At 51.5% G+C, this 243,793-nt stretch overlaps 9 protein-coding genes across 17 annotated transcripts; 3 read left to right on the top strand and 6 right to left on the bottom strand.

Annotated features, from left to right (window-relative positions):
• Positions 1-3,384: 3,384 nt before the first annotated feature.
• On the top strand, positions 3,385-20,599 carry LOC123356099 (repulsive guidance molecule A-like). Its single transcript, XM_044999072.1, has 3 exons — positions 3,385-3,597; positions 7,294-7,787; positions 18,531-20,599. Exons 1-3 carry the CDS (start codon positions 3,471-3,473, stop codon positions 19,197-19,199), a joined length of 1,290 nt encoding a protein of 429 aa, XP_044855007.1. The 5' UTR covers positions 3,385-3,470; the 3' UTR covers positions 19,200-20,599.
• Positions 20,600-23,127: 2,528 nt separating this feature from the next.
• CELF5 (CUGBP Elav-like family member 5) lies at positions 23,128-81,387 on the bottom strand. 3 transcript variants are annotated; one of them, XM_044998768.1, is made up of 13 exons: positions 81,116-81,387; positions 69,665-69,747; positions 51,286-51,337; positions 38,480-38,608; positions 37,946-38,025; positions 36,647-36,793; positions 30,091-30,235; positions 29,553-29,699; positions 29,127-29,189; positions 28,954-29,037; positions 27,677-27,820; positions 26,429-26,592; positions 23,128-25,165 (listed from the first exon to the last, which is right to left on the bottom strand). In XM_044998768.1, exons 1-12 carry the CDS (start codon positions 81,372-81,374, stop codon positions 26,465-26,467), a joined length of 1,461 nt encoding a protein of 486 aa, XP_044854703.1. In that variant the 5' UTR covers positions 81,375-81,387; the 3' UTR covers positions 23,128-25,165; positions 26,429-26,464. The 3 variants fall into 3 exon arrangements, with proteins under 3 accessions (XP_044854703.1, XP_044854704.1, XP_044854705.1); XM_044998769.1 differs by having other exon boundaries at positions 51,289-51,337; XM_044998770.1 differs by lacking the exon at positions 36,647-36,793.
• Positions 81,388-88,507: 7,120 nt separating this feature from the next.
• LOC123355925 (activated RNA polymerase II transcriptional coactivator p15-like) lies at positions 88,508-95,397 on the bottom strand. 2 transcript variants are annotated; one of them, XM_044998791.1, is made up of 5 exons: positions 95,304-95,397; positions 92,845-92,914; positions 91,947-92,063; positions 91,524-91,632; positions 88,508-89,193 (listed from the first exon to the last, which is right to left on the bottom strand). In XM_044998791.1, exons 2-5 carry the CDS (start codon positions 92,911-92,913, stop codon positions 89,114-89,116), a joined length of 375 nt encoding a protein of 124 aa, XP_044854726.1. In that variant the 5' UTR covers position 92,914; positions 95,304-95,397; the 3' UTR covers positions 88,508-89,113. The 2 variants fall into 2 exon arrangements, with proteins under 2 accessions (XP_044854726.1, XP_044854727.1); XM_044998792.1 differs by lacking the exon at positions 95,304-95,397 and adding an exon at positions 93,405-93,921.
• An 8,808-nt stretch (positions 95,398-104,205) lies between these two features.
• Positions 104,206-121,175, bottom strand: NCLN (nicalin). 2 transcript variants are annotated; one of them, XM_044998795.1, is made up of 15 exons: positions 121,126-121,175; positions 114,476-114,666; positions 114,105-114,249; positions 113,210-113,304; positions 112,780-112,860; positions 112,445-112,548; positions 111,509-111,597; positions 110,536-110,675; positions 109,750-109,928; positions 109,359-109,446; positions 109,212-109,250; positions 108,930-109,093; positions 108,059-108,112; positions 107,878-107,956; positions 104,206-104,728 (listed from the first exon to the last, which is right to left on the bottom strand). In XM_044998795.1, exons 2-15 carry the CDS (start codon positions 114,593-114,595, stop codon positions 104,669-104,671), a joined length of 1,437 nt encoding a protein of 478 aa, XP_044854730.1. In that variant the 5' UTR covers positions 114,596-114,666; positions 121,126-121,175; the 3' UTR covers positions 104,206-104,668. The 2 variants fall into 2 exon arrangements, with proteins under 2 accessions (XP_044854730.1, XP_044854729.1); XM_044998794.1 differs by lacking the exon at positions 121,126-121,175 and adding an exon at positions 120,384-120,638.
• Positions 121,176-127,210: 6,035 nt separating this feature from the next.
• S1PR4 (sphingosine-1-phosphate receptor 4) lies at positions 127,211-135,650 on the bottom strand. Of its 3 annotated transcripts, XM_044999023.1 has the most exons (4): positions 135,435-135,650; positions 135,064-135,158; positions 132,578-132,697; positions 127,211-131,497 (listed from the first exon to the last, which is right to left on the bottom strand). In XM_044999023.1, exon 4 carries the CDS (start codon positions 131,396-131,398, stop codon positions 130,172-130,174), a length of 1,227 nt encoding a protein of 408 aa, XP_044854958.1. In that variant the 5' UTR covers positions 131,399-131,497; positions 132,578-132,697; positions 135,064-135,158; positions 135,435-135,650; the 3' UTR covers positions 127,211-130,171. The 3 variants fall into 3 exon arrangements, with proteins under 3 accessions (XP_044854958.1, XP_044854957.1, XP_044854959.1); XM_044999022.1 differs by lacking the exons at positions 135,064-135,158; positions 135,435-135,650 and having other exon boundaries at positions 132,578-132,786; XM_044999024.1 differs by lacking the exons at positions 132,578-132,697; positions 135,064-135,158; positions 135,435-135,650 and having other exon boundaries at positions 127,211-131,251; positions 131,376-131,404.
• A 3,731-nt stretch (positions 135,651-139,381) lies between these two features.
• LOC123356059 (mast cell protease 1A-like) lies at positions 139,382-159,302 on the top strand. 3 transcript variants are annotated; one of them, XM_044999027.1, is made up of 5 exons: positions 139,382-139,506; positions 156,094-156,241; positions 156,421-156,556; positions 157,066-157,317; positions 158,385-159,302. In XM_044999027.1, the coding sequence occupies exons 1-5, from the start codon at positions 139,443-139,445 to the stop codon at positions 158,514-158,516; spliced, it is 732 nt and encodes a 243-aa protein (XP_044854962.1). In that variant the 5' UTR covers positions 139,382-139,442; the 3' UTR covers positions 158,517-159,302. The 3 variants fall into 3 exon arrangements, with proteins under 3 accessions (XP_044854962.1, XP_044854960.1, XP_044854961.1); XM_044999025.1 differs by lacking the exons at positions 156,094-156,241; positions 156,421-156,556; positions 157,066-157,317; positions 158,385-159,302 and adding exons at positions 139,613-139,760; positions 141,286-141,424; positions 142,333-142,584; positions 143,162-144,147 and having other exon boundaries at positions 139,443-139,506; XM_044999026.1 differs by lacking the exon at positions 139,382-139,506 and adding an exon at positions 155,832-155,987.
• A 3,599-nt stretch (positions 159,303-162,901) lies between these two features.
• On the top strand, positions 162,902-172,036 carry LOC123355705 (mast cell protease 1A-like). Its single transcript, XM_044998280.1, has 5 exons — positions 162,902-162,965; positions 163,069-163,216; positions 165,642-165,777; positions 166,909-167,154; positions 171,776-172,036. The coding sequence occupies exons 1-5, from the start codon at positions 162,902-162,904 to the stop codon at positions 171,905-171,907; spliced, it is 726 nt and encodes a 241-aa protein (XP_044854215.1). The 3' UTR covers positions 171,908-172,036.
• A 5,067-nt stretch (positions 172,037-177,103) lies between these two features.
• GNA15 (G protein subunit alpha 15) lies at positions 177,104-186,008 on the bottom strand. Its single transcript, XM_044999083.1, has 9 exons — positions 185,080-186,008; positions 184,802-184,963; positions 183,286-183,470; positions 182,232-182,386; positions 181,244-181,372; positions 180,636-180,765; positions 180,226-180,379; positions 179,318-179,578; positions 177,104-178,041 (listed from the first exon to the last, which is right to left on the bottom strand). The coding sequence occupies exons 2-8, from the start codon at positions 184,947-184,949 to the stop codon at positions 179,337-179,339; spliced, it is 1,143 nt and encodes a 380-aa protein (XP_044855018.1). The 5' UTR covers positions 184,950-184,963; positions 185,080-186,008; the 3' UTR covers positions 177,104-178,041; positions 179,318-179,336.
• Positions 186,009-190,773: 4,765 nt separating this feature from the next.
• GNA11 (G protein subunit alpha 11) lies at positions 190,774-210,285 on the bottom strand. Its single transcript, XM_044998589.1, has 7 exons — positions 210,049-210,285; positions 203,596-203,780; positions 201,329-201,483; positions 199,841-199,969; positions 198,067-198,196; positions 197,101-197,254; positions 190,774-195,016 (listed from the first exon to the last, which is right to left on the bottom strand). The coding sequence occupies exons 1-7, from the start codon at positions 210,182-210,184 to the stop codon at positions 194,826-194,828; spliced, it is 1,080 nt and encodes a 359-aa protein (XP_044854524.1). The 5' UTR covers positions 210,185-210,285; the 3' UTR covers positions 190,774-194,825.
• Positions 210,286-243,793: the final 33,508 nt, after the last annotated feature.

Here is a 243,793-nt window from a genome sequence, read left to right as displayed (position 1 = left end):
ACTGTTTTTCTGCATATAAAAACCAGCGCCAGCGTGAGGAGGCAGCAAGCAGGGCAGTTGCCCAGGGCCCCATGCCACAGGGGGTCCTGCAAAGCTCAGTTGCTCAGGCTTCGGCTTCAGCCCCGGGTGGCCGGGCTCAGGGCCTCAGGCTTCAGCCCCATGCAGAGGGGCCCTGGGCCCCAGCAAGTCTAATGCTTGCCCTGCTTGGTGGACCCCCAGGGGGTCCCAGACCCCTGGTTGAGAACTACTGGGCTAGTGGACTGAGAACAGATCTGGGAGTCAGGAGCTCCTGAATTCTAATACCTGCTGCTCTTCCACTGACTTACTTAAGGGCTTTGGCCAACTCATTCCTCCTCCTGTCACCATCTGGAACATGGGAATGATGCTTAGACTGTAACAAACTGGCTACCTTCTATGTCGGTGGCACCACTGCCCAGTCCTGGTTAGGATCAGAGCCCTTCAGCTCTATAATAGGCCCCGCGCCACTAATAGAGATTCTCCTTTGCCTCAAGGCCTGTGGTTTTCAAAGGGCAGGAATTGAGTTCTCCTCCTGGTCGTGCCATGAGGTTGTGTGTGGCCACAGTGTGCAGCATAGCAACAGCTGGGAAATTCGAGGGGGGCCTGAATGTGACAGTGCATGCTACATACCTCACATGAGTTTGTTAGAATTAGTTAATTGGCTAAATTCTGCTCTTACTTACTCTGGTGTAAATCTGGAGCAACAATACCTGCAGTTGCTCCGGATTTTCATGAGTATGAATGAGAGCAGAGCTGGCTCCAGACTTTGTCAAGTGTCCAGAGAGATCACATGCAATTTGGCCTCGTGGATATTGGGGTTCTCTCCTGGCTCTGACACGCTGTGTGACCTAGAGCAAGGCCGTGACCTCTGTTTCTCCTCCCACCCTTCGTCTTTCTTTTCTATTTAGCTTGTAATCTCTTTGGGGCCAGGGCTGTCTGTCTCTCAGGGTTTATAAAGCATCCAGCACAATGGGGCCCTGATCTTGGTTCGGGACTTTATGGTAATGCAAATAATAACCATGTTGCTTGCTCGCTTCTGCAGATCCATGCATTGATTTAAACTGGATTAATCCATGAGCTACCCTTGTACAGGCGTTCTCTGTCCCACCCTGTTTTAGGAGGGCAGCACCTTGCACCTACAGAGGAGAAATCAAAACGTTAAGAGACAGCGAGAGAGGAAGCTTCCAATTTAGCCTCAAGCTGCCTCCCTGCCTGTCCTCCCTTACCCATCTCCTACCCTCCAACTCCCATAATGTTACCCTCCCGAATGTTTAAAGAGAGTTAATAAAAACAGGAGCCTTTTGTTGTCAGAAGGCCAACCCCTGACCTAACGCCATCTGAAGTGAAAATCCAGCTTTGGGACCTGGCGGGTGTGGGATGGCTCTTGGATCCAGCTAAGGTGCAGGGCCCCCTCTGGCTGCACAGCTGATGGGCCAGGGGATCAGCCTGACTTCACAAGAACAAAGACCAGCTTTAGGGGCTTTATCAGGCAGGCTCCCCTTGTGGAGCTTTGGCAAACTGGTCTGGATTTAAAGAAATGTCTCGTTTGTGAAGAGGGAGGTCCTTTAGCGGAGCAGTGCAGGCTGTTCTCTATGTCTGCACGTCTGTATACGTGTACACACGTCTAGATGGGTGGGCATGTACTTCGGCACGTGTGTGCACACAAATGTCGGCTTGTGTGTACGTGTTTCCTGGTGTTTGTACACGCAAATTTGACTGTGCTCGTGGGTTTACATGTGTGTTTATATGCAGGTTTGCTGTTGGGGGGGGGTTGCATGGATGTATGTGCATGCAGGTATTTAGCGGCTTCCTCTGTGCACATTGTACAGTTTTACATGGGCAGGTTTGACTGCACACACCTGCACATACAAACATAACCCTATTCTACTTGCAGGCTCCTGATTTAGAGCAGTTTTCCTAACAGCTTGGAGTGGAAACAGAGTGGGTGATCCTAGAGACCAGATTTCTAATTGGCGGCTGTCCCTGAAATGAAAGCTCCCTGCATTCCCACCTTAAACATATGCCTTCAAACATAGCCTTTTTCTTTCTTACAGCAATAGAGAAATAGAGACTCTCCAGACAGCCCCACCACTAAGTGAAAGGCAGCACACAGGGGGACCCTGGCACAGAGGGTGGGTTTTTTCCCTGCCTAGCCTTAAAATCAGGGCAGTGAGTCCACTCTGCAGCTTTGCAAAAAATAATAGGAATCACCCAATCCCTCCATTATTGCTCCAGTGCGGGGAGTTCCTGTAATCACTCTTGGAGGTGACAGAAAGGTCATAGTGAGATCTGAAGCACAAGCGGCTGTAGGCAACGGGGAAAGAATTATATTCGCCTGGATCATGTTTGTGATTTGTTGCTGGCAATAGCTGTTTGGGGGGGAGGCACGGCACAGGATGAGGGAGGTTTGGAATCCATCCTTTTTTTTAAAGAAAAACTGTAACAACACTGACCTTCTGCCGCACCTGTCCCTTGTAAAGCTCGCAGCACGTTTACAAACAGAAATGAATCAAGCTTGATGGCTGCTTCCACAAAATGGGGAAACCGAAGCACAGATTGGCTAAGCGCCTCATCAAGTCAGGCAGAGAACCCAGAAGTCCTGTCTCCCAGTTTGGCCATCACTGGGCCAGGCTGCCTGTTAAGGATGGGGGTGGCCATGTGGGACCGGTTAACGTCATTCTAAGGGTACGTGGAACATGTCCTTGGGGCTTGTGTTTTGTAGGGTGCCGCTCGGGTGGGATGAAGCCTTCTTAGGGGTTTGCGGGCGGGAGAGAAAGCCCCTGTAAAGGGTCATGGGGGGAATAAGCCCCCTGTATGTGGAGGCATCTGTCCTCTCGCCCCACAAATAAAATACTATGATACATGCCATGTGGTTCCACCTGGCGCACTCCTAAGGCAAATATCTGCCCCATCCCCAAGTGTCTCTCTCGCCCCCTCCCCTTCTGGCTTCATCAGACCCAGTGTGCAGCAGCTACTCCCCCCCCATTGCCCTCAACAGCAGCTCTCTGTGTCTTGAAGGACAGCGCTGTGAAACAAGACCGTCACGGATTGGCTGGAGGGGAATGAATATGCAGATTAGCGGGGCCTAGGTGCTGTCCCATTGGTGAAAGGCTAATTGTTATGCAGATTAGCTTGGCCTGGCTCTTTCCCTATTTGCTGGAGCTTCACATTTGGAGCTGCCCTATTGGTTGGAGGCTGTTGAAGATACGAATTTGGGGGCGCTGCTTTCGTGCCCATTGGTGGCAGGATAATGAAGATGCAGATTAGTCGGTTCTGGCTGCCTTCCCATTGGCTGCAGCCTTATTAATATGCAGATCCTTGGCTGCCTCTGCTGCTCCATTGGCGGCGCTGGGGGGACGGAGGCGGCCGGAGCCCGCAGTCTCCTCCGGGCCGGCGGAGCAGCTCTGCTCGGAGCTGGAGCTGGAGCTGGAGGCTCCCGGGCCGATGGCTGGATGGTTATGGGGCCAGGCAGCCTCCCCCCGGCGGCTGTGGAGCGGCTCCGGGGGCCGCGGCGGCGGCCTCTGCTCAGCGCGGTGCTGCTGCTGCTGGTGTTCGTGTGCCTGGCCCCGCCGGCCGCAGGTAGCGGGGCTGGATCGGGGGGGCCGTGGGAGCCGAGCCGAGCCGGACCGGGGGTTACGGGGGAGCTGGACTGGGGCGGGGGGACCCGGGCTGGGGATGCTGGGGGGTGCGGGAACCTGGGCTGGGGCAGGTGGGGGACCCGGATTGGGGCGGCGGCTGGGCTGGGGCAGGTGGAGGGGGGACCCGGGCTGGGGATGCTGAGGAGTGGGAGGAGCTGGATTGGGGATGCTGGGGGGAGATGGGAAGGGGGGAGCTGGACTGGGACAGGTGGGGGGGGGAAGGGGGACCCAGGGTGGGGGGAGCTGGACTGGAGCAGGTAGAGATGGGGAAAGGGGGACCCGGGCTGGGGAGGGGGGGAGCTGGACTGGGACAGGTAGAGGGGGGGGGAAGGGGACCCAGGTTGGGGAGGGGGGGAGCTGGACCGGAGCAGGTAGAGGTGGGGAAAGGGGGACCCAGGTTGGGGATGGTGGGGGGAGCTGGGCTGGGGGAGCTGGGGGCAGTCGGACTGAGGGGATCTGGGTTGGGGGGATGGGGGAGACGGACCGGGGATGCTGAGAGCTGGACAGGAGCAGGTGGCGAAGAGAAGGGGGAGCTGGGCTGGGGATGCTGGAGGGAAGGGGGGAGCTGGGCTGGGGATGCTGGAGGGAAGGGGGGAGCTGGGCTGGGGCAGCGAGGGGAAGGAGCTGGGGGCTGAGTAACTGGAGAGGAGCTGAGCTGGGGAGGAGGGTGTCAGAACTGGAATGGAAACTCAGGGGAGGGGCTGGGGGGGATCAGCTGATGGGAGCAGCCGGAGATGGTCTGGGGGTGTAAAGGGGGAGATGGGGTGCCCATGCCTTGGGTCAGGGGGTACCCAGGCAGGTGTCTAATTTGAGGGGCTGCAGGGAGCACCAGACCATGTGCCTTGGCCGTGGGGCCCCATGGGGGAAAGGGATCGCCCAGAGCACATGCCTAGTGGGAGAGGATGAGGGCATCGCCGGTCGGCTGCCTCTTTTGGGGACCCCTCTGTCTGGGAGCTGGGATCCCTGCCAGGCACCCCTCGGCATAGCTGGAAGCGGAGGGCCCAAAACACATGCCTTATTGGGGGGCAGTATGGGGGGCTCAGGGTGTGCCTGAGTTGGGGGCCCCTCTGTGGCGTGTGCTGAGGAGGAGCCTGGGTGCTCAGCTTAGCTGGCGGGCCCTCCTGCGTGTGCGTGTTGTGGGGGTGGACGAGCCTTTTCTGGGAGGTTTGTTTTTTCTATGAGGAGCGAACGTGCAGCTCCTGCCAAAGCAAACAAGGCGGCTGCCTGGAGCACAGAGGCGCCTTTCTGCTGCCGGCGGGCCAGCCAGGGACAGCGGCCCAAGGAGGGCTGGGTCAGCTCCCTCTCCATCTCCTGGGCTGGGGACCCCTTCTCTGGCAGGGGCTGCACAGCGCTGTCCCCTCCATTGCCTGCTTCTCCAGACCCCCAGGCACTAACCAATAAAACCTCCTGGGGGCTTGAAGGTCCCACTGGGAGGTGGGGACTTTCCCAGCCCTCTCTGCTTTCTGTGCCCAATTCTGTCGCCCATGGGCGTGTGAGCACAGCCATTCCTGGTAGGCAGAGGGATGATCCGCCTGGTAACTCCTGCTGTCGCGGGGGATTTCTGCTAGCTAAACATGAAATACAGCCCAGTCGGTAGAGGGTTTGCACAAGATGTTCTTGCATCCCGTGTGAAGAATAATGATGTGGAAGTAGGGCTGGGTCCTGCACTCTGCAGTGACTTTACCCCGCAAAGGGGGGGTGCGTGTGGAAGATGTGCTAACTTTGTTCTTTACAAAGCGTTAAGGTTTAGTTTAAACCTAAAGTGAGAGGGGGAAATATGTTCTTAGTAGAGGTCATTGTATCTTTGTGACGTTATCTAAGAACGTGTAGTTTTATATCAGATGTCAACTGTTTCCTAGGAAAATCCCTAGGCCATTGGAGTGAAGTGTCTCTCTTTAGTATTGGTTTTTAAGCAAAAAACTGCACAAGATGCTGAGCAGAGTCTTTAAAATACAATGAATTGTGGAAGCAGTCGAAGTGTAAACGAGGCATAAAGGTGGGGAACGTGTTCACTCCTAGCAGATTTCACATGTGGCGCAGAGCACTTAGGAAGGTGGATAATTATCCCTATTTTATAGATTGAGGCAAAAGTCAAAAATATCAAATGTGCACTAATTTGGGGGGGGGGGGAGGGGTCAGTTCTTGGGTGCTCCGCTGGAGATGCCCAGGGCCTGACTTCTGAGGTGCTGAGCACCCAATGCTGTTACTGAGTTCATTGGAAGTTATGGGTGCGCAGCGTTTCGGAAAGTCAGGCTCGGGTTGGGCATCCAAAATTGGTGGGTGATCTTGAAAATTTCAGGCTGAGTGTTTTCCCCCCCCCCCCCCCCCAGAGCAGACAAGACAGTGGCAGAACTGGGAATAGAACTCAGGAATCTTAACTCCCATGCTCCGTCCACAGTTCATTATTCTAATTGCCGAGAAGCCCAGCTATAGAAAGTAACTTTTCTTCTTTTCCCTGAGTTGGAGGGAGAGGGAGAGCTGTTTTGTGCCTTAATGTAAAACCTAGCTAAACCTGTGACAGCAGTATGTTCGCACATGGCTGTGAGATGCTTCCAGGGAGGCGGATATTGTGTGTTTAAGATCTGCAGCTAATCAGTACAGATTTACATGCTGGGTCTAAAATTGCTGCATTGCTGATATCTGCCTCCGGGGAGGATACTGGATGAATTTAATAACTCACGTGTTTTGTCCTTTAACATTTGTGGGCTGGTTCAGGGCAGCAAACAGTGTAGCATTGTGTGTGTATAAGAACACAACACAGTGCAGTGATTTCTGAAAATATATATATATAAGAATAACAGTAGTCTAGACGTCTTGTAGATTATTCCAGATTTGATACAAAGTGGATGGATATAAACCAACCTTTCAAAATTCTGTTCACTTGAGGCATGGAACTTTATTTTGAATAGCAAGTAAATCATGACTTTTTTTTTTCCACTTCATAATGGCAAAAGCAGGCAGTCGATCTTGTGACTTGGCTGGTCAATTTCAGCGATAGTTTTGCCACATTTGTATAGTATGTATATGAAAAGCAAAGGCAAGTCATTGCGTTGCACTGCCTGATGCTGTCTTACCTATGTTTGTAGTATGTTGTAGCTTGTGTAACATCCATGTAATGCACAACACCTGTTTTTCTACAGAAGTAACCCCGCTCCTTTATTTTCACTCTGTAACAAATTTTTTAACCGTGGTTATTTTTTTGCTCTGCCCCGCTTTAGAGAGAGGGGGATTTAATTAATAAAAAAAACACAAGCAAATGCTGGTGATCCTTAATTTTTGACTTAATACTTGTCTGTCTCAGGAGTATTGTGATGGCCCTGGTTGGTAAAGTGCCTTGGAGATGGAGCGCTATCTTAAGTGCAAGGCGTTGATGAGTCACAACAGCCAGTAGGTAGCATCTAGATCTCAGTCAAGCTGTCATGAAGAGTTTGGCCTCTGCGTTTTCTCTACCTATAGGACTTCTTTTTTTAAGCCCCTGGATAGGAACTTTCATTGCAGTGTCGGGAGGGGGAAAGATCCATCTCTATATGACTTGTGCTTAGGGCAGATCCTACCTCTCTAGTTGCTAGTTAGTGGGCAGATCACTGCCACCCATCAAATGCTTGCCGTTGATCAGAATGACCTTTTCTCCTTGCAGTGCATGGCCAGCAGTGCCGAATCCAGCCCTGCAATGCAGACTACGTGGCTGCCACATCTCCTAGCCATGCCTTGCCTGAAGAGACACCGCTGGACGTGGATTATTGCATTGCCTTGCGGGCGTACTCCGTGTGCACCAGAAAGACAGCCAAATCCTGCCGGGGAGACCTGGTGTATCACTCGGCCGTCTTCCGAATCAAGGAACTCTTTACGCAGCACAACTGCTCCAGCGACGGGCCGACTTCCTCGGCGAAAGCCCCCGGCACACCGGACCCTCTGGTTTCAGAGCTGTGCAACTATGAGAGCCGATCTGGCTTTCAGAAGAAATTTGCCCACTGTGGATTATTTGGGGATCCTCATTTAAGGACCTTTAAAGATGAGTTTCAGACGTGTAAAGTAGAAGGAGCTTGGCCGCTAATAGACAATCAGTACCTGTCCGTCCAGGTCACCAACGTCCCAGTTGTTCTGGGATCCAGCGCCACGGCCACCAGCAAGGTAATCAGACCACTTTTAAAAAAAACAAAACAAAAACCAACCCCCGCCCCCACACACACGCCCCAACTCCCCACCCTTCTACTTAATAGATTCTGTTAGGAGGGACTAAGCTGCTGTGATCATCTGCTACCCCCTTGTGGTCATCGGAGGAAGTGAATTTCAGAGTGTCTATTTAGGAAACAGCCTCTTCTAGATGGAATCGTGTGTGTCTGTTCTGTACCTTTCTCGCAGGTCTGTCACGTTACCGTGGTCTTCCGTAATTACAGGACTGCATTAGAGGTTCGCATGGTGTCCTCCGACCCCGTGGGACGTTGAGGGCCTGCCTCCATAGCAGGGCTGTGCAAACCTTCCATGTGCAAGCACCCCAAACCTGCTGAGTTTTGCAACAAACTCAGGGCCGGTTCCCAAACCTTCAGGCAACCCTGGCTTAACTTCAGGGCTTTAAGTGAGGGACGGGAAAAGTGAATCTGTTTCCAGCTGAGTTTTGTTTTGAGATCTCTAGAGTTGGACGAAGTCTAGGGAGGAGAGGCAGCGCATCTGTGAGCTGGAGCTGAGGAAGTGCGGAGGATCTGTGTACTCCCAAATCCTCTGTACAGTTCAGGTCTTGAGGGTGAAAAGCTTTTCTTCCAGCCTGGTCGGAGGCGGGCGGCTTTGGCAATACTCCAGGTGGAAGATTAAAAATCATTGTTTAAAAACCCCTTGTCCTACATCTTCCTCCTCCTACAGAAAGACAGTCAAGGACCTACTGGAAGGCAGAGGAATTGTGATTTGTGACAGATGTTGCTCATGTTTTCTTAGTGTACCGCTGGCAGCTGTTCAGACCTGCACTGATGAGCGCAGTAGCAGAACTGGACTAGAAGAGAGCCCCTATCAGGACTCTCTTTCGGGTCATGCTGTAGAGTAGGACTCCGTTCTCAGCTCCGGCACTGACTTGCGATGTGAATGTGGGCCTGTTAATCCGAGACCATCCTTCTGTGAGATCCCCAGAGGAGAGATGGGCTCGAGGCAAAGTATGATTGACTCCAGTGTCCCAGCTAAGATCCCTTCTTGATCGAAATTGGCTTTCATCTCCAACGCGGTGTGTGACTGCTGCGATTGTCTAGCTGGGTCTGCAACAGTATCTGCTCGTTGCTACGATCTCCCAGAGCTTCAGTATGAAAATCCCAACAACTACATTTTTCTGTCTTGCTTCTAGAATTGTTTATTCGTGTGTGTGGGTAGCGTTGGACTGACAACATGGCATACTGCAGGTTCCCTCTTTGATCTGATGGAAGGGTACGGCACCAACATTAACCATGCAGGCATCTTTCTCTGCCCTTGCCGGCTTCTCTGCCTGGCTGCGTGATTTAAAGCGCCAGCACCAGGGGCTGTGGCCATGGCCAATAGCCGGGTGTGGGAGGTGGCGGGTTTTGTGATGAGCAAACCAGCGTTCTAGGAATAAAGCCATTCACTTGGGTCATGTGCCCTGCACGCGTCTGATGGTAACGACCTAAACTCTGCTCGCCAGTCTGGGATTAGATCCAGGCCTCGACCAGGGCTTCTCAACCTGTTTCTTTCTGAGCCAGCCCCCCTCCCCCCCAACATGTGATAAAAATTCCACGTCCCACCTGTGCCACAACTGGTTTTAAAAAGCCAGGGCCGGCGTTAAGGGGGAGCAAGCAGGACAGTCGCCCGCGGCCCCACGCCATAGGGAGCCCGATGAAGCTAAGTTGCTCAGGCTTCTGCTTCAGGACTCCAGGCTCTGGGCTTTCCGCCCTGAGGCCCAGCGAGTCTAACACTGGCCCTGCTCGGCGGACCCCCTGAAACCTGCTCACGGCCCCCCAGGGGGCCCTGAACCCCCTGGTGGAGACCCACTGGCCTAGAAGCTCCACCCCCCCCTTTCCAATACGACGAGGCCTTGCGCAATAGTGTGTCAGGAGTCGGTAGCTTTATGCAGGAAGCGTCACCTGTTCCACAGACCAGACCAGCGGCTCTGGATTGTGCTCCTCTGCGTCCGTGGCTTCCCGGGCTCTCCAGCTACCTTTGCCCTGCCCTTGCAGTTTAACCGGAGGCTGTTATCCGCCCCCTCTGGGGCGTGACCGGTTTGTTCGGTGACCAGCTGTTTTCAGTAGCGGGTTAAGCCGAGTGAAGCATTAGAGAGGGGTGTATCTTTACAACCCTTATAAGGAGCCGTGGTGGCATGGAGATGCCTAACTCCGGGCCAAAAATGCCATTGGGTGGCAAGCTTCCTAGGAGGTAAGCACTGGTCTGCTCAGCCCAGCAACACCCAAATCCCTTTAAAATCAGCCCCTGTGTGCCTGGGACAAGTTTGACAGCAGTGCTGCATTTTATGCAATGTGTCCACTTGATTTTTAAGGCGGGGAGGAGGGATAGCTCAGTGGTTTGAGCATTGACCTGCTAACCCCAGGGTTGTGAGTTCAATCCTTGAGGGGGGCATTGAAGGATCTGGGGCAAAAATCTGCCTGGGGATTGGCCCTGCTTTGAGCAGGGGGTTGGACTAGATACCTCCTGAGGTTCCTTCCAATCCTGATATTCTGTGATTCTTTGTGAGTGCAATAGCTGTCACTAGCCTGAGGGGCAGTGCTAGAGACACAGCAGTGGAGCTCTCCTGGCTCCCAGCCCTGCAATCAGCCTGCTAGGCCACGTTGCCTCTCAGTGTCTCCTATCTGACAGGAAAATGAGCAGTTTGATCCTGCCTATGTATCATTTTCCCCCCTATACTGGACACAGAGAGGGCAAACCAAGAGCTTCTCTTCCCTGTTTTTGTCTGTCTTTGGTCCAGCCGGCAGAACTCCCTGGCTGCTGGACACTGAGAGGCCTGCAGTGGCTATCTGTGATGCCACCTCCTTTTTCAATCCCTCTTCTGCCACGCGCACTGCCCTCACTTTCCTTCCCTTCTTTCAGGGCGGGGGCTTTTCTTGGCCACTGGTGCTTTAGTGCTTTATCTCTACCTACCCCTGGTTGGTTTCTGCCTCCCTTTCAGCAGATCTTCTCCTATTTGTAGTCCCTTCCAGCCCCATCCTGCTTTCCGATTGCCGCTGAGGCTCATGGCTACTTCTCTGGTGCTCGTTAAATGCCAACTCTGCAGATGCTTCCGCCTTCTGTTTGTCCCACTCGCTCTGCTTGCTCTGGCTCGCCCACACCCTCCGTCCTGACCTCCCTTTGGCTCTCCCGCTGCTGGGGTGACGTGTATTTTGGTCTCAGGGAGGTGCCTGCTATCCAGCTGAGCTTGCGAGCCTGGGGGACTCTGTTCTGTTTTGCAGCTCTGATCTCTCACCCCTCAGCTGCTCCTCCACCCGCCTCATGGCAGGGCCTCCTGCCAGTGCCACAGCATTGAAGACTTGGTGTTGGGTGCTTGCGCAGAGGGGCTCCCCTCCTGTTTCCTCCTCCAGTTGAGGGAAGCTGGGAGGTTCTTTTCCCCCCTCTGTGCTTCAGCTTCTTGGCGGTTGATTTAGATTAGGGGCCATCCGCCTGCGTTCTGGGTCCAGCTTTAACAAGCCGAGCACCGTGCGTGGTCCCTGATGCGCTCGTTCTCCTTGTGGCTAGCACAGCTAAGACAGGGCGGGTCTTCATCGTCAAGGTTAATGCTCACCCAGCAGCCGCTGTTGCTCTGCTGCAGGGGAGCGTCGGAGACAATCGCTCTGGAGTTGTAGGACAGGAGGGGAGGTCAGGACGTGCTCCCTAGCAAAAGCTGTTGGAGGGGGGCAGCTAGATAGGTGGGCAGGCTGGGGCAAGGCCGTCGTTCTCAGGTGCCTCACTGAGGACTCTCTTTCCAACCCACCTTCCCTTCAATCTTGAGGCTCCATCTCCCCTGCCACGTCTGCAGGGCTTGGCTCCCGTGTGTGTGGGGATAAACCAGTTACAGTGCAGGGCTTAGTTACAGACCCCATCTTTGTCCGTCAGCCGCTCAGTTCTTCATGCTGCTGCTGGGGCTTTCTGTTCGTTTAGGACTGATTTCCCTTTGTGGGTGACCGAGGCCCCCACCTACCTCCCCACCCCCAATCTCCTAGACCGCTTATTTCTGCCGTCCTGTGCGTTGACATCCCCTCCTCTGCGGATTGTTTCAGCTGCACAGCCGGTAATGGGTGAACGTACACCAGAGAAGCCCCCTCTTCCCCCCTACAAAGGGAGAGGGGAAAAATGCTGCTTGGAGTAGCAGGAAGGAAGGATTCTCTCTAGTTTAGTTGGTCAAAGTCTCTGGAAACCATGAGCCAGGGATGGATCTAGAACCAGGAGGAAGTGGGGCTTGTGGTAGACTTAGATTGTAAGTGCTTTGGGAGAGGACTGTAAGACCTTTGGGTCACACCGAAGGTCCATCTAGCCCAGTATCCTGTCTTCCAAGAGTGGCCAGTGCCAGGTGTCCCAGAGGGAATGAACAGAACTGGACTGGCAGTTTGCTCTGTTTGTGCAGAGCCTAGCACAGAAGGGTGCTGGCCCATGGCTGGCGTTCCTAGGTGCTACGGAGACACGAATAATAAGAGGTGGGGGCAGCAACTTGGCACACCCCGGGTTGAGACCGGAGGCTGCCCCGTGCTGGAGTTGGATAACGGTGTGCCGTGCTGAAACCTTCAGGGCACCTGCTGTCCTTACCTGCCTACCCCATGCGTAAGCCCCTTCGTTTTCAGTTTAAACTGATTTTTACCCGGGTTTTACAGAAAGTGGTTTTTTTTTTTCTGATTTTTCACCCTACTTTTGTAGCATTCAAATATATACAAAATAACTGGTTTTATTAGGAACATACGGTACATTGCATGAGATCTATGTATGAAGATAATACATTAGTCTGTGTGTATATGCAAAGCTGTCTGTTGAAATAAGACCATGTATTAGTCTAGAAGATGCACACAATAAACAAACAGGCCTGCGCGCAAGCTCTGAAGTGTGTGCGCATCTGAAGGGACTGATGAATGTCACGCCTGCCACGTACACATCTCACAAGGAAGTATTTGAAAGTTTAAAAAACAAAACAAAAACGGGAGAAAAGAATGAAGTATGCGCGGCAAATGGTGTGGCCCAATTATTAAATGTAACTATTTATAGGCTAATAGTACACGTCTGGTCTATGCTACAAACTTAGGTCGACATAAGCTGCATTAAGTCAATCTCATAACGTATGCGTCTACACTACCGAGTCCCTTCTGACCACCTAAGTGGCCTGTAAAATCAACTTCTGTACGCCACCTCCATGAGAGGCGTAGCGCTTGATTCGACGGCCAGAGGTCGACATGGCATTGTGTCATTCGAATGAATTGGCCTCCAGGAGGTGTCCCACAGTGCTCTGCTGTGACCGTTCTGGAGAGCACTTTCAACTCCACTGCACGTCACCCAGGTACACAGGAAACAGTTGCTTCCCTGTTAAAGCCCCGGGAACTCTTGAACGTTCATTTCCTGTTTGATCAGCCTGGAGAGCTCGCCAGCACAGCTGATCATGGAGACTCAAGGCCGCAAACGTGCTCCAGCATGGAGCACACAGGAGGTGGTGGATCTTATTGCTGGGTGGAGAAGAAGAGTCTGTGCAGGCGGAGCTACGCTCCAGCAGAAGAAACGCTGACGTCTGTGCCAAGATCGCATGGGGGAGAAGGGCTGCACCAGGGACGCGCAGCAGTGCCGCGTGAAAGTAAAGGAGCTTCAGCAAACGTACCAGAAGACAAGGGAGGCGAACAACCATTCTGGTTGTGCCCCACAAACATGCCGCTTCTATGAGGAGCTGCAAGCGTTCTCGGCGGCGACCCCATCACTCCCCAAAACGCTCCATGGATACCTGCCAGGAGCCCCGGGTGACCTCGAGCAACAACGAGGAGGACATTGTGGACGAGGAGGTGGAGAATGTGAGGCAGGCAAGCGGAGGATCCATTTTCCCTGACAGCTAAGAACTGTTTTTAACCCTGGAGCCCATCCCCTCATAGGACCAGTTGGCAGCGGAGCGGGATGCCGCCCGGGAAAGGCACCTCTGGTGAGTCCACGTTTCCAGTCAAACTGAAGGGGTTACATGCTATTATATTTTATGTTTAATCTGAACAAAAAAGTAGGTGTGGTGGATGTCAGTGGCCACTCCAGCTACGCAGAGGGTGCTCTCCGAAACAGACGGTTTCTGTGCACAGGGATGGCCTGGGAATCCTCCATGGAGATCTCGAGGAAGCTTTCATGGAGGTACTCTGCCATCCTTTACAGAAGGTTTCGGGGAAGGGCTGCCTCTTTGCATTCACCACGGTAGGACACTTTCCTGCGCCAGTCCAGTATTAACTCTGCTGGGATCATTGCGGCACACGGCATGGCAGCATAAGTACCAGGTCTGTCCCCAGACGCTTGCTGCATCTGCTCCATTGTTGCCTCTGTTACCCTCAGGAGAGTGATATCGCACAGGGTCACCTAGGGGAAACGGGGGAAGCTTTCAATGCTAGCCCTTAAACCACAAATAATTCAGCAGGAAATCCACCACCTGTTTGAAATGTGGGTCACGCAACCAGGCTTTCCCAAACGTGCCGTGGTTGTGGTTGGAAGGGATCACCAGGTATTGCAAGCAGCCTGGGGGGGGGAGGGAAGAGCGAGGGTGGCGGCTTCTTGTTTGCCTCCCGTTTGGGGGGGCTTTACCCTGGTGCCTGTCCTCAAGCACCGTCCAGGTTGCTAGGAGACGGGGCTTTTCTCACGTTCCAGCCTGTGATCCCAAGGATATCCTCACAAAAGCAGCAGCACAAGGCCTCTCGCCCGTGCCTCGTGGCCGTATTCACCCAAGCTGGAGCAGCGAACCGACACTTGCAATAGCCAGAAGTTCTGATTACGTGGTGGCTTGCAGTGAAATGCATTGATGGGTGGGTCTTTTTTTTTAATTTAAAAACAAAAACATTTACCTTGCACCAGAAACAATGTAAGCACCGTCAATGCTACCCTTGTGCTTTGCAGCAGAAACCTTGTCCGTCGGCGCATCCTTCACACCGGGACAGAGACTTTCCCAGATTAGAAGGCAGAAAAAGAAGACTCAGGAGGATGTGTTCAATGCGCGCCTCCAAGACTGACAAGACGGAGCTCAGAGCATGGAGGATTGCACTGTCTGAGAACCTGGACCTGGACTGGGAGGACAGGAGAGCATACAGGGATGCAGGAAGAGATCCTGCACATTATGAATGAGCAGTCAGACATGTTGAGGTTCATGAAAGGCAGCTGGATGCGAGAGTCCCAATGCTGAACCTGCTGCCATCATTGCCCAGTTCTGCATCCTCCTCCCCCAAACGTCCTATTAGGTATGTGCGTGTGGGGTCTTCTGTATCCCTTGCACTCAACACCAGAGAAGGGTACAAGGACCAGAAGGTGCCCATTCCCACACCTTTAATTGTTGTTGCAGTGCATCTGTAAGCAAGCTTTCCTTGTTTCTCCCCCCACAGTGTTATCAGCCCTTTTGCCCCAGGTTATCTTACTTTTCTTTGCTGTCTCTGTGTGTTTGTGTGCATAATAAAACTTAACGGATTGAGGAGAAAAGACTCTTTTATTCATTCAACACATGATGGTTGACGGGAGTGGCGTTTAAAGGGGAGAAAATGCAAGGAAGAGGACAGCTTGGTAAGGAACAACACAGATAAGTCTCACATTACTCTGGCTCGTTACTGAAACTGGTTTTCAAAGCCTCATGGAGACACAGAGCCCCTTGATGTGCTGTTCTTATTGCCCTGGTGTCTGGCTGCTCAAAATTGTCTGCCACATGATTTGCCTCAACCCCCCACCCTGGCAGAAACTTTTCTCCCTTTGTTTCACAGATATTGCTGTCTGTTGTGTGCCCCATAATAACAATGGGGATATTGCTTTCACTGAGGTCTAATCTAGTAAGCAAACAGCGCCAGCAACCTTTTAAACGTCCAAAGGTACCTTTCACCACCATTCTGCATTTGCTCAGTCTGTGGTTGAACTGGTCCTTACTGCTGTCCAGGGTGCTGGTGTGCAGCTTCATGAGCCATGGAAGCAAGGAGTAGGCTGGGTCTCCCAGGTTCACGATTGACATTTCAACATCACCAGTGGTTATTTTGCATCCTGGAAAGAGTCCCTGCTTTCAGTTTTCTGAACAGGCCTGTGTTCCTAAAGATGTCTGTGTCATGCACCCTTCCCGACCATCCCATGCTGATGTCGGTGACACAGCCCCTGTGATCCACCAGCGTTGGCAACACTATTAAGAAATACCCCTCTCTGGTTTATGTACTCTTTAGCAAGGTGGTCTGGTGCCAAGATAGAACACATATCCCTATCGCCCCACCGCAGTTAGGGAACCCCATCGCGACAAAACCATCCACTGCAAGTTGCCCAGAATCACTACCCTTCTTAGCAGAAGTCTGTTAATGGTCCTGCAACCTTGGATCACAACAGATATCACGTTAGATTTACTCACTCCAAATTGGTTCCCTACTGACCGGTAGCAGTCTGGCATTGCAAGCTTCCACGGAGCTATCGCCACCTCTCATTTTGCTATTGCTGCGTTTCAGGGCTGGGGAACGCTCTTCACGCTCTTCCTGGGAAGTGGCCTTATGCATTCGAAAGTTCTGCAGCCCTGCTTGTCATCCCATAGCTGCATAACCATGCAGTCCTACCAGGCAGTGCTTGTTTCCCGGGCCCAGAAACGGTGCTCAGCCGTGTCAAGGGGATGTGTGACTGTCACCAGCAACTGTGAATTGCTTCGCTCCGCCTTCCAGCAGGGTTGCTTGTGTGGCATCACATTGTTCTGTGTGGTGGCTGTGTAAATACTGCAGGATAAGGCACTCAGAACAACAGAGTACAGCTGAGTGGCGTCCATGCTTATCGTGCTATGGTGTCTGCGAGGATAACCCAGGCTCATGAAAAAAGACGCGAAAAAGGCTTGGCTTGTTTGCCATTGATTTGAGGGAGGGAGGTAAGTGCATCATGGGAGGTTAACGTGATGTTCCCCTAACCACCCGTGCCAATGTTTTGATCCCATAAGGCATTGCAAGCCCAACCCAAAATTCCACTTGGCTACATGCACTGAGGCATAGCTACCCACGATGCCGTGCTCCGTGCCTCGATGCAAGCCCTGCTAGCGAGGATGCACCCTGCCGACACAATGAGCGTTGTGTGGACACGCAAGAACGACTTACTTCAATCGGAGGCTTAATGTCGACTTCCATGAAGTCAACTTAACTTTGTAGTGTAGACATGGCCTACGTCTACTGCACTAAACTGTTTATTCAACTGACAAGTTTTAGGTGGGGGTTAGAGATGTACTGTTTTCTTAAACGCAGAGGTGGCATTGAGTTTTCAGTTCTTTTTTTAGTTCTGCAGCAAACCACATTGATGAACAGAATTCAAAGCCTTAATCTGCTGGATACTTTCCACCCTCCTGTCTTTCAGCCCACCAGAATAAACCCTGATATTTACCCAGAACAATTATTAATAGTTTTTTTGCCCTGATTTTCACCTGTTTTTGTGGTGGTGGTAATAAACACTGCTCCATTCCCGAGAAAAATTAAATAAAATAAAAACGGAAAATGAAGGGCCCCACCTAGGCGCTGGGCCTTGTTCAGAGACGATCCTGTCCCGTAGCACGTATCCAGCTGGTGCCTGGCTTCCCTTGCCGCCAGATAAGGGCACGGTGCTGATGGCCTCTTGTCACCTAAGTTTAAACCTGTTCAGGAACCTTGAAACAACTGCTGCCCCTGGTGAGGTCAGGGCTGGCCTCACTGGACGTTGACGGTCTCTAACCATAAGAGAGGCACAGCAGAGTTTGGGAACCTCCTTTCCCCACACCTCACCGTTGGCTGGGATAGCCCAGCTCGGGTCAGCCTCTGGCCACACGTAGCCCTTCTGCTGAGCGTGCCCTTGCGAACGCTTTTGAGGCTGTGTGGCCATCTGCCGGCCCGGCTGACTTCCCACTGGTTACCAAAAGCGACGATGAACTTAGCTCTCCCTGTGCTCTGTGTCCTGGCCGCTGGATGTGCCAGCGGAGGGTTGTGGGGTCCGGAGGAGAGCTGCAGCTATGGACAGCTCTTCGAGGTTGTGCGGCCAGTGGCCTCAGCGATCCGGCGGCCAGGTTTGAAACGACTTGAGGCAAGGTGCCTCTAGCAGACTAGATATTCTGGGGGGCCCTGGGTTCCTCCCGCCCCGCCCCGGCGGGTTTTGGAGCACAGTGGGGGAGGTAAGCTTCAGCTCTAGTGGAATGTGTCACTGGGAAGTAGAGAACAGATGGCTTAGGGCAGAGGTCCCCAAAGTGTAGGGGGATGGAGGAATGTTGGGGGGGGGGCACGGCTGGGGACCAGGCCCCATGGGGGACGGGAAGGGAGCACCACCCAGCTCTGCTCCTGGCCTCAGACCAAGACACAGACCCAGCTGCTGGCCCCTGCAGCCAGCCCCGCACCAAGTGTCCTCCACAATAGCTCCGCACCCAGGGCTCTGCGGCCAGCCTCGGCCCCCTTACCCCTGTCCACAGCCCCCCTTCCCGGAGCCGTGACCCCGCTCCCGGCCCCCTGATCCTCGTCAGGTGGGAGGCACTGGAGAGGGAGGAGCTGATCGGTGGGGCCCACCGGTGGCTGCTGAGCACCCACTGTTTTGTTTTTTTTTCATTTGTTTGTTTTTTCCCCGTGGGTGCTCCAGCCCCGGACCACCCATGGAGTCAGGACCTCTCCCCAAAGCCTCTTTGTGAGCTACTGTGTCGCCCGGTGCCTTTCCCTAGTGGACGCAGCTGCAGCGGGAGGTGGGGACCGGGCTGCGTTTTCACCAGGCTGATCTCGTTGCTTTCCGTCTCCTCTGCAGATCACGCTGATCTTTAAGAGTTACCAGGGCTGCACGGAGCAGAAGGTTTATCAGGCGACCACAGAGGACCTGCCGCTGGCGTTCAGTGACGGCACAAGAACCGGAGGGTGGCAGGAGGGAGCCAGCAGCCTGCGCATCCTGGAAAAGCCGGACGCCGGCCAGGTGGAGATCCAGGCCGACTACATCGGCAGCACCGTCATCATCCGCCAAGTGGGCCGCTACCTCACCTTCGCCATCCGTGTGCCGGAGGAGACCCTGAGCCTCTCGGAGGAGAGCGCCGGCCTCCAGCTCTGTCTGCACGGCTGCCCGAAGAACGAACTGATCCAGGAGCATCGGCTGAGCCTGGGGAGCTCCAGCCCCCTCTGGCCCAGCTCCCGACGGGCCTACACGGTGGAGATGGCCACCGAGCAGTGTCGCCACATCCTGCAGGTGGAGGACGTGTATTTCCAGTCCTGCGTCTTTGACCTGCTCACCACGGGGGACCCCGAGTTCTCCATGGCGGCTCACGGGGCCTTGGAAGACTTGAAGGCCTTGTACCCCAGCAGACTCAAGTTGCAGACGGTCTCCAAGACGATTAACGTGGCCACTGGCGCGCCGGGGCCGGGGCATCCCGCTGCCTCGTTAGTCTGGTGCGGTCTTGCCTTCCTAAAGCTGTTCTGGTGCTGCTAATGAGCGCGGACCTTTTGTCAGTGTCGGGGGGCCCCCATCTAGGAAGAGAGAAGCCCCTGGCACCTCCCAATCTTGGAGCAAATTCTCCTCCCACCAAGCCGGCCTGCTTGGTCCAGCTGACTCCCCCTCTCTGTTGCTAACTGAAGGCAAAGTGCGGCTTGCTCCGATGTTCTGGTCTCCACTGAATCCCATAAGCTACAGCTGCACCCCTGCCTTGCGAGCAAGAGTCGGGGACCGGCGTTGGCTCTTGCTTTGCCAGGGCTGCTGCTTCGTAGGTTGGCCAGACTCTCAACTGGCCATCTCTGGGGGCAATGCTGCCCCCATCCATAATACCCGCTTACCAGCCCCTTCTCTGTCCCTGGGGTGCTTCCCCCACCCCGTCCTCCAGTCAGAACCTCCTCCAGCTTTCTCCATTGGTGGCCCTTGGAGGGATTTCTCTGCCATCTCATGGCCGCCGTGCGCCTAGGTTGACCCCGTGCTGAGTTGGTGTTCTTACCAAGCGCTCTGCTTCCCTGTGCCACGATGAGCAAGCTGAGGGGAGCGGGGGGGAGCATACTGCACGGCTGGGGCTGGTACTGGGAGTGGCCCCTCTGCGCTCCAGATCCAGAGCGATGGCTGTAGAAACAAAGCCAGCCAAGAAGCCCTGTCTGCAGATAGCCCCGTGCCGCAGGAGACTATGCCGTGAAACCTGGCCCCTTTCCAGTGCCCCCAAGGAAAGCTGCTGGTTTGAGCAGGAAGGGGCAGCGGGAGCCCTCGCCCTGTTCCTCCCGCAGAGCTGTCTAACCTGTGAAATGGTCACGATCGCCTGTCGTAGCCGCTCCACCCCAGACACACACGCCCCGCGGCTTCAACTCGCCCGAGCCGAGACAGAGCTCGTCGTGGATTTGGGAGCGGCCGAGCCTGAAGAAACAGCTTCTCTTATTATCGCTGCTCAGATGTGTAGATTTGTGCTCTCCAGCCTGTAAATGTGTCTGTACGTTCTGTACGACTGGTGTTGCTCCACGCTGCTGTTCTTTGTGGACTTCATCAACCTCCCCCCAACCAGCTGTTAATAGCATTTTAACCTCTATTTTAATTAAACCGCTGTTTTTTAAAATATCCGTGGGCTCGTGCCTGTATGCAGGGAAGGAGTCAAATTGCCTGCAGCCTGATCCCTGATGTGCTCGGGTACAAGGGCTGCTGGCCCTTCAATGCAAAGGCGTAGATGAAGTGCCCTCTGCAACAAATGGCACAAGAAGAAAGGCGGAGTGAGAGCTTCCCTTCTCCGCAGGCACCAGCCTCCGTGCTTGGAGCCTGGTCCTTCATCAGAGGCCATTACCAGCCCCAAGCCCAGTTTTCCTCTCTGCCGGCAGGTCACTCTGTACCCTGCAGCGTGCTCTCGGCTAGGCTAAGCAGACGCCGGGGCTCAAGCTGCATTGGCGACGTACCCGCGGTAGCGCCGCACAAGCGGGTGCACCAAAAATAGCAGGGGTGGCGAGAGGGGCTGCCTGGTCTTGAGCAGGATCCGATGGGGGATGGCGGGGCGGGGCTCACCCCTCCTGCCACTGCCCTGGGCTCTCCCGTGCTGCCCCACCTCCAGCCTAGGGAAGGTTTTGCTAGGTGAGCTGGCCTTGGAACGAAGCGCGCCGGCCCCAAGCTGCTCCGCTGCAGCAGGCAGCGCAGCGGGTTGCTTCCATTTGCTCGCCTCCCCTTGCAGCCCCGTTTCCTCTGCTTGGGCCTGGGTCTGCCGCCCTAGAGCGGTGGCCGGGGGTCTGTGTGAGGACATCTTGCCCGAGCCGGAGGGTGGAGTATTGTACCGGGCTGCACTTCAGGGCTCCGACCTCCACTCTCCCTCCCTCCCTTTGCACCTCGGTTCTATTCCGCTGGTTACCGTCAACGGAGAAACCGCCCTGTTCTAGAACATGCAAGCGCAGGGCTGGGGCTCGAGCTGGACAGGACGGGACAAGCGTCCAGCCACTCTGGGCAATAATTCTTTGCCTAAGGGCCTCCCCGGTGCTTCATACCCAAATCCTCAGTCTCCCCTATGAGCTCGGTGACCGTTGCAGTAAACAAAGGCATGGAGATGTGAGAACTGACCAGTGCATCCGGTGGCTGATTAGTCACTGGGCCAACAGGGCCCATGCCCAGGGGCCCTGGGCAATTGGGGGGGCCCTGGAAAAATGGGCACCCCCATGCCCTAACCCCCCTCCCATCCGGTGCTCCTGCCAGGGAGCAGGGTCAGGGCATGGGGGCTTGCCCTGCTCCGTCCACCCACCTGGCGGTCCCATGCTGTAACCACACTCCCTGGCAGGGCAAGCTCCTATGCCCTGATCCCATTTCCCTGGCAGGAGCATGAGGGGTGTGTGGGGGGGAGGGACTGAAGGGGTAGGGAGGGGCTCCCACTTGCTCTGGCCCAGGGCCCCACAAAAGTGTAATCCTCCTCTGAATGCAACACTCGGAGATTGGGAAAACGGTCTCCAACGGTTTAAATGTAAACTAGAATAATAAGGGCACTTAGGAAGCCTCCGCCAGGAGCCCCATGACTTCGAGGGGAAAACATTAAATTTAGCCTTCGAGAGCCTTTATTTCCCCAGAACCCTTTGCTTTCCTTGAGCACCTTTCATAGGAGTAGCTCAAAGCACTTTCTTTTCCAAGCAGGCCTGGTTTATAAACCTTAATTCCATTTTCAGAAGGGAAAACTGAAACCTACATGCAACATACCAGGGCTGAGCTAATCTCGAACACAAAATCCTGCTGTCCTGGGCTGACCACAGTCCTGCTTCCCTTATGCTACAGATCAGAGGAGGGGTTTTTTTCTTTCTTTCTTTCGCTCTCTCTCTCTTGGCAGGCTCAGATATTCTGGTGTAAGTTAATAGATGGGCCAGCGTCGAGTTTGAGTCCTGAAGGGCTGCTCCATTTTATTTACAGAGCTGCTGTGGGAACTAATCAGTTAAAAATAAAACAGCTGGACTTTGTAACTAACACATTAGAAGAGTGAGAGAAGACAGTGGCGGAAAGAAAAGCCCATTCGCCTTGTAGCTTATGGGTGTAGGTCACGGAGCCGGGGCCGGTTCTGCTCCACTGGGGCGCAGGCGATGCGGTTGGCTTTCAGAGGCTGCAGACCAACGTGTACGTTTCTGGCCAGCTCTCTTCAGCGAGACACCTAGAGCCGGGGCTGAAACCGCTTGCTGGCGCGACGTGGTGGCTAAAACACAGCGCAGGGAGTTGGGAACTGCCAGGTCAGTGCCTGGCCTCCATGTCCCCCGCTCTCAAATGCTGCCGCTCCCTGTCCCGCAGCGTTCACCAGGGCTGGGGCCACCAATAAACGGAGAGGTGCTGGGGCGACTATTCTGGGGAGGGTGCCATCGAACGCCCTAGACAGCTACTGCCCTTTAGGGATGCCTGTTCATAAGGACATTTGCTGGCACATACCCTACTTTCTGTCCGTTCCCACGTCTACAGGCCTTGCTGCATACAGAGGGAACCTAAGTACATGCTTGACTGTGGACCGGTGCTTAGGGTACAGTGCCACTGCAGCGGGCTGACATAATACCCAGCGTGGGGGCGACAGGCATGTGCTAGCTTTGATCAAGACAGTGCGCTAAAAACAGCAGCGTGGCCCTGGCAGCTCAAGTATGAGCCTGTTTGAGGTCTTAGGTAGGTGCTTAGAGGTCACAACACTCCTGCTGCCACGGCCACGCTGCAATCTTTAGTGCATAGCGCAACTAAAGCTAACCCGGGTACGTCTCCCTGAGCTGAGGGACTCACATCTCCCAGCTGCAGTGCAGATGTACCCCCAACTGATTTGCTGAATAGGGATGGCCTTAAGCCTGTATTTAAATGCTTTACTCATCTGGGGCCTTCCTGACTGTCTTCAAACCCAAGAAACCATTTGGCGAGGGACACAACCAACAGCCGAAAACCAGTTACTTAACAAGTAAAACTTTTATTAAATAAATTTCGGATTCTTTAGACCAGAGCGAGGAGTTTGACATTAAGACATAGCTTGAATCTCACCTGCAACACCGGATCGGTCACATTGGTAACTGTGATGGAAGAAACTGATCTTAGACACTTAGTTCAAACCAGCTCAACCTAAAATTTCCAAAGTCCTTATTTTTTTTTTTCGTTTTGTTGTTTGTTGGTAATATTTTTTTTTGTTCAAAATTTGATTAAAGTTCAAACTTCATGAAATCACTTGTAGCAGAAATAAAGAACATCGTACAAATCACGTACATAATAGATGTTAAGTATAAAAATGGTATTTACAATCAGTAAACATGGACGATAGAAACGCACAAGCTTTCAATACTTCATCCTCTCTCTCGTGTTCTCAGAATCAGACAGCGAGGGTTGGTGAAGATCCACAAATGTACCTTCTTAAAGAGCCTGGGCAACATCTGCACGTGGGAATCTGGAGAATGATGACAGATTATAAAGGTCCCAAGAGAAACTTAGTCCTCAGTGCTCTCTTCTAAACCTGCTACATCAGTCTTTCCCCACCAACCCTCTGCTGATGTTGTTTAAACACACGCGCACACACACACACAAACGCACGCAGACACGCACAGGAATGTTCTTCGCACATTAGCAAACTCTGGACTAGTTGTTCAGAAGTTGTTTTTTTTTCTTTTGCTTAAACTTATTTTGGTAGAACCTTAAAGGGACTCTTTCAAGTCGTTCAATGGATGCTGCTTGTCCATACGATCCCTACTTTAGGAGAGCTCCAATTAACCAAGCTCAGACCTGGGTTCTGTGCTTAAGTGTATCTATATCTATAGCTATATCTATATATGCTGCATACTGTATAATTTGTCCTTGGAGGGGCGGGGGAATGCTGAAAAAAACAGAACAACCTCTTTTACAATGTTATCCTCCGTGGATCTGCTCTGAAAAGCCTTGCGGAGGAGCTAAGAGGTCCTCAACTGGAGTAAACATCGTCGCCAATGGAATGTTTGGTTTGGAAATGCTAAACGCTTGATAAAGAGCTCTATGTTCTAGCTGGAACGTGGAGGCCATTTCAGGCTTCCATCTCTCTGCTGTAGGATTACAGCGCTGGCCTTTGATAGGTTGGGAAAAATTCCCTGTTGCCATGGAGAACGATGAAAGTCAAGGGTTCTTTGCTGAGCCACGGGGAAGGGATGCTGTTGCCGGAGATGAAGGGTAAAGGTACCTTATTTCCCATTCCAGGAGTGCTCAGGATGGGCTTCAGCGCCAAATCCCAGTAGCCTGGTCTCCAGAAGGCCTCCAAGAAGTAAGACTGAGAGCTCTCAGTAGCTTGAACCAAGCTGGTGCTAAGGTTGATGGGTGAGTGAATCTTGAGGTGGCCTCACCCCGTTCCTGGAGGTATATAGTTCGCTCTCTCCTCACCGCTTGCTAATACTAAGTGGAGAGAGGATCTCCCCATGGCCACGTCCTCTGACAACGTCCAGGCCCTTGTGCAGTCCCCGTAGAGGAAGTGCTGTCCCAGCAGTAACCCTTTTGCTCCTAACCCCTCCGGAGGTGAGGAGGAGGGAGTCTCTGAATGGAAAAGTTTGGTCCTGTGATTTACGTTAAAAAAAAATAGAGACTGTATATATATATATATATTATATATATATTTATATTTATATATGAAAGGGTGAAAGCCAAAATCCCGTGAGTTGCTGTGGTGACCTAGAGACGCAACAATTGAGTTTTCTTAGTCCACGGCACTCCACGCCTATCCCGAGCAGAAGGCAGCCTGGTCCCCATGAGTGTCGACTTCTCTGGCCCCTCCTCCCCCAGTAATGGTGGTGGTGGCAGCAGCCAGCTGTGACAAGACTCTTCCCGCTGGGTCGATGTCAAGCCTTCCAAAGCGTCTCTTCTCTTCGGAGCGTCACGTTTTCGGGGCGGGGGGGGCAGGGTGGGACGGAAAGGGGCGGTGTCAAAAGAGTTCTTAAATTTACTGGCCTCTCCTGAAATCAGCTTGAAGCAGAAGTTCTTCTTCCTCTGGATGGTTCCTTTGCCTGCAGGAAAAGAAGGTGGGAGGTTAGGAGGCCGTAGGTGAACATCAGGCTTCTCGTTGTCCTTCCCCTCCACTGGAGGAAAGTGACTCCATGTTATTAGGGTTCTCCCCACCCCTCCAGCCTTCCCTCAGCTCAGCGGTCTGAAGGCCCTGAACCCAACACCACTGGATGCCTGCGGGCTGAAGGGACAGCTTCATTAGCTCAAAGGCTGTACCAGCCTCAGAAGCCTTCATACATGGTCTAGCCACTAGAACATTGGGGGCAGACCCACACTGAAGGAGTATGGCTGACGCGGGCTGAGAACTTGTTTGGCTGCCAGCGAAGACGGGGCTTCGCTGCCTTCAGTCCTGTGGCAGCACGAAGTGCCCGGAACGTGCTCTGTAATGGGGGTGAAACAGCTCGCCCCACCCCATTAGAAACATCTAACGCGAGTGTTGGCGAGGGCCAGCCCCAAATGCAGCAGTAACACTAGTGCAAGTGGGCGCCTCCGCGCTGGCAGCCAAAGCAGGTACCAAGCCCAGTCTGAGGATGGCCAGGCGTGAGTGGTGGCTGACGTCCATCATCCGCTAACCATGTCCCTGCTGCAGCTGCGGCATCCCTACAGTTCTTAATGCAGCATCCCCAGGGAGAAGGGTTTCTCACATGGGAACAGCTGCAAAACCCAGCATTCGCTGGGTCCCTGATGCCACGCAAACTTCACCATGCTCCAGACCCCTCCACCAGTGCCCTCGCTAGCAAAACCCCTCCAGCCTAGGGTAGCCAACAGAGAAAAACAAGCTGTCACCGCAGAAGTTCAAACCATGGCCAGACTAAACAGCAGAAGTGGTGCCTCACCCCAGCCCCCTGTTCCTAACCCAATGTATTGTCCCGGAGTCCACAGAAAGCAGAGATGGAAGCTCTTTGGCTTTCTGGCTGTATTAGGACATAAGAACCCTGGGTCCCCGTCTACTCCACCCAGCTGGATTGTTCCCTCCAGTGAATGCTTCAGTCCATTTTTAAATGACCCAAGTGTTGTGGCTGCCACCACTTACCTTGGGAGACCGTGCCACAGGCTAAGCCCACGTCACGCGCACCGCCTGAAAACAATCTCTCGGGGTTAATACTTACCCCTAAAGCAGGGCAGTCAGGATGGACTGGGGCTGCCGAACAACTGAGAGCTGGTTAACCTGCTTCTGGCAAGGATCTCTCAGCTGCAGAGTCACAGGGCAGCGGTGGAGGTGGACCTGGGTGGAGGAGCAGGAGCCGGGCGGTCTAATGCTTTACCTGTGCTGCAGCACTGAATCCTGGCTTCACACACTGTCAGTAGGGGTGGCTGGCATCCTTGGGTCGTTTTAACTGAACCTTCAACCTCTTCATGCCGACCTGGAAGCCGTTCATGGCCTGGATGGCAGTCTGGGCACTGGACGGGTTGTCAAAGCTCACAAAACCTGCAGAACGAAGACCAGGGGCGGGGGGGGGGGCAGAGACTGTTGCAGTTTCTCATGGATCTAATGCCCCAGCGTCCGACTGGGATTACTGGGGGGCACTGGCCCAAATCCATCCACCTAGGATAGCCATGCCAGTAGAAAACATCCCACTTCCAGCTGCGACTGGGTGAAAGGCTGCGCCCCGGGCGACTAGATTTAGGCTCTGCCACAGTGATGGGCACCTTTGCGCTCTCCAGGCCTGACTGTTGAAATTCAGGCTATCTAGGAATGAGGCCGCATGCCTTGAAAAAATGCTCCAGCTGGGGGAAAAGGCAGCAGCCTGCCTGGTGAGCACCCCGGGTTCCACTCTGCACGGGCTCCCCGTTGACTACGGAGTCCAGTTCCAGGTCTCTGCCCTGCTATTCCATGGGATCAGCCTCTGCTGCCCGAGAGAAATCTCGTGCCCGGCAGCCATGATCTCCAAGTTCCATGGGTGCTGCTGAGCAGTAGCAGGAGGCTGGTGATGGCAGCAGACAGAACGGGCACAGGAGCTGGGCCTAGCCGGTGACATCTGCTCCCAGCAGAGAGGAGAGACACCCGCCCCCCAGATGTCGCCCTCCTCCGAGCCACAGTCAGTGCAAGTCTCAGCCCCTCCACCATAAATTCTGTGCGCGCACAGCAGCAGACACCCCTCCACCGGTTCACACTCATGCACAAACACCGAGCACACACACCAATAACCATAGCGACCGAAACAAGCCCCTATAAACGAACCACACCCTGTGTCCTCTAGGCTGGTGTGCTGACATATTGCTAGGGGGGAAGAGGCATGTATGTACCTACACTGATCGTGTGGACACACACACACACACACACACACACACAGCTGAGCTACTCTCTCACACTTCCGCTGTAGCCTCCACTCCACCCAGAACCGGGTGCAGGCCTTCGGGTTCCCCAAACGCCTCTAGAGCAGAGCGCTCCATGCCTCAGGGGAGTTCATCCCCTTTCCACCTCGTGCCCCAGATGGCTGCTGGCTCGTCCAGCCTTGCCCCCGCTCTGCCTCTCAGGGCCCCCTGTGGCTGCGGGAAAGGGGCTTGCTTACCAAAGCACTTGCTCTGGTTGGTGGCTCGGTCCATGAACACCTTGGAGGAGATAATGTTGCCGAAGGGCAGGAACATTTGCATCAGCTCGTTGTCCCCAAACTCCTGCGGGAGGTGGTAGATGAAGAGGTTGCAGCCTTCGGGACCTGCACTCAGGGACGGGGAAGGGGTGGGAGGGGACAGGACACGGGTGTGCACAACCGCCGAGGGAAAAGAGAAAGAAACGGGCTCAGCTCAGAGAACAGAGAACCTCTGATGGGCCACCTCCGCCTCCCAACCCCCCACTGCTCAGCTCTCACCAGCTCTGGATTTTGGGGGGGGGGTGCTCACAGGGCTGCCCCCCCAGCCACAGTTTGCCAACTACTTATCCCAGCAGTGCCCTGGCAACAACACATGACTGCAGGGTTCTGCAGAGCAGCTCTGGGTATCCCAGCCCCCAGTTCCCCACGGTGACACCGGACACCTCCCTCAGTGATGTGCCAGAGCCTGGGCACTGATGGGTTTGTTCCGTTTGCATGAACTTAGCCCTGGTGGAAGCCGTTGGGTTGAGAGCCCTGAGGACTCCTTGGCAAGGTCTGACCCTTGGATTTGAAGTCCCAGCTGAAAGACGACCACACGGTAAACCTCAAGGATTGCGCTGGACACGCCCGGGGGAGGGCTGAGCCGGGCAGCCTACAGATTACAATCCTGCTGCTTAAAGCAGTGACCCAGGCCCTCGATGGAGCCTGCTGCATTGAGCGGGGCTGGCTGGGGGAATCCACCAACGCTCCTCCCAGAGGAGCCGGGAGGAGCCGCTGCAGAGTGATGCCAGGGGCTCTCTCCCCATGCTGGGCCAGTCTCAGGGATCGGATTCAAACCTTTGGCATGGCAGGGCAGAGCAGTAACTGCGCTGCCAGTGCAGGGTGAGACCAAACTCCTCATCCCTTTCGGGTCACGTTATTGAAAGTGACAGGCTGAGAAACAAATCCCAAGGCTGTCCAAGGAGTGCAGAGACTTCACTGGAGTGCATCTCTTCCCTCTCTCTCCCTGCTCCTGATCCAGGCTTTCCACTGGCTGAAGGGGGCTTGTGCAACTGGCGCGGTTTGCTGGCCCCGACGCTGCCAGCTTTGAAGCCAAGCCATGGCTCCTATGTCGGGCTTCTCCAGGGCGCTGTGTGGAGCCTGCTCACCCTCCACGGGGGAGATCAGAGCCCACAAGGCTCAGCTCCCCCAAGGGAATCCCACGAGCGTCAGAGCGTCAGCCCCCCAGACCGGAGCTTCCCGTTGTCCCCAGTCCTCACCTTCTCGCTGCTGCTGCTGCAGGATGGGATGCGGCTGGGGGATGGTCTGGGCTATCGGGGTGATGGTCGTGGCCGGATACATGGCTGCGGTCAACGAGACGTAACAAACCAGTTATCCAACGGAACGCGAGCACAAGGGAAGGCTGGGGAGGGCCGGAAAAGGGGACAGGTACCTGCATACTGCTGAACCCCGGTAAAGGCTGGGTGCAAGGTCTCGGCCACCGAGGGGCTCTGAGCTGGAGCGAGGGAGAGAAAGAGAAAGGAATGAAAAGGGAATCGTGGGAGAGCTACACATGCGCTCCCTGACTCTGCCGCAAGCCCGAGGGACCCAGAGCGGCTGCCAGGAGCTATGAGAAACTCCTTGTTTGGGAAGCCAGGGACGGTTACTAGTTGTGGCTCCCCGAGGTCTCTGGTTTGTGATGCGTGGCTAAGCCCAGACACAGAGACGGGGAGAGAGAGAGACCTAGACCAAGCAGGGATGGGGAGCGGGAGGAGAGAGAACACACAGCACTTCACTGGGGAGATGGCGGAGTCGATCGGCTCGTCTGGCCCTACGAGCCGGGAAGATGGCAGTCAAGGGTCCTCCCCTCCCTCCATACCTGGGTAGGGCACGAGGCCGTTGGCGTAAACCGTCTCCAAGGTGGGATGGCCGCTCGGGAAAGGCACCACCCCGGTGAACCCGTTTGTGATTGGCGCTACCAGCCCCGGAACTGCAGCTGTGCCCAGGAGAGGAGGCGAGTGTAGCCCTGAGGGAAAAGGCAAACGAATCCCACGTTAGCTTGGCCTCCGCAACCCACCGACGACTCTGCCCAACGATTCATTATCATCTGGCTGGCACTGCTGCAAAGAAGCTCGCAACCATAGAACCACCGGACCAGGAGGGACCTTGAGAGGTGTCCTAGTCCAGACCCCTGGGCAGTGCCGTGGGGATAAGTGCACAATGCCACAGGCCTTTAGTAGGGCACTGCTGTAAAGGAGCTCGCAGCACTGGAGCTCTGCAGGCCAGGGATAGGCGGCTACTCTGTTGCCTAGCACAATGGGGCCTCGTTCTTGGTTGTTACCTAAACCCTGCATGGGTAAATCACAGTAATAACAGTAACTCTGCTCTACTCAGAGCTGAGAGTGGTGGGCCCCTACCTGAGGTCGGCGCAATCGGGGTGGCCGGTAGCCCGTTTAGACTGACGGCGCCGATCTGCTGGATGTGGCATGGGGAGAAGGTGACGCCTGGGCTCAGGTAGCTGCCGTGAGAGGTGGAGAGAACCGTCGTCTGCTGCTGCATCAGCTGTGAAATGAAGCGAAGAGACGTCCCTTCAGCCCTGGTGCCAGGGTACGTCTAAGAAGTTACTCAGCCCCGGGCTCCAGGGCCAGACACCCCCCTTCCCAGCCCCCATTCACACAGCGCCCACATGCTAACCACACCCCAGCGACTAACTCAGCCACAGGATCTGAGAGGCAGGTTTCATCTCTGACAAGCCACTAGGGGGCACCAGATTCCAGGAATCCACCCCAAATTCTAGCGCTCAGACAGCTGCTAAGGGAGGGCGCAGCCTGGCTGGCCAGGCCCTCCCTGGTGATGGGGCTAGGCCGGAGCATCCTTGCTCCCTGGATACTCACCTGAGCGACGGCTCCTGCAGGGCCAGCTCCAGGCCAGCAAGGCACCGCAAACACAACCTCGCAGACAAACCCCTCCGAGCTTCAACCCCCAACTGGCTCCCGGGGACGTGATCCTGGGTCTGATTCAGCAGAGGAAGGAGCCGATTCCCTGCAGCTGGGTTGGGATGCGGCCGGACAAGCTCCCGGGAAGAGCCGCTCCCAAGAGGTTTATGCCAATGTCTGACCCAAACCTTGGCCTCGACTGAGCTCCCAAACGCCAGGCTAAGCCAGATCCAGCTCTTAACACCACCCCTCCTCTCTGGCCCCGCTCTGTAGTACTGTAACAAATCCACTGCCTCCTGGGCCGTTTCTGTGCTGCACACCATGACCCCTCATGGCAGCAGCCAGGCTAGCACTTGAGGATCTTCCTGCTCTGAAAACAGAGTTTGAGCTAAAGGAGAATCACTGTTAGCAGTATGGGGTCAATGACACCCAGTTGAAAAGCTCTGATTTCTGTTCCACAAAGGGCAGCGGTACCGCATACATATTCACCAGCTCATTACAAGAGAAGCCCACAGGCACTTGGATGCGTTGTGTGGTGATAGAACCGCCTCCACCCCACGCTCCTCCTCCCAGTCTTGTCTTCAGCTACTCACGAAGGGAGCCCTTATAAATGAACCAGACAAGTGAGAGAGGTGAAAGGACCAGTAAGGCATTTCCTCTCCCACCAGGGGACCAGTGGGACCAGCATTCCTTAGCGCGGGGTCCGGTATGGTTTTCACTAGCCCGAAGGATGGGAACTCCACGAGGCAGCTCTGTGAGATCGCTCTTCTCACACCCTGCCCATTGCCAGGAGCCGGCTGCTATACATTTGTATTTTGCTCAGACACATGCAGTCCCTTTTAGCCTCCACACTAACAACACACAGCACTCGCTGGGGCTGAGATCACATCACAGACTTTGCCATACAAAATCAGAGCAATTTTGCCTCCAGAAGCAGCCTCCGCCTGGTGCCTCAGGGGAAGGCAAACTCCCTTGCCCCCATAATGCACCTGGCTAACTAGGCAGTGATGCACATTGGGGTAGGAGAGGGGGAGGAAGGGGAAATTCTTCCTGACCCCTGCGGCCATCCATTGATGCTCTGAAGCATGAGATTTGATTACGTAGATCTTAGCACAAATAGCTGCAAAAGTCATGAATGGCCACCAAATTATCCAGCCCCTGTGATAGCATCGGACGCCATCGTTTCTCACAGGCAAGAATGACAGTGAATAAATGGTGCGACATTTGCAGGGAGGAAGACGATCCACGTTGCCCAGGCTGGGAGCTAATGAGCCGGAGAGAACCCCAAGATCTGTCTATGTCCAGAAGCCTCAGTACAGAATCCCCTTATATTCACTCCCCTCCTGTCTCTTCTCAAGTCTAATGGATACTGCATCAACTTAACTCACCCCCTTAAGAAGACTGAGCATATTCAGAGCCTTTGCAACCAATGTGGCCCAGAGATCAGCACACACAGGGGACCGAAGCAGTGAGTTCTAGAGTCAAGGAGCTGGTAGCTCCTAGACGTATAAATCTAGCTTGAGCACCTCATCCGATCACTGCTGTTGAGTCAAAATAGGAGTTGGCTAAGCTGTGGCGTTAATGTCTCTTTATAGTGGCACGAGCAAGGCCTGCTGGAGCAGTATTCAGCTCAGCAGGGTAGCAGTGGGATGGGTGGGAGAATCATAGAATCACAGACACGTCAGGCTGGAAGGGACCTCAAGAGGTCATCTCACCCAGCCCCCTGTGCTCAGGCAGGACCAAGTAAACCTAGCTTTGGAGCTCCCAGGAGATCTATGGGGGTGGACAGGGACTTAATAAAGTGTTTTGGCTTCTGGGTAGAAAATTCCCTTCCCTGCAGGCGCCTGCACATCGCACACACCACCCGTGTCGCTTATCCATGCAGGGCGCAATATTGGTGGGAAAGAGGGTGCAGTCTGACTGCCACCTCCTCCCACCCCAAAGGAAATGCCCCAGGTGAGGAGAGGGAACCCCGCACAATGGCCACCACCCCAGGGCCTCTGCGCAGAGCCCCCTACATGCTAATGGGAAGGCCACAGAGCCGCCATCTAGGACATCACATGGATGCTCCCCGGAAGAAGCTGCTTGTCTGCCTATGAACCTGGGTTGTCACTATTCCCGCCCGTGCGGCTTTTCCAGTGGCCCCCACGTCTAAGCCAAGCGGGGAGAAGTTGGGATTGGGAGTGTCGTGGGTATCTCAGGAGGTAGAACAAGAGATGGTATCAAACCAATACCCCAGGTTGGTGCTACGTGGCGCTGTGCTCCTGGAGGTGCTGCCTTTGGGAGGTGATGTTAAGCCAAGTTTTAACCACTCATGGCCCTTACTCAGGGTCACAACTGTTTTCCTTCTCTGCCCTGTGTAGGGGATTACCATCCCCATCGTTCTAACCCGTCTGATCGCTTCGGCCCAGAGACCCAGCGAGTCACACGCTGGCGAAAAACTGCCGGCGTATTACGGAGCAGCCAGATCAGAAGAGGTTCCCTTGGGATCATGCAGCGCCACCATCCCTTGCGGCACCGAGACATTCTAATAACGGCGTCCGCTTGGCCAGGGAGAAGCCACAAGTGTCACATCTTCCGCGTCGGTGCTGCCCTGGAAAAACTTGTCGCCGTTCCAGAGATGTGCTGAGCTCTAACTCAGCACAAGCCCCGTCACTCGAGGCTGCTCACGGGATTGACATTCAGAATACGTCTACAAGGGCTCTGCTAGCAGATCCCTCCCCGGTACGGCCCCTTCTGCAGACGATGGCGGGGGCACTTCGGAGGGTGAAGACTGCAGAGGCTCACGACACCCTGATGTAGCCAGCGCGAGAACAGGCCAGGATCCCACCTCCAGAGAGAGGAGAAGCCGAAGATCAGGCCAAGCCTAAGGTCCAAGGGAAGCAACAGTCCAAGATTAAAGGCCCAGGGCTGGGCCACAGTCAATGAGAAGGGGGAAGGCCAAAGGGAAGGAAAGCAGAACAAGCCAAGAGTCAAGGAGGAAAAGGCCAGGAATGAAGTCAAGGAGAAGGAGTGGGAGGCAGGGCCAGTCAAGAGTGAAAGAGAAGACGAAGGCCAAGCCTAAAGTCAAAGACCTCTCACGCCATGACCTCCCTGAAGTCCTGCCCCTGCCTACCCCACAACCTAACACACACACCAGAAACGAGCGTGGACAAAAGCCCCCACTGCGCCAATGCCGGCCCCCTTGGCTAGGATCTCGTTACAGCTAAACTAGGTGAAGGGTGGCCAGTAGTTGGCCAGGGGAGGTGGAAGCAAACCCTGGGGTGCTGGAGAAGGCGATGCTGGTAGCTCAGGACAAAGCACTGTCCCGTCCAGGTCCTTACTGAACCAGTGTCCCAGGTGCAGGGTGCTGGTGAGAGGAGGAGGCGTCGTCATTTGAATGACACGTAACACCAAGGTCCCGACCGGTGCTGGTCGTTACAGATCCTGCAATCATTTCCCCTGAGAACAGTCCACTAGCCAATCCTGGCCAATGCCCAGCTCCCTGAACTCCCCACTGCAGTTCCAGTTTGACATAGACGGTGTCCTTCCTGGCGTCCTGTCCTGCCTCCTTGGGTGCCCCGTTGAATGAGCAGAGGTGGCTGCGTTGGGGGGAGGGTGCAGAGCGAGTCCCCGGCGGGTACAATTTGAACGGAGAGCCATGTAGACTACTGACATCACTTGGGGTTAGGACCAGGCAGCTTTTCCTCCCTCCAAACTCAGACAGGGTTCTTCCCTCGTGTGTGTGTGTGTGTGTGTGTGGCAGGGAGGGGTCCATGGGACAAAGGGGACTGAATGAAGGTTGCACCTCACTCCAAATTTTTTGCTCCAGTGTAGCCTTGAGCAGGTCACTGAGGGTACGTCTACACTGCAGTAGAAGACCCGTGGCACGGCCCCAGCTGACCTGGGTCAGCTGACTCAGGCTTACGGGACTTGGGCTGCAGGGCAGTGTGGACATTCGGGCTTGGGCTCTGAAACCCCACGGGGGGGCTGGGTCCCAGAGCCCAGGCTCCAACCTAAGACCAAACATCTGCACTGCAATTTGTAGTCCCACAGCCCGAGCTCCGCAAGCCCCAGTCAATTGTGCCAGGCTCTGAGACTTGGTTCTGTGGGTTTTTTATGACAGTGGAGACCCATGTAGAGTCTCTCTGGGCTTTTCTACCTTATATGAGGTAGTCAGCTGACTTGAAGATGAAAATAACCAACCAGAATTGGATGCGCCACAGGAAGGTAGGATTTGCACTGCCAGATGGGACCATTGGTCCATCAGGCTTGGAATCCTGCCTCTGACAATAGTCCAGATCCCATTGAAAATAACACTAATGCCATCATACAGCTCTTTAACAACAGCGTTCCACTCAGGTAGCCCTGGTCTGCAGCCAAAGGACCTGAGACCCCTGCAGTAGGTCTTGAGTCTGAAAACATCCACTCAATGTGCAGCGGCAGTCAAAAAAGCAAAGAGAATGCTGGGAAAAATTCAGAAAGGGATAGATAATAGGATCGAAAATATCATGTTACCTCTATATAAGTCCCTGGTATGCCCACATCTTGAATACTGTGTGCAGATATGGTCGCCCCAGCTCAAAAAAGATATATTGGAATTGGAAAAGGTTCAGAAAAGGGCAACAAAAATGATTAGGGGTATGGAACGGCTTCAGTCTGAGGAGAGATTAATAAGACTGGGATTTTCAGCTTGGAAAAGAGACGGCTAAGGGGAGATATGATTGAGGTCTGTACAATCATGACTGATGTAGCGAAAGTAGATAAGGAAGTGTTGTTTACTACTTCTCATAACACAAGAACTAGGGGTCACCAAATGAAATTAATAGGAAGCAGGTTCAAAACAAATAAAAGGAAGTATTTCTTCATACAATGCACAGTCAACCTGTGGAACTCCTTGCCAGAGGATGTTGTGAAGGCCAAGACTATAACAGGGTTCAAAAAAGAACTAGATACATTCATGGAGGACGGGTCCATCAATGGCTATTAGCCAGGATGGACAGGGATGGTGTCCGTAGCCTCTGTTTGCCAGAAGCTGGGAATGGGCGACAGGGGATGGATCACTTGGTGATTCCCTGTTCTGTTCATTCCCTCTGGGGCACCTGGCACTGGCCACTGTCGGTAGACAGGACACTGGGCTAGATGGACCCTTGGTCTGACCCAGTAGGGCCATTCTTATGTTCTTATGAATCTATCCAAGGCTCAACCAGCCAGGAGAGAAATATAGCAGAGCCAGGTACGTTCTCCTTGATTCAAAGACTCTCCTAGCCACTGCAGGACACGTGATCGCACCAGCAAAGAGAGAAACACTCCAGAACCAACTGTGTTGGACTAGATGCTGGGATTTTCCTGAGCACTGCAGCAAAAGCTAAGAGAGAGAAACCCGCGAGGACCCGGCTTGCTAGGACTCACGACCCACCATGGCACAATCATTCCCAAGGGCTAAGAGAGCAATACGCCCAACCCAGGGACACTGCACCGGATGCTAGAGGAATACACCACAACGCGAAGACTCTGCATATCCAGGGGACAAGTCCCAGGCATCATGGCTCCAAACTGCTCATAAACCTCGGGAAGGTCTACACGGCAATCGCGGGGTGTGACTGCGGCTTGCGCTGACGTTTCCAGGATAAGCTTTAATCTAGCTAGGCTGGGTCCCGGAGCAGGGAAGAGCAGCACACCCGTTAGCACAGGGTAGCCTGGGACTGCAGCGTAGACAGGCCCTACCAGAGAAATACACCAGGGCACACTTGAGCTGTCTCCTAGGACTCCCAGACACTTCAACCGGTCCACTAGCTACAGCAGGCACTGTCCTGAAGCAATACATCACAACTCAGAAATGGGACCAGATCTCTCCTGGGGGACCGTCGGCCAACCAGTCACACCCACTAGGAGAAACGCACCGGGGCCGGATCGTGTGTCCTGCAGCACAGCCAGCACGACAGGCTGAGAAGGGAACCCAGGAGACCACAGCAGACCGCTCCGGGAGCCGGTTGGTCTCCGCCAGCCCTGGCCTCCGTGGTGTCACGCCACGGCGATAGGGCCCCGCGATACTCACAGCCTGCGCGTACGCGCTGTACGGGCTGAACGGCAAGGTGAGAGACGGAGTGAAAATCCCCAGCTGCCCCACCATTTGCTGCATCCGACGTAGGGTCCTCTCCTTATCGGTGTCAGCAAACTTCACGACTAGACTGGAGGAGGCACCCTATGCACAGAGAGAGGAGACAGAGAGACAGAGACAGAGACAGAGAGAGAGAAGAGCACAGCAGTGAGGGCATCGGGCGGCGTTGGCGGGAGCGGCAGCACAGAGAGGAAGAGAGGAGGAGGGTCAGCAGAGCAGCAAATGTCAGAGTGAAAGGCTCCGGCTGAGATCCGAACCCGAGAGCTAGGGGGAGCCCTGCCCAGACACACAAGCCGGTGGACACAGATACAGACACGCACACAAGAAAACGCGGTTGCTGCCGCAGGGATGCCCAGCCGCAGGTGCAGCGCCGAGCATCCGGCTGTCCTCACACCCACACGACACACAGCCGCAGATACCGGCAGTGAGGTGACAGGGAGGCACCGGTACAGCACTGGCGTACAGGGCACATACACACAGCGGTGTATGCAGGCAAACAAGCGACACATGCATCCTAGGATAACAACCGCCTGAGCAATGCAAAGTCCCACCGCGCCCCGGGTGACACGGAGAGAGAACACACAACGACGTGGCAGCCATCGCTCCGGCACACAGGATAGACGTTGTTTCCCGCCCCCAAACATGTACGGAGCATGTACACCCATGCACACCGCACCCCAGAATACTCACAGTCACACCCCCTCTGGACACAAACGCATGCTCCTTTCTACACACACCCCAGCCCCGGGTGACGGAAAGGCAGACAACAGGGCACGCACACCGCCGTATGTCCAGGCAGAGTAGATACAGATGTACTCTGTCCCAGGGCACCCCTAATCACACCGACCCCAAATCAATCACAGATACACAATCTAACATCCAGGTAAGAAGGCGGCACATCAGGTCACACACAGCCACATGCCTATAGGAGCCCAAATATACATACACGCCCTGCCCTGTCCGCGCACAGTCAGACCTACCGCGGCAAACACGACACCACGACCGCCACCCCTGCCTAAGATAGTCAGGCTGATGGGATACACTGGGCACACACAACCGAGCGCGCAGGCAGAGCAGTAACACATATTGTACCCCCACACAGGTCACAAGGCATGCATGTGCCTGTTGCTCTGCTGAGCGGTGATGGGGGTTCCCAGCCACCGCTGGATGGGGAGCGGTCACGTGAACAGAGATGGGGAGCGGGGGGCGTGACGGGTACCTCGGACTCATACTCACAGGCATCGTCTGGCTGCCGTGCAGTGCGTGGATTGCTGCTTGAGCCTCTGTGTGAGACGAGAACTTGACAAAGGCGCAGCCTGGAGAGGGACAGAGAGCAAGGGAGACTGCAGGTGAGAGCAAACCCGAGAGGGACGCCGGGAGCCAGGCGCCACCGGGGAGCGGGCCCGAGGCCGGATCCGAACCGGCCCAGAGTCTGAGCTCCAGATCCTGCTGCTCAGGCCGATCCCTACAAAGCATTGCAGGGCCGGGGCCAGGAGGACAGAGGGAGGCAGGAGGCTGGCTTGGCAGGTGCTCCAGCTGATTCAGGCAGACAGCTGGGCACATCAGCGCGTGCGGACCCAGGGACTCGCCCCAAGCCATGTTCCCCCTCTCCGAAGCAGGCTGCCTGCCACCCTCCATCTTTGGCTGGGAAACGGCCCTGCCTCAGACCCGCCCAGCGCCGGGGTGGAGTTGGGTGCGCCCCAGGGCGCAGAGACAGCAAGGCAGAGGCCTACCTGTGGAGCAGGCATGACAGACAGAGGAGGCTCGCACCTTTACTGTTGCCATCAGGTCCCCGGAGCACGGTACATTCGTCAATGACCCCAAAGGGTTCAAAGAGCCGGAGCACGTCATCCTCAGACTGCTGCTTATTTAGCATCCCCACAAACAGCTTCCTGTCCCCTAGGGGCAAACACAGAAACATCAACCTTCTGTGAGTCTCGCGGCTCAGAGGACAAGGACACGGGGCATCCGGCCTTGGGTATGTAACACACAGGGCAGGTGAGTTACTTTCCTTGGGCCACAATTCATCCCGGACAGCAATCCAACGAGGTTCCTGGGACACCAAGCAGGGATCCAGCCCCCTAAGGGTTAATAATAGCTCCTTCCATCGGAGGATCTCAAAGCACACTGCAGACGTTAAAGAGTGAAGCCTCCCAGGCCCATCCCCTGCAAGGCTGGCATTAGCCTCCCCACATGGCAGGTGAGGAAACGTGATTTGCCCAGCGTTGCACAGCAGAGGTAGGGAATGGAACCCAGGAGCCCTGAGTTCGAGTTTCCTGGTGCTCACGACTGGAGAGGGACTAGAACCCAGGGCTATAGCTCCCAGCCTCCGCAGGCTTTAATCACTAGACCCCCCTCTCCTGCGTCTTGAGACAGAAAAAGAACCCTGGTGTCCTGGCTCCCAGTCTCCCACACTAGAAATGTTGCCAAAGGGTTGGCACTAATGCCAGGGAGATGGGTGGCTGCGGGGCCAAAGGGAGGACAAAGATCCCCTCCCCTCCCTCCCACTGTCCACAGGACACGTCTTGAGGGCTCAGCACACTCTGGCCCTGGGGGGAGAGGGGACGAAAGGCACATGGCTACATTCACGTTAGGCAGCGAGTCGCTTCGGATTAGTTTTAACTGTAATGGAGAAACTCAATTCAAGGTTAACCTGGGAGAGTTTATGGGGACGGGGAGGGGGGGAGCGGAAGTGATGACAACAACGGGGTGCCTTCTTCCTGTTCCCACCCTCCCCTACTCCCTTCTCCATCACCCCACACAAAGCGGCCCCCCAGCTGGCCCGAAGCCCAGGCGCCGATGCTAACATTTTACAGCCGGGTGTCATTAGGCCGGAGAGAAACATGGCGTCTGCTTGCGTTGGAAGCATGGAGCTCTGGTCTCTGGATCCCACCAGCCGGTTACTCATAGTGCCTGACCCCAGGGACAATCCTGCCCCCCCCGTCCCGCAGAGGGGTCGTGTCACCGAAACGGTTAAATACGCCCCCTGGAACGTGCATAGGAGAAACGCCCCGCAGGGAATGGCTGTGTCAGGATGAGGTTTAGGAGGAGCAGCGAGGGAGGATTCCTTATTGTTAGTGACAGGATCAGAGGGGCCGGCTTCAAACAAAACCAATTGAATGTGACGTGTGTCAGGGAAAATAGAGACGAGGCTGCTATCTGCTTGAGAGTGCAGTGACCTGAAAAACAACAGGTCTGCAAGCTACAACAGCACAGGGGAAGTGTGTGTGGGGGGGGCTTTCGTGCTGCGGGCAGCACCCACCGGCTTAGAAAGTGGCTCCCCACCTAGGTAACCCAGTGCTCCGTCCCCTCCTCCCCACACACACACATGCGCATGCACTGGGACACGTGAGGGGAGGGCCCACACGTGCCGGCACACACTTACACAAGAGCGCATTGGGAGACACATGCGCACACCCCTAAATAATAGACGTGACCACACATGGGCTCGTGCATGCCCGGCAACATGCGTCGCCCAGTGACTCCGCGGATGCTGGCCGAGCCACGTTTCCAGAGAGCGAGTGAGAGAGACGTGCAGACAGAAAGATCCACACTCCTGCCGTACAAGGCAGCACGCGGAGACAGACGTACAGCTGCACGCACACAGGTGCAGTCACTCACACAAACACACGGGTCTCATTCAATGTCAAGGTATTTTCATGGGACACGCTGCCCTCTGATCAACTTGATTGAAAGGGTTAAAAGTCACGGGTCTGGCTCTTGATTTACCACAGGGTGGGTGACCAGAAAATCCAGCCCCATTTTTTTTAAAGACAAAGGTTCCTGACCAAGGCTGTTTGCAACGCTCCAGCGTATTAGAACTGCACAGAGTTTTCAACATTTCCATTTGCTTGTTGCTGTTTTACCCTCGTCTCTGCCCTTGGACAATGAAAATAAATGGGCCAGTTTCATGTTGGAGGGCCTAGTCACGTTCATATTATTGTGAGTATTTACTATTTGTATCACTAGCAACCCTACTCCAGAATCAGGACCCCATGATGCTAGGGCAGGGGTAGGCAACCTATGGCATGTGTGCCAAAGGCGGCACGTGAGCTGATTTTCAGTGGCACTCACACTGCCTGGGTCCTGGCCACTGGTCCGGGGGCGGGGGGGGGCTCTATATTTTAATTTAATTTTAAATGAGGCTTCTTAAACATTTTAAAAACCTTATTTACTTTACAGACAACAATAGTTTAGTTATATATTATAGACATAGAAAGAGGCCTTCTAAAAACATTAAAATGTATTACTGGCACACGAAACCTTAAATTAAAGTGAATAAATGGGGACTCGGCACAGCACTTCTGAAAGGTTGCCGACCCCTGTGCTAGGGGCTGTACAGCCACCTAAGAAGGAAGACAGCCCCTGCCCCAGACAGCTAACAGGCTCGGTGCTAGTCAGGAAGCAACAGGTGGACAAGACAAACAAGTGGGGTGGAGCGGCTGGGGTAACAAAAGGAGCAGAGTATAACAAACAATTGAAATGTTCAGGGTCTCATGCACACGTACGAATGCTGCAGTGTCAGGGCTGCAAACACCACAGGGCGTATCTTTAAAAGCACATCAGTGCTGGATCGACCGGGGAAAATATCAGGATTGATCTGAGACACTGTAAAAAGTCGGGGATTTTAACAAACACCTAAACTTTGGGACAAAACTGACCTGCTGAAATCCCTTTAAGTACATTCCTCAGACACCCAGTGCCAGGGGCCACTAACCAGTCCCAATTTCTCCTCACCAGGCTATCCTTCCTGCCCAGAGATGGTCAGAATGGGATGGGGCAGCAACTGGGGAGATTTATATTTTTTTTAAAAAATGTTTTAGGTTCATAGATTCCAAGGCGGGAAGAGACCATTGTGATAATCTAGTCTGACCCCGTGTAACACGTTCCCCAATAATTCCTGTTTGAACGAGAGCAGATCTTTCAGAAAAATATCCTATCTTGATTTTAAAACTGCCAGCGATGGAGAATTGGGTTGGGATTTGCTGTTGCAAGATGATTGGCAGTTTGGATCTGGATCTAATTTTATCCAAAGCGGGATTATTTTTGGCCAGGGAGGAGGGAATGAATGTGGAAGGGGAGTGAGAATTTCAGATAAACTGTTCCATTTTGGGGCCTGTCCCATATTTTAATGCAAATGCCTGTTGGCTGCAATTGTCCCAGCGAGAATGATCCTGGGCAAAGTGATATTCCTTTGGAACCATGAGGCACTAACTTGTATTGCACATGTGTCGAAAGGGGACACCATCAGCTTGAAAGCAGTCAGTTTAAAAAATCAATTGCAAGTCGTTTCAAGTTCTCCACCAGCCCCCTGAGTCCCCTGGATATTTTGTTATGGTTTCACTATCACATTTTTCCTGTTGTTTTTTTTTCATAAATGTTCCTCTCTGTCTTGTCGCTGCATGAAAGACCCACACAAACAACATCTAATGTTTCCCACTCTCCCAATTTTATCACACATCTTGCAATATTTCCTGGGGGCATTTCTGAAATCTCCAGCTCTGGGAGTCCTGTGATTATGTGTGAATCTTGCTTTCATTTTTTTTCTTAAATGTAAGCTTCTATCCCTCCTAGTTGTGGCGTAAAGCTTGAAAACACGAACCCTTAAAGACCCAAACATCAGAAAGCAAATAAAACAATCTCAACTTTTTTTTTTTTGGAGCCTAACTTATGAATGCTGGGAATTGGCAATACCGCAACAGGGGAAACTGACAAAGGACGATATAGGGGAAATGTTATCGTCATTTTCACTTAGTGCTGTTCAATACACAAACTGGGGGGAGGAGAGAGAAATAAATATGTCCCCCCTTTAATCCTTTTCTGTTAACAATGGTAAGTTAACAATGTGGAAGACTTTTATTTTGATGCCGTCGCTTTAATTAAAAATATTTTAATGATTAAAGCAAACGTCTCATTCCCCCCCCACCCCCAGCGCCCAGCCCAATGTCGCAGCTAATGTTCTTGATTGCATTTTCCTGGTAAAAGCTGCAGCTCTTCTCCAAAACTCCTCACCTGGCTCCTAGTCCCTTCCTATTATGGGGGGGTGAGGGGGGGCCTCAGCAATCACTTTGAAGCTGAGCATCACTGACTGAGCCCGCATCGCCCCCAGTTCTGCAGCTGGCCAAGCCACCAGGAGCCCCTGACACCTTGCAATGGTTAGAACAGCCCCCTGGATCTGAAGCATCGAGGCTTCTGCATTAGTGCCCTGGCCCGTGGAGCTTTTGCAAGCCAAGCTGCAGGTCTCTCTCTGTCTCTCCACCTTCTTTCTAGCGCTTCTTTTTCACCCTCTGATTGGCAATTTCCCAGGCTGTCCAGCAACCACGAAAATTGTCTCTTATCCCCGACTGTTGGAGTTTGAGTTCCCATGGAAACCCATTCTCGGGCAGGCCGTCATTCAGGCAGGTTGGGGAAGGGAGGGCGCAAGGAGGGGCCTAGCGCCGAGTGGATTTCTGATGGAGCGATGACGAGGAACACTGGAGGGTTTTAAGGCTGAACGGTTCAGCCATTAGAGAGAGAAACAGCAGGGGAAGCGGCTCCTGTTTAAAACCCAGTGGAATTAGGTCATCTGGCCAAACAGCTGTTGGCGGGGGCGGGGGCGGGGGAAGAAGAGCAGGGATGGCTATGGGAGAGGGAGGCGACCCCCTTGCGCAGCCCGTTACGGATGGGATGGTTCCCACGATAAATCTCACTGGGAACGCGGGGAGCGTCCTCGTCACTAATACGGTGCTAATGGGCTCGGGTAAGCAACCGCCAGCAGCTCAGAGCAGCAGAGCGTTCAAGCCAGCCCACGCTCCCTGCCTTGCAGTCGCCAAAGAGGGACCCACCCGGGTGCCAATTGTCCCTCTCATTCAGGGCCCTCCTCTCAGCAGCGGTGGGATTCAGGGGCCAGGCCTGAGCCCCGGTCTCCACAGCAGGCCACGGGGGGGGGGAGGCAGTCTCTGAGCCACATGAGGCGGAGACCAGGGCGTTCCTTCCCCAGCTCCAGCCGGGTGGATAATTCACTGCGATGATGGTTTTAAAGCTGCCCCAGGCCTGGCTTTTGTCCTTTTCTTCTTCATCATCATCATCATTATTTTCTAAAATCCCTCAAACTCATGTAAATTGCGGATTATTTTCCCCTGCTCCGGCCTCCCTGTCTCGGTCTCTTTAGCACTTCCCTTCTCCTCTGCCCTCTTGCCCTTTACGGTTTCTTTCCTCTTCCTCTTTGCTCTATTCTTCCCCCTCTTCTCATTTTATTCCTTCCCTTTTTCATTCCCCCCCCCCCCGGTCCTGCAATTTATTCTCTCTTCTCCCCTTCTAGCCCTGCTCTCTCTCCTCCTTCGCTCCCAATCTTTCCCGTCTCTCCCTAGCCCGCGTTCCTTTCCAACTCCCCCAGCCAGATCAAAGCAGCTTGATTTCACCCAGCTCAATTTCCCACCCAGCCCCCTTTAGCCCCTCCCCAGCCACGCCATTCTGGACAGGTGTCTATGCCGCCTTCATCACCACCGCAGCATCTGAGCACCTTCCAGCCGTGCATTAAGCGCCATGACTCACATCTGTCACATGTGGTTTGTTCTCTCTCTCTCATCCTCTCCCCAGGGGGAGAACTGGGTGTGCAGGGGATGGGCTTGCTTTGGTGGGGGTGCGGGGGTTGTTTTGAAATGCAGGATGCAGCTGCGTGTTTGTCGGAGAGGCGTGCTGTGCTGGCCACGTGGAGCGGAAGGTTTAGGATGAGCCCTAATTCCTGGGGAATTCATGCCACAGCTTTGGCCTGCTTCCCAAGAAAGCTCTGCCTCCTGCCCAGACGAGCTTTCCCCCTACACTAGCCCTGCCAGGCTATCTTGCAATTCTGGAAAAGCGCCTTTCCTTTCTCAGGCTCCAAGTGACTGCCTGGAAGATGTGTTCTGTAGAGGTTTAATAACATCATCTTTGCAGTAACTCCCATCCGAATACACTGATCTAACCCATAAAAACCACTCAGTTTGGGACAGATGGGTGGCCAGGAGTGAATTCAGTTCCACCAGTGGACAAAAGATGTCCTCAGTTAACCTGTAGGGCTTGGGTATGCTATGCAGCGCAGCAGGCTCCTAGGGCATTGGATGTGCCATATCCAATCACACCGCTAGTCAATCAACCCTAGCATGCTGCTTGCTGTCATGGCAAGAGTAGGGGAAAGATTCCTCTCCCAGTCATAATGCACCTAACCAGTTAGGTAACATTCTGTGTGCAAGGATGTATGTTTAACAGTGCATGTCACTCATGTGTGTGGCACGTTGGAGTCAGGAATATAACGCTAATACTTAGCACGTCTTAAAGCACTTTTTATCTACAACACCTCGGTCAGAGAGGTAAGTATTGTGAGCTCCCGTTTTTTTAACAGATGGGGAAACTGAGGTACCGAGTGATTTATTAAAGGGGCCGTGTCAGGACAACGTGGGCTAAAAAAGCTGAACACCCACAGAAACATTTTGAATGGTTTTTTTTTAAACTTCCAGGGGGAATCTTTTTATTTTTAAAGAATAACATCCCCCTGTTGTGGCAGAGGCTCAGACCCTATCAATATTGAGAAAGCACCAAAGACACTGACTAAGACAAAAGTAAAACAGACAAGCCCAGAGGTGCCAGACCCTTTGTGCAGGAAGGGCTGAATTCCAGAGATATTGGTTCAGGCTCTCTGCAGACTCAGGCAGAAAGCCCTGCATCGGTTCATATTTGGAAGGTTAGCTGTGCAATCGTGAAGCCTAGAAACTTTTTTTTTCATGAAAACTGGGATTCTGCAGAATCCGAATACGCCGTGAGAGTCACCCATATCCACCAGACGGGCCAAGTGTCTGCCACCACTGGACTAGTCCGTTTGTAGAAAGTGAGCGAAAGGCTAAAAGTCTAAAATAATGAAAACGTAATTTGATTTTAATTAGTTCCCCCCTCCCCCTTTTTAATAATCTAGGGTATTCAAAGAAACAGGAACGGAACATAAAATATAAGCTGAGATTTGCACTTTAAGTGACTGGTCTAAAGCCACTGAATCAATATAAGAGCTGAGATTAATCAGAGTGTAAGTGCTGGTTGGGGTAGGAATCGGTTGTGTGTTGTGTTTGAAGCAGTGCACAACAGGGTCCTGGTCCAGGACTGGGGTTCCTGGGTGCTGTCATAATACACCTCCCAAGAACTCAGAAGTTCCTGGCTCCCAGGCAACACCACGCCTCTGAGCGGAGGATTCATGCACACAGCTGTATCGGATGTATGCAGGGAGCTCTCAGTGTCCAAGGATGGCTGAAACCTGAGACAAAGGCCCAAATAGACACAAGGAAAATAAACAGCTGGGGAAGATTCAGAACATGCCGCTCCCTGTTTTGCAGGGCCCCGATTCTGCACTGGTGACGTCACTCGTTTACAAGAGACAACGTGAGAGAACCCCAGGCTTGCACGGGATGTGGGACAGGACGGCTGAGTAGAAAATATGCAGTCCGAGAGGGCACCAGGCCAGTGGGAGGCAGAATATACTGAAACATGGTGCCTGCCATAGTTCAGCCATGAAAAGGCCACTCCCCTGGAATCTCATGAGGCAAGTTGGCTCTGGTGTGACCCCAGGAAAGTTTTTCTGGGGTTTCTTTCCAATCGATGGCAATAAATGGCACAAAACTGCTTTGCCCACACTCAGCGTTGCTCTCCAAGGGGCAGTGGGTCTCCATCGCTGTGTAAGACCGCTCTAGCCCGATCTGCAGATTGTGTTGCGTCTTCTCCAAGATTGGGGTTCCCGCAGAAGACCTTGGAAATAGTACTCTGATTGCCAGTTCCTAGATGGGATGAATCCAAGAGTGTGGCCCCGGCGGGAAAGGGTCTGAGGCGCAGCTTGAACTCTGTCAACTGGCTGGATCCGTGTGCCCCAGATGTGCACAAAGAACAAGCCGAGAGGATGTCAAGGGGCACCCACCCCTGGGGTGTTAACATGGTTACAAACCACAGAGGTGAGATGCAGCCTTGAGATGAGAAAAAACAAGCTGGGGTCCAACAGCAACCCCAGGAGCTGCCCCGGCATGGTGCTTGGGGATGTCCTGTTGCTGGGAAACACCCGGTTTGGAATGAGAATCAAAGCTAACGTCCAGACTGCTTGTGGTCATTAACCATCCCCTGGCATTCTTCACGAGCTCAGGGCACTGAGCCCCAATATCACGGCCAAATCCGTGTAGCAGAATCTACATCCTGCCTCTAGATTTCCCACACCATTTCGGTTAGATACAATATTCATCTCCCTGCCCTAAACTGCAGGGTGGCTATTAAGCGGCTGCTAAGTTCCAGAGGTGGCTGTATTTCAGTGGTGAGTGAAGCCATCCCCGTCCATCGTCATAAAGCTTTGAGCTCCTTGCTATGGAAATGCAAGATATTATCCCTTCCCTGCAGCTGAGAGAGAAGCAGCCCAGGTCCCTGCTTCAGTTCTGGCTCCCCAGCCTTCATCCTCCTCTCCATCAAGGTCTCTTGCAGGAGGCCAGGCATATCTGGGGGTTGCTGTTTCAGTCCTTTCGCTGGGGGATGGAGTTTCTCTGGTCCCTGTGTCCATGAGGACAATAGACAATATCCTCTGAACACAGTTCCTGCTGTATCCCTATGATGCATGATCACTGGAGAAGCAACCTCATTGAGACGGTGCCCAGGTGGGAGGCTGGAGTCTGACACCCAGTGTGAGGTGGCTGGGATTTCATTCTAAGAGCATTAGCTTTGTTTAAAAGGCCAGGACCACGGTAGATTATGGGAAGCTGCAGTAACTTTTTGCAGAGGGTTTGCATTTGTATTGTGCGCTGCTTAGGATTCCTTCTCCTCCCTCCCTCTCTCTTCCCTGCAGACTCGGTAGTAAACTCCTTTGCTTGAAACCTGACAGGGAAACAATAAAGTCCATCTCCTCCTGCCGTCTGCACGAAAGGAGCTGGGGGCATCTCAGACAGATGGGAGCTCTGCTGCGCCTGGGCTGATGGGAACTTGCTCCCGACTCCTCATTTATTCCTGCACTGTCATTCCCAGACAGGAAGGAAGATTTGCAACGTAAATACAGGGAGGAAGAGGAAAGGAGGGGACATTTCTCTGCCTCCCTTGCAAGCCCATTGGCATTAACGGCTGCAACTCAGGGCAGAATGGACCGTTGGACTCAGGGAACACCCCGGACCAGTGTGAGGGGCGGGGGGTGGTAATAAAGGAAAACATCAAGAAAGGAAGCAGTGCTGTGCTGGAAAAGAGGAAGGAAAAGGTGGCTTTATGCCAAGGTTGTGCCCTCTGGGTTCTGGGCTGCCCCAGGCACTGGTGTGGAAGACAGGGGTCAGTATGGACCTCCTAAATGCAGGCAGGACTTTGGATTAAATGGCCGTAGTCTTGTAGGATGGATCTAAGCAGAACCTAAATGAGAATCACTATTTTTCTCCCATGCCACATGCACACACTTCATTGCAAACTCCCCATTACCTCTTAGACCTCGATAGCAAATTCTCCTTGTCACAGTGAAAAGCTGCAGGCGAGTTCTGGGCCTCCATCAGTCCCCCGCCCCCCCCCCCCCCCGCCCCAGAAGTGGCTGCGTTTCTGTGTTGTCATGTGTATATAATTTGTAGATTTATCGGAGAAAATTTGAAACAAAATTCAGAGACCTAGAAAATCAAGACTTCTGCCTTCCGGCTTTGAATTTCTAAAAATGGTCCAAATTTTCAACAATAATAATAAGAACAGGAAAAAATGCTAGTGAATGTCTTTTTCAGGTTTCATCTTGGAAAAACTGGAGCCTTTTGGAATGGAAATAGGTCCCGCACCCAAAAAAAAAGGATCTTGTTTCCAATGCAAAACAACTTCCAGCAGTTTTGAAATGCAAAGCCTTTTGGGCTGAAAATCGATTTGCATTTAAAAAAGTGAAATCTTTTTATGTTGCATTTTTCTTAAAATGTGAAAAATGGCCATTTTGGCACCAATATCATGAGACGGTAGGGAAACATCCTCCTCTGTTTCAGAGCTGTGAAAATGGAAATAAACTTTTTTTAAAAACCCACAAATTAAATAAACATTTTTGACTCCTTTCTCCCTTCTCTACCAGCGACTGCGATGCTTTGGGATGGAAGTTGCAATAGAAATGTAAGATAATATTAATATTTAATAAAACCGTCACTAGGATATTTTTTTTAAATAATAAAGATCTTGCTGTAGGGAAGGCAAAAATAATTAAGCACCAGTTTGTGATACTCTGACTCCATTTGACTAGTGCTTTCCCCATGAGCATTGGCCCACCGAAGTCAGTGGCACTACTTTGCAGAGAGTAATAGGCTATGGGTTGTAACAGAATCATAATCTGGTCCTACACAGGGAAAGAAATGTCTTCTGCAAACACCACTGGCAGCTTTGAACTCAATTAAATGGTCTAAGAAGCAGCACGTCTCCTTTTGCTCCCCAAGGAGCAAAGTGGGGACATTAATTATTATTATTATTTTGACCAGCCACTACAGCGTACTTAGCGCTTTTTCAAACATAGACAGATGCACGGTCCCTGCCCAGAGGAAATTATGGTCCAGCACAGATGCAACAAGCTGAGGCACAGATTGGCCCTGATCCTGCACTCGGCTCCATCCAGGTGGATTCCTGCACTGATGGGGCCCTGCGGGGGGCAGAAATAAGTCTCAGACTACAGCATCGGGGCCTTAATTAGGCACGGCAGGATTCAATTTTCAATCGGTAAATGTCGGCGATCGTCGTCAGCGTCTCTCCCCGCTCATGTGTTGCGGTCCTTGGCAGAGTTCCCTGGGCAGCTTGAGAGGACGAGCTGGCTGAATATTAACTCCACCCTTCCCAACACATCAGCAAGCTCTTATTTGGGCATTCAGCTTTCTGGCTGCCTAAATCCATGTGTGCTCAGAAGCGCAGGTACATGGTTCTAGGCAGTGCAGCCTAGAAGAAACAATCTTTTTCCTTCTGTAAGGAAGAATTTCCATCACTGATAAGGGACATTTACAGAGAGGGGAAGTTATTTTTTTTTTAATCTGGCTTGAGGGCTTAATAAATGGGTATGAGTTTATCTTTCTATTTATTTGTGCATGTGTATGGCTGGACTTGTGAACGTAGCTCATGCCTAGTGTTGGATGTGGATGTTTTTATGTATCTCTGTGGTGTCTGTTCGGGTGTCCATAAACTTGTCTCTCTGAATATGGCTACATATTAACTGTGTACCAGAATTTGTGTGTGGTATCTGTGAGCATCTGCGCATGGTTACGTGTGTGTACGAGATTTTGTAGCTCAACAAAGACTTCCATAGCCAAAACCAATGGGAGTTAGGCACCTGAATCCCTTTGAAGATCTGGGCTGAAGTGACTTAGGTCACTATTCCACACCTTGCTTCCTACAGGCTTTATGGCTTGGATTTTCAGAGCAGCCTAAGGGAGTTAGATGCCTGAGTCCCATTGAAATTTGGAAACCTAACTCCTTTAGGCTCATCTGAAAATCCCAGCGTCCGTTTGGAATTAAGGACTATTAATAGCGGACTATTTTTTATTTTGATTTCCTGCTGATGCGAACATTTAAATCAATACAAACAAAATACTTGGAAATAATCCTTGAAAACAAAAATCAAATCCTTTCAATCCTAGACACGGTACATGCGATGTTCCATTCTAAAGGGAAAAACAGCCCCACCCAAATTCCGCCAGCCCTACCACATTGCTTGATAAGGCAGCACAAGCAAATGAAGAGAAGGAAGGATAGATGCAGGAGTGTGGGAGGAAGGCGAAATGGACGGTTAAGGCAGGGAAAAGCAACAAAAAGGATCTGTTCATTTGCGACGCCAGGGGGTTACACTTGCTCCAGCTGAAGAATGGCATCTGACAGGGGCGTGATCTCCAGTGTAAATTAACGCAGCTCGCCGCATATTGCAGCTCATAACCGCTTAGCATATGTTACTGCTGTCATGTTAATGCTCGCTAGGCCAAGGGGCTAACCTGCACCGCTGAGGAGAGCTGTGCGAATAGCTATCGGCCGTACCGAAAAACCCCTGTTTCATTTCATTTCTGAGGGGGTTTTTTTTACTTTTTTTTTTAAATAAAAGGAAAACAAATTTCTAAACAAAAATTCATTTCGAATGGGAAAATGGAAAAGTTTTGATATTGCTTCTGCTTTTTTCTTTCTTTCTTTCTTTTTTTTTTTTGGACTGAACAATTTGAGCCAATTCGCCAAGTGGTTTGGTCAACCCAAATCTGCATTTTTCATTGAAAAAAAGGTTCCAATGAAAAAACTGGCCCAGTGCTATGCCTGAGCCTCCCGCAAACGTCCCCATCATGCTTCCTGTTCCTCCTGCCAGGCCCCAGGGCCGACGGTCTGCACAGTTCCCAAGTGGAGCACGTGGAGTGTCGGCCTGGAGCCCAGCAGAGAAGCTGTGAGCTTGGATGAGGCTTGCAGGGGCGTACTCAGACATGGAGTGTTTCACCAAACCAGGAGCCAAACCCAGGCCCGCAATCACCCGCCGGGGCAGGCCATAAACGCTGGGTCTCTCTGCCTAGCAAGAGTGGGCCAGGAGGGCACCTCACAACAGCTGCCAGCTGCCAGCCAAACGACCAGGAGGAATAACAAGGAGAGATGACAACTACCTCCACGGCTCTCGCTGTCCGCCGGCTTCACCTGGATCGGACGGGCCATCTGCAACGAGAGAGAAAGACGGGGAATGAGACACCGCTGCCCGCCTGCCAGTCACACGGTGGCGCCAGCAGCACCGGGGAATTCAGCAGCACTGCCCGAGGGTGGAGAGATGCAGCTGGGAATATTACCTCCTCCCCACACTGATGCTCTCGGGCCTGTGCAGCGGTATAAGCCCGTGGGCACCCCGTGCCCAAGTACTCTTCCATTAGGAGCCCCTCCTCCCGCTGTGCCAGTAAGTGCCTGTCATGCCCGTGTGGAGGAGTGTCCTGGGGATGTGGAGATCCACAACTGCAAGCCAAGACCCATGACATGATTGCAAGCCAGGACCTGCAGAAAGGCGCCAAAGCAGCTTCTTTCAGATCTTCTGGGAGGAATGCAGCCCCCACCCCTCCCTATCCTGGCAGTGCAGAGAACACCCCTCCTTTAAATACACATAGCCTGTACCAAGGAACCCTGCATCTTCCAGGCAGCGGATTGCTGGCTGAGAAAGACTCAGGGCCTTGAAGCAAACACTTCATCATTTCAGAATCTAATACCCAGGGCGCAGTGTGGCCCAGTGGTTAAAGAACAAGCCTGGGGACCTCTGAGCTATTCCTAACTCTGCCACTGACTCAGCATGGCCTTGGGCGAGTCACTTAATTGTGTTTCCATTTCTCTCTCTCTCTTTCTGTAAAATGCGGGGAAACAAGACATCCGTAACAGACAGGGGTGGTGTTTCATTAATGCTCCTATGGGGAACTGAGATCCTTGAGGGAAAACTCTAGAAAAGGAGGATTATGAACCTCTTTTAAAGACGGTGGTGACACCTCAAAGCATCATCCGCACAGGAGAGGAGGAGATTACCTAGTGTCACAAACCCCTCCAGCTCTAAATGGTGTTTGGGCTCAGCACTCGTCTCACTAATGCTGATCTAACCTGGAGTGACTCCCGCAAAGTCAACAGGATGAGAGGACAATTAGGTTATTATGGGCACCGGGGGGGAAATTTTCAAAGCACCTAAGTGACTAAGGAGACCGAGTCTCTTTTCCAAAAGCACATCTTGTGCTTGGGAGCCTGCGTCTCACTGAAAGTGAATTCACAAGCAATATACCTTCTCCTCCCTCGAGGAGCCCAAAATTGGAGGCCAACGGCCTCCACAGTTAGGATCTCTTGCGCAAGAGGCTCATTTCCATAACTACGTGAGAAAAATCCAGCAGCCTCAGTCCTCACTCGAGGAAAGCTCCCATTGACTTGAGTCGGTAACATTTTTTTGCCTGAGCAAGATCTGCTCACATCCTAGAGGATTGGGTCCTCGACTAAGTTCGGTGGTTTAAGGCACAACCATGATGAAAAACGTATAATGAAGTCGAGTGCTAAAAAGTTATGAACTGAAGTCTATAAAGAGACTCCCCCCACTCACACACACCCATTGCTGAGAGATTCCAGCTCCAAGTGACTGATTGATCACGTGCTTTGTGACTCAAAAGAATTCAGCGTTCTGGTGCTTCTGCTCCTGGGTCACATTTCCAGCTGTGTCAATGTCCAGGATGTAACTGCAGAAGACCATCCTTACCTGGGCAGAGAGATTGAGCACCTGGCTGCAAGCTTGTGCCCAGTCATCCAATGTGCATGCACAAACCTGATCTGTATGCACAAAGGCTGCATGTATTTATGCAGGCGGACCTGCTGGGGCCAGTAGTGGAAAACACTGTTCCCAGCCAGCGCCCCTGAGGTTAGTGGTTTCAGCTAGACAGGTGCAGCTCTCTTTTCAGCAGCTGGTCAAACCAGGGAATGAAGAGTCTGCCTCTGGCCAAAGGGGTGATGAGTTGGAGATGGAGACCACACAGAGGGGAGCTACCGGGCCCTTTCTGCAGGAATGGGGTTCTACCTGCTGGCTGACTGAGAGACAGATGCACAGACTTGCAATGCCTCCTCCATACCATGCGCCAGTGCTTCAGCGCACCAATTCGGAACAGTGCTTTTCCCTCTGCAGGCAGCACTATCATCAAACCCCAAATGCCCCCCGCGCCAGCTGACTGTTGCAGTCCCCTGCGGCATCCCGGGACTTTGTTGGCTAAGCGCTGGTCTTCGCACTAAGCCAGTGACTGGGCACCAAACCCAACCCAGCCTTCAGAGGTGGCTTCTTTCCCAAGACCCCGTTCGCCACCCACCGCATGCTGCTTTGCCATTCCAAGCTTGGCCTCTGATTCACTCATCACCTTATTGCTACGGATTGATTGTATTGATTTATGGAGCGCCTCTGGCCATAGCCACCCTGCTAGGTGCAAGCCCCAGCGTGAGTCAGGCAGCAGTCTCCAGCTTCCAGCCCAGCACTGCCGCCCGGGTGTCTCTTGGGTGTCCGTTTGGGGAGGTGCGGATGTAAGCGGGATTCCCAGAGGAGGACTCTCATCCAGACCGTTCCCCCAACACCCGACTGAGAGATCTGAGCAAAGCAGTGGCTGCTGCTTGCCGTCTGCATCAATAACCTGTGCAGGGTGGGAAGCTTTGTGCCCTCCCTGTGCATGGTCGGGCAGCATCGTCCAGATGTGCACTTGGGAACAGGCTCGGGGGAGGGGCAACAGCTGTACTAGTCACACACACACACACACCCCTCCCGCCCCCGCTGCATCCTCAAGAACCAGCTTTATTTCTAGCCAGGAAGAAAACCTGGGATTAAGATAAACAGATGGGGAGGGAAATGCAGGGACTGGACTCTGAGCTCAGCCCCACCAGTGCAAATCCGGGGGGGGAGGGGGGGGCAGGGAGGGGGAGGCTTCATTGAAGCTCATGGCTTTACGCCTGCATATGGGAGAATCCAGACTCTTTAACGGCAGCAGTGGGAGGGGGAAGGGAGGAGCGGGAGAGGTTCAGGAGCAACCCCAAGGGGAATTCAGCACCTGAGAACATCCTGCCCCCCCCCCACCCCCACCCCAGCTGCCCATCCCCCCACAGGCCTGTCACTCCAGCTCATGGCACCTTGGGTAAAGGAGTTGTCGTCATGGAAACGGTTATTCACCACATGGAACCTGACATTTGTGGTTGCCATGGTAACCAGCTCTTAGGGGCATTCCCTCCGCTTTGCACAAAAGAGACATTTTGATATGATCTGTGGCGAGGGGGCTGGTGGGGAGGTGTGGGGGGACAAGGGGGACAGGCCCCCCCCTCCCCATTGCTCCCAGTGACTCTCTGGGCTTTGCCAGCGGGACGCGACCCTCGCGGGATCGGCAGGATGAGCTGGCATTATGTAAACAGGGTCCCTTGGCCACCGAGGCCCCAGCTGCTGCGTACGGGCGCCCCAGTGGGGCAGACCTGGGCCAGAACCAGCCCCCGGTGGGAACAGCAGAGCTATGGTGTACAAAGCCCTCTGAGCCCATCGCTGGCTATTGGGGAGTGGGGAGAGAGGCACTGAGGCCTGCGAGTCAGCTGTCTTGTCTCAGATGCCCTGGGGTGCATCCAGAGCAGATTTCAATGGAGTTGCAGGAGGAGAACTAAGAGCAGCATCTGGCTCTGGGATTGTGACCAAGATGGCCTGGGGGGCTCCCTGAGCCGCTCTGCAGACCCCAGCTCGCTCTCACCCCGCCCTCTAAGCCACACGGAGGTCTCTCCTCTGCTCTCGCACATCCCCGGGAAGCTGACCCGAGCAGCCCTCAGACCCACTCCCACTGGCTCGGGGCTGCAACCAGAACCAGCCTGACCACGAGATGACCAGGTTCTGGCCAGGCTGAGCAGCTCCCAATCCCTAGCCAGTTCTAACAAGCCCCACTTCCCGCTTCCACTCCCTCCAGTTGATCCGTTGCCAGCAGAGCCGCGAAGGGGCGGCTTGGCTCGTTCTCACCTGCTCAGGGAGACGTGGGTAGAGACGCAGAAGGCGAGATACAGAAGCCTCTCAAAGCAGCGAAAGGCATTTATGTTTGGGGAAGAAATTCAGACTCCTCTGCTTAACGTTTGCAGTGAGAGGTCTCCACCGCCGGCCTAACCATGGAGGAGGCATCATGCTTATCACAGGCGTTTCCTGGCAATGGCAGCACAGAGCTAAGGAGGCGACATGACCTTAATTCCAGCTCCACCACTGCTGTAATGGCAAACAAACCACAAAAGGCCCCACAAGCAGAGACCTAAATGCACAAATGCCAGGAAATTCTACAGCAGCTTTAACCTGGCCCATGTGTGTGCTCAGGCTGCATAGTCCAGAGACACTCCACTAGGAGGGGTGACCAGAACAATGAGCCATATAGAATAAGTGGCTTCATACCAGGTCTCAAGTCACAGCACCTTACGCTGACAGGTGAGTATTTGCTCCTCCCATTTTACAGAGGGACAGAGCGAGGCATGGGGAGGGGAAGTGACTTGTCCAGGGTCACCCAGTGAGTCAGTGGCAGAGCTGGAGATACAACCAAAGTCTTGTGCTCCTCGTGCCCCACTCTAGCGGTCATGTCCCACTGCATTAGACATGATGTGGCGTGTACATCCACACATGTACAGACCCAGGGGCACAGCTATGTACATATACGCAGCTATGTTCACGGTGCCCAAATGAACACAGAGACCCACCATGAACACATGCAGTCAGGACACATGTGTGCACACTCACACAAACATACAGAGGCAGGCACTCCTGCACAGATGTGTGTATTACACACACACATGCCCTTACACAAGCATGCATGCACCTCCCACACACATATGTGTGAATCCTCTGAAGTATCTGACCACTGGTCTGGCCCAGGATGGCCGTTCTTATCTCCCACGTGCACGGACATATGCATGCATGTACCGGACCCACCCACCCAGACACATGCATGTACTACACACGCCCACACCCATGTGGCTCAGAGGATTTTTGCTAGTGATTTATGAGGCTGAGCCTGCCTCGCAGACTGAGCTTGATTTTCCTCATTAAATTATTTAGATGAGCATTAAAAATTAACCTATTTATTCATTTCTGAAGAATATCACATTAACATTTAGCACACGCTGCTGGGCCGGCAAAGGCCACGCTCCCCCGCCCCTCACCGCCAGTGCCTCGCAGCGCTTCCTACCTGCCGCTAATGATAGGCAGCGTTGTCAGCTCTGTGACCCACCGGGCAGGGGACCAATGGCCTTGCAATGCGCTCCCAGCGACATGGTGGTGGTGTGGCCAGACACACCAGCAAGGGAACATCACCTGGTTAATCAATCCCTCCCTCTCTCTCTGTCACACCACCCCCCCGACACACCCACTGAGTGTGTCTCTCCCTCTTACCCTCCTTTCTCTCTCTCTCTCTCACACACGCTCTGTGTGTGTCTGTCCCCTCACCCTACCTCGCACATACACACACCACTCTGTGCATGCATCTCTTGCTTTCTTTCCCCCACCTTCTTTCTCACACTCACACACTGTGTCTCTCTCCGGCACTACCCCCTTCTCTGTCACATGCACACATACCAATCCATCTGTGCGGGTGTGTGTGTGTGTGTGTGTCTCTCTCTCTCACACACGCACACACACAGAGTGCCTATGCATTTCTCTCCCCTGGGCTCCCACTGGGCAGCGCCCAGCCGGCCTGGCTGGGCTCGAGGGGTGCACTGACCGCAGGTGCGTTTGCAGGCTATCTGCATTCGGACGTTAGAAAGCTCGTCCTTCAGAATTCATGCCGATCCCCAAGTGGTCAGGAGCTGCCTTGTGGGAGGAGCAGAAGGACAGCCCGGAGCAGCCAATTCCTTTCCCGGTGAGGGAGACAGTAAGAGGCCTTTACGACGTGATTCTGTATAAATTACAATATAAATTGCACCCTGCTCCGTGCTCCTGCAGGGCTTGGACTATGAAGCCCAGTTGGGCGAGGGATTTGGTGGCTACTCCAGCTCCTTTACTGTGACATTCCTGCTCCTGTTTTCTGATGCAATGGCTGGGAATGAGGATGCCTGGGATGAAATTCTGCCACATGAAGGCAGTGGGAGTTTTCCCATAGATTCCAGTGGGGCCAGGGTTTCACCCCTGGAGTCCCCCTACCTGTTGCCCTGCCCAAGGGCCAAATCCTGAGCAGATCCAGGCCAAACTCCTTTTGAAGTCAATGGGAGGTTTCCCAGGGAGCAAGGAGTGAGTAAAGCCTCTGGGCTTTGATTCCAGCTGATTCCAATTTGCTCCACAAAATGCACCATTTCCCCCAGAACATCCCTGGGGATGAGCAGCCCCCAAACGGCCACACTGATGCACTGAGTGAGCGGCCACCCCAGTGACCCAACAGCCCAGCCCCCATCCTGCAGCCATCTCCTCCAGGAGAAGGAGAGACCGTCCCCTCCTGCTTCCTGGGACGTCAGGCCGGGATGCTCAGCAAATCATGTGCTGCAGGGAGGCCCAAGGGAGGAGCAGGCCTCGCTCTCTATTAATTACGTGTAAGTGATGTAGAATAGCCCCTCAGGTGCAACACAGGGTAACCCAGCGGCATTAAGTAGGTCAGAGGCAGAGACCATGAAACAAACCCAGCGTGTGCTGGCTCCGTAGGGTCCTCACTAGAAACAGGAGCACTCAAGCACTCGCCAGGATCAGGGCAGGGGTCTTCAGCATTGAATCACCATTCACTGCCGGCCAGTTTAGAACTCCCTGCCTATTGGGTCACAGCCACAAAACATCCATTCAAAGCACCAGGGTCCGGAACCTCACTTGCACATTCAGCTCCTGTATCTGGGCAGGCGATGGTGGATCAATGTCCCGGAACATGAAGGGCGAACAGCGGCAGAGCGTATCTTTCGGCATGTCCCCACATGCTACTCTATCAACGGGCCTCAATCCTGACCTGGCAGATGAAAGGAGAATTTAGTCTTCACTGATCTTTCAGTCCTTGGTGGTCTCCGTTGAGAGCGTCAGTAAGGTTGGCAATTAATATGGTACTAACCGAACGCTGCTCTGGCACCGTCCAGCTGAGCATCTCAAAGCGCTTTAAGAACGTTAAAGAATTCGCCCTCCCAACTCCCCTCCCCCATGAGGTAGGTAAGTATCGTTGTCCCCATTTTGAAATTGAGGCGGAGGAAGTGATTTGCCCAAAGTCACACAGGAAGTCTGGAGCAGAACCAGGAAAAGAACCCAGGGGTCCTGACTCTATGACTCCTGCTCTAACTGCTAGACCCAACCTTTGTGGAATTAGTGCCAAGAGTGGTGGTAGATTGTCCTATGGGAACCGGACTGAGAATCCCCAATTCATTTCACCGGAGCCCCTGCTGAAGGCCATCATTTCAGGCAGAGCAGGACGGGTGTCTTCCTTTTCCTGGCCCAGCTGGCTGTGAGTGACAGGCAGGTGGAGAGGGAAGCTGTCCCCGTGCCTCTGGAAGACGAGCACTGAGTGATGACAGACAGCAGTGTATAGACATCCAGGCTGAGTGAAGGACAATGACACACTAGATCAGTCGCTTCACCTCCTCGGGTGCTCTGCCGCTTCTTACTTTTTCCTTAACGCAATCAGTCACCCCCGTCTTCGCTCCTGCTCCTGCTACTCCGCCAGCAAGGCGAGCTCCTTATCACTGTGACTCGGAAAGTCTTTGGATCTCCCTGATATCCCTATGGAAGTGACAGCGCCATTACTGTGCATTATCATCAGATAACCAACAGGGGAGTCCATCCCATCGCAGCAATTACGAGCCTCTTCGCACAGCAGGCTCTTGGGCAGACGCATCCTGAAGTGGGCGGTTTGATGGGGTGAGTCACTGGCCATTCTGCCCTCACTTGACCCTCTCCGTTAGCATGCCTGAGGGCAGTACACCTGAGGCCACGGACATCAAATGAGCTTCCCTGTCATTCTGGTCCTTCCTTGGCCTTTACAATTGGTCTTATTGGAGGTGCGGGTCCGAAAGGTGGTAAGAGGAGTGTGCCAATTCTCCTGGAGTCCTTTCCACATGCTGCAAAAGAAATCTAAATCACATTTCCCCAAAGAAATCTAACTCACGGAAAGAAAAATCCAGAACCAAAGCCAGTTGACATGGGTGTTGAAGTAACGCCATCGACTTCAGCAGGAGTCACTCTGAATTTACTGCTGGGCTAAATAAGAGTGGAAGCTGGCCCATAACCTCTCAGCCAAGCCTGCACTGATGTAACTAAACACACTGAAAGCTTTTCTAGAGCAGATTCATTGATTTGAAGGCCAAAAGGGTCCATTGTGATCATCTAACCTGACCTCCTGCATAGCACAAGCCAGAGAACGTCATCCACTAATCTCAGCATCAAGCCCAGAACTTCTGCTTAAGCTATAGCCTCTCTTTTACAAAGACGTCCCGTCTTGATTCAAAGACTTCAATTAATGGAGAAGCCACCCCATCTCTAGGTCTGCCAATGGTCAATCATCCTTTGTGTTACAAACATACACCTTATTTCTAGTCTCAATTTATTGAGCTTCAGCAGAGTTCCCAAGACCCTGCCCTTCAGGGTTTTTGTTTTGTTTTTGTGGTTGGGATTTTATTCTTATTCTATATGCATATCTACACCACCCAATGCCATGGCATCCCTTAGACCACCCCCACCCAATCTTACGTGAGTGGCTCCTCTGTCTCTCCTGCTCACTGCCTGTGGAAAGGTCTTTTGAGGAAATGCTCTGGTTTAAGTCCCTGGGTTTCATAGAGGCGTATGGGGGTGAAATTTCATGGCCTGCGATATACAGGAGGCCAGACTAGATAATCTAATGGTCCCTCCTTAAGAGTGAGCCTCTGTGCTGCCCCTCTCCTATTTGACTGGCGATGCTCTAACCCACAGGGCCAGGTCGCTGCTCAGAGCAAAGTGAAACGCGTCAGGCAGGGCCAGAGGAAGAGCAAGGGAGCGGCATTCAGAAAACACTGCGGTGCAGTCACCCCGTTACCCCCCCCCGCATAACAGGAACGAGGCGGAAGGCAGGGGGTCGGGCGCGTAGCTAAGCGTCTTGGTAACGCAATGAGAATGGTGCGATCGCCATCTCTGCCCTACCCTATGCATTGTAAGGGAGCAGGCAGACCAGGGACCTGAGACTCACTACTGCTCTGTGCGGCACAGACACTTAATGCTCAGGCTCAGCTGCACCGAGCCCCAGAGTCTAGTGAGCCCAGCTTCACGCCACTCCCGGATCTGCAAGATCATTATCACCAGGCTTCTAAAAGCTCCCATCTCGTGACTGGGAGCTGCCCATAATGCCAAGTAGGCTAAGGCAGCTGCAGCGAGATGGGCGGAGGCAGGCATCTCCAACGCAAGTCTTCGCCTGCCGCTGGTACAGATGCACCAAGGAAGTTTGTCCATTCCCCCTGACCAGGATCCCAGGCTCCCCTAGGCCTGGGGAGACACACCCCACTAGGGTAATTCACCCCAAGTATTTTCAGGTGGCCTTTTACTCCAGGCCCTTCTGGTCTTGACAGCTTATTGAGGGGAACCCAACTACCCCCTGGCCCCAACCGAGGTCCCGGGAGGCGGAAGCCCGTCCATTCCCCCAACTCCTATTTTTCGCTAGGTCACTCCCGCTCAAATCCAGGGGAAAAGCTCTTCTGGGGATACTGCCTCCATTTAGCAGACACAGAACAAGAAAGAGTCCTCGTGACAATCTGAAACCCAAGATGTCCCATGTTGTTGCACCGGGATGGATTGGGTGAGGCGATCAGAGACCACAGTATCTGTGCTCTTCAAATGTATTAAACTCACCCAAACCTACATGGCTACCACTCTGAAACCAATCCTACTGGTGATGGATAAAGTTGTCTGAGCCTGTTGGGGGACATCAGGCAAGGGATCTTTCCTAGTGGGGAAAATTACCATCACAGCAGCCTCCTGTATGAAATTCTCCTCTATACTCTTACCAACAGCATCCTTTCCTCCTCTCACCCACTCCTAGTTCTCCCCTCTTGGATGCTCTCCGTTTGCATAAGAAGGGTCATCAACCCCTTTGGTCTTACTGGTACCCAATGCGGGTGGGGGGGGCATTCCTTTTAGTAGTGTTCGGGGCAGTCCTGCCAATGATGCGTAATGGGAGAACCCTGATACTTCCCTCGTGGAGGACTCCATCATCCACCACCTGCCCCATTTTCTCTCTGACCCTTGCAAAAGAATTAGCGGATCAGATACATTGATTCCTCCCTGCCTGGAAGGAGCCTGGATGACAGTAGGGCTAGGAACTGACTGGACAAGACCCACTGCTCCTCTAGCCAATTCTGCATCACTGCCAAGTGTCGAGATACCAGACCCACCCGCAGCCCCTGGAGTGATGCTGAAGGTCCTGAGACCTCAGAGATGGGCCCAAGGGCCTGAGAAATTCCCCAGAAGTTTTAGTCTCAGGCCAAGAGGCTGAGATCAGGCAGGAATGGTTAGAGGGTTTTTACTAAGGCTGGAAGAGGAGTGGGACCCATAGCATCCCCCTCCAGAACAACATTATTCAGACCTGCGAGGCAAAGCTTGGCTCCTGTTTGTAGGTATCTGCTGTTCTCCAAAGAGTTCAAGCCCGAATGGCGGCGGGACACGGCAGCACCTGTTACGCAGTCACCCCCTCCCCCACTGCAGCTTAATTACAGTGATTTGGGAGAGATGGGTCCCTGCTAATTTAATGTTCTTTTGTTGTCGAGAAACAGGAGGCCGGTGGTTCTGTGCTTCAGAACTAGGCTGTGATGGGGACCTCTCCACCCAGGCCTCTGCGTACAGGCCTTAATTAACTCCCAGTTCCCATGGCAACCACTAACGGTGCCGCTCACTTCCTGACAGCCAGGCTGCTGCAGCTCCTCTTTCCGACCGATGCAAATAGAGAGAGATAGAAAACCCTCCTACAACAACAATGCACACATGGAAAAACCAGGCCTGGATGGAAATCCTCAGCAGAGCAATGATGAGGGGCCAGGGTTTGAGTGGGGGAAATTTGCAGTGGCGTGAGCACATGTGAAGGCTGGCGTGCTCCCGCACATACGTGTGCATACGTGAGGCTGGGGAGGGCCCACATTTGCGCATGCATGGAAAATGCATGTACTCGTGTCTGTGTATTTGGGGAGCGTGTACGTGCCATTGCATTGGGGAGCGTGGGCGTGTTTGGGAAGAAGTGTGTGTACGTGTGGGGGTGGGTGTCTTCGTTCACACGCGTGGGTGCCAGCCTGCTCAGAGAAGGATCCCTCCAGCTGAGCAACGTGCCCACACTCTGCCATGGGCCCTGCATACGTGCGTGTGCCTTTCCGCTTGGGGAGGGCACCCACTGGCGCGCAGGAAGAGAGCACAGGCGCGCCCTTTGACGCAGCATGCGGGAGCTGGTGTCGACCTTTCAGTCTTATTAGCTCTCCAGTTCCCAGTGTTTATCCTGGCAGCCCATTTTCCCAATGCCCGTTGTACGCATGCTTCTGCTGCATCTTTCGGCTAAGCCCCTCTATTCCCCTGCACTCCCCTTGGGCCAGATTCACCAGTGGAATAAGCCGATGGGATTCCCACTGACGTGAATGTGAACTGCAGTCACTTCTTAGCCGGGGCTGATCTGGCCCTGTGCCTTCATGCTGTGGCGCTGGTTCCCTGTGCCGGCCCCGGTGTGTTCCCTGCATTGCTATGTTCTAGTGCTGGCGACGCTGTGAGCAGCCCCCTCTCTGGTGGACTCAGGGCTGGGGAAATATGCGGGAGGCCGTGTATTTCTATTTAAAAAACCCACAAAAAGGGGACAGTGCAGGCAATGGCCGTACAAGCTTCCCTCACCCTGTGCTGATGCCGGACCACCACAGGAGTGGAAGATTGGAGTCCAGCCTTCATCTCCATTCAAGCTCCAGGCCCTAAACCGCGCTCCCGAAAGCTTCCCCAGGCACTGTCAGTTGCAGCATCCTGGATGAGCAGAGCTGGCTCAGTAGGTCGTGCATGGAGAGGCAGCTTTGGAGATATTGACCTAGGCCGGATTCACCCCAGCATTAGAGGTGAATGTCTGGCAACCCCACGATTCGCTCCCTTCAAGCCAGCCAGTCCCACTCTGTTACCTGTTATCTCTGTTAACCCCGGTGCATTGCCTTCCTCATGGGCGGGCCTGAGTCAGCGCTGATTCGCACCAGCGCCAGATCAGGAGCGAGAGGCAAATCAGATGCCGTGTCCTTACGTTCTAGTGCTGCTCCTTGTGCACCATCCACAGGAGCCAGCTCTGCTGCATCTCAACCCCTGGTGCATCCCCAGCATCTCTCTGCTCTAGTGTTGCTGCCTCCCTGTAATTTTCCGTTCTCGTGTCCCTGCGTTCCCAGGCTCTCACCATGTCCATGCATCTCAATACCCCCACTGCTGCTCTTCAACCTGCCCCTATTCCCAGCTTGGATCAATACCAATTCCTGCCACTTATTTGCCTACCTTTCAGCAAGCCCTTCTTTGTTCTGCATAGATATAAAACTGATACTGTACCTTGCCAGAAGAATCACACTCCCCCCCACCCCACTCCCTTTTCCCCCTTCTTCTTCAGGAGCAATTTTATGCAATTTGCAACTGTCTGGCTGCAAATGAAAAGAGACACAAAGCGTTTCTCCGAAATATTGAAAAGCTGGCTGCTTTTCCCTCAAATTTCACTTAGCGAGAAGCTTTAACTTTGGCGTGTGTGATCACTGCATGTCATTAATAGCCTCTTCGGTTCCTTTCAGAAGTCGGTAAGTGAAGGCACAATCATGAATCAAAGGCCTGGGTTATTGAGATATAATATCACTTCAACCAGCCAAGGATAAGTGCACTGGGGAGCAAAGAGAGGGTGATGGCCACTGCACCTACATACTGATTGGCACCCTATGAGTACAATAGATTAAGTAGAAGGCCAAGGGCCTGGTGCTCTGCTGTTCAGAACCAAAGATCCTGCCTCCATCCAGACCTCCTAGAGATACATTTCTGAGCCACTTGTAACCCTCAACAGCATGATCTTGGGAAAGGACTTTAGCCACTATCCATTTCTTTCTCAGGATGATCCACTCCCACTGGGGTTGGGGCAGAGTCCGCAGGGCTCATGGGACTTGCCTTATGGAAAAGATTCCATCTCGGCTCTGAGGTTCCCCAGTCAGTCTGCAGGGCTGGGGAATTCTAAGTGGGAGGTTTGCAGAGCAGCTGTGGAATCCAGAGGCCAACTCCACATCTGGAGTAAAGGGCAGGGTTTTGGAGTGCCCTCCACCCAATGCTGCGCAGGACCCAGCTCTGTGCCTGGCATAGATGGTTGCCTAATGGGGCATCCACCTCGGCTACTAAGCCAAGGATGCATGGAAAATTATAGGTCAGAAGCTTCAGTGCCTGTGAGGCGTTGGGGCCAGGATGAGCTGTTTAGATCTCTTCGGTATTGGTGATGCTCTAGATCCCAAACACAATCAGAGAGGCCCACTTAGCCCAGCCTGGTATTATTCAAACTTACTCTTACGATCCGAGCTAGCCTGCCCAAAACTGTTCCCGGAGTACCACGTGTTGCATTGAATTCCACACAGTCAAGCCCTATGATGCCTCAAAAATAAACCCAGGTCCTCCAAAACCTTCCACTAGCTGGAAGCTGGACCTCTGTCTATATTCAGTTCCATGCCACCAGGATCTTGACTGACTGAATCGCGTTCCACTTGTTTAGGAAGAACTAGGCAAGTATTTGTTTAAGGTGATCTAGTCTCACCTGGCTAAAGGAGTTTGAAATCATCTCCGGTTGATTTGAGATTTCAAGAGCCTAGGAGGAAAACTGAGAACCTGGTGCCAAGGGCGACTAGATGGGACTCTATAGCACAGAATTGCAAAACCTGTACAGCAGCGAGAGGTGAGACTGGCTTCTAGATAACGACAGAAGGCTCTGGAAAGCCATCTTGGTTGGGGTTCCCAAAGCAGAAGGGTCTTTGAGATATTGTCAGTTTGGCTCGTGGCCATGCCTGGAGACAGTTTTGAACTTTTTCCATGTAGAATGAGCTAAAATCATTCCTGGTGCAATAAAATTGACCTCCAGGGTGTTATACTAGGGTGGAATTTAGGGTGTCACAGTGCATCGTATTTCCAGGGAGCGTCTGATACAGCATCACTCTGAAACGGCACATGTGAAAGGTTCAACTACGGGGATGAAGAATGACATTTTATGTTGGAAATAACAGAATACTTTGCCCTTGTATAACACTTTTCCTCTAAGGATCTCCAGGCACGTTTCCTTGCCAGCCAGGCAAGTATTATTACCCCCCGCACTACAGTGGCTCCAATCCTTCCTCTCCAACAGTGCTCAGAGAAAGGCAACAGGTACTCAAAAGCCCCTAATCTGCAGCGTCCCACTGGGATCCATACTATCCCCTCTTCTCTTCAAACCCTACACGAGACCTCTGCAAGAGCTAGTGAGATGCAGGCACTCAGCTACCGACAATATGCCCATGACATTCCACTGCAGATCTCATTCTCAGCTGATGCAAACACCACGACTCACATGTCAGAATGTTGACTGGAAATTAGCGTTAGGGTTAGGTTGGATGGAGAACAGCTGGCTCAAGCAGAGCCCAGCCAAAACCCAAGTGATGCCATTCAGAAAAGCAAAAGAACTGGCTGAGATGTTGAACTGGTCTACACCTAAAACTTAGGTTGACCTAGCTATATTGCTCAGGAGTGTGAAAAATTCACCGCCCTGAGAGAGTTAAGCTGACCTAAGCCCTGGCATAGACACTGCTAGGTTGACAGGAGAACTCTCCCCGCCTCTTGGAGGGGTGGACTAACTACAGCAATGGAAAAACCCCTTCCGTGGCTTTAGCAAGTGTCTGCAGCACTGGAGCTGTGCCGCTGTAGCATCTGTACTGGAAACATGGCCTGTTGTCTCTATTTCCATTCATCAAAGTGCGGTGAAAATCTCGAGGTCCCATTTTTCTCCTCACTAAGCTTGGATGACCAGGCAGCACCAGTAGCTAAAAATGCCTTCTTTGCCCTCCCGCTTGCTAGGGATCTCCACCCCTTCTTCCCAGACCAGGATCTGGCCACAGGAATCCACGCATTGGTCACCTCCAGGCTGGATTAGTGTGAATCACTGAATCTGAAATGGAATGTGCAGATGATGCACAGGCTCTGGCTGGTACAGAATGTAGCTGCTGGCCTTCTCCATGGCTCAGGCTGCCACGAGGATGTCAGACCCACGCTCCAGGCCCTCCGCGGGCTCCGAGTCAGCTCCCGAATCCAGTTTAAGGCTTTGGTTTTAATTTTCAAAGCAATTCATCGGCTCCGTTAAAGGCTGCATTTTGATCATGAACCACTGCAACAGCTGCACCCCTCTAGGACAACGCAGCCCACAGAGCTCAGCTTGAAGCACGCGAGAGCATTCTCGGTCGAGGGGGATCCGGCTCCGGAATAAACCCCTAGAGGGGATCAGGTGAACCCACAGGCTGATCATCTTTAAGAGATGCTGCAAAAGCTTCCTCTTCAACTTGCCACCATTCGAATGACACTCAGAACCCGGGCTTCCCCCCTTCTGTCCAGTAAACCCCAACCAATCACCAAATGAATAAATCAAAAACCTTACCGCAAGCAGAGTCGTGACCCCAAAAGGGAAGGACTGCCCAAGACTCTAGGAATACCTCTGTGGACTTTACTATTGGTTTTACATGGCAACTGCTCGGCTACTCCAGTGATGGCCAGCAGAATAAACTCCCAATAGATAGATTTTACATATGGATAAGATGAGATACCACAGGCTGGATTCCCATTTACACCAGGGCTGCCTTACACTGCCAGAGCTGTGCAAAGGGGCTTTAGTGTAAGTCAGAATAAGGCCCAGGGCGGGTTAAGTGGCTTGACCAAGGGCACAGAGCCAACCAGCAACAGAGCTCGGAATAGAACTCAACAGTCCCGGTTCCCAGTTCACCACTCTAGCCACACTGCACTCCAGAGAGCTACAAGAAAACCAGTCAAGGCCATTCCTCTTCGATCCCAACCGTATAACCCTAGCTCAGGCTGAGAAATCTACAGATTAATACTCGTGTTCCTTAACGGTCAAGATCAATCATTGGTCTCTGTGTTGAGAGAGCCAATCAGGGGGCCAATTTGTGCCAGCTGTGGTGATGGCTTTTGAGACGTGGACAGCTGTCCACTGGGAAGTGGACTGGACCAACTGAATGCATTTTAGGCAGGCTACTAAACAGCCACCAGGCAACAACAAAATTCAGCCACAACATGGGCTATATTAGAACCATGGACCAGGCGGTGGTGAAAGGTTCCATATTCTGTCCTCGGCCACCTCTCCCTTTTCATTCTGAACCTGAAGCCCTGTGATTCTGGATTTTGGTTAAGGTTAGAGGAACCCTGCACTGAGGCCAGTTCATCCCAATGTTAACCCTGAAGCCCAATGATGACATAGTATCAGAGGGGTAGCCATGTTAGTCTGAATCTGTAAAAGCAGCAAAGAGTCCTCTGGCACCTTATAGACTAACAGACGTATTGGAGCATGAGCTTTCGCGGGTGAATACATGCATCCGACGAAGTGGGTATTCACCCACGAAAGCTCATGCTCCAATACGTCTGTTAGTCTATAAGGTGCCACAGGACGCTTTGCTGCTTTTAATGATGACATAGTAATTGTTAACCATTTTGAGACTGATCAGTTTAGGGACAGCCAGCAAGTGTGCATTTCCCACAATCCCCAGCAGCTACCTATGCCCCCCGAATACCAAAAGCCTGACATATCCTCACATTGAGATGCCAACAACCTTCAGCTTCTCTGACAAAGCAGTTTTGCATTGTCCATTCAAAAATAAAATCTGCAGTTCTGTCAAAACATGGGGATAGTATAAAATAACTTGCACTTACTCTCACACTAAGCAACGCAGGGGCTACCGCTCGTCCTGTTCTTTTTAGGTTTAATTCACTAGGAATCTCCATTTTGAGCGTAAAGGAAGCTGAAGCAGAAATCCAGAGGTCTTGCTGCCAAATGTAGGCCCAGATTACAATGGAAGACACTGAGCCTTGATTATACTGTATGTGGTGCTTGCTCTGCAGCTCCTGTACTGATGAAGTTCTTGTGCACCGTGTGCTGAGTTACAGCACTAAACCATGACCTGTCTGATTTCTATACTGGTATAATGCTTCCTCACTCTCTAGATCCCATGCTGGTCTAATGCTTGTGGAAGGTTATTATGGCTTATCCTGAATGCTAACTTATCCCCCGAAGAAAATTAAGTCAAATAATATTTAAGAATGTATTTCTCTTCGGCTCTCATCTGTGCCCTAAAATAACCTGGAACACCCACAGCCAATAACAGCAATGACAGCTTCCAAAAAAGACTCCATTAAGCTGTAATTAAGCCATGTGAGCTTTCCTGCCTATTGCAAACACAGATCCATGCAGAAAGCGAACAGTAAAAACTACGGGTGGCTCTAGGGGCTGGCAGAGGTGAGGGAAGCTTTCTGGTCCTGCAGGAGTTAAAGGGGAAATGTTATGGTTAAGAATTCCTAACCCCTCTCCAGAGATCCCCGGTTTACATTAATTATCCTGCTGCCTTAAGCACTCAGGGTCTCCGGTGAGCTTCTGTCTATAAGTACCCGAGTCCTCCGCCTACTCACCTACAAAGGAATCTTTTCGGTGCACTTGTCCAAACCCCAGAGCAGGGAGAAAACAAGCCCAGCCTAGCCAGGGTTCTTCTACCATCAGAAAATGGGGACGGCAAAGTTTTAAAAAAAAAACCCCAATAGCATCGAGCTGAGGGCTGATCCCCCCCACACCTTAGAGCGTATCCATGTTGAACAATCCCTCCGGTCTCCCCACAGAGGTTTCATACTGACCATAGACAGCAGACAGGGCACAGGGTATGGAGGGCTACCTACAAGCATCTAGAATTCCCAGTCTCACCCGGTCAGTGGATTTCTCTTCTGAACGACGGGATGGGTCTGCGTATAAGCAGGGACATTTTTCCTCCACTGTCTAGTCAGCCTCGGTAATTGAGCTCAGCGTCATGTCAGGCTCTACACCGCGACCCTGAACAACCGAGCCAGTCGCTCTGGCAGGGGAAACGTGCGAGGAGCTGTAGCTGATGTGCAAACGAGCCTGGGGGAATCTGGGAAAAGGTTCCAGCATCACATGCCGTATCTCATTTCCTGCTCCACCTGACTCCTCCTCACAGGCTGCCCATCTAAAGAAAGTACCAGCTTCCTGTGCCATATCTTCCACCCTGTAATATGACCGTTTCCTGGTGATGTGGGTAAGCAGCATTAGACCCCGTTTTACAGATGGGGAAACTGAGGCACAGAGGAGCGAAGCGACTTGCTTGAGGTCATACAATAAGCCTCTAGTAGGGTCAGGAATCCAACCCAGGGGGTTTGCCTCCCAGCTCCCTGTTGTAACCACCAGACCGAGCTCCTCTCTGAGAGAGAGAGAGAAAGAGGAATCAAAGCCAATGCTCCCTTCAGTTCGCAACCCAGCTCAAGCCAAGAAACCCACAGACCATAATTCATCAACCACCGGGACTTACCCCTGGCAAAGTCTTCTGTTCGTGTAGCGCAGTCTGGGCTTTGATGGCAGAATCTCTGGCACAGTATGTGAGAAATGCACAACCTGCGGTGGAGACAGCAAATGCCCAGTTAGCCACACAATTGCCTACAACATAAAATCCCCCCCACCCCCACATATCCACGATAACAACATGTTCCATGAGTTCATGGACTATGTGCCTTGCCATCCCCCCCACCAGCCCACAGACCCCTGCTCTAACCTTCCTGTACTGAGTTCAGAGACGAGGAGTCAAGCATGGTGCAGGCAGCCCTGGTAGGCCCACGTTTTTATCTAACATCTTTATTAATTACCTGCAAGAAGGGCTGAAGACTTGTTAATTAAAGGTGCAGATGTTACTAAATCGGGAGGTGTCGCAAAACACCAGGAACGAAAGTAGATAAATAATATATAGGGGCCTGGGCCAGATTTTTCAAGGTATTTAGGCACGGCTACACTTAGCTGTGCAATGCCTAACTGATTTAGGAACTCAAGTCTCATTTTTTAAAAGGGATTTGGCTAAACCCCTTTTGAAAATGAGACTTAGGCTCCTAAATCTGGTCAGCATGCCTAAATATCTTGAAAAATCTGGGCCTTCATCCAAGGCCCATTGGAGTCAAGGGAAAGGCTCAGTGGGCTTTGAATCAGATGGGGGCAGGAGAAATGCAAGCTGGCACAGCCAGTGGAAGGAATAACCTCAAACCAGTGCCGGAACGAGGGCAAGGCGAGTGAGGGGCGCAGAAAGTCTCTCATTTGGCGGCAATTCAGCGGCAAGTCTTTCCCTCCAAGAGGGACTGAGGGACCCGCCACCGAATTGCTGCCGCTCGTCGGCAAGGGAGAGGGGCAGCACGTCTGGATCTTCAGCGGAAATTTGCTGGCAGGTCCTTCCCTCCGAGAGGAACCTGCCGCCAAAGAGCTGGACGTGCCGCCCCTGTCCCTTGCCTCGGGCGCAAAAATCCCTAGTTACGGCTCTGCCTCAAACACAGATATTCAATGGGAGGGTGAGGCTTGGATCAGCAATTCCAAAAAATACCCAAGGAGTCAGAGCAGGCAGCAATGTAGATACCAGCATGCCATGGTGCATGGGAGCGGAATGCGATTTTCGGCTGTCTGTGCAGAAGCATCTTGTCCTGGAGCAGGAAAGGACTATCCGGCAGCAATGAGACGGTGTAGCAAGAGCAGTCCTGGCTTTCCGTACCATACACACGTCTACATACGCTACACACCTACACACGCCCGCATGGCAATTCGGAGAGAAGCGAGCACGACAAGTATTGCAGGGATTGATTTATGAAGAATGATTAAAGGGGCTGAAGTCTTTACTCCAGATTTGACCCAGCATCTTTGGCTAAAATCGTGACGAAAGGGGGAGGGAGGCTAGCCACCTACACTTATTACAAAGGTGTCCCGCCCAAGGAGAGGGAGAGGGATCGTTTTAGGGTGCTCTGAGGTGGCAATGCTAAGAAAAAACGGGATGAAGCTGAGCAAAGAAAAAAATTTGGCTGGTTATCAAGGAACGTTTCCTATCAGAGAGATTTATTAGACTGTGGAATAATCTCCCCAGGGAAGAGCTGGAAGTCCCGTCACTTGAGTCATTTCAGACAAAGCTGGGCAAAGCACTGGAGAATAGACTCCAGTACAGGAATGCATATGCCCCCCTCCCAGTCCCATTGGCATTTAATTACAGGGCAAATTTTGTCCTGTATGAAGGCAGAATTCATCCCTGTGTTAGGTAGGGCTCTCAGACTGCTACAAAATGTCTTAACCCGCAGTGCCGGTCCATGTCACAGATCTCCACTCACAAGGCTTCAGCCCAGATAAGAGGCCTGATCTTGCAATCCAATCTCAACAAGCTTCTCTACACCCCAGCATCGAATCGATTCGCCCATGCTTTGCCCAGCCGAGTCTGAAATGATTCAAACTCAGGTGAGTAAGGGCTGCAGGACTGTGTCTATTCTGGCCGCCAACCCAGAGTCCTGCGTTGACTCATATGATTTTTCTACCATGCTGAAGCAAACTTTGCAGAACAATCACCACTCTTGAGTGTCCTTATCCCACATATGGCAACAAGATTAAGCTGCCCTCCTTACATTCTGCATCCAATAAATTGCCTCTGCGAAACAAATTATACCTGGCTCCGGAGCTCTTGCTAGAAAAACAGCACATGAATATTAAACATATCCGACAGGTAATTAAGACTCCTTGCCCAGCCTTCGAATTGAGGATGCATCGTGCCAGACTCGGTCTCAAGCTTAGCAACTAATTTAACTAAGCAACACGGGACTGGGAAAAACTCACACAGACACACACTCGCTTCCTGTGCCAAATGCAGTATCTGGTGGGCTCCTTCGTGAAAACACAGGCTGACAAGTATCCCAAGGTTTTTGAATCCACCTATTCCTCTGACAGCTGTCAGGTGGACCAAAGGTGAAATACTCAAACGTGCCTAAGTCACTTAGGCACTAAGTCCCATTTTTTAAAGTAACTTAGACCCTTGGGAGCCTAAGTCCTACATATGTAGGCTCCTAAGCACCTAAGTCACATGGACTGAGGTTGCTAAATTGATTTAGAATCTTTTGAAAATTCCCCCCACGTTTACGGGGCAGGGCCTGTTCAACCTGCATGTTCAAAGAGACCCTGCGGCCGCTTGTGTCTGACGGGATTATAATGATCTGTATTGCCATAGCAACCAGTGGCCCCAACTGAGTTGGGGTTCCCATTGAGCAGGTGCTCTACACACCTATAGCGAGGAGATTATCCCTTCCTCTAAGCGTTTATAATCTAGCAAGACAAGACAAAGGTGGGGGGGGCGGAACCAGAGGGAAAGTGACTTGCCCAAGGTCACCCAGCAGATCGGTGGCAGGGTTGGGAACTGACCCTGGCTCTCCTGACTCCCAGTTCAGTGCCCCCGACCCCCATCAGACTCCTGGGAGGCTCTGGAGACAGAGGCAGAGCGAGAATTATGGAAAGTGCCAGCAGCTGTAGAGCTAGATTTTCCAAGTGCGTTTTAAAGGCCTAACTCCTGATCCCAGTGAAGTCAATGGGGAACTAACTGCCAGGGGACAAGGATTTGGGCCGAGGTGCCCATTTTAGCAGGGAAAATGCACAGAATTCCACACACAAAACCAGAAAGGTATTTCTAGGGGCAGCTAAAATATGGGATTTGCAAAGCCCAGTTGCACAAGACCTAATCCGGAGAAGTGGCGAGCACCCACAACTCCCATTGACTTCAGATTCGGGTTCTTACGTCTTCCGCATTGCACATGCAACCTACAGCCACATATTTATTCTAGCTTATATATTTCAGGGATCTGTGTGTGGATTTAGCACTAGTGATAGGTGCCTGGAGACCGAAGTCCTCTTTCTCCACAGACGGGGTGCAGTCTGGGCAGGGACCACATGAGTCTTCCACAAACTAGCCAACCACGATGCCCCAATCCCTTGAGGTGCCTTGGGGAAAAGGCAGTGTAATCGCTGTGGCCCAACTTCTGTGGTGGGTTTTGTTCAGTGAGAACTGGACTGAGATCAAACTCATTTCACAGAAACCACCGAACAGCAATTGTATGGTGCGAAGCAATTTCCAGCAGCCGCCGGCCTGGTTTGGATTTGAACTCCCAACCAAGTGGCAAAAGACTCAACAGTCTGTTGCCAACTCCCTGAGCAATCCTCATCCAACAATTTCACCAACACACTTGTGCATCTGCAGCTGCATGCTGCCCAACACCCAATCTGGTTATGAACATATATGCCCCCTTCTACTCACGTTGCGAGGCAAATAGCATTGACCTTCTTCCTCCTTTTCCTTCACACTATAGCCCTATTAGCTAGATCCGTAGATCTCAAGGTGCTTTGCCAAAGGAAAGCCGGTATCATTATTTACAGAGAGGGAAACCGAGGCACCAAGCGGGGAAGTGATTTGGCCAAGCTCATCAATGGATGTGGTATAGACCCCAGGTCTTTTGCATCCATGTCTGGTGCCCTCTCTCCTGGACAGCACTGCCTGCAAAGCTAACTGGGGCTTTTCTAAGCAAAACCCTTTGTTTTAATTAGCACTGAAATTAACCTCTTGTTATACTCAAAATGTCTATTGCTCCGGAACATTTTCCTAGAGTCATAGATTCCAGGGCCAGAAGGGACCAATAAGATCATCTAGTCTGACCACCCTGAGAACTTCCCCAAAGAGATTCCTACAGCAGATCTTTCATGACTCCGGGTAAATTGTCCCAATGGTTAATTACCGTCACTGTTAAAATTTTAACCTACCTGTCCCAGGAGTATGGAGGTGTTGGATAGACTATCGTCATGCATTCTTCCTCCGCCTCCTCTAATTCCAAATGGACGTTAGATTTTGTTGCTTGCATCTTAAAGTACCCAGGTCTCCGAACCAGTATTAAAAAGCCTTTCCCCCTCTTACCTCTATTTGTAGGGAGAAATGCCAGCTGTTCATCTCTCCCTCCCCGTCACCACCCACGAAACACAGGCGTTCACTGGACTGTATATAGGCAGCTTTGGCCGCCTTTTTGTATTTATTTGAACTGCAACATATAGATCAATCTCTCTCCAAAAAAAAAAAAAAAAGCTCTCTGTTATCTGAATAAGTATGTGTGAGCGGATCAGACACAGATAAGGGGTTGCTGTTATAACTGTGTGTTGGATGGTGCAAATCACATTGTTGGACGTTTCTCTGCAGCGATGACTTAATTTGCTTCCTTCCCGTTCCCTCCCGCCCCCCCCCCCCACACACACTTTGTCCCAGTTGATTGCGAGTTATTACAGTTGGCTTTTTAACCAGAGGCGGGACTTCACCAACCCTTTCCCCCTCTCATCTCTAGACAGAACCAGCCCCCAGACTCTGGCGAAGTTCAGAACCTACATCGGGATCTGCGGCCCAAACTTTGCCGGCTCGGGCCCGGCGACTATTTTTAACTTCGGATAAAGGAGATTTTAAAAAGCAGCAATGAAAACATTTTCTAAACATGTTTGCAATCCAATCAGCCCCTTGGTAATTTGATTTGTAGGAAATGGCGAGTGAGGCACTGCACGCCGAGGATTGAAGGTACTGAGGTCACTGGGCGCTTTGCCAAGGGTTTCAGTAGGAGCAGGATTTAGCCCAGAGACCAAGGTGAGAGGCACTTTATGCACGTGCATTATCATACTAAATGGTGAATGTTCCTACACAGATGGTCACTTATTGCTGCTCCCTGCTTGCAGCTGGAACAGATTCGGGGCCGCCTGTTGAAACCATTTAAGTGCTCTTGTGCTCCAAACTGGGGGGGCACCATTGCCTTGTGGGGGAGGGCACTAGCTCAGCAGCATCCTTTGGAAAAGGCTATTCTCACCATACCATCCACACCCAGGGCCCCTAGGAGTCCCTGATCATTTCGCCCCAACACGTGGCGGCAGGAGTCACGTCAGGAGCGTACGCTACTTCGGTTGCACCTACGTCCTGGTCAGGAACGCTGAGGGGGATCTTGCCAGGACGTTATATTCCTGGCTGCCCAATTATGTAAATGTTAGGGGAACGAGAATCGCCCCTTGTCCCTAGAGAGACATGGCCGATTGCAAACTGATTCCTGAGCGACACCCACCCACCCCCCAAGTAAAACTCCAGCTGCATTGTAGCCTTCTGTCTGGTCTCAGAGTTCGGGCGAGCCCGGGCAACGTAACAAAGCCTTAGAAAAACAGACATCTGGGGCAGGGAAGATCCTCTCCCCGAGTCAGGGATCCCATTTTCCTGGTGGAAGGCAGGTGTCTCTGGCTCCTAGAACTTCAGTCTGAGATGACCACCTTGGAGTCGAGGAGGGACCCTCTCAAAACCAGAGGCAACGTGTAAAGAGGTATCAGTGGGGGTGAGTCTAAGGCAATTGACGTTAGGTTTTCTGGGGTAACATTTCCCACCACTGCTAAGGCCAGTACACCTCCCCACCCCCATTAACCACCAGGGGTAGGGCTCACGCGGCTGAAGACGGTTTTAACAGCATGTCAGCTAACCTGGGGGCTGCGGAATGTGGTGCTAAAAATGCTGTTGGCCATGGAAGCCCTTGCTATACATGGTTTCTACGCTTTTCTCCCATTCTGCTACCACTTGCTGAAACACTGGCGAATCTGCCAGTAAGTGGCCTCACGTAGACTAGGCTGCAGTGGGAAAAGAGACATTACACTGCCTTAGACTCACCTCTGAATATGATCTGGAGATGGGATAGGTAAAAGCCTCCGATTTTCCTAAACTAGTCTTCAAACCAGACAGCTTGACTAACCCCCTTCCACTGGCTAACCCTGAGCCAAAGAGTGTATTTGCCCTTAGCACCACCCACCAGCTATAACAGCAACCACCAGCGGCTCAAATACCCAGAGCAAGAGAGGCGTGGAGAGACCGAGAAACCCTGCCCCTAGGATGCAGGAACTACTCTGTGGTCCTGCCGCTAGTTATTATGGAAGCCCTGGGAAGAGAGAACAGCAACGCTCCCCGTTCCCGCCCCCGCTAGCCAAATGCTCTCAGAGCATCCAACAGGAAATCCCAGTCCAGGCTATCGGCGCCCACTGAAATGATCAGAGATGGCACATCTCTACTAATGCTGAAATGTTAAGGAGTCCACGAGATGCTACTAGAGGAGTGCTTATTAATAATGATCCTGGACTCGGCTGCCCTACTGCACCCACTGTCTAAGAGCCTCGAAGCACGTTACAAACGTTAGTTAGTTAAACCTCGCCACAAGCTAAGGGGAGAAAGCGTCATCAGGCCCTGAAACGCAGCAGCTGTTGAACAGCCTGCAGCAATACACAGAAGTTTGGGGCAGCAAGTGAGGAATGTGGCATAGGACTGAAACAGCAGGGTGGGGGCTACGCAGGCAGCTCACTGGAATGTGGCCAACTCCCTTACGTTTATAAAGCCTGGCCTGGGATCTTTAATGATGACAAGCGGTCAGAATCTCGACGGTAGACAGAGGCTCAGTACGGATAGCGGGGAGACTGCGTGACACCATCAACACTTCCTGTAGCGCCGAGGTCTTCCAGGGACGTCGGCATCCCAACATGATCCTACCTCGTCTAGCTTGCAAGATCGGCCTGGATCACAGCAAAGGGTGGCTGGCTCCTCCTGCACTGGCTACTGGAATGATGATCCCCAGCTACATCCTAATGGCTACTGCTGTCACCGATAGCCTAATGCCTGTATTAATAAAGGTTAATGGCATGTGCGAGACTCATGTCTCCAGATCTTTGGTTTGCTCAAGGAAAGGGAACATTCAGGCCTCCATTGCTGCATAATCATAGCATCTCAGGGTTGGAAGGGACCTCATATCTAGTCCCACTCCTTGCTCAAAGAAGGACCAATCCCCAGACAGATTTTTGCCCCAGATGGCTCCCTCCAGGATTGAACTCACAACCCTGAGTTTAGCAGGCCAATGCTCAAACCACTGAGCTATCCCTCCCCCAAAGCCATTACTGCATTGGCTGGGAATGGCTTTGGGGGAAGGATAGCCTTCCACTGATTTCTTTAATGGCCTTAAGCATGTGAAACTGGCATAAGGGGTCAGGTTTATGGAGCAGCCTGCTCCTACCAGCACCCGGAACACGAGCTGAAAACACAGAGGTGGAAGGGGCCGGTAGGCAGGGTGTTGCTGCCTCCTCTGCCCATGGCCAAACCATGGCACTCTCTGCCTATTCGCACGCCCAGGTTTAGACTGTTCCTCTGCCATTTCCTCCCTGGGGTCCGGTTCAGTATCTCATGCTTCACAGCCTCTCTCCTTCCCCTCCCATAGTCTCCGTCATGAAATCCACCCAAGCACGCAGCAGATGCTCTCACAGAAACCTCCGCGAGCCCAGTTCTGGAATTTAAGGCCAAAGATTTTCATCGGACTCCCCCTCCTCGTCCACCTCCCCCAGCGTATGTGAAAACACTTCCCCGCTCTTCCCATGGAAATAGCAGCTCGATGACAAATATTGCCATTAATATGCAAATATATCTGCCATCATTAACATAAATAGAAAAACTGCATCATGAATAATATCAGGGGGAACTGGAGCAATATCAACTACCAAATAGGTTGCTGAGGTATTAATATTCAGCCACTAATATGAATATATCACCGTTTCATAATAGCATTGACTTTAAGGCACTAATTCTTATACAGGAATGGAGGAGCCTCCTAGCGCAGTGAGTCTGTCAGTTCTCCACAGTAAAGGAGGGTGAGGAGAGCGCTGAATATGAACCCACGAGAAAGGTAAGGTGCCCTGCTGCTATAAGGATGGGTGATGGCCCAGGCCTTCCACTGACTGTGAGCTAGGAAACTCTGGGCACCCAGCCTCCAGCTCCTACCTTCCTTTGCAGCTGCAGGTGCCCGCTGGGCCCAATCCTATGAGATTCTGACTGTCCTCAATTCCCACTGAAGTTGATGCCAGTGGAGGTTCAGCAATCCCCTGTTATTATTTGGGGAGGTGAATGATCCAACTTCAGCCATGTGAAGTCCACTCACCTCCCACGCTTATGGCGACCTTATAAGCAAGCGCATCAATAATAACAGAAAAATGAGTAACAGCAAAACCTGATACAATGAAATCAACCCAAACTTTCTATTTGTATAAAACAGGGAAGGAGGAAGAACCAGAAGCCCTGGAAACAACCACAGTGATAACCTGAACTTTCAAATGTCTTTCCCTGGAAAGAAGCATCGAGAGCAAAACAACATCCCAGCAACGCCTGCATCCTCTCAAAAATGTCAAAGCCAGGGGGATTTTTTGGGGGGCGGGGGGGGGGGCAGGCTACTCAAATCCTGCATTTAGCGGCAAGTTAATGTCACAAGGATTTGGCTAATACCAGCGCTGCCCCCTCTAATTTCCATAGCTGAGTGGCAGATCCCTGGAATCTGCCTTCTGCCTTTAGCCTGACCTCAGCCTACAAACGCAGCCTATATTTAACATGTCGATTGTAATGAAATGTGCGTTCGAGTCGTGCCCCCACCCCATCCACCTCCTCGCTGTGTTTGAAAGGCGGGTTGCTGTCAGATGGTAACAGGTTTGTTCAGAGACACCCGCGTGCGCGCACACACCGACATCTGACAGTTTTATTCTGAAATCCTGATTGAAGACAGAAACCCTCCCTGGGCTAAAGTCAGCCATCGCAGCTCCTATTGGCTTCAATAGGGGGATGATTCCCCCTTTACACCGGAGCTGAATTTAGCCCTTTGGCTGGACAGATACTGGTCTTCTGTTAATAACACTTCCTTTTGTCACCCTTTCCTCTGTTGGGCTTGCACCAATCAGATGTCCCTGGGGGAATGTTGGCACTTGCAGCTATAGGGTGTTTTGCTTTTCAGAGCGACACCCTGAACTCAAAACCAGCTGCATCAGAACCGAGCTGGGCTCCCCTTCCCTCCAGTGAAAACCCCCATATCATGACACCACAAATCATTTTAGGGCATACACGGCCAGGCCGATTGCTGACAGCTTTAAAGGTCTTTCCTGCATGTTCTCTGCCGTTTAGTTTTAAACCTGTCACGCAACGGGGCTTCCACAACCTGTGTCAGGTCTTTCAACAAGCAGGTTCTTTGATTTCCCTACCATCCCCTTAGTGGTGGTGATCAGAGTATTCTAAACTTGGAAACATCTACCCAGGGCCAGGCTTAGGGGGGGACGTGGATTCAAGCCACAGACCCGATACTCGGAAAACAACAAGCTTTTAAAACATCCGATTTAAAAAATAATAATAATTACAGCCTAAACATGCTTTCCAAAACTTGTTGGCATCCTAAAGCTTCTAGGATAATCAGAAGCTCAGGATGGCCTTTCATCCACTCTAGATACCGCTGTGAAGAATAGATTTGCCGTTTATAATCTTTGTCGTGCAGATTTGAAAACTGCAGCATTATAGCCTGGTAGGAGGTTCAATACCATAGTCCAGGGACTGCTGGTCTTCCACTTTGGAGACCTGCTTCCACATCTGCTCCGGGCCTTCATTGCAATGAGTTTTTGTGATCTCAGCCTAGTCTGTCCTGTACATCTGTCCACATAAAAAAAACCCAGCCATGCAATTTGTCACGACTGCTTGTCACCAGGCCCAGTAGCAAAATACAGAGGGTGCTGCAAATCAGGACTGAAGGGACTGGCACAGCTATACAGAGGGTGCGGGGTTAGGAGAGCTGAGAATGGTGCAGGTTAGAACCAAGGGGCGTTGGATTATTGATGTGACACAGTTTCCTTGCTACCTCAGTCAGGGTTTGGGGCTGAGGTGGGTTGGCAGAACAGGGGGCCAAGGGGAGCCCTGGGGACCTTCCCACACAACCACCGCTTGGCTGTCGCCAGCACTATCGTTCCTTCACTCCAATTCCATTCCCACAAATCTGGAAAGGGGCAGTGGGGCGGCAATGCAACTTCTCCATTTACCCTATTGTAAAAAGATGCCTGTGTGTATCATTCATGTACACCGAAATACCATTGTCTGGGAGAGCCCCACACATGAGCAACCAGAAGGCTCTAATCGCAGACATAAGTTTTTTACAATAAACACTTTTACTGGCATATATTGAATGTACTCAAACAACATTCCCATGATACGCATGGTGCTGTACAGTTAATGTCTATAACCATCTATGTATAAAGAGGGTCATTTTTAGCACTATATAAATATCGCCTAGCTAGAGAAGGTGATTTCAAAGCTATAACGTGGCTGCTATTTTCTATAAGTCTTAAGATTTCAAGGGGCCTTCCACACACCCTCCTCCTGCCTCTTGTTATACTATTATATTCTACAGTAGTGGACCAAAAAAAACTACAGCTCACAGAAATGTTACTGCAGCATCTTGGATCAATAATCTTCAGGGGGGGATTGGAATGAGGTTCAGCTATGAAACCATCCAATGGTTCACCCTAAATTAACTTGAGTCTAAAGGGGGGAGGGGATATTCCCCTTCGTTCGGGGGAGATCTTTGGCCAGAATTGGCCGTGGGCAAAGGAGCCCGATCAGCGAGGAAAGGCATTGGGCCCAGAAGGCATGTGAAGAAGTATTAAGGACATGTCACAGATTTCCCCAGACCCAGGCACAACCCCGTTTCTTTGTGGCTCCAACCCTGCCTAGAGCAGAGCGAGAGTCTGACAGTCTCAGGCTGGCGGCAAGAGGAGGGTCGAAGCCACCAGGGCCCCTTTGTGAACATTACAAATGTCATTCTGTGCTGAGGATTAAAAGTTCCCGGGCAGCTCCTGTCAAAAGCCTAAATGAATGAAAGGAACCGGCTGGAATCTGCCAGCGCCCCGGAAAGGCGAGGAGGTGGGGAGGAGAAGGGGGCTGGGGACGCAGGGGGGCAGAGGGGGCTCTAGGAGTTGGGGGGGCGGAGGGAGACAGGGAGGAGAAGCTGGGAGGAGGGAGGGTAGAAGGGAGATGGCTGGCAGGGGGGTGGCTGGAGGAAAGGAGGATGCTGGGGGGGCTACGGGGGAGGCTCACCCTTGTGCATGCCGGTGTAGCGGTCCTTGAGCACGGTGAGCTCGTAGATCTTGCCGAACTGCTCGAAGAGGGGCTTGAGGTCCTTCTCCTCCAGGTTGCGGGGGATCTGCCCCACGAACAGCTTGATGGCATCCAGGTCCTTCATGCTGTCCGGCTGCGCGGGGGGGTCCGAGCTGCTGCTGCTGCTGCTCATGGGGGAGGCTCTGGGCTGCAGGAGCTGCTGCTGCCGCCTCGCCTCGCCCTGGGTGAGTCTGGCCATTCCCCGAGCCCGGCGCAGGATGCAGACGGGGGAGGAAGGAGCTCGCAGCTGGAAAGGGCTCAGCCGCCAGCGGCGGCAGCATCAGGACCACAAAGAGCCGCTCCACAGGGACACCTGCCGGGCGCGGCGCGGAGCTGCAGCCTCCAGGAGCCGGGCACCCGGCCCCGGGGAGGCCAAGCCCGCCTGGGGCTGCGAACCAGGCGGGGACCGTGCCCCGGGGGCTGCCAGCGCGGCTGGCCTGCAACCCCTGCGGCCAGCGCCCGCTGCAGAGGGAGGGAGGCAGGGACCATGCCCCAGCCAAGGCTGCCTGGGAGCCCCGGGCTGCCCGCGATGCAACCTATGGGATGGGGATGGCTGAAGATCACTGCATCTTTGCCCCCGCCCCAGACTCAGAAGCTCTGCACCCCCAGGGAGCATAAAACCTACCCCCCCTTCCTAGACCAATGCCTCTTAGAACCCAGACACGCCACCCAGTCTCCAGGGTAGGGAACAATACTGAATATTGGGGGGAGTCCTGCCCCTCACCCACCGGGGAGGGGAACTCATGGCACAGCAGCAAGGCCCAGAGAGCCGTAAACCGCAGCCCATTCTGTGCCGTTCTGGAGAAAGACGGACCGGGAAAGAGGGCTAGGAAAACCCACGCACGTGGGGCAGAACCGAGGTGCCCCAACCCTGCCCTGACTGGAGGAAGGACACAATCCAGAACAGGCTGGAGAGCTGCAGAGCCAGGCTAGAATTTTTCAGACTGGAGGAGGAAGACGCAGTCCAGGAAGAGGATGGAGTCTGGGCGCACACTGGAAAATCAGATAGGCTGGGGACAGCGAAGACGACGGGGGTGGGGATAATCTAGTACTATGCTGAGGAGGAGCACAGTGGATGGGAAAGCGAGTCCAGAAACCTTTCAGCCTGGAAGGGGGACGCTGTCGGAATCGTCTCAGCCTGGCCAGAGAGACAAAATCTAGAACAGCGCCGTGACGCCTGCATTGAAACCATCCAGGCCTCTTCCGACGGGAAAGAGGAACCATGTGTTTCAGGGATGGGCCCAGCCCACAACTCTGCAAAATACTGGCGAACAATTTACAACGCAACACAATTCAGCCTGGATTGAAGCCCCACAAGCCAGACCCATGCAAATGGCAAAAGAGGACCACCGTACGTACTCTAGACACCTGCAGCTTGGGTAAGAGGGACACAGGAAAAGCAGGCAACCTGGCACAAACCAGATTCAGCTGCCTCCCCCTGGACAAGTAGGAAACCTAAAGATATATTTTTTTTTTTGGTCAGTGGAAAGCAAGTGTATGTTGGAAACTGAGAGCTTAATTTTCAGACGTACCAAGCCCCAGACAGAGCCAGCTGGGAGTCGGGGATGCTCAGCACCAATGAAAAATCCAGCCCGCGGTTCTTAGATTGTGAGAGGGGCTGCTGTGAGTGGCATTTCTACGGTTCCTAGAACCGTAGTGTCTATGCTCCAGCTGTTGGTGGCACAGCAGGCGCCAGCATCTTCTACAAAATAAAGGTCCAATCACAATTTGCATAGGCGGTGTGAGGTAAGGACAGATGAGAGACATATCTTCCCACTGAATCCCTATGTGAAATCGCATTGTTCGTACCCTCACCCCTCCCCACCGCTACCGTAGCACCATTGTCTGTAGGTGGAGAGGCAATTCAGGCCAGAGGGTTTATTTACCAAGTCCCTGTCCGCAGAAGGAAGCAAGCGGTAATACAGTGGAATCACGCCCTGTGACACAGAGCAGCTTCGATGTGTTATGTTGAGGCGGAAAGGGTCTGGAAGCCACCGTGCTCTGTGCAATCTGGGAGAGTTTCCCTTGGGATATTCTATTCTCTTTATAAAATTGGTCTGCCCCTGTCCGGACTGCACCTGATCGGTCGAAGCCGGTAGTGCTAACCATGCTCAGATGCAGTTTCACACAGCAAGATGAGTTCCCCTCACCAACGTGAACAGAGATTTTTTTATATATATGTAACTGTGTTATCAGACTCACATTGCAGACTACCTGAGGGATGCGGCTCTACCTTCAGCCGGGGCATCTGCTAGCCCTAGTGTGCAGCCCAGCACACATCCTCAGTCCCCCGGGGACACGGCCCCGTGTGCCCCCCCAGTACCTGTGGATACAGCCCCATTACCACGGGACAGCACCCATGTGCATTGCTTCTGCGGCACTGCATGGCTCATATCTCCATGCCCATGCGTTCCAGCCTGGCATTCTTCCATAGCATTGCTGAAGATAAATGGCTTATCTAGCCTAGGATTGGGAAGGAGGGAGGGAGCCTGATTGTTTTACACACAAATGGAATGATTTGCAGAGGTGCTGAGCTCCCGTTGACTCCAGCAGGGGCTGGAGGTGCTGAAAATATCGGTCCAAAAGGCTTTGCAGAAGGAGTGTGAGGCTGGCACCAAAAACCCCTGCTTTGTGGCTCTGTTTTAGAAGCTTTTTGTCACCTCCCAGGACGCTCACCTGAATCCTGCAGATAAACCAAAGCAGCGATTTGAAGAGGGGAGGAGGGGAGCACGTTACCCAACATGTAGCAAATGCGACACATCTTCGCACTAGGAAACGCAGCCCCCCCATCCCGTGTATGTACACACACGCGCACGCACACCTGCCCACTCAGCCTGAGATACCCTCCCCAAGCGCAGGCAGGATGAAACACTGCCAACACTTCCAAGTCGGATTTAACCCAGAAAGCAACAGGCACAGGCCCCAGCCCGTCGTGGCCTAGCCTCAGGGCTGATTCAGCGCTGCCAAACCTGCACCAGGTAGAGGGTGAAATGCTAATGGGATGTTCAGTCCCCAGTCAGACACAGCCTGGGCTGAGACCTTGGGGAGGGAACCAGGGTCGCCCCTTGTTAGCTCAATGTTGGCCGGCGCACACTGCACATTGACCTCTCCGCATGCTTAACAGGAAACCATCATCTACTGTGCCCCTAACTCCCAGCACAGACCCATGCTGCAGGTCTGAACATTTTCCTTTCAGCCCTGGCTGCCCCCCGCCACCTGAACCGCCTATCCCCTGGGTTGGCAGGTGTGAGAACCTCGCATAGCAACGGTGGCCTTTGCAGCTTATATATTATCAAATGGAGCCAGGCAGTACTACCAGACAGAACCTGACCAGTGTCCGTGTGGGCCCTCTCTCAGTTACAGAGCAGCAATCAGGGCAGTCTCCATCGAGGCGCTTTGACTTCAGAAGCCAACATCATCCCTAAAAATCAGAGTAAAAACGAAAAGCAACCCCCCCCCCCCACACACATATCATCCACTTCTCTTCAGTCCTTTGTTGCATAGACCGCCAGAGATCTGCCATTACAAGCCTTGCCACTAATCCAAGCAGCGGTATCCATAGGAAGACTGTATCCAGTGTCTTTTGAGGTCACTCTGCCCAAAAATGGAAAGATTACAATCATCCCTGACCGCAGAGTAAGACAGGAATGAGAATATTGCTGGTAAATAATAAAAGATAGCAGCTGTCAATTAGTGCCCTGAAACAGTTCACAGAATAAGGTAAAGAATTATATACCAAAGCAACAGGATTAAGGAATAAATAATGAAGGATAATAGTTGTGGAATTACTATGAGTATCAGAGGGAGCCAGGAAATTAGTAGGCATATGCAAAAGAGACAAGATATGGTTGATTTTCAAATGAGATTGGAAAATCAACAAGACAAGGAGATTCAGAAGACTCATACAGGTGCCGGGAGTTGCAGAGGGCAAGTCTCTCATACCAGACAGTGGCAAGGTTGCAGAGAGGCACAGAAAAGGAAGCTAACATACACATGTGGCTGATGGTGCACGAAGGAGGAAAGAGCAGATCCCCAAAGGAAAGGCAGCCCTTTAAAAAGTTGTTAAAGGAAAGGAAACCCCACACGGTGAAAGAAGTCCCTAATAGAGGGACATTTGCAGACGATCGAAACCCAAATTTGATCTCAGTTTCTTTTCAGCATGTGCCAGCAATGTGAGGGTAGGAAAGCATCCAGTTCCTGTGATTTACAGGTGAGTTTAAGCCAAGGGGTCCAGAGGCCCTATCCTGTGCCATTAAAGTCACTGAGGCTTTGGAGATCAGGTTCTAGATTTGTAAGATGCACTTTACATTAAAAAATCCTACAAACACCCCCCAGATCTTTCAAGATGGCCTGTTTGGCTATCTTCCCTTACCCACCAGTTCCCAAGGAAAGAGGAGGTCGGAAGAAAGTATGTACTCCTGGCAGAAGACATCCAAGCAGGGTTGTTGTGTCTCAGTTCATGCAAAACAACTGTATCTATTCCGGAGCACAGGTACTGCAGGGAAATTGATCAGGAACTGCCAAGCTGATAGCTTAGAAAACATCTTTGTGGAGAGAATAGGAAATACGAATATGTTTACATCTTGGCTTATTTACCAAAGGTCTACTGGTTTCAGAGTGAGAGCCATGTTAGTCTGTATCAGCAAAAAGAACGAGGAGTCCTTGTGGCACCTTAGAGACTAACAAATGTATTTGGGCATAAGCTTTCGTGGCCCACGAAAGCTTATGCCCACATAAATTTGTTAGTCTCTAAGGTGCCACAAGGACTCCTCGTTCTTTTTTCAAAGGTCTACTGTTTACCTATTTCAGGTCTCTGTTATTTATCCTGACCAATTTTAAATGGGCTTTTAAATATTTTTTTATCTATGCAACAAACCAAAACCAAGCCCGTTTTAAATCCTGTGAGTTTATAAGCATAACTTGTATTTTTACAGTGGGTGGATTGGAAACAAACATCCATCAACAACTCTCAGGCATCTTTCCGATCAGAAGCAGCTGTTCCTTGAGGATTTAAAAAAAATACAAACCCCAAACCTTGTTATATTATAAACTAAAAGTACTGGGCTGTTCCTTGACTTCAGTAATTCACCACTTTTTTAGTGCTCCTTTCAGTTTTGGATTGAGGAAAAAGCCAGCCAACAAACACCAAAACAACCTCAAATCCATCACACCCCCTCCAAAAAAGATGAAACTTGCATGCTTCCAGAACTGTGAATTTAGGTGCCCTTCAGCATTTCTTTGGCTAAAAAAGTTTAGTTTGGGGTCATTTTACTGAGTTAAATTTTAAGCCCTACTTATCTGATTTTCCTTATTTCCTCTCTCTGACCACACTAAAATCCCTACAGAAATTACAGGGAGGAAGGATGGTTTTTTGGTCAAGACACATTCTGAAGCAGCAAGCGAGCTGGGTTCTGTTCCTAACTTTGCTGTGTGACACTTGTGCCTTGGTTCGCCTGCCCCAACCCATAGACAACACTGATGCCTGTATTCATATATTCAAAGCATCTCCCAAATTCTTGCCTCCCACACGTCCTTGTTTGTAAGACAGTCACCCACCACCTCCAATTAGCCTCTTTCTGCACTGCCCCAAACACAGGATCACGCTGGGGCAGGATGCCCCAGGGTCACGCTAACTTTTGCTGAGCACTACCTCAGCCATCTGAACAGGCCAGTGTTAGGGAAGTAGAAAAATGGCTTAAAGTCATCTTTCCCCTACCCTAACCTGGACTCTGACTCTCGTGCGGCACCTTTTAAGGGACACAGTGAAGCATCAGCACACAGCCCATTTAGACTGTAAGCTCCTTGAGGCAGAGAGCACCATTTTGTCAAGTACCTAGCACACGGCGGGTGCCATGCAACGAAACTTCTGCAAGTGCTGCACCGCCTTCCCCCGCACTTTCCTATTCACCTCCATATCCAATTCACCTGCCCGGACTACTCTCCAGATTACCCAGACTCACTCCCACTGCCAGTCATTTTTTTCCCCTAGACACTCACTTCCCTGCTCTACTCGGAGCATTCTCTGTTCCCTTCCCATCATTCCCCAGGCAATTTTCCTTTCCCGCTCCTCCTCCTCCGTCTTTTCTTTTACCTCTGGCTTCTGACTGAAGAGTGGTTTATGGCACCATGTACAGTATTAGCAGAAGTCAGATTGCAGCGTAAAACATGCTGGCTGTTGAATATGCTATAAATTGAGTCTGGTACCCAGATGCCTGCTCTTGATTGCTAGAACAGAAAAGTGTTGAGCGGGGCTAATATCTGGCCAGAGGAAGGATGGTCCAGAAGGCTAGTTTAGGATTTTGGAGAGCCAGGTTCAATTCCCTGCTCTACCAGAGACTTCCGGTGTGCCTTGGGGCAGTCACTTAGACCCAGGTCAGTATCTAGAACATGGGTCCCCAACGCGGTGCCCGCGGGCGCCATGGCGTACTGGCCGGCGGACGAGCATCCGCCAAAATGCCGCCGACAAGCTGCGTCATCCAGAGGCGTTGCTGCCGAAATGCTGCCGATTTTCAGCAGTATTTCGGCGGCGACGCCTCTGGATGACGCTACTTGTGGGGGGCGACGCCTATTGACGTTGCCGCTTGTCGGCAGAATTTCGGCGGATGCTCGTCTGCCGCCATGGTCCTCCATGGCCCGTCGAAAAAGGTTGGGGACCACTGATCTAGAACCATGTCTCCCATTGAACTCAATGGAAGTTAGGTGCCTCAGTCCATTTGAGGATCTGACCCTTGTTCCCCATCTGTAAAATACAGTTAGTATTTCACCGGGGGGTTGAAAGGATAAATATATTCAAGAGTGGGAGGTGCTCAGATACTATGGCAACAAGGGCTAGATAAGTACCTGAAATAGAATGTGAGCACTAGATGCCGAGAGGCTTTGCTTGTTCCCCTGTTGATTAACAGTATTCAAGTTTGTTTAGCCTTAAATAACAGGAATCCTCATGCTACCCGTTCAGTGTGGGGCCCGGGGAGTTTTACTGGGATTTTCCTCCACCAGAGGAAGGAAGGTTCTCCCTTCTTCGGCTTTTAATTTCCCTCTTTAGTCATTCGTACGCTTATGAAGTAATTACTGCTCCTCTGACAGAATAGATGATCTAGTTGAGGGCCTTCTGGGGCCTGCACTATTTATTATATTCTGCCAAGAGAGGTAGCTCATCAATTCTATATAACAAAAGTTAGGGGCTCTTTTTTTTAAAAAAAAAAGAGAGATTAAACTCTTAGGCAGGGCCACTGCTCAACCACTTATTTTCCCTATGGAAGGAAATCTGACACCACTACACAACTAAGAGGACAAAACAGGGAGTTAAGTTACCAGCAACAGGGAAGACTACACTTTTTTTTTTTTTGTAATGCAAGCAAGTTTATTGGGCATATTCCTCCACTACATGCTATTTTCCCTGCTGAAGGGCTACAATCCCCTTCTTCAAGGGGGGTGGGGGGAAGAGACAGGAATTGTTCCAAACACAAAAGCTAATGGAAATAGCCAGAATGCTGTATGCAGCGTTTCCAGAGCCTAGATGAGGTGGAAGGGTGGCAAGGAGGTAGCTGGACTAAACTGCTTACTAAATATTCGGCCAAGTGGAAGATCGCAACAGATGTGGAGCAGCTAGACAGCTCTGCATGATAGTCAATAGCCATTTAGTTCAGGAAATGCCAGTTAGACTCTTACATGCAGCAGATCACTGATGGGATCACTCACTATGCAAAGCATTAGGGACAGACAGGGGCTGAAGATGCTAAAGGCTCTTTTAGCAAAACTGAATCTAGGTTCATGCATTTGTTCCACATTATATTTTAAAACCTTAGAGCAATCGCTAGCCCCTTGAGGATTATCACAATCTAAACAAATGAACCTTTCTCCTGGATGGAATCCAATGCAGAACAGCAATTAAAAAAAAAACAACACAGGAAAAATACAGGATTTTAAATAAACAACATCTTAGAATTTCTTGATTGCAGCATCAATATCTGGAATGATCTCCTTCAAGTGGTTCCACTGTTCGGCAGATAGGGCGATCCCTAGAAACAGCAAAGGAGAAGGATTACAGAGACATGCCTGCAGAGCCAAGCAGAGCAGAATCAGCAAGTTCCACAGCCAAGGTGGCTCCATAAGGGCAGTTATAAAAGGGAAATTTATGATCTGAATCAGATCCCAGAACAGAAACTGAGGCAGCCTTTTAAGTAAAGCGGCTCCATGTTAACACTGTAGCAACTATGAAATGTGTGCTTCTGTGGTACTCCCCTAGCACTACAGAAATACGGAAAGCTTTAATGCTCCCGTGAGATGGTTTCCCACATTTTACAGATGGGGAAAAGAAGAGGAGGAAACTGCTAAATGGCCCAAGGTCATCGCAAAGCTGTAAACAAACCCTAGGAGCCCTTACTCCCAGTCCCTGTCCAGCAATTACTTCGTGTTGGCCAAATGGGGAATGCAAACTCCCATCCCGGCAACTGTAATTTCAATTACAAAATCTGCCACTAACAATGGTCACTGTGGTAGCTTAAACTTGGAGGAATTGGCCTCTTTTTAGCAATTTAGGCAGGAGCTAAATAACCACCCACAGAGAGAAAGCCAGCTTGATGTAATTGGCCTTTTCCACGGAAAAGAAACATGGACATGGGCACGGCCAGCTTGGTTCCACCTGGATGCTGTTCACTTGTTTCCTGAGCAAAACCAAAAGTCACATGGCCTGACACTTAGTCACACATTTTATTAAGTTTTAGACAAACATCGGTGGCTAGAGACACTACATCAAAACCGAAGAGGCAGCATTCATATGAACATTCCTCTACAGACCCAAGTTCTAAGTAGCAGACGAACAGATCTTCTGTCTTGTATTCTGGGCAAGTTTCCTACATGTGTCAAAAGAGTTTAATCCCCCTTCTGTCTCCCACTCCCCCTAGACTGGCACAGAAAGGTTTCAGGGATCTGTTCCTGCTTTTCATTATAGGATAAGCTGTTTGCTTTAAGTGAGTAATGTACAGTGGTAACTTCTTTGAAGGAAATTAATTTCTGGCGGGTAAGCCATGCTTAGTGTGCGAGGGGCAATTCGAGCTGAAAGAAATTCATCTGCACAGACACAAAATCAATAATGGGAACTGAACGGTTCCTGGGAAATTTCATGTAACTGAATCTCTGCTGAATACCCCAACACATAGGGCAGAAGAGGGGAATGACTTACAGACGTGGCCTGGGAACTTCGAGTCAAGTGAGTCAACTAAGCAAATCACCATCAGCCGGAAAGTCGTAATGAAAAGGGCCATGAATGAACATTAACTCAGCAGTGGGAGAGAAGTTCTGGAGTGAATGATGCCCTGTTCCATAACAGCCTTTAAATTACTTTCTGTGCTGTTTTCCTCTTTCCTTTGTGGCGTGTAAAATTACCCCATCAGATCATGTTATTCCAAGGACCGCATGGCTCTTTAATAAAGGGTCCCCCAAAGTCTATTCCACTGCGGGTCGCACTGGGCAACTTGCCAGGAGCCTCAGGTATGCAGGACTTTCCCCTTAAAGCAGGACACATGGCACACTGCCGTCATCCTTGCTTTAGTATGGAGGGATAGCCTGGAGGGATTATGAAATTCCACTTTCCGTTCATATTGAGATGAAATATCATATTTTGGGATCGTGCAGTCCCTGCTGCCTGCACTTCCATGGTTAAAAGATTAGGGTGAATGCACGGTACACAGTACACCTTCAGGGTTCTAACAGGCCCGCGTGCCAATGCATGCGGCTTCAATATAGATTTAGTTTTGTCTGTCAACAGCCGGACGCTGGATAGCGGTGGGTGAGTTACAATTTTCTACTTTCCTTTGGCCTGTCTTATTTTACATACTCAATTCCTCCCCCTCCACCTCCCCAGAGATGCTGTTTATAAGAGAAATGGTTGGAGGGGTGAAAAAGGGAGCAGGAAGGGTGAAGTTTGGTCAAATTAAGATACTACATTCCTGCCCAGTGGAGCCTCATGTTGGCTATCAGAATAACCCCGTCTTCGATCATGTTCCATCTCCTGCCTTTTACCTGATACTCGGTTTCCCTACTGATCATGTCCTTCCTCAGTTGAAGTCCCCCTTCAGAAACAGGCAGGGAGCCAAGCTCCATAGACTAAGGTCACTGTGCTGCTTTCATTAATAGCCCATCATGGGGCCGTGCTGCTCACTTCCCAGCATCCGATGGCAGTGGGAATATTGAAGACTTTCAGAAGATGCTGAAGTCAGTCATTTAAGAATAATGCAAAGTTTCCAACTCCTGGATCCAAGACTGCCCTAGACTCATTCATGATTTTAATTGTATTGGAAATGAGATGACTATGATGCATTACTGCCACCTAGTGGAGATGTCTGCTTACCTTTTCTCCCAGGTTTAGTGTCCCCTTCCTTATCGATGTAGAATTCTCGGATATCCACAAGGACTTTCCCCTTAAAGCAGGACACGCGGACATAGCGCATCTTCCCAATCTGCAAAGATATTAAACCACGGTTACAGAAAAGCCCGGATTTGAGTTGAGGAACGCTGCAACCAGCTTCAAATACAGATATTTAGCTACCGTCCATATTACTTCATCTCTTTACTTAAAGCTCCATGGGGTCAGCACAGATTGTATTGAACTGGCGAGAGAAAGGACACACCAATGCAAGAAACCAGGAAAGAATTCTGATTTGGCCAGGAAATTAACGAATAGAAATCTGTGTGTGTATGTGGCAGGGGGATTTGAGGCGTGACAGAGGTAGATTTGTTTCTAATACCTGACCCGCTCCCCTTCCACCCATACCTGGAACATGCCCTCCTCTTCACTGTCTTGCCCGTGACTTTTTGTTGCCACCTTGGAAGTTTTGGCCTCAGTTTTTGGTCTTTTCTCTGGCTTGGACGGCATCTCTTTTTTCCTTTTCTGTAAAGAAGAGGTCGCAATTAGACAGCTCCCCCCGCCCCCTTGTGATTAGTCTAGTTCTCAAGCCTATGCGGCTTCTAGATAGTCCAGACGATGGGACTTGCACACATTTCGTGAGATGGGATCTGATGATAAGTCACTCATAGCCCCTCTCTACTGTTAACTACACTAGCAACCAGCAGTACTTGAGCTAAACCTGTCTGCCACCTCTTAAAACTAGACAGCAGCCAGTAGAGCTGGCCCAAACTAGTAATAATTCCCTTAAAAGCTACACTAAAGGAACGTTCAGGCTGTAAAGTCAAGCTCTGAAAAGTTAGGAAGTGCTGGAAATAAAGTTGTGAGCTTCACTGGCTGCATTATGATACAGCCTTTACAAGGCTGAAAGCCATTCAGGTCTGGAAAGCAAGGAGGGAAATTACTCTTCCCTTCACCGGCTGTGACTTTTCAAGTAACAATAGAAAAACCCCAAAGCCTCTTCTGCTCTGCATGGATGCAAAAGATTGATCCCCTGGCACTTGTAAGCACAGGGTTGGCCTCAGTGCCAAGGAGCACCCTAACTTGCACAGTGGCATGACATGGGAAGGACACTTAGTTGCTGACTTTCACCCCAGAGCTCACTCACTGGAATTCAGGTTACTGTTTGCACGACCTCAGAGGATTAACTGAAGCACCTAGAACATTGCTACTTGTTTCCCCACCGGAGGGACGTATGTATAGGAGGGGGAATACTGATGCGCGGGAGCAAAGTCAGTCTCATTCCCCCACTACTGCAAACCGATACCTTTTCATTCTCAGCATCAGATCCACTGTCTGAAGTGGTTGTTTCCACAAGCTCCTTGGACTTGGGCATTCTGGAAGACAAACACCAAAGAAGCAGGCTGAACCCTTCACCTTCAACCCCACGCTCAACATTTATAGCAAAATAACCCCCTCCTCGCGCTACAGAGTTTTAGCTGCTGGCACGGGTAGCTCGCGCCTCCCTCTGACGGCAGGGTCACTAGGCTTAACTTCATGTGGAGTAAATGACAGAGTCATAACAATGGGATCGCTGCTCCAGTTCCAGTCATCGAAATGGGCAATTCAGTCTCTGGCAGTCGTCTCGGAACGACGATTAAATCAGATGCCCTGTTCTAAAGCCACATAACGTGGAAGTTGGGCAAGAAAAAGAGGGATAAGAAATTACAACACTCCTTAGAGCTCCCCAACATTTCAGCACCTCTCAGATCTTTCTCAGGTGCCCATCAGCGCAACAGTCACCTACTCTGAGACGCAGGGTAAGAACTCCGCCGTTATCACAGCGGGCAAGGAACAGTTCAAGGGATTTGTGCCCAGGCTCCTTACCACAAGGAAGGTTGAACTGAGGCTAGCTGGGGCGAAAGAAACATTGGTGGCTCTGTGCTAATGGACACCCATTACAGAACTAGACAGAAGGAAGTGGAGAAAGGAGGGAAAACGAGGGAGGAGGGTTGGAAAACTCCACATGCTGTGGCCAAGCCAAGGGGAACTGGCAGTCTGAGATCCCCATGCCCAAATTGGATCCAATAAGGAGGAGGAGCAGGGTGGTTTCATGGGGAGGGGGGGGATTAAAGCAGGTCCTCAAAGCTGCCCTTTGAGGGGGGTGGACACCGTCTCCGAAGCTGTGAGCAGCAAGGATGAGACGTCGCTTCAGCGTAGAAGGTGGATGGGACGAGCGTGGGAGCGGGGCAGCAGGAGGAGAAGGTGGGGATTGAAAACTCTGCTGCTCTTCAGCAAGCCTTGCCCGTCCTCCCAAAGGGAGCGAGAGCAGCACGGAAGGACAAGGCTGGGATCCGAAAAGGCCGGGGTCCCCAGAAGGGACCATGCCAGCACTGGGAGGGGGACCCTGTATGAGTAGGGCACACAGCCCCTTCCTACACCAACGCCTGGGGCTGTTGAGGGGGGTCAGAGGCAGGAGGGCCAGGGGAGGGGGATTGTTGGGGGGTCTGGGGGAGATAGGGAGATGGGGCCTGTTGAAGGGGGGTGCAAGGCAGGAGGGCCAGGGGAGGGGGGCTGATGGGGGCTGGGGGCTGTTGGGGGGGTCAGAGGCAGAACAGGGAGGGGGGCTGTTGGGGGGTCTGGTGGCTGTTGGGGGTGTCAGAGGCAGGAGGGCAGGGACGGGGGCTGTTGGGGGGGAGGTCAGAGGCAGGGGCCGAGGCCGTTGGGGGGCGAGGCAGGAGGGCTGGGGGGGCTGTTGGGGGAGATGGGGGCCGTTGGGGGGGTCAGCAGCAGGAGGGCAGGGAGGGGCTGTTGGGGGGGAGGCAGGAGGGCTGGGGGGGCCGTTGGGGGGGGTATGAGGCAGGAGAACAGGGCGGGGGGCTGTTGGGGGAGAAGGGGGCTGTTGGGGGGTCAGAGGCAGGAGGGGCTGTTGGGGGAGATGGGGGCCATTGGGGGGGTCAGGGGCATGAGGGCTGGGGGGGCTGTTGGGGGGACGAGGCAGGAGGGCTGGGGGGGCTGTTGTGGGGGTCAGAGGCAGGAGGGCTGGGGGGGCTGTGGCGAGGGTCCGGGGCAGGAGGGGGCTGTTGGGGGGTCCAGGAGCTGTTGGGGGGGGTCAGAGGCAGGAGGGCTGGGGGGGGCTGTTGGGGGGACGAGGCAGGAGGGCTGGGGGGGCTGTTGGGGGGGTCAGAGGCCGGAGGGCTGGGGGGGCTGTTGGGGGCGGTTAGGGGCAGGAGGGGGCTGTTGGGGGGTCCAGGAGCTGTTGGGGGGGTCAGAGGCAGGAGGGCTGGGAGGGTTGTTGGGGGGACGAGGTAGGAGGGCTGGGGGGGCTGTTGGAGGGGGTCAGAGGCAGGAGGGCTGGGGGGGCTGTTGGGGGAGATGGGGGCCGTTCAGGGGGGTCAGAGGCAGGAGGGCTGGGGGGGCTGTTGGGGGGACGAGGCAGGAGGGGGCTGTTGGGGGGTCCAGGAGCTGTTGGGGGGCAGGAGGGCTGGGGGTCTATTGGGGGGTCAGGGGCAGGAGGGCTGGGGGGGCTGTTGGGGGAGATGGGGGCCGTTCGGGGGGGTACGAGGCAGGGGGCCGAGGCCGTTGGGGGGCGAGGCAGGAGGGGGCTGTTGGGGGGGCCGGGAGCTGTTGGGGGGGCAGGAGGGCTATTGGGGGGGCTATTGGGGGGGTCAGGGGCAGGAGGGGGCTGTTGGGGGGGTCAGAGGCAGGAGGGCTGGGGGGGCTGTTGGGGGGGTACGAGGCAGGGGGCCGAGGCCGTTGGGGGGTGAGGCAGGAGCCCCCCCGTACCTGGCGGGGAACAGCGCGACCGGGACCCTCCGACTCCGAACCCTGGGCCCCGCCCCCTGCGCCCGCGACTCCCTCCTAGAGCCGGCTCCTGCCAATCACCGCGTCCCGCCAGCCAATCGCTGCGTCCGATCCACCAAAACAGTCCCGCCCACCACCCAGCCAATCGCTCAGGTCCCCCTCCCCCCACTCTCCTCCTTGGCTGGGCTGGCAGAAGCAGGGGAAGCTCGGACTCCTGGGTTCCCCCCTTCCCTGGGGGGGGGGGGGGCACCTGCCCAGAGGATCAGAGCAGCGGAACCAGGACGCCTGGGTTCCATTTCCAGCTTGGGAGCAGCGTCCTGGGGGCTAGAGCATCCCTGGGGTCCATTTCTCCTTCCCGTAGAGCCGCAGAATCAGGGGGATTAGAAACCAGAGCTCCTGGATTCTGTTACTGGCTCCTGGCCGGTGCCTCTGGTGGGGGTGAAGCTCCTGGATAGCCTGCAGCCACTGGGTCAGCACAGCCCTTCAGCCATGATAGGTAGGGCCCTACCAAATTCAGGGTCCATTCTCGTAAATTTCATTTCAGCTACTTAAATCTGAAATTTTAGGGTGTTGTAATTGTAGGGGTCCTGACCCGAAAAGGAGTTGCGGGAGGGTCACAAGGTTATTGATGCGGACGTTGCGGTCCTGCTACCCTTACTTCTGCGCTGCTGCTGACGGCAGCGCTGCCTTCAGAGCTGGGCAGATGGAGAGCGGCGGCTGCTGGCCGGGAGCTCAGCTCGGAAGGCAGAGCCACCGCCAGCAGCAGCAAGGATGGCAGGGTATGGTATTGCCACCCTTACTTCTGCACTGCTGCCTGCATAGCTCAGCCCTCCGTCAGCAGCTGCCACTCTCCAGCCGCCCAGCTCTGAAGGCAGCAGCGCAGAAGCAAGAGTGGCAGTATTGCAACCCCCCTAAAATAACTTTTGTGACCCTCCTGCAACTCCCTTTTGGGTCAGGACCCCCAGTTAGAGAAATGCTTGTGTCCCCTGTGAAATCTGTATAATACAGGGTAAAAGTGCACAAAAGACCAGATTTCACGATCTGTGACGTGTTTTTTGTGGCCATGAGTTTGGTAGGGCCCTAATGATAAATAAATCCAGTAGGAAAAGCTGTAGGGTGAGGCCTTCAAAACCAAGGACCTCTACTCCACACGGACAGCCAAGCTCCCATGGTATTTTTCATGAAGAAGAGCTTGTCTACACTGAGTGTTATTCCAGAATAGCTGTTCCTGATTAACTCCCTGCGTGGATGCCTTTATTCTGGAATAAGAATGTTATATGACAAATTAGCTTTGTGAATTTGGAATAAGGTGCTCCTTCCTTTTCACACCCTATTTTAACCCAAATTAATTTCCTTATGTAGACAAACATCTGTAATCCCCACCCTGATTTGTACAGTGTTTGTCCATGTGACAGCTGGCTGCCACCCCAAAAGGGGTTGCATTTCAGGAACCCTGGATGTAAACAGCATACAGCTATTTGGTATTGCAGGGTTGCTGTGGTGGTCCCAGGATATTAGACAAGGTGGGTGAGATAGTATCTTTCATTGGACCAACCTCTATTGGTGAAAGAGATGAGCTTTCAAGTTTGTAAACTCAAAAGCTTGCCTTTCACCAACAGAACTTGGTCCAATAAAAGATATTTCACCTACCTTCTTTCTCAAATATTTGATGTGTGAGACGCTATAGCAATGGAAGATGTTACAACATCCCAGCTGACCAGTCTATAACCACCAGGGAGGTTATATATTTAAGACTTATACAAAAATATTTGGCTTGACAAAGTTTGCTCCGAAAGTTCCACACTGAAGATTTTTGGCTCATGTGTTCAGTGCCAACGTTAAAAACAGGTAGGTGCACCCCTCCACACACAAGTTCTGCAAGGTTGTTATTTTAGTTACCAACCTAGAAGTTGCTCGTGCCAAGTCACTGGCCAGGTGGCCTGGACACGAGGATGGAGCCGGGCCTTGTCAGATGCCTTGTCAACTACCTGAAAGGGGGTTCCAAAGAGGACAGATCTAGACTGTTCTCAGTGGTAGCAGATGACAGAACAAGGAGCAATGGTCTCAAGTTGCAGTGGGGGAGGTCTAGGTTGGATATTAGGAAAAGCTTTTCCACTAGGAGGATGGTGAAGCACTGGAATGGGTTACTTAGGGTGGTGGAATCTTCATCCTTAGAGGTTTTAAAGGCCCAGCTTGACAAAGCCCTGGCTGGGATGATTTAGTTGGGATTGGTCCTGCTTTGAGCAGGAGGTTGGACTAGTTACCTCCTGAGGTCCCTTCCAACCCTGATCTTCTATGATTCTATTATTCCTGTTTTACAAAGGGGGAAACTGAGGCATTCATACACTTACATGACTTGCCCCAAACTAGAGCATGAGAAAGTGGCAGTACTGGAAACACAACTCAGGAGTTCCTAACCCAACAGACCAGGCATCATCAGGACAATTAAGACACTTTTGCTCAGTCTTTCTATGCAAAACCAGTACCCACTAACCCCCAGTAAACCAGTTTATACTGATCTTCAGCACATGGCGCACAGCTCATCTTACTGGAGCGGCATATTGCTGGCAGGGGTGTGTTTATGTGTGTGTCTCCTTACGGTGGAAGCCCAGGGAGGGCCATGTTGTAAAATGGTTTTTGTATTGGGTACCCAGATGCATGACCAATGGGCCTTAGGGGGAAGGAGAATTAACCACAAAGACTGCACTGCTTCCACTCCAGCGGCACGGTCTCAGTTTCTCCATATTAAAAAGTAAAATGATGGCTAAAGACATCTAGCACTCCTATAGTGCCCCAAACACACATGCTCACTAAAGTCAATAGAAAGACTCACGTTGACTTCAGTGGACTTTGGATCTAGCCTTCAATGACCATCAGAAGCCTTGTTATGGTCATATAAACTCAGGGGCTTGCTCCTATAGCAGAGTTAAAGTCCTCGGCATCAGTGCCCTCAGCTCATATGCTCACTACAGCAGCAGAAACTGAAAGTTGCAGCTACTCCTCGTTGTAGCCTTCTGCCAAAAAGTGTCATATGCTGAGAGCGCTGGTCTGCCATGAATTTTGGTTACAGCCACCTCCTCTTCTTTGGTTGTTTCACCATACCAGACATTGCCATAGGCAACAGGCTCACCTCTTAGGCAGTAAACAGACATGTCTATTGATAATGATTTTATTTTTCTTTTCCAGAACATTTTCTCTCCATAATGCACGTCCCCTGACTAATTAAATGCATTGAATGATTCCGGAAAGCGAGACAAAAAAACCAACAAGTCTCTGCAGTAAATTAAAACAAAATCTCTGACAGTGAAAATAAAAATTCATCATTGTACCTATGTGTATCGTACTCCTTCCTCCAATGGAGACTGGCCAGAACTGAGTGGTACCTGCCAACCACCAACAGAAGTGGCACGAGTCTAGAACTGTTATAACGAAAATGAGCGCACACAAAAAATGCAGGATTAGTGTTACTGAGGAACAGCTCTGTTGCCTAGTAGTTGTAGCACAGGAAGAGTCTGATGAACCAGAGAGAGTGCTCTGCACTTGCAGAGAAGCAGGCCAGTGGCCTAGTACAGGGGTACTCAAACTGGGGGTTGGGACCCCTCAGGGGGTCACAAGCTTATTACATGGGGGTCATGAGCTGTCAACCTCCACCTCAAACCCTGCTTTGCCTCCAGCATTTATAATGGTGTTAAATATGTAAAAAGTGTTTTTAATTTATATGGGTGGGGTCACACTCAGAGGTTTGCTATGGTGAAAGGGGTCACCAGTAAAAAAAATTTGAGGGCCACTGTCCTAGTGCCTTTTTCATTTATGCGCAAAGAAATCCAGATTTGGTTTTGTAGGTTACTGGGGGCTAAGAATGTCAGTGAGAGTCTAATCATGCCTCACCAGGAAAAGAGCAGTGCCTCCCGTGACTCACTCACAGCTGCTCTAGGACAGCCAAGGTGAGGAGGTGGAAGGTTATTGTTGGTTACTCCTGAACTGGCAAAATGGTAGATATAGATCAAGTGTTAATAGATGTAGGATGTTAGAAAAAAATCAGGGAGTTGCCTGGGTTTAGCAGGCCAATGCTCAAACCACTGAGCTATCCTTCCCCCTGTGAGAGATTCAATTACTGAATTATATGGAGCAGACAACATGCACTTTGGTTGGACGCTGGAAGACCCACGTCCAACAGGTAGCTGAGGGTCTTACTTTTAAAAGCAACCAGCAAAGCCACCACAGAAAGTTAAGCACTGAAAATATATTGTCAGTAGCCCCAGGACTCAGACAGAATGGCATGAAGATTTAACTAGCCCCTTTAAGTATTCTTTTTGGTCTTTCAGATAATGTGCTGGATCTGCTAGATGGAAGAAGTCTTTATGCAATTGCTGGGTCACCCAGTAGTTAGGTTATCCCAGATGAATTAGTTCTGGAGGCTTCATTTAGGAAGCCAGTCAAGCCAGGGAATTGCACAAAGCCTAAAAAGAATTATAGTAATGAGTCCAGTAAGTTGAGGCAACCATCAAGCCTTTAATTTAGAACCTCATTTTTACATGCTCAAAATATAAATTCAACTGAAATTATCCATTCTTCATCACAGCACAGATGAGACCGTTTTGGAATTTATAAGCAAAATTTATTCAGATGCTTTTTTGTGTTATGGGTAGCTGAAGAAAAAAAAACATGCACTGCTACTTTTAAGCCAATTTGTTGTAGTGCATGTCATGGGTTTGCTGGTTGTTTTTTGTTGAGTATTAAGTTTGGTAACACCAGAAGATACAAGCACAGGACTAAGTACTGGAGGTAGCGTGTTATGTGGCAGGTTTTCAAAGTATCCAGCTTTTCAACACAGTAAACTCTCTTGCCTGGCCAAATTCTGCAGTCCTTAAATCAAGCAAAACTCTCACTGAATTCAAGGGGAGTTTGCTTAAGGGATTACTTAAATCTTAATGCATTGCTGTCTGAGTTTCAATCCCAGACTGCAAAATTTGGCCAATTATTTATAAAACTTTCCCTACTGCAACTATTACGCGCCAGGCTCCACAGGACAGAGCAATAGCTGCAGTGATTACTAGAGTTTCTTCCCTTCTTGCAGAGATTATAAACTCAAAAACCAGCATGGTGATTACTGGCAAAAAACAATCACTATTGCTCAAGGAGTCTATCCTCCTCCAACCTAATGACTCTGGATTGATTTTCTTGTGTGCAAGATTGGGAAGTTAAAATGAAAAAAATTCTTAAAATGTAGTACAGAGGCTGCCCTAAAGCAAGTTACATGTATTCAGCCTCCCCAGCAGTCTGCATGTGGAGAGACTGGAAAATGGGTGCAATAGACAGAGCCTGTTTGGAAAGCAGTGTGCTGAGTTTCATAACTCTAGGACAGCCGGGAGAGTTGAGAAGGATGCTAGCAGCATTACCCCATAGATGCATTTTAGCTAAGGCATAATCTTATCCCACCTGCATGAACTTGGGAACCATTTTAATTATTTCTTCTGCCAATCAAAGCAAAATCCTTACAAACCAGACAGGACACATGGCTCGGCTGAGGGTGAGCCATAGCCCATGTCCCGAAGAAATACCTGAGGTCACAATGGTCCCTTCTGGCCTTGGAATCTATTACGTTAAAACAAACTGTGTCTGGATTGCTCCCTGTATGGTATTTTATGGTTGGGAAGATTAAGCAGATACTGTGAAATCTGACCCTGCACCATCACTTTTTGTTGTTACAAAACAACCCAAAGGACAGCACCAGGATTGGTTGCAAGTTTCCAAATTGACTTTGCAAGGGGAAACCCAGCACAACTGATAACCCCCCGCACTAGGGTGTTCTAATATCAGGGACCTGCAATAGTGGGATTAGAGCACAAGACTGCATTCATACACTGATAGATTCCACGGCCAGAAAGGACCACCGCGATCATCTAATCTGACCTTCTGTATACAGGCCAAAGAACATCCCCAAAGTAATTCCTCAAGCAGATCTCTAGACAAACATCCCATCTGGATTTTAAAATGGTCAGTCATGGGAAATCCACCACGATCCTTGGTAAACTGTCCCAGGGGTTCATTACCCTCTCTGTTAAATGTTTACACCTGATTTAAATAGAGCAAAAAGTGGCAGCCTCCTTCTGCTTCAGGTGTGAGGAGGATGTAATTCTGCTCTCACATTTGTGAATATATGAATGCTTTGATATCAGCAGGAACACTCTGATCAGCAATGCAATACCCCAGCTGCAGTAATTACCATGAGCTGAACTTACTTTCTATAGTGACAGGATAGGGCTAGGGCACACCTAAATGAGATAACAGGGTAAATTGCTTTCACTCTGGAGAGAACAGGTCATTGTTCCACCAATGCCCCTGAATATGCATTGTAACCATGCGGCCCTACCCTCCTCGGTTTAAAGTAACCGCCGCTATATTCTTTCACATTCTCAGGAACGTCTGGTATTGATTTCCCACCATGCAAGGAGCTGTAAACAGTTGGTTTAATACTACAACCTTGAAGGGATCAGAGCTGCAATCAATTGTTCACGCTGGCGGAGATGTTTGTTACTCTCAGGCTTTAGCAGAGGCGGGGGTGCTGAGTGCTACTGAACCAAACTGTAAACCCTGTGTAAGATGGAAACCACCTCAAGCTGCCCCACCCCCAGCACCCCTAATTCCAGCACCTATGAGCTTCAGACCCTTCTTGTCTTGAAGATGCCAGAATGGGCTTTTCATTGCATAGCGGAGCACGCTGGCTCTGTTCGCTTCTGCTCACTATTCGTAAATATTACTTACATTAACACGAATTGAAGCAGGACTGCTAATGACCTGTTTCCTATTAGCTGTTCTAAATGGAGAAACGGTGTCCCAGCAAGCCTGGTTCAGTAATGAGCTGGGATGGGGAAAGGAGACATTCCTTGGGGTGTAGAGCACTAGCAAGTTGCAACAGTTATAAGCCCCTGAAACATCTTAGTTTGCACATGCTCAGTAAGGGCTTACAATTTTAGGAGCATTTTCCTGTCAGACTACCTGTACTGGGAATGCTCCATCCTAGGGCTGAGCAGGACTCTCCATGCAATTGCTCCTTCCAGCTGCTGTGTGCAGGGCATAAAAGCTAGCGGCAGGCAAGTTTTTCCTCCAACTATTCCAAAGCAAGAAGGAAACAGGCTTCAAATCCATTCGGAATGGCTTGTCCAGAGGTGATGCTAAAAACACCAAATGCACAGTGCAACCTATTTTAAGGAAGAGCCCACAAGCTGGCAAAAGGCACGTCTCTCTCGAGGGCACCTACGATACCAATCCAATGTCACTGGGAGCTACAGTAACTCAGCAAGCGTTTCTGCTAATCAGGCATCCCTTTAAAGCGTGAGCCACTGTGTACTGGAAAGCTTGGGTGAAGAGCCCTGGACAAGGTGCATTTTCTCTTGCTTTTAAAAAAAAAGATGGTTGAAAAATGAGAGTTTTAATCTCCATCCAAAGGACAATACTACTAGGGCATCTGGCCACACACTACTTTTTCCTAGCTAATCCATGTACAGTGAATAATGAAAATGGGGACACACAGCTAATGTTTTTCTTGCTTACAGGAAGGTGGATAGTTCTACTCCAAGCCACAAAAGATCGAAATTCAGCCTCAAATGGAAAGTGGTATTTTAAATAAGAGAGAGTCATCTTGGCTTGTAGACGTACTATATATGAATAGAAGTACAGTAACTCCAGAAAGTATTTTAAAAGTTAGATTGCTGTTGCCTGTAGGAGTTTTGGGTTTTTTAGTGTCATCTACACATACCATTAACCTAAAACTTTTGGGAAAGGTCTTGAGAGGTTCACATGTAGGAACATTGTGGTTACCACACTGCTGCACCTCCTCTGCTAGCAGCCTGGGGAATCATCAGAAAATGGTTGCAAGACACAGTGTTCCACTTACCTTAGGCTGTGAAATTCAGAGGGGTTTAAAATTGAGAGAGATCACACACTGGCATTGTCTGTCTAGACTGGAAAATTCCCAGGCCTCTGCAGATGCATTAACATTAGTTTTGGGCAACAGGGTAATTTCCCCATCCTAATGTATTAGCAAACAGAAGCAGTAAGATCTTGCTTGAGAACAAAAGTACTGGAGAACAAGTGAGCTCCGGCTGTAACGTGCTCTTAGCTACAGTCTGGAAACAGTAACGTTTAATGACATTTTCATAAAACCTTCTTTTAAAAAAATCACTAACATCCCGCCTCCCTCCAAACATACCACAGGGTGCATGTAACGGAAGCAACAACAGAGCCTTGGCAAGTTACCAATAATATTAGGCTAGGACCAGTGTTTTATAAACAATAGTGATGAGAAATGCTAAACAAGACCCTGAGATGAAGGTGAACAGGACTAAAATCTGCCCAACTGCAAATGGAAAGAGAAAGGAATGGAAGCGAATGGATTACTGACCAGAGATCATGGCAGGAACTAGGACACTCCTGCTTATATTATTAATGTAACCATCAAACTGTTTAAATATACAGAACGGCTTTAGACCTGATCCTGCAGCAACTATAAACTTAGGAACCCCTTAAAAAAAAGAAAACACACACCCGCACACATCCGTGAGAGTTAAGCACAGAGTGGAGACAGCATAAACCGAGGGATATAAACCTCAAAGGAACCCGGGCATAGCGGAATGCAGCCTCCAGCTGAGGGAGAAAAACATGCTATGGAAGGAATCCTACTGTGGCAACCAGTTAATGATCCTTTCTCATTTCCCAATCAGATTAACAGTCAAGACCGTTTACAGTGCACTTCCAAAGAGAGAACTGGTTATTGCACTGTCCAAAGAAAATGCAATAAGCTGTTTGCTGAAGACACTGCTTGCTGAGCGCTCCCTTCCTGGTGCCAGGGAGGGAGCTGAAGGAAGAGGTGCAGTATGAAACGTGCTAATAATTATCTTTTAATTTACATGTGCACATTTTTTTTTTTTAAAAAGCGAGTGCTCTGAGTCCAGTTGGCTGGGCAGAGCTGTCCGTCCCTTTGCCCCGTGGATTTAGCCTTCAAGCTGGCTGTATGGCACATGTCTGCGAAACCAGGTTCGGCACCTTCACACTCACAGAAACTTCTTGTTCGGCGGAAACTTTACATCAGCCATTCAGTGTTTAAACAACCTGCACGGATTGCGCGAGTCTCTGCACATCTCCCTCGCCACAAAATGAAGGAAAATGGGCAAGGCGGGGGGAGACCTAAGGAAGGTGCACAGGAACTGGAAGTTCTGTTAATCTCGGCTTTCCTCCAGGCTGGTTAGAGGAGAGAGGGAGAAATGGCAGGAGCCAGTGGAAGGCAGAAGCTCCTGCTGGGCTCACCGGTGGCTCAGTGCTGCTCGCTGGGTTGGTGATTTGTCACTTCACTGCTGCTTGGATTTAAGGGATAACCTCTGTACCGTCTTGTAAAGGAGACCAAAGTGCTAGAAAGGGGAGGGGTGGAAAGAGTAGTGAGTCCATGTCAGTGCTAGCAAACAGGCAGTGTGTGTTCTTCTCTGCTCGCAGGGAAGGAGGAGCTCATTAGGAGGCTGGAGGCAGTGCTAGCATATAAATGCAATATCTGCCTCAGGGCTGAGTTTGCACCCATATCCCTACCCTAAGGAGAACTCTGCCTCTCTTCCGGATAGATCTGCTCAGGGCTTGGCAAACAATGCTCAGTTGTTACAGTACAGCAAGTGAAGCCAGGGTTATAAGGAAAGAACAATGAATTACTTACAGAAACGCCCACTGGGCCTGTCTGCTTTACCATTACGAACGCCTGTTTTCATGGAGAATTGCCATGAGTATGTGCTGTTGATCTGCAATCAGTATGTTTGGAACCTACTCCAATTAAAATAGATGGCAAAACTCCCACTGACTTCAGTGCATACGATCTGGCCCATTGATAGTAACATTTGGCCTGTAGTGATTTGGGGATTGCAAAACAGGTAACATCACAGATTAAGGCCAACCCTTAATCCTTTAACATGGGCTTATCTTTTCCAGTTTTAGAAATTGCTGAAAAACCCATGTGATTCCCATTTTCTTTTAAATGGCCACTGCAGAAATTCAACAAATACTTGGCTACAAACCCAAATCTTAGCAGCAGCCTCCAAATGACCCACCATCAATCTAGCTAACCAGTAAGAAATAAATGGGTGGACAGGACCATTTGAATTATACAAACAGTATCTGTACTTTTCTTTCCATGTAATAGGATTGTTAATATACAAAAGACATTCATCAAATGGTGGGTGTTTCCTGAAGCATCTAACTTGAAAAAAAGAAATTACCAAAGAAAAGGCTTGTTATGAAGCAAGAGAATTAGGTACAGACTGTGACCCAACAAGGTTCCCCCTTTCATTGAGCACTGATCAGGAGCCAGACTCGCAATGGTCTCTGTGACACTTCACCCATGGTGATATTATTATATTATTATGGCATAATTATGATGTATTTTATGCAAGACAGGTCATGTGAGATATCATTGGAAAGGTTTTGATTTCCTGAATAGGATTATCTTATTTGTATGCACGTATCATTTTTGTATCTGAAGCTAGGAATATTGACTAAGTATCTCTATTACAAATGTGTACACACCTGGGGAATGCCCACTAGACAAGATTCTTTCATTCTGAAAACCTGGTTGGGCAAAGGGCCATTAGCGAAAACAACAGGCCTTAGAAGAAGCTTATCTCCCACCTGGGAGCCTTCCTGAGGATGCTGCAGATAGCCTCCGACTCATGGCTGCTGTGACACTCTAGGGACATGTGATCAGGTCACCTGGTGCTGGACTCCATCTTGGGATACCAGTGTTTTTCCACTGACTGGTGTGGGAACCAAGCTTTGAAACCAAGGGTTCCCGCCATATGCAAAAACTATTTAAGGCAGGGGAGTGACATCATTGTGGTTCTTCACGAACTCCTCACCCAGAGACTTCTGGAAACACCTGAGGAACCAAGACTGAACTGGGGGGGGGGGGGGGGAGCGCTGGACCCACTAAAGGGATTTTTAGCCTGTGAATGGCATACCTGAGGATTCCAAGCTATGAACAAATGCAGCTTGCCTCTTAAGAATCTGCAGCCTGCTGGTACCCTCCCTTAGGGTGAGAATTTGCTATTCATATCGGATCTATGTAGTATAGTAAGCTCAGTTTGCGTCTTTGGTTTCTTTGCTAGGGAATCTGCTTCAATGTGTTTGCTATGGCTTATAATCACTTAAAATCTATCTTCTGCAGTTAATAAACTTGTTTTTGCTTTGTCTAAAACCAGTGCGTGGGAGTCATAACTCAGGGCAGAAAGCTGATGTATATTCCTCTCCACATTCCGGGGGGGAGGGGAGGGGGAGAGGAGGGAGGAGAAGAGAAAATTTCATGAGCTTACGCTGTACAGTTCCCTGTGCAGCACAAGACAGGATAATTTTGGGTTTACACTCCATGCCTGAGTTGCTAGGAAGCTCCTTAGCTGGAGCCTTCCCATGCAGAGCTGATCACAGCATCTGCATGCAACTGCAGCTGGGTGCGTCCTACCTGTATGTGTGCTGGTGACAGTGCAGGCTGGTCACAGCAGTACAGTGTAAAGGGAGACCAGGCTGGTGGGTCCCCAGTGGCACCCCGGGGGGGACCCGTTACAGTCTCATTATCGTGTCAAAAGTAATAGCTCCCTGAACCTACGGACAGGCCAACAAGCTTAGAATGTAACGTGCTTGTGATATAAACTATCACCTGAACATGTGCTTATTTATTTCATATGCACTGAATTGCTTGGGATGTCTCCTGATTTTATTCATGCAATAATTAAAGTTTCAAAAAAGGATTTTGATTTTTATTAATTGCACAAAATTGTAGAACCTTTTGTGCAGTCTGAATTCAGGCATCTGGAGCGCCGATGTTATGCACCCCAGTGTGTGACCTGACCTATCACGGGCTGTAATCTCTTACTACGACACGGCAGATTTAACTCCGATGTCTCAGGGCTGGTCTACATGAGAAGCGCTGCAGCTGCACCACTGTAGCACAGCTGGTGAAGACGCTCTATGCCAAGGGGAGAGAACTCTCCCATGGGCATAGTAAAACCACCTCCATGAGAGGCAGTAGTTATGTCAGCAGAAGCGCTGGTCACACAGACTTAGATAGGTGTAACTTACATCGCTCGGGGGGGTGGGGGTGGCTTATTCACACCCCATAGCATGTAAGTTATACTAACGTAAGTGGTAGTGTGTACAAGGCCTTTGCCTGAAGCCCATGCATGCTATTAGAGCTCAGAATTCAAGCTAGTCTAGTAACACAATGAAACCCATTGCTCCCCAAGAGAAGGATACTGCTCTACGTTAGTTCCACATCAGGAATATGCTCCAGAGCTAGAAGGGAGCTGAATTATGAGCTTGATAACACTGTGAAGACACCCATGGAAGTGAAAACACCAGCACCAGAACAGCTAATGGGTCGCAAAAAATCAGGGGTCCTCTCTCATCCAGAGAAGACTGTTTCTCACACTCTGAGTTTGACCTGAATGCCACTAGAGCGTACCTGGCTCATACACTCGGATAGTTTAAAGAAGGGAATGAATAGAAGGATCAACTCCTTTTTTCTCACCTGGACTGCAACATAGGCAACTCCGAGGTAGGCTACTATACAGAGAGCCAGGAGCAGGTCAAAGATTGCTGGCTTGACCCTGAAATGGACCAACAAACGGTGAGGTCACCAAAGGAGCTGAGAAAGATGAAATACCCAACCCTGCCTTAGACAAAATACCCAACCCTGCCTTAATACCTACCTGTATGCGTTCATCACCTGCTTCAGCTGGTCGTAGAAAACAAACTCAGGGTCCCTGTGGAAAGAATGAGCTCTTCAGATGGTGCAGCATTTCTGGGCATTGGTTCCAGGGGAAATAAAAACAGCCCCAGAACTCACTCATCTCCTGTCCCCCTCACCACAGACGCAATCAACCAGTGACAGCTTCACATACCCCTTTAAGCCAGTTTACAGCTCTCAGCAGTTACCCGGATAAACGAGTAGTCATCTCCTATCCCAACCAGAGAAACTTGGAAAGCTGAACCCCATTCTCAGGGGGCTGCAAAATGCTGTTTACTTACACATAAGAACAAGACTCTTCGCCCTTCATCTCCACACAAATTTTCAGCTGTCTCAAAAGAGAAGATGCCCTGGAGACACCTCACTGAGCTCACAAGCATTTTCATCCCAAGCAGCTAAATCAGGACGAGAGACTGCCTTTGTTTAAAAGCAGGCAATGCTCTCCTGGCACTAGGAGATTGCTGCACCTCTCTCACTGCCTTCAGACAGGGTACAGCATATCTAACAAGGTGGACTTCTGGAGAAGGAGGGGGCTGAACAGTGAAAAAACAAGCCCTCCCTCTTCACACTGATGAAGACAATACTTGTAATTATGCCCACTGGAATTCTTGGGAGTTCCTTAGAGAATGCAGAACTTCCTGTTAGAAAGAACATGTGGCCAGACTGTACAGGTGCAGCAGGAAATAGAGGGTACAGTCACCCCACATGCTGAGGAGAACACCTGAGAAGCTGCTACTCTTGGAGACAGGAATGCAATGAAGGGGTAAGTCTGTTTAAATATGTCAGGACCAGACCAAATTTTCTCCCTCTCCTCATTCACCTCCCTCCCTTACCGTTTATCTGCCTTCACATGATGCTGCTTGACATCTTTCAGATAGCGGCTCATGTAATACTCTAAGGTGTTGAGGAAGGTGCTGTCTTTATCTACAAGCTGGGCAGCTCTGGGCTGACTGGTCAGCCAGTCCATCACCGACTCCAGCTGCTCCTGCTGGATCTGCTGCAGAAAGAGGACACCAGAGAGAGAATTAGACAAACTTATGTTGCTGATCAAAGGTCTCCAGAGCACTTCACTCCCTCTCCCCACAGGCTACATCTATGCCCCCCGGCTCCCTTACCATCTGCTCTGTGAAGATCTGCAAGTCAGCAGGCGCCCCCTGTGAAGAGAGAAAAGGGATGCAGTTGCGAAAGCAGGCATGGTGGCGTAGGAGAACTGGAAAGGCCTGGCCAATGGGCAGCAGGTGCATGTGGTGGGACAGTCTTACCTTCTCAGTGAGGTTGTAGATGACCCGAGTCAATGCCTCAGCAATGATCCTGGTGTTACGGGTTAGCGTCTTAGAGTCAACTCGTGACCTACAAGAGAAGGGAGGTATAAATCTGGCTACGGTAACAGCTTCCTCTTGGGAAAGCTCTTTTCACTGCATACAACTATGGTGAAACGTCATCCATAAAGGAGGAAGAAGAGGTCGCCCAATCAAGACAGTTATAGACCCAACACTCCCAACTCTTGGTCTTGATTTCTCAATGTTCCTGATGTGCTAACACCACTTGAGAAAGTTAAGACACCAGAACAATCACGTTTATAAAGTGTCTGTAGCCCACGAGTCCATTCAACAACTGATCATCTGCTGGCGCCCTCCCCTCAGAGCCACTGACCTCAAGTCCATGATGCTGTTGCGCAGGCCATCCCGGTGGCTCTCCAGGTGGGAGATGGTGAATGCAGGCAGGCGGCGGATCGCAAAGCGTTCATGCTCCCATGCCAGCATGTCCTCGGCCAGGTTTATCTTCTTGTGCACCATGGAGAATTTCACTTCTGGAAACTGGCTCGCGACCACCTGTGGAAGAAGCCAAGCAGCCCAGGAAAAGGATGACCCGGAGGTCACGGACCAGATCCCATCACTTCAGAGCACATTCCCCATCCCTCTGAAATCCCAGGCTGGAGTTCTAGTGTTATAGATGGTTACACCTTCCCTCCCTCCGGCCTATTCCAACAAGGGTATGTTTCTGCCAACGTCCTTCAGGAAGGGCTGGTTAAGGCAGATGCACCCGAAAAATACGTAGCAACCCTCGAAACCTGGCTTACAATATTCAAGCAACATTGTACAGTCACCAAGCTGCCAGGGCAGCCATCTGTCGCAGGAGCTGGCTAATTAGTTTGTACAAGCAAGAAGCTCTAAAAGGAACCACTGTATTAAGGAAAGGAAACTGACGCAGTCTGCTCCACACTGGACTCCTGAATGATAGATAACACCAGAAATGAGGCTTGGATGATATCAGGACTTCCTCCCTTCATCACTTTTAGCCACATTAATTTCACACCCTCTATCCTTCACAGAAGCAGAAGAGTTCCCCATAGCAATTCACCCGCAAATGCCCATCCATGCAGCACATGCACAGCCCACCCTCCCCAGCATGCCCAATGAAGTTGATGCTTTTCATTACCATCTCCAACTCCCTTAGAAAAGCATGCTGCAGGGTCCCCTCCTTGGGAGGTTTTGAGACGTGGAGGTGAAGACTGTTCCCTCTGCCCAGGGTGTCAAGGCACAGAACAAACGCCACGTTATCCTGCAGCAAACTGGAATCTGAAACAGATGCAGCCAAACCCATGAAATGCCACTCCACGCTTTCGGGGCTAGACACACGTGCAGGACATATGGAAGAGGTCTCCCAGCATGATCAGGTATTACAGCTGCACAGTAAGGAGGCCAGTATGCACCCTATACTCCTCTTACAACAGCTGCAATACAAATAGCATGGAAGACACTTTACAATATATACCTTATTATAGTGGTTCAGAACGGATTCAGCTGATATTAAAAGCCCATCCAACAAAACAGAACATGGACATAGGCAATAATGGATATCTTCCCTCTGAGGATCTCAAAGTGCCTTACCCAAATATTAATCCTCATAATCCTATATGGATAGTAACATTATCTTGATTATAGAGGGGAAAACTGAAGCAGAGAAGTTAAGTGACCCATCCAATGTCACATAGCGAGTCAGTGACAGTCAGGAAGCGAACTATCTCCCAATCCCAAGTCATTCTAGTCTGAGATTCCTTTGTGCATACTCACAGAAGATAATGGTTTCTCTCTGGAATGTACATTTGCTGGAGGAGTGCACTGCAAGCCCATTTTCCTAGTTCTGACACACAGACTTCTCATGTCCCTGGCATTTTCCTCAACCACACAGCCCCAAGAGAATCACATTCTCTCCAGAGGGCAGAGAACACATACACAGTGATCTAGTCTTTGGCCTGCAAATGGCATCACAGCCTCTGAAGTTAGTTTACCCACCCCACTCCCTACCCTAACTTATCACAGCACGAATAGTGGATGTTTTCACTGCTGAGGTTGCTCCACCCAACTAAGCTTGTGGGACACTCTACTCCCATCCTAGGTGTGTGTCTCACCTGTGTGATCCAAGTTGTCTTCCAACCACCTCTTGGTTCCTTGATAGTTAAATTTACCGCCTCCAGATGCAAAGAACAACAGATTATACCTGCCCACCAAGAAACAGGGAAAATAGAGTGAGCAGAATTGACTTCTTGGCTTTGATGGCAACATGACCAGCCTCGGGAGAAGTAAAGAAGGACAGGGCATGGAATCCAAGTCCAACTTTGCCCAAAGACTAACTTTTGCTCATTACCATGAGCTGTATCCTGTTAAGCACCCCTGAGTAAAATCATGAGCGTTTTTACTTTATATACAATATGCACTTGACTGCAACATCTGTACAGGGATATGATAGAATCCACATCCTAACAGAACAGAAGGCAAGGAAATGCCTGCTGGAACACGCAGTTCTTACTGAATATTTGGCACTTCTGTACTTTACATTTCCAAGGCACTCTATAGACATTAACTAATCCCTTCCTCCTATCACCCTGTCTCTCTAGCATCACTTTGCTGATGCGAAAACCCAGACACACAAGTTAAGAAACTTGCCATGGGCCAAACAGTAAGACAGTGGCAGAGCAGGTATCAGAGCACAAGAATTCATGGCTCTTATTCTACCCTCAAGTCCACTAGAGGATGCAGCCTCTGCTTTGCACAAAGCAAACTGGTAAACCACTGCAAGGAGAAGAAAGGAAAGAGCATGATAATTCACGAACAGCAGATGTGTTGGAATAAAGATGAAATATTAGTTTTATTTCCCAACAGAGCTTGAGATAAAAGCACACAGGCAGGCTGGTTGCACCCTGCCAGCCCTGTCACTGCGCTAAGGGACTTTGCGTGTAGACCATTTCAGAGCTGCAGGATTGTTCACGAGTCCCTCTTACAGACAAAACCCCTTCCACGTGCCCACTCCCGCCCCATGCTCTCCGACGGCGAGAGCAGCTTCTTACCCAGCATGGGTACGTTTGTAGGTGTAGAGTCGAGAAAAGAGCCTGGCTAGTTCCAGTAGCCCAGAGATGCCACTGCCGTTGGAGTCTGCACCATGAGACAGCCACTGCAGGAAGAGAACGGGAGACATAAAGACAAGGCTCCATGACAGTGTTCACCCTCCCCACAGAGACCAGCTTCCGCTGCGACACACTAACCTCACAGGCTCCTGCGGAAAGCACACTCACTCCCCCACACCCTCCCCAAACAGCCAGAGGGTGGAGAAGAAACAGGGATACGGGTCCCAGGAAGTAACCCATTAACAGAAACAGAGAGCTGCAAGAAAAATAATACTTACCGGGGCCACTCCGAAAGAATCATAATGGGCAACTATTACAATGGTGGGCAGGTCCTCTCCTCCCAGACCAGTCAGCCTCCCCTAGGGATGGAACACACAGGGGCATTACCCAGCATCCCCTCCTGCGTCACTCTATTGCCTGGAGTGCAGGGGCACAAGAGACCACTCCTAACCATCACCCAGCCAATTTCTAACAGCCTCAGTGCTGAATCATACTCCCACTGACTTCCAGTCCTGAGCCACTAACCAGCTTTCTGGCTTCTGAATCCAGAAAGGTAGAAAAGCTGCCTCTATGACGTGGCTGAAAAATCTCCCGACTTCCTCTGAGGCGGCTTTAACTTTCAGTCTTTAGAAACACACCCCATACAGAATGGGCTTTCCTGTAAACATCACCAGCCTAGATCCCAGCTCTGATCCAGCTAGAACTCACCTCCAGGCTGGTTATGAGCCAGTCGCTGACAGCTTTGCTCTGAGCCCCACTCGTGACCATCTGGAAGCCGTTGGCAGTCGCCGTGTGCAGCAGAACTAGAAAATAAGAATTCAATACACTGACACTGGGGGGTGGGAAATCTTATCGCTCTCACTCCCTCGATAGCTGATTCACACAGAGTCTAGCTTTGCCAAATAAGCCCATAACTTCTCCGGCTCACGGTTTATATTTCCGCATCTCGTGACAAAGCAATTTAATTCGGTAGAAAAATCTCAATACTTTGAACTTCTACAGCAACTGTCACCTCAGGATCCAAAAGATGTTACCAACAATTAAGCCCAACACTCTTGACAGACAGGTAAATATTAAAGCCATTTACTGTGGAGTAAACCGAGGCACTAAGTGTTTACGTTACTTGCCCAAAGACAGAGTGATCAGTGGCCCAGCCAGGAGTTGTGACTCTCAGTAACCTGCTATAACCACTTAGAAAAAACAACTTGCCGCCAAATTTTACTGACTTTGGCCCCTAGGCTGTTGCAAAGGAGATGAAACAGAAATAAGGATTTCTATGGAACTACCTTCCTAAATCACGTCACTCCAAGTAAAATAATAACTTGGCCCTCATACAGTCTTTTCGTCCACAGCTCATTATCTCCAATGTGCAGATAGGGAAAGTGAGGCAAAGAACGATTAAGTGATCTGTCCAAGTGACACGTTAGGGTGAGCTGGGAACAAAACTCAGGACTCCTGGGGTCTACCACCCTAGCCACTAGATCACACGGCATCTCCAGAATTTTGTGGAAACCTTTGCCTACCATTCTTAGTGACACCTGACTGAGGAACATTATTATGGCTAATTTTCTTCCTTTCAAACCCCCCTTTCGCAGCAACTCACCTTCCGCAGCTGAAGCTGAACCTTGTGATGTAGAAGCAACCCGTGTTTGTTCATAGATGGAGAGCAGCTCTTCATCCTCTACTGCAAAATAGACCGGCACAATGGTTTCCATGGCCAGCATTTCTGGCTCTATCTCCATGAATTGCTGAGAAGTTAGAAGGAGAGGGGCACACTTAGGCTCCATTGAACTTGCAAGAAGGCAGGCATACGAATGGCCAAACCAGATGGGCATATGTCAAACTTTTAAACTTAACCTTGACAGAGTAAAAACCCCATCAAACCATAATTGGGAGTTTCAGTCACTATCTTGTACCTGAATCTTTGCTCCCTTTCTCCAATAACATCATCTCTCTGTCTGGAGCGATATTTACCCTGACAACATCCTGCGGCAGCGCTGACATGGCCTTCGGCAAGATGATCACCACGGCCCCAGCTGACTGGCGGAGAGCCTTCTGGTACTGCTCATACGAGAAATCCACTAGCCGCATCATCACGCAGCGGCGGCTCAACACGTCCGCCTCTACAGTGCGGGCCTCTGTGTTTAACACCGCATTCCTGGTGCCTGCAGGGAAGGAGAAGAGGATGAGATCTAGCCGATGGTCTTGTCAATACCAGCATCCCGTTCCCAGAACACTCTCCATGCTAAACAGCCTTGACTATTTCCACAGTCACCAGCAGAGACAGGTATTTGTAATCACTTCAGTTATTCCTTTCTCCCTTCCCCATTCCTTCTGAACGCCTTCAGTTTTCCCCCTTTCCCCTGTGGGGCACACTAATCATCTGCCCCTGGGTTCCTAAGCCCACAATGGGCACATTAGAGACAGTCAATGTTTGCTTCTCTGTATCTACCACCTATGTCGGTACCAGTGCTTTCTGGGAAAATCTGGGCAGCGGGTTGTTCAGGCAACTGCATCCTCTGGCTTTGTGAATAGCTTCCCTGAGAGCACAGGGATCAAGCTGAATGGAAATGCTAACAGACAGTCTGAGATAATATATGAAAAGGTGTTGGCTATACATGCATAACTTATTCAGAATATAAAATCAGAAATTTGGAATTGTGGGAAATTGATAAGGGAAGCAAAGGGACACAAGGAGAAATCTATGTTCAGCACAGTTAAGGACAAAAAGGAGTTCTTTAACTGTATTAGGAACAAAAAGAATCCTGACAGTGGCATTGGTCCATTATCAGATGGAATTGATAGAATTATCAACAACAATGCAGGAAAGGCAGAAGTGTTCAATAAATATTTCTGTTCTGTATTTGGGGAAAAAAAACAATATAGTCTCATCATATAGTAATGATAACCCTCTTTCCATTCCACTAGTATCTCTGGAGGATGTTAAACAGAAGCTACTAAAGTGAGACATTTTTAAATCAGCAGATCCAGATAAATTGGATCCAAAACTTTTTAAAAAGCTGGCTGAGGAGCTCACAGGGCCATTAATGTTGATTTTCAATAAGTCTTGATGCACTGGGGAAGTTCAAGAAAACTGGAAGAAAGCTAATGTTGTGCCAATTTTTAAAAAGGGTAAATGAGATGACCAAGGCAATTATAGGCCTGTCAGCCTGACATTGATCCCAGACAAAGATAATAGAGTGGCTAATACGGGACTTGATTAATGAAGAATTAAAGGAGGATAATATAATTAATGCAAATCAACATAAAACAGATCCTGTCAAACTGACCTGATATCTTTTCTTGATGAGATTACAAGTTTGATTGATAAAGGTAACAGTGTTGATAGAATATATCTAGGCTTCTCTAAGGCATTTGACTTGGTACCACACGACATTTTGATTAAAAAACTAGAACGATATAAAATTAACTCGACACATATTAAATGGATTAAAAACTGGCTAACAGATAGGTTTCAAAATTAATTGTAAAAAAAGGAAATCCCCATCGAGTGGGTGTGTTTCCAGGGGGGTCCAACAGGGATCATTTCTTGTCCCTATGCTATTTAACATTTTTATCAGCAGCCTGGAAGAAAAAGAAATCATCCCTGATAAAATTCAAAAATGACACAAAAATTGCAGAAGTGGTAAATAATGAAGAGCGCAGGTCACTGATTCAAAGCTACCTGGATCACCTGGTACACTAGGTGCAAGCAAACAATGGGTTTTAGGATGGGAAAATGTACATGTATACATCGAGGAACAAAGACGTAGGCCATACTTCTAGGACGGGAGACTTAAAAATACTGACATGCCAGAAAGGCGCATGATGTCAGTATTTTTAAGTCAGTCAACATGCTTGAACATGGCAGCACCCCAATTCACATTAGCTCTGCCTGCATGGACTGTGAAGGTCAGGGCTAGCCCTGCTTACATGGTTACTTGTCTACAGAGGACAAGCCAAACCTCTTTACAATGTAAGCACAGTTTTGTTTTGTTTTTTTTACTGTTTATGCCCCAATGACAGCAGCACAGCCGGGAACTGCATTACACCTTTACACAACAGCGTTTAAACATGGTCTTTGTTAGCAGAGTTCCGCCACAGTTTCCCTGAGCAGTGGGAACATTTTTATTCTTCCTGAGAGCTGCACTTCATGCCCCACTGTATGAAGATACATAGTGTAGTGTGTAATGCAGCCTCAGTCCCGCACTCAGAGCCATAGGGTTTATGGTCAGAAGGATCATCTACTTTGGGCTTCCATATAACACAAGCTATAGAATTTCCTCTAGTTACCCCTGCTTGAGCCCAATTAATACAGACCTCTGTCCCTGCACAGACACAGGGATCTACACCAGTGGATCAGATTGCAAGATCAGAGGGGCCTATATCTATAATACACCTCCCAGACAAACAAATCTGCCCATGCTCATCAGAAAAACCATGCAACAATCTCAAGAGCAATGACTGTTTACATGGTTGTAACTAGCATATTCTGTTCACAGCATGGATCTCAGTCAGATGTTGCTGCAGCATCAGATTAACATTGTTTTCTGTTGATACTACAAGAGCTACTGCTTGTAATTTCTCAGAGACAAATGAAATATGTATATAGTTATTTATAATCTGAAGGACTCTATTTTAATAGAATTAGAAGCAAATCAAACTCTGTTCTTAACCAGCTTCAGGCTCGATCTTTTTAAAAAAACCTAGTTGATCCCATTGGAAAGAAATTTGAGAGTTTGGAACAATAAAAAGCTTTTGCCCCAAAGGACATCTGGCCTCAGAACACACACAGAATGGGAACATTAGCTACCCAAAGCATTTAGCAAGGGATCAAGAGAATACACAATTCACTTAGCTAACCAGAAAAAGAAACAGCATTAAAAGTTAATCGCAAGCGTCTTAAAAATCAATATACTGCTTTTCTAAGAGTCCAAGAACTTGGAATCAGAGAGCGCTGCTGTGAACACTTGCCTGGATTTAATATGAAGTCAAAGCCAACTGAAACTTGTGCACAGTCTCTCCTTTTAAACCTGCCAGCGAAGACTTACTGCAGTCTGAAGAGATCTAGCTCAGTATCGCCATGAGAGAACACAGCTATGACCTAATGAAGTTCTCAAGAATGGAGGTTTGAACATTGGCAACGATTAAACTCTGGTTCAAAAATAATCACAAGGATCCAGTCCATCCATACATCTCGTAGGCCAAAATCAGACTAGGCAGAATTTCCAAGGCACACAGATCTAGCGAAGACTATTTCACCTTTAGCGCTACTTAATCTTATGGAATTTTAGAAATATCTAGAGACTCAATCCCCAAGTTCTATGACGTGACTCTGGGGCTCTGGATAAGGGATACCGAAGTATTTCTGGATGTCAACAAATGGCTGAAGCTTTAGACCACAATGACAAAAAACTAAGATCCACACAGGAGCAGAATATAAATCCTAATTTGGAAGAAGATAGCTAGGAAAAGAGCCCTTAGAAACAATACCTGGTTCCACGTTAACCAGCATTTGAGAAGAGAAAAGGTTACAACATTTAAGAAGTTCATGATGGATATTATATTTCTGACTCAAGACAAGATGTTGAGCAACGAATAAGAACGTGAAGTTTAAGAACATCAGGACTAAGAGAAAGATGAGGGAAATGTAATGTGAAGAAAGGGCTGGGGAATAGATTGGAGAAGGGACTAGAACTTTCAGACCAGGGAGCAGTGAGGCATATGTCAGGAGGAAGGAAAAAAGTGAAAACTGAATAGCTCAGGAAGGAGGAAAGTTGACCTCTGAACAGAAAGGAGAGGACAAGTCAAAGGCATACGAACAGAACAATTTAGGTGCCAAATTCTCCGACATAAGAGACTGTAACTCTACTGAAGCCAGACCAGGGCTGAAACCAGGGCTGGATTTAGCCCCAGGAGTGGGAGAAGAACTTTGTAATAATAGAACTGAGCTATCTGCAACATCGAAGTGTTGTGCAAGAGGCATCCTGGTGCAGCATTACAGGAAACTTCAGTTGCGGCCAAGCAGCCTGCTCTCACTTGCTCGGTGACCTCTGGAGATGCCCTTAACCCTTCTCCTAGCTTCTGTTAAAGCAGCTGTAAATCTGGGTGAAAAGTAAAAACCTCATTGGAAGCCAGATGCTAAATCTAAGCTGGGCTCCTCAGCTAAATGAAGTTAGCAGCACAGACAGGACATCAGCTGATTTATGACAGCGATTAAAGCCTGTGGGGGGTGGAAGCAGGGAAGAGAGAAGCCCCCACACAGCGCTCACTGGAGAGGATATTGCCAAACAAGGGGCTTCCTGTACAGGCCACAGCTAGTAGAGTGCAAAGCCATGTCCAGAAGCTGGGGTTTGACGTACTGCCCCGTTCTCTGACAGGGCCCACTTTGCCCAGTGACACTTGTTCATTTCGTTAGGCCAAAGCAGTCAACTGAAAAAAGTGACTGAGCCCCAGGTGAGGGTGAAGCAAGGCTGGTCTGGGATGAGCCCTAGCAGGATGTGCCAAGGCAGATACCATGGTGACAGGTCAGGTGGGCATCGGGGCAGGCCTAGGATAGACTGATCAGGGGGCAGTGAGGAGGCTGGCCAGGGCTGCCCCTTGGCGGGTGGGTCAGAGGCAGAGCCGGGCTCTGGGGGAGATGCTGGCTAAGGTGCCCTGGCACGGAGCAGGCAAGCAGTGGGGGTGCAGGCCGCAGCTCTGTCTCTGTGATGTAGGTCCAGGCCAGCGTTGCCAGGCACCTAGTGGGGTGTCATCCGACCCAGGCCCTGCACCCACCACCAGCTGCTCGCCCGGCCCGGAGCATAGCTGGGTTGGGCACCCAACTCACACAACTGGACAGGCCTGGGGATGGGGGATGCCAGCCCCCCCTGTCAGTCTGCCCCCCCCCCCCAGACCTAGGCCGCCTCAGAGATCAGTGGGAAACTGAGCTTGGGGTGGACAGAGGCCGGGCCAGACTCACCCTAGGACAGGCGGGGGGTGCAGGGGACCCCCCCAGGCCGAGCCCCATGGGGGGAAGGGGAGCCCAGTACTCACCATAGGGCAGCCCTGGGGCTCTGTGGGGGGGGGAGAGTCAGGCCGGGCCTGGGGGGGGGGGAGCCCGGCGGTCACTCACCGTAGGGCTGCCCCGGGGCTGGGTGGGGAGGACGGATTGGGGGGGGGGAAGGGGGAGGCCAGGGATGGGGGAAGCCGGGCCGGGGGGGGGCGGTCACTCACCACAGGGCTGGGCCGGTGCTGGGGGGGGGGGCAGGGGGAGCCGGGCCGGGCCCGGGGGGGCGGTGCTCATCAGAAGGGGGTGGCCGGGGATGGGGGGGCGGGCCGGGGGGGCGCTCACTCACCGTAGGGCTGGGCCGGTGCTGGGGGGGGGGCAGGGCGGGCCGGGGCGGGGGGGCGGCGCTCACTCACCGTAGGGCTGCCCCGGGGCTGGGGGGGGGGGCAGGAGGGGCCGGGCCGGGGAGACAGGGGGAGTTGGGCCGAGGCCTGGCCGGGGCGGTCACTCACCGTAGGGCTGCCCCGGGGCCGGGGGGGGGGACGGGGGACGGACGGGGGGGACGGGGGAGGGGGGCCGGGCCCGGGGGGACCCGGCGCTCACTCACCGTAGGGCTGCCCCGGGGCGGGGGGGGGGGGGCAGGGGAGCCGAGCCCGGGGCGGGGGGGGGCAGGGGGGCCGGGCCCGGGGCGGGGGGGGGGCAGGGGGGCCGGGCCCGGGGCTGGGGGGGGGGCAGGGGGGCCGGGCCCGGGGCGGAGGGGGGGGGCGGCGCTCACTCAGCGTAGGGCTGCCCCGGGGCTGGGGGGGGGGGCAGGGGAGCCGAGCCCGGGGCTGGGGGGGGGGGGCGGGGGGGGGGGGCCGGGCCCGGGGCGGGGGGGACCCGGCGCTCACTCACCGTAGGGCTGCCCGCCCAGCTCGTACTGCTGCATGCGATAGACCGTGAACTCGTGGGCGGCCTCGGCGGCGGGCGGCGGCCCCAGCAGCAGCAGCACGGCCGGCACGAAGAGCAGGAAGCTGAGCGGCAGGCACGAGGCCTTCAGCACCGACTCCAGCACCTCGCCCGCCTCTTCCAGCATCGCCCCGGCTCCCGCACACCCGGCCACCCGCCGCAGCCTGCAGGCACCGCACGGACAGCCCGGCGGAGGGGGCCTCGCCCGCAAGCGCTCACGGGAGATGGAGTCCTGCCAGGGGGAGGGGCCCGGATGGGGGCTGGAGGCCTAGCCCCGGGGGCTGCTGGGAGTTGTAGTCCTCTATAGGCGCGTTCCTTGCCAGGGCTGCTGGGAGTTGTAGTTGAAATACTTTCCTCATGGATTGTATTTTAAATGGATACCCTGCCATAAATTCTCAGTTACTGAGGGACAATCTCCACTCATTGCTACATTTGCTTTCCACAACCAACTCTCTGTATAACTTTTCATGAGTGACACAGCCGAATACTTGGATGCTAATATCTAAACTGAAGTTTTAAAATTTATTCACCTAAATGTGGGTTATTGCTGATTATACACTGTATGCAGCTTATGGTTTTAAAAACAAACTTTGCATTTGTGGATAATCTAAGCACTATACCCAGACACTCTTTTCTTAACCTGTCTGCTATATAATTTTTTTAACATTAGCTTTAATAAAATATTTACCGAGAGCTGCAAAGGATGTTTGGGGTTGTAGTATTTCCAGGATCTGTTGCAAGGGCTGCTGGGGGATGTTGTCCTCTCACACCCTTCTCTGTTTAGTTCGCACCCACCTCACTGGCTCAGCTGGTTAAGCCACCATCAGTTTCATAGCCAACAGCACAGGAGAGAGTGATACGGTCAGCATCCCGTCCATCCCCCTTTGGCTGCCCTAACCCAATGAATCGGGTACCCGATTCGCAGTGGGGTAAACTGAGGTGGCCTTTCAGTGTGAGATTGTTAAATTCACGACCTTCAGGAGCATAGTCAAGTGCTTCAACCACTCAGCCGCTCCACCTCATGCGCAATGCACCCTCTTACCAATAGGGAGGGTGGCCACTTACAATTCCAGTATCTTCAGGAACAGCCTGGGCCTGACCCCACCTCGTTGTTGTGATCTCACACGCACGGTGTGAGGCCATGCCACACAGATGGGGTGCTCTTCTGAAGACAGCCCTGCCCTGTCCCCGCTGGAATGACCTGGCACGGATGTCATGCGCGAGGTCACACTGGCGGAGGGATGCTCTTCATTATGAGGTCCCCCATTTGACACCAGACAAAACCACAGCCAGTTTTGGCTGAGTAGCAGACAGGGGACAAACAGCAGAAGAGCAGAACTGTTCAGTTTCAAACCAGACAAATGTCCTGTCTACCGATAGACCTCACTTCTGTTTCATAGAGACCAGCTCCAGGGCCAAGGCTGAATCATTAGTCTGCATGGACCATTTAGTGGCAGCTTACAATGAGGACCAGTTAGTGGAGGCGTGTTTTTAGCAACGGGAGCACCAGTCCATCACACTGGGACCCACCAAATACTCATTTCACACAAGCCGCAAACAGCCATCAGATGGCAGGGATTTTCCATTTACAAGCTGGGCTGGTTTCGACCAGTGACTAGGGTGACCAGACAGCAAATGCGAAAAATCGAGACGGGGTGGGGGGTAATAGGAGCCTATATAAGAAAAAGACCCCAAAATCGGGACTGTCCCTATAAAATCAGGCCATCTGGTCACCCTACCAGTGACCCAGCTGTCTCCCAGTCCCCTGAATCATCCCATCCCCTATTTGGGCAGCTGTACCTAGGAGAATTCATGGAGGTTATACACAGTGAAACCTGTGAAAGAAAACACTCAGTAAACTGCCACCTGCCTAAAGAGTATTTCCAAAACACACTAAGGATCATTCTGCTCCCCGCCCCCCCCCCAACTAGTGATCAGATAGCGATGGGTACTAAATACAAAACCTCGAGATAGAGAGAGATTTAACGGGCCAATTTTATTTAAACAGCTGATTTTTGTCAGTCCTTTTAGTAGTCACTCAAATCAGATTTTGCTGTAGTTTCTTTCCGGGGACCCCAGCTGCTAATGTAATCTGGTTAAAAAACCAAAACAGATCACCAGTTACTAATTCTTAGCCTAGGTGGAAGTCAATTGTAGTTTGCCTGAGTCAAAAACTTAAGCCTTGACCCCTTTAATGAATTTAGTCTCCCACCATCCCTGTGAGAGGTCCCCATTTTAAAGAGGGGGAATCTAAAACACGACCCGATAATCTGGGTTTGTAAGGGGTCCAGGATATATAAAGCAGCAGGAGATCACTTCTCATGCACCAGCCACACAATGGGTATTATAAAGCCCTCAGGGTCAGCTCAGCCAGCCACAGAACTGATTAGCCCAACAATCCGGCTGCTGTCATTGTGCCTGCTGTGGGTATCGCGTGTTGTGGAGCTTGAGCCATCCAAGCGGCAGAGGTGACCTCTCTGCACTGAGACGGGGAGATAGGAAACAGCTTTATTTATTTATTGGTCACTTTCTCGTGTGCCTTTGCAGCTGGAGGAATAAGTCACGCTGTATAGGAAGAGTGCCTTGATAAATAGTTAATGGAGGGTTAATAGCAGCTTTCATAAATGGTTAATCAACTGTTATAGATTGTTATAGAGTCCAATAGGTTACCGACAAGCACAGTTTAGAACCATCTTTAACACCTTCTGCAGATGGGCTTATAACTATCTAGAATGCGTATGACTGGCACATGCTTGTAACAGCTAGTGATCACTTCCTAGTCCTATATATACACGGAACCCTAATAGCAAGTGTGACTGAGAAAGGGTGCCAAATCCAGGGAAATCTCTCCCCCCCCCCCGCCCCCACCCAACCTGCCTGCTTCAGTCCTGACCTGGAGGGACCCTCCCGACTCTCGTGTAAGTGGGGAGCTCCGTTTCACGGACCCATTGGTAGTGTAGCCTAGTGGACAGGGCAGCAGATTGGGACTCAGGAGATCTGGATTCTATTCCTGACTCTGCTGCTAGCTGAGCTTGGACAAGCTGCTTTCCCTCTCGGTGGCTTACTTCCCCCGTCTATGAAATGGGGATAATGGGACTGGCCTTTGTGAAGTGCTTTGGGGTCCATGGCAAAAGGAGGTAACTGTTATTATCACTCATTGGCTACTCTGCTGATAATACCACCAAAGAGGCCAACAGTGACGGGGGTCTTTTTGCCTGGTTGCTAGGAAATGGGTGAGAGCCTCCCAGGGCATCGAAACAGACCCACACTTGGTCTTCGCAGAGTGGTTGCTGTTTTGTTATTTTTGCAGTTAAGAAAATGGATGAGTGATTAATGGTTTCATCCCTGTAGGACGTGGTACAAGTTCATTGTCATGCCTTGAGTGCATGGCTGTGACTACACGGTGTGCCCCAACCACTGAGAACATACCGGTGACCCCACGGATGAAACTCCAAAGCCCCCTCCTGCAAAAGCCAGCCCTCCACCTGAGCGAACAGAAAATCTTCCTCAGCTGTAGCAGTGTAGAGCCTACGAAACACAGGTAGGCAGTTCTGATTGTACCCTGTAGAGGGCAGTGATGCACCAGTCAGACAGAGAGCATCTGTATTATTATCGAGGGCCCCTCTGTTTGCATTACAGGGCTCCCTCTTCACAGATCCTTTTGAAGTGAAGCTGAGAGTTCTGTTCTCACAGCCCTGATCCAGATCCAGAGCTGTTCCTGAGACACCCTGTCATACAAACATGGGCAGCCTTGACGCTCACGCACTTTTCACCTGCTGGATTTGCCAACGATTCAAAATGACACCACTTACCGTGGCACAGAAAAGAACTCAGAGCATCAAACAATCAACAGTAACCAGACCCTCCCCTCTCGCTTCTGGAGCACAGATCCCCCAGCATCAGCCCACTACTGGGTGGGATCAGAACTGCCCAACCGCAAGTCATGTGCCCTAGACTGCTATGGGCTAAATGGAGATTCTCTCCTTTACTGCAAGCAGGGGAGGAGGAATGTCTGTTGGAAAAAGAGAATCTGAGCTCTATTCCTGCCCAGCTGTGTGTGTGTGAAGAAGATTTGCAACCATCAGAGGAGGGAGGCTCTGGCACAGCCTCCCAGTAGGGTAGTGGGGGTGAACAACCTGACTAGTTTAAAAGTGAGCTTGGTAAGTTTTTGAACAGGATTATAGGAAGGGGTTGCCTGCAATAATTGGGACTGGGCCCAGTGTCCTTTGTTCCAGTCCTTTGTCCCCTGAAAGAGCAGACTGAGTGTGGCTATGCAGCTGGGGGGCCACCCACCTTCCAGGTGCCTGGGCCCCAGAACTGCCACTCCACGGAGCTTTTGAACCCTATATTAGGCCTGATCTACATTAGAAAATTACGTTGGCTTAACTACATCACTCAGAGGTGTGAAAAACCCACAGCCCCGGGAGAAGTAGCAATGCCAGCCTAACCCGCAATGTAGACAGCCCTAGGTTGATGGAAGAATTCTTCCACCGACCTAGCTACCGTCTCTTGGGGAGGTGGATTACCTGAACCTCTCTCATCCACATAAGTAGTGTCTACACTGAAGCGCTACAGCAGCACAGCTATAGCATTTCAAGTGTAGACGCGCTCTTAGAGAACTGGTCTGAAATCAGCCCGCTGAAACCCAATAAAGCCAAGTAAAAAAGTGCTTCATTTGAGAAGGGGGAAAAAAATCGAATGCACAGTTACCAAATAGGAAATAACCGTCTAGGTGGTCCTGCTGCTGAAATCGATCTGGGGGTTACAGTGGATCACAAAGAGCAGATGAGTCAACAGTGTGATGTGGTTATGAAAAGGGTTGCATATAAGACACAAGAGGCAGTTGTCCCGTTCTGGACACCGCCCTTTGAGAAAGATGTGGACAAATTGGAGAATGTCCTGAGGAGAGCAACAAAAGTGATCAAAGGTTTAGAAACCCCGACCTATAAGGAAAGGTTAAAAAAAAACACCTGGGCACGTTTAGTCTTGAAAAAAGAAGACTGAGGGAGCAGCTGCTAACAGTCTTCAGATGTTAAAGGTTGTAGGAAGGCCGGTGATCAATTATTCTCCATGTCTGAAGGTAGGAAAAGAAGTAACGGGCTTAATCTGATTCTGCAGCAAGGGAGATTTAGGTTAGATCTTAGGAGAAGCTTTCTAACGCTAAGGGTAGTTAAGCTCTGGAACAAAGAGGTTGTGGAATCCCCGTCATGGGAGGTTTTTAAGAGCAGGTTGGACAAATGGTCTAGATTTACTTGGTCCTGCCTCAGCGTAGGGCTGCTGGAGGTGATGACTTCTCACGGTCCCTTCCAGCCTGACGGTTCAATGATTCTAGACCAAACCCACAAGGGGGCACCAAAGGCCACTCAGCCTCAAAGTTGAAAATTTAGGCTCTCTGACATGCTGAGGAATATGATGGACGGAGGTTCCTCTCCTGCCCTTACAATCCACATGGTGGGTTTGACTCCTCAGCCAAAGGCCAGATCTGAGCAGCACCTCAAGGGAGGTGGGGTGGGAACAGCAGTGCTGCCAGCTTGGTGTCCCGCCCCTCCAAGTTTCAGGTGCTGGTTCTTCAAAGCGCAACTCACGAAGCCATCACGTGGTTTGCACGGGAAGCCGTAAAACCACCCCAGATTTCCCCGTATGATCCCTGGGTTTTGGTGACCCTTTCCAGAGCTCCAAGTTTGCAACAGAAGCCAGAACCAGGTGAGTTTTAGGTGGTTTGGCTGGGAACTTTGTGTTAACTCAGGACCAGACCCACCCAAGGGCTTTCTCAGATCAATTCACAATGGGATAATCCCTTGTCCTTCTATAGCCCTGGGCACTGAAGGATTTGTCCCATGAAAGGCCATCTCGTCTAATGGTGAGAGGCTGTCAGGAGTCCTGGGTTCCAGTCCCTGCTCTGCCACTAATACTCTGTGTGACCTTAAATTTAGCGCCTCTCTCAATGCCTCAGTTTCTCTGTAGAATGGGGTTTAATACTTCTCTGCGGCGCAGGGGGCTTGTGAGGCTTAACTAATGCCGCAGATGAAAGACATTAGGGAAAGGTAGGGTAGGGTAGCTCCTTCATGTTCTGCATCGGGGGTGCTTCATAAATACATGAATGTGTTATTGCAGGAGGGATTATTCTTTGTACAACAGTAGCACCTCTAGAATCCAGTGGAGATCAGGTTCTCATTGCACTGAGCACTGTGCAGACACATAAGGGATGGTCTCAGCCAAAAACAGCTTGCAACCTAAATAGAGAAGACAAACAAAGGGTGGGAGAAAGGAAGGCGTATGATCCCCATTTTACAGATGGGAAACCGAGGCCCAGAGAGAGTCAGGAGTGTCTTTTCCAAAGGACCCAGCACTGGCCTAAGATGAGTTAGATGGATGCTAAATGTTTCTGAAGATACCCCCTAGAGCCCATTTTCAGATGGGCTCAGCGCTCATTTAGGCACCAAAAGAAGTGATCCCATTTTCAAAAGCAAGTTGAGCACCAAATTCTTTGAAAAACCTGCCCATAGACATCACAGGGGGAGCCTGGAGGTGGTAGTGGAGGGGGGTTGAAAACCCTGCCTCTCCTGAGGGTGCTGGAAAATCTGCCCAGGAAATCTTTGAAAAAATTTGCCCTCCCCTCCCCTAGGTGACTTGCCCAAGGTGACACGGGAAGTCAGTGGCACCTTTTGCCAGCACTGAATTCACTTCCCCCTACTACGTCAGAACCTCTCCTGTGGGATGTGCTGTTCAACTGATGAGAGGAGAACGGAAGGAGGTGTTGCCAAACGAGTGACTTTCTTGTCAAAAAGGTTTATTGCAGAAGAAGTGGACTTACAAAACCCCTGCTCCTGCCCAGCTGGAGTCTCTTGAGAGCAGCCCTCAGAGCTGTGTATCAAGTCACACGCAAGGAGGAGACCCTGCTTTTCATGCTACAGTGATGTTCACCAGGAACTTGGCCTTCTTTGGCAGTGGAGATGCTCTCAGCCTCTATGGTCGAGCAAGGTTAGCTGGTTCCTCTTTCATTTGCAACAGGGAATGGAAAATAAGAAAGACAGTTCTCCCCCAAAGAAATGCATCCCCCCGCCCTTGCACATTGCTTCTCATAGTAGCTACAAGAAGGCACAGTTCCACCTTGCTTTGCTGGAGCAATGCAGAACAGAGCTCTCTGCCCACTAGTACCACACCAGAGCCTTGTTTTCCTCCCCCATCAGCACCAAACACCCCCCGTGGCATCCCTCAGCATGTCTGCTTGGCATGGTGGACCCCTGCTGCATGCAGCCAGCCAGGGCCCCCGGCATCTCTCCTGTAGCCCGCTCCAGCCCTCCATGCCCCTCTGCCACAGCCATCCTGAGCTAGTGCGCCCAAGCAAGCCCCACGACAGCCGTCAAGCACTGCCAAAGCCCCCTGAGACCCAGCCACCCCGACCACCCCCCTTCCAGCATCGCCACCTGCTTTGGATCTGCCCACCCATTCAGCACGGTCGTACGGCCGTTACGCCCACCCGACGCTGCCAGGGCCACCCCACCTGTCCAGCCTTGTTGCATTCCTGCCACAGCCAGCCACAAGGGCCACCGGCTCTGCCGTTCCCATGCGGAGTGACGACACATGCCCACCCTTTGCTGCCACACTGCCTAGCACTGCCGCGCCCCTGCCAGCTGCGTCCTGTGATGCTGTATCCATGTGGCAACACCCTTCCCCTGCCACAGGTACCAGCAAGGCCCCAGCTGAACCATCAGGGCCAGAGTCCCAGGTGATGGCCGAATGGGCAGAGAGACGCCCACAGGCTTAGAGGAGAGAGCACTAGTATGCCACGCTCAATGGGCCAGTCAAGACACCAAGGCAGCCGGGAGGCTAATGCAATCTCAGACTTCCTCACTGTTATAAGGCTCAAGCCTGGGAGTAGGAGTCAGGACTCCTGGGTTCAATCCCTAGCTTTGACCCTAGGGCCTCAGTGTCCCCTCTGTAGGTTGGGGACTGGCCTATTGGGAGATTAAATTCATACCTGAGCAAATCTTGTATTGCTTCTTTCAGGCAAATTCCCATTGACTTCGGGGGGGCGTTGAGTAGAGTCCTCAGGATTGGGCCCATAAATGCCTCTCTCTTTGCTGGGAATCCTCGCCCTACACAATGTATGGCAGGGTTTGGGGCACAGATTCACACGCACACACCCCCGGACCCTTGGTGCAATGGTGTAAGTTGCCTGTTGCAAAACCCTGTTTGCAAAGGGTTCCTGGAAAGATGCCACGTTGCGCTCGCTGTCCCTGCCATACCAGGTTGGAGAGGAAGGGGAAATGGAGCCGCATCCCTAAGGGCCTGACCCAAAGCCCCTGGAAGTCCCGGGGAGTAAGTGCCCTGCCCGGCCGGCGCAGTTCCGCACCCGGAGCCAGCTCCTCCGCCCTGACCAGGGCTAGCCCTTCGCCACGGGGAGAGCTGAGTGGGTGCCAGGCTGGCTGACGTGCTGGAAGAGTGCCCGACCTCCCGAAAGGGCCCGCCCCAAGCTGGACCTTTCAAGTGACAGCTGCACCCACCCCCTGGATCGGTGCCATCCAGCGTGGCGGGCAGCCCATCCAGCCTGGAACACTGTCAGGCTCCTAATTGCAGACGTACCCTATGCCGTGGACCAGAGACACAGCAGGCCTGTAAGCCACTGCTGTCAGGGCTGTGACACATGCACCGTGTGCCCTGGCACAGCACCTGGCACGCAGGAATGGAGTCAGGCCAGTGGTTGCAGCTATGCCCCCACTGGGGGTGGTCAACCCTGTCCCACTCGCAGATTCACTGGCTGCACCTAAGCGGCTGATCCATTTCATTCCAACGCCCGGCCAGGTCGGCCGGGCTCTCGCTGCGGGGCTGCATCGGCCTGGCGAGCCGGGGATGGGAATCGCTGGACGGCTTCGCTCCCCAGGGGTCGAACGCCCACGGTTCATCAGCTGCATCGCAGGGAGGGAGAGTCGCCGCTCGCCACAATCTGCGAGCAAGCAAGCTGCCCCTCCGCCCGGGGGCGGCACATTGTGCACCAGAGCCTGGAGCAGTGCCCACCCCATAACCGTGGGCACAGCCTACACCCAGACGCAGCGTCCAGCCCAGAACTCCATGCACACCCCAGACACACTGAAACAAGAGCCCGGCCGGTACTTGCTGACACATGCATTGGAAGAGGAATGACTTTGCCTCAGTCACATACAGCAGCCCTGAGCTCACTTCCCTGCTCAGCCTTAGGCTGTGCTGAACCCAAGTCCTAGGGGTGTCATATTCCTTCCGGCACCGGATCCACCAACATCCAGTTCTCTGCAGTCGTCTCTTTTATCCCCCCCCACCCCACCCTCTTCTAAAAGCAAGTGCCCAGTGTCTGGGATCAGGATGTATGGGTGGCCATGCCTAGTGGTTAGAGCAGCTGGAGTCAGAGGCCAGACCCAAGGGTCACAGCTGGAGTCAAAGCCCAGGATCGGAATCAGATTCAGCAGCCGGGAATCCGAGCCGAGGGTCAGAACCAGGTTATCTGGAGGGATGGAGGGAGGGCAGGCAGGGCAGAAGCCGTGGGAAATGTTTTGAGCAGCCAGCAAAATTTCCGCTGCTGCTTCTGGGCTTAAGAGCAAGCCTGCTAGCTTCTTCAGTCAATCAGGGCCACCTGTTCCCATGAGGCTATCAGGAGCCCGAGCGGGAGCAGCTGCCGGACCTTACTCCTGACAGCCAGTCCCGGCCATGAGGGCAAGTCCCCATGGGCAGGCCCCCTCCTGGAGCCTGCCACCGTCCCCTCAGTTACTGGTAAGGTTGCTCATCATGCTGGAGTTGCTGGAGAGAGGCTCCCTAGGCCGAGCCCGGGGGTTGAGCGCCACGGAGCGGCGGAAGCTCTCGCGAGTCCGCAGGGAGCTCTCGGTGGAGGATCCCGAGTTGATATCGGCCATGAGCAAGCAGTCCCCGGGCCCATGGAGCCCGAGGCGGATGCAGCAGCAGCAGAGGAAGCACAGCACGGCCCGGCGCACCTCCAGGCTGCGGAAGGAGTAGATGAGGGGGTTGATGGCTGAGTTGAGCAATGCCAGGGCCAGGGCCCAGTCCATGCCCTGCAGGGGCTTGCAGGTCTGGGACTCGCAGAAGACGTCGAGGAGCAGCAAGGCGAAGAGCGGGCTCCAGCAGAGAATGAAGGCCCCCAGGATCATCAGGACGGTCTTGAGCAGCCGCAGGGACCGGTTGCGGCTGTGGCGGGTGATGGCCTGCTGGGAGCTGGCCCGGACCAGGTGGTAGATGGAGGCGTAGAGGCCGATGATGCCCAGCAGGATCATACTGAACATGACCACGCAGAAGAGGACGTAGTTCTTGGAGTAGAGGGGCAGGAGCGTGGAGCAGCTGGGGAAGTCGCACAGGCAGTTCCAGCCCAGCAGGGGCAGCATCCCAATGAGGACGGCCAAGGCCCAGCAGGAGACGATGAGACTGCGCAGGCGTAAGGTCTTGCTGGCCTCGTTCTCGGCAATGGGTCTCACCATGGTGCTGTAGCGCTCGACGGCCGTCACCAGCAGGCTGAAGGTGGAGGCGGCCAGGGCGATGAAGAGGACGCCCTCCCGGAGGAACCACAGCTCCGGCGTCAGCTGGAAGGTCCTGCTGCCCGACAGGCAGAGGTTGCAGATATAGGCCACCCCGGCCAGCAGGTCGCTCACCGTGATGCTGGCGATGCAGGAGTAGACCCACCGGCGGGCACGCAGGCTCTTCACGATGGCTATCAGCACCAGCAGGTTCTCCACCACGATGAGGCAGCTAACGGTGATGAAGGCCACCTTGAGGAGGCCCATCCTGTCCTCCTGGGGCCGCCGTCGGCCCAGCTTCCCCGTGTAATTGTAGTGCTGCAGGATGAGGTTGATGTTCTGCCTGGCTGCCAGCTGCAGACAGGAGTCCACGCTGTTCAGCAGGCTGACCCTGGCCTCGGGGATGTCAGTTAGGAGAGGAGGGGGAGAGGGATCTACTGACCGGCTTAGCCCTGGAGCAAGCATCTTCTGAGGAACCGGCAAGCCCTGAGGAAGAGCAAAGCCCAGAGCTAGAGAAAGCACAAAGACAAGCCAGCCGATGGAGCAGAGGTCAGAGCCGGGATTCTGCAAGAGAGTAAACATGAGATGTTTTGAAATGCTCATAATTGTGAGGGCATGATAGTGAAAGCTTCCTGTTGTTCAGGAGGGTTTCCTGTTGTGAGTGAAGGCATCACCCCTGCCCAGTTCAGCTGAAATCATTTCTCAGCAGTGAGGGCTGGGCTAATCTCCGCTGGTTCATTGGTAAATGGGACCACAGGCTGATGGAACATGAATGTAGCAATAACCCGGCTTTTCTGCTTCTACAGCTGGCTTGATGGCGACTCGAGCTAACTGATTGGATGGGGTTGCTCCGGGCTGACTGGAAGCTCCTTAGCCAAGGGGGAGCAGTGCCATTCCTGCGCCTACACAAAGGCCTTTACTTTGGGATCTCAGCGTTGCTGTGAAAGTATTCCCAACGCCTGGCCTTGCATGGCGAGCTTGTTCCCTAATCTCCAGCCTCCCTCGGCCACCAGTGCCCGGGCACCCTCCTTGCATCCCTCAAGGAGAGGCCCTCCAGTCTCCAGCCCGGCCCTCCGGTCTCCGGTACATTAGCGCAACATGCTTCTTTGCACACAGACACGTGGAGGTGCAGAGCCCTTTGAAGGCTGAACTAGCCGTGGGCATCTGCAGGTCTCGGGCTAGGACTGAGCCCAGAGTCTGCTGGAAAACCTTGTATTAATACGTAGCACTAGGGTGACCAGATGTCCCAATTTTATAGGGACAGTCCTGATATTTGGGGCTTTTTCTTATATAGTCACCTATTACCCCCGACCCCCGTCCCGATTTTTCACACTTGCTGTCTGATCACCTACTTAGCCCTGACATTGTCCCTTCCATCTGAGGATCTGAAAGCACCTTACGAAGATAAGTCACTTCACCCCCATTTGACAGGCAGAGAAACTCAGGAACAGAAAGGGGCTGTGGCTTGCCCGAGGTCCCACAGGGCGCCGGGGCAGAGCCAAGAGTAGAACCCAGGAGTCCTGGCCACATTGCAAAGCTGGTATTAATGACTGACCTGCTTTCAAAGCCAAGGAATGTCTGGATCAGGAACAACCCCCCACCTCTCACCACCCACTGTCCCCGTTAAGCTCTGGCTGGACTCACCTGTCAGGGAGGGGCCGGAGGCTCTGCTGCCTAGCCTGGATCCTGCACTGGTCCGTCAGCAGGAGACCCTGGCAGAGGTAGCAGTGAGGGCTGCTCGTGCAGGGTAAGTGGCACTTGTACCTCGCAGAAGAAAGAAAAGGGGAAGTTGCAACACGCCTTAAACTAACCACATTTTTTGCAGGATGGACCCACCCAACACAGCTGAGAGGTGGGTGGAGGAAGCTTGAAACGATCGAGGGCACCTTTGAGTTCAGCTACAAGGCAGAAGCGGCCTCCCTGGTCTCCCCTGGTGCTCATGTTCCTGGAGCTCTTGACGACATGCCGGGGGGTGAGGGGGTTAGCTGGTCTCCAGACTCCAGGGGAAGAACAGCAGCATCTCCCCACGGGCAGCAAGGGCCGCTCTTGCCTGCGAGCAATGGACCAAGGTGCAGAGGCTGTTGGCGGAGATGCACCCACGGCGGGAGACATCCGAGGCGCAAGAGGAGAACAAAAAGCTCCCCATGCTGCAGGGATGGTGGCGGCTTCTGCAGGGCCCAGTGCAAAGTTACAGGGGCAGGGCCCTGTCCGGTTCTCTGCACTCCCTGCTCCTGGGCACCCGCATCGCCCTCCTGCCACCCTGCAGACCTCCCATTCCCACCCCACCCTCACGATGCACCTACCCCCACCCACACCACACCCTCTCGCCAGTCCCTGTGTGGACAAGACAGCCAGGAGGTGGAGCTGAAGCCCGAGCATGGGGCAGGGAAGTTCGGGAGTTCACCCCATGCCGTACTAGTGCTGGATTCGGACGGGGCCGTGGGGCGGGGCAGCTCCGGTGTCTGCATGGTCCAGGGAAGAGCGAGGTTCTCAGCATGGGCTGAAAGGCAGCAATGTCCCGGCACCAGGAGTGGGGGGGTGTCTCTCCCCACGTCGGAGGAGTTCTGCCAGAGTAATGCCTGCGGGATCAGGCCTGTCACAAGTAGTAAGCGGCATGGGCAGGGTCTGCCTTGGGGTCCCCTGAGCTAGAAGAGAACCAGGACCCAGGTGCCCTGATCGTAAAGGGGATTCTTTGCGGAGGTCGCTGGTCACAAATAAGACTATTGGTCATGTGCTGAGAGTCAGGCACTGCCTAAGCACCTTGCTGAATCACGCTCAGCTGGGGGCGCTCGCCTGCTTACGGTCAACACGCCCAGTGGCTGAGCGGTCCCGGTGCTGAGAGCCGCAGAATCCCGCTGGCACCAGCAGGTGGGCAGGAGAATGGAGATGGCAATCGCTGTGCCTCCATCCTGCTGGGGCGGAGGTGCAGGCCACATGCTGCCCCTGGCAGGTACCACTGGCCGCAGCAAAATCACAGCCCTCCCTTAAGGAAGAGAGGCATATCTCACCCGGCTTTGTGCCCAGACTGACTCTGCTGGCACCTTTCCTGCCAAGGCCCTGAGCCTGCAAGCAGGCCCAGGAAACTCTCCCACTCCGTGCCGTTCCAACACGACACGCCGACGGGAACGGAGTCCCAAGCATTAGAAGGGTGTGTGCAAGGGGCTGTCCCATCAGGGACCCATTCGCTCCCACTGGGGCTTTCTGCAGGCAAATGGACTGAACTCAGCTGGGCCCTTCTCACACTGCTTGCTCAGTACGGACTGATTTGCATCGCACTCTTCTCAGTCACTGACTCACAGCTGTGCCACCTGGCCCCCTGCACCTCTGAGAAGGGAAACCCCCTCACATCGAGGCCAACCAGGGGCTCCTGTGTTCCTACTTCGCTGCTTCTGCCTCCCGCAAGCTTGCAAGTAAATCCCGCTCTTGGCACTAGGAGGTGCCGTTCCCGCCTACCTCCCTGAGCAAGGAGAAGCTGATGAGACAGCTGAGAATAGAACCTCACCAAGGAAATGGTGTTGTAAAAATGTATAGTTTTAAAAACTGGGGGTGGGAAGGGCGGTAGTTAAGATGCTCGTGAAAAGTGCTGGATTGGATCTGTCTACAATCGATGGACACGTTATCCATCTGTCACTCAATCATCAACGTTACATGGATTACAGTCTGGCTCCTGACAGATCCCCAAACGGGGAATCGTTGTGGAATGGGTCGATTTCTAGTGGGATCCCACGGGGAACAGTTCTTGGCCTTCTGCTATTTAATACTTTTGTCAATGACCTGGCAGGAAACATACAGTGGTGCCTAATCAAGTTTATGCGTGTTGCAGAGATTGGGGGAGTGGGAAATCACTGACACAGACAATCTGAATCGCTCTGTAAGCAGGAGCGCAGGCAAACAACGCGTGTTTTGATATGGCCAAAGCTAAGATCAGACACTTAGGAACAAAGACCATCACCCACACTTACAGGATGGGGGACTCTGTCCTGAGAAGCAGTGACTTGAAAAGATGTGGGAGTCCCGGTAGCTACTCAGCTGAACATGAGCACCCAGTGCGATCCAGTGGCCAAAAGGGCTAATGCAATCCTTGGGTGCATAAACAAGGGAATATCACGTATTTGTAGAGAGGTTATTACCTTAGTATTTGGCACCGGTGTGATCGCTGCTGGAATACTATGTCCAGTTCCAGTGTCCAGAATTCAAGACTGATGTTGATCAACTGAAGATGGTTCTGCAAAGATTCAGGAGAATGATTAAAGACCTGGAACCCAGGCCTTGTAGCGGGAGATCAATCTATTTAGTTATCAAAGAGAAATGTAAGGGATGACTTGAGCCGTCTATAAATACCTACATGTGGACCAGAAATTTCATAATAGTGGGCCCCTCAGTCTAGCCTGCAAAGGTTTAATAAGATCTAGTGGCTAGAAATGGACACTAGAAAAATTCAGACTAGAAATAAGGTGCCAGTTTTTACTAGCGTGGGTAATTAACCTTTAGAAGAACTTACCAAGGGCTGTGATGGATTCTCCATGACAGGACATTTTAAAATCATAGTTGGATGTTTTTCTAAAAGATCTGCCCGAGTTCAGCCACACACTCAGCTGTTGCACTTGAAACACGAGTTAATTCAGGGAAGTCCTATGGCCTGCGTTGTGCTGGAGATCAGACTGGATGATCCCTTCTGATCTGAAAAAAAATATCTATGGATCTGTGAACATACAAATCTAACTATCTGTCCATCACCGGCATACATATTCCACTGGCTGGCTGGGCCTTTAGAAAGTCGCTCATCACTGTGGCATCTGCCTATCCTGGGGAATGGAGCCCTCCGTCGACCCACAGTGGCAGGGCAAGCTTCCCCATGTCAGCGGGCGCCAGTCCTGGCCTCTGAACATACAGTCTTCGCCCCGTGTGAGGTGGCTGACAAATTAGTTCCATTTATGATGGTTTGTCTGAATGGGGCCCCGGGCAATTTAAAAATTTTTAAAGCAATCTAAAAAGACCCAGAGGCTCCCAGCTGCCACCAGCACAGCGAGGCTAAAGCAGGTTTCCTGCCCACCCTCGCTCTGCGCCGCTCCCGGAAGTGGCTGGTTCGTCCCTGCAGCCCCTGGGGGGAACAGGGGGTCTCCGTGTGCTGCCCCCGTCCCAAGTGCCGACTCTGCAGTTCCCATTGGCCGGGAACTGTGGCCAAGGGGAGCTGCAGGGGCGGTGCCTGTGGGCAGCAGGGCCTGGAGATCCCCAGGAGCCCCCGCCTAGGAGCCGCTGCCAGAGGGGTTTGCCGGTCACTTTTGGGAGTTGCCCGAGGTAAGCGCTGACCCCCAGATTCCCTCCTTCACCCCAACTCCCTGCCCCAGCCTAGAGCCTGCACCCCCTCCCCCACCCAAACTCCCTCCCAGAACCTGCACCCCTCACCCCCTCCTGCACCCAAACGCCCTCCCAGAGCCCGATACCTCCCCCCTCCCGCACCCAAACGCCCTCCCAGAGCCCGCACCCCTCGCCCCCTCCCGCACCCAAACTCCCTCAGAGCCCGCACCCCTCACCCCCTCCTGCACCCAAACGCCCTCCCAGAGCCCGATACCTCCCCCCTCCTGCACCCAAACGCCCTCCCAGAGCCCGCACCCCTCGCCCCCTCCCGCACCCAAACTCCCTCCCAGAGCCTGCACCCCACACCCCCTCCCGCACCCAAACGCCCTCCCAGAGCCCGATACCTCCCCCCTCCTGCACCCAAACGCCCTCCCAGAGCCCGCACCCCTCGCCCCCTCCCGCACCCAAACTCCCTCAGAGCCCGCACCCCTCGCCCCCTCCCGCACCCAAACTCCCTCAGAGCCCGCACCCCTCACCCCCTCCTGCACCCAAACTCCCTCAGAGCCCGCACCCCTCTCCCCCTCCTGCACCCAAACTCCCTCAGAGCCCGCACCCCTCACCCCCTCCCGCACCCAAACTCCCTCAGAGCCCGCACCCCTCACCCCCTCCCGCACCCAAACGCCCTCCCAGAGCCCGCACCCCTCACCCCCTCCCGCACCCAAACGCCCTCCCAGAGCCCGATACCTCCCCCCTCCAGCACCCAAACGCCCTCCCAGAGCCCGCACCCCTCGCCCCCTCCTGCACCCAAACTCCCTCAGAGCCCGCACCCCTCACCCCCTCCTGCACCCAAACTCCCTCAGAGCCTGCACCCCACACCCCCTCCCGCACCCCAACGCCCTCCCAGCGCGCGATACCTCCCCCCTCCTGCACCCAAACGCCCTCCCAGAGCCCGATACCTCCCCCCTCCCGCACCCAAACGCCCTCCCAGAGCCCGCACCCCTCGCCCCCTCCCGCACCCAAACTCCCTCAGAGCCCGCACCCCTCACCCCCTCCTGCACCCAAACTCCCTCCCAGAGGCTGCGCCCCTCGCCCCCTCCCGCACCCAAACTCCCTCAGAGCCCGCACCCCTCACCCGCTCACGCACCCAAACTCCCTCCCAGAGCCCGCACCCCTCACCCCCTCCCGCACCCAAACTCCCTCCCAGAGCCTGCACCTCTCACCCCCTCCTGCACCCAAACTCCCTTCCAAAGTCCGACCCCCACCCCCTCCCCTACCCAAACACCCTCCCAGAACCTGCACCCTGCACCCCAACCCCTTGCCCCAATTGGTGAAAGTAAGTGAGGGTGGGGGAATGGAGGGAGCAGGGGCCGGGGCCTCGGAGAAGGGGGGGGCACCAGCAGCACAGGCAGCAGCTCACTGGACACCAGCCAGCGCAGGCGCATCACCGCCCAAACGTCAGGTGGCCTGTGTCCGCGCAGGCGTGGCTTCTGCGTGCGCGGGGGCACACTGACTATTCTGGCCTGGGGCCCGGAATTGCTGCCGGCGGGCCTGCGCCTGGGAAGCCGTGTGGCCTAGTGGTGAGGACAATGGGCTACGAGTCAGGGGACCAGCACTCTATTCCCATCTCTGACCTGCTGGGTGACCTTGGGCACGTCATCGCCCCCTCTCTGTGCCTCAGTTTCCCCTCCCACCCTTTGTCTGCTTTGACGGTAAGCTCTCTGGGGCAGGGACAGCCTCTTGCTATGTGTATGTACAGCACCAAGCACAGTAGGGCCAGGGCCTTAAGGCATTATTGTAATACCAATAAAAATGATAACCATAGTCCCTTGGCTATGGGACAACGGACAGGCCTTTGGGGTCCGCTTTTGAAAAAAACAGCCTCAGCCTGGCCTCTCTTTTTCCTGGTGCTGTTTTGTGTCTGCTAAGAATTGTGTCCGATCCCCTCTCAGGGCCAGATTCTGCTGCCAGTCACCAGATTTACCCATGCGTCCCCAGCAGCACAATCTGCTTCCCAGGAAGCCAGGTAATTTATTGAACGTGGCTGGGATTTTCAAGGGGGCAAAAGGGAATTAGGGGTCCCGGCCCCACTGAAATTCACCAGGAGTTGGGCCTCTAGTCAGTCTCCTTTGAGAATCCCAGCCTGAGCTCCCCCCTGGCTCCGCACAGCGATCCGCACCTCTTCGTTTGGCAGCACAGCTTCATGTGATGGAGAAACTCTGCTCTTCCGAGAAGCAAAAAATCCACCGGCCCAAGGGTGAGTCATATGGAATTGACACATGCAGCGACGGGTAACGGTCGCAAGCCGCTGTCAGCATCTCCTGTTGCATCGGCCTGGGTGGGAGCAGCATTTTCGTCCTCATCACGCCGTGATGCTCGGAGACCCTATCTCTGCAAACACATCGTGAGTGTTATCTCAGGGCTCCTCCTTATCACTCTGTTTCAGTTCTTGTCCTTTCCCCTTAAGCCAATCTCACAATCTGCTGCCGATGCCTCGATAACCGGGCATCTGCGCACAAGAGCCGGGGGCAAGTGTCAGACTCATTCAGGCTCTCCCGCAAAAACGTGTGTGGAGAGACACAAGTCACATGGACCCTTGGTCAAGTTTCACCTGCAATCTGAGTCTTTGGCTGAGACCTCGTTCCAGTCAGGGCACGTTTCATACAAAAATCCCACTGGTACCAAGCTTCGGAAAGGCCTTTGTATTGCCCTGTGTATAGAGCCCTTACTCTCACAGGATGGGTCTTCAGCCACCTCTAGTGACTGCTCCGTATATGAGTCTGATGCTGCTGACAACAAAGGCAACTACCCTTTAACTCAAGTGGTTGTGGCACCTGCTTTACACGCAGAAGATCCCCAGTTCTAATAGCCCAAGCAGCATTGGTTGCATGTGCATTAGTCATTTTTCTCTTGAGCTATCAGTAGGGGTGAAGAAATGACTGTGCAGGTCTCAGCGCAGCCATGCAGGCCCCCTGGGTGGAGGGGGGGACGAGAACGGGAAACGGGGAGTTTGCACGAGATGGCAGCGCGTGCTGGTCAACGGTTAGGCAGGAGGTGAGGGGAGTTGCAGATCTGCGCGGATTGTTTAGACCAGCCCAGCTCAGATGGTTTTCTGGTTTCTGAGCTTCCTTGGGCTGAAGCTATAAAACCAGCCACGGGACAGCAGGAGGCTCAGGTTGGCGCCAAGCCTGGATGAGGAGCTGTGAACTCAGAGATGGAGCGGCCCCAGCGCCTCCTGCTCCTGCTCTCCCTGCTGTCCTACCCCTCAGCCCAGGCTGGTGAGTAGAGGAAGCCGTGGGCTCGGGTGACTCTCCGGGGTCCATGCACTAGGTGAGGAAGGAGCCGTCCCCTCTCCTCCTGCTCAGGAGTCTGCGTGTCTTTCAGGTGCTTTGCGGAGTCAGATTGTCGGGGGGCATGAAGCCAAGCCCCACTCCAGACCCTACATGGCAGCCCTGAAGCTTTCCAGTCGTTTCAGCTGTGGGGGGTTTCTGGTGGCCCCGGACTGGGTGATGACCGCCGCTCACTGCATGGGGTAAGCCCCGTCCCTCCCCCACAAATGCATGGACGGATTCTGGTTGGAAGACAAATGTCAGAGTTGTGGGAAATTCATTAAAGACCCTAACTCACTCTGAAAGGGTCCACCAGACTCGGGGCTGAGCTGGCCAGAGAGTTGCATCCTAAGGTGTGATTTTAAGTCGTTTTCATTATCCTAATCCCTAGCTCTTACATAGCACCTTGTACAGGTGAATCTCAACAAGGGAAGTTAATGTCATTATCCCCTGTTTACAGATGGGGGAAACTGAGGCACCAGGCGGTGAAGTGACTCGCTCGGGTTCACCCAATAGGCCAGTGGTAGAGCTGGGATAGAACCAAGGTGCCCTGAGCCCCAGTCCAGTGCTCTAGCCACTAGGCCACACTGGTTGGAAAGGCTGTGGGGAGAGGCTGATTTCACTTTCAACTCAGCTGAAGTCAGGCTGGTTAAGTGAATCAGGAGCAGGTTTCTGTTGAAGTGAAATCAAAGACTGAAGTGTCCACCCACAGGTCTGTGCTGGTTTCACTAAATCGATTTAATTAAACTGCTGCTTGGTCCTGATTCTCCATGGCCCTGCAGCCAGGCTGGCCCTTCACCCCGGGGCAAAGCGGGTGCAGAATGCAAGTCACTGCCACTCTGCCCTGGGAGTGCTTTACGCCGGCTTTGCACAGGAGTTAGTGACCGCACCAGGGGCAGGTGATGGGGAGGCGTGTTACGGTCTCATCCTGCAGGTGCTGAGTTCCTCCCGTGGGAGGAGAGAGAGCTCAGCACCTCACAGGGTCAGGCGTCGCGAGAGACCACAAGAACATTCTTAGAGCAAACTCCTGGAACGTCCCTCCCTCGCTGAGCCCCCAGCTCTGCACCTCCCCTGCGAGAGCCAAGGCAGGGACCAACAACCGACACCCCGGTAGAGAGCAGCCCTGACACATCCCCTCCCACAGCGAGTACCCCAGATCCTCCCTCAAAACGTCCCCATTCCCAGGCAGGGCATCCCTCCACTTGCTCCTTGGCCATTCCTCCCAACAACCGGCCCCATTTCCTCCTGGATGCCAGAGGCCCATATGGAGACCACGGCCCAGCTGTGCCAGCGGCTGTACAAACTAGGGTGACCAGATGTCCCGATTTTATAGGGACAGTCCCGATTTTGGGGTCTTTTTCTTATATAAGCGCCTATTACCCCCGGCCCGATTTTTCACATTTGCTGTCCGGTCACCCTAGTACAAACACAGAATGAGAAGCGGCCCTGTCCCCCGGAGAGCTTGACATCTAACCAGGCGAAGGACGGGAGGGGAAGTGATTGGCCCAAGGTTACACAGCAGATCAGTGGCCAGGAATTAGCGTGCCCTCTCCTGCGGCACAGCACGCTGCCCTGCCCACTAGCCCACGCTGCCTACATGAAAGGAACTTCGAATGCAAGCTGCTGTTTGACTGTGAAATATGGCCCCTCCTCTCCTCTCCCCTCCTCTCCGAGGCAGAGATGCTGACTTGAGTGGACCTGATGTGTGATATTTACTGTCATTTGAAGGGACATCAGCGTCATCCTGGGAGCTCACGATTACCACATCCCGGAGGCCTCCCAGCAGATGTTTGCAGTTGAAAGCTACCATCCGCACCCAGAATACAATGCCAATTATGTGCCATACAACGACATCCTTCTCCTAAAGGTAACAGGATTCCCCACTGGAGAGTGAATCCCTGCACCGGCTGCTGGTTAAGGCTACATCTACACTGCAGTAAGAGATCCGTGGCATGGCTGCGGCTGGTCTGGGTCAGCTGACTCGGGCTGCAGGGCTAAAAGTCGCAGCGTCAATGTTCAGGCTCGGACTTCGAAACCCCACGAGGGGGGAAGGCCTCCGAACCTGGGAGCCAGGCCATGCAGGAACCTCTACACTACAATTTTTAGCCCTGCACCGGAGCCGGCTGACCCAGGCCCCGAGTACCATGGATGTTTTGTCGCGGTGTAGACATACAATTGGGGTTTGTAGGTTATATATGCTGCAGCGTGCCTCTGGTATTTAGATCCACCTCTCTGGGCTTTGTCCGTACGTGGCAGCCGTCTTCTCAACTGCCACAGCAGGGACTGAACCAGGATTCTCCAGAGCAAACCTCATGGGCTGCTGCAACCGGAGCGACAGTTCCGTAGTGCGGGCAGCATTACTCACATCCTCTGTGCATTGGCACAGAGGTGACCACGGGACACACTCACCAGTGGGTTACGGGTTTGGGCTCTGCAGACTCAAACGCCGATTGACCTGTTGCGGCCGCACAGGAGTGATATCATCACGCCATGACGTAATCCCAGGAGAGGCTGTTCCCAGCGGACGAGCACTGGCCACTCTCCATCCCTGGGCTGGCATCACACAACCCAAGGATGTGGGTGTGCCAACGTCAGAAGGTGACGGCCATGACGTGTCTAGCTTTGGGGCTCAACCTCAAACCTGATCCCACCCCTAATTCTACACCCTGCCCCAAGGCGGATTCCTGATGAGCAAGCACCTGGAAAAACAAACCCCCAAAACCTCCCCCTTCATCTCCTGCAGGGCCTAACGTGTTTGCTCCCCTCCCATAACAGCTGAGCCACAAAGCCCAACTGAATAAATACGTCCAGGTGATCCCCCTGCCCAAGAGCAGCAGCGACATCCCCGCGGACACCAAGTGCATCGTGTCGGGATGGGGCCTCATTGACCAAGAGGTACCAACTTCCAAGCTCTTCGAGACCAACGCCACCGCCCTGAGCCGGAGGAAATGTCTCCTGTTCTACCCAGAGCTCACCGATGGCATGGTCTGCGCAGCCAGCTACCACAAGATCAGTGACGTCAACCACGTACGTCTCTGCATCCCTTCCCGTCTCCCTCAGCCATGCTGCCCTGAGGTTGGCGGGTGGGAAGGGACCTCCCCAGCCGCCTTAATGGCCCACTGTACCCATGAGCCACCGAGACACCAAAGGGGCACTCAGAAACGTCCTCGTTTTTCAGCAACGAGGCAAGCTGTAGAATAGACCATGTGCTGGGGGGGAGGCAGGGGGGGGAAGGGGGGTATTTATCACCTTGGCTCCTAGAACTCACAGGGCTGTAGCCACACCATTGCTGGATAGCCTGCAGGGGTGTGCATAGGAATAAAAATGTGGCCTGTTTGAAGGGGCATTTTCTGTGCCCCCTGCAGCCAGGGGAGCTGGCTCTTCTCCCCCCGCCCTGTGCACACCCCTCTGAAAGCCTGTAAGATGTTCCCTAGCAGACACAAGGCCAGAGACATTGAGGTTACTTGGGGTTACAGGGTAGTGGAGCCAGGATAGAACTCAGCCATCAGCGGCTCTAACTCCTGCGTTCGCGCCCGCTAGCCCACAATGCGCTTCCACGGTGTCTACGTTCTACTGAACCCTATTTCCCCCGTGTCTTCCTCAGGGGGACTCCGGAGGCCCTTTGGTCTGCAACGGGGTGGCCCAGGGGATCGTCTCCTACGGTTTCCAGTTCCCTCCCTCGGTGTACACTCGCATCGCCCACTACCTGCCCTGGATTCGAAAGACCATGGGGCAGTGACCAGAGAGGCAGATGCTACAGCTTCTCCGGCATCTGCATGCTGCGTAGTCACTGGCTTTTCTCTCCCTCCGGGTGTTACCTGGAACTGTAGGGATAACAACGCAGGGCCCACCCAACTCCTCCTTTTGGGCTGCCTGTTTCTTTCCATTTAAATACCATCATTAGTGGATCAGAACCACCCCCCAGGAAGAACATACATGGCTTAATCCTGAGCCCCTTGCCAAGTTTTTACACCCAAACCTCCCAGGTTAGCCTGGGTGAGGAGGGAGCGAAAACACGGCAAGGAACTCAGATTTGGCCCAAAGCTTTCCTCAGCCAAGCAGCCCTTTCCTGGTTCAGAACACACATGAATCCCACCATGCTGGGGAGGGTTCCAAAGCACATGGATTGTGACGGGGTTCAGGCACCCAATTCGGCGGCTTTTTGTTGGGAAATGCTGACTCATCAAAACCCAAACGGTCTGTAGCTAAGGGCTGGCTTTGAGGACTGTCCCGATAGACGATATTAGGATTTTTTTTTCTAGATTGCAAAAACTGGCTATTTTGACATTTTCTAGGTGGATCGTTTCGGGTTTGGGGATGACGCCACTTTTCATTTTGAAATTTTAATCAACTGAAAGGAAAGGGAAGGGACCATTTTTTTAAAAAAAAAGTGTTGAAATCAAAATTGAAATGTTTTGAAATTAACCAAATTCTTTCAGCTGACCAGATCGGATTTTTTTAAATTGCAGATTATCAGTTTGCAAAAATTCACAAGATTCCCACTTCTCACCCCAATTTGAGATGGGCCCTCCCCCCGCACCCCATTCCTTTTATGCCCTGCAGCGCTAGAGTGTAACAAGCAAGACAATAAACGAGATCCTGCGTTTCGTAAAGTCTCCTGCCTTATTCTGAAGTTTGTTTCTGCTCATGGTTGTAAAAGGGATACCCGCTTACCGTATCTTTCACTCCACGCATCTACAAAGTGGGTTCTAGCCCAGGAAAGCTTATGCCCAAATAAACGTGTTAGTCTCTCAGGTGCCACAAGGGCTCCTCGTTCTTTTTGCTGATACAGACTAACACGGCTCCCACTCTGAAACCAGTAAGAGAAGAGAGTACACCAGGTCTCGTTTATAGCCAGATGGCTCGGATCAGCCAAACCCTGACCCCCTCCCATTTCCACCCCATGCACCTACTGCCACGTACATATTTATTAGCCTTCCCTACGCTACATCCCTGGCCCTCCCGGGACCTGCAGCGGCACTGAAAGGGGATTCTACGTAAACTGTCCAGAACGCAAGGACACCCGGAGCTCAGCACAACGGTGCTGAGTTTCAGCCCTGCACCTGCGGAGACTCCAGCCTGAGACACATACAACCTGCTCTCTCTCCCCGTCCCTTTTGTGTTCCTTTCCACCCCCCACCCACTATTTGCCTCCTGTCATCTCTCCCTCTCTCGGCTTGTCCTCGGACGCCGAGACCAGCTGTGCCCCACCAGCCCAGCGGCAAGATGCCCAGCTGGAGAAAGACCAGCAGCGGTGAGGGATCAGACACTGAGCCAGAGCCCAGAGAAGAGCTGCCATGAGAGATTCATAGAATAGCCACAAAAGCTGCGTTTTCCCCACTTTTACGCCCCTGCCTCTTCTCCCCCTTGCGTCTGTTTGTCCAAAGCAGGGAGAGTGACCCTCCGTCACATCCCAACAACCCTTTCCTCCCCCCACGCCTCCCAAGAAAATTGTCTGACAAAAATAAGAGACACTAACCAACAGCCTCTCTCTGAAAAGGGGACTCTGGTAGGTTTGGGCTAAGTTAGGTCTGTACAATCGCTCTCTTTCCCTTCCAAAAGGGCTTTATGTTGTGTGCTGCTGCTTTTTCTTTTATTTAGCCCGCTCAAGATGTTTGCAAACTTTGGCATGAATTGTGCTGCCATGGAGCTAAGCAGCCCGAGGTCTCTGACCTCCAGCCCTTGAGCCTTGTTTAACGCTTTACTGTTGTACAGTGACAGGGTCACATTAACACTCTGGACTCTCTGGGTCCCCTTATTCCATCACACTTAACACAACAGGCCTCAACTCTTAATACGCCGAGCTAGAGTCTCAGCCGGTGGAAACGGCCGTAACCCCAGAGATAGCTGATTCGCACCCCACTGGCAGGACGCAGTTTTTAAACTGTCGGTGACAAACTCTAAACTGATCAACACAGAAGAATCGGTTCTAACAGCAGGAAGTGGGCCCGGAGAGCTTGGGGAAAACAAAGTCCTGAGCTGCACACAAGGTGAAGGTGAAGCATTTCCTGCCCCCCCAACGGAAGGGCTGTGTCTGCAGCTGAAAAACCCCACAGAGTTGTTTGTGTCTTTAGACGAGGCACACCTCTCTGTGGTTAGAGTTTCTCCTGTCAACTGACTCAGAAGATGCCAGCCAGAGGCAGAGTGTTCTAGTCGGTAAGACACTAGTTGAGGGTCCAGGCGCTCTGGGTTTTATCCCTGGCTCGGGCATACACCTGCTGCGTGGCCTTGGTCAAGTCACTTGACCTCCCTCCATGCCTCAGTTTCCCCTCCCACCCTTTGTCTATTCAGATTGTAAATTGGTTGGGGCAGGGCACCTCTCTCACTGCAAGTTCAGACAGCACCCAGCGCAATATGATCCTCTAGATGCTACTAACGGTGATTTTTTTTCACTCTCCACTTCATCAGAGAGATTTGGCAACCCCTTAGCACATTAGACCGTTGTCTGCTCAGAGCACAGATCTGAAGGTTAATGACTCTGCCTTGTCCCTGGCCCAGTAGGTATCTGCTGCAGCTGCTGGTGGGTTCCACATCCACCCAGAGGCATTCCCCACCGCAGCAATTCCAGAACGAGTTCATGGCATCCACCAGAATCCAGACATTGTGAACAGAGAGATTCCCCCCGCCCCAGTTGTCACAGGAGTGGAGCAGGAAGGGGGTTGTGGGTCAGGACTGAGGTGCATGAGCACAGCTATGCATGTGGGGAGCCCAGGAGCAGAGTCAGAGGACGGGTGTGGGGTGGGATCAGGGGGGCGCTGGACCAGGACTGGACAAGCAGGCATTCCTGCAGCGAAGGATTGACTCTTAACTGCGCTTCCTGTTTAGATTTCCGTGGTCACCCATAGGGCTGGTAGTACCCTGACCGTTTACTGCCTCGCGAGCGCCTCCTCCTGGCCAGAAGCCACTCTACAGCACTCTGCCTCACTGGCCATCCCACCTCTTCAGGGCCCCTCTAAGAACCCTTCAGGCCCTGGCCCCAGTCTCCGTCCTCCACGAATCCAACGCAGCCTGGACCCCGGGTTCAGCTGAGCCCAGTCCCAGTACCTCCTGTCTGGAGTTTGGCCTTCGCCACAGGCCTTTTCCATCTTTCCCCTGCTTCCTGGGTAGTCGCTCCCGGCCTGGAGAGCGTTCTCCCAGTGCCGTCACCATTCCCGCCAGCCGCAGCTACGCTCCCTCAGCGACCAGCCCCCGTTTCCCGCTGCCTTTTTATAGAGGAGCCGCCGATTCCGCTCAGGCCGGGTGACCCGATGTCCCGATTTGATAGGGACAGTCCCAATACCTGGGGATTTGTCTTATATAGGCTCCTATTACCCCCCACCCCCATCCCGATTTTTCACACTTGCTGCCTGGTCGCCCTACTCTCAGGTGAGGCTCCAGGCTCAGCCACAGGCTCTCCAGCCCACGGGCAAACCACCCTGTTCCAGGCCGGATTCAGACTCACAGTCGCCCCCAGCCCCTGACATTTCCAGCCCACGGAAAGTACAAAGCCCCCCGGCCAGAGCGATCTCCTGGAGCCCCACCCACCGCTTCCTCCAAGTCCCTATAGATGGGCTCTGCCGGCCGCCCTCCAGTTCCCGAGTCTCTGATCTTCCTCCCACATCAAATCCCAGCATCCCTTACCCGCTGCTCCACCTCTGGCTGTTCCCTGATTTGGGGGTCCTGGGGGGGGAACTCTCCGAGTCTGAAGCCCAGACCCTGCCTAAATCCTGCCCCGGCAATCTGTGTGTTCCCCTAGGGATCTAGGCTTAGGAACGGGATGGGTCAGCTCCAGCACCCTCCACTTTGGCTGTAAAACCACCAGCCACTGAGCGCTGTGCTTGTGAGGAGCATAGCAATCATGGGCAGCCGTTGCCGTCCCCGCTGGCAAGCGGGCGATCAGCACGCAGGGGGGGGGGAACTGCGCTGAGCTGCCCTTGCAGCATGCTGGGTTCTTATCTCCAAAATGCAGCCTGAGTTTTATTCAAGGGCTCCCCTTTTATCTCTGTTTTGGGTCCGATACGGCTCCTCGGCACAGATCTCTCTCTCTCAGTCCCTTCTCTCAAAGCTGTTCTACTTTCCATAAATAATTAGTCATCGGAACAGGGACTGGAACGGGGGTGTCCCCTGGCTTAATGGCGTGCGCTAACCACTAGGCTTTTGTGCTCTTTTCCCCTGGCCCAATAGAACAGCTTCAACCAGCGAGATTGAGCCAGCCCATAGCCCAGTGGCTAGGACATGTTCCTACAACGTGGAAGACCCCACAGCTGACAGAGAGAAGAATTGAAGCAGGGTCTTCCTCAGCCCAGGCGAGTTCCCTCCCCACTAGGCTAAAGGCTATAAAAAGGCCGTGCCCTCCCCACCAGGATATTTGGTCAAACTGCCCGAAATCCAAACAAACCATTTTGCCTCTGCACAAAATGTTCTGTTTCAGCCCGACATGGCATTTTTCCAACTGGGTGATTCACTGAAAAATTTCTTTTCGGTTCCACCCAAACCAAAAACGTTTATGTTATTTTTTCCAGAGTTGCCAGCCAACCAAAAAATCTGTTAGTCCCCAATCCTAGCCAAGACCCGTCTCAGGATCAGGATGACCAAGGCCTAATGGTGTCACGGTGGGTCCCAGGAGATGGTGAGGACAGCAGCCATGAGGGTTTCATTTGCTCCTTCTGGTCTCCTGTCTCCCTGCCAGCCAGCTCTCTCTGTCCCCAAAGGTTTTTTAAAGGACCCCAGAAGGGACTGAGGGGTGGAATAACCCATCCCCTGGTTATTTCGTCCACCAATTAGGCCTAATTTCCAACAGTCCAGCTGTGGTTCATTGATTGGTCCCACACACCTTTTGCTCCCCGACCATGGTCTTAGCCCAGTCCTTCAGTTAGACCAGTCGGCCTTTTCGTTGGGTCTTAGTCTTTCTGTCACCCTCTCCCATCAACTCTTGCGACCGGGGAGCGGAACACTTTATAAACGTCTCCCCACTTTCCCAGGCCGGCTCCCAGTCGGACCCCAATTTATTACAACCCTCCCCAGCCCAGGAAGGATTCATGCCACATCCACAGCCCCCCGCAGGCCCTTCCCTCAGGACACAGTTGTGTTCTTGAAACGCCAAGCAGAAGCAGTTCCTCTGTCCACCCTGGGTTACAGCTCCCACAGGCATCTGCCATGGCCTCTCGGTGCTGCTCCACGAGCTCCCACCTATACTCTCTGCGGCCTTCATAGAAAGCCCCTGACCCCCCTTCTCAGCAGGGTCTGATAATGGAAGAAGGCTTTCTGGGCCCAGGCGTTTAAAGCAGCAGATCCGCCTGTTAGAGGGCCCTGTATAATGAACACAAGACCATAACGTTCTTATGTTCGTTAGACAGGGCCCACAGCACGATGCTCTGTCACTCTTTTCCCCCTCAGTCAAGAACAGTTTCCCTCATCACTTTCTGATGACACATCTTTATGATACCTGATACCTTGAAAAAACATCCATCTTGCTCTTCTCTTTTTGCAAGATTGGGCTAGAATAGGTTTGTCTCCATCGCTCCTCTCACCTGGGCTGCACATTCGCTCTTTGCTGAGTTTAAACACTTTCTCTCCACTCTTCTCCACTTTCCTTATCCCTCTCTTCCCCGTCCCCTTCATCATGTTTGTTAAATCTGGGTGCTCAGTCGTTCGTTCTGCACACAGAAAGAGAAAGAGGCCACTAGGAGATGTGCAGCGCCTCTGGGCTCTTTCCTTTCTTGGCCACTCAGGTTCAGCAGCGCCAGCAGCTGGCTGGACCGTGTGCACAGTCACAGCAGCGTGCGTAGTTCCTTACACTTTCCACTTGACTCACACGCCCTGCCAGGCCATGGGATAGAAGACAGGAAAGAAAGGTGCCAATTTCCTACATCATCTGCTGCCCTGGAGACCTGTGCTGCTTTCCTTATGTTGCCTGTGCAGGAGGATGTGTGTGTGTGTGTGTTTCCCTCTTGGGGTGGTGTGTGTATGTGTGCATGTGTGTGTGTGTGTCTCCCTTGGGGTGGGGTGTGTGTGTGTGTCTCCCTTGGGGTGGGGTGTGTGTGTGTGTGTGTGTGTCCCTTGGGGTGGGGTGTGTGTGTGTGTGTGTGTGTGTGTGTGTCCCTTGGGGTGGGGTGTGTGTGTGTGTGTCCCTTGGGGTGGGGTGTGTGTGTGTGTGTGTCTCCCTTGGGGTGGGGTGTGTGTGTGTGTGTCCCTTGAGGTGGGGGTGTGTGTGTCCCCCTTGGGGTGGGGTGTGTGTGTGTGTGAGAGAGAGTGTCCGTCCCCCTTGGGGTGGTGTGTGTGTGTGTGTGTGTGTCCCCGTCCCCCTTGGGGTGGGGTGTGTGTGTGTGTGTGTCTGTCCCCCTTGAGGTGGGGTGTGTGTGTGTGTGTGTGTCCGTCCCCCTTGGGGTGGGGTGTGTGTGTGTGTGTGTGTGTGTCCCTTGGGGGGGGGTGTGTGTGTGTGTGTGTGTGTGTGTGTGTCCCTTGGGGTGGGGTGTGTGTGTGTGTGTGTGTCCCTTGGGGTGGTGTGTGTGTGTGTGTGTGTGTGTCCCTTGGGGTGGTGTGTGTGTGTGTGTGTGTGTGTGTGTGTGTCCCTTGGGGTGGGGGGTGTGTGTGTGTGTCCCCCTTGGGGTGGGGTGTGTGTGTGTGTGTCACTTGGGGTGTGTGTGTGTGTGTCCCCCTTGGGGTGGTGTGTGTGTGTGTGTGTGTCCCGTGGGGTGGTGTGTGTGTGTCAGTGTGTGTGTCCCTTGGGGTGGGGTGTGTGTGTCCGTGTGTGTGTCCCTTGGGGTGGGGTGTGTGTGTGTCCGTGTGTGTCCGTGTGTGTGTCCCTTGGGGTGTGTGTGTGTGTCCCTTGGGGTGGTGTGTGTGTGGTGTGGTGTGTGTGTGTGTGTGTGTGTCCCCCTTGGGGTGGGGTGTGTGTGTGTGTGTCCCCCTTGGGGTGGTGTGTGTGTGTGTGTGTGTGTCCCTTGGGGTGTGGGTGTGTGTGTGTGTCCCCCTTGGGGTGGGGTCGGGTGTGTGTGTGTGTGTGTGTGTGTCCGTCCCCCTTGGGGTGGGGTGTGTGTGTGTGTGCGTGTGTGTGTGTCCGTCCCCCTTGGGGTGGGGTGCGTGTGTGTGTCTGTCCCCCTTGGGGTGGTGTGTGTGTGTCCGTCCCCCATGGGGTAGGGTGTGTGTGTGTGTGTGTTCCCCCTTGGGGTGGTGTGTGTGTGTGTGTGTGTGTCCCCCTTGGGGTGGTGTGTGTGTGTGTGTGTGTCCCCCTTGGGGTGGGGTGTGTGTGTGTGTGTGTTTGTCCCCCTTGGGGTGGGGTGTGTGTGTGTGTGTGTGTGTGTCCCCCTTGGGGTGGGGTGTGTGTGTGTGTGTGTCCCTTGGGGTGGGGTGTGTGTGTGTGTGTGTGTGTCCCTTGGGGTGGGGTGTGTGTGTGTGTGTGTGTGTGTGTCCCCCTTGGGGTGGGGGGTGTGTGTCCGTGTGTGTCCCTTGGGGTGGTGTGTGTGTGTCCGTGTGTGTGTGTGTGTGTGTCCCCCTTGGGGTGGTGTGTGTGTGTGTGTGTGTGTCCCTTGGGGTGGTGTGTGTGTGTGTGTGTCCCTTGGGGTGGGGTGTGTGTGTGTGTGTGTGTCCCTTGGGGTGGGGTGTGTGTGTCCGTGTGTGTGTCCCTTGGGGTGGGGTGTGTGTGTGTGTCCCTTGGGGTGGTGTGTGTGTGGTGTGTGTGTGTGTGTCTCCCTTGGGGTGGTGTGTGTGTGTGTGTGTGTGTGTGTGTGTCCCTTGGGGTGAGGTGTGTGTGTGTGTCCCTTAGGGGTGTGTGCGTGTGCGTCCGTCCGTCTGTCCGTCTGTCCCTTATGGGTGTTGTATGAAGCTACAGGGATAAAACAAGGCCCCTAATTCCTCCCCAGGGCGGGGCGCTAACGGGCTCGCGGCTCTTAAATATCATCATTCGAGGAAGAGGCTCTTCTTCCTGGGGACAAACACAGCCTGGTGTGAGCAGAGATTAGTGGGGACATCGTTAGCTTGCCAAGAGATATGCACAATGTGCTCTTTAAAGATTTAAATCTCCTGAGTGAAGAGTCCCGTGACTGGTCCCCTGCGGGACATGCGACTCTCTAGCAGGGGGGTTCAGGATTCTGTCTGTACCTGTGGATGGACCAACGGTCAGACCAATGGCCCAGGTAGCCCCGTATCCTGTCTCTGAGAGCGGCCACCGCCAGAGGCTTGGGAGGGAATCAGCAGGATAGGGCAATTACTGAATTACATCCCCCGTGGCCAGTCCCAGCTTCTGGCAATCAGAGGTTTAGTGACCTCCCAGAGGGCAGGGTTGCCTCTCTGACTATCCTGGCAAGGGGTCACCAAACCGAGTCCCAGAGCCAGACGCTCAGCTGATGTCCAATGCAGCTGTGGCCCGAGCGACCCCACTGAAAATCCAGCACAAAGGGATAATTCCAGACACCCTTCCCTCAAATGGTCTGACACTGAACCTAGAGCAGACAACGTCCCCTTCTGCTAAGACGTGGGTCCTCTTCTCACCTAGGCTCTGATCCAGTTCCTGTTGGGATCTATGGGTATGGGCTGAATCAAGCCCCTGCAGACCAGGCACTGACCAAGCAGCGCCAGCTAACTGTCCTCCTGATGAAGGTTTTTTGCAGTGGGGAAGAGCTAACAGAGTCTCTTCTGGTAGTTCCTGCTTCTGACGGCTGCTCTTCTTGGGCAGATGCCTGGGATGGGTTTGGTAGAGCACAGAGGGGAGAAGCATCTTCTCTTCCTCCACGTCCCACTGTCGCCATCAACCTCAGGTCATTAAGGCCAAGATTTCCAAAGAAGATTAATGACTTTGGGAACCCAGTTGGAAGAGCCTGATTTTCCCCAGCCTGCCGAGCAGTCACCTGCTGAAAATCAGGCCCCTCTTCACGGAGTCTCCACTGAAAATCTCGGCCTAAGCGAGGCCTCAAGTCTCTTCCCTCCCAACGTTGTGCTTGTGACTGTAGCATCGGAGCCAAGTGGTGCCCAGGCTTTGCTTGGCCTCTCTGCAGAGAGATAAATATCCACCCCTGGTGAAACGGCAAAGGCCTGTGTGGTTTTCGGTTACAGACTGAGCCGCCGTTAGCACCTTCTGCCCAATGGAAAAATGTATGACAGCGGAAAGGATGCTATCAGCTGGCTGGCGTTCTTGACCGTTATCTCCAGGGAGGCACAGAACCCATCATCATGTCTCCACTTGAGTGGAGATACAGATCCTCTCCCACACCACCCGACGCCTTCGCATGCTCTTTACATGAACGGTTACGGCTATTGCTGGCTCCAGCTGTCACGCAGGGTCCGGGACACTAACATCATTCTCAGCGGGAGAGGAGAGGAGCGGGGTTTCCCACGGCTTAGGACTTTGCAGCGGTACAGTCCAAATCGGTTATTGACGGCCTGCACCAGAGGGTTAATAATGAGATGGCCACACTGGCTGTTGCCACAGAACGAGTGAGATTAACCCAGAGTAGGGGGGAGCATGGGGAATTCCTTAAGGACTTGGCTACCTGATTGGAGATGAAACTCAATGTAGACACACGCAAGGGAACAATTTAAACTACTCAGTCACAGGGCTTAATAATAATAATAATACCACCGCCTAGCTCTTCTCTAGCCCTAAATCACCAAGTGCTTTACAAAGGAGGTAAATATTATTATTCCCTTGTACAGATGAGGAAACTGAGACACAGAGCGGGGCTGTGACTTGCCCAAAGTCACCCAGCCACATCAGTGGCAGAGCCAGGAACAGAACCAGGGTCTCCTGAGTCCCAGGCCAATGCTGCACCCATGACAAGTTCCAAACGGGTTACAACAGGACAGCCACTCTCTTGGGCGACACGTCAGGTTTGAACCGGGCATCTACTGTGCTAAACACACAAGCTGCTCCGGCGTGAGCTGAAGACCCAACATGTGGCAAATGGGGGCTGACAGGGCATGAGACTCACACTTAACCCCTTGTCTCGGCCCATATTCAGGCCAGTTTTAATTCCCTGCTCCTGGAATAGGGGACACGGCCAGCCTAGCGCTTGGGAACGACTCCTGCTCACTGCAGAGGGCTGCTCCCAGCGCGTAGCCTTTACTTACACCCGCATGTAATCTCTGCTGACACCAGCACTGCATCATCCCAGGGTGACCCTGGGGAAGTAACGTCGGCTTCCTGTGCCTCGGTTTCTCCATCTCTAAAATGGGGATAAAGATCCCGGCCTGCCTTTTTAAGTGCCTTGATCTGTGCATGTGAGACATGCTATAGATGTAGGATAGGAAGGGCTGAGACCGCTCCACTCCAATCTATCCATGTTCTACAGAGCGCATTTCCATCTGTCCCCTGCTAGCCCCCAAAGATCCCCTGCTGACTGGCTGACAGCCACCCGCTTCGCCAGCACACCACCGGCCGCCGGAGCTAAAAGCACCAGCTTGGCTGTAGCTCAAGCTAGAAAGTCACGGCTCCGCAGCTGGGACTGGAACAAACTCATATCACCAGTGGATCAGGCACCACATGACCCCGGGGGGGTTACACCTGCACCCAATCACTGGGCGGTTTGCAAATGTTGTCTTCCTTGTCTCACACCGGGTAGGGCCTGTAAGGCCCCATGCTTTCCATGCCCCGCAGGCAAACCCCATGAGGTATGGGGGGGGCGTTGATCACGAGCACAGCGCATGCTGGGGCATTAGCTCTGAGACCCTGGGTGTGGCGGGTTGGGTCACAGAAACCCCACCTTGGGAGCTGCCAACTGATGTTCCAAGACTACTCCTGCCCCTGGCTTCCTGCCCTGGCAGCTTGGGACTTCCGTGCCCTGCCTGGTGTGAGCCAGACCCGCTAGCCTGCTGGAAACCCAGACCCAGGTCTGAATCACGTCCCCTAACAGCTGCAGGCTTCACTGAAAGCAGCTCACAGAAGTGTTCCTGCCTTTAACACTCAGATGCCCAACTCCCAATGGGGTCTAAACCCAAATAAATCCGTTTTACCCTGTATAGCGCTTATACAGGGCAAACTCATAGATTGTTTGCCTTCTACAACACTGATAGAGATGTACCGCTGTGTGCATCCCCCCAGGTATTAATACAGACTCTGGGTTAATTAATAAGTAAAAAGTGATGTTATTAAATACAGAAAGTAGGATTTAGTGGTTCCAGGTAGTAACAGACAGAACAAAGTAAATTACCAAGTAAAATAAAATAAAACACGCAAATCTAAGCCTAATACAGGAATACAACTGAATACAGAGACGATCTCACCCTCAGAGCTGTTTCAATACATTTCTTTCCCAGACTGGATGCCTTCCTAGTCTGGGCACAGGGCCGCCCGGGGAGGGGGGGGGCAAGTGGGGCAATTTGCCCCAGGCCCTGCAGAGGCCCCCACGAGAATATAGTATTCTAGAGTATTGCAACTTTTTTTTATAATGGAAGAGACCTGTGAAATTGTTTTTCCCAGCCCCCCTGAATCCTCTGGGCGGCCCTGTTTGGGCACAACCCTTTCCCCTGGTACAGCTCTTGTTCCAGCTCAGGGGGTAGCTAGGGGATTCCTCAGGATGCCTCCCCCTTTGGTCTGTTCCACCCACTTCTATATCTTTTGCATAAAGGTGGGATCCATTGTCCCTCTGGGTTCCCACCCCCCACTCACTGGAAAAGCACCAGGTTAAAGATGGATTCCAGTTCAGGTGACACGATCCCAGGTCAGTGTAAGCCCCCAAGCCTTCGTTCCTCCCAGCCCGACTCACAGGAAGGCTGCCTGCTAACAGAACCAGCCAGTCAATTGTCCTGCTTGATGGGAGCCATCAAGATTCCCAACCACCATTAATGGCCCACACTGTGCAGAATTACAATAGGCCCGCAGAGTTATATTTCATATTTCTAGTTTTAGATACAAGAGTGGTACATTTCTAGAACTAGGAGGACCACACTCAGTAGATTATAAGCTTTGTAACCATACCTTACAAGAGACCGTTTGCATGAAGCATATTCCAGTTACATTATATTCCCCCATTCGCATATTTTTATAAAATCACATAGACGGCAACGTCGCACTGGGAAGGTGCTTTATGGAGCCAGGTTTGTGTTTGTTTTAAGCAGGGCCCGTTAACACAGCGACTGCTCTCCCACAGGTCCTGCTGAGTGGCCTGCCCAGCTGGGAACAAACAGATGCATTGTCCTGCACGCCCCCAGAAGCTGTCAACTCAGGCCCGCTTCCAAGTATCTGAAGCAAGTGACCAGAGGCAAGTGGAGAGGAGGTAGCAGATAGACGCACAAGGATCTGATTGTGCCCGGATCGTTTAGATCAGCCCAGCACGTGTGGTTTCCTGGTTTCCGAGTTTCATTGGTCTGAGGCTATAAAACCAGCCACAGGGCAGCAGGAGGCTCAGGTTGGTGCCGAGCCTGGAAGAGGATCCGAGGAGCTGTGAACTCAAAGATGGAGCGGCCCCAACGTCTCCTGCTCCTGCTTTCCCTGCTGTCCTACCCCTCGACCCAGGCTGGTGAGTAGAGGAAGCCATGGGCTAGGGTGACTCTCCGGGGTCCATGCACCGGGTGAGGAAGGAGCCGTCCCCTCTCCTCCTGCTCAGGAGTCTGTGTGTCTTTCAGGTGCTTTGCGGAGTGAGATTGTCGGGGGGCATGAAGCCAAGCCCCACTCCAGACCCTACATGGCAGCCCTGAAGCTTTCCAGTCGTTTCAGCTGTGGGGGGTTTCTGGTGGCCCCGGACTGGGTGATGACCGCCGCTCACTGCATGGGGTAGGTACTGTCGCCGGGTTTGTCTTTCTCAGGCTGGTTGATGGAATACATTTTAAAGCAGGAGTCGTCTGCCGTCTGTGCGAAGCCGGCTGTCTCTGCATCCTCGCCCCCGTTGCTCGGGGAAGGGGAGAGGGGCTGTGCCCGGGAAAGTGACCCACCCTGCGTCCTCCTGGTTTCAGGGATATCACCGTGATCCTGGGAGCTCACAATATCTATGAGCCAGAGGAGTCTCAGCAGGTGCTGGGGGTTGAAACGTACTACAAACACCCTGAATACAACAGCATCTCCGTAACTAATGACATCCTGCTGCTCAAGGTAAGTGACTTGTCTGCAGCAGGGGAGGTCCCCCTGGCAGCTGCTTTGGGGGGTGAGGGGCTAAGTGCGGACGGCTGAGAAGAGAGAGAATTTTATGCCTTGTGCTGTGTGGGGAGAAGTCAAAGTTCACTTTGCAAACTGGGCTTTATTATTTCGAGATGCTCCAGCCAGAGAAAGGATCCTGCAGCCTCACCCTTCCTGGAGTTCCCTAAGGGTCAGAAGCACTCAGCCCCTCTCAGAATAGCTCACCCAGTGTCAGCTGCACTGTCCCCCATCCCCTGCAAGCTGCATGTTCTCCAGTATTGCCTCCCTCCTGTCCCCATGGCTGCTCAGGGCCCATTGCTGTCGGTTGCTGAGCACCGGCTCTGAGGATGCTCAGCCTCTCCCATCACCTGGCCAGGTAGGGCCACTGGACATCTTCCTGAGCCATTCTCACAGCGGGACCCCTGCCTCCAGCTTCCACTGACTACTGCTGGGGGCTTAATACTCCTCCTCTTCCTCCCACCCAGCTGACAGCGAAGGCCAAGCTGAATAAATACGTCCAGGTCATCCCCCTGCCCAAGAGCAGCAGTGACATCCCCACCGACACCAAGTGCAGCATAGCGGGATGGGGCCTCATTGACGAAGAGAAGGTCACGGCCAAGCTCTTTGAGACTAACGTCACCATCTACAGCCGCAGGAAATGCCTCAACATCTACCCCCAACTCAACAACGGCATGCTCTGCGCCGGCAGCTTCCACCAGCTCAAGGACTCCAGCCAGGTCAGTGCTGGGAACACCGGCCAACGGGTGGCATGGGGAAGTGTGGGCACCAGGACCTCCGCTCCCGGGCTGGGCCTCCCAGGCAAGCTACTTAGGTGCCACTCTAAGAGGAGGGACGCTCATGGATGCAAATCTCCTGCCAGCTCATGTGTCTCCCATAAGGGTTTTCCCCCTGTGGTTTCTTGTTACCCAGGCTGACACAAGCCCTGCATTCAGCTCCTGAAGGAGGGTTTGCTGCTGAGCCCGGAGGCCTGTGGAAGCACACGGCCCGGCACCGATGGGTTCCTTAGTGAGTCTCATCTGCACGAGAGCTGGGCAACATTTTTCAACCCCCATTTTTTGGGGGGAGAGGGGGAGACATGCAGATTTAGGTCAACCTTAACATTGCACCAAGTTGTGTTCAATTCACCCAATGGTTTCGGTGAAAAAAAATCCCAACTCCCTCCCTTCCCCCCCCTCCCAATTTCTGAACAAAATCAAAACACGTTGGTTTGACCTTTTCAGAAAACAGAACGTTCTGATTTTTCGATTCCAAACACCTCTCCCTTTGGAAACTTCCCTCCGTTTTCCTTGAAAACGCTCAACGCCCCAAGGAAATGTTTCATTTTGCCAAGACCCGTTTTTTTCCTTGCTGCTGTTTGGAACTGGCACGAGATGAAAACTCCATTATTAGCCCAGACAGCGTGTCCCTGCCGCGGTCACCGGGGGGCGATCACCACTCATGGACACGTGGCCGAGCTGGCTTTAATTTAGCAGACTTGGGTGCCACAGCAGCGAAGCGCGGCAGCATGGGCCAGACCTGGGAGTGCTTACGCAGGGTTCTGGATGGGTTTGTACGGCCTACGCTGCTGCAGGGTCACTGCTCCAGTAATGCTCACTCGGGAACATCAGCCATGAGGCGCAGTCACACCCAGTGATTGCAGTGCCTGTGACATGGGGCGACCACACTGGGTTTGTGCAGAGCAGCCAACTTAATGGGTTGACCCCGGGGGTAAAGTGCATAGAAGTCAGTCAAGTTACACTAGGGATTAAGGCCTCTGAAGTCTCTCCTCTTCTCTGTTTGGCAGGGGGATTCCGGGGGGCCTATGATCTGCAATGGGGTGGTGCAGGGAATTGTCTCCTTTGGCAAAAGCTTCCCTCCTGGTGTCTACACCCGCATTGCTAACTACCTTCCGTGGATCAAAAAGATCATGGGCTAGAGGACCGGAGAGGAAGATGCTCCAGCTTCTCCTCCAGCATCTTCTGCCTTGGAGACCCGTGCTGCTTTCCCTTATGTTGCATCCTCCAACCTTTTCTCCCTTTGGGGTGTTGTCTCTCTAGGTGCCTCTATGGCCTGGTTACTGTAGATCTGAACGCCTGCAGGCCCAGCAGTCCCCTTGTCACCTGGGTTCTGTTGGCTCGGGAGAGGAGTGTCGAGTTTTCAGCCCACTGAGTTAATATTCTCTTGACTGGTCCCCTGAAGAAGCAGCAGCTTTGCTGTTCTGAGGGGCTTCAGGATTCCTTCTGCCCCTGTTGACGTGAATAGGGCACAGCTGCCCCGTCTCCGGGACAGTGCTAAGACCATCCGAGCAGAATCAGGGATCATTCTAGAGCAGGGTGCACTGAAGTGAGTTGAAATCGGCCCAAGGAGGTGGTTTTGGATCACCTGGAGGGGAAGCTCTGACCCATGCTCGCTCCCTCCTGGGCGTTCCCTGATTTGTTTCCCCGGCTCAGTCCCAGGTTGAGGTTGGGCTTCGCTTGGGTTTACAAGGGAGTTTCTCTCCCCGGCAGTTTCAGCTGGTGCCACATTGTCAGAGCAGAAGCAGGGCAAAGACTGCAGCAGCAGGAGTTTGAATCCTTGCCAGTCCCTCTAAGAGGGGGGAGACTCCCCAACCCTATGTTCTCACATCCCCTTCGCCCCGGTCACTGCTCCATTCCTTCTGTATCGCTCACTGCGATGCCGGGCCTGTAACAAGCTTGAAAAATAAACGCCAATCTGCATTTCACAGCGTGTCCGTCTCCTGCTTCACGACATCTTGCTTCAGTGGGTTTCTGATCATTCTCCAGATAAACACAAGGGGCCAAATTCTGCTCTCAGTTGCAATGGGGCAGGGCCTTTGATTTCAGAGGGTTACACTGGTGTAAATGAGCAACTCAGCCCAGAGGAGACCAGTCCTCTTTCAACTTCCCAGGCCACAGAGGGAAGTGCCCCAGCAGAACTGAAACAGGACCCGTGTGGTTTTCTGTTTAGTGGGAACTCTGCAAGTGGGAGGGGCACGGCCTGCAGGTGTCCTTGGTCCTTATTGCTGGGAATGCGTAACCCACCTGATTAGCTTTGCCGTTCAGTTTAGACACAGACCCTCTCACATGCGGCCCGCTGCCTCCTTGCGCTTTTCTTGTGGTCCTGGGTCTGTCACTGATCCCTGCTAGATAGATCTCGAGAGGAGGAGCAGAGTCAGGCCAGTGCTGAGCACGTCCAGCGTTACTAACTCGCATGATTTCATTGCCTGTCATGACATCTTGGTGTTTTCCTTTCTCAGCTTCCATTTCATAAAAAAGTTTCTAGCCCAGTGCTAACCATGGGGGATAGGAAGAAGCTTCCCTGGGGTAATTTATCTAATAACTGGGTTTCTTATGCTTTATTCGGAAGCAGCTGGTTCTAGCCACTGTTAGAGACAAGACAGTGGACTAGGAACTTGGGGTGTGATCTGGACCCCCCTCATCTGAGCATCTCACTATTTACCACATGGGAGTTGGAGGCACTCATGGGCCACAGATTGAAACTCATCTGTTCTAGCTGGGTTTAAAGCTGTCAGTCAAACATACAAGTGGAGAGAAGGCACGTGGCTTCCGATAACAGTCTAAATGGCAGATTTCAGAGGGGTAGCTGTGTTAGTCTGTATCAGCAAAAACAACGCGACACCATGGAAAAAAAATCTGTTAACCCTGGAAAGGATGCTATCAACATGTAGACGTGACAACTTTATCACAACCATCGCTGATAACGTTATCTCCAAACCCCAATGTTTAAGACTCTCAGGCTCCGCCCAGATCACCCATCCTCCATCACACTCATCAGCAAATCATCAGCCAAGATCCCCAGATGGTGTAGATCAGTCTAGGTCCCTTGGCTACATTAGCACTAAGGGGATCAACCCCCTCTGTCTCCAGAACTCCTAATGGAAGCAGGTTGATAAAGGAGGGAGGTTTGGTACGGAAAGCTTTGAAGGGGAGCAGGGAAAGTTGATTTTAAACCCCCCAGCACAGAGGCCGCGTGGATGGTTTGAGATGCTATACAAATGCAGTGGGGAACAATGCTGGTAAGGAAATCATTCAGGATTCTCTTTCTGGTTTTTTCATGTAAGACAAATAAGTTACACTGACAAACAACAGCCAAACATCAGAAATGATGAACCAGGCTCCTAAAACTATTCGCAAGATTGAATTAAAAATCATGTGTTTGTTGTTTTTAATTAATACATTTTAGGTTCTTTGCCTCCTGGATTCTGAGACTTTAGATCACACTCTTGTCACATTTTCCACCTTTTATCCCCAACAATAAGGGCTAGAAACTTACTCCTTTCCCCCCCACCCCGCCAAGAGCTGAGATTTTCACATAATCATGTGACTCCAGAAGCTGGGGCTTTAAGAATAATCCTAAATATTGCAAGACTCGGGATCAAGTCACAAGAGCTGGCTGTGACAGACAGCAATTTCCTGCAATATCCTGGACACACCATACTGAATTAAATTAAAACAGGGGGGAGGGATAGCTCAGTGGTTTGAGCATTGGCCTGCTAAACCCAGCATTGTGAGCTCAATCCTTGAGGGAGCCACTTAGGGATCTGGGGCAAAAATCAGTACTTGGTCCTGGTAGTGAAGGCAGGGGGCTGGACTCCATGACCTTGCAAGGTCCCTTCCAGTTCTCAGAGATAGGCATATCTCCAATTACCATTTATTATTATGTTCCAATGATTAATTACTTTTATCATTAAGAATGTGCATCTTATTTCCAGGCTGAATTTGTCTAGCTTCAACTTCCAGCCATTGGATCGAGTTCTACTTTGCTCTGCTAGACTGAAGAGCCCATTATTAAATATTTGCTCCGATTTCCATACTTACAGACTGGGATCAACTTCTCTTTGTTAAATTAAACAGACTGAGCTCCTTGAGCTGTCCACTGTATTAAAAATGCAATTGTCCATGTGTGATTGTGAGATTGGATGTACCACCTCTTGGAGGAGGGGGTATGCTGATGGAATTCCTCTGGTTACCAGCCCTGGGAAGCATCACCCTGGGGAGGGGACCCATTGTTGGCTGACACCGATTCCCGGTCTGTTCAAAGGCTCAAGGTGGATTCTCTGGAGATTAGCAGATAAAGAGGTTGGGATAAATAACCTGAGTTTAAATTGACTCAGGGCCTCCTCCCTGATCCAGCAAATCATAGAATCATAGCGCATCAGGTCAGAAGGAACCTCAGGAGGTATCATAGAATCATAGAATATCAGAGTTGGAAGGGACCTCAGGAGGTCATCTAGTCCAACCCCCTGCTCAAAGCAGGACCAGTCCCCACCTAAATCATCTCAGCCAGGGCTTTGTCAAGCTGGGCCTTAAATGGACAGGAAGCCTGGTCCCTGGAGGGCCCCAGTACTAAGGGAACAACTGGAAGGACTTTGGCCTACTGAGAGTGGGTTGTCATTCTGAGCAAAGGGTGTGATGGACTTGAATCCAAGGAAAGCCCACAGGTAGGGTTTGGGAGGATGGCTCCTGTCAGAGCCCATGTTGGGGGAGCAGGGGAATCTCTGGTCAGCCTATTAGCATGCAGGTAGGTTCTTCTATGGTTTGGGGTAGGTGTTCCCTGCAGTACTTTTATCTTAAGAATAAACTCGGCTTGCTTAGAAAGGCCTAGCTGGTGACTAGCTTCTAACTGCCGCAATGACGCAGTGTGGTGGCCTTGAGGGCAGAAGCAAAGCAGGTCTGCTTAGATAGCCCTGCCTTCTGCCTGAAATAACACGGTGAAGGCAAGGAACTGCGCAGCCTAGAAATACCCTGGTCAGAAGGGAGAGAGAGAGACACGTGTTTCCCACCCAAGAGAGGCGAAGACCTGAGCATGGGTGTCCTGCCTGGAGCCCAGAGCGGGAGTCCAGGTGCAGCTGCCCTGAACCATGACCTGGCACCACTGTAAATAACTTGGAAGAAGTTGCTACATGAGGACGGCAAAGAATTATTTTCAATGAAATTGATTCCACCGCCGGGAACCTACAACTCAAAGCTAAAAAGCCTTGTGTGGACGGTGCCACTTTAGCCTTCAGAAGAGGTCCTGGGTGGGATCTGACTGAGACAAGGCCTGTGCTGGCTCCGTACGGGGTGAGTTTTACCCTGACCGCAATAACCATGCTGCTGAGAGATGCACTTTGTAGCTAGCACTCCAGGGCTGTGCATGAGTAAACTGATTCTGCGTTGATTAGTCAGATGAGCCCAAACCCTGTGGTTTCCTAGGTGCTGAATCTCACAGGTCTCAGGCTATAAAACCAGGCAGGGAGCTGCCAGAGACCCTAATTGCAACCCAGGCTGGAAGGGGATTGGCGAAGCTGAGAACTCCAAGATGAGACAGCCCTGCAAGCTCTTAATCCTGCTCGCTCTGTTGTCCCCCACTTCTGCCCATGCTGGTTAGTAGAGAAAGCCAGGGGGCTGGACGACGACCTGGGGTCCATGCACCAGGTGAGGAGAGAACCGACCAGTCACATCACCAGGAGCGTCTTTCTCTTTCAGGAGCTTCACGGAGTGAGATTGTGGGGGGGCATGAAGCCAAGCCCCACTCCAGACCCTACATGGCCTATCTGAAGAGGAACAACTCGTATTTCTGTGGGGGATTTCTGGTGGACCCAGGCTGGGTGATGACGGCTGCTCACTGCAAGGGGTAAGATTTTGTTCTGTATTTGTACAGCACCTGACGCAAGGGGCTCCTGATCAATGACAGGGGGTGCCAGGCACTCCCACAGTACAAATAATGAATACCTCTCTCTCAGGTTTAAACCTCACATGTACAGCAGATGAACCAAACAATGCATGTACTGGTGGGGTACTGTAGTGGACCCTGGGTATTAGACAAAGTGGGGGAGGGAATATCTTTTATTGGACTGACGTCTGTTGGCGAGAGAGACAAGCTTTAGAGTTTACTCAGAACTCTTCACCAATAAAAGATATTACCTCCCCCACCTTGTATCCAGAACCATAGAACGGATTTTTTGGCTCATTGGCCATTCCAAAAACACTGAAAAAAAATCTTTTCGGGTCAACCTGAATGATTTTTTAAGAAATTTTCAGTGACTCAAAAAAAAAAAATTGGGTCAAACAAAACGTATTTTCAGGTGTTTGCATTTAGTGATAAAATTGAAAGAAAGCTCTAAAAGTCATTTTGACACCCCCCCACAATTAAAAATAAGTGCTTTGACATCTTCGAATTGAAGAACACTGACCTTTTCAGACTTTTGTTGGCCAAAACAATTCACTGAAACGGACACAAATTCGCAAAAAATCTTCCAGTGTCGTCAAATCAACCTTGTTCGGGGGAAAAAGAAAACACCAAACCAAACCAAACTGAAACCTTCTGTCCACATTTTGCTCAGCTCTACTGCAGAGCATCATCCTCCAAAAGTTTGCAACTCATCTCTGCCCTCCCCTAATTCCTTCGCATTAAGAGCAGAGTGCACCCTGGGCAAGGGGTGTCCCACTTCGATTTAAAGATCTGGGAGTGGCAGGGAGATTCTCTCCGGTGGGAGATCACCAGGCCAGGGCCCGGGGTTGGAGGTTTTATCTGAAAATGCCTTAAAGTGCTTAACTCTAGAATTATTAAAGTATTTCTAACTATTGATTCATAGTTCCTAAGGCCAGAAGGGACCACTGTGATCATCTAATCTGAGCTCCTGTATGGCACAGGCCCGAGAACTGCCCCAAAATAACCCCTGGAGCAGATCTGTTTGAAGCAGATTTAAAACTTGTCTGTGAAGGAGAATCCACCCCCACCCCCACACTAGGTAAATTGTTCCAGTGGTTAAATACTCACTGTGAAAACAATAGTCCTTATTTCTAGTCCGAATGCGTCTAGCTTCACCTTCCAGCCGCTGGACTGTGCTGGGCCTTTCCCGGCTAGACTGAAGAGCCCATTATTAAATATTTGTTCCCTGTATAGATACTGATCAACCGTGATCAAGTCGCCCCTTAACCTTCTCTTGGCTGAGCTAAATAGATGGAGCCGCTTGAGTCAACCACTCTCAGGCCGGTTTTCCGATCCTTTAATCATTCCCGTGGCTCTTCTCTGAACCTCCTCCAATTTATCAACCCCCTTCTTCAATTATGGGCACAAGAACGGAATAGAGGATTCCAGCAGCGGCCGCACCATGGCCAAAGTCAGAGGTAGAATAACCCCTGTACTCCCTACTCAAGAATCCCCTGTTTATGCATCCTGCGGTCGGGCACAGATTGACTGGGAGCTCCTGGTCAGCTGATTATCCGCACTTCCCAACATAGTCCTTTTCAGAGTCCCTGCGTCCCAGGATAGAGCTCCCCCATCCTGGAAGTACGGCCGACAGTCTTTGCTCCCAGATGGACACATTTACATTTAGCCATATTAAAAACCACACTGGTTGCTTGCACCCAGTTTACCAGCCAACCTAGATTGCTCTGAATCGGCCACCTGTCCCTCCTGGTCCTTTACAACTCCCTCAATTTGTGTGCCATCTGCAAGCTTTATCGGTGATCGTTTTCTGGTGGCTTCCAGGTCATTGATGTTAAATAGCGTAGGGCCAAGAATCGATCCCTCCGGGACTCTTGTGGAAACAGACCCTGCTCGATGACTGGCCTCTATTGCTGCTACAGCACGGTTTAATTACATCAGCATTCAAGGGTTTTACAAACGCTAATTAACTCTCAGATGAATACCCTCAACTCTCATTTTAAAGCCAGGGAAACTGAGGCACATAGGGGCTGTGATGTGTCCCAAGCCACACAGTGAGTCAGCAGCAGAGTCGGGAGTAGAACCCAGGAGTCCTGATGCCCAAAGCTCCCCAAACTCCCAGACGCAGGCCCGATTCTCAAGTGTCTTAAGGACCCGCTAGTTACTCTGGCAGTGTAAGGGGAACGTGCTCACTTTAATCAGCAATCAGCTCACAGATGTTCGTTATCTACAAATCCCTAGGCTGGGTAATAGGTTTTCTTTGGTTTATGGCTGCAGCATCTTTTCTAGGCAGCTAGTGGGTGGGTGCCAGGACCAGCTACCACAGGGTTACAGAGCAGGCCAGAAAAGGAAAAGCGATTAACAATTGATTTGCTTTTGCCAATTTCAGGAACCTGACAGTCATCTTAGGAGCTCACAATATCCACAAGCAAGAGGCCTCCCAGCAAAGGTTCGCGGTTCAGAGCTACCACCCGCACCCCGCCTACCAAGACCGTCCTTTAGTCAATGACATCCTCTTGCTGAAGGTAACAGATTTATTAGGCTAATAGTTACTTCCAAGTTCATCCCTCTGGGCACCATGTGAGGTTTGGCGCTTGGCCGTGGTCAGGGGTCAGTTATGCCAGAGGGGAGATGAAGCCACAATGGGCAGAGCTGACTCTGTCCTTTCCCCAGAGGTTGGATCAGGGGGGCCAGTTTAGGTCCATCATCTGGGTTCTGCCGCTCAGGGCTGCCCAGAGGATTCAGGGGACCTGGGGCAAAGCAGGGGAGCTGCGGCGCTTGTACTCACCCAGCGGTGGTCCGGATCTTCGGCGGCATTTCAGCGGCGGGGGGGCCCTTCAGTCGCTCCCCGTCTTCGGCAGCACTGAAGGCCCCTCCCCCCCCGCCGCTGAAATGCTGCCGAAGACCCAGACCGCCGCCAGGTCAGGGCTTGCGGTCCTTGCAAATTGCCCCACTTGCCGCCACGCTGGGCAGCCCTGCTGCCGCTGGGATGGAGGGCACAGACCCCGCCCTGTAGAGCATGACTTGGATGAAGATTTGTATTGTTGTAATACCTAGCGGCCCAAGACACGGACCACGACCCAGTTGCGCTAGGCCCTGTACAAAAACAGAACAAAAAGCTGGGCCCTGCCCCAAAGAGCTTAGTCTAAGGCAAGAGGCAGATGGACGGGAGGAGTACAAGGAAACAAAGGAGACGGTATTTAATCGGGCAGTACGCTGGCCAGCGGTCACGGCAGCTGCCTACTGATTGTCAAGGTTTGTGTCAGCACCATGCCACAGGAGAGTTTGAGGAGGTGTTGGAAGGGGAACGGGGTGGCTTTGGGGGTGTTTATGGGGAGCTCCTCCCACGCGAGAGGGGCAGCAGGGGAGAGAGCACAAAGGGGCTTATCTGAGAGCATAACAAATGGACGGTGGAGGCCGGTCCCATGGGCGGTCGGAGGCGGGAGTCGAGCTCTTGATCGCACGAGCGCGGATAGGGCGTTGGGTGGGAACAGGCCAGGAGGTGCCTGGAAAGTCGTTCGGTTTGATGCGATGGAGAGGGGAGAAGCAGCAGAGGCAGCATGGCCTTCTGCTCCCTTAGAAACATCCAGGTGACAGAGCCTCTGTTGGGCGATATTTAAAACCATTAACGCCTTTCTGGATCTCCCCTACCCCAGCTGAAGGGAAAAGCCAAAGTAAACAAATACGTCCGTGCCATTGGCCTGCCCAAGGGAAATGTCGCCCCGGGCATCCAGTGCAGCATAGCTGGATGGGGCCATATCGACCAGGGAAAAGCCACCAACAAGCTATTTGAGACCAATGTCATCATCTGGCCATCAAAGGATTGCCACTCTTTTAACCCCGGGATAACTAACGGCATCATCTGTGCAGCAGGCAATCACCAGGACAAGGACTGCAGCCAGGTCAGTAGCAGCCACGTCTAGGGGAGGATGGCAGGGGAGGCAGGCCGGCCAAAGGGCTACCAAGAGGTACATGGCGGTAGCCCAACCTTGGAAGGTCTTGATCTGTAAATGATCTGGGTTACAATTGCTAGTTTAAAACAACATTCTGGCCAGGGCAGGTGCCTGTCCCTTTGTCTTGGTTATTTTGTCTCTCCTACCAACTTCTGTTTTCCTCGTCTGTCTCTCTGTCACCTCTTCTTCCGTAGGTCCCTCTCCGTTTCTTCCTGGCCCTGCCAACGCTAGCTGAAAAGGTGCCCCAGAAACTTGTCGCCAGGCCTGTGTTGTATCCTGAGCCTGGGTCCCCCTGGGACTTGACCCTCATGGGGTCACTTGCGCTTGTACTGAGTGAGCCAAAGACACTCCTGTTCCTGTGGGTACCCACTTTGCGCAGGTGGAAGCAAAGACGACCCCGGGGGGAATCATAGAAAAGCAGGGCTGGAAGGACCTTGAGAGATCATCTATCCAGCCCCCTGCATTGAGTCACGACTAAGTAAAAGCAGAGCATTCCCGACGGGTGTTTGTCCCACCTGTTCTTAAACACCCCCAATGCCAGGGATTCCACAGCCTCCCTTTGCAATCTGTTCCAGTACTTAGCTATCCTGAGAGTTGAACGTTTTTCCTAATATATAATCTAAATCTCCTGTGTTGCAGTAATAAACCCATTACTTCTTGTCCTATCTTCAGTGGACTTGGAGAACAATTGATCACCATCCTCTGTATAACAACCATCAACACATTTGAAGACTTATGTCCCACCCACCCCCACCTCAGCCTTCATTTCCCAAGACTAACCATGCCCAGCTGTTTCAACCTTTCCTCATAGATCAAATTTTCTAAACCTTTTATCACTTTTGTTGTTCTCCTCTTGAACCTCCAGTTTGTCCACGTCTGTCCTAACGTGTGGCACCCAGAACTGGACACAGCACTCCAGCTGAGACCTCACCTGCCAAGTAGATTGGGACAGTTACCGCCTATGTCTTACATATAATACTCCTGAATAATAGTAGCTTTTTTTGCAACTGCATCACGTTGCTGGCTCGTATTTAATTTGTGATCCACCATAACCCCCAGCTCCCTTTCAGCAGTAAAGCCGCCTAGCCAGTCATTCCCCGTTTTGCAGTTATGCCGTTGATTTCTACTTCCTTTGTTTTTATTACGTTGAATCGTGTTGACTTCAGACCAGTTCTCCAATTTATCAAGATTATTTTGAATTCTAATGTTCTCCAAAGTGTTGCAAGCCCTCCCGGCTTGGTGTCATCTGCAAATTTTATAAACATCCTCTCCACTCCAAGTCATTAATGAAACTCTTGAAGACCCCACTAAGATACTAGTTTGATTATAAGAACATCACGTGGGACTGTGTCAGAAGCCTTACTAAAAATCAGGATCTCACCTCCACTGCTTCCCCCCATCCACTAGGCCAGTAACTTCATCAAAGAAGGAAATTTGGTTGGTTTGACATGATTTCTTCTTTACAAAATTCATGGTGGCTAATTCTTACAATTTAACTGCTTACAAACTAATTGTTTAATAGTTTGTTCTCTAGTGTCTTTCCTGGTATCGAAGTTAGGCTGACTGGTCTATAATTCCCCAGGTCCTCTTTGTTCCCCCTTTTTAAAGAGAGGTACTATGTTAGCTCTTCTCCAGTCCTCTGGGACCTCACCCACCCGCCATAAGTTTTCGAAGAGAATTGCTTCAACTAGTTCCTTAAGAACCTGTAGCGATTTGGGACTCACCCCTGCAGCACCTCCTGCTGGCCGTCTCGGGAATTAGTTCTGCCAGCCTCCGGAGCGCCCTCTGCAGGTCGGTGTCCCGCTGCCACTTGGCCCCCCGTGTCCCTCCCGGACCCGGTGCCCCATTATCTGGGGTACTGCCCCCTGGCAATACTGCCAGTCATCACCAAGCCCTCTTTCACCGGGGCCGACTGTAGTCTGTATAAGCCAGTCATCATCGTCAAGGGACGTTTTGAGCTGCTGCCTTTCCCTGCAACCCAGTACCTCCAAGGCCTTAAACCTTGCAGCCTGGGAAGTTGCCAGCCAGGAGCTCCCCTGGCTTTCCCCAGCCCTGCATCACTCCTAGCACCCTTTCTGCTAGGCAGCCAGGCCCTGCTGTCTCCCAGCCTGGAGAGAGGAGACTCCTGGGCCTCTGGCTCCCAGCCTTTTTATACAGGCCAGCTGGGGCCTGATTGGCAGAGCAGCCGCAGCTGGGCCACGCCCCGATCAGCCCAGCTTTCCCCCTGCCCCTGCCCTCTTCCAGGGCTGTTTGAAGCCCTGCAGGGCAGGAGTGGGTGACCCCCCCTCTACAGAACCCCATGGTGAATTTTGTCAGGCCCTGCCAGCTTTAATACATCTAAACTTATCTACATATTTTTTAACCGGGTCTTTCCGTTTTCTAGCTTCCCCCCTTGTTGTTAATATGAATTGTGCTAAGTATCTGGCCACCGTTAACCTTTTTTATGTAGACGGAAGTGAAGTCGTGCGGCAGAGCGTCGACCTTGTGTCCGTGGGTCCCACGCTTCCTGGCGGATTACACCTGCCTCAGTGGCTCACTGTGGCCCCCCCACCCCCACGTAGCCCTTCTCCCTCTCGGGCCAGGGACACAGCCTGACTTCCCCTCCCAGGAGGTGTTTCTGTAGTGGTGGGTTGGGGAGAACCCAGGCCCGCCCTCTACTCCGGGTTCCGGCCCAGAGCCCTTAATGGCAGCAGCTGTTGGCAGCCGACCTTTCACTGCCAGCGTTGCTACATTTTCCTGGGCCACTTCCCCACAGCTCCCCCACTTCTCTCTCTCAATGCCTTCTTCACCCTTACCTCAGGGCTCCCTTTCCAGTGGCTTGAGGGTGTCTTCATTACCCAGCCCTTCAGCTGCACTTCCTCCCCTCTGCCTGACTGGAGTGAGCCCTTTGATAGTATCAGAGGGGCCTTAATTAGAGTCAGGTGTTCATTAGCTTAACAGCCACACCTGACTCATAAGAACAGCCGTACTAGGTCAGACCAAAGGTCCATCCAGCCCAGTATCCTGTCTACCGACAATGGCCAATGCCAGGCGCCCCAGAGGGAGCGAACCTAACAGCGATGATCAAGTGATCTGTCTCCTGCCATCCTCTGACAAACAGAGGCTAGGGACACCCTTCCTTACCCATCCTGGCTAATAGCCATTAATGGACTTAACCTCCATGCATTTATCCTGTTCTCTTTTAAACCCTGTTATAGTCCTGGCCTTCACAACCTCCTCAGGCAAGGAGTTCCACAGGTTGACTGTGTGCGGTGTGACCTTTGCAGGTTAACTGGAGCCAGCTGTTCTCATTAGCCTAACGGCTTCAACTGACTCTTTGCAGGCTAATTGGAGTCATGTGTCCGCCCTAGCCTGGAGCAGCCCCTGCCCTGGTCACTCAGGGAACAGAAAACTGCTTATCCAGTGGCCAGTATATCTGCCTTCAACTACTCTGCTGTACCCCACTGGCCTGGGTCTGTCACAGTAGGCATTATACACCTGGGCCTTCTTGGTGTTGTCTGTTATTAGCTCTCCTTCCTTACTAAGCAGTGGGCCTACACTTACTGTCATCTTTCTCTTGCTCCTCATATAATCACAGAACCTCTTCTTATTGCCTCTTATGACCCTTACCCCAACTGTAACTCATTCTGAGCCTCAGCTTTTCTTTCATTCTCATGCTTAGTAATTTGTCCATGTTTCCACTGTTCGTAGGATTCCTTTTTGATTTTCAGGTCATTCAAGATCTCCTGATGCAGCCTCTTATTCTTCCTATCTTTCCTTTTGCATTGGGATAGCGAGATAATATTAAAGGCACAACAAAAAACTGAGAAAATGCCATCTTTCATGGATTCCTTTCCCTGCCCCCACCCCAGATTTTCTTTCCAGGGGACCCTCCTTACCAGTTCTCTGAGTTTGTTAAAGTCTGCTTTTTTGAAGTCCACTGTCCTTACTGGGGTAAGGATGGCTTGGTGGTTTGAATATTGGACTGCTAAACTCAGCATTGTGAGCTTAATCCTTGAGGGAGACCATTTGGAGATTGGTCCTGCTTTGAGCAGGGGGTTGGACTAGATACCTCCTGAGGTCTCTTCCAACCCTGAGATTCTATGCTGCCGCTCTCGTTCCTTGTCCTTCGAATCATGAAACCTATCATTTCATGACTGCTTTCATCCAAGTCACCTTCCACCTTTAGATTTGCAACCAACTCCTCCATTAGTCAGAATCAAGTCTAAAACAGCTGCCCCTGGGTTAATTCCTCCAACTTCTGAAGCAAGAAGTTGTCATCAACACAGTCAAAGAAACCATTGGAGATGTTGTGTTTTGCCGTATTACTGTTCACACGCAACAGCCAACCCAGGAGTATATGATCACGTCATTGACTAGAGGTGAATTCTTGACCCCATCAATGGGAGCTTTGCTGATGATTTCAATGGGGCCAAAATGTCGGCTAAAGGACAGAGTTAAGGTGATAGAGGCTACCTTAAGTTCGGCATTTCCTAGCCTTTGCAGCCGTCCTGTTCTTTTTAAATTTAGTCGTTTTTTGAATGGAAAATATATAGTGAATGTTTGTGCACATCTTCCTTGTGTTTCTCAGGGGGATGATGGTGGCCCTCTAGTCTGCAATAGGACAGCAGAAGGAATCTTCTCCTATGACTTCAACCGCCGTCCTGGTTTTTACACTAGCATTGCCTACCACCTTCGCTGGATTAAGAAAACCATGAAGTAACAAACAGGAGAGGAAGAGGCTGAACCTTCTCCTGCATCATCCGCTGCCTTTGAAAGTTGGGCATTTCCTTGTGCTGCCTTCGGTGGCTTTTTCCCCTCGCTTTTCTGGGGCGCTGAGTGGCAAGTTAGGGCTAAGACAAGAAGTGGTGCCAATGGGGAGCCCCCCCTTGTCCTTGTCACACACAAAAAAAATCCCTCTAGACCAGTGTTTCCGAAACTGTGTTCCGCACGATGTGACTAGGTGTTCTGTGAAAGACGCTTGCCCTTGATTTGTGTAATACTTTATACGCGCTTTCCCCTTAGGAATTGTTAGTTCAAGACATTTTAAATTTGTATTTTTGCTTTGTTTAATTAAATAAAATATATTTGAGCATAAAAAACGCAATTTTTTTTTACTTGAAAACCAAACGACTACAAAATAATATTATAAGTGTTCCGTAATAGGCTAAAAAGTTTTCCGTGGCCAAAAAAAGTTTGGGAAACGCTGCTCTGGACGTACAAACATCTCCGTACAATGCTACGGCTGCAGCTTACACCCCGCTGGAAAGGTGGTGCCAACTGGGTTAAGGGAGACAAAGTGCCTAGATGAGCCTTTTGTCTGGAACCATTGCAGATTCCATCCGGGGCATCAATATTGGGAGCGCTAAGGTAGACATGGTTGCCCGGGACCATCAGCATTCTTAACCCAGGGGCCTGATTCTCCCTTGTCCTGCACCTACTGTCTAAGATACTTTGGCCCTCATGACTATGGCATCCGAGTGCCTCGCACTCTTTGTATCATCCCCATTGTATGGAAGGAGACCTGAGCACAGAGAGGTTAAAAGTTTTGTCCAAGGTCACACAGCTGGAGCAAGGACTTGACCCCAGGTCTCTCAAGTGCTGCTAGGCCAGTGATTTTACCACTGAGCCATCCATCCTGCCTGCCATTGTTTTACTCCCACTCTGAGCTGGTGTCAATGACCCCCACAAGGTGCAGGGTATGGGAGTCAATAGGGCCTCCCCCCACGTAAGCCAGCTCTGAGCAGATCTACATGACAAAAGGTTCAACAAATGCCAGGGGCTTGTCTACCCGAGTGGGGCAGCTGCCTGGGTAGTCGCAATATATGTGGGGGCATGGGTGGCGAGTTATATGAGCTCGTGGTGCCCATGCTCCACCAATATTCAGGAATGTGGGACCGGCTCCACCAATATTTGGGCTTATATTTTCAGAGCCATCCCATCCATAGGATGGACCAGGGCACCCTACCCAGGCCATGAACTTTGGGGGGGCCCCGTGCGTCAGGGGGACGTGGGGTACCTGGCGCCAGCAGCAGTGAGTGTCCCTGCTTCTTCCTGCCCCTGCTCCGCCTCCACCCCCACTCCACCCCTGTTCCACCCCCACCCTACCTTTCCCCACCCCTGCTCTGACCCCTCCCCATCCCATGCCACCGCCCCGCCTCTTTCTGGCTTACGCCTCCTCCCCCAACGATGCCAGGATCCAGCAGGGCGGAGCAGAGCGAGGTGGGCTGAGGCCGGGTCGCTCACTGCTGCCAGCGCCAGGCCCTCTGCTAACCTTCCAGGCTGCCCGGGACCCTGCATCACCCTAGAGCATGCCCCCTCCAAAGCACGGGGCCTGGGGAAGTTACCCTGATCCATCCTATGGACGGGACAGCTCTGCTTGGACCCATTCTGGGCACCACCAAAAATTATACATGTGTGCAGGGTGGGGAATATTAGCATAGAGGACCAGACCGGTGGGTATAAGGGAGTCTAACTGCCGCCTTCATGCACATTTCTGAATTTGGGGCGATGCTCCCAATTCTGGCAGGAGCTTGTGTCCCTCCCCCGCGAGCCAGGATTAACGCCTGCCCCCACGCATAGCCCCTGCTCTGATCGCTGCTTCATTCCTGCCTTCTTGCTGCGTTGCCGGATTGTCCCGAGCGTGAAAAATAAACTCGCCGCTGCATTTCCGAATCCTTCTCTGCTACGAGTCTCATTGCCTGGGCGTTTCCGGACATCGCTCTGAGAACGGGAGACTGAGGGGTTATTTCCAGAACCGTGAATCACTGGGAGGCTCATTTACAGCTTGGGGCTTAGTCTGCACAACACAATTTTGCCGGCAGCGGTAAATGGGCTAAGAGCATGAAAAGAACGACACGGCCAACGAGGCTGGCAAAATGGTGTAGCTGTAACTTTGCCAGCAGCCGAATGCTTCTGGGGACACAGCTAATGTGGTTCAAAGAGGAAGTGTTCCTACCGTGGCAGACTCTTCACCAGCATAACACAGCATCTGCACTAGGGGAGCTCTGCCAGCTTAGCTAGACCGGCAAAACAGGTCCAGTGTAGACAAGCCCTGGCTCAGGGAACCCCTAAGCCCCTCCCTCCTGCCCCCACAATCAGGGCCGGTGCAACCATTTAGGCGACCTAGGTGGTTGCCTAGGGCGCTAGGATTTGGGGGCGGCGGCATTTTCTTCGGCTGCCCCAGTCATCACCGGCATTTAGGCGGAGGGAGCTGGGGCAGGGGGGCACGGGGAGGGCCGCCTGCAGCAAGTAAGGGGGGGGGCTGCACGCAGGGGAACTCCCTGCCCCAGCTCACCCCTGCTCCGCCTCCTCCCCGAGCACGCCGGGGCTGCTTCACTTCTCCCACCTCCCAAGCTTATGGCACCAATCAGCTTAGGCGCCGCAAGCCTAGGAGGCGGGAGAAGTGAAGCAGCGACGGCGTGCTCGGGGTGGAGGCGGAGCAGAGGTGAGCTGGGCCGGGGGGGGGTGCCTCAGGGCGGAGGGTGGGGGTGGGGCGCTGCCCCGGGGGGGCGCCTCTGGGCGGAGGGGGGGAGCTGCCACGTGTGCGGGCACCTTAGGGCAGGGGTTGGGGAGGGTACAAGGTGGAAGTTTTGCCTAGGGTGCGAAACATCCTTGCACCAGCCCTGCCCACAATCTGTGTCTCCTCCTGTTCCTCAAACCCCAAGCGGAACTTAAGCTTTCCAGGTCAGGGATTCTGTTTTTATCTCCGGGTCTCATTCAGCAGCGAGGACATCGGTGATGCTGAAAAAACAGTAACCTGACCTCTTCTGGCCCAAGCCAGGAGTTAGAGGTAAGAGATGGTGTAAGTTCCCCTAAGAACTTACGTAAGGAATGTTACTGATGTCAAAGGGTTGGTCCAATGTGAAAGGGGGAGTATGTGACAGAACTGGAGAATGAACCCAGCTCGAGTGCCAGTCCAGGGCTTTCCCCACAAGATCAGCCTTCTTCTGTGTCAGAGAGACATCCCCACAGAGTTTGGGACCACACACTTGGGGTGAAACCCTTTCCCTATTGAATTCAATGGGAGTTTTGCTATTGACGTCTGGAGCCCTGCAAATCTGCAGACATCCACGGACCATTTTTGCAGATTGGATGCAGATAAAAATTTTGTATCCACTCAGGGCTCTATTGATGCCAATGGAGCCTGCATGCCCTTATATGCTTTTTCTGTCCTCAAAACACCTCTCGTTGCATCAGTGATTCAGTGCCTCACTTATTACCTGTAAAAGCAGCAAAGAATCCTGTGGCACCTTATAGACTAACAGACGTTTTGGAGCATGAGCTTTCATGAGTGAATACCCACTTCGTCGGATGGCATCCAGTGAAGCACGAAAGCTCATGCTCCAAAACATCTGTTAGTCTATAAGGTGCCACAGGATTCTTTGCTGCTTTTACAGATCCAGAAGTAATCCAGAACGGCTACCCCTCTGAGACTTATTACCTGAGCAATGATGATCCAGGCTCCAGCTGGTCACCATGCCAGGCTGACAGTGTAGAATTCAGAGCAAGGGCGGCTCTGTTGACAAAGGACTGCCTCTGCCCAGTTAACCAAATATCCCTGATAAAAGAAGCCGGGGTTTCTGCACTAGCAAGTGCAAACGGACACCACCACAAAAAAACGCGCCCTCACTGAAGGTTCTTCCAAACTGGCTTCTCATTTTCGGTGCCCAGCTTAAGACACGTTGGGCCTGGTTTTCAAGCAGGCTGGTCACTCAACTCTCGGGGGAGCAGCAGCTGCTCAGCCCAGGGATCCCCACAGCTGGCCATTCCCCAAATCCAAGAACCAAAAGTCAGTGGGGCCATTTTTGAAAATGAATCAACAGCACTGGCACTTTTAACTCCAAGTCGGAAAAGCAATGGAAAGGCATTTTCCAGCTGTCCCTGTTATCCAATAGACGGTCTCTCAGGTGTCCCCATTAAAGGGACTGGAAAAATCTAGTAAACACGTGCCATGAAATCAATTCCTGACTGCCTGTGTACGAGGTCCAAGGCTGTAGCTAAGTTCCAAAACTAGAGGGGGAGGCATATGCCCAGGGATCAAACCCTCTGATGCCGAGTTATATTAGCATTTGGGAACCCCTAGCTCTTATCTAGCGCTTTTCAACAGAAGATTTGAAAGCACTTTACAAAGGAGGGATGCACCATTATCCCCATTGTACAGATGGGGAAACTGAGGCACAGGGCAGTGCCATAACTTGCCCAGGTTCATCCAGAAGGCCAGAGGCAAAACCAGGAACAGAACGCTGGTTTCTTGAACCGCAGTTCAGTATTTACCTACTAGGCCAAGCGGCCTCTTTTCAATCACAGATCACTTCACGGCACTTAGTCGGGGCACTAAGAAACAACCAAAATAAATTTATCTCAACATGATCCACCAACTAGCTGATTCATAGACTTTAAGACCAGAATAAACTATAAGAAGATCATTTAGTCCGACCTCCTGCGTACCCCTTCCCACCACAGAGTTTCACCCAGTTACCCCTGTATTGAGCCAGACGTGTGTTGGACTAAAGAATTATCTTCCAGGAAGGCACCTAGTCTTGATCTGCAGACATCCAGGGATGAAGAATCCACCACTTCCCTGGAGAGTTTGGTCCGATGGTTAAATGTCCTCACTGTTAGAGTTAAGCCATCACATTCTTCACTACAGTCATCAATTGTCATTTATAAAAGCACCTACACTCCAGCAAGACATGTAACCCAACAGCTCCTCCGCGGGAGGGAAGTATCATTATATGTTCCCATCATTTTGCAAATGGGGAAACTGAGGCCCAGACCAACAACATGACTTGCCCACGGTCACACAGCAAGTCAGTGGCAGAGTCTGGAACAGAACCTAGGAGTCCTGCTCCAGAGAGGCATAACAATTTGTACCAGAATATATGCAAAGGAGTTAAAGCGTCAGATAAAGTCAGCTCCTCTTTATTTCACATTTCAGCAGAAAGCCCATATCAATGCAAACATGAACCAGACAGGAGTTCTCAAAGTGGGGGTCGCGTCCCTGCCAGGGGTCGCGAGATTATTACGTGGCGGGGTTGCGAGCTGTCAGCCTCCACCTCCAAACCCCGCTTTGCCTCGAGCATTTATAATAGTGTTTAATATAAAAAAATGTGGTTTTAATTGATAAGGGGGGGGTCGCACTCAGAGGCTTGCTGTGTGAAAGGGGTCACCAGTACAAACCTTGGAGAACCGCTGAGCTAGAAGGCTCTTTAAGGAGGTGCTGTAGTGTGGTTTGCAGATACCAGAAGGAAGAGAACTGCAGACAACTATAAGAGAATTGATTGGGGGCTAACATAATTTGCCCCCCACCCCATAAAGATTGCTTCATAAATTGGCCTTCACAACAGTCCCTATTCAATTCCCCCCTCCGCTCTGGCTGAATGCCCATGCTCAGAGGCTCACGCTGGGTCTCCTGTCTGGGGAGATGGTTTACGCACGGTGGGCCTGGCCACCGGCTCCAGCTCCTTCTGGAGAAGTTCCCGCTCCTCCTCCGGGAGGTGATTGTCCTCCCACCAGAAGAGACACTCGCTCACGTCACTGCTCACGCCTTCCTCTGAGCATCAGAACACGAGGCGCCGTCCCCCATGATGCCTTCCTAGGCTAGAGACTCCCGGGGAAGCGGAAGGATTCCACAACACACACACGGCAGCTCCCCAACAGAGTCCAACCAGCAGCTGTGTCTTCTCTTCTCCCGCTGAGCTGGAGTCACTACCTATTTGCCCTGCAGGAAAGCAGAGGAGGCCAATGACTGAATGAGCCGTGGTGGTCAATCTCCCTTCTCATCCTTACAGGTGACCCTGTAGGTCAGAGGGACAGGACTTTGGCTGGGCAGTGCTGGGGAAGGCTGCCCCGGGCCTGTGGATAAACAGGGAAATTTGGTCTCCGGGACTCTCAATCCAGCTCCTATTCCTAGGGCTAAATGCACATGAAAAAAAACCCTGACAATAAAAACATAAGAACATAATAAGAACATAAGAAAGGCCGTACCGGGTCAGACCAAAGGTCCATCTAGCCCAGTATCTGTCTACCGACAGTGGCCAACGCCAGGTGCCCCAGAGGGAGTGAACCTAACAGGCAATGATCAAGTGATCTCTCTCCTGCCATCCATCTCCATCCTCTGACGAACAGAGGCTAGGGACACCATTCTTACCCATCCTAGCTAATAGCCATTTATGGACTTAGCCACCATGAATTTATCCAGTCCCCTTTTAAACATTGTTATAGTCCTAGCCTTCACAACCTCCTCAGGTAAGGAGTTCCACAAGTTGACTGTGCGCTGCGTGAAGAAGAACTTCCTTTTATTTGTTTTAAACCTGCTGCCTATTAATTTCATTTGGTGACCCCTAGTTCTTGTATTATGGGAATAAGTAAATAACTTTTCCTTATCCACTTTCTCAACATCACTCATGATTTTATATACCTCTATCATGTCCCCCCCTTAGTCTTCTCTTTTCCAAACTGAAGAGTCCTAGCCTCTTTAATCTTTCCTCATATGGGACCCTCTCTAAACCCCTAATCATTTTAGTTGCTCTTTTCTGAACTTTTTCTAGTGCTAGAATATCTTTTTTGAGGTGAGGAGACCACATCTGTACACAGTATTTGAGATGTGGGCGTACCATGGATTTATATAAGGGCAATAATATATTCTCAGTCTTATTCTCTATCCCCTTTTTAATGATTCCTAACATCCTGTTTGCTGGGCCCAGCGTCCCGGCAAGAAGCAGCCCCTCCACTAGCATGAAGGGATGGCGAAAATAGCCCTTGAAGAAGCTACAAGCCATCGTAGGAGCCAATCCCCAGTCAGTGCTGGGCTTCGGGCCCATCTCCTGCAGAAAGGGGTAAACCTGACCCCTAGAGAAAGGCCGGAGATGGCGCCCTGCAGGATTCTGGCAGGACGCCGTGAGAAAGGCAGCTCCACAGACCTCTGAGCCGAGGCGGCACTAAGTGAGACCGTTCCCCCCACATGCTCCCAGCACCAGGCTGGCGCCCGTCCAAACACAGCATCAGGGGCACATTGCAAGTGTGTTTTACGAGCAGCAGCCGCCAACGTCCGCTGTCCCGACCCCCAGCTGATTCGTCCCCTTGTGCACTGGCCACGCCGAGCACTGTAATGCCACTGCCAGGCACGAACCTGGCCTGAGCCCTTCCCCTCACAGCAGGTTGATGTCGTCCAAATAGCCAACCAAGATCACATCCCTGACGTCCTTGAAGACCTTGCGGATGTTCTGCGTGTCCGTGGCACAGGTGTAGTGGCGGTAGAGGCACCTGGATTTGGAGGCCGTCTCGGAGAGTCTCTGCCCTGTGTCGCAGGGCACCATGGAGCATCGCTTGTAGGTGTCCACGTACATCTCCAGAATGAACTTCTTCGCCGCCTCCGCATCTCGCTTGGGTCCTGTCATGGAACAAGAACAGACCTCAGCAGGGCTTTGCCACGGAAAGCCCGGCTGGCTCCGGCACACAGGGCAGAACGGGAAGTCACGGTAGTGGCGGTCACGGCTTTCTCTGCACGAGTGACTGTGAACGGGGCAACAAAACCTCTATTATCCATTTTAAGCCAGTGCCAGCAACGCCGGTCAGAGAGCAGCATCCCATTGTGCTGGTTGTTATGCCAATAAATAGCAAGAGGACAACAGCCTGTGCCCCAGAGAGCTTACAGAGCCGTCCCTGACTGGGAAACACTCCCACCCCCTCTGCACACAGTTAGTGAGAGACGTTTACGTGTTACCCGCGGGAGCCTGGGCTATTCTGGACCAGAGCAAGGGCAGAGAATACACACAGAGTCATTCCCGCCTCATTTCTCTGCATGCCAAGAAAGCAAGTTACCCAGTAACACAGCAGAGAACGGAATGATGGTGCAGGGAGCGTTCTCCGCGATGGCCGGAGTGCGGGAGGACCACTGGGGAGATGTTGGCTTGTGGCTCTTTCCGTAACAGACAGCGGGGGCGAGCTGCTCCACAGCTGCTCTCTACGGGCACGGGCTCTGCTTCCGGAGAGCCCCCAGGCGCCGGTCTTCACGCCGCAGGGTTTGGCGGGAGTTACCTGGGAAGCTGGGGAAGTAAGCGGCCAGGTCCGAGTGGATGATCTTGTCCTCCAGGAGGTCGGTTTTGTTTAGGAAGAGGATCACGGAGGCGCTCTGGAACCAGGGCAGCTCCAGGATGGTTCTGAACAGGGCCAGGCTCTCCCTCATCCGATTCTGCACCCGGGGGTGGGAGACAAAGACAACCCCCATCAGCCCCCTTCACTGCCAGAACGCCCTGTGTGAGTCAAAGAGGACTCAGACAAGGAACACAGCAGCCCAGATGCAGGGAGGGAGGCAGTCTCTTGAGCCAGACATCTGAGCAGAGAGAGGAGCCCCTCCAGACATGCTTGCTAGTGAGCTATATACACCCAGGTCTCGTGGCAGGGAAGGTTCGCCCCGCACCCTGGCACATCTCCTCAGGACTCCTTACCTCCTCGCTATTCTCCTCCAGGCACTGGTCGTACTCGCTGAGGGAAGCCAGGTAGATCAGGGCAATAACATTTTCGAAACAATGTATCCACTTCCTGCGCTCCGACTTCTGCCCACCCACATCCACAATCCTACAGGGAGCCGGGAGGACAGGAGCGTTAGCTGGCACCTGTCACGCTGCTGGGGCGGAGCTGCCTTAGAGAGGGATTTACTCCTAGGATGCAGCATTTACAGGACTCTCTTTGCCCCAGAAGGTGTGCCAATAACGGGTGCAGCACCACCAGCAAGCAGCCAGCTCTGGGGTGGAGGATAGCAACTCCACAGCACACAGCAACACCCAGGGTGGGATTCACCTGCCTGGAGCTGGAGGGGGTAGGAGACATGCCTGTGAGGAAGGCAGACTAGAGACAGCCTAGGACAAAGAGCCCAGCAGGTATCAGGTTCTGTTACCACCCAGCCTGATTGGAACCAGGAGCTCCTAACCTAGCTGCTTACATGACACCTCACTCGCATATAGAGGACGTGGCCTGTATTGGATCTGTGCAGGAACAGCAGCAAAGACAAGGCAGGGAATCCCATGCACGTCTGACTGCTTTGCAGTAGCGTCACCTTAAGATCATCTCCTGCATCGAGAAGCAGTATTCACTGATGCCGGTCGTCGGCATGCGGCTCCTCAGGACATCCTGAGCTGTGGGGATGTAACTGTCCTCTGCGATACGCTCCAGGCTGGACAGAAAACTGCAAAACAGCCATGAAACTAGGAGGAAGTCAGTCCCTTTGGCACCTCATCCGAGAGGCTCTCAAAGCACTTTACAGACCACGCAGCCCTACAGTCAGCCAGTCACCATGTCCCCGTTTCCGCAGTTGGGCAGGGAAGCTAAGCCAGACGTGAAGAGAGGTAGTGCAGGGAAGAGAACTCCTGAGTCCTGAATCCCAGGCCTGTGCTCGAACCACACAACCATTACCCCTTCCTATTAAGGCATAACAGGCTGAGTGGAGCTTGCGGCAGCCTGGAGCCATTTATCACTGATGGGCAAACCCCAGAGAACATCAGTTCAGAGAAGCACCCTAAAATTTCAGGTGGAAGACACCTGCGAGGTTTCTGCATCTGGCTGGACTCAGGAGACTTACGATTCGTTGCTACTTCAGGCCCTGGACCAAGCACATAACCAAAAACGTGTTTAAATATTTAAAGGAAAACTTAAAATACCCATTCAAATATAATGGGGTTTATTGTGTGTATTACCGCAGCATCCAGAGCGGCCAGCAGACACTAAGATCCTGCTGTGCAAGGTGCTGTACGTACACATCGTAAGAGGCAGCCTCTGCCCTGACTCTCTTACAGGCTAAAAGAGACACAGGATAGGTGGAAGAGGAGACAGGCACAGAGAGGGGCAGTAACTTTCTCAAGGCTGAGAATAACCCAGGTCAGTGCCCTATGCAGCGGGTCACATCGCCTCTCCCAGCAAACCCCTTTTCGTCCCAGAAACCTCGACCGCTAGGCAAATGGAAACCCTGGGAAAGCTGCTTGATGGGCCACCCAGCAGGGGGCAGCTGTGGCCTCACGCGCACGTTACGGCCTGCGGGGGTGACTCACTACAGGGCCGAGTCCAGTAAGTGATACTCCCGCCGTCTCTCATAGCAGGTCTGGATCCCCGCGTCCCTCCATAGGCTTTCAATGGCGTTTGCATACGGCCTGTTCAAGGCCACCACCTTCGAAGCATTCACCCCCATGACCAGCTTGGCGTTTTCCTAGAAGCAGGAGAAATGGGGGTGTTGGGGGGGGAAGTTACATAAAGGGGGAGCAGCTGCCTTCTTGGAAACTTCCTGACGAAAATTCTCTCCCCTCCCTGCAAGGACAAATCAGAACAGCACAGGCCGGGGGGTTATAGTAAGAGAGGGAGCACGGCCTAGTGCACTGAGCATGAGACAAGGGGCTAGGACTCCTGGGTTCTAGTCAGGGCCCTCTGATTTGCTGACTAGCCCTAGCCACGTAACCTAGGGTTCGGTTTTCCATCCACACGCAGAGCCTGCATTTCTGTAGGATCTGAGCATCTCCCGGTCCCTAATGCATGTATCCTCACTGGCCCCCTGGGAGGGAGGGCAGTGCTGCTATTCCCATTTCACAGAGGGGAAACTGAGGCACAGGGCAGCCAAGGGACCTGCTCTGGGTCACACAGGAAGTCAGGAAGCAGGAAAATTCCTTACTAGTCTCCTCGGCCTTGGGGGGAGCGTGTGCCTCTCTTCCCTGGACAAGGAGCCATTGCTCCTGCCGTGGAGTGAACAGGGGCCACTCGCTCAACCGCCAGCTCGTGACAGACCAGCTCTGGAATACACTGGCCTGTTGCGACACCTCCCTTTGCTTTGCACCGATGGCCCTTGGCTCTCCTGTGTGGACTGGCTGGGCTCCTCCCTGGACAAAGAGGGGGGTGTTGCTGCATTCTAGTAGGCTCCGGCCTTCCAGGCAGGTGGGGCTCAGATCCTCAGCTGGTGTCAAACAGCACCGCTCCATCATTTTCAATGGTGCTATGTCGGTTTACACCCAGGGAGGACGTCTGGCTTGGGGCATCCGGCTGCCTCCACTCCCTATCCGGGGCAACTGCTGGCAGGGGTCTCCCTGTCTGGCCCAACCTCCCTCCCTCCGCACTTACCACATTCTCTGGCTGGGCGTAAGGGATCTGCAGAGTCTCCATGGCTCCGATCATGGCCTGCATGGAGGCGAAGACGTTCTGATACACCAGCTTGGCAAAGCCTTTGCGATCCTCTTCCGAATAGCCTGCCCCGTGGATTATCCGCAGCTGTTTGATGAAGGTGCTCTTCCCGCTTTCCCCAGCACCTGTTGGCCTCAGACAGGAGAGAGACCTTAGACTTCCTTGGAGACATGGGGTCATGAACCTGGTGGGGAACCTGAGGGTCACCCACCATCGAGAGTCAAGGGGCAGGTACTTCATAACCCACAGTTATGGGGTGACGAAGTACCTGGGAGGTTGCGACAGGAAATGGTCTGTGGCATGAAGGAGGGGGAGAGGGAGATCATGTGTCCTCCTCCCCCGCCCCCCATTTTAACTCTCCTTTTGCTGTCTCTCCATGAGGCTGCAGGAGAAGTGCATTTCCCTTCTGGGGAGCCTCCCAATCCTTTTCCACGTGGAAGAGCCTCAGCAGAGAGGACAAGGATTGCAGGGGTTCTGAAGCCCGAGCTCTCCTGCCAGCCCTGGAGACGCCTGGAGACTTCAGATTCTGGGACTGTCAGGCCAATTCTTCCTTTCGCCGGCACTGAAGAGCACACCAGCGGGGAACGCCAGCCAGCTCTGATCTATTACACACGGGAGCTGAGACCAAGGCTGGTTGCATAGGCTGGAAGGGGCCTCCTGGCCACCAGTCCAGTCCCCTGCTGATCCCAGGTCACCCCATTGTAGAATCTCATTCATAGACTCATCAAGCTCCGTCTTCAAGCTAGTCAGGTTGTTTGCCCCCACTACTCCCCTCAGGAGGCTGTTCCAGAAGCTTCCTCCCCCGATGGTTAGAAACCTCCTCCTCATCTCCAGCCTATGTTGATTCATGGCCAGTTTACCCCATTTGTCCTTTTGCTAATATTCTCCTTTAGCTTAAATACCTCCCTGGCTCTCTCTCTCTCTCTCTCTCTCTCTCTCTCTCTCTCACACACACACGCACGCACGCACGCACGCACACACGCACACACGCACACACACACACACACACACACGCACACACAGCAATCAGATCCCTGCTCAGCCTTTCTTTTGCTGGTTAAACGAGCCAAACTCTCTTAGTCTCCTCTCATAAGACAGGCCCCTGACCATCCTGGTAGCTCTTCCCTGAACCTGTTCCAGTTTGAAATCCTCTTTCTTGAACAGCAGGGACTGGTGAAGGCCGTATGCTCCTCTTGGAGCAAGCCCGGTATTCACCTGCCACAACTCTCCCGTACGACAGCAAAAGCAGTTTCTGCAATGCAGGCCTGACGAGGGTTGGAGAGCAGGAGTGAAGGAACCCTTTGGACAATAGAGATTTGGGGGAGACCCATCTTCCTTCCTCCCCTTTAGCTAAAATGCATAAATGCCTCCTTATGGCTCTGCTCCCCTCCCCCGTGTTCTCCACCAACCGGTCATCCCGTGTAAACCAAGCTGTGTGGGTCACAGAGTAACTCACCTAGTAGAAGCAACTTCAGCTCCAGCCTGTCTCGCTTTTTCTGGTCTCTTAGTATTTTGTTGATTTCTTTATCTAACGCACCAGCAGCTTTATCTTCTTCCGACAGGAAATAGGGGCACTTCCGACAACAGCAGAAGCACCAAGCCATGGTGTGGGAAAGATCTGACCCCGAGGGGGAAAGCAGAGAGAAACGCCACACTTTATAGCACAGAGGGGTAACTGCTCGCTGCCTCCCCACAGCCAGGAATCCCGAGGGGAGCGCGGCAGACTGTACCTACCACGGTGCCCTCTTAAACTGGGCTCGGGAATGCTTGGTGAGCACTTAATCGCACATGCTCCAACCTCCGGGGCTGTGGTCGCTGCCACTCAGCTTGTCTGAGAACTGCAGGAGCCAAAGTTTCTGGTGCGGGGATTACTCATCCCCGGACATTCATTCGATTCATGCACGCCTCTTGTCCTGCCATTTCAGGCAAAGATGCATCTCTACACCTCTCCCTCCCCCACGCCCCGCAGAAAATCAGAACGGTCTACAGCTCTGCAGAAGTTCCTGGGCCGTTTCTGGCGACGAAGGGAAATCAGAACCTCTCGTCGTAGCCGGTGCTTCAAATTTCATAAGAAAAACAAATCAAACCAGAGAGGACGGGGTGGGGGTGGGGGTGGAATCTCTCTTCCGAGAAGCGTTCAAATGATCTTGATTTAAAATTCCCCCAGCCTGACGATTAAAATATCCTTCTCAAGGCAAAATTCTGCCTCTCTGAAACATGCCTTGGCTCGTCCTTCCTTAGACAAATCCAGTTTCCAAGACAGAGATATTTAGGTTGCCTCTTGCTTAAACCTTAAGGGAGCTCTCTGTGTCAGGAACAGTGATGAATAAGAAACCCTTCCAGTCTGAGAAATGCACCAGCTACCCCACCCTCCTTCTCAGGCCTGGGCAACAGGTCTGGACTAACGCAGAGAAGTACTGAAACTCCCACTCCCTGCTCACATAAGACAGCTCAGGGAGGGGAAAAATCCCCTACGCACAAACAGCACTCTCCTTCCTCAATGTACATCACAGATCCTCCTGCCCAAGGAGGGGAGTGGAACAGAATCTCAGACCTCTAAAGCATTGAGTTCTTCAAACGACAGGCCACCCCGCCCATGTGGTGAGCATTCTCTTCTGCATTGTGTCAACCGTCTTTCAATTTCTTCCGCATGTTCCATCCCCGCTCGTTGGCTGATAGAGCATGAACATTTTGCAGAAAGATCGTTGTTTGCATTGCACAGCATCTTGCACCCAAGGATCTCAGAGTGCTGCGAAAACATCAGCAACTGGAGCCTCTCAGCTGCTCTGTTTGAAGTGATTGAGGCTAAGTGACTTCCCCATAAATCTCACAGGAAGTCCCTGGCAGAACCAGCAACAGAACTAGGAAACCAGTCACTGTCCCTCACTCTAGGCACTTGGGCAAATTGTGTTACCCTTACACATGCTGAGAACCATCTGACTCTGCAAGTATCCCTAATAGACTCAACGGGACTAGGGACAGAGTAAAGTACCACTTGATTTGAGTAAGAATGGGACCAGCAGCCCACAAACCAGCCATCCCTTGGCTCCTACTAGCAGCGAGAGTCCATGAAATCAGTGGTGATGATTCATGCACGCCTGGGGAGGGCAAGGCTAGTTTGGGTTCCGTTTGTTCACAATGGAAGTGAAACACACTCGGTGGGGAATTAAATGAGAAGCGAGTCAATAAACTGTGTCGACAACTTGAAACGAAAAAATACAAATGCAAGAGTCTTGAAGTTACACGTTCAGATAATAAGCGTGGGAACTTCCTGCCAGTAAACAGGGCTGGTTTGACAGGTCTGTCTTCTACATAACCCCAAGACAAGCACCGCCAGTCAGAGTGGGAGCTTTCAATCCCCCCTTGCGCACGAGTGAGGTTCTTCAACACTGAACCAGAGAAGGGGATTACAGCTGCATGAACCAATTAGCCAACAGCTGCTCCAGCACAAGAGTGAACATTCAGTGCTGATAGTTTGCAGGAGGTTTGTAATGGGGACACCCATGAACAGAACCAGCTTGATTTGGGTTTTATTTTTCCAGGTGCACAACTAAGCATCCTGGATTTGCCGAGAACTGGAGAGAAGATCCATTATGAAAGCCTGTCCTATTTCCAATGCCAGCAGAAATAAAAAAAATTTAAAAAGGGAAGAAATCAGACCCATACTGGGACTCTCTGTTGAAGGACTTGTCATCATGAGATCGCCAGGCCAAAATTTTGGTGAAGATTCAAACAAGCATCCACACGAGTGTATTTCTTATTCAGCCCCTATCGCAATTAAAGTTCCTCTTTACTCTGCACCGCATCAGCCTATAACTGACAGTTGCAGTGATCTATGAGAAAAACCAACTCCCCAGAAGGAAAGGATTAAAGTTTGGGCCTTCAGGGATGCCAGAAATCTGACAGGCTGTCTGGACTGCTGATGCATCAAGCATGATTCATGCCCAAGCAATGTGGATGGGCCAGTGGCAGAGGAGGCAGTCAGACAGGTGAGGAAACACTACGATGCTACAGCTGTACTGCTGTAGCACTGCCAGGTGGAGGCTTGCTGCAGGGGGAGTACATCCCTTCCGTCAATGTAAGAGGTAGTAGCTGATCAGTGGAAAAATTTGTCTGTTAAAGTAGCTGTGGCTGGGGAGGGGACACGGGCGGGTGGGAGGTGTTAGGTTGACCTAAGTACATTGCACAGGGTGCAAAAAACATTCACAGCCCTGAGCGATGTAGCTAGGTCGACCTGAATTGTAAGCTTAAGACAGAGTAAGAGGGGTCTTTGTAGAAATGAAAGGACGGCTATAAGAACCATCCCACTCTTGGCCATTTGGTTTCGTAGCTTATTAATTCTTGAATTTTACTACACACGTGTTCTGTCAGCAGCGTGTAGAGAGAGGAGACGGTCAAATGTACAACAGAGAAAATCCAACACAAGTAGATTGTTAGAAAAGGAAGGGCGGTTACAAAAAAAGGGCCAGATTTACAAAGATACAGAAAAAGACCACAAGGTGCTAAGGGAGTTGGGTGTCTAAATACCTTTGTAAATCTGACCCATGGCTGTAACCAGCTTCCATGCTAAACCCTCATTTTAACCTCTCTCAGTTATTTTGGGTTTAGAAAATTCACTTGATGTGAAAGTTACCAGATTACAGAAAAAAAATAAACAAACGTTCTCCTTTGTCTTCGGAGTTCCAGTTTTGAAGAGTATTTGTCAATTGACTTTTTCAAGTTACAAGGCGATAAAAATGAGTCTGATCTGAAATTTTACTGTTGTCTAATATTCATCCCCCTGTCACGTAAGAACAGCCTTTACGATCCCAGGACCCAACTGTGCAAGGCAATGTATGCACGCAGAAAGGAAACGTAATCCCTGCCTCAAGACATTTACCATCTAAAGTAATTCCAAGCTTTTCACATAAACAACAAGGAGGCCAGTGACACCTTAAAGACTAACTGAAAGTTTATGTCCAAATAAATCTGTTAGTCTTTAAGGTGCCACCGGACTCCTTGTTGTTTTTGTGGATACAGACTAACACGGCTACCTCCTGAAGCTTTTCACAGGTTTCAAACGCCTTAAAGAGCCTTGTGAGCCAGTCTGATTGGAGGAAAACAGGCTGTAATCAAAGTTATTGGCGGTTTTTGTTGTGGATAGTGCTGGGCCCAATCCCGCTTTCACTGACTCCAACTTGGACCTTTTTTTAACATTGGCTTCAGTGGGAGCAGGATTGGGCTGGAGAGTTTGTGAGCCCGTGCTGCCCTCTTTTGGCCAGTAGTAGCTTCTGTTCTTCCAAATGGTCTTTCTAAAACAGATCATGTGTATCTAAAGCTCTTTCCTAATGAAGGCTGAATTAGCAACACACTAGGCGGAACAAGCGAGCTGCTCAGTTGAGACAGGCACTCCTATTTGTTAAGGTTTCTTTAAAACCTTTCATCGCAGTTCTTAACAGAGAACTGCAAAGCAAAAACTGAGTTAACCCCAGATTTCTAAACAGGCGGTGAAGAGGTATTATTCAGAAAAGACCAGTAAGCCAGCTCAGATAGATTGGAAGCTCTTGGGTAGCAAGCAATGATGGAGGGGGGTTGGATAGAGGGCAGGGGGGTGGTCAGACTACAGGAAACGGGGGAGGGAACAGAATGGGGGTGGGAGGTTGCGGGGGTGGTTAGGGAGAAGGGGTGGTTGGATGGGTCCCGGGTCAGGAAGGGGGAGGGGGTTGGATGGGGCAGCAGGGGACAGTTAGGGGCGAGGGGTCCGGGAGCAGTCAGTGGACAGACAGCAGGGGGGGTGGATGGGGCAGGGATTCTGGGGGGCCATCGGGGGAAAGAAGCAGAGGGGGTCAGATAGGGGTGGGGGCCGGGCCACGCCTGGCTGTTTAGGGAGGCACAGACTCCCCTAACCGTCCCTCCACACAGTTTCCGAAACCCGATGCCAAAAAGTTTACCTGCCCCTGTGCTAGAGTGTGTAATATAGTGACCATGAGCAGTAACAGTCTAAAAGAAAAGCTTCTCCCCATATAACAAGGGGTAATTTTGCTTCCCCGCTGAATGCGAACATGTCACTTTCAGGCCAAAAGTGAACGTTAAGGCCGAACAAAGCTCCCTTTCTCTACGGTCATGTACCTGATGGTATAAAAGAGTTACATTACCTACCTTGTCTATTTCCTCTCCTCACACCTCCACCCAGAGAGAGAGAGAGAGAGTGTGTGTGTGTGTGGCTCACCAACATTTCTATGTACAGAAGCCAAGCAGCTGCCTGAGTGTTACTACTGACATCTGGTGGGCAGCTAGGAAATACACTCCATAGCCTTGGCCACTGCATCTCCCAAGAGCAAGTAGCAAGAAATCAATGCACCAGGTTTGGTTTATATTTAGTGGATTGTAGTAGTCCAGCTGCAAAAAGGCAGAGCGCATGACCCAGACAGGGAATCCTGGGAAATGCATTTCACGCCACATGGATAGAACATTTCGCACTACACACACCGGACAAGAACATCAAGGTGCGAAGCCAAGGGCACCTAGGGTCTGAGGCCCAAGACATTGTTGTATAACGCTGAACTAAGCCCATAACCGCTCTTCTTCAGTTAATAAGCGGCCATGAAATTACAGGGGGGGAGGAATAGCTCAGTGGTTTGAGCATTGGCCTGCTAAACCCAGGGTTGTGAGTTCAATCCTTGAGGGGGCCACTTAGGGATCTGGTCCTGCTAGCAAAGGCAGGGGGCTGGACTCTATGACCTTTCAAGGTCCCTTCCAGCTCTGTGAGATTATATAGAGAGAGAGACCTATATATATATATATATATATATATATATATATATATATATATATATATATATATATACACACACACACACACACACACACACACACAGAGCTCCTAGCACACAACCCTCCATGTTTATATGAGGAACTAGTTCACGATGGAGCAGTGCATGCCAGGCCTTGTCGTCTCTGCAAGCTTCACCTGTACAATTCTTCTGTTAATGACTGCAGACTACACCAGGGATCAGTCAGGTTGGCAGGACCTCTCTCAGGGGTGTGAAAAATCCACACCCTTGAGAGATGTAGCTAAACCCATGCAAGGTTTCAGTGTAGACCAGCCCTTACTGGAGATTACTAAAATCCCAAAATACAGGTAACTCCCTCTTTCCTCGAGGAGGGATGGTTTCATAGTTCAGGCAGAGGAGAGTTAGGGCACTGGGGTTCTATTCACATTTCCAAAGACTTCCGTTGCACCTGGCAAGTCACTTTACTGTTGTGCCTCAGCATCCCCAGCTGTAAAATGGGGATAACTACGTCTCCTGCAGATAATGGTGGTACAGAAGGTCAGAACATTCAAGCAGCTCCTTCACCCACATGGGGCAGCTCCCACCTGCTGGAGAAGTTACTCAGTCAACTGGGGGTGGAAGGAGGGGAGTAGCAGACAAATGTCACCAGAACAGGTTTTAGGAACAAAATTTATTCCAATTTCAAACAGAGAATTTATTTCAGGAGAAAGATATGAAAATCAATTTCCATCAGGTATTTCTGTAATAAGGGTCAGTGCCCAGGAGCCAGAGTAGGACTGTTCCAAGAAATCGTCACACTCCTAGACCGGAAAAGAAAAGAGTCTGGAGCCTGAATGGACCCTGGCACTGGGCAGCTTATTCAGAAACTCCTTTCCCCTCCCCCACTCCCTCCCCCCCCACCCTAACACGCACAACAATACATGCATTTCAAATGACAAGGTTTAAAAACAGCATTTTATATAGCATCTTTTTAAATAGGATGTTTAAATTGTTTAAATCAGGATCCTATAATATACAAGTATAACCAAATAATTTCCACCACATTGGCACTTGTAAAGAGTCTCTGGCACTACTAAAGAAGGGGCATTGGCACAAACCATACTTTTAAAACTGGGTGCTGCATTACAGACTTTACCTCTGCTGGACTCTAACAACCTGGGTTTGTATAGTACAATACGATGGTCAGCACACTCTGAAAGCACATTTTAAAAAATTACCAAGTAATAAAACACGTGGAAAAAAAAAAACAACCCCGTAGCTGAAGGTAATGCCAACATCACTAGGAAGCAACAGCAGCAGACCGAAGAATCCGATTCCAGGAGAAAGGGAAACAGGCAGTAGGGCTGGAACAGGGAGGGGCAGTTGCTCACCATATGATTGATCCTTATGGAATGATGCAAGGAAACCGGACGCCAATGCAAGGAAAATCAGGACGATCTTCTCCCAACCTCCCTCCCCCGCATGGGTCTCTCCACTGTAAAGTTTAGGATGAGTCGGAGTAGGCCTGTTTCTTCAGGACAAAAGAAAGTGCACTATGGACTGAGCTTGGCCGAGAGGCTGTTTCCTCAGCCTAAGATTCGGGATTCTTACACGTGAATCTCAACAGACTTCTGGCCTGAGTGTCACTCCCTTGCTCCTGGGAAATCCTGACCAGCCCTATCACCGAAGAGGATGAGATAGGCAAGTTTGGTTTTCGATTTGGCACTTTCACTAGAGCAGGCATCTGTTGTGGTGTCTGCCCCCAGAGATACAGAGCAGAGCTGGTTCTGCAAGAATGCTTCGCAATCTAAGGCGGCGGCAAGCAGGACATCTCTCGCCACGCAGGGCCTGCTAATCCCCCTGCCTTCTCTTCTATGCTACAACCCAGACACCTCTGGATTCTGTGCACAGCTCTGACCTGTTCCTTCTCTAGGACAGATGAGATTTCAGAAACATGTTGTGGGACAGTCCTGACATGTGATATCCCCACCCAATTACCCTCAAGCCCAACTGGTGACCAGGCCAATAGCTATGCCAAGCAACGGAGCAGGAGGGTAAACAGCATGTGCTCCAATCTTTACTAAAGCCCAAAATCCTTCCAGAATTCATCACAGCTAGACAAATTCACTCTGTTCCACACAACGGATGATGCAAGATCCTTTCTTCTGTGACAGGTCAACATCTCTTCTCTTGGCAGGTAGAGGGATGATACCCACACAGATTCAAGTGGGAAGTGCCACCATCATTAACCTTGGAAAGGAACCTCTGGGACATCTGTTCCAAGATTCTGAATCTCTTAGCGCCAGGTCCACCGCCGGCAATTGGATGCAGTGCAAACCATTCACAAGATCGGGGAAGCAGGAGGACTGGCACACCATATGTTCCAGAAGAATGGTATTTAGAATAGACCCAAGATGATTATAAAATCCTCTTCATAGAACACTTTCGACAAAAAGGATCGTTTTGGCATAAAGACAAAAACGCGGTAAAATTGGTGCAAAGCTGTCTGGCGTACGAGAGAATCCCTCCCTTGTTTCTCCTAAACATTAGGCAGGATCAGGAATGTAGCGATTCTACAAGCAGCTGCTGCCCTACTCTCAGCCAGACCCGGGTTCTCTACTTGTTGGTCCCAAGGCTATTACTGCAATACCAGCTCTCTGATACGGCCAGGCATCTCCCCCAAGAGCTCTCTTTCTTCTGTAGTGCTCTGTGAAATACAGCAGTCTTCCCTCTCCGGTTTTGGAAAACACAAGGGAGCCCTAAAACAGGACGACTGGACAGTAGTGTGAACTCCAGATTTAGTGTTACACATCAAAGGCATCTGGGGCAGTTCAATTTCATTACATTTTGTGCAAAACACCGATGTAGTGCTCAGTCTACAAATGAGACAACAAAATATTGGACACACCCTTCAACCGTGCAGCTTGGGAGATTAGGGCCTGTGTTAGCCTTACGCGACCAACAGCAGGCTACAAGCAACTGAAGCCGTGTCTGGTTTATCCAGAGAATTTGGACCCAATGCTACTCGTTGGAATTGTAATAGAACTATTAGTGTTGCCCGTATTTCACATATGTCAAGAGGTGGGACAGATGCCACTGTTCCTTACTCACTGCTTGCCTTGCCAGTGCAGTCTTCCACTAGGCAGATACAAGAGGCAGCAGAGCTTTGGTACGTTTGCTCACTCACCTGAGCTTCTGGAAGCCTATAAAACGAGACAGAAAGGCTTGAAGCCCTCAGTTGAGTGGAATTCAATATGGCACCTAGAATCCATTCTGAGTAACACCTGTATCAACAAACCCAGCTGCCTTCCCCTGTACTAGCCTGCTGTCCATCCCACCCCAGGATTCTCACTTCAGCAATACACTCCAAAAGTGGCTGCTGTACTCTCAATTATCAGGCACTCTGCACCTCTGGAGCAAATATCTGTGCAAGTGCTCCAAAGAGAATCCATGCTCCTCTAAAGAAAAACCACAGCAGCATCTGTCTCAGGGAGAGCACAGACAGGAAAATAGTAATAGAACTCCTCAACTCCTCCTAAAACTTTTCACAATCTTTTCAAGCAGTAAGAATCCTCCCCACACCCCAGAGTCCGTGTCACCCAACTCTGGTCCTTTCTAGGCAATTTGCGAGCTGGGCAGGAATGAAGCACTCTTACAAATGCACACAGCTGGCACAAAACATGAGGAGGATTTCCTTGCTGTTCACAGCACGCAAGAGAACCGAAGCGTGGCACGTGACACCTCAGGTCTTCAATCGGAAAAATTTGGTGTTTAAATGCCACAAAATTATGCAGTGAGCTTCTGATCTTCGCTGCGTAGAGAAGTCGCTCACTTGATGCCTTACACTCCACTCAGAGTGAAAGTTTCTTTCCATAAATTGAGCCTACTTTTAAAAATAATAATAATACAGTCAGGCACTTCTCCCCAGGCTCAGCAGCTATTGCTCCAAGAGCTCCCATCATTGAAAGTCCATGAACAAAATACAGCAATATGTAGCAAACTATGTATAGAACATCAATAATTTAAAAAAAAATAATAATAATCACAGTCTCCATACCTTTTATAATTGATAAGGAAAAAAAAAAGTAACCCAGACTAAACGGTACAAAGAATGGAAAAGTGATGGCTTTGCTGTTGTGGGTTTTTTGCTATAGATGGAGAGCAATTGTTCCTCCCCAACATTTCATCACAGTGACCCATGGGGCGTGTCCTTGGGGAGGGCAGGGTGGGAACAAAAAGCAAGCAGGGTTAATAATTACACCAGAGGCACCCTATGGCACAAGGCAAAGGGACCAGTAGCATTCCACACTCCCACAGTCCAGTGAATTTACAATTTTGGCCAGAAAAGTTATAGATCTCTATATAGACCACGGGAATGAAAAGGGAAATAAAAGCGGCTAAGCGACAAAGTGAAGCCCAAGATGAGGCTGCCTTGGCTTAGGCAAAAATTAAGAGGTGAACAAGGTGCCGAAGAGTGAGGTGTACCCCCCCTCCCCCGTTAACTGTGAAATAAAAGCAATTTGTTAAAAATATGAAATCAACTACTCTGTGGACAGAGACATGAGACTCCAGGATAACACTGAGCAAATTCGCCACTCCACAGATCAGACAATTTGCAATCATTACATCATTAAAAATTAAGATTTTTTTTCCTGTAATTTTTAAATTTTTCTTTTTTTGTCTTTTCTTCACAAGGAGGCCCCCCAAGGGGGCGAGGGGCAGAGCAGGTCAGACCAGGTTGTACTCCTTCAGGTTGAGCTGTAGGATGGTGTCCTTGACGGCAGCAAAGACAAAACGGATGTTTTCCGTGTCTGTGGCACATGTGAAGTGAGAGTAGATGATTTTGTCGCTGTCTGGGTTTAAATCCACAAACATCTTGAGGATGAACTCCCGGGCTGCCTGAGCATCCCTCTGCGGGCCTGCAGCAAACAAAGGCAACAGTAAACCACACTGTGCACAGTCCATTACTTGGTTTGAAACCCCAGAACTGCTAGCTTGCTTTCTCTCCATCCCCCACCCCAAGGGTAGGAGGTTATGTGACCAAAGGGGAGAAGAAGAAATGTAGCTCCCTCGGTCGTGGAATCTGGAACATCTTATGCCTAATACGGACTGGTCAAATCCTAGTAGGTGCATTTTAAGCTTCAGAATACCAAGCTATGACAAGCTTTGAGAGGCTGCTTTAGTCTCTGATCTGTGAAACACAGAATCTGACATAGTCTGCCGGAAGAACAGTCTATCTGGACCACTATACTGAAATTGCAAATAGTAGATGTAAATGAATCTCTCCTTTAACATACCTAGTCAATTGTAAAATAATGCAGATCTTGAGGATTGTAGATTTCCTCCTGACCTCTGCAGTAATCATCTCATGCCCTGAAGCACAAGATCTAGTTCCCATTATTTCTACATGCCGAACAAAAATCGGATTCGAATCAAGAAACAACCCTCAGACAACCACCTGTAGCATTTACTCTCTGACCAGCCAGTTTATAGAGCTATGAACTGCAGCTGCAGTCAGTGTTCACTTTATGTAACTAGTAGCTCCTTAGACTACAGAGCATCACCAGGTGTCTGTCTATCTGAAGTGCTTGGTGTGCTCATATTGCTTCCATAGCATGGCCCACACCTTGAGAGAGAGCATCATTGACCACCTCACATTCAAAAAAAATCACACAGCATCCTTTGGCAGCTACAGCAATTGGTTATCTGGAAAAGTAATATTAGGAAAGCATTTCACATATTTTTCTGCTACCTTCTACTGTGATTTAGCTGCTGAAGATATGAATTCACCATGGACCACCAATGATCTCCAGAGTAGTGTGAGAACCTCTTAATATTTAACACAAGTAAAGACTTCAGAGATGTCGATACTTCCTGACACCAGGGGGCAGGAGACTCCAGGGCTGGAAAGAAGACTAATTAGGACCTGTTTTGTTACAAGCCCATAACGAGGCAAGCAGCTTGCCTGGAAGACCGAACGGATAGAAATTTCTTTGGGGGAAAAGAGGATTCTCCAACTGTGCCAGTGAGCTCTGGCCCAAACCAAAAAAAGATGGCTCTCCCTTTACCCGGACAGCAGTTTTCAGCTGCCTCAAAGGGCTAAGAGTTGGTAGGAGAGGGCTTAGGGAAAAAAAACAAAAACGCTTGTCTGACCTTATTCTCCTGTCCCCCATATACCTTCAATCTCATACAGAGTTGGCATCATCCAATTTAGTGGGAGATTGATGTGCAGATCAGAGGTTACAGAAAACACTGTTTATGCTGAAGAGCTTAACCCCAAATGGGAGCTTCCCTGCATCATGAAGGTATTATCGGCCCAAAGTTGGGAATAGCAGATTGACAGGGATTTTACCCTGCCTGATGCTTTTCAACACCAACATCAAAAAGACTTGGATGATCTGACCAGTCCACAAATTAGCCTATGCGAAGGGACTGCAGGAGGGGTTTGATGGTCTCATTGGTGTTTTCCATCTCTCCTACCACTAAATTCTTGCATGTCTATAACTTCTACACAAGTATGTATATTTCAAGTACGGAAATTAATACTCTGAAATCAAAATAATCGCAGCTCAGCTGAGATCCATGCACAGACCTACGGAAAGCAACGTTTCTAGTGACATTTGGCAGCTTCTTTAATTGTTAATCTATGAAAAGTTTGCAGCTGTTTTTTTTCTGTCAGAATTGACAAGTTACACGAAGATCAAGATATTCAAAATTTACTCGCCACTTTTGCTCTTTATTAAAAAGTATTTCTACCCAATGAAGGGTTTGTCTCCTCCCAACACCACTCGATCCTACAACAAATTCAGCCCGGAATCTGTAACATTCATTTTTATAGCATGATTTCACTGTAAATCAGACAGAAGAAAGCAGCAAACATATGAATTCATACCTAATTAAAAATCTCACAGGTGAAGTATTTTTTTGGTTGTTGTTTTCTTCCCCCTCCCCTTATTTAGAAGGTTCATTCTAGTTTGAAGGATCCTCTTTAAAAATCACTTACCATCAAACTCTGGGAAATAGTCAACAAGGTGGGAGTACAGGATCTTGTCTTCCAACAAATCTTTCTTGTTGAGGAAGAGGATGACTGAAGAATTCTGGAACCACGGGTAGGTGATAATGGTCCGAAAAAGGGCTTTACTCTCTTCCATCCGGTTCTGATGCAAGAAATAAACCACATCAACACACCGAAAACCTTCATTTGTGAAAACCTGGCCATCTCTGATCCTAGACACATGAACCCATCCATATCACCTCAGACGTCCTGTGTGGAAACCTTTGTCCCATTTCAGTTTTGGTCCAGTGGAGCGTGTACATAGGAAACCAGTGCAACATCTGTGACTGACTTGAATTTAATTTGGCTGGTTTTAATTACTTGCCAGTCAATGTGCCCTCTTATTGGCCCAAGTCATTTTATGCTTTTCATTATCATGTGGTAGATCTGGGATCAACTTCTGGTCATGAAGATTTGTTCCCAGCAAAGGTATGTGTTGGCTCACGAGATGGAGTGCCTGCTGCTGCTTAACAGCCGCTCTTCTAGCTGGTCAAGGCACTATAATGATGTTCTCAAAGAGACTAGCCATTATTTGGCAAGATGGTTGCCATGATACAAGGTATCTAGGGTGGGAAATTTAACACGGAAGGGAAAAAAGGAACGTGTACAAGATCTTGAGGGCTTTTCATCAGGGACGCAGAGAATCTAAGCTGTGGGACACCCACTGACATCAGAATGTTTCTGCACTGTGCATTTCAAACTATCTTGTACCCTGTTTCCAGAAGAGCCATGACCCATTTAGCCCCAGGTTCTCTCTTTGTAGTGGGAAAAGCTGAAGGCCAAAAACAACAGTTACTAGTAATTCAAGTTCCAGTTCTCTTGGCACCAAGCAGTTTAGTACCAACCTCCAAGAAAATCAGAAAGACCCTCCCCACTTTCCTCTCATCATTAGGGCCTACTCCTGTTCAGGCTTACCTCATTATCAGACTCCACTAGAACTTGGTCATATTCACTAAGGGCTACTAAAAACATGATGGAGGTCACATTTTCAAAGCAATGGATCCACTTCCTTCGTTCTGACCTCTGACCCCCAACATCCACCATTCTAAGGAAGAGAAAGACATACAATCTATCAAAGCAATAGCCTGTCAAGGATCAATAAGAGCTTCTCTGCTTGCACCCAAAGCACTAGGATATGAACGAGAGAAACAACTTTCTCCCCCCAAGTGAAGCAGGCATCAGGATACAGTAACATGTGTCCTCTACGAGCAGTTGTGCTCACACAGCGTAACAGGAAGTTCTCTGAATGCTAATTCCATGGCCACCTCCACGTTTGACAGCAAATATAAGCATCCTCATTCCTGTTTGCATCCTGGCCTCACTTACTGAGCAGAGCTTCTGGAACTAGGCTCATCCATCACCCTGAACCATGGAGACTGAAAAGAAACTCTGGCAAATCCATTCAAATCCTGTTCTACCAAAAGCCAAAGCTATTTACATTTTGATATTAAGGCTTCATATTAAAACTTCTGATTGTGAGAGAAAGTTTGAGGTTAAGAACTTCCTTTGACTATTTGGCTTTCCCCAGGACATTATGCTGAATGGAGTTATGCTAATCCATAGGCAATGCATAAAACCCAGTCAACCACACATTCACACCATATGCCTAAGAAAAACCATCAGGATACTGGGTCTGTAATTTGAATCACTATATTATAACCTGCAACTCACTTCTATTGCACCTTTTATAAATGGATCTCCAAAAAAATTATAAAACAAAGCCAACCAAGTCCAGTCCCTATCTCTCAATGGAACGTTATTCCCATTTCACAGATGAGGAATACAAATCAGAGACAGTGTCTTGCTCAGGGTATGGCAAAGCTAAGAACTGAACCCCAAGTCCAGGTTTCTAGTCTCTTTTTCTACCACTTGTTCACTCTTCCCCCATCTACAACATTAGAGCTATGACAGCATGGACCAGATAAGTATCTAGATAGAATAAAGGAGAATGCCTGTTGCAAAGTAGCAAACATGCCTCTGTAGGTACTGTCTATTTGGAGATCGTATACAGGCACAGTTAATCCTACAGATATACATATGATGCAGAAGTGAGTCAAATCCTGATGGCACATGCTATTCATAGGAGATCACCTTCGGAAGACACACTGGAGAATACACATAAAAGAATCAGTACAGAGAAAGCAGGATCTCTCATTAGAGTTAGAAACATATGGCTCAAAGAACCTCAACAATGCATGAAGACAGAAGAACTTCTTGCAAAAGGTTATGTTTCAAACCAGTGTTGCCAGAAGAAGGCTTAGTTTTTCCTTTGGTGGATTAAGCTACCAACAGCTTGTCCAATGGGCTGGTGAGCTGTTATGTACTCATCAGATGCCAGCATGTTCACACATCACAGGAGGAGCCACAATTCCAGCTGTATACCCACCTCAGGTTCTCTGGATAGAATCAGCAAGTCTAGTACCAAAACTATTCCATTTAACCAACACCCTCCTCAATTCCCAGAAGCCATTGGTTTCAACTCCTCTCACTCAGATGCCCTTAATCAACTTAATCATACCATGTTTAGAGACCACACAGAATACCCCCCCCTTCCCAAACATACACTTAAGTCCTCCCTAGCTAAGAACATGGATACTCTTGATCAATAGTTTAAAAAGCCAAGAGTAGTGCTCCCCCAGTTCAGTCCCACTTGAGAGAACAAGTATAGCATGTGCTACAGCTTCAGTACCTGAAGATAATATTCTCTAGGTCGAAGGGGTATTCTATTATTCCGGTTGTAGGAACTCTAACCCGTAGCACATCTTGCTGGGTTGGTAGATATCCTGGGGTTGCGATTCGATCCACGTCACTAAGGTAGCTGTGAGAGGCATATGAAGAAAACAAACAAACAAACAAAAAAGCACCTTAGACTGTAGCTCACACTCATGGGGGTTTCAACATATTATAGCCATAAGTTCCTCTCTCCCCCCATACACAAGTTAAGGACACCAAAAGAAATCTGACTGCTAGCAGCATCACTAGGATCATTTAAAATGGGACAGGACCACGTACTGGAAGTCATACTTCAGGGAACAACCTTTCACTGAATCCCAAGGCGGCCTAATAGGTTTCTCCACATGTAAATTTTGATGACTGTCTCCTATCAATTGACAGCAATTCCCTAGAATCTCTTCTGACGTAGTAACTGCCATGTGTTACACCTCACAAAGTTACAGCCAAACATTCAATTTCTATCTCAGTCAAGGGAAGAGAGGAGGCCATGTGCAAAGCAGCAGATACAAGCAGCTCTTCTCATACTTGTTGCTTCAAATGAGACGCATGAAGGCAACAGAATTAGGAAACCGTTACCATCTCCTAGGTCTCTGGAAATCAGTGCTATAGAAAGTCCTTGTTATAGGATGGATTTTGGCATTTCCAATGTTTACTGCAGAATTCAGTTTAATTTAAAATGAACTACCTAGCCCTTCTGGTTATAAAAAAAATCTGTACCTGACCCAACGCACTGCCATCTTCCAGAGTCTCTATGTGCTCAGACATTCTGCAACAGCTCCAAATGTCAAAACCTGATTTCCCCCCCAACCCCCCAACCCATGGCTCCATAAGACTAAGTCAACAGGGGAAAGTGGCATTTCTGCTGTGTAGGAACAGGAACAGGGTACAGAGATGGTCTGGGTGGGCACTGCATAGCCACCTGTGCATCCTGGGACAGAGGTGTGAACAGCTCCATTTATCACCCAACAGAACTCGTGGAAAGCAGCTGGTGGTGCTACAAGAGTGTATGGATTTTCCAGACATTCCAGTACTAAAAACGTATCCCATCCCCTGCTCCCACCTCCCACCAGAGCTCTGTGTGTGTAACAAATGAAGCCACAAAACCAGAATCAAAAAAGCACGGTGCTAACAGTTGTTTGGAACCAGAGTTACTGAAGAGGCAGGGAGGCATATGCTTACAGTTCAAACCCAGAAGCATACACCCACATTGCCTAGACTACCCCACCAGACTAAATCATTAGCAGATAGATACACCTATATCATAGTGTGAAATAATAGGAGGAAAGAAGATAGTCTACAAAAACTAAAAGAAAGACAGCAGCACCAGTTTGCGGTGTGATAACCATATTCAGGCATCTGTAGACACCAACTAAGTTTTGGGAGCTTTTGTTTAGCCAACATGGCCCTGATATCCAGCAGCGCACCAGAGTGCTTATGTACTTACTACTTAGCTGAATCAGAGAGCTGATATTCTCGCCTCCTGTCATAACACTCTTGGATTCCAGGGTCAGTCCACAATGTCTTAATTGCACTTACATATGGCTGCTCAAAGGTTGAGACTTTTTCTACGTCCACTTCCCGAATCAGCAGTGCATTGGTCTGAGGATAGAAGTGTGAAAGACAAGTGAGCATACATTAAACCTAGATCCTCTTGCAAGGGCTCCAGGAATGCTACATCTTGGATGCTGGTCAAGCTGCTTACATCACCTGCAACAGGACAGCAATGGGCAGACTAGACATCTACAAATTATCCATTCAATTTGTACTTAGATCTCCAACAGGTTAAAAGGAAAAACACCAATTTTATATTCTCAGTACCAGCCACCATCTGTAAAAGCTCCTGGAAGCATCACGTGATCCTGAACAGAAATGTCAGATTCTCTGAATTTAACTTACCAAGTTGTGCTAGAGCATAAGTCACTCACTGTTTAGAAACACCAAAACCCAAGCACAGAGCTGAGAGCATGGAGTCCCAGACTGCCTGACTGGGGAGTGCAGTCAATTTTATTACCAGAACGTAGCTGCCTAGTGTTTCACTGTAAGGCTTTAATTGCTTTTAGCCTACATTTTTAAGAGTGTGGGAGACCTTACTGCAGTCTGCTATAATCCAGGCCTCTTCTTTTATGGAGGAGGAAAAAGATAATCTGAACAAAGCTGACACCACAAAGTGCAGCAGGACTGAAGTCATCACTGCAGCCTGTTGTATTGATACAGCGACTACACACACCAACACTGCAATTCCTAAGGGTTTTCTGGACGCAATGAGAAGCAATTTCTGTTCACCCACACTATATTTTTCTTCAAAGAGAGAATTTAATCTAGTTTGCTTTCTTATGTACATTAAGCCTTTGTGGAAGGTGACAGATTATAGCCCCTAGAGTCCTTTAACCACACCCCAGAGAAAACACGGGTAATGGAAGCATCCTCATACCACACCCATGCCTCAGCATTGGCCCAGACAGATTCTTTCTAAAGGCCAAAGGGGAGTTCTGCCTTCAAGAACCATTCAATCCTTGATCCCTCTGTTGAGAATGGAAACAAGACAGCCAGTTAGAGGCAGCTGTGATGTGGATACCTGGTCATTAAGAACTCATCTGAGCCCTTCAACTCTTTTTCCATTTAATAATGTATGGAGATATACCTATCTCATAGAGCTGGAAGGGAGCCCGAAAGGTCATTGAGTCGAGTCCAGCCCCCTGCCTTCGCTAGCAGGACAAAGTACTGATTTTGCCCCAGATCCCTAAGTGGCCCCCTCAAGGACTGAACTCACAACCCTGGGTTTAGCAGGCCAATGCTCAAACCACTGAGCTATCCCTCTCCCCTAACTTAATAGTGATATCTTCAAGTCTATACTGACTTGGGCCTCAATTTGGACCAAAGATCTAGAGAAGAAAGGTGCCATGTCCTATTACTAATCCCCTAAAGCCTCCCAGTCCCTACGTGGCTATTAAAAAAGTTAAAATACAGCAACTACAATACACCTGGTATAACTTTTGCACAATTTCATTTTGAAAAATAAATCCACTAAGTGTTGGGACAGCAGAGCATACTAACATCTAAGTTCTTGACACTTACACACTTAAAAATCATCTGCACTCATACACCTTAAAGCCAGCCCAAAAGTTTCCAAAATCCTGTAAATCAAGCTTCATCCCAGAATAAATGTTTGTGTTGAGTTACAAATCCTTAAAAAAAGAGTTAATAAAAGGAAAATTGACAGATCTCCATCTGCAGCTGTTAGTAGGTGTCACTCTAATAGTGCAATCTTCTGGGCCCTTATGCACCCTCCGGCATTCGGTAATGACACCTGTCATACAGAGGAAGACCCAGCACCTTCAAAATGCTTTGGTCTTTGTGAGGTGGGTGCAGATCAGTTCCCGCCCCTAGAAATGTTTAGGTGGGACAATTCACAGAAGTAGAACACACATGTCTAGCCAAATGAAAACTGTTATACTCCCTACTGACACCCCTATTAATAAAGCCACAGAGCGGCATAGTACCACAGAAGCAGTGGAGGATACAACTGCCATACGGGGCCAATTACCAGGAAGTTTGAACAGGTAGCGGCTATAGTACAAAAGGCAGCACAAATACAGGGCAAGAACCCACAGCTATGCCCTAAAAAAAACCCCTCAGACAAACATGAACTGGTGAAGCAAATCCACCAAGCAACGAAGCGATGGCTCGCTGGAGCTCTGCAATTTGGCTCACCTTATTCTGTTCATACTTATATAGGATCTTCAGGGTCTCCATGGCCCTGATCATGGACTGCATGGCAGTGAAGATGTTTTGGTACACCAGCTTGGTGAAGCCCCTTTTGTCCTCTTCAGAGTAGCCTGAGCCATGAATTATCCTCATCTGTTTGATAAATGTGCTCTTCCCACTTTCCCCAGTGCCTGCAAATGAAGAGACCAAACAAAGGGAAAACGTCAATAGAGATCACAAATGAGGTTCGGTACAGAAGGAGTAAAGCTATTATTGCATCCTACTCCACTGCACCTATTAATGTATCCAAGTGGATCTACTCCACTGATTATTACTTCTCCAGTTCCTTTTTGGGAGTCTATATAGTGGTCCTGGTGGGCCCATCCGATGGCAACCATAAGCCTAACTGACCATGATGGAAAGAGCACTTGTTCTTTTTGACAGGCTTAAAGCAATTCTGGTATTCACTCCAAATCTTACATTACAGCCACTCCCTCATATCCTGCCTCAAAAAGCCCCATCCGTCAGTCACACCTAACCTATTACCATACAATTCAGCTTGATGCTATAATCACAGCTCCAGCTAAACTCCCTGATATATTCCTAAATCAGTATGTTATACAAACTGGGGTGCCAAAGGGTGTGGGGGAAGGCTGTTAGATCATAAAAGCTCCAGTAGAATTCTCAGTATTTTAGTACAAACTCTCTTTCCCTACTCAATGTAGACGTCTCCTTACTAGATATAAACACGATATATTAGAAAGAGAAGCTCTGAAAGGAAGAAGGGATCAAAAAACTACCTGTACCACATATTTTTTTTCTCAGTGGCCTGAAACCACTGTCTGATAGTGAAATATATTTAAGTAAAAAAAAAAAAATCATGTGAAGTGGTAATCCTTTTTGGATTAATTTGTGATCACTATCTTCAGAAGTTCGGATGAGAAACAACTTGTGAAGGGGACCAGGAAAGGAAATCTCAAATCTCTACTGCTGAGCAGAGTTTTAAAAGAAAAACAAACAGACCAGCAGGCCAAACAGCAGGAATTAGTAAATAAAGAGTCCAGACACAGTTGAGATGCCGCAAACATCTGAACTAACAATCTCTATCCCTGCTGAAATGGACAAAGTCATCCTTTATCAGTTAGGGGCTAAGTAAGAGGAACGCAACTGGTATCAAGCAGATAGGTGGCTTATGTTAATTTTGGCAAGAGGACTGCTAAAGTTTTAGGAAAAGTTACTCTTTTGCCTAAAAGCTTTTACCTACTATTGTTCCAAGTAACATTGAAGATTACTTTAACCCACAGATTTGAGAGTCTTCCTTGTTTCTTCTGTTTGTTACACTGTGGCATTCAACAGTACTTTGCCTAGTCAGTCTCTCCCATTTGTGAGAGTCTCTTGCACAGCAGCAGTGAAGACTCTGCAAACTCTGTGGTAGGTGCAATACCTTAAACTAAAGACTTTAAAATTAACTAACTAGATTTCAAGTGAGTGTTGCTTCAACACAGCCAAGCACTAACAGCTAACATCTCCAATAAAAGAAAAGCGATGGCAAGAATGTGCTCTGAAACCAAAAAAGCTGTGCTGCAAGTGCTGCTTGGGCAAAGTACAATGCAGACAACACACCACTCATCACATAGTACAAGCCTCCCTCATTACACTGTTTTAATACCTGTTTGTGAAGGCAAGATAGATTTGCACTGGTTGGATGTTTCATACATCCCTAACTCTTTCAAAGCCTGCATTCTGTACATACAGTCAGGTGGGCAGATCAACATTCCTGCCATCCTAGGCTTAGGAGAGATGTAAGCTGCATCAGGTGACAGTTCAGTGATGAAAATAAAGAGCGGGAAAGGGACAAAGTGAAAACTTTCTTATCTTGCAGGGTAAATGTGAGGGAGAAAGGGTGGGCAAAGAAAGGCTTCACACAGCCCTGTCACAATCAAGACCCAACTAGCGCTGGAGGAGAATGGGTTTTCTCCAGTGGCCTCTTCTGCATGTATTCATTTATATGGCTACTGATCAGCTGTAAGGATTGACCATATATGCCTTCCACAGACTGTCCCCCCATAGCCACCTTACACACTCTGCAGCTAATTCCTTCACAGAGCAACTGTACACTGTCGAATCTCCAGAAAAACGTACATTCATTCTACAGAATGCTCTTGTGGAAGTTTTCCCAGATTTGCAGTTGATGTGCATTTAACGAAAAGTTGCCTCAATATGGAGCTTTGCTGATTATATTGACTCATGTGTTACTAGATTACCAGGGTAATGAACCCAGGCGCACGCTCATCTTAAGAAGTATTAGGAAGGTGACAAATCCTTCAACTCTCCAGATTCAGGGACACAATGTATGGAAAATCCCTGGCTTCAGCAACATGAACCATCAGATCTCCAACTAGAAATCAGGGGGGTTCGACGTATAACGACAGAGGCTCATTTATCACAAATGCACATAATAACTCCTTATGAGTAGATTCTGAAGTTCCTATGTCTATTCTGCAGGGCAACAAACAAATACCCGAGCAGAAAAAAGAACAACAAACACCTAACCAGAAAGAGCAAGAAAAGAAGTCTACAAATTCTGCTAGGCTTTTTAATGTCTCCATTTACTGAACATTAAAATAAATTATGTAACTGCCACTAACTAGCTATCTTGGTCTCCTCTAGAAAGTTACACCACACACACAAAACAAAAACCGAAAAAAAAAAAAAAAAAACCCAACCCCCAAAAAAACCCAGAAAGTGAAATCTTTTGCGGTTGAGTACACTGTGGTGAGAAACACTTCCTCGTGCTTTTACCACAGTAACCAACAAAGAGTAGAGGCGTCTCAAAGCACTTTGATGATGCAACTGTAATACAAACTTCAGCACCAGATCACTAACTTAGGTTCACTTATTCTAGCACACGAGAGATCAAATGCACAACCCCTGATCTTCCATTTTTAAATACGCGCCTCCTGGCTTGGCTTCGGTCCCTCAACAATATACACACCATGACTGTTATGGAACACCGAAAACACAAGTGAGGATAGTCTCCTGTGTTCATAAGAACCGTTTTTATATGATAATGTTGAGACAACGGAATAATCTGAGCTCATCATTCCTTCAGTCAACCCATAAAAGCCACATAGTTTATAATACGCGTTGCTGATGACAAATGCATTTGAAAACGAACTCGTGTGTTGGGTCAATGGCACCCATTGCTTACTTTCATATTCTTCTGGGACAAAGTAACTTTACACAAGAAAAATAACCTCATTTTCTTCATTAAAAAGATTAATGTATGCCCAGTATCAGTGGGCAGTAACTGAAGCACTGAAACAGCACTATTTATTAGCAGTCCAACTCATAACAGCACTTATTTTTCACTCAATATTTCTAATTCAGGCTTCAATATAAACCGACTGACACCACACTGGACAGCAAAGCAGTGTGGAAGAAATTACCTCCGCTTACCCTACATTCTTATTGATACTCTACTGTTTATATGATCTCTCTTAAAATATATTCTGCCCTCCCCAAAATTCTTAACCAAGAAAATGCCTCTCTCTAACTAATATGATCTGCATTTATGCTGCACCATACACACCAAAGGATTCTGAATGACTTTATGAACCACACAGAGGAAATTAACTTCACCCACCACTAGCACTACCCCCTTTATGGGCTAATGTGACTGCAGCTTAAAAGTGCACAATACTACGTAACAGTTTAGGAGAGGCAGTGAAGAGTATCATATCCTGTTGAAAGTGAAAATGGAATATAAGGAGGCAGAATGCAGTTATTAGGGCTAACACTGTTATTCTTTGGCCATGTCTAAACTATGGATGTCTCCCCCCAAATCCTAACTTGTTTTTTAAAAAGTTTAGCTGAACTGATTTTAAAACAGTTTGGAGCCAGTTGTAGACCAGGGTCCAGGCATCTTGAGGGGTTTTTTTTGTTTGTTTTTTTAAATGAATCAGTTTTCAAACTAGTTGAGTCAAGGAATGGTTCAGACCTCCTGGAGCTTACTCTAACCATGGTACGACCAGTTTTAAAACTGGTTCACATTAACAGTTTTTAAAGCCAATTAGATTTGGGGGAAGGAAAGTTCCCTAGTATAGACTCAGCCTTAAGAATTTGGACAAGTGATCAGAAACCTGGTTTTACATTTCACCTGGAGAGCAGCACCTCCAACATGCTTTTAACATGCTGCTGGGATACTGTACTATTAATGGCTAAGAAGAAAGTGTGCCATTTACTCAATCAGTAACACCACTATGCATCAACCTAGATATTCCTATTCAGTCATTCCTGGCCAGACCCAGCCTCGCTTAGCTTGTGAAAGCTGATGCAGACATACCCACATGTGGAACTGGACACCTTACATCTTCAAACATCCCTGACTGGCATGCCAGTTCAGTACACATACCAAATTAACAGCCTTGTTTAATTAGACCCACTTCCCATTTTGATTTGAAATCACAGATACAATAAATGACAAGGCCCATGACAAGAGCAGCAATAACTTAGTGTTTTCATAGGCCTCATGGTTTAAGAGTAGCTTATGGGCTAGCTGCACCCCAGCATTACATTTCCTGCTAACATTAAAGTCTGTAATCTATTACTTTTTGAAAACTTATGATGGCAGCTCTCCGAAAACCATATAGAAGAACTGATTCCCTATCCACTAGGAACCTCGGAGGTACTACGAGACACCTCAGTATGCTGATGGAGATATGAACACAGACAAAATGTTGTTTACATACTTAAATGACACTCACTCCACCTGTGTGGTATCTGAACAGGTATGTCCTTATCCTAATACAGTGGGGCCCCACTCCTAGAGCTAGTCCTGACTATTTTCCTTTCCAATACTAATCCTGCACCATTCTTATGACTCCATTTGACTTCAGAATTACTTTGCCTTATCTTTATTTCTCCCTGCAGGCTGGTTTAGACATCTCCGAGCCCTGCTGGAGGAGAGAATGGGAGGAAAAGAATGGCACCCAGGGACCTTGGGAGCTGTAGTTGGATAAATTCCCCCATTTAACAAAGGAGGGAGAAGACCACAGAGACCACCAGACTAGGCAGAGATGACTTCTTCATGGAGCGATGTTAATGAAAGAGCCAGAAGCCTGCCAACAATTTATAAATTACACCAGTTTGAGTAATGAAAATTCTCATGCACAAATAAGTCAGTAGGCCCAACTGAGTTCTCCAACAGGATTTTTTTAAGACTAAGAGTCATTTCAATTTTGAAGTTTCTGCTTAGGTCAAAAGCAATTTTAACACAAAATCCACTATGAAAGAAAAACAAAAACCAGTCGGCCCCCAGACTGAACATTAGAATTACTCCAAATCTAGGATGAATAAGGAAGATAGCTGTTTAGAAGTTACCAGGCCCTGCTTTTTAAAAATTTCCCAGACTGTTTTTCCTCACAAGTTATATTTTGGACAACAGCAAAGTGCCTGACAGTTGTCAACTCTGATAAGCAGAAGGTGTGCAGAGCTGGGGGTCTGGCCAGCATAGATGTGCCTCCAGAGCATCACTAGACTAGAGGTGAACAGGTGGTTTCTAAGACAGGGGAAGGAAGGAAGGACTAGCACAATAGGAGCTCATTCTTTGCAGGGCCTCAGGCACTAGTGTAATAAACACGATTACTGTCAACAAATACATGTAGAGCTTAAAAAGGACCTAGTTTTTAAACCATGTGATGGGTGTGAAGAGTCTTTATTTTAACATATGCGGAGGGCTGCCCATATAGCCACAAGGGATGTGCTCACAGCAGTCATCACTGGGGAAGAAGGTAATTGATGCAGGGGAGTGAAAGCCAGATTCAAGGTGGGAACGATGCGAAGAGGGGAGGAGATCCAGAGGAGGAGGAGAAGAGAGAAAAGAATGGGATCCAGAGCGGGGCGGGTGCTGTGGGGGAGAAGAAAAGGGGATCGGGGCGGGATCCAGAGCGGGGCGGGTGTTGTGGGGGGAGAAGAAAAGGGGATCGGGGCGGGATGCGGAGCGGGGCAGGTGTTGTGGGGGGAGAAGAAAAGGGGATCGGGGCGGGATGCGGAGCGGGGCGGGCGCTGTGAGGGAGAAGAAAAGGGGATCGGGGCGGGATGCAGAGCGGGGCAGGTTCTGTGGGGTAGAAGAAAAGGGGATCGGGGCGGGATCCAGAGCGGGGCGGGCGCTGTGAGGGAGAAGAAAAGGGGATCGGGGCGGGTTCTGTGGGGGAGAAGAAAAGGGGATCGGGGCGGGATGCAGAGCGGGGCGGGTGCTGTGGGGGGAGAAGAAAAGGGGATCGGGGCGGGATGCAGAGCGGGGCGGGCGCTGTGGGGGCCGGGGCGGGTGCTAAGGGGTGGGGGCCAGCAGGGCACCCAGAAGAGGAAGCGATCCGGGGCGGGGCGGCCGAAGGAGCGGGGGGTTCTAGGGCGGGGGGCGGCCTGGCGCGGGGCGGCGGCCGCGGGGGGGCTCCTCACCCAGCAGCAGCAGCTTGAGCTCCCGGCGCGCGTCGCGCTTGTCCCTCCGCAGCTGCTTCTCGATCTCGGCGTTGATGCGCTTCGACTCCTTCACCTCGTCGCTCAGGCAACAGGCCATCATGGACTCCAGAGTCATGGCTCCGCCGCCGCCGCCGGGACCCCCGGCCCGGCCTCCTCAGCCCGGGACCCCGCCGGCCCGGCCCGGCCTCGCCCCCGAGCCCGGGACCCCTGCGCCCCCTCCTGCCAGGCCTAGCACCGCTCCCACCCCTCGGCGCTCTCCCCGCCGCCGCCCGCCCGCTCCCTCCTTCCTTCCTTCCCCCTCAGCCCCGCCGAGCGAGCGACAAGCGCGCACAGCCTACCCCGCTGGCTCTGAAAACAAGGCCTGACTGACTGCGGCCGCCACCAATGGGAAGCTCTTCTTGGCCGGGAGGGGCGGGGTTAGTAACGGGCTGAGGCGGGGCCCGCAGAGGGAGCAGGGTGCAAGTTTGGTTGGCCGAGCAGGCAGGGAGGAGGGAGCTGGACGCGCGTTCAGGAGCCGGGGCGTGGGGCCGCTGGGCATTGTGGGATGGTGGAGGACTATGGGAAAAGGGGGAGGCTAGGTGAGGGAGGGAGTGGGAGGAGGCTGAACAGCTGGGGCGGGGGGCGCTGCTGGGCTGTGGGGAGGAGCAGGACAAAGAGGGAGCAGAGACGGTGGGGGCTTCCTTCTAGTTGGGGGCCGTGGGGGGGGAGCTGGGATTTGCTTCCACCAGCTGGAGCATATGGGGGAGGGAAAGTCGGAGGGATGGCCAAGCACCTACCCCAGAGGTACCATCAGACGGTTGTGGGAAGGAAAGGGCTAATGTAGACTGACACCTAGGGGGAAGCGCTCCTCTGCAGTAGCCAAGGAAAATGGGGGAGCTGTGTGGGAGCAGTGCTGACCCCAGCCAGGCAGAGGAAGGGGCGCGCGCGCCTTTATTTTGAACTCCTATGGAAAGACTGTGTGACTTTCCCTACGGGAGGGAAACGATAGCAGCAGTTATCAGAACGGCCAGGCCTCACGCGTGGCAGATTCGTTTGTAGGCTGACTTCAGAGCTTGCCCTTCCTGCGAGAGAGGCGTTTTGTTGGGTGTGTTTCGGGGACCTGCTTTAGTCCATTCCAGTTGATGGTCCCAGGCTGATAGACCCAAGAAACATGGCTTGTTATGGAGAGATGGGAGTTGGGTGGTGAATGCGTGCCTAAGGGCAGGGAGGGTTGTGGAGACTTCCTTGGCTCTGGTAGAGTAATCCACCCACTCTCTGGCTAACCATCCCCGCCAGAGATAAAATGAGCTCTGGTAGCACCAGAGGTTTATCTTCTGCTTCACACAAATATCAGCAAATTACAATGTAATTACATACAGGGCCTGTAATCCTTGCAGAACTTTGACAAATTAGTCTTCCCTGCCATCCCTGTGTGGTAGGTAAACATTTTGTTACCCTTGATTTACAGAGGGGGAAACTGAGGCATGGAGAATTTAAGTACTTCCCTGATGCCTCAGAGCTGGAAATTCCTGGCTCTCAGGCCTGTTCTCATTTCATACCTCTCTGTGCCATGGGTTTTATCCCTTGGTTTCAGAAGAGCATTTGTTTATGCCTTTGCAGATATGATCAACAAAACGTCCTGCAGAAGATACACCTTCAGAGCCTCTTGGGTGCATAGAAACCTAGATATGTAGATCATCCTACAATAGTTCATTCCTCCTCCATAAATTATTCAACTCAAGTGATGGGGAGGGGGTTACATACATATTTTGGGCACGTGAAAAGAAGACTGCGGTGGCATTACCATAAGCAGGCATGAGACTTGGGGAATACCGTTCTCCAAACTATCTCCTTGAATGTAGAGACTGTCATTCATCAGAAGGAGAGAGGGTCACTACTACCCATTCCATTTTCCTTCCCTCCCTGCAAGATTGTCCCAGTTTTAATGGATGATGTCTTGTCCTGCAAATCTTGTTTGGAAGATGTTAATATGACTCTAAGGGTACGTCTAGACTGAAAAAAACCCAAGCCCACAGCAGCGAGTCTCAGAGTCCAGGTCTACAGACTCTGGCTCGCGCTACGGCACTAAAAATAGCTGTACACTGTAGACAGTCCCACTTGGGCTCCAAAAGCCGGTGGGGCAGTGGGCCTCGAAGCCAGTGTGGGAACATCTACATTGCTATTTTTAGTGCCTTAGCAGAAGCCCTGCAAGCCCAAGTCTGTAGACCTGGGCTCTGAGACACACTGATGCAAGGTTTTTTGGTTATTATTATTTTATTTTTTTTAACAATATAGATGTACCCGCTGTAACTCTTGAGACTGATGTTACAAAGTTGGACCATGGTCGGATAGTGTTTCAAGGCACTGTCATTGCATTGTGATGTGCCAGCGTGCCACAAACTTTATAAGGATGAGATGCATGAGTTTGTCTCATTGCACAAACTTGCACAAGTGGCAGACAGAGGTTAAGGGGTAGATTTGACCTATGTCCTGCTTGTGATTACAGATCCTTCTCTCTGCTACCCCCACTTGATCTCAGGGAAGCATCCAATTTAGACAGTCACTGCACTTTTGGAGTGCCCCAGCCAAGGAAGCAGTGCCTCCAGTATGCTTCCTTCAGGGGTCGATATCTCCCCCCATGCCGCCTTCTTCCTGTTAAAGAGCCCTTACACCTTCGTCCTTGGTACTTTTCTCTGTCCCATAGAGGCATCTCATAGGTAGCTTCCAACCTTGAACATCACTCCTGAGCTGGTGACCCCCAACTCTACTGCTTCTCTTTATCAATCTCTGATCGCTCTCTGCCAGTCTTTCTTGTCACCTTATGACTAGGTCACGTTACTGATAAATGGATCCGAAACTGTAGTGCATGTTCCTGGTGAAAAGTCCTCTTGATTCCACATCTCTGATTTCACTGTTGCTCTCCTGAACCTTGACTCCCACCTGCCCATAGTCAGAAATAAATTGGAGCTATCCTAGATCTTGGGCTCTAATTGCCTTCCCTTCTAAGTCTCCCTATTTTCCCATCGTGGTTTTCTCAAGACCCTTCCTGTCTAGTCCGATCTCTTCTCTAGTCTTGGCTTCCTCTTTGTCTCTTCCTGGTGGGGGAACTCTTCACACGAGTCACTTTTTGTACTGCTCCCCTTTCCTTCCAAGCCACTTCCTTTCATTTCCACCATCTTCCTTTTCTCTTTCACTCATACAATGCGCCCCAGTGTGATAGATGCTGTGATACTCCCTGTGCGCTAGCTCCCTCCTACCACACATATTAATTAGGAATGAGAGAGACCAGGACCTGACAAGATCCACACACTGTTATAGGCTACACTCTCCTGTTATAACCAGGGTTGGGCATTTATTCCACTTCATCTGGAACCCACAAGCCCCATTGATTTGCATAAATACTTTAATAAGGGGACTATTCCTGCTTAATCCTATTTTCCTCTCCCCATAACTAATGAAATAGAAAAATCAAACCTGTCACACATTCCATGTGGTGAGACAGAAATAGATGCCCACTCAGCTTTTTGGTGTGTGTGTGTGTGGGGGGGGGTGTTCCTTGCTCTGTTTTTCTTCCTCTGCCTTCATTCCTCCAGGCATCTTTTGCATGCTTCTGTTGCTCCTTCCGTAGTCATTTCTGTGCCTCACTTTCATTTCTCTTCTCCTGAAGTTTATCCAGCTTCCTGTTCATTTTTCTTTCCTGCCTGTTCTTTGTTTCTTTCCTCCAAGTTCTGCTGGGGTTGGTTTTTTTTTTCCCCCTAGATGCTGTTTATCTAATTGTCCTTCCCCTTCTTGCTCATTTCCATCCATTCAAAGTGCTGTTCCCAGGGTAAAATCCTGCTCCTGTCACTCTCTGGTGTAACCAGGCGCAATAAACACCCTTTTCCAGCTGTTGCTCCCACAAAGGGCCCGATTCTGGTATCTTCCCAGTTCTGATTATCATTCCCTTAACTCCCTGGTTCTAGCCATTACTGCCCGAAGGCCTATCCTCCAACATCTTCCTAGCTTTGAAATCTGCCCAGTTCCCATTGTCAAGCCCCTACTCTCCTGTCCGAGCTGTCACTTCTATAAATGCCCAACTCCAACTGTTCGTCCCTGGTTCAAACCGTCGTACCCATGACAGGCTGGTTGTGCGCCTCATTCCAACTGTCCCTCCAATATCTGTCCCACTCCGATTACCATGACTCAGCTTCCAATGGCCATTCCCATAACTCCCCGTTTCCAACGGTCCCTCGTTGGTCCCAGCGGTCACGGCCTTTCTTGGCACGTCCACACTGCAGCTGGGAGTGAACCGTGCAGCCCAGCAGACAGACTCATGCTAGCGCCGCTCAAGCTACCATGCTAAAAATAGCCATGTGGCTGTTAAAGCAGCAAAGAATCCTGTGGCACCTTATAGACTAACAGACGTTTGGCAGCATGAGCTTTCGTGGGTGAATACCCACTTCTTCAGATGCAAGTGCACTTGCATCTGAAGAAGTGGGTATTCACCCACGAAAGCTCATGCTGCCAAACGTCTGTTAGTCTATAAGGTGCCACAGGATTCTTTGCTGCTTTTACAGATCCAGACTAACACGGCTACCCCTCTGATACGTGTGGCTGTTGCGTCATTAGTGGTGGCTCTGGTGGAGACAGTGTGTGGGGCAGGCTTGGACCTGGGGGGCTTACCAAAGGCTACAATGCCCACGCTATTGTGTTTAGTAGGCTCACTCCCAGCTGCAGTGTAGACATTCCCCCGGCGTTCTCTCTTCCCCGTTCATAGGGAGATCATCACAAACCTCGTGCCAGAGAGGTGAAGAATACGCCTTGGTTGACACTTAAAAATTAGGTTGATGTAGCTATGTTGGTCAGGGGTGTGAAAAATCAGCCTCCTCCCCACCCCCACCCCCGACTGATATGGCTATGCCAACCTACCCCCCAGTGTAGACGCAGCTATGTCAGTGGAAGAATGCTTCTGTCGCTATAGCAACCGTTGTTAGGTGGGGTGCTGTTCCTACAGAAAGGGAAAACCGCCATTTTGGAAAATGGAGGAACGGCTGTGTCTGCCCAATGGAGTTCTGCCACCATAGCTACGGCGCTAGAGTCTCCGTCGTGTGGCGGTGGGATGAGTCAAGGTGAGAGCACTGTCTGGTGCCCAGTTCTGATTTCGCAGCCAGGAGCACCTCCACGGGGCAGAAATGCCCTGGCACTTCCTGGTCACAGGCAGGGGGTGGCTAAAAGGTTCTGGAGCTGGCTTTTGACCTGTGCACTTCACCTGGCTGTTGGGAGTCAATGCGGAGTTCACTGCATGGCCTTAGCGTGGGCTGAAGGCTTGACAAGGAGGCAGGAAGGCCCGAGTTCTACTCCCGCCTCCCTCTGTGACCTTGGGCAAGTTACTTAACCTCGGTGCATCTCCACCCCCGCTGTAAAATGGGGGAGAGGAGAAATATTTTTTTTCTCCCAGGGGTGTTGGGAGACTTGGCTATGTAGTTTATGTTTCTACATTGCTTTGAAGTTGCAAAGTGCGATGTAAGTTCTAAAACTGATTAAAATTACTATTATCTCCTATGCGCAGGTCCGAAATCCAAAGTTCAGGAGATAGCGAACACAAAAGGAACTTCCACAGCCCCAACCCTGGTGAGAAAAGGGGGAAAAATTCAAATTTGCCCTTGTCCTATGACCTCTTGGGGCCATTTGCTTGTCTCTCACTGATAGGCATCTGCTTTAATGGTTCCTGATCAACTATAAACTGCTAAAACAATAGAAGCATACATTCTTCAAGCAATTATATTCCTCCCACTTTCTCTTTTGCTATCGCTGTCCTAGTGCAGCACGGTCTCGTCAGTAGGGCACTGAACGAGGAGCCTGGAGACCCGGACTCTGTTCCCTGATCTGCTGGGTGACCTTGAACAAGTCGATGCCCCTGCTCTGTGCCTCAGTTTCCCCTCCCACCTGTGGCCTGTCTAGTCTGGTTTGACTGTAAGATATTTTGCAGTGTAGTACAATGGCACTCCAATCTCAGTTATGGCAGCTAAGCAATATAATACAAATAATAACAGGACTGCTGTCCTTTATTTGTCTTCTCTGTTTTCTATGTCCCTCTCACCTCATCCTCTCCAACTACTCTCCAACCCTTCCTCTTCACTTTCCTCGCTTCACTCCAGAACGTATCTTCCTTCTGGCTTCTTTTCTAATCATCTTCCCGGTCTCTTTAATTTATCTGACTTTCTCTCTCCCATCTCAAGGTCCTGTCTTGCCCCTAGTTGGCCCTAACGGCCACTATCAGCAAATGCCACCAACCATGCGCCTCCTTCACTTCGGCCTCGCTGCCTCTTGCTGGATGCTCTCTAAAAATACCACCTTCTGTTTGCCAACTCCGTTAGCCCATGCACTGCGGGCCCTTCAAGGCTGTTCTGCTTGCTCCGAGTGTAATTTCCCGGCGTTTTGTTTGTGGGGTGACTCTTTCTCAAGTGTGTTGTGTGAAGGGCACCCCCTGCAAATAAATGAGACTGTGCTGAGCATAAACATGATCTCAAACGTGCAGGCAAATTCAGAGCAATAGCAGTTGTTATCACAGCCGATATCCTTAGTGGCTAATTAGCGTGGAGGCCCAGCACAGCATCTATCTTCCCTCACAGAAAGTGAATGCCCATACCCAGGACCCAAAGATGGCCAGTGATTTCCTGTTGCCACGCCCTTGTAAGAGATCTTCGCTCACACTTTCACTGGGCCCATTAAGATGTTGACAGACCTTTCTGGCTAACTGGGCAGTCTGGCTACTGTCACCTTTCTCAACCGTCCTCCATTTTTGACCCTTGCTTCGTGTTTCTGAGCAGTTTAGATTTGTATTCCCTGCTCTGAAGGGCTATTGGGTCTCCTGCTCCTCGGGAGAGGAGCCAAGCTCATTTTTTGGCCTCTCAGAAAACAATTAATAAGACCGTGTTTTAGAAATTTGCTGTTTGTATCTTGCTGCAGCTGTCTGCCCGAGACTGGCATGAGGAACGTCTCACCGTTTAAAGCCAAGGTCAGACTTTCAGTGCATTACAGCTGCTTTCAACTGGACTGGAAACATTTTTCTCCTTAAACAGGGAGTGAATGTGATCTAGTAATCTGGGCACAGAAACCCTAATTCCGCAAACCACTTAATCACAGTGGGATTTAAGCATGTTCTTAAAGTTAAGCAGCTGCTTAAGTGATCTGTTGAATCAGGGCAGGGTTGGGTGTCAGGACTCCTGGGTCCTATCCATAGCTCGGCCACTGACTTGTAGCTTGGACAAATACGTCCCTGAGCCAAACGGGCACATTAAAGCTATGCCTTATGCGTTACTTGCTTTGAGATCTACAGATGAAAAAGCCTCTATAACTGAGGAATGCTCGATATCTTTTTTAAAACTATCTTTTAAACAACACATCTGTTCAGTAAGATGGAAGAGCCAGTTGAAATTATAATCCCGTCTAGCTATTTTGAACTGCAGTGTGTGTTTTCACTCCTCGGTGTCTAACCGGGAATTGGAGCTGAGGTAGAATATAATTATCTGAGTTCGGATGCGGCCAGGATACCAGAGTTAACTCTTACCAAAAAGCATCCCGGGATAATTAAAAGCCACAAGTAGCCCGGACCTTCATTTAACGTCTTGTCTGATAAGCAGAAGCACCCTTTTGGCTAGACGCGACGGGGAAACAGACTGAAAGCTGGAAAGGAGACCACAAGGAATACTCCGAAAGGCCAGAACGAGCAGGAAAGGAGAGGGAGGGAGTAAGGAATAAAAGGAGAGTTGGCCTGCGAAGTGAGAGAGGGAGGGGGAATAGAAAATAGAGGCAGCTGGTATGTTATGATCACAACGCCCTTGCCAGGAGCAACCTATCAGGGGAAAATTCAGCCTTCTGGCAGAACTACAGCAGCTAACTTGAATGTCTGTTTTAAGTGTCTTCGTTTAAGTGAAATCCCTTCTTCCAGACAGCCTAGAAAAGAACCCTGTGCTAACCGTTTTACAGTAGTGCCTGAAGGTCCCGGATGTTCAAGACCAGGGTCGCGCTGTACGAACACGGAATAAGAGCCCGTCTCTGCCCTGAAGAGCTTACAATCTAAGCAGACCAAGGGTGGGAAAGAGGCACAGACTGTACATCTACAGTGCAAAAATAACCCCAAAACAACCCTGCTGCAGAGAGTCTCAAAGCCCAGGTCTGCAGACTTGGGTTTGCAGGGCTAAAAATAGCCGTGTGGCCATCCTGTTGGGGCTGGGAGCTTGGGCTCTGAAACTGGGGGCTGGGGGTGGTGAGGATGAGACTTGCTGCCATGTAGAGGTACCCAGGCAGGGGAAGGGACTTGCTTGAAGTCTGTCCGCCGGTCAGCGGCAGAGTTGGGACTTGAACAAAGTCTCCTGACTCTCAGTCCAGCATCCTAACTACTGAACCCTCCTGCCTCTGGCCAGCCCCAGGTCTCCAAGGCACCCAGGTAACACTGCTGCAAACCGTGATCGGGGGGAGTGTTGTGGGGACGCGGGAGGGCACTTTAGGTGCCACTCAGCCAGTCTCTGAATGCAGGCTGGAGGAAGGGGGGTGAAGCAGTGCTCCTGGGGGCAGCGCCATTGCGGGGCTGGTAGGGGGTGGATAATAAACGGGGGGGGGGTGCTAGGAGAGCAGAGCAGGGAAGCAGGCACGTGTTCTGGACCCTGTAGTGGAGGCTGCTAAGGGCTTGATGGAGCTGAAGGAGAGGGGGAGAAAAGGCAGGTCCATGGCTTGGGGCTCCCCATGGAGAATTCTCCTGTTTCCCTCAGCTCCCTGCTGTGCCTCTGGGGTTGCTGGTCCCTCTTGCTGCGCTGGCTGGTTTTCAGCAGAGGGCAGTGTTGCAGTGCGTCTGCCCGACACCAAGCGCCGGCTTCTCGGGTCCATCACAGGGAGAAACTCGTTCTAGGAATGGAAATAAAATGGCCTTTCTGCTGCCCCGGCCTCTCGTCTCACGAGGCTGCTGACCTGCTGTCCTAGGAGCTGGCGCACACCCACCAAGCCTGCCAGGCAGCTCAGCATCCTTAGCCCTGCATCCAGAGGCTAAGCAGAGGCACCAAGAGCTGGAAGTCGGTTGCAGGTGCAAAAGTGGCAGCTTGATTCCAGCACTGCGTTGCGCCTAGAAATACCAGTCGGCTTAGAGCAGGGCTTAAAAAAGGAAGTAAGACATACGGGGAGCCAGGCCGTCCTCCAGGGCCCCATGGCAAAGGCTGCAGAGGGTTTGAGAGTGAACAGGGAACTACTGCCTGGTTTAGCCTCATTTCTGCCCTCTGCCTCCCTTCTGAGGGGACGTGGACACCCTGTCGGGGACCCCGGGGCCGGCTCCCTTCAGAGTATGCAGCTTTCACGGGGCTAACAAGAAACTGGCCCCTCTTTGCATGGTAGATTTTACCCTGAAGGGCAAGTTTTTCCATAACTACCCACTACATGCTTCTTGCACCTTCTTCTGAAGCATCTGGTGCTGGCCACTGCCAGAGACCAGATACTGGGGGAGAGGGACCTTGGATCTGATCCAGTCTGGCCGTTCCTAAGGGCCAAATCCTCAAAAGTATTTTGATTTCAGTGGGAGTCGCTTAAATACCTTTGGGGAGCTAGGCCTACGTTCCTGTGGCTTGCTGGCCGTTCTTGGGGGATGTCTCCTCACATCATGGCTGGAGGTGCACGTCTCTGGAGGGCAGAGAGCAACGTCAGGATAATCCCAGGGTTACGCTTGGGCCCAGGAAACTGCATTGGCCTGCGCCCTTTGCAGTGTGTAACGACAGGGAACACTTGCTGGTGACACGACTTCGAACTCCGAAACCAAAGGCTGCCAGCCTTTGCCAGCAAAATCCCTGCGGCGCCACGCCGTTGGGCCCGGGTTACGGGGCTGCACAGGACACATACCTCGGGCTGTGCCCCAAGGCGCCTGCCTCTGTCATCAGCCTAATCAGTGTGACTGACTCACCTGGCAGCAGGGAGCCGGGACAGCGCATCAAAAGCGTACGGCGCGGCTCTTGGAGGTAAGATACTTTTGAATTCCGCACAGCAGCTGTGCTGCCTGCTGCGCTTTGTACCAGGATGCAATGGTGTCATTCTAGGGGCAAATCTCTCTTCTCTTTGATCCAGGCACCACGCTGCTCGCCCATTACCATTTAAAATAACACGTTTTGAAAAGCCCCTCCCGAGTGTTTCTGATGCTCCAGCCCCCAGCTTTTTTGCAGCTCCTGGGTCTGAGCATCTCCGTCACGCCAAGTCTTCCGGGGGAATCGTTATAAACGCTACCGTGGGCTGTGATCAGGCCTAACCAGAGAGCAGGAGGAGACAGGGCTTGGGATCAATGGAAGCAGCCTCCGGCGGAGAGCCATGCTGAGACATTTCAGCAGCCTCAGGGACGTCCCTTCATCCCACCCGTAGCACAGCAGAAACGCGAGGCCCATGGAGGGATGTTAATGCAAAGTGGATGTTGACAGCCCGAAAGCTGCTCCTGCCTCATCCCGAGCTGGGCTCGCTCAGCCCAGCTACAGACATGGAATATTTCCGTATAAGCCAAAGAAAGTCTTGCATCTCTAGGGCAGGAGGTACAAACCTGAACTGCATGATGGAGAGGGGAAACCAGGGGGCTGAAAAAGCAATGGAAAAATGAAATCCTGTATTTATGGGAGTGTGTGTGAAAGGAGATGTCTTTTAAAAAACTCATACGTGTTTATGGAAAACATTGTTGATGTTTTTCATGCACTGAAATGGCGGTTCAATGGAAAATGTGGATAACTGCTTCAAAAGTTTTTGTTGGGTTAGTGTTTTTGGAAGAGGTGGGGTGGTGGTGATTTTTGGGAGCTTTTTGCAAAAAAAAAAAAAAAAAAAGGAAAAATTCCACCAACGTCAATGATGTTTTTGGTGGGAAACTGTCACTTTTGAGAAAAGTTGGTTTATTAATTCATTATCACCAAAACCACCTCATTCCGACATTTCAGCCAGCCGTCGAGGGGAGATGTGTTCTCTCACTAGCGGTTACAGCCGAGGCGGCTCGAGGTCAAGTAGAGGGGTCACGTTCAAAGTCTCAGTCTTTATCGTCAGTGGCCTGGACTCAGAGTATCTAAAAGAACGTAGAGTTCTGGGCTGAAGATCTTGGTTGACAGCTCCACTCAGGCATCCTGGGACTTTCCAGAATAAGGGTAAAGCTCGTCTGAGCAGGAGCCAGAGCTTTCTCGGGGCCAGCCTGAGCCTGTGGAACCCAGCTCCCCACCTTCTACTCCAAGCGCAAAGTAGCACCGAGAGGGGAAATGATTTGCCCAATGCAACCCAGCGAGTAAGTGGCAGATCTGGGAACGGAACCCAGGAATCCTGATACCCTGCATGGGGGAAATTTTATGGCTCAGTGCCTGGTGCGTTTCCGTGCTCCACTGTGGCCCCTTTGATCTGGATTGACCTTCACTGCCAGCCGTTCCCTTCTCTCCTCTGTCGCCTCCACTCTCCTGCCCTTTTCCCTGCCATTCTGCCTTTACACCGGCCTCCCCTCTGAGTTGTTTTTCCTCTCCTGTCCTCTGCCAGCATTCTGTGCATTTCTGTGGGCCCAGGAGGCACCATCCCTGACACGGTGTTCTATACCAAGGGGGACTATATATAGGCGACAATTACAGCTTTCAAAGGGCATGTGTTGCGCTTGAGTTCAACCCTCAGCCCTTCCCGAGGAGCCGTTTATAGCAGCAGACTAAGGAGCCGTCAATTTCAAACGCGTGCACCAATCAATTTGCAGCAATATTTAGCGCACATGGGCAGGCAAGCATTTTTCCGGTCCCTCGTGGCCATGCAAGCATTGACACACAGGCAGAGGGAACTGCTAGCCATATAAATTAAAGGCTTGTGCCACCTTGCAGAGTTTGCGCCCATATGGCAGTGAGGGTAGGGGCCTGGGCATCTGGACTCCTGGGTTCTATTCCCAACTCTGCCACTGAGTGCTTGGCCACACACACAAGTTGTACCATATGGGACAGGATTGTGGTGCATAAATACCTTCCAGGGTCGAAAATCCAGGGACTAAAGGACTCATTAATTTGCTAGAGAAAAGCAGAAGAACCAATGGCCAGAAACTGGGCTCTGTACTGGGAGAAATGCCATGACTTGTGTCATCCAGGAAGTCAGACGAGATGATGTAATGGTCCCTTCCGGCCTTAAATCTATGAATGAATGAACTATACCGGGATAGTTAAAGTGATGCAACCCTCTTCGCGTGGGCACAGTTCTATCAGCATAAAGGTGCCGTATACTAGTATAGATATTCCCATAAGGGAAGTGGCATCAGTAACATTGGTATAGGACACCTTTATAACTGATATCGTTCTACCAGCACAAAAACTGTGTAGACCAGGCCTGACTGACTGTGTAATGGTGGGCAGGCCACCTCCCTGCTCTGTGCCTCAGTTTCCCCTTCTGTAAAATAAACGCCACCTAGCAGTCTCATGGGGCTTAATTAATATTTGCAAAGAGTTTGAAATCTCAGCTCTGGAGGTACAAAGTGTCTTTATTGTTATGATGCAGTGTTATCATAGGTGCCAAACGACAATAAATGTTTTGGAATTGTTTTTTTAAAGGATTCTCAGTTACTGCATCGTAGCAAAATGTCACAAGAAGGCTCCAGCTCTCTGAAAATAGAGGCAAGTGTTCAGATCAAATACACTGAGACAGATAGACTGCAACATCAATTGTTGGATTAAAACTTTAAACCCTACACTTTGTGTCTGATGTCGGAGTATTATAAATAATAACAGTCTTACACTTACGTCGTTTCTTTCATCCCAAAGGATCCCAAAGCACATAATTAGACTACACTCACATGGCATGTAGATTTCAAAATAAAGGAATTTACACTAGGATTGGAAATAAAAATCTCAAGGCACAATCAATCCATCCTCATGCTTCAAGGCTTAAGAGGTGCATTTGCTGAGGTCAGGAAGAAATATTCGTTCCTCCTTGATGGATAGAGCTGCTAAACTAACCAGGTGCAGTGAGAGGATTGTGGACTTAATGCTTTGCTTTTCACCCAAGGATCTCAGAGAACTTTGTAAACATTAGCCTCCCAGCCATCGTGCGTGGTAGGTCTCAGTAGTGCTCTAGTTCCACCCATAAGCTCCATGCAGGAGTTACTGGGTGAAATCCTCTGGCCTGTGTAATAGAGGAATTCAGGCTGGTTGCTCATAATGGTCCTGCTGACAATCTGTGAGTCATAACCCCCATTTTACAGATGGAGCAATAGAGGTACAGACAGGAGAAATGGCTTGCCTAAGGTCGTTTCCCTCCAGTGGCTCCCTATTCTCTATCATGTCAGAAATAAGCTTTTGTCTTCACTGGCGAGGCTCTTTTTGGCCGATCCCCTCCATTCCAGTTATTGCTCATTCAGCAGGGCTGACTCCTGCCTCTGCTCAGCCGGGGATGTCAGCTTCCATTCCCAGCCTTGTGAAATTGTCAGTCACCCTCCAGCGTTCTCCCACACTGCGATCAGCAGGAGAGCTCCTGTAAACACACACCAGGCTAACCCCTTAGCCTCTTTCGAATCCCTCCTTAAATCTCTCCTTTACCATGGGGGTTACTAAAGCGGTGACAACGGGGAGGCTGCTGGCATGCTGAGCCCACGGGCCCGGCGTGCCGCCCCGTACTGTCGTCTCATTTCCTTTGTGCTCCCCCATCTGCCTGTCTCCACCTGCCGGCTCTCTCATTCTGGGGCTGTAAGCTGTTTGGGGCAGGGCCCAGTTCAGCGTTTGTACCTCGCAGTGACCCCTGACTCGGGCTGCCAGGTACCCACCCTACAAATCCGAGTGGCAGAGCTGGGAATGGAACCCAGGAGTCCTGCCTCCTCCTTCAGTCATTATGAGAGTACGCTGCCTCCCCCCACCCCCCCAGGTTGATTCCAAGATCGGGCCTGTCTGGATTTTCTCTGTTTAATGTGCAGCGCGGTTTAAGTGGCTCTTTCTGGGAATTAATCATGGCAGGCGGCATATCTGTCTTTTTTTGTGTCGGGTTCATCAGGGTGTCTGGGCTGTAAAATCTCTCTGCTGCTTTCTGCTAGGAGTGAGAAATGTTCCTTGCACCTTAGCCGGTAACAAGGTGCTAATTACCCTCTAATCAGTCTGCAGAGCAAACACTGTACAGTGCAAAGGGGAGTGGGGAGGGAAATGCTGACAAATGGGTCCCAATTATTCCAAGTCAGTGATAAAGGGAAAGTGGGAAAGCAGGAAAGGAAAAGGGGGGGGGGCTGATCTGCGGAGTGGGTCTGTGCCTGCTGTGAACAGCTCTCTGCTGAAGGCTCTTTCCTGATGATCTTATACCTTGTGTTCCCAGGTGAAGGCTGCACGCCCCCTCCCTCCCCACCATGCTGTGCAATTTCTGATTTCCTTTGTGAGAGGACAGAGGGGAGGGGGGAATTATCGGGTTGTTTGTTTCTATTGCAACCAACAAGGTGTTTTGTTTATAACAAAATGCTAATAATGCCCCACTGCCTCTAGCAGCCTCCTCCTCCTCCTGCGGATCTGAGAGCATTTTACTAATGAGTCATTAACTAAGCTTTGCCACAGGGCTGTACAATAGGAAAGCATTGTGATGAACTGGCTAGTGTGCGTGTGGCACCGCTGCCCTCCACTGGACGGTGTTAAAACTGATCAGCTGTGTGCCATGTGCCCTGTACTGCTAACAGCTAGTGGAGATCTTCCTTTAGCTCCCCAGGGAGGGACGGGTGATTTTGGAGCACGGTGATCTAAATCCTGTTTCCATAAGGTTGTGACTGGCTATGGAATACAAAACAGTGACTGTAGGTTAAATGTTTGGCGGGCTCAGATACTATGGTAATTGGGCATATAGATACCTAAGATGGATGGATGGAGACATGCAGAGTCCTGAGTAGCCATGGGTTTGTTACAGGATTATCCATCCCACTTTACCAGTGGGGAAACTGAGGCACTGAGCACCCGCTCTGAAGATGCCTGGAGCTCCTGCAATTCCTGTTGGTTTCTGGGGGAATTGCTAGGCCTCGGCACTTCCCAAGGCCCAAATTTTCAAACTGTCACTCTTTGGGGATGCCTTAGCCTTTGCGTGCCCCGTCTGAGACGCTGGTTGATTAGCAGGGTCACTCCACCTGAAATTGGGGCACGGAGGGCCGTGCCGGTGCTCAGCCTGTCCAAAATGTAGGCCCAAGGTGTCACAGGTTGGGCACCCAATATCTGAGTTGCTCTTCAAAGTTTGAGTCAAAGTGACTTCTCACTGGGCACGCAGTGCGTCAGCTTTAGAGCCAGGAGAGGGTGGTTTGAGCATTGGGCTGCTAAGCCCAGGGTTATGAGTTCAATCCTTAAGGGGGCCATTTAGGGATCTGGGGCAAAAATCTGTCTGGAGATTAGCCCTGCTTTGAGCAGGGGGTTGGACTAGATACCTCCTGAGATTCTATGATCACACCTTGCTCTGGGTTTTGTTAGGAACTCAAGCTGCAGGGAAAATTTCTCAACCTTTGGAGCGATCCTGGCCTGGTTTGGTGCAAACCTGGGCCCAATTGTACAATTAGTGACTTTGCTCAGCATTATCACAAAGTGCAATCAACCTCCATTGACCAACCCCCACAGAAACGCTCACATGGAGCACAGTAAAGCGAAACCACAGAGGCCTGCTGCACACCCCCACTCCTGACTGCTAGGTCCCTGCACTAACCGTTAGACATACATCCTTCCATTGCCCCATCCTGGGCAGAGCCTCAGCTTGAAGTCAATGAAGCTACACTGATTTACACCAGCTAAGAATCTGCCCCCTTGTATCTAGTTGCTGGGATTTTTAGGGTTAGGATGGTGCATAAATCCAGCAGGTGAACTGTAGGTAAGGGGCAAAGCAAACCGACCAGAGTACGTATTGTGAACTGTACATACAGCAGTGCAAACAGCAGCTGCTTTCTGGCTTGCTCTGTTCTGATCTGAGAAGACACTGCCTCCCAATGGATGCAGCAGAAACTACTGTTTGAAATGGCCCAGCTGCGTGCTGCTGAAACATGTGACGTTTCAGTTTGTGTTTGGAGACAGCCTCCTAATTCTGTTGCTTGTGCATGAGCTAGATGAGTGCCAGAGAGAGAGAGAGACTGGATTTGCATTTACTCTCTGGCCTGGAATGTGTCCGGATTGCTTCTCAAGGCATTTTTTTATGCTGTTATTGTAATCAGGTTCCTTTTGGTGGAGTTTTAGCACCTTAGGGGGTGGGGGTGTGTGTGTGTGAGAGAGAGAGAGAAGGAACACAGGAACTGCCACACACTGCATCAGATCAACAATTCATCTAGTTAGTCCAATACCTTGTCTCTGACAGCAGACAGGATCAGATGCTTTAGCAGAAGGTGCGAGAAACTAGATAATAGACAATATTGGACTAAGCTATTTATAGGGAAAGTTTCTTCCGAACCCTGGCCGTTAGGTGGGTTTGTGCATGGAAGATCACTAGCAGAGAGTGTGGGTGACTGCTAACAGAGTATGGCTGTGAGCGTATGATTGCTAGCAGAGTGTACACATGTGATCACCCAGAGTGTGTGGTTGTGAGTGTATGATCGCTAAGAGTGTACACATGTGGTTGTGTGTGTATGATCGCTAAGAGTGTACACAAGTGTGTAATCACCAAGTGTGGCATTGTGAGTGCATGCGTGTATGTGTGTGCACACGTGTGTTAGATCACTAACAGAAGTGTTCCACAGCAGTCGAATGACACTCCTAGGATTCTGCTTTCCAGGGTCATTTCTCAAAAAGCCTCCATTTTGGAATGATATTTTCCTGGCTTGATTTGAAAACAAACCCAGCGACTGTCACCCAATTATAGTGCCAAAGGAGGAACCTCTCGGTCTCATAAGCTGCAGCGAGATGGTCCCATCATACCTCGTGCTCCAGGACAACCTAACACAGGGCCCCTTGTCTCTCCTCTTCTCTTCAGCCCTCGTCTGAGCTGCTGTTGCTGCAGAGAATTCGCCTTTTGTGACAATCCTCGCCCCTCCTCCTCCAGCAAAAGTGAAGCACTTAAAAGGCTCTCCAGATCCATCCTTTGCTGTCAAGGACACTTCCCTATGGCCCCTTAACAAGGGATGAAACCGGCCTATTCTGCTGCATTGTGTCCCAGCAGCTGTAGGCTCTGAACCTCCCTGCTCTAATTATTCCCATAGACACCCCAACTGAATCCCACTAATGCAATGGCTGGGAGGCGTGTGCAGAAGAGGGCTGGCTGGCTGCTTGAGCAAAAGGAAAACCTGGGCCCTGCGAGTGTGCACTGTGCACTTGCACGCACACTCTTCACAAACACACATGTACACTTCAGTATGGACATCCACAGCAGGTCAGATTCTCCGCTGCCTGCCAGCTTATGTACAGTCTTCATGCCAGGGCAAAGAGTTGCCATTGTAATTTTGCCATCTTTTACCCAGCTTGCTTGGGCAGGGCAGTCGAGCATCTGGCCCCGGGCTTGTATGTCCATCCACCTCACACACACCTTCCTGTCTGCTGTTTACAGACGCACACACGGAAAGATGCACGTGCACACAGACATAGAACAAATGCACCATAGCAACATACCACATGTGCATGCGTCTATACTCCCATACTGTATATGTGCGCGCACACGGGTCGGACAGCGTAACCACGCCTGTAGCAGTACACCCAGGCACAGAGGCAGAAGTAACAACATAAGCACATATGCTTTATACAACATGTAGAGACGCCCACGAATGCGCTCCAGAAATAACCCACCGCAATCCAGGCAGCGCACCCCAGAGCCTGCTGAGAAGGATCCCGGGTGAGCAGGATTTCCCCCCATGTGCGTAGGTGGAGGGAAGCAATGAAAAGCCGCGTCCTGTGGCCTAGCACAGGGTTTCCCAAATGGGTCAACAGAAGATTCTGGGCCTCAGGAGGGCTGGAGGGGAAGGGTTGGAATAAGCCTACCCCACACTCGCCCCCACAGCAGCAGCTCCTGTCTCGGGCCAGGCTGGGCCAGGCTCCCTGCTCTGGACGCTGTGACCTGGTGCACAGGGGTGGCCGGGCCAAACCTGAGTGGTGCTATGGACCCAGGCGCTCGGGCACAAAGCCCAGAGCGGGTTGCTGAGTCCAGCCCCGTGAGACAGGAGTTGCCCTTTCTGGGTTCTCCGCTCCCCTCCGCACCGGGCTGGGATGAAGCTTGCAGTGCCAGGGCAGAGGGTGCCGCGCCACATGTCTGGCGCCCCCCTGGCACAGTGGGGAGGAGGTGGCAGCGGAGAAGGATGCTGGTCTACGATTCCCTGCCTCCCTCCTGAGTTTGGAACATGGGTGGCTCGTAAAAAAAAGACCAACTGCAGTTGGTGGGTCCCCTTAGCAGAAGGTTTGGGAACCACTGGCCTAGCAGATAGTGCCCTGCCTGGGTGGAGGGTAGCATAGGCCGGGGAAGGTGGCGCCTCCCCAAACAGCCTGGCGTGGCCCCGCCTATGCTCTGCCCCCAGACGCCCGTGTGCCTGCTTCCAGTCCGCTTCCCGCGCTCTTCCATGGCCGAGAGGCTGGGGCTGGTGCTCACAAGGCCCGGAGCTGGGGTCATGCTCCGGCTGCGCCGCCTGTCCGGCGTGGGGTGTGTGCGCTCTGGGCTCTGGGCGGGGGGAGGAGCGGGGCCTCAGGCACAGGGCATGGGGCCGGGGATTAGCCTCCCCCAACAGCTCGTTCACCCACCGCCCCTGGGGCCGCGGACTACGTCAGGCGCCCGGCAGGGTTCTGTTCTAGTCTTCCCCTCTCGGTGCCTCCGATCCCCTCCCTGCCCCTTGCCTGTTGTGAGCTCTCTGGGATAAGGACGTCTCGCCCTGTGTGTCTGGGCAGCCAAGGCGGACACCTCCCCCCCCGGGGACGCCTGCCTCGATTGGAAAAACCACTTGGCTGCAAGGCCTGCGCTCTGAGCGGCATTACAGCCCCAGCCTCTGAAGGAGGGACACGGTAACAGGACTAGCCTGCCGGTGTGGCCAGGATCCCAGAGGCATCTGCTGCAGGCTGTGCTGATGCTCTTTGCCCCCTGCTGACTCTGGGTTAACGAACGGGGCAGGTGCTGCTAGACCCTGGGGCCGGTTTGCAGCCCAGCTTCAGTTCCAGATGGCTCCGGCCAGGGGTGGGCACAGGAAAGGAAACCAGGGTCACTTTGAACCAGAATGTGAACTGCACTCTGTACCGGGTGGGGGAGCGGCCTCGTTGCCATGCTCGGCAAACAGGGTGCAGCTCTCCTTTAAAATCCTGGTTCGAGCAGGGCTGAGGAGTCAGGACTCCGGAGTGCCGTTGCCAGGCCTGGGAGGGGAGTGTGGGCTATTGGTTAGAGCAAGGGCAGTGGCGACAGCATACCTAGGTTCTATTCCCAGCTCTGGGAAAGGATTGGGGTCCAGTGGGCAGCGCAGAGGTGTGGGAATCAGGACTCCTGGGTTCCATTCCTGGCTCTTCCACCAACTCGCTGTGTTACCTGCACCAAATTGCTTTGTGTCTCAGTTTCCCATCTGCTAAAGGGGCTGGTAACTGACCCCCCTAGGGAGGTTCTGAGGGAGAGGACTGATTAGCTAATGTTTGCAAAGCACTTGGGAGGGTTAATTGGCCTCATAAATACCAACACCTCCTTAAAAACCCCCCTATGCTGTCATTATTATCTGGATTACACTAGGGCCTGGCAGCTCCACCTGAGATTGCTCTAGCACTGTACAAGCGGAGAGAGAGAGAGTCCCTGTCCCAAGAAGCTTCCAATCTAACTAGACAAGACAAAGGGGATACCGAACTACGGACAGGGGAAAGCCACTTTCTCACGGTCACACAGTCAGTCAGCAGCAGGACGCAGGGTAGAAATGCCGATCTCCTGGGGCAGTCTTCTATGCACTAGGCTACACTGCCTTTCCTCAACGGAGTGCATCCAAATCACTTCCACCTGGGATGGCAGGTGGCTGTGGAGGCAATCTATGTCTATGCACCTGTCTGTGTATTGGTCCATTGTCCTCTCTCTGCTCCATTGGTCCGTTCACCTGCTGCCTATTGTCAAAGCCCAGATTGTGAGCGCTCTGGGGCAAGCACCGATTTTGTGTTGTTTATTCATACTCCCACTAGTATAATGGAGCCTTGATGCTGTTGTGAGCTGCGTAGGTCCACCTCCTCAAAGGTATTTAGGTGCCTAACTCTCATTGACGTCAAAGGGAGTTAGGTGCTCAAAAACCTTGGTGATCGTAAGCACTACTTTATTATTTCATTGTTGTTGTTGTAACCTCGGCGTCAAATCAGCGGAGGTCGCTCTTGTGAACTTCTTAACGTATTGATGCTTTTGAAATTGTGAATATGGTGCCCAGATACCAAGGGGATGAGTTCAGTAAAAGTGCACTGGAGAGGCTGCTGGTTAGATAGACAGACAGAGATAGATATAAAACATCTGTGCCCAATTGGTAAAAGGTGCCATACAAAAGGCTTTCAGCCTTTGCAGTTTGTAACAGGCTATTCAACAATCGATACAAATAAACTTACATTTCTAAAGCAACTTTTACCCCAAAGTATTTTACCAACTTTGCATACCCGTGAAGCACTGCCCTCGTCACTAAAACGCAGCCACTTCTGGGGTGAAACGCAGTGGCTGCGCAACCACGCACAGCAACACCGTGAAGCAGTTTAGGCCAGGAAACGACGACGAATGTCATATCCGCGGAGGGAACTTCGTGGGAAGCCCATTTCTAGTTCTCTCTTTGAGTAGATTTGCATCCTGTCGGGCATCCATTTGTGGGGGGGGCACCTCCTTCCCTGCAATGCTGGGGAAAGATTTTCTTTTTAATAAAAATTGTGGCTGGGGGGAGGGAAAAAGATCAGCCGGTGTGCGCGAGTGAGAGAGAGACAATAGACAGGCTGCTTATAAATCAGTACTCGGCCCGACAAGCCTCTGCTAACCTTATTGCTGATTTCGTTATCCCATCCGGAGAGGGCTTAATATAAAAAGCCAATAATCCCAGCGATGAGGGAGAAGGATAAGGTGGCAGCGTTGCCTCTCGTTCAAAGCGAGCCAGCCTTCTTGGCCTCTCTGTAAGGGGGGGAACAGGTGATTTCACTGGAAGGGGCCAGCTGAGATGGAATCCTAATGGGACACCGCAGCGCAATAGACGGTGAAGACACCAGTCCCGTCCCTCGCCCCATCTGCCCAAGGCTCTCACGCTGCTTCACACTCGTGAGTGGATTTCACCTCACAACAGCCCCGGGAGACCAGTTTTACGGAGGCTGGAGTGAGGCACGAAGAGGTTAAAGCCCAGATTCTCAAAGGCGTTGATTTCTGACAGATCCCGGCATCTCGGTGCCTTTGAGGATCTGGGCCTAAATGAGATGACCAAGGGCTTCCAATGAATCAGTGGCACCACTGGGCCTAGAACCCCTGTGACCTGGCCTCTTCTACAGTAGAAGTAAACAGCTTCATCTTATTGTTAATAGTTATATGACAGCACCTGGAGACCCTGATTGGAATTGGGGCCCTACCGTGCTAGGTTCTGTACATCTAAACAACGAGAGACAGCCCCTGCCCTGAAGTGCTAACAGTCTAAACAGACCAAAAGGGTTATTTATCCCCATTGTACAGGTGGGGAATGGAAGCACAGAGAAGTGACTTGGCCAGGGTCACCCAGGGAGTCTGTGGCAGAGGCAGGAACAAACCAGGCCCTTGCCTGAACCAGGCTTTCACTGCACTGCAAGGCGAACGGCAGGTGTAGGGCTAGAATGAGAGAAGCACGGTGGTAGGATTTGGCTATTGCTACTGCTGCATGTTTGTCCAAGGCCTGGTATATTTGGTGGAAATGGGGAGGGTAGTTTTTGAGCATCCTCTCACTTCCTGCAGGGCAGCAGGGCCAGGGGGTGGCACCTTACGTTCAGGAGGGCAGCGCTGCTGACCTGGAAGAGTTACCCCTAGCAACAAGGTAGGGTCATTGGCACTGGGGATGGGGCGGACACCTCTCCCCCCGAGGAGAACAGGGATGGGAAGAGGAGCCAGTGTAGTGCTAACAGCTGCACAGGCATGAGGGGGTTAACCGGAGGACTGGTTTGCAGTGTTGCCATGACCAGGTGTAACTCAGGTCCCCCAAAATCATAAGATTGGCTTGCAAAGCATTGAGATTTTTTAAAATAGAATCAACAAGGGGTTCTTGGTCGTTGTCCTTACGGGGCACTCGGGGCACGTTTCCAAGCTTTTCTCCCCCATCACCAGAGCTAGGAATGTTTTTATTTTTAAAAAAAGCTGAGATTCTCACCTAGTCATGCGATTCCAGACGCTGGGGCGTTAGGTGACCTCACAAGAGCTGGTAACACAGGACTGGAGTTGTCTCTGGCTCCTCTGGGAATCACCCAGCATTGCTCTGCCAAATCCTTAACCTGAGGAGGAAATGCAAACCAGCTCCTGCGTTTTGAGAGTTGCTGCAGCTTCCCGCACCAGGGCACAGTCAGTCAGCCCCAGGCAGGTGAAAATGCTGCTCTGGTGATGCTGTGATGGGGCTGTCTCCATATTGTATTAATTCCCCACTGCACTTGGCCTGTCAGCTGACACAGCAGGGCTGGCTGGCTGGCTCATCTCTCTGTGCATCAGCCCTTGAATCCCTCCAGCCATGGGCTCAAATCCCAGTGGTGCTGATTCAGCCCTGGCCCAGGAAAATAAAGCCGGCTCTTTCCAACGAGCCCTTAAACCCTCCACACGGCTTGGGCTTTCATGTTCCCAGTGACACTTTTAGTACAAGATCTGTCCTAGGGGCTTAGCCCCAAATCTACTCCCCTCCCCTGTGGCCCCCTTTGCGTAGTGTTCTGTCTGTAGAGCACTTCCCCAGAAGCAGCTGCATTACAGTGGTGCTTGCGTGTATGTAATGAGTCTGGGATGAGAGGTGCTGCATAATGCTAACTTACGGGATGTGGAAACTGAGAAGGCAAGCGACCAGCTCCAGGACAGCAAGTCAGAGCTGGGGTTAGACTCTAACAGCTCTGAGTCACGGCCCTCCTGCCCCGACCTGCTGGGGCATGCAGCTGTTGTGAATTAGGAAGCCTTTGAGATAGAAACGTCAGTCAGGGATGATTGTGGGTGGCCGATGCCAAACTTGTGTCAGTTCCAAAATACCCTCCTGAGTGGGTGGGGGCAGCCAGGTGGGGGGCATGCGACTCTGGCAAGGTTGGACGGGGAGGGGCATTCTGAGAGTATGTCCGCATGAGGTGTGATTACAGCTCCTGGAGCTGTGACTACCCAGCTGGGCTTGTACAGTTCGCAGAGCTGCGGCCTCACTGCTTCGGTACCCGACTGGGCTAGATCAAAGCTAGCTCAGGTATTGGCCAGCCACAGTATGGATTTAACCTCAGGGAGCGAAGGGAGCCTGCCCTGGGACTGAGGCCCAGAAGGAGGGGAATTATGAATGAGTCTGTCTGCTGAGTCCTGGCATTGGCGAAGGGATGGGGGGAGACTGAGGGACCGCCCTGCTTTCCAGAACCCAGGGAGGAAGGGACGGGGTGAATGCCGCCCTCTGAATCCAGCCTGTAACTGTGTCACCCCCATCTGGGCTGTGAGTATAAACGAATCAAACTCATCCCAGCCCCATCCGAGCCCCATCCTGGTAAATCGATCCTGGTGCACGAAGAGCTGCCCCGGCCCCGCTGGGGTGAAGCCCACTGCCAGTGTTAGAAAATCACTGACCCCAAGAAAGAAAGAAAGAAAGAAAGAAAGAAAATGGTCCTGGGAGATTGAAGCAAACCACCGGAATGTAACCCTGCAGCTTCAAAGCACTTTGAACCACATGGTGCCCCACTAAAGCCCACAGGAAACTTTTCGTGAGCCTTTTTCTGCTGTGTGAGAAGGACCCGGGGTGTCCCAGCCAAAGCGGCGGGTGTCTGGAAGCCCCCAGCAGCAGCAGCTCTGCGGAGCTTGGTGCCTGGGCTGGAGTCAAGTTGCAGAGCTCTGGGGCAGCTGTAACCTCCTCGCCAGGCTCTGGCAGCTGGGTGAAGATACACTGGGAAAGCTGAGTGGGTGGGAGAGGAGACGGGTGCTGGCCTGTGGAATATCCGCCGGAGTCGGCGTGGTACAGGGAGGGCAGCTGGTGAGGTAAGAGTCAATCAAGAGAAGGCGGGTTGGTTGGGGGCAGCAATGGATTAGGGACTCTTTCAAAGCCAGATCAGTGCTCTGAATCCAGGGCAATCAGTCCCGGCTGATGGCTGCTTGGTGGCCGACCCAAAATGAGTTTGAAGGGCCTCAGCGTGGTTCCCAGTGGGCAACCCACACCACACAACCCACCAGCAGAGAGGCCCAGGACTGAATGGGCTACCGAGACTGGACTTGGTCAGTGCTTAGTATGTGCCACGGCTTGCCAAGGCTGTGCCCCGGAGCCCCTGGGCCCGGCGGTTCAGAGCCCCGGCGCCCCTGGGCCCGGCGGTTCAGAGCCCCGGCGCCCCTGGGCCCGGCGGTTCAGAGCCCCGGCGGCGGTTCAGAGCCCCGGCGCCCCTGGGCCCGGCGGTTCAGAGCCCCGGCGCCCCTGGGCCCGGCGGTTCAGAGCCCCGGCGCCCCTGGGCCTGGCGGTTCAGAGCCCCGGCGCCTCTGGGCCCGGCGGTTCAGAGCCCCGGCGCCCCTGGGCCCGGCGGTTCAGAGCCCCGGCGCCCCTGGGCCCGGCGGTTCAGAGCCCCGGCGCCTCTGGGCCCGGCGGTTCAGAGCCCCGGCGCCCCTGGGCCCGGCGGTTCAGAGCCCCGGCGCCCCTGGGCCCGGCGGTTCAGAGCCCCGGCGCCCCTGGGCCCGGCGGTTCAGAGCCCCGGCGCCTCTGGGCCCGGCGGTTCAGAGCCCCGGCGCCCCTGGGCCTGGCGGTTCAGAGCCCCGGCGCCTCTGGGCCTGGCGGTTCAGAGCCCCGGCGCCTCTGGGCCCGGCCGTTCAGAGACCCGGCGCCCCTGGGCCTGGCCGTTCAGAGCCCCGGCGCCTCTGGGCCCGGCGGTTCAGAGCCCCGGCGCCCCTGGGCCCGGCGGTTCAGAGCCCCGGCGCCTCTGGGCCCGGCGGTTCAGAGCCCCGGCGCCCCTGGGCCCGGCGGTTCAGAGCCCCGGCGCCCCTGGGCCCGGCGGTTCAGAGCCCCGGCGCCCCTGGGCCCGGCGGTTCAGAGCCCCGGCGCCCCTGGGCCCGGCGGTTCAGAGCCCCGGCGCCCCTGGGCCCGGCGGTTCAGAGCCCCGGCGCCTCTGGGCCTGGCGGTTCAGAGCCCCGGCGCCTCTGGGCCCGGCCGTTCAGAGCCCCGGCGCCCCTGGGCCTGGCCGTTCAGAGCCCCGGCGCCTCTGGGCCTGGCGGTTCAGAGCCCCGGCGCCCCTGGGCCCGGCGGTTCAGAGCCCCGGCACCTCTGGGCCTGGCGGTTCAGAGCCCCAGGACCCCTGGGCCTGGCGGTTCATAGCCCCGGTGCCCCTGGGCCCGGTTGTTCAGAGCCCCGGCGCCCCTGGGCCTGGCGGTTCAGAGCCCCGGCGCCTCTGGGCCTGGCCGTTCAGAGCCCCAGCGCCTCTGGGCCTGGCCGTTCAGAGCCCCGGCACCCCTGGGCCTGGCGGTTCAGAGCCCCGGTGCCCCTGGGCCTGGCGGTTCAGAGCCCCGGTGCCCCTGGGCCTGGCGGTTCAGAGCCCCGGCGCCTCTGGGCCTGGCCGTTCAGAGCCCCGGCGCCTCTGGGCCCGGCAGTTCAGAACCCTGGCACCTCTGGGCCTGGCGGTTCAGAGCCCCAGGACCCCTGGGCCTGGCGGTTCGTAGCCCCGGTGCCCCTGGGGCCGGCCGTTCAGAGCCCCGGCGCCCCTGGGCCTGGCGGTTCAGAGTCCCGGCGCCTCTGGGCCTGGCCGTTCAGAGCCCCAGCGCCTCTGGGCCTGGCCGTTCAGAGCCCCGGCACCCCTGGGCCTGGCGGTTCAGAGCCCCGGCGTCTCTGGGCCTGGCCGTTCAGAGCCCCGGTGCCTCTGGGCCCGGCAGTTCAGAACCCCGGCGCCTCTGGGCCTGGCCGTTCAGAGCCCCAGGACCCCTGGGCCTGGCAGTTCAGAGCCCCGGCACCCCTGGGCCCAGTGGTTCAGAGCCCCGGCGCCCCTGGGCCTGGCGGTTCGTAGCCCCGGCGCTTCTGGGCCCGGCCGTTCAGAGCCCCGGTGCCTCTGGGCCTGGCAGTTCAGAGCCCCGGCGCCTCTGGGCCTGGCAGTTCAGAGCCCCGGCGCCTCTGGGCCCGGCGGTTCAGAGCCCCGGCGCCTCTGGGCCTGGCCGTTCAGAGCCCCGGCGCCTCTGGGCCTGGCGGTTCAGAGCCCCGGCGCCTCTGGGCCTGGCCGTTCAGAGCCCCGGCGCCTCTGGGCCTGGCCGTTCAGAGCCCCGGCGCCTCTGGGCCTGGCGGTTCAGAGCCCCGGCGCCTCTGGGCCTGGCCGTTCAGAGCCCCGGCGCCTCTGGGCCTGGCCGTTCAGAGCCCGGCACCTCTGGACTTGCCATGTCAGGTATGAAAGTAAAATATTGCTTGAGTCCCAGCGCCTCTTTCATTACAAATTGAGCACTGGCCCAGTTCACCCCTAGCAGAGCTCTCTCCTGCTCAGGGGTGAGACACATCGGAGGGCAGTGTGTGTGCAGAGAGCCGGCATTTCTCTCCCTAGCCCCCTTCCCTGCCTTTTCATTTCCGTTCAAGGTAACTAAGAGGTGAGCTCACATTCTTGAGAATTTCCAAGCTGTCAAGGTTCCCTCCCCACTCTGAACTTTAGAGTACAGATGTGGGGACCCGCATGAACAACCCCCTAAACCTATTTTTACCAGCTTAGGTTAACAGGACGCTGCCACCACCAAGTGAGTTAACCAAATATTTAGGGAGAGCCACTTGGAACTCTGCCTTTCTCCAAATATCTCCCAAGTCCCTAACCCCCCTTTCCTGGGCAGGCTTGAGAATAATTTCCCCCCAAGCCCCCCCACTCCTTTTCCTGGGTAGACTTGAGAATATCCCCTCACCACTTAGTCCTGGTGAACACAGATCCAAACCCTTGGATCTTAAAACAATGAAAAATTAATCAGGTTCTTAAAAGAATAATTTTAATTAATGAAAAAAGGTGAAAGGAGAACCTCTGTAAGATTAGAATGAAAGATAATCTCACAGACAATCAGATTCAAAACACAGAGGGTTTCTCTCTGGGCAATACTTTAAAGTTACACAAAGAACCCAGATTTATCCTCCCTCTTATTTGCAAAAGAACTTACAAACAAAGAAAATAAAAGTAATCTAATACATTCCTTCTCTAAATACTTTCTACCCTATAGGTGTGGGGTGGTTTCTTTTTTTTTCTGTCTTCAGCAAAAACACACCCAGCACAGACAAAAGACTTTCCCCCACTTCCAGATTTTAAATTATTTTGTCCCCTTATTGGTCCTTCTGGTCAGGTGTCAGCTAGGTTATGTGAGCTTCTTAACCCTTTACAGGTAAAAGAGGAATTAACCCTTAACTGTATGTTTATGACACAAGCTAACAAAGATCTTGCAGGGACTATGTGACATTCACCTTGCAACCGGCGCTTCTGAGAAGAACGGCTCTTTATAGCCTGTCTCCGCGAGCCAGCACCCGAGTGGGATATAATATCTGAATAATTTACAAAGGCTCTTCATTAAACAGATTTATTTTTGGCAGCTTTGTTAGAATGTTCCTTTTAGGAACAAAGAGGGAGATGCGCTGGCCTCACTGGCATGTCTCTTCATCGGGGGCTGGACTGGGAAGTCGCTGGGATAAATACAACACAGGGCCACTTGGACAACACACTTTGACGGCTTGTGCAATGTGAATGTTCCAAAGGGTGTGTCTACACTGCGCTCGCGGGTTGTGACGGCCGTTCGTGTAGATGTACCCAAACTAGCTTTAATCGAGACTAAAGCTTGCTCGAGTCTGTCTACATGTTCTGCAGTGGCACCTCGCGATTGCAGCATAAACACCCCCTAAACGATCTGCTGTAGTTCTGACCCCAAGATGCAGGGATCACTTGTGTGATGCTCTCTGGCCTGTGCTAGGTAGCAGGCCAAAGTAGATGGTCATAATAGTCCCTTAAAAACAACGAGGAGTCCAGTGGCACCTTAAAGACTAACAGATTTATTTGGGCATAAGCTTTCATGGGTAAAAACCCCACTTCTTCAGATGCAACTCCCTTCTGGCCTTTCAATCGGCAAGTTTGGTCATTCTCAGTCTAGCTCCTAATGGATAGGATTCCAGGTCCTAAACCCACCATCTGTGGCATTAATTGTGATTGGCACTGGCAGTAATTGTGTATGTGTAGTGCCTAGCATAATGGGACCCTATTCCTCTATTGGGGCTTCACAGCACTATCGTAAAATATAATAACAATCAATTAATAAATCCCTTGTTGGTTCTCCCAGAGGAGAGGCCAAGGATTATGGCAGGAAAGCCCTTAAGCATGTGCTTAAAGCCCCCTGCCTGTTCCTGAATGAGAACCTGAATAAGCCATGGAGACCTGCTTTCCTGCAAATGGTCCACTTCATGTGAGGATCAAGGCTTGTTAGCGGGCAGATGTGCAAGAAATGCGGGCTGGCGCTGCCCACAGCGCTGATAAACGGAGAACTTCCCTCTCCAGGACTGCCCACCCAGCTTTTCAAGCCAATATTATAATTCCCCCTTCTTTAAATACATGCACCTTGGCCTGCTTGTAACCCAGCTAATTAGAGCGTCATCCGGCTCAAGGCAGTTGTATCCTCCTGAATTTAGCCTTGCCAAGATTATACCATAAATTATTGCATTTACTGGAGAAAGCAAGAAAAGCCCCCACCCCTACAGATAATATTTTGTAACAAACATGAAAGCCAGCCAAATAACGTTTCATTTCCCATTTGAAGGGAGCCACAGAAAGCTGCTACAAATAAATAGCTTGAGACATAGAGTGAGGGAATGAAACCAATGGGCTCAGGTTATACTGGAGACAAAGACACAACATTACTTTGATCAGTCAAGGTTAAAGAGCCGATTTAAACCCACAACAGCCAGGAAATCCAGTCAAGGTTAGAACTCTCTCCTTAACCCACGCTTGCCTGTAGGGGCTGCATCTCATAAGCTATTGAAGAGCCAGGCTTGGCAGTCTGGGAATCACAGAGGGTAGTTTTCACCTTGACTCTCTGCATGTTCCAGGTCAGGTCCCCCTCAGCTGGTGCAAACTGGTGTAGTTGCACTGAAGTCAATGGGAATCTTTCTAGTGACTTGGCGGGGGGTGACCAGATGTCGCGATTTTATAGGGACAGTCCCGATTTTGGGGTCTTTTTCTTATATAGGCTCCTATTACCCCCTACCCCCGTCCCGATTTTTCACATTTGCTGTCTGGTCACCCTAGCTGGAATAGTTCCTTAGCATTATCTCTTTTTGTGATTTCATCTTGTTACCGACGAAGTGGGTATTCACCCATTAAAGCTCATGCTCCAATACGTCTGTTAGTCTATAAGGTGCCCCAGGACTCTTTGCTGCTTTTACAGATCCAGACGAACACGGCTGCCCCTCTGACACTTGACATCTTGTTACTGTTATTTTTAACGTAGTATGTAAACCAAAAGTGAAATCTTGGCCACGTTCAAGCTGATGGCAAAACTCCCATTGATTTCAATGAGGCCAGGATACCACCCCAGATGTTAACTACATTTATCTACTTGTTTTAGGTTTTTACTTAGCAACAATTACTGTCCTGCCTAAGCACCCTATCTCGTGCAGACAAGACACCATTAACCTTTAAACAATTAAAACAGACACAAAAAAGCCACTTACAAGTGAATAAGAATACACGGGGGAAAAGGATGAAATGAAGAAAATCAAAAGAATAAAGGATGATAGATAGCTAGATTCAATAGATATTCATCTCAGAGGATACCAAAGCATTTCACAGATAATACTCACATAGGGTCACTGAAATGCAGCCACCTCTGGGGTAGAGACTTCAGCCAATAAAAAAACATAAGCAGGGATACAGAGGGCTACACACAGCTCTTTTAGAAAGTGATGGATGAGCGTCTGCATAAAACAACCGCAGTTCTTAAGGTCTCATTTCAAAGACACCTCTTCACACACACACACAAAATGTCCCACATGGAAAGAAAAATCTAGTCAGCAGCCTCCCTGCACACACCCCTAGGACCTCTCCCACCCCCGAAATAATGATGCCAGTAAGCAGTGATGGAAGGAGCTCCCCTGTCCCGGAAGGAACAAAATGGGGCCCCAGCTTGGTGCAGTCGGATGATTTTTCCCTTTTCCTAACAGTAGATGGCGCTAATGCAAATAGTAAAATATACAATGATGATGGGGATAAGCCAATCGCAGACATGAAAAAATGTGGGTGGAGCCTATTCAAGTCACTTAGCCGCTCTTTGCCTCAGTTCCCCCATCTGTACAATGGGCATAATAACCCTTTCTTTGTCAGTCTTGCCTATTTAGATTGTGTGGCAGGGTCTATCTCTTACTATGCATGTGGACAGCGGCCTGCACAATGGGGCCCTGATCTGGATTAGGTCCCCTGAGCGCTCCCGTAAGATAAACAACAATAAAAGAATCTTTTTTTTTTAATTCTAAAATTGCAGCAATATGTGCCCCTCCTTCCCCACCGCTCTGTGCATGTCAACAGTTGCACAATTAAAAATAAAAAGAATTGTTATTCTAACAACAACATGCGAGCTTATCACAGGGCGACCAGCCCCTTCGACGGGAAAGGGGGCCAGACCGTTCTGTGCCATAATTAGCTGCCTCCCAGCCTGAGGGGGGCGGGACGAATTGGATCAGGTGATAGCCTGATGATCACCTGGCCTCATAAAAAGGACTGAGTGAACTGGGAGATAGGAGTTCAGCTCCCAGGAGTGGGCTGGGCTGGGCTGGGCTCTGCTGCTGAGGAAGGCTCTAAAGCTGCTTCTGCAGGAAGCAGGAACTCCAATGAGTGGTAGACTACAAGAGGGATGCCAGGAAAAGCAGCCTGGGAGTTGACGCTCTGTGACAAAGCAAGGTGCCCCATACGGTGCTGAGACCTGAGCCCAGAAGGTGGGCAGAAGAGTAGCCAAGAGGGTGGAAGAAGCTTTTGTTTGGACTCTTATTACTCTGGAAGAAGGGGTTAAATTTGTTTAATGACTTGGGTGGAGGGCTGAACCACCTCCCCGACCTGTGTAGGGAAGGGAGGGGACCCGCCTCAGAGAAGGAAACTGAGGCAGGGCGTGCTTGCAGCTCCATGTCTGACCGGACGGGGATGTGATGAGCGGGTCATGCCCTCTGACAGAGCTCTTCTGAAAGTGAAAAAAGGAGTGGCTTAAACTGAATTAAATACACATAGAGGCTTTGCTGCCCCTGGCAGATGATCACTGTTAGGGATTCTACACCCAGGAAACACCAGCTTGTGCTGCTGTTCATGCTCTACCTATGCTAGAGATAATAATAATTAAAAAGCAAAAAAAAAAAAAAAAGCAAAGCAAAGAGGACATTAAGGTCAAGAGCTGCCAATCTGGTGCTTTTTACCACCCTAAACCCACAGGGAGAAAATAAATTAAAAATCGGGTTCACTTTATTTAAAAAATGCACTTCCTGACTTATTAGTAAGTATTAATAATTAAGGCTAAGATTTAGTCACGGGTATTTTTAGTAAAAGTCATGGGCAGGTCATGGGCAGTAAACAAAAATTCACAGCCCGTGACCTGTCCATGACTTGTATAATACACCCTTGACTAAATTCTGGGTGCTCGGGGGGGGGTGTCTCCGGGGGCACCATGGGTGCTCTGGAGCAGGGGGCGGCCCTGGGGCACTGCTGGTGCTCTGGGTCAGGGCGTGGCCCAGGACTGCCACTGTTGTTGGGGGAGGTGGGGGGGCATGGTGGCCCGAGACTGCCCCAGCAGCAGCCGGTGTGGCTGGCCTGGGGGCTGCCTGGGCCCCGGGCCAGCCTCACCGGCTGCTGCAGAAGTCATGGAGGTCCCAGAAAGTCACGGGACTTGCAGCCTTCTTAATAATTCTGATTTAACATTGATATTTAGTAGCTAGAGGCCAAGCAGGTCCCCCATTGCACTAGGTGCCCATACACACACATATCATAAATGGCAGACTGTACCCCAAAGAGCTTCACCTCCTCAATCCAATACAGTGCTAGAAGCCCCCACTAAACTGTCCCTTGCTACTTGTACATAACTCCACACCAGCTCTCTGTGGTCTGTTGGTTAAGTGGTAAAGCCTGAAAGGTAGGGCCCCTGCATTCCAGGCCTAGCTCTGCTTCTGATTCATTTGAGGCAACATATGGATTTTAAGGCCAGATGGGACCATTAGATCAACTAGTCTGACCTGTATGACTCAGGCCTTAGAATTTCATCCAGTTACTCCTGTACTGAGCCCAAACGCTGTGTGCCTCAGTTTCTCCATCTGTGAAATGGGGGTAACGATACCACAAACTGGAAGGGGGCGGGGGTTGGGAGGCTTTGGGGGTTTGGAAAGAACTTTGCAATCCTTGGATGAAAGGAGCTACAGAGATGCAAAGACTCACAGTACTCTTAATAATCCTTGACATGAAGCTGTCATAGTGTTCATTGCTATGGACAGGCCTAAGGGCATAGACGCTACAGCACAATGCACAGTAGCTGTCACAATAACTCAGGCATTTACATTGTTCTCTTTAAAAATAAATACCACAACAGCCTGGTCCAAGCTGCTGGAGCCATGACATCTAGCATTTTATTTTTAATCAGAAAATGCACTGATTTGCAAGACACATGCAAAAGACAGCGCATGAAATTGACGGAAATTTCTCCCCCCCCCCCACACACACTTTGTATCTTATATATTATTATTATTATTATTCATTTGCATTCCCGTGTCAAAGTCAGGATGCAAAGGACCCAATCCTGCAAGCACTTATACACATGCTTAACTTTATACCCATGCGTAGTCCCCATTGGGTATAATCCTCGTTCCAATAAGGTAAGTAGCAAAACTCCCATTGACTTCAAAGGGACCAGGATTTCATGCACTGAATTCAGTGGCACCAGTGACATGCATAAAGTTGAGCACACCTGTAACTGTTTGCTGCGTCTGGGCCAAAATTTACATACAGATCAGAATTTCCCTATTGTTTTGGATCTGGAGGTTTTGGTCCAGCCGGACTGTGGCCAGTGCAAAGTTTGGCTGAGGAACCCAAAGTAGGAGAGTGTTGACTCTGGCCCCATCCCACCCATCTATTTAATAATAAATCCACAGCAACTCGGGTGTCATGGCTGTCACTATGCAGCACTATCAGGGGCACTCACAATTACAGATCGATGGTAGGGAAAGAATTCAAATCCTCCTGCCCTAAAGTCCATTTAGTTGCTTGCAGTATAGGGGCAGTGACACACAGATGGACAATTTTAACTTTAACTTTCTCTCAGAGGGCAGTATATATATATATGCACACACACACACACACACACACACACAAACACAAGAATATATTCCAAGTTGATACTAGAGCTGTGTGAAACTTGGCCATTTCTATCCATGATCTTCAATTCATAGGGTCTGGTTCTTGTTCACGCTAAGGTCCCTCGACATATTTCCAGAGCAGCAAATTACATTTTCACTCACTTTACATGTAAAAGGGGCATTAATGTAAATGAGAATCACGCAAGCCTCACCCAGTGATTCCTGCATCTAGCCCAGCAGCTTGTGGTTGAAGTCGAGTGTATCTTTTAGGAGATGTCCAGCTTTGAATATAGACCCAAAGCATTGTGTGGTGCATTGCATTATTCTAACAGTGGGATGTATGGAGCCTTTGAAATTGCAAGGACTTCTTACAATTGTGTTCTTTGCTGATTGCATTGATTTTCCTGCTGACCA

Source organism: Mauremys mutica, chromosome 24 (assembly GCF_020497125.1).
Source record: "Mauremys mutica isolate MM-2020 ecotype Southern chromosome 24, ASM2049712v1, whole genome shotgun sequence".
In the NCBI taxonomy this organism is placed as follows: Eukaryota; Metazoa; Chordata; order Testudines; family Geoemydidae; genus Mauremys; species Mauremys mutica.
This window is presented reverse-complemented; position numbering and strand designations above follow the sequence as displayed.

Excerpts from the sequence above, each read along its gene's own strand:
- LOC123355705 (XM_044998280.1), top strand. The coding sequence starts at position 162,902 with ATGAGACAGCCCTGCAAGCTCTTAATCCTGCTCGCTCTGTTGTCCCCC. Across the intron at positions 162,966-163,068 it reads CCCCACTTCTGCCCATGCTG|GAGCTTCACGGAGTGAGATT; the intron begins GTTAGTAGAGAA and ends TTTCTCTTTCAG. Across the intron at positions 165,778-166,908 it reads ATGACATCCTCTTGCTGAAG|CTGAAGGGAAAAGCCAAAGT; the intron begins GTAACAGATTTA and ends CCCCTACCCCAG.
- NCLN (XM_044998794.1), bottom strand. The coding sequence starts at position 120,564 with ATGCTGGAAGAGGCGGGCGAGGTGCTGGAGTCGGTGCTGAAGGCCTCG. Across the intron at positions 114,250-114,475 it reads TGCCGCAGGATGTTGTCAGG|CAATTCATGGAGATAGAGCC; the intron begins GTAAATATCGCT and ends CTAACTTCTCAG. Across the intron at positions 111,598-112,444 it reads TACAAACGTACCCATGCTGG|GTATAATCTGTTGTTCTTTG; the intron begins GTAAGAAGCTGC and ends CTTGGTGGGCAG.
- CELF5 (XM_044998768.1), bottom strand. The coding sequence starts at position 81,374 with ATGGCCAGACTCACCCAGGGCGAGGCGAGGCGGCAGCAGCAGCTCCTG. Across the intron at positions 30,236-36,646 it reads ACAGCGCGTACGCGCAGGCT|CTGATGCAGCAGCAGACGAC; the intron begins GTGAGTATCGCG and ends TTCATTTCACAG. Across the intron at positions 26,593-27,676 it reads CAACCAGAGCAAGTGCTTTG|GTTTTGTGAGCTTTGACAAC; the intron begins GTAAGCAAGCCC and ends TTCGTTCTGCAG.
- GNA11 (XM_044998589.1), bottom strand. The coding sequence starts at position 210,184 with ATGACTCTGGAGTCCATGATGGCCTGTTGCCTGAGCGACGAGGTGAAG. Across the intron at positions 197,255-198,066 it reads TAGTGGAGTCTGATAATGAG|AACCGGATGGAAGAGAGTAA; the intron begins GTAAGCCTGAAC and ends TTCTTGCATCAG. Across the intron at positions 195,017-197,100 it reads CTATTTCCCAGAGTTTGATG|GCCCGCAGAGGGATGCTCAG; the intron begins GTAAGTGATTTT and ends TGTTTGCTGCAG.
- LOC123356099 (XM_044999072.1), top strand. The coding sequence starts at position 3,471 with ATGGTTATGGGGCCAGGCAGCCTCCCCCCGGCGGCTGTGGAGCGGCTC. Across the intron at positions 3,598-7,293 it reads CCTGGCCCCGCCGGCCGCAG|TGCATGGCCAGCAGTGCCGA; the intron begins GTAGCGGGGCTG and ends TTCTCCTTGCAG. Across the intron at positions 7,788-18,530 it reads GCGCCACGGCCACCAGCAAG|ATCACGCTGATCTTTAAGAG; the intron begins GTAATCAGACCA and ends TCTCCTCTGCAG.
- LOC123355925 (XM_044998791.1), bottom strand. The coding sequence starts at position 92,913 with ATGCCCAAGTCCAAGGAGCTTGTGGAAACAACCACTTCAGACAGTGGA. Across the intron at positions 92,064-92,844 it reads CTGATGCTGAGAATGAAAAG|AAAAGGAAAAAAGAGATGCC; the intron begins GTATCGGTTTGC and ends TCTTCTTTACAG. Across the intron at positions 91,633-91,946 it reads AAGAGGAGGGCATGTTCCAG|ATTGGGAAGATGCGCTATGT; the intron begins GTATGGGTGGAA and ends ATATCTTTGCAG.
- LOC123356059 (XM_044999025.1), top strand. The coding sequence starts at position 139,443 with ATGGAGCGGCCCCAGCGCCTCCTGCTCCTGCTCTCCCTGCTGTCCTAC. Across the intron at positions 139,761-141,285 it reads ACCGCCGCTCACTGCATGGG|GGACATCAGCGTCATCCTGG; the intron begins GTAAGCCCCGTC and ends TGTCATTTGAAG. Across the intron at positions 141,425-142,332 it reads ACGACATCCTTCTCCTAAAG|CTGAGCCACAAAGCCCAACT; the intron begins GTAACAGGATTC and ends CTCCCATAACAG.
- GNA15 (XM_044999083.1), bottom strand. The coding sequence starts at position 184,949 with ATGGCTTGGTGCTTCTGCTGTTGTCGGAAGTGCCCCTATTTCCTGTCG. Across the intron at positions 180,380-180,635 it reads TGGAGGAGAATAGCGAGGAG|AATCGGATGAGGGAGAGCCT; the intron begins GTAAGGAGTCCT and ends CCCCGGGTGCAG. Across the intron at positions 179,579-180,225 it reads TTACTTCCCCAGCTTCCCAG|GACCCAAGCGAGATGCGGAG; the intron begins GTAACTCCCGCC and ends GTTCCATGACAG.
- S1PR4 (XM_044999023.1), bottom strand. The coding sequence starts at position 131,398 with ATGCTTGCTCCAGGGCTAAGCCGGTCAGTAGATCCCTCTCCCCCTCCT.